This window comes from Solanum dulcamara, chromosome 8 (assembly GCF_947179165.1).
Source record: "Solanum dulcamara chromosome 8, daSolDulc1.2, whole genome shotgun sequence".
In the NCBI taxonomy this organism is placed as follows: Eukaryota; Viridiplantae; Streptophyta; class Magnoliopsida; order Solanales; family Solanaceae; genus Solanum; species Solanum dulcamara.
The window spans coordinates 66766148-67036366 of NC_077244.1; the positions used below are offsets into that span (position 1 = coordinate 66766148).

Consider the following 270219-nt stretch of genomic DNA (forward strand, 5'->3'; position numbering starts at 1 on the left):
TGCAGAATGTTCGTACTCATGGGATGTTTGGACTAGACTACTACAATAGCTGCAAATTGCAATTCCACCACCTCAAATTTGGGATGCAATGCACCATTGGATCCTACAACATATTAAAGGCAAAACTCAAAAGGCCAAAGCTCTACTGATTGTATACACTGAATTCATTCATGCTATATGGAAGAAGAGAAATATTTGAATATTTGAGAAGGAGACCTCTGGAAACAATATAGCATGAAGTGTGGCGTGCGACTGCAATGTGTGAGCCTTGACAACTGTCAGACATATGCTAGATAATTGCAAATGTTAGAAGTTTTGAGTAGATAGGAGTTATAGCAGTAGTAATGTGTAAGGAAAAGCAGGATGTGGTAGCCTGACTTCGCTATGTAAATACACTCTTTGGTGATTAATAAAAAGTTAAATAATTATCAAAAAAAGTAGTATTTATATTACAAACGATAATGTTTCTAAAACAAAAGAATAAACATGCCTGTCTTATATTTGAAGGATCAAAATGAATCCATTCTCATAAATGAGGGATAATTTTAGCCCATTTTTTTTAAAAATATACCCTTTAATTTTGCGAAATGATCAAATATACCTATATGAAATTTTATCTTTATGAAAAAAAAAACTTTAAAAATTAATTTAAATTAGTTTTTTTCACTTTCGTTAGACGAAAAGATATAACTGAGCTATTTGTGTAATGGTATGAATATATGTAAATCACTTTTGTAACGAAGGATATATATTCTCTAAATCGCAAAGTTAATAGGTATATCAAGCCCCTTTCCATTTATTCTATAATCAATTAGGGGTCATTTGGTTCCCATTATTCTATAAGCAATTAGGGGTCATTTGATTCGCAAATTAAAGTACAACTTACATAAATCACATAGTGTAAAGGCTAATTACCATTTTTCCATACTTTTTTTTAATTTACATAAATTCCTTAAAAATATGATAATTCGGATACATTAATTCAGTAATTCAGATACATTAATTAGAGTTTTATATATCAACAGGTATCATTTAAAGCATGATACATTAAACATAGAGATAATTTATGAATCAGAATTAATGTATCCAGATTATTGAATTAATATATCTAAATTACTGAATCAATGTATCTGGATGGAAATAAGAGATTTTTGAATTTTTTAAAAATGGATGAGAGTAATGAAAAATATGATAAATAAAAGAGTGTAATTAAATAAGTTTTCCCAAATTAAATTATCTCGAAATCATAATCATTTGGTACATCTTATCACACATACTAAACGACTTCTTATAGTTTATATATATATATATATGAAAATAATGGAGTTTGTTTTCTTTATTTATTTGAAGATATATTAAATATAAACTGAAGTTTGCAACTTGCACAATTTCTCCTATTGTGAGAGGGAAAACAGAAAAGTTAGGAAACAAATCACAACTTATGTTCGTTTCTGAAGTGAATGACTTAGCATTCAAGTTTAACCCTTTTAATAAAGGCGAAATGGTCTAATATATCCTTGTATTTATATGAGTTTGTATTCTGGATTTTTTTACTTAATCATTTGTCAACTGAATTCTTAAATTCAATTAAAATGAGGCTTTTAAACCCCTCCAACCATTTGTGTAGCTCACTCTCCCTTACATAAATGACATGTCATAGCCATATTAGATATATTAATGCCATGTGATATTTATTTCATTAACTTTTTTTAATTAACTATAACAAAAAATTTTACTCCATAAAAGACAAAATAATAAGTTTTGTGTTTTGTATTTTTTAAAAATAAAATAAAATAATTATTTCTCACCTTTCCTCTACCTCCCTCAACCCACAACCATCATTAACACCATCTTCATTCCGCTAATTCTTTTCTCCATTGTTGCCAATAAATCACCATTAAAATACCTTAATATATTCTAATATTTGTACACAATTTTACAACACAATTAATATAATTTCACAAATACATTCAACAATCATTTTTCATCCTTCAAGTCTATTGAATCTTTGTCACTTTATGAGTTGTAAATTACTCGAAAAAATAGAAAGAAAAAATAAATCTACAACAACACATTTTTGTTTCTCTTGGAAGAAAGAAAATATGAAAAAAAAGAAAGAGAAAAAAGAAATTAGAGGGCTGGAAAGGGGAAAAAGAGAGAAATGGGGGTGAGGAGAAGGAAGAAAAAAGATTGGGAAGGATGAGAAGGAAGAAAAAAGAATTTGGGAGGAAATGGGGGTGGGGATGGGTGAAGAAGATGGTTGGGTCGGGGGTGGGTGAAAAAGATGGTTGGGGCTGGGATGACTATGGGTATGCGTGAAGAAGATTGTTGGGGCGGAAATGGGGTGGGGATGGCTGAAAAAGAAGGAGGGCAGGGCGAAAAAGTTTTTTTTAAAAATAATTTTAATATATTTAAAGTTAAATATGATATTCACTTGCTTCTACATGAGTGTAGTTACACTCTTTTGCCAACTCAACTATCTTAATACCAGGTAAGCTTGGTCAATAGTGAGAGAGGTTTAGTATATTATGTTTTACTCAGTTTAGGAGTACAGTTGATATAAATGGTTAAGTAGAAGACTTCAGAATACAAACTCATACAAGTACGAAGTCCATTTCGCCTTTAATAAATCACAACTTATATAAGTGTGTGTTATTTAATGGTAAATATATTTTAAATTTCCATATGTTAAAAGTAAATAAGGAAAAATTTAACAGAAGTTCGCCTACTCACACTATGAAAGGGAAAACCAAAAAAATTAGGAAACAAATTTCCTATATATAACACTCACAAAAACATGCTCCGAAATTATTCAAAGAAGGAAAAAATACTCTGAAACCATTCAAAGGGAAAATAGTGTAATGGAGGAAACACAAATAATGTGGAAGAGAGGTAGAACTTTGGGTTAGGGAGGATTTGCTTTTGTTTCATTGGCTTCTACTGAGCCTCATTCTGATGCTGATCCTCTCATTCCATCTTTAATTGCTGTGAAATCTTGCATGTTCAGTCGTTCTCAGTCTCTTCAAGATGAAACGGAATTCCTAAGAATGTTTGAAGATTATCCTCAAGTTATTCCATGTTACGGAGTTAAAGTCACCCAAGAAGATGACATACTTCTTTACAACTTTCTTCTTGAATATGCCTCCGCTGGAAGTCTAGCTGATCGTCTTTTGAATAGTCATGATGAACTAGACTTGCCTGAATTTCAAGTTCGAAAAACACACAAAGAATATTGTTTTAGGTCTCATTTTCATTCACAGAAAAGAGATCATTCATTGTGACATAAAGCCTCGCAACATTCTTCTTACGTCTACTGATGATGATGATGATGATACGGAGGAGGTGGCAAAGATCGCCGATTTTGGGCTTTCCCTAACTTAGGAACAGAGCTGTACGCAGAAGCAGGGGATCAGAGGAACTAAAAGGTACATGGCACCTGAATCCCTACTTAACGAGGAGTACGGTCTAAAAGCTGATATTTGGGCTCTTGGATGTATGGTTTACGAGCTGATCACTGGGACACCCCTATGGGAATCATCCAATTCAGATCCAAAGATTGATGATGTGTTGCATCGGATTAAGTATGAGGAACCAAATTTGGAGAATGACAAACTGTCTACAGATGCAAAAGATTTCTTGAGAAATTGTCTGGTGAAGAATCCAAACACGCGGTGGACTGCAGGCATGCTCTTGAATCACTCTTTTCTGAAATCAGCCGACAATGTTCAGCCTGCAAAGAAGAGGAAGAGGCAACGTGGTTACATGTCCAGTTTACGCAGGCCACACCAAAAGAGAGAATTCAGGACACAGCCACACATTCGTGATTTGGTTATACAACATTGATGCAGAGTCTGAATATAGAGCAATTGACACTGTATTATAGTTTATGCTTATAGTTTATTTACACGAAGACAACTTGCTGTATGTAATTTTTGGCCATCATTGATGAGTGGCATCATTTTTTATAATACATGCCTCAATAAAAGGATTGGGGAATTCTATTCTATTTCATTTTTTATAATACATGCATGAATTCTGTTTCTGCATCTCATAGTTGTTAATTAATGTGAGTGTATCTGCTACTCTATATATAATTTGGATGTTCCCAAATTTGTGCGCTGCACTTTTTGTTGACCATTATAGAAACAAATAAATCCGAACATCGCTTAATGCCTTTCTTATATGTGAATAACCTACAGGAATCTACTTTTGTACAGACCTATATGACATGGAAAGTTTCCAGATGTGAACTTAATGTGTAGGAACATTGTCAAGGGCATACGGAATTTAATAATAAACTTGTAATCATTGTCACAAGTCCAGCACTGAGCACACTCCAAATTCTCTGATGCTGTTTACATGAAAAGAAGAGCAAGTGTTTGTCGTTGAGGGCTTGAGCCTTGTCTAATATGAGTTTGGATTTCTTCCTCTTTGGTTTATAGCGTTAAAGGAGTACTAATAATCACCTAACATAATTATTGATCTTGATAAGAATTTTCTTTACCTTATGTCATGCTAACTGGTTTTAGAAGATCCTACTAACATATTGGCTATTCATGTCTCTCTTTCCTCCTGTTTATGTGTTGAAATACCACAACATGTTTCCAACAAAAAAAGACGTCACTGGCTAATACTCATACATGATTACACATAATTTTTCCATGATTTTATTGTTAGTGGATTTTTTCTGTATAGTACACTAGTGTTTGAATAAGTTGTCTACATCACACCCCTCGGGTGTGGCCCTTCTCCGGACCGAAGTGCCCTGCAATGACCATGCTTGCAGTAGTAAAACAGAACTACTCCTCCCTTAGTAGTAGTTCTATTGAATTAAAGATCTATTGAACCTTAGTATAGAATGACAAGGAACAAAATTTTAGCATTTCATTAATAAATGAAAATAATTAAAGCAATCAAGTTATCATTTGATACTCCCTACAATTTTCACAAGACATCACTTCTTTCTCTGTAAGCAGTTATACTATGTTGAATTGTATATATTGTCGTTTTATCTAAAATAAATTGTAATCGCAATAAACTATAAAGAATGAACTAATTAATGAAATCCTAAAATCAGCCTTCAAGAAAGACCAATCTTCTCCCTTCCATAACTCAATATGTATCTTGGTAGCGTTACAAGTGGAGTCGACATGATGTTCTTTATATATAATCCCACAAAGTTTGAAGGTAATGGAAATTATATTTGCGATTACTTTTTTGTAGAGAGAGAGAGAGCGTAGGGGTGTGTGGGTGTGTGTGTGTGTGGGGGGGGGGGGCACAAAAGATTAGTTTGCTCCGAAAAGCTAATTTTTTCGGTTTGCATCTATAGCCTCCAACGTTGTGTGTGCACAAAACTTCTATAAAGTCGAACAAGTAGACACACGCGTCCTACACATGGCATAACAATTAACATGTATCCTACATGACATAATACAAATCAGTTTGAGTGTATCTCACGCGAATTGTCATGTAAGATGCATGTATCTACTTATTCAATTTTATACAAGTTTAAGTGCCTACTTGTAGACACTCAGAATTGAAGAACATAGATGCTAGTTGAAGCCAAGTTAAAGGGCACAATTATATATTACGTCTATCTCTTATTCTCTATTATCTATGTAGACAAATGAATTTTGATTGTCATTAATGATTTTTTTTTCTAAATTATAATTATAGATAATTTTTTAAGAAATAGTAATGAAATATAAATTTTGTTGTTATTAATTATTTTTGTAATACATGCATTGAAATCTATTTATAAGGTTATCAAATTATAAATTCCGTTAAAATTAATAATATAATTTCTTTATTCTATTCTAGAATGACATTAACTTATATACTCAATCAATATTTCACACCTCGAATTTATATTTTTTTTTATATAAATTAAATAACAAAATTATACTTATCTTAAAGAAGTATGTATTAATAAAAAAGATAAAAATTAATAATGTAAGGGTAGAATAAATATTTAAAAAAGTCAAATTAAAAAAAAAAAAGGGGGGGGGGGGGGAATAACTATTTCTTAAAATTGAGAAGGAAATTTGATTTTTAAGATAAAATTTAGAAGCGTGAACGATTTTTACCCTATTAAAAATAGATAGGGAGTTTCCAACTTGCACGGAAAACGCAAAAAAAATTAGGAAATAAATCACAACTTAATATTAGTTATTCAAGTGAATGACTTAGAATTCAAGTTGACCCTTTCAATAAATCACAACTTATATAAGTGCGTGTTATTTTATGGTAAATATTTTTTAAAATTTTACACTGCTTTAAATTTCCATATATTAAAAGTAAATAAGGAAAAGTTTAAAAGAATTTGTCCTACTTGTACTATGAAAGGGAAAACAAAAAACTTAGGAAACAAATGTCCTATATATATTACACTGACAAAAAACGCTCAAATTATTCCAAGAAAAAACACACACTCTGAATATTATTGTAATGGAGGAAAAACAAGAAATGGAAATTCTGTGGAAGAGAGGTAGACTATTAGGAAAAACAAGATTTGGTTTTGTTTCATTGGCTTCTACTGATTCTTCTTCTCCTCTCATTCCATCTCTCATTGCCGTTAAATCATGTATGTTGAGCCGCTCTCGCTCTCTTCAACATGAAACAAAATTCTTAAGAATGTGTGAAGATTGTCCTCATGTTATTCGTTGTTTCGGAGTTAAAGTCACCCAAGAAGATGGGATACTTCTTTACAACTTGCTCCTTGAATATGCCTCTGCTGGAAGTCTTGCTGATCGTCTTCTGTATAATGATGAACTAGGGTTGCCCGAGTTTCAAGTTCAAAAACACACAAAAAATGTTGTTTTAGGTCTTAGTTTCATTCACGAAAAAGGGATCATTCATTGCGACATAAAGCCAAACAACATTCTTCTTGTTACTGATGATTATGATACGTCAGAGGTGGCAAAGATCGCGGATTTTGGGCTTTCCTTAACTTTGGAACAGAGCTGGACGCAGAAACAGGTGCTCAGAGGAACGAAAAGGTACATGGCACCTGAATCCCTACTTAACCAGGAGTATGGCCCAGAAGCTGATATTTGGGCACTTGGATGTACTGTTTACGAGCTGATCACTGGGACACCACTCTGGAAATCATCCAATTCAGATCCAAAGTTTGATGATGTGTTGCACCGAATTAAGTATGTGGAACCAAATTTGGAGAATGCCAAACTGTCTAAAGAGGCAAAAGATTTCCTGAGCAATTGTCTGGTTAAGAATCCAAACTTGCGTTCGACTGCAAGCATGCTCTTGAATCACTCTTTTCTGAAATCGGCTGACAATGTCCAGCCACCAAAGACGAGGAAGAGGCAACGTGGTTACATGTCCATCTGTTCACTAAATGCAATTCCAATGCTGATAGCAAGCATGTTTTCACTTAACTGAATTCTGTTTTTGCCTATCCTTGGAGTGAAATTGCTTCAAGAGTGGAACGGCGGAAACTCGGGAAAGGCTGCTGGTTACTGACAATTTTTATTTAGATAGATTGACTATAGAACATTGACATATTGTATATATGCTTATAGTTAATTAACACTCCTTACAAAGGAAGATAGCTTGCTGTATGTGATTTTTGGCCATCATTTTTTATAATACACGCCTCAATAAAGTGATTGGGGAATTCTATTTCTATTTCTATTTCATTGTTTAATGTTCAATGCTTGTCCAATTTCAAAATTCAAACTCTGTTGAGGATTCATGAATTCTGTTTCTTCATCTCCCTATTATCCTTTTGTGTTGTCTTGTACATATTAGGACGTTCCTTCGTGAAGTAAAGAAAATCTTCTTTTGTATGAGCTAAAATATACTGTTACCATCTTTAGATTGAGTGATTTCCTAGAATGATTTAAGCTTTGTAACTTCATTTCTTTTGGTATCTATGTTTAAAGGTGGCAATTTCAGCCCATTTAAGTAAAATGAATCTATTTAGCCCATATTTATTTAAATGGATCACTCTTATTTTTTAAATGGGTAAATATGAATTGCCCTATTTCAGCTCATACAAATATGGATAAAGTAGATAAAATATAGGTATCCATATAGACCCTTAGATCACCCAAAATTTGTAATTGCACTAAAAATATTTTTTTATTTTTGAAAAAAGAAAATTGGGGTGGGGTGCGGGTAGGGTAGGGGTGGGGGTGCGGTTGAGGGTGGGGGTGTGGAGAGGGGCTCCAGGTTTTTTTTTTAAAAAAAATCGGGGGGTGGGGGTGGGGGTAGGGAATCCGGGTGGGGGTTTGGGGTAGGGTGATGGGCGGGGAGGCACAAATATTTTTTAATTTTTTTTTTGGGGTGGGGGTAGGTGGTTCGAAGGGGGAGGCTTGGTAGGGTGGAGAGGGTAAAAAAAAATTGCGGTGAGAGTGGGGGTAGGTGGTCCGAGTGGGTGGGAGGGGGTTGGGGTGGATAAAAAAAATTTTGATTTTTTTTTAAAATAAGGGTGATGGAGAGGGGGGGAGCAAAAAATTTGGTTGTGGGTGGGTGGGTGTGGGGTGGAGGGTGGGGGTTACGGGGTAGAAGAAAATTCATTTTTGTATGAAAAATTAATTGTTTTAAAAAATAATAATTTAGGGGTGGGTTGGAGATTGTAGGGGTTAGAGAATTAACAATTTTGCTTTGATTTAATATTTTTTGGCTTTAGGAGATTAAAGTGGATTAGAACTATTTTACCCAAATCATATTTGACCAAATTCATATTTACCCATATTTTATATGGGTAGATTGTAATCCAATCCATTTTGGCTCAATTCATATTTAATTCATTCAAATCCAATCCAATCATTTGCCACCCCTATTTATGTTGCTGATTGTTTTATGGTTCTGGAATTCATGGACGATAGCATGCATGACTCTCTAATTGTGTTTTGTCAGTTCAGAAGGCTGAACCCATTGGTGACCCCTTAAAGTTGATGTCGATTTTCACTTAGACACCTTAATTAGACTTTGTTCATTTTAGGCACTTCATGTAAGGTTTCGCTGTGTCATTTTAACACCCTTTGCTTACATGACATAGAGAGTGTAATACACTCGTTATGTGCGCATGAAAAGTTTATTTAGTCAATTTTTAGTTATTTTTTTATCTTCTTCCCCATTTTCCAAAACTTAACTCCATCCATGGTGAATGTTTTAAAAATATAGAAGCCGGTAAGACGTAAAACCAGGCGACTATTAGTCACCGGAGCATCAACATTAACTAACCTGTCCGCCAGAGATTGTAAATAATTACAATAACTGTCAATTGAGGTGAAACCTTCGAAAAAAGCGTTCGTAGAGTCCTCCTTAAGATGGGTGGCTCGGGAGGCTTTGTTGTCTTGAAAAAGAGATTCAAGACGGTTCCACGCGCCCTCTGCCGTGTCATTGCGTTTGAGGATAGCTAGAAGAAGATCAGGAGCAATGGTAGTGTAAATCCATTGCAATATAACAGTGTCCAAACGCTTCCAAAGAACCGGATCAACCAACTTGGTCGTAGTGTAGGCAGCCAGAGCCGACGCTTCCGTGGGTGGAACCAAATGATCGTAAAGATCATAAACCCTAGCAAGATTGATGAACAGAGTAGCCCAAGAATGATACAAGCCTTGCTCATTGTCTAATATTACGGGTACGAGAGACTTAATATTAGTGACGGTGAGAGCGGAATGAAATTTGGGTGAATCTGCCATGAGAAGAGATGAAAGGAGATAGGAAGAACAAGAGATGAGGCTAGGATTAGGAGATCGTACTAGTCTGATACCATGAAGGAAGTGAATTGCTTGCTTAATTTCATTGAACTTGGTGACTTGATGTTTTGTCAATTCAGAAATCTTTGGCTTCATTAATATGAGTTTATCTGCTGCTCTGTAATTTGGATGTTTCCAAATTTGTGTGCTACATACACTTTTTGTTGACCGTTATAGAAACAAATGAATCCGAAACATCACTTTATGCCTTTCTTACATGTGAATAACCTATAGGAATCTACTTTTTTTAATATGAATGATTTGTACAAACCTATATGACAGGAAAAGTTTCCGGATAGGAGGAATTAACAATCAAGGCACGAACATTGTCTAGGGCTGTAGGGCATATATAGAATAAACTTGTAATAATTGTCACAAGTTCAGCACACTCCGAATTCTCTGAAAAAGAAGAGCAAGTGTTTGTTGGTGAGGTTTGTCTAACATGAGCTTGGATTTCTTCCTCTTTGGTTCATAGCGTTAAAGGACTAGTAATAATCACCTAACAAAACTATTGATCTTGATAAGAATTTTCTTTACCATCTTTGAACCCTGCTAATGCGGATGCTATGTGCACCGGACTGTCCTGCCAACGACCATGCCTGTAGTAGAAAAACAGAACTTTTTAATAATTTGTCAATTTATTTCTTCTTCTAAGTAATCTGTTATGCCTATCTGGTTTATCATACAGGGTCTCTGTCACTATATCTTGTGGCTCTCAATTACATAAGATATCTAGAGGTATTCCAAAAGGTTTGAATTTAAATAGTATTCCAAAAGGTATTAGAGTTGAGCCAGCATTTATTTCAAGACTTGTTAACGGGTGCTAAGGAAGAATTTGGATGTTATCTTACAATACCCTGGCAAAGAGGATGTTTTCGCAATCAAGTTATCATTAAAGCAAAAATATTGTAATCGTAATAAACTATAAAGAATGAACTAATTAATGAAAATCTTAAAACCAGCCTTCAGGAGAAACCAATCCTCTCCCTTCCATTTGCTGCTTTTATAAAGTGTTTCGAGATGTTCTTTGGAATTTTCTTTCACATATACATTATGAAATTAAATTAGTCTACATTTAATTACGAAAGAGCTGTTAAATTCTACAGTATTTATTTATTTATTATGCCGGTGTAATCGTATGAATGAATCAACCTTTAACCACACTTCAACAAAAATAACTTTTAGCGGCAATAAATATGCACATAAACAAAGGGTGCTAAAACCTATACCGCCATTAGTTAATTGTCATTCAATATCACTCATTAACAAAGAGTGTTAATTGCAATTAAACTAATATCGTTAATTAATTGCCACTAAAAATTATTTTTGGTGTACTAACTTAATCATTTATTGTAAAAGTTATTCGTTTGCTCTCTTCTTTATTAATGTAAATGATTAGATTAATTAATTATTGTTAAGTTATCCCTTTATAATAATAACTAGGGAATTTACCGCGCGAAAATAAAATTTGTATTAAAATTGCACCTTTTCACATGATTAGTATAAATATATTAGGCATAATACATAAATATGACTCTTAACTTGGCTTCAGCTGACAACAATGACTTCTAACTTTACTAATGCACAAGTACTTTAACTATTCAAAACTTGAACAAATAGACACATTCGTCCTACATGACATCCTAGGACATGTGTGTCTACTTGTTCAATTTTATACAAGTTTAAGTGTCTATTTGTGCACACTCAAAGTTGGAGGACATAAATATGAAATGAGGCCAAGTTAAAGGGCATATTTATGTATTATGTCAATATATTACTTTTCCATCAATATTGCTTTTTGTCAATTTTCACAAATATCAAAAGTGGATCTTTCTCAACTTAGATATTCTGAATTTTTTTCAAATTATCATTTTTCTTATAGTATATACGTAATCATAACAAAGTATGAAGACATATTTCACGAACCTTCCTTGATTTGTTCCGTTTAAAACTCAAACAAATCAAAACACTAAAACTTTAAATATAGTAATTGATATATAATCATGGTCAATAACTTGTACGAAGGTCAACTTACATAGAAACAAAAATGATCCATAATTTACATACAATGCTATCTTTGTTGCACTTACAGCAACATACAATGGAGAACAATTTTTGTTTTCAACATTTGTTTTAAAAAAATATCTATTGAGCTCCAAAGCAATGTAAAAAAACGAAGCAAAAATGTTCCAAAGCAAAGCACAATATTATTCGATGATTGTTTCTCAATCTCCAATGGACTTGCTGTTGGGTTTAATTGATAGGTTGAATGGGAAATTGAGGGAAAAAGAAGTGGAGAGGAAATGATATGTTCTCTCTTGCTTTATTAAATAAGCTTTGGTCCCACATAGGTGGTGGAAATGAAAAGTCTCCTACTTAAAAGTAGAAGCACTCCTTCATGTTGCTAAATGGTCAAGAAGAGGGTCTCCCCTCGCGCCGTCGTCGTCGTCGCTCGCTCGGCTTCGGCTTCGGCTTCGGCTACGGCTACGGCTACGGCTACGGCTACGGCTACGGCTACGGCTACGGCTACGGCTACGGCTACGGCTACGGCTACGGCTACGGCTACGGCTACGGCTACGGATACGGATTTGGATTTGGATTTGGACAATTGATATGATTGATTGATGAAGTGGAGAGGAAATGATATGTTCTCTCTTGCTTTATTAAATAAGCTTTGGTCCCACATAGGTGGTGGAAATGAAAAGTCTCCTACTTAAAAGTAGAAGCACTCCTTCATGTTGCTAAAGGGTCAAGAAGAGGGTCTCCCCTCGCGCCGTCGTCGTCGTCGCTCGGCTCGGCTACGGCTACGGCTACGGCTACGGCTACGGCTACGGCTACGGCTACGGCTACGGCTACGGCTACGGCTACGGCTACGGATTTGGATTTGGATTTGGATTTGGTCGATTGATATGATTGATTGATAATCTTTTTGGACCAAATTTTCTTCAAGTGGTTCGCAGTCATCAAAGATTTGCAGTACCTCTACTTTGGTGAGTAAATCGTTCTATCCTGGGAGGAAAAATTCCAAAACCTCGGGTACTTTGAGGGGAATAATTTCCTTAAGGACATACTGATTCTGTTTCTGCATTAATTTTTCAGATTCTGTATTTTATTACCTTTACTTGTTGTTACTGGTTTTAATATTTACAATACAGTTTACTAACAATCTTAAGGAAATTATTATTATTATTGTTTTCTAACCAAACTGTATTCTGTCTTTGGAGACTAAAACCTGTGTGGTTTTCTACTCCGTATGAAATAAATATTCTGATTTGAAGAGTATAAAAACTTCATTGGAATATTAAAGTTCATACTTGTACAACGATTTGAAGAGTATAAAAACTTCGTCGTTGTTTTTGTAAAATGTCTGATATTCTGAAATATTAAGACAGTTTATCTATTTTGACAGTGAAAAGAAATGACAAGTGATACTGCTACTACTTCTGCGACTGTTGCTGCAATAAGCCGCACTTCTGTGCCACCGGCAGAAAAACCAGGAAAATTTTCTGGAGCCAACTTCAAAGGATGGCAGCAAAGGGTGTTCTTTTGGCTTACCACTCTTGGTATGCAGAAGTTCACTAACGAAGATCCTCCTGTGCCCGCTGCTGATATGCCAGCCAATGAAAAATTTATGATTACTGAGGCATGGACACAGGCAGATTTTCTATGCAAGGGCTACATCCTAAGTGCTTTGGATGATGATTTGTACAATGTCTATAGTGCTGTGAAAACTTCTAAAGAATTATGGGATGCACTTGAGAAGAAGTACAAGACTGAAGACGCATGCTTGAAAAAATTTGTGGTTGCTAAGTTCCTAGACTATAAAATGATAGATAGCAGAACTGTTGGAACCCATGTTCAAGAACTACAACTTATTTTTCATGACCTTATTGCTGAAGGCATGGTAGTTAATGAAGCATTTCAAGTGGCTGCGATGATAGAAAAATTGCCTCATTCGTGGAGAGATTTCAAAAATTATCTAAAGCACAAGCGTAAGAAAATGAAGTTGGAAGATCTTGTGATTCGTCTCAAGATTGAGGAAGATAACAAAACAGCAGAAAAGAAGTTGCGTGGAAATTCAGCAATTATGGGAGCGAACATCGTTGAAGATGCTGCTCCAAAGAATAAGAAAAGGAAGTAACCTTTTGGAAAGAATAAGGAGTAGAACAAGAAAAAGTTCAAGGGCAATTGTTATAATTGTGGGAAAGTTGGACACAAAGCTCCAGATTGTCGTCTTCCGAAAAAGGACAAGAGAAAGGGACAAGCCAATATGGTGGAAAATAAAGAAGATATTGATGATCTGTGTGCAATGCTATCAGAATGCAACCTAGTAGGTAATCCCAAAGAATGGTGGCTTGATTCGGGAGCTACTTCGCATGTGTGTGCAGTCCGAGAAGCCTTCTCTACTTATTCCCCTGCAGCACCTGATGCGACGATCTATATGGGAAATTCTGCAACTGCAAAGATTGAAGGATATGGGAGAGTATTTCTGAAAATGACATCCGGCAAGGTGGTGACGCTGAACAAAGTGTATCATGTTCCAGAAATGCGAAAGAATTTGGTGTCTGCAGGCCTTCTTATCAAGAATGGATTCAAGTGTGTTCTAGTTTCAGACAAAGTAGTTGTCAGTAAGAATGAAATGTATCTAGGAAAAGGCTACCTCACTGAGGGTCTTTTCAAACTAAATGTAATGGTTGTTGATGATAATAAAGTTCAAGCTTCTTCTTACTTACTTGAGTCAAATAATTTATGGCATTCACGTTTAGGACATGTCAATCATAAAACCTTGCGAAAACTGATTAATTTAAATATATTGCCTAACTTTGATTGCAATAAATCAAAATGTCAAGTATGTGTTGAATCTAAGTATGCTAAGCATTCTTATAAATCCATTGAACGGAATTCTAGTCCCTTAGAATTGATTCACACAGACATTTGTGATATGAAGTCTACACCAACTCGTGGTGGAAAGAAGTATTTTATAACTTTTATTGACGATTGCACTCGATATTGTTATGTATATTTGCTTAATAGTAAGGATGAAGCAATTGATGCATTTAAGCAATACAAGAACGAAGTAGAAAATCAATTGAATAAAAAGATAAAAATGATTAGAAGTGATAGGGTGGAGAATACGAATCTCCTTTTGAAAAGATATGTTTAGAATATGGAATTATTCATCAAACTACTGCCCCCTACACACCTCAATCAAATGGAGTTGCGGAAAGGAAAAACCGAACATTAAAAGAAATGATGAATGCTTTATTAATAAGTTCCGGTTTACCGCAGAACTTGTGGGGGGAAGCTATCCTTACAGCTAATCGAATACTCAACAGAGTACCCCACAGCAAAACACAAACTATTCCATATGAACTATGGAAAGGAAGAAAACCCAACTTGAAATACTTCAAAGTGTGTGGGTGTTTAGCAAAGGTCCAAGTTCCTTTGCCCAAAAGGGTAAAAATCGGACCAAAGACCGTGGATTGTGTTTTTATTGGCTATGCTACAAACAGCAAAGCTTGTCGATTTTTGGTTCACAAATCGGACAATCCTGAAATTAATGTTAATACGGTAATTGAATCAGATAATGCTGAATTTTTTGAAAATATTTATCCGTATAAAACTAAAAGTGAATCCTCAAGTGAAAGATCTAAACGACCAAGAGAAGTTCAAAAGAAAAGTAAACCATCCGAAGAGGATCCAAGGCGTAGCAAACGTCAAAAGATATCTACTTCCTTTGGACCAGATTTTGTGACATTCTTGCTTGAAAATGAGCCTCAAACATTTAAAGCTGTAATGTCTTCTTCTGATTCAGCATTTTGGAAAGAGGCAATCAATAGTGAGATTCAATCAATTTTGAATAACCATACATGGGAATTGGTTGATCTTCCTCCTGGAAATAAACCTTTAGGATCAAAATGGATATTTAAAAGGAAAATGAAAACTGATGGCACTATTGATAAATATAAGGCAAGACTTGTGGTCAAAGGTTATAGACAAAAAGAAGGTCTTGATTACTTTGACGCATACTCGCCGGTAACAAGAATAACATCTATTCGGGTGTTAGTGGCACTTGCAGCTGTATATGGTCTTGAAATTCATCAAATGGATGTTAAGACGGCTTTCTTAAATGGAGAATTAGAGGAAGAAATTTACATGGAACAACCTGAGGGTTTCATAGTTCCAGGTAAAGAAAGGAAAGTGTAATAACTTGTTAAGTCACTTTATGGACTTAAACAAGCACCTAAACAATGGCATGCAAAATTTGACCAAACAATGTTGGCAAATGGATTTAAGATTAATGAGTGTGACAAATGTGTTTACATTAAAAATATTCCAAATCATGAAGTCATTGTTTGTTTATATGTTGATGACATGTTGATAATGAGTAAAGACATTGCCAATATAAATGCTACGAAGCGTATGCTTGCTAGCAAATTTGACATGAAAGACTTAGGGGTTGCTGACTTAATCTTAGGAATTAGGATCCATAAAACTCCACAAGGTCTAGCATTATCACAATCACATTATATTGAAAATATACTTGATAAGTTTAAATATTTAAATTTCAATGTTGTAAAAACTCCAATTGATGTAAGTTTTGCACTTCAAAAGAATGAAGGTAAAAGTGACTCACAATTGGACTATGCACGAGTTTTGGGAAGTTTGATGTATATTATGAATTGTACACGACCAGATATAGCATGTGCTATTAGCAAGTTGAGTCGATTCACGAATAATCCTAATCAAACTCATTGGATGGCAATGAAACGAGTCTTGGGGTATTTGAAACACACCCAAAACTATGCTTTGCATTATAATAAATATCCCGCAGTAATTGAGGGATATAGTGATGCAAACTGGATCACCGGATCATCTGAAGTTAAATCCACAAGTGGATATGTTTTCACCGTTGGTGGAGGAGCAGTGTCTTGGAAATCATCAAAACAGACATGCATCGCCCGCTCTACAATGGAGTCTGAATTTATAGCTTTAGACAAGGCTGGTGAAGAAGCTGAATGGCTTTGAATTTTTTTGGAAGATATTCCATTTTGGCCCAAACCTTTGGCACCTATATGTATACATTGTGATAGCCAAGCGGCAATAGGGAGGGCAGGAAATGTTATGTATAATGGAAAATCGCGTCACATTCGACGGCGACACAATACTGTTAGACAACTACTCTCTAGTGGTGTTATCACTATTGACTACGTAAAGTCAAGAGATAATATATCGGATCCACTAACAAAAGGCTTATCTAGAGAGGCTGTTGAAAGATCATCGAGGGGAATGGGGTTAAGGCCTAGGACAAGTCAACATGGTGGTAACTCTACCTAGTAGACTGGAGATCCCAAGAACTAGGTTCAAAGAGATCAAACAAAGTTATGATTGACGGTTCAACATTGTCAAATAACTCAACCCATTCTCGTGATGATGACAATGTTCAGAAACAAAGGATAAAACCTTAAGGCTTTTAATGAGTTAATAAAGCTTTAAAGGTTTTTTAATGATTATCTAAATCTAGATAGTGTGTCTATAGGACTACATGTTTAGAAATCACCTATGTGAATGTGAAGTATAAGCCGCTTCAAGGGGAATGACAGTAAAGACCCATTCTCTATGCATTCACGAAACCAGGCGGTGTTCATGGCTGAAACGAACACAACCGTGAGAACCATAGATGGTTGATGATTGATTGTGTGACTTATGTTGTCTAGTTATACAACAAAGTTCGACGGTTCAAAGATATCGGATCTACCGATTGATCGAGTATATCCTATATAAGTTCACTATGGAAAGTTCAAAGGGAAACCTACTTATCCAGATGCAATTAATCTTCGCTTGTATATCACACACTTATCCGTGCATTCCTTTATCTTGTAGACATTCCCCATTCATGTGGGGGATTGTTGGGTTTAATTGATAGGTTGAATGGGAAATTGAGGGGAAAAAAAGTGGAGAGGAAATGATATGTTCTCTCTTGCTTTATTAAATAAGCTTTGGTCTCACATAGGTGGTGGAAATGAAAAGTCTCCTACTTAAAAGTAGAAGCACTCCTTCATTTTGCTAAAGGGTCAAGAAGAGGGCCTCCCCTCGCGCCGTCGTCGTCGTCGCTCGCTCGGCTTCGGCTTCGGCTTCGGCTTCGGCTTCGGCTTCGGCTTCGGCTTCGGCTTCGGCTTCGGATTCGGATTCGGATTCGGATTCGGATTCGGATTCGGATTCGGATTCGGATTCGGATTTGGATTTGGATTTGGATTTGGTCAATTGATATGATTGAATGATAATCTTTTTGGACCAAATTTTCTTTAAATTTTTTAATTAATTAATATTATTTATTTATTTAATTAATTAAGTGGAAAAAAAATCCTGACCCGCGACCCGCGACCCGTTTCTTTCCCGGATTAATTTAAAATTTCCCTCCGTTTTTTCCAACGGATTTTTGAATGGTTGCAACCTTGTCCGAAAAGTTACAAACCTTCTCAACAGGCAAACCTTTTCCCAACAGGTGCCTTTTATGAAAAGGTGTAAACAGTCTATATATATCTGTAAATCTTCAGAATGTTCCATACGAAATTCTGAACATACCATCTTCTTCTTCTTCTTTCTGCACTTCCTAAAATCGTGTGATATACATCCTTCAAGTGGTTCGCAGTCATCAAAGATTTGTAGTACCTCTACTTTGGTGAGTAAATCGTTCTATCCTGGGAGAAAAAATTCCAAAACCTCGGGTACTTTGAGGGGAATAATTTCCTTAAGGACACACTGTGCATTCAGTGGGCTCGATTCTGTTTCTGCATTAATTTTTCAGATTCTGTGTTTTATTACCTTTACTTGTTGTTACTGGTTTTAATATTTACAATACAGTTTACTAACACTTGCAACCCAAATTAACAAACGACAACACAAAAACCAAACGTATTAACAATAAGTTCCAAACTTTAGAATAGTAAGCAATATTTATGAAGCTGTAGGTTTTTTCCCCTTCATCTTTAATAGATCACCAAAACAGGACTGTACAAATAACAAACAACATTACTGAAAAAAAAATTAAATCCTTGTGACAGTCTTTCAAGAATATTACTCAGGAAAATGCTAACCGGTGGCCACAAAAACAATAATTCTAAATAAGAAGAGAAAAGACAGTCACATGAGAAATTCGCGAAAAAATAGTTAAAATAGCTTTCTAAACAGTAAATATATAGCTACCCGAATCATCTTATGAAGGCAAGAATGTGTTATATCATCATACATTACAAACAAGTTTACACTATTTTTGAGATTATCTTTCCATAGCCCTGTCTTCAGTTGAATAAGAATCCTTAAGAGGGAAAAAAACATGAAAAATTGAAAAATAAGTTGCATTATAATTAATTGCTTACTATACTTGCATCAAGTCTTTTGGGAAATACTTTCTTGCGAAAAATGATAGCAAATATTCACATCTCTCAACATATAACCGATACTTAGTGTACTTCCACATGTGGGGTATAAGGAGGGTAGGATGTACGCAAACTTTACCCCTTCCTTTATATAATTCTGCATATAGGTAGGCGTGATTGAAGTTAAGCTAATTGTCAACCAGGAAAGTAACAACTTCATCTTGGTCCTATTAGGCTATACATAACTATTTGGACAAAGTAAATCCAAAAGTGGCCTTATTAAAATATTTGAAGTTTGAAGAGTACATTAACCCAACGTTACCTTTATTATATTCTAGAGTAAATTTTTTTGGAATATCTTATTTGATCATTTTCATTTAATCTGTACTCAATTTTTATTTAGTTGACCTTTAAAAGGACAATAATTAAAAAGGAAAGGAAAATTTATGAAGATATTCCAAGTTTGTTGGATGGATTTGGTTATAAAATAAAGTAATGTCCTTGTTATTAAATATAATTTTTGGCATTGATCCTAAATTCATGCATGATTACATAACTTCAAGTAATAAGTAAACATATGAAAATCACATGATGATCTAAAGATACAACATGATATATTCGTGAGTGTGAACGATTAAACACTACTTCGAAAGACATGTCGTTCAAGAAACGTAGGTGAAGACAACTTCTACAACACTTGTATGTTGCAAACCACTTATCTACTCATATTGTCTAGTTGCTTTATTGAAAGAAAAGAATGAGAAGAACAACACATATTAATTACTCAAAAATATGAATATCTAACTCAATATGTTATCCCTATGTTAGCAACATAACATCTGCACAAAAAACATAGAAAAATATTTTAAAAGAATCACCAGCTAAGAGACGCAAATAGCAGAGAAATAGATCCATCATCAGTTGTTGTTATACTACACAATCTAAATGAGTAGCAAACAACATATAGTTGTTCAATTTCAATTAATATCAAATACATAAACCAAAAAATTTAAAAGAACAATATTAGAGGAGGTAGAATTAGGTAGGAATTTGAGTCCCTTGGACTCACATCAATAACGGTGTGTAGTTGAGGTTGACATATGAACTTAACAAAATTAGAGACTGGGCGTTTTTTATTACGAAGGCGTTGAAGCAATGAAAGGACTTTGTTAAATCTTAATTCTCTGCTTTTTGCCTTAGGATTGTAGTGGTGAAATTTTATCTTGATGGATATGGATAACAATCAATGTAATCCTTAGCTGCTATGAAGATATCATCCAGGATTCATAATTCACTTCCTGCACAACTAATGGCTAGGAAATAGTAGCTGAGGCCTAAATAGAGTCAAATACAGATACCAGACATGCCAATTTTTTTGAAATACAATGACAAAACAACATCCATCTGTGTATTTGACCATAAAAAAAAATACACACCAAAGTACCTTTTCTAAGTCTTTGCGTGGAAGCAACAACTTGCCTTTGACTTTATCAGGATCATTAGAAATTAGTAGCGGTGCCTGTGGATTTTAATTGTTTGACTCTTCTATAGCTGATATGAAGTGCTCTGCTATTTATGACACAAATGTAAATATTAACTCATCTTAATAATACATTTATATAGATAGCATGAAAATAGGGAAAACAATGATTTTCTCGAAATGGAGCTATACCCTTAGTCTGCAAGCATATGCCTAATCACGAGTCCGCTGCAATAACCAAAAAAGTTATCGAATAGAAACAGCACATTGGTCTCTCTCACTACACCAGTTCCATCATTTTGCAAAAGACTAATGTAATTATCAACAATAAGAGACAGGAAAGACTAAATTGATGTATCCGCTGCAATAATCAAAATATATAATTATTGAAAGAAATACCGCATCATCTCTCTCACTCCACCAGTACCAACACTTTGCAGTTGACTAAAATCTACATCTCGATGAAAACAATGCCCTCAATCAAGATCCGAAGCAAAAATCAAAATGAATTATCTACAGCAAGAGACGTGAAAACTCTCTCATAAACTTATTTCGAGTTCAAGATTCAATTAAAATGTGTATATAATTATATATAACTACGTAAACTCAATATATGGATAGAATAAGTGAGAAAAATTAACCCCAACGATTTACAGTTATCAATTAAGGAAAAAGTTTATATCAATCCATTAATAAAGGATGTCATATAGTCAAGAAACTTACTGTTAGAATTGCACATGGCCATCGAAATAGTTGTTTTCCAAATAATGAAAAATAATTGATTCATATTTTGTACTTCCAGTAGAGCCAAACTAAGAGCCCGTTAGGATGGGCTTTAAGTTGGTCAAAATCAATTTAAAGCCCCTTTTTAGTTTTTGAATTTTTTTTTTCTAAGTGGTTAAAGTGATTTTCTTTGAACATAAAAATTACTTTTATATCCCTTATATTTTAACTAAATTTCCAAACTACCCTTTTTATTCTTTTAACCCTAAAATTCAAACACTTATTTTCAACATAAGCACTTTTATCCAAACATTCAACTGCTTATTTATAAAAATAACTTTCATCACTTCAAAGTTCTAAAAGCATTTCATACATAAAAGTTATTTTTTTTAAGTCCATCCAAACGGGCTCTAAATCATTTGATAGTCTATGAAGATATCTTCAGGTGAGGAATATTGGAAGTAAGGATAGATACATCAAGGGCTCCTAAACTTGTCAATTTCTAATGGCGCACATGACGTTGAGAATCCGGAGGCTGCCGGTGGTATGCTGGTAGGGGCAATAGATAGAACACCAAGGTCGTGGGCAGTGGTGCTTTCGCTGTGGAAGAAGTGCACCGGCATGGAGTTGTGATTACTGCGAGAGAGGGAAATGACAGAGGAGGTAACTCGAAACGATGCGGGGAGAGAAAGGCAGAGAATAAAAGTTCTCTAAAATTACTGATTGCCGAAGCGATGCTTTTTTTCCATTTGAGTTTGGAGTGCCGTATGCCATGGGTAGGATAAAGGGTAGAAACAGAAAATTTAAATTAAAAGAGAATTCTTGGCTTCTTGTGACGCCATGTAGGCGGGCTTAATCACAATAATTCATGTAAATTTGATGTTTTATCGTGAACGTAAAAAAAAGAGATGAATTTACTATTTCATTCTCTTCACTGAACATTTTTTTTTCAAGAAGAGGACAAATGCCCATGTACTTAAACAAAAGGGACATCTATGTGTTCATATTCACTTCAAATACTCGTTAAAAAGTGAAATGGCTCGCTAAACTTCTAGCTTGAACCCTTCCTTTGAACCTTGCGTTCCAACAACTCTATGCAAGTAATAGTCGCTATTTGCCAAGTACTTCGATCTCTAGTTAGGACTTCTAAGCTATAGCCTGATTTTCTAGTCTCAATGGCTAATTCGATCGCAACATCTTCGTACAAAAATAACATAAAAGTTGGAACTATATCTGGATCATCTCATATTAGATTCTAAAAGCTAGAAGATTTTCGATTTTGAAGAAGATCATCTTCAAATTTTCATCTTAAAGACAAACATATGAGGGGAAATGCATATGGAAAAAAGTAATGCAAGTGGAATCATCTTAATTTTAAAAACTGTTTTTGTTTAAAAAAAATTACAAACTTGTACTAAGTAAATATCTGAATGAGCAGTTCTTAGAAGGCCACTAACCCAACAATCACTAATAATATAAATACAACATTAAAATAAACATACCACTTATTTTAGAAATGACAAAATATGTAGTACATTTATCTTATTTTTGCTCCTGTTGTAAACATAGTTGCTGGAAAAAATGTGATCAACTCCTCCATGACCCTACATAAATGAGATTCCTGTTGCAATGCACATGATAGTATTGGAATTTTACCATATCTAGCGATAAAAGTAAGAAATTTAAAGTTCTTTAATTGTGTCAAGGAGAAACATAGAAATGTTCTCATTTTTAGGACTTAAAATTCTTTTAACTCAACATATATATTATTTCATCACAACAGTGAATTTGGAAGAAAAAAATAATTACTTGAGTAAAGAACAATTGATTATATGCTTGGGAATGATTATAATTAATAATAATAATAGAACACTACACCATAGTTGTTAAATCATTACTTGATGACTTGGGAAAAAAATACAAGACCTGTAAGTCTGTAACATGTAGCTGTTCATTTCAAAGCTTGTAAACAATAATGAATCAAAATATATTAGAGAAGACTAATTGCTAATTTTTCGTTAAACATAGATTTGACTTTGTCGAAAGAAAGACAATTTTGGAAGAATCATTAGGATATGACTTTTATGTAGATGATCCAGAAGAATCAATTGTTCTTTTATAGAGTATAACCTTAGCAAAATATATAGGTAAGGTTATTGTTGAGAATCACATTATCGAGGTTTATTGAAACTAAACAAAAACAATATAATTAGTCTATTTTATTTCAACTTAATTGCACCTCCAAAAGCATGTAATTTGCCCTGTTCCCTCTCTTTGAATTCAACGTCCCTATCATGTCCTTCCCGGTATACTATTACTGACACTTTCAATTTAGTTATATCTTGGCTAAAAAAAACCTCCAAGTAATGCTTGGAAACAAAAAAAATTCATACAAAATTAAACGTTCCATTTACTTAGCTTGAAATACAAAAAGGTTGCCAGAATCTAAAACATACGACATTCCGTTGGACTTTAATGTAAATGTAAAAGAGAAGATGAGAGAACTCCAAAAAAAAATGTGAAAAAAAGATTAAAAAGAAAAGCAACATGATAAAGAGAGTTAAAGAAATATCCTTTTAGTTTATGTAACATATAGAACATTTAATATATTTAAGAAAGTTAAAGAGTGATCTTTGAGTTAGCCATTAGCCATAACACCATTCGAAGTTGCATCCCCATAGATAGTCTTCCCTATTGTGTTCCAAACCTCTTCCTTTCTGCAAAAAAAAAACTAAACACTTAATGTAAGCCACAAAATTCCAGCTCGAAACAAATGAAAGGGATCAAGGTATCTTTCAGATTTTATCTCAACGATTTCTCATCATTTTTCAAACTGAAAAAGCAAATATTGAAACAAAGGAATATTTTCAGATGTAGAAAGTCTACCAAAAATTAAACAGTAGTCAAAAAGTTTTGACAAACAAATACAACAAAAGAACAAACGGCTTATCTCATTACCATTATCTACGTAGAAAAGGGTAAATGAACATTCAGCATCTAGATATATTTGAGAGTAATTAAATGTCACAAAGTAGACTATAGCATAACAAAAGTATGTAAACTTACAAAAAGAAAATCTATTTGAAGAATAAGAGCTCGTTTGGATTGGCTTAGTTGGTCAAAATCAACTTTAAGCTATAAAGTTCTTAAATCAGTCAAAAATGAAAAGTTAGCATTCCTAACTTTTTTTTTCAAGGTGCTTAAACTCATTTTCTTTGATCATGAAAATTACTTTTATATCCCTTATATTTTAACTAAATTCAATTCACATCATAAGCACTTTTATCCAAACACTCAACTGCTTATTTATAAAAATAACTTTCAGCACTTTAAAGTTCTAAAAGCACTTTATACATAAAAGTTATTTTTTTAAGCCAATCCAAACGGTCTCTAAGTATGTCGGTATAATTTCGATTTGGTCGTTGCATTTAAGTTGGACACTCTGTTTCTGCCAAGATGATGTTGTAACCTTTCCAATAATCGTTGATGTATCTGTGACTGATGGTTTCTGCAAAAGTAAGAATATGTGCCCAAGTAAAACTTGTTTGATTCATAATGAAATTCGAAACGTGAATGGGCAAAAATAGGATTTTCTTCGAAACAGTGCAAAAGTATTTTACCCTTGACAGTGGGAGGAAGACGTGTGGGTATGGGGAAGGGGGAGAGGAGTTTCACTGGAAGAAGGAAAAGAGGAAGAGAGACAATTGAATAGGAAAGGTTAAAAACTGTCATTTTAAGAGACACGACCTTTGAATTTTCTTAAGCAAATAAAATGGTAAAAAGAGAGTAGAAAAACATGAAAATAGGTAAAAAGCGATAAAGAGGCCCTGTTATTTAAGGACGCCAAGTAGACAGGCTGAAAATTCTCTCTTATATGTATATATCAGATAACATATATAAAAAGATTATAAGTAAGGAATGACTGAATTAAAAATTATAGAATTTGAAAAACCAAGTTAACAAACAGAAAGATAAATTATAGGAATAGTAAAAATTTATATAGTGATACATGATGTACTAATTTAAGGGTAAATTTCATAAATATATTATAAAATAATTTTGTTTGCACTAAATATTATCAAGTTTTCATTTACATGAAAAATAGCACAAAATGAGCGATATATGTATAAGTAACAAAATTGTTTTTAACAAAATGGTTATATCTATATGTAATATATCGATATGTATATGAAGTGTATTGATATTGTACTAATATTATATACTTGCGTATAGATGATGTATAACTATATATCAGAGATATATACAATATTGATACAACAAAGTATACATTGAGTATACATAGTGTGTTGTGATTCTCTGATCACTATGAAGAATATTTAGGATGGAAAAACAACTCTATTTCACAAAAATAGAATTACAGAGAATTTACATCAAGAATTTCTCTCTACAAAAAAAATTCTCACCAAGCACTCTCTTCTTCTCACAATCTCTTTATGGATTGTATTTTTGTGTGTTAATTTACAAGTGAAAATAAGGCTCTATTTATAGCCTTAATGTGATTGATGGCTAAATTTTTATTCAATAATGGAGGCTTCAAGGATGGTGGCTGATGGCTTCAACAATGGTATGCAATTTCTAGAATGGGTTGGTGGGCTGTTGACATATTAATTCTCCCCCTTCAGCTTTATTCCAACACAGCTACTATCTGAAAGTTATTCCAACTGTCTCTGCACAATTCTAAATTTTCTTGAGTGATCACCTTTGTCAACATGTTTGCTAGATTCTCCTTCGTATGGATCTTCACTAGTTTCAATAGTTGTTGATCCATTACCTCGCGTATTCAGTGATAGCGAATGTCGATATGCTTTGTTCGAGAATGATACATTGAGTTTTTGCTTAAATCAATAGCACTTTGACTATCACAATATATCTTATACTCTATTTGATTCATCCCTAGTTCTTGGAGAAATTGCTTTAACCACAATATTTCTTTACCAGCTTCCGCTGCAGCAATATACTCTACTTCAGTTGTGGATAGTGCAACACAATTTTGCAATCTTGACTTCCATGACACAGCTCCCTTTGTAAAAGTATAAAGATATACTGAAGTTGATTTTCTACCATCAGAATCTCTGGCCATATCTGAATCTATATAGCCTTCTAAGACTGGATCAGCTCCCCCAAAGGACAATCTTAATTTTGAAGTACCTTTAAGATACTCGAGAATTCACTTAACTGTCTCTCAATGTTTCTTTCCAGGGTTAGAAAGGAAACGACTCAGCATACCTACCACATGTGCGATATCTGGCCTCATACAAACCATGACATACATCAAACTTCCAACTGCTGAAGAATATGGAATTGTAGACATCTCCTCAAGGCACGAACTCTTGATCAACTTGAAGTGATTTGCCAAATGGACACCTACCGGTTTGACATTACTCATATTGAACTGTTTAATCACCCGTTCAATATAATTTTCTTGAGATAGCCATAACTTCTTGTTTCTCCTATCTTGAGTTATTTGCAATCCCAAATTTTACTAAGCTGCACCTAAATCTTTAATTTCAAAGGACTTGGGGAGTTCTTTCTTCAACTATCTGATTTTTGTTGAATTTTGTCCGACAATCAACATGTCGTCCACATAAAGTAGAAGTACAACAAAATTGCCATCTAAAAATCTCAGAATGTAAACACACTGATCTGCACCAGTCCTTTTATATCCTTGACTTACCATGAATGAGTCAAACTTCTTGTACCACTGCTTCGATGCTTGCTTCAGTACATATAAGCTTTTCGTAAACTTATAAACAAGGTTTTCTTTTTCTGAAACCTCAAAACCTTCCGGCTGCTCCATATATATTTCTTAATTTAGATCACCATGAAAAAATACTGTCTTGACCTCCATTTGTTCAAGCTCCAAATTCAAATTGTCTACCAATCCAAGAATGATACGGATTGAAGTCAATTTTACAATTAGTGAAAATATTTCATCAAAGTCAATTCCCTTTTTCGGTAGGAATCCTTTGAATCCTAACTGGGCTTTGTGATTCACTTCCTTTCTGCTGCCATCTTTCTTGAGCTTGAATACCCATTTTCTCTTCAGTGCCTTCTTTCCTTGTAGAAGTTTCAAAATCTCATAAATGTTGTTTTTCTGTAAAGAGTTCGTCTCTTTGGTTATTGCTTGTAGCCATTTTTCTTTATTCTTATGAGATATAGATTTATGGAAACTCTCTGTTCTCTATCTTTAGTAAGCAGAATATACTCAGATTCTGAGTATCGAGTTGATGGAATCTGACTTAGTTCAGATTGACAAAATTATAGATTATTGGCTTTAAGAGGTGTACCATCATCATTCCCTGGTGATGGTTCTGTAGCTTCTGGAGGGGTTTGTGCCTCCCCCTACCGAACATCCTCTTGTTCTTCTTCTGGTACTATTTCATGCTTCCCCATGCTATTTGTGGTAAACTGCAATGGTAGTGGATCTAGACCAACTTTCTAGGCACTGAAATTTCTTTCATGAGACATTGAGGGCTTTTCAATGTCTTCTATTGTTTTGTTTTCGTTGAATACAACATCCCTACTTCTGATCACCGTCTTATGTATTAGATCCTATAATCTGTATCAAAATTCTTCATCTCTATAGCCTATGAATATACATGGTATAGTTCTACCATCAAGCTTCTTCCTGAGCTTTTTAGATACATGTGCATGTGCTAAACAATTAAATACCCTTAAGTGAGAATATGAGGGGTTCTTACCAGACATAATTTTTTTGGAACCTCAAAATTCAATGGAGCTAATGGTGACCAGTTGATTAGGTAGCAGGTGGCGCGAACAGCTTCTCTCTAGAGTAACTTAGGCATTTTTTCCATACTGATCATACTTCATACTCTTTTCATGATTGTCTGGTTCATTCTCTCATCTACTCCATTGTGTTGTAGGGTGTGTGGGACCGTCTTCTTATGTCGAATCTCTTATCTCTTACAATAGGAATCGAACTCCTTGGAAGTATACTCGCCTTCATTATCTGAGCGAATACATTTTAATTTCTTTCCCATTTCACGCTCTATCATGGCATGAAATATCTTGAAATAGACAAAAGCCTAGTCCTTTGTGTTTAAGAAGTACACCCATACCTTTCGAGAAGCATCATCAATGAAAGTCAGAAAATACCTATTACCACCAAGTGATTTCTCCTCCATGAGACCACAAATATTAGAGTGTACCAGACTGAATAACTCTGATCTTCTGGTTGAAGAAAATGTAAATGAGACTCTGTGTTGCTTTCCGAATAAGCAATGATTACAAGGGTCTAAAACATCATTCTTGTCCATTCTGATAAGCTGTTTTTTCATTAGAATTGATATCCTTTTTTCACTCATATGACCGAGTCTCTGGTGCCACAGGTTTTGAGACGCTTCTTTTTTATAACATTGAGGCTTCTGAGCATACCTTCACATGAGTTTTATATAGGTTGTCACAAATATGTCCTCGACGAGAACCATAAATCCTTTTAAAAATTTCCATGTGCCTTTTCTAAAATGTCTTTCATAGCCTTTTTGTCAAGAAATATACATGATATTAGGTTTAGCCGAAGATCTGGCACATGATAGACATCCTTCAATATCATTGTACTCTCGACATTTGTTTGTATTTTGATATCACCAATTCCAACTATCTCACAAGAAGAAGTGTTCCGCATCTTCACTGCTCCAAAGTCTCCTGTTTTGTATGTTGTGCAAAAATCTTTTTGGGATGTGGTGTGGTATGATGTTGCATTATCTACCACCCATTAGTTGTCTTCTTGACTTGAGACATGAAGGCATGTCTCTTCTTGGATGGAACAAATGGCTACCTCTCTATGGATAGTAATTAATGTATCGCCATCCTTCTCCTCCAACTGCCTCTTCTCCTTCTGCAATTTTCTGCAGTTCTTCTTTAAATGGCCCTTTATTCCAAAATGATAGCACTCATATGATGGTTTCCTACCATTTATGTGGATTTTCCCCTACTCTTACTTCTGCCTCTCGTGTTACCTTGGCTTCTTCCAAGTTGTCTCCATCTTTCTGTAATAAGGGTATGCAACTCACCATGATCGATGTCCTTTCTTCTGGCTTCTTCATTAAATAAGGCATATTTGATCATAGACATGGTCAGATTTCCACTAGGAGCTGAATTACTGAGAGAGACTACCAACGTCTCTCAGCTATCAAAAAGATAACTAAGAAGTAGTAGGGCTTGCATCTCATCCCCGAGCTGCATGTCAACAAAAAATAATTGATTTATCAAGCTCTGAAACTCACTGGTATGCTCGGCAACTGAAGTTCCATGCTTTAACTTTAAATTTACCAAACACCTCATCAACGGGGCTTTGTTTTGAGCGGTCTTGGCTTGATACATCCCTTTTAACTTCTCCAGAGGGCATACGCGTCTGTTTCTTGTGCAATATAATGAAAAATTCTATCGTCAATCCATTGTCGAATTTGACCAATAGTTTTTTTGTTTAATATTTTTCACTCTACTTCTTTGGTGGAATCGGGGTTCTTTCCCCTTTTTTTATCGATCATACAAATATTTATATCTGAGGAGATCTTTCATTTGAGGTCTCCAGAATGTGTAATTTGTGACAATAAGCTTTATCATAGCTCCAGATGATGATGGCTCCTCCATTATATCTTAAAAATGACTTGGTCAAAATTTTAGAGCAGAATCTCACCAAACGGAACTCACCAACGCATTCATAATGGGGAAATATAGTAGGATTGACTCTTCTTAGGTAAAAATTGGGCCTCCAATTTTTTTTAAATTTACACCAAACTATAAGGGTTAAATTGAAAATATATTAAACTTTTGGGGTAGAATTATAATTTCAGTAATTCTAGGGGTTATTTCATAAATTTTAGAAAAATTATGATGACTGGATGCTGATGTGGCACTGACTAGGCGTGATGTGGTGTCTGCGTGGTAGGGTGACTGAGCGCTGATGTGGCAGATATTGTTCACCTTCTTCTTCCTTTCGATAGAAAATCAAAAACAGAGCAAACTTTAAACGGCCATAATTTCTTCGTTTTAGCTTCGTTTTTGTTACAACCCGTATTTTTCGCATTTGGACATATTAGGGATAATGGTAACAAGTCAAGGGCAAGGTTATGTTTGATCTTGTTGGATACAAAATTCTTATTACTAAATTTTGGATGTGGAAATACTAGAAAAGGTTAAAGAAAAAATTAGAAAATTTGGAAATTAGTTTTGTGAGCTACTAAATAAGACTTATAGTTTTTGAGCTCAAAAAAAAGATAATAATAATAAGAGGAGTTGAGGCCCAAAGCAAAGGATGGCCCAAGCCTATGAAAGTTAATTCTAGGTAATAAATTAATTAAGAGGGTCCATCATCTATATATCTTCTATCTACTAGAAGCTTCAAGACTTAAGTCGTCAAAGCTAAAGAGAGAGTGAGAGCAAAAAGGCCTTTTGGCCGAACTTAAGGAAAAAAAAGGATTTTCCAAGCTCTTCAACTTTGATCCAAAAATCTCGTCTTTCTCGAATTCTTGCTAAGTTCAAGCTTCTATTCAATGTGGTATAATTGGGTAAGCGAGAAAACTACGATTGTGATAAGTCGAAAATTGAAGAAAAGGTAAGAATTTTATCTTTTTATGTTATGGAAGAAGTCTATGTGTTGTAGCTAGTAGAATTAAGTGAAAATCATGTAATTGTGATGTATGTGGGTGTGTGACCATGTGGGTGTGCAAGTGGGTGAGTGTGTCCATGTGGTGTGATGGTTGGGAGAGGAGGAATTGAACTTTATTTAGCTTGTTAGTTGTGTCGTTATGACGGTTATGGTGTAACTAAAAGTTGAACGATTCGAGACGGCCTTGAAATTGGTTACAAGTTGTCCTATTTAGTTTATTCTTGTATAACATAAAGGGATAACTTTTGCCTATGATTTTTTCTACTAAAGAATAATGTCCTAATCGTCCCCTTATGTTCTAATACCCATTTTGGGACTGTAAATATAATTTCAGAAATGCTTGATATATATGTTGCATTAGTTTCTCACTACTCCGCTCGTGCATATTACTATGACTTCATTCGCCGGAACCCGGGCCGGCTTTGCAATTATGCGCCCTATAATGTATTCGGCAGTATGATGTGTTACTGGCCCAAGACCTCGCCATAGGACCGGGTATTGTTTATGGTGTTATGATGTGATATGACATACGATATGTTATGATGATATGACATGTTGTGATGATATGATATATTCGGGGTTTGTACGGAGATTTGAAACCTTCCGGAGTATGATGTGTTGTGGTACCAGTGTCAGGGTGGTGACCACGTTCCCGAGCCTTATGCATGATTATTATTTGCATTATGTACATATGTTTTCAATACAGATTTTGATGTCCTGGTTTGGTATGTCCTCCTTGTATCTTTCTTTTCAGTTATGATCTATACTCTTTATGTTTGTGCTTTACATACTCAGTACAAAGTTCGTACTGACCCCCTTTATTCGGGGGCTGCATTTATGCCCGCAGGTACAGATGTTCAGGATCCATCAGCGTAGGCTACACACCTTCTGCTACTACAGAGTGCTCCTTTGACTCGGAGCCGCACTTCGGTATACGACTTACCTATGTACATACTCTTGTATATCTGACCACGTGGGTACGGCGGGGCCCTGTCCCGTCATATGCTTCCATTATATTTTGATAGAGGCCTGTAGACATCAGTGTGGGTCATGGGTCGTGTATGTTCGTCTGTGTATGACATGTGTCTTAATGCGATCCCTTTTGTTATAACGGCCAAAATGGCCCATATGTTTGTATATATGCCTATGTATGGCGATGCGTGTTCCGTCGCCCCTTTTGGTTTGATATGTTATTTTCTGCGAGCGCGACCGCATAAAAATAATAATTGTCTTCGGTTATAATTAAATACGATGATTTAGTATGTAAGATCATTTAGGTGTCCAAATAGAGCGTCAGTCGCGACCCATGGGGCTGGGTCGTGACAGTTTTGCATATGGAAAGTTGCATTGAATTCGTATTGACGCAAGGAATCTAATGAAGTGATCGAAACACACCGACGATCACGTGTTCGAAGAAACACAGCTCCGGCTTGAAATTTTCGTGTTTTGATATCTATCGATGAACACAAAATCGAAGGCTCAGATACCACTTTTTGTGATTTTCTGATCACTATGAAGAATATTTAGAAGGAAAAACAACTCTATTACAGAGAATTTACACCAAGAATTTCTCTCTACAAAAAGACTCACCAAATACTCTCTTCTTCTCACAATCTCTTCCTGGATTGTATTTTTGTGTGTTAATTTGCAAGTGAAATATAAGGCTCTATTTATAACTTTAAAAATGTGGTTGGTGACTAAATTTTTCATTCAACAATGGAGGCTTCAAGGATGGTGGCTGATGGCTTCAACAATGGTGTACAACTTCTAGAATAGGTAGGTGGACTGCTAAACATATCTTTGCGGGCTGATTTTTTTTCCGAGTCCAACCAACTTAAATCTCTTCTAAGCAATCCCAAAATTCATATATAAACTTCTCTCAATATTTCGAGTGTTTTGATATATTATCCATTCGAAGCGAATTACATTTGCGGCAAGTCGATTTTTAAAGTCGAGCTTTGATGGCGGTAAGAAGAAGATCATTAATGGCAAATTAAAGTGTCGAAGGGAAAATTACGATAAGAATCCCATATTTGGACCATTTTGGGTTAATAATTATCACTGAATGGCCATTTTGATTAATTTTTCTGTAATTTAAAGCACAGAACTCCGTATCTTAATAAGTGTTAAGAATTCTAAGACAAAAATTAAAATTTCATGCCTAGTCTTATAGCTAACATATTGTCACGACCCAAAATGGGCCATGAGTGACACCCACACTTAACCTCCTAGGTGGGAGAATCAACGATACAAACTCCAATTTATAAATATAAAAATAATGCAAAAGCTCAAATAAATACGTTTTTCCCAAAATCTGAAAGTCATCACATGAAGGATATCTAAATTCTAAAACTAAGTCTGAAAATATCAACACTAGAATAAACAATTAACATAGTGTGTCCGAAAACTAAGGACACTATGCCATGACAAGAGATTCCATCGCCAACTAGAAGGATAGCTCACCCTGCAATCCGATGAACTGGAGACTGACTAGAGCTGAGGTCGAGTCGAAGCCGATGGAAGACTCGGTGCACTCCACAAATAAAAGAAAGAAAGATACAAGTAGGGCTCATTACAGGACAATATGTACTGAGTAGGTATCATCGGCCGACTCAAAATAGGAATCAATATGCAATAAGTAATAGCGGGAAATCAACCGTAACACTTAACGTGTGACAACCAACAAGATCAAGATCAAGTGACAACACAATGAATAATTTCATAACAAATCAACAATAGCAAGATCACACAGGAGGACTCATGCCTCCACATCACACTCTTTTGGAAAATGAGTTGTTGGAGATTGGATAGCATTAAGTCATTTTAAGTTGTTCTCCTTTTATATTACCATGACGGAATGTGACACCCGATTCAATAATATCGTGTCGGAACATGACATTCGATCCAAATATATCGTGTCGGAACGTGACACCCGATTCAAATATATCGTGTCGGAACGTGACACCCGATCCAAATATACCGTGTCAAAACGTGACACCCGATCCAGATATAATTACTTTATCATTCTTTATTATTACATTCCACTTCATTAATAATATTCTATCAAGGCTTCTATATTCAAGGCATCATTTTTGATAGGGCAAGTTCAAGATTATGGATTTCATGGCCTCGGGATTTCAGACCAATCACAACAATATATAAACCATCCAAACCACAACAATTAAATACGTAGTAAACTTCACACATTACTCAATGAATATCAATCACTATTAAGAGTCTATCTATGATATAGAATAAAAACCATAACCTACCTCAACCAAAGAACCGAAGTCAAGCAAACTAATTCTCAAATGCTCTTCCTTTCTTCCACGCCTTTAGACGTTTCCAATCTATCAAGTATGCATAATTCGTAAGTAACGAGTTCGTAGACACCCGTATTACTATACTTCTAGTCTAAATACCAAAAATCCTAGAGCACGAATCTATAATCACGTTCCTAATGCTGATGTCATTAATTTGTCAAGTCTCCTATTTCTTAATTTCAAGTCTAGGGTTAAGTCTCAATTCTTCCAAATAACATAACTCTAATGATTTTCGTATAATATCATACCTTAATAATTAAATATAGACCAACATGTAAAAACCAACTTAATTACGAAGAACTTTCGAATTCACTAACAGATTATTGAAACCCTTACATATTATCAACCTACTGTTTCTGACTAAGAACTAATTCCTTAAACTTAATTTATAGAAGTAAACCCAGTACAAGGTATACTAATTCTAGCAGGACCTTAAAGAAATTTGAAACAACAAACCGAAACTGAATTGGAGCAAGATGCCAAATTAACTTTTTGCCCATTTTCTCAATCTTGAAACCCATGTGCAGTACTTTTCAATTCCATTTTCCTTCAATCTGTTCACAGCATAACAACCACTATATACATATATATTTTATTATTATTTTCTCCACTCTTTCACTATACAACCTATCAATAATACCTTCAATTCATATATAAGAACATATATATATTGATTCTTACTAGAATGCGGCGTGCCAGTGCAGGTAAACTTTTCTTCCTTTTTCTTTTCTCGTTTCAGTTGTAGCAGCTCACAAAGAAAAATATAATCCTAATTTACTTTAATTTAATAAATATGAGATAAGTGGTATAGGGTATTAATTAAATTAACACTTTAACCCATAAATTTAAATTAAATATCTAAAGTTACCCCTCAATTAAATAACCTTAGTTATCAATTAGTCCAAAATACCCATTAAAAATTTACGGGGTGAGTCTTTCATGAAATAAAAAGCCCTAGTATTCAAAACGACCTAAAGGGTCGTTACACATATGTATATAGTATACTTCTCGTTTCAGTCCATTATAATTAATTTTTTGAACCTTTATTTCAATGTTTAAAATAAATTCATTGTTCAATGTTCAATAGAATTGTTGAAAATTTCTTTTATTTTTGTCCTTCATTTACGTTTTCTAGGTGATAAGTTCGAGAGAGTTAATTGCTCATATTTATAAATTTACTTCGAATTAATTGTATTTTCAAAAATAATTTTGAGAATAACTGAAGCGCAAAAATGGAAAGTGATGTTCAATTTATGTCGTAAATTATTCTTCTTAATTTCCTCACAAATTTAGTTAATATGGATTGAAGGAAGTAATATTTAATTTTGCTAGGATATTAAAGTCTATCAACATCATGTAATTTCTCATTTAAATAACTTATTGTAAAGTATTTAATGGTCTAATAATGTTTATTGCAATGTACATTCATTTTAAGTATATAAAATATTATAGGTTCGTTTTAGAATTTAAGGATAAAATGGTTGTTCAGTATTTGATAAGCAAATTCGTCTTTCCACTTTTATTAGAATACTAATTTAGTGTACGTGCTTTGCACGTGTATATCGTATCAATTAATAAAAATAATTGTATGATTTTCTTTTATTTATCACAAGTTTTTGAATTTAAACAAATATAAATTTATTTTGAGAATTCCATTTTACATATCCTCTAATACTGTATTTATAAGCATAGTCGTATATTCATACCATGTTTGCTATATAAATGAAAAAATTGCTACATGCAGAAATCAAAACAACCAATCTATAAACCAAAGAGATTCAGTCTCTCTTGCATAATTTTGGGAGTTCTATTGATGATTTTTGCACCAATTGGCGCCTTAAGATCCATCATCTTAAAAGCAAAGTCCTTTGAATTTTTCAATTAGGGAAGATGTAATTTGTTTCTTGGATTGAAGTTTGTTTTGTCCTAAATTAATGAATTCTTAGCAACGAAAAAAAAAGAAGGAAATGAAGGAGAATAAGGGAAGGTGCCAAGTAGCTGTTTGCACATAACTAATGAAAGGAATAAGACGTCAGAAAAGGAATGCCGAAAGTGATCAAATAAGAACTAAAGAGACATACCTTCGATCTGCCATTTCAATAGACTTACCATAAACACTTACGCTTCATCTTGCTTCTTAATGACATTCCGACATTGCTAATAACATAATCTTGTTAATTTTTCTATGACAAATCTAATAAAAAATTGGTGTTCAACCATTGTTGAACCTTGAAAATTCAGAGTTTGAAAATTGAGTCTTTAGAAATAATGTTTTGAGTAGTATTGTTGCAAAAAATCAGTTACATATTGAGTAGTCTAAATATGAAATTTTGACTGATTTGGTGTACTTTCTGAGGTGTTTTTGGATGAATCTCATGCTGGAATTCAAGAAAGAAGATGAAAGCAGATTTTCATATAATAATGTATAAGATTGTATATTATTATATATGAGATATATAAATACCTCTTATAATTTTGTATAATATTGTAGATTGAGTGTAAAATATTGTATATCAAATTTTTAAATATTTTTGTAATATATATATATATATATATATATATATATGATTTCTTTTTTATATTATTACATGTCAGACGTATATTATTATACATCGGATTGTGTTTTGGGGCTAAAGATTAGTACTGTAAATTTTGAGCTATATTTTTACAATGTAAAGTAGCTAATTGTATATTTCTGAAAATTTTCCATACTCCTTTTAACTGATATATTTTTCTAATCCAAGTACATTTTTATATTAAAGTTGGTATTCATTCTAATATAGAGCCTCAATTTATATTTATCCAATAAATAAAATTCCAAAAGACGATTTGGAATTCAAGTTATTCAAGTAAATGACTTGGAATTCAAGTTATCACAATTTATATAAGTGCAGTGCTGGTTAATTTATGGTAACTATTTTTAAATTTTTTATAGAGCTTTAAATTTGCATATAGGAGTATTAAAAGTAAATAAGGAAACCTTTAATAAAATTTGTCCTACTTGTACTATGAAAGGGAAACCAAAAAAATTAGGAAACAAATTTCCTATATATATTACACTCACAAAAACACGCTCTAAAATCATTCAAAAGAAAGAAAGAAAAACAATCTGAAAGTATTTTGTAATGGCAGAAAACCAAGAAGAAGGGGGCAAAATCATATGGAAGAGGGGTAGAACATTAGGGAAGGGAGGATTTGCTTTTGTTTCATTGGCTTCTACTGAGCCTCATTCTGATGCTGATCCTCTCATTCCATCTTTAATTGCTGTGAAATCTTGCATCTTCAGTCGCTCTCACTCTCTTCAAGAAGAAACCGAATTCCTAAGAATGTGTGAAGATTGTCCTCAAGTTATTCCATGTTACGGAGTTAAAGTCACCCAAGAAGATGACATACTTCTTTACAACTTGCTTCTTGAATATGCCTCCGCTGGAAGTCTAGCTGATCGTCTTTTGAATAATCATGATGAACTAGGCTTGCCTGAATTTCAAGTTCGAAAACACACCAAGAATGTACTTTTAGGCCTCAGTTTCATTCACGGAAAAGGGATCATTCATTGCGACATAAAGCCTCACAACATTCTTCTTACGTCTGATGATGATGATGATGATACGGAGGAGGTGGCAAAGATCGCGGATTTTGGGCTTTCCCTAACTTTGGAACAGAGCTGTACGCAGAAGCAGGGGCTCAGAGGAACTAAAAGGTACATGGCACCTGAATCCCTACTTAACCAGGAGTACGGTCCAAAAGCTGATATTTGGGCTCTTGGATGCATGGTTTACGAGCTGATCACTGGGACACCCCTATGGGAATCATCCAATTCAGATCCAAAGTTTGATGATGTGTTGCACCGGATTAAGTATGAGGAACCAAATTTGGAGAATGACAAACTGTCTACAGATGCAAAAGATTTCTTGAGAAATTGTCTGGTGAAGAATCCAAACACGCGGTGGACTGCAGACATGCTCTTGAATCACTCTTTTCTGAAATCAGCCGAAAATGTTCAGCCTGCAAAGAAGAGGAAGTGGCAACGTGGTTACATGTCCAGTTTACGCAGGACACACCAAAAGAGAGCATTCAGGACACAGCCACACATTCGTGATTTGGTTATACAACATTGATGCAGAGTCTGAATATAGAACAATTGACACTGTATTATAGTTTATGCTTATAATTCATTTACACGAAGACAACTTGCTGTATGTAATTTTTGGCCATCATTGATGAGTGGCATCATTTTTTATATATAATACATGCCTCAATAAAAAGATTGGGGAATTCTATTCTATTTCGTTGTTTAATGTTCAATACTAGTCCAATTTCAAAATTCAAACTCTGTTACAGGATTAATCAATGTTGTTTCTGCTTCTCATAGTTGTCCTTTTGGTGATGTCTTGTACAATCAAGATGTTCCTTTGTACAGTTAAAATCTTGTTTGGTCTGTCCTAAATTATACTGTTACCATCTTTAGATTGAGTGGTTTCCTGGAATGATTTAATCTTTGTAACTTCATTTATTTTGGTATCTATGTTGTTGATCATTCTATGGTTCTGGAATTCATGGAAGATAGTCATGCATGCTATCTTGGATGAAAATCTGAATCTGGTAATAAGATTTAGTTTGTCTGCGGAACATCATGTGCCATTGTCTGTCACCAATGACCACCACCTTCTTTTTCACCAGTAACCATTTGGATATAAGATTTTTTCAATAACTTTTTTTTTTTGAAGCCCTAGATAGCCCACAGCCGCTACAACCTCTGCAACAGGCTTGACTCAAAAGGCATTCAAGGGGAATGTCATCCGTGTGGATAACCGCCCTTCAAACCAACTGAGCCGTCCCGAAGGACCTTTTCAATAACTTATATATACACAAATACAGTGTTTGAGCAAAACACAAGTCTACACAATTACACAAAGCTTTCTTTTTCTGTGCATTTATCAGATTCTTTGTTTTTACTTCAGTCCTTGTTTGAATTTACAAAGTATCTCATGAGACAATGGGAATCAAAATTACTCCCCTTATCCACGCTAATAGAATCTTAAGGAGGTCTACAACAGCTAGAAGTATTTCAAAAGGTCATTGAGTAGTATATGCTGAAGAGAGACATAGGAACGATTCGTGGTACCAATAGCATACTTGAGCCAGCGTTTAATTCAAGACTTGTTAACTCAAGCTGAGGAAGAATTTGACTTTGATCATCCGATGGGCGGTCTTACAACTTTCATTGACACCGATTCCTACTCGAGATTTTCTGCACATGAAGTTTTGTAAACTATATGATTAGAAGAAATGAGAAAGAGTCGGTTTGTGCAGAGGACATCTCATTGTATGGTTCGGAACCACAAGAACCTTGGAGAGAATTCCCCTCCATGTCCATTTAATTTTATTAGTATTTGTAATTCAGATTAATTACTCTTGATTCATATTTGGCTAGACAGTACCCTTTATATATATGTTCTTTTAAAATGCCTTGTTGCTGAACTAGTAATTAAGCACTTGTATGCATAAATGCACCAGTGTGAAGGAAACTAGTTCATCCAAGAGAGTGTCATTTAGCAAAGAGAATGGTGCACTTCTTCCATTTGTTGTGCACAATAACAACTAACTAATGCAGAATAATATACTAGGAGAAGTAGTGTTTTTGGATCGTGAGTGATTGTTATATTATTAGTTGCACATCTGAAATATTTCAAGTAGTGTGACCTGATTTGAAATCAAGACTGATTTGACGTTAAAATTTTATTTTGACTTTGAACTAACAATTTAAATTTTCTTAACATTTGTATAAGACAAAAATAGACAAGACATATTGGAAAATTAAACATGCAATAGTTAAGAAAATAAGTACACCACCCCAAAAGAGTGAGACCGTACCAAAATACAAGCACCGGAAGGAAGAGAACGGATAACGTCACCCGTTATAAATTCACATTGGAGACATCACTAGATGTTATGCCTTTGTCTTTGACATGACGCTAGAAATGTAAAAAATTACATATTGTGAGAATGGTACTTCTTCTATTTCATATTAACCGAAATCTAGAGTTTTTTTTATTGTTCAAAATTCACGAGAAATATTTGAATTTTTTTTCATGTTTATCCTTTCCATTAATGAAGTTTTGTAATTTCCTAGAAATAAACTACACTACTTACAAAGTTATACTCCAATAAAGAACTACTTGTATTTATGATTTCATATTTAATTATTTTTATGATGATGATTAAATAAAAAGATAATAGAGGAAAATATAGTTCAAATTTTGTTCTTAAATGCGTTTCTTAATATATATGCATTACCTTAAAAATTTAACTAATATGAAATAGAAGGAGTATTATATTTCTTAAGATGATAGTATTGATTACTTTTTTTGATGGGCTAATAAATTATCCGATTAGTTAAAATGTGTCTTCTATTTATCCGAACAACTTTAAGTAATATGTAGCAGTATCTCCCTTGAAGGAGCCCACGAGAAACTTTATAGATAGGTGCACACCCTTGGGTGCCCAACAGTTGCAACTGTTGTTAATTAAACCATCTTCTTCTCAGCCTTAACTTCAAGCTTCCATTCCACCGATGTAAGAGACCAATCCGCCATTACAACACAGTTCATATCCCCATCAATAGCAATGCTCGTTCGTCGCATGGGTTATTTCTCATCTTCTTTATCTAAAAAAACCTCACCTTTCTTCTCTCTCCTCCCAAAAACCCCGTTTCCATTTCATCTTCCCCCTATCCAATTCTTCAAACCAATTCATACCAAATTCCCACAAACCCATCTTTTTTCCATGAACCAAAAAACCCATCTCACCACTTCCGCTGCTTTCCTCCAAGAACCCACAAAAACCTTGTCCAGCAGGTCCGCCAAGAAAGCCCGCCGTGACGCCCCTGAGAGTGTTCTGCGTCATCAGCTAGATCAGTGTTCTAAACGCGGTGACTTACAGGAAGCAATTCGACTCTATGAAGAAGCTAAGTTAAACAACGTTTCCCTCAATGTTCATCATTATAATGTGTTGCTTTATCTTTGTTCTTCTGGTTCGGGTACTGAGGGATATGGGATTGAGAAAGGATTTCATATTTTCAAACAGATGGGTGTAAATGGTGTTGCTCCTAATGAGGCAACGTTTACTAGTGCTGCTAGATTGGCAGTTGCTAAGCAAGACCCAGAAATGGCTTTTGATTTAGTGAAGAAAATGAAGAGTTTTGGTGTTCCTCCTAAGTTAAGATCATATGGGCCATCATTATTTGGGTTTTGTGACAAGGGAATGGCTGATAAGGCTTATGAAGTTGATGTACATATGGGGGAATCAGGGGTTGTGGCTGAGGAAGCAGAGCTTTCTGCACTGTTGAAAGTTAGTTCTTTGTCTAAAAAGGCTGATAAAGTATATGAAATGATGCATAGATTAAGGGCAAGTGTAAGGCAGGTGGGTGAAGAGACTGCTGGTGTAATAGAGGATTGGTTTAATTCTGAATTTGCTGCAGAGGTTGGGCTGCAGAATTGGGATGTTCGGAGAGTTAAGGAAGGTGTTGTGAAAGGAGGGGGTGGTTGGCATGGACAAGGGTGGTTGGGAAAGGGGAATTGGACTGTGGTGAGATCGGAGATGGATAGTTCCGGAGTTTGTCGTTCATGTGGGGAAAAGCTTGTGTGCATTGATATTGATCCTAAGGAGACAGAGAACTTTGCTAATTCCTTGGCTAAATTGGCTTGTGAAAGAGAAGTCAAGGCTAATTTTGTGCAATTTCAGGTTTGATGATTTTCTTCTGGTGCATTTATAAATTACTAGTTACATATAGTTTTACCCTTCTTCTTGGGCTAAATGGTAGACTTGTATGCTTTTATCCTGTTGGTATTAAGATTGTTGCGTCCAGTCAACTAAAGTGCTGTATAGTTATTTGGATACTTGCCAGGATATCCTACATGGTTCTTGTATTAGTGTTTTTAGGAATATTTTTTTGTTTTGACGAAGTAATTGGCTTCATTAGTGGCATTAAGAAGATGCAAAATAATTACAAAATATAGAAGCAATGTTGATGATAGTGACTGAGGGATCACATGATGTCTGCTTTGATGAACTCCTAGGATTTTTGGTTGAAAGCCATTGTGTATCCATCAGGGCCAGGTGCCTTGTCTGATGCACAGGACTGCACAGCTGCTAACACTATTAGAAGTTTCAAATAAGTCTAACACTTGATTGTCAAAACTCATTTGGGTGCATTGGTTGAAGCCATCACTTTATCTTACAACACTCAGTTTCAAAAAGTCTAACAGTTGATTGCACTAAGCATCTTCGCCTCATGGATAGCTTTGCCATAAAGTTTAGATTTGTACGCCTGCTGCTGCCATCTCAAAAAGCCAAGCATTAAAGTTAAATCAACCCCTCCAATAAAGATAAAATAAATAATAGGGTACTCAGGTCCTCCAGTAACTACTGTTCCAGGCCAGAATTCTGAGTTGGTATGATGATTAGTTGATCTTCTACATTTCCTTGTTCATTCTTTCTTTGTTGGGATAATTATCTGATCTCTATAGCTCTTCGTCACATTGTTAATGAAAACTATCATGATTGAATGAAGCAAAATGTTCAGAGAGTTTAGGTCTATTGGAGTAGATTTGAGAGGGTTCTTGTCAGCTTCTTTTTAAATTGTAATTTTGCCTTATACTTTATCTATATAATAGGCATTTTACTTAGTATGGATTGTTATTTGAATAAAAAAGGAGACTGTTTGAAGAGGAAACCCGGGCACTTATTACCTTAATGACTGATCTGTTTTTCTTGTTTGGCAAGAAACATGGAGGAGAGTGTACAATAAGTACAATTTTATAAGGAAGTTGTGTTAACAGTGAGTTTTTGTTCTAGGGTGCTAATGGGTAGGAAGGATTTTGAGTTTTTGATCAATCTGCCAATTTATGCTCATCATTTTGACTTTAAGGTGAACACATGAATTTGATTTGTACCAAGTCTGAATTTACTTCTGTTAGTTCACAAATATACATTTTGATATCTTGCCTTGTGACGGTTTAGGATTGGTCGTAGTCTAGGCGTGCCAATATAGTTGTGTTGTTATTGCCTCTCGATCATCACATTATTTTGCTATTGTTATTGTTATTGTCTTGTACAATTTGCATCGCTTTTCTTTTTTGCCATTATGATATATATATTGGTTTTTCTCTGAAGGGGAGCCTTGGAGTAACTGGTAAAGTTGCTGCCATGTGACCAGGAGGTCACGGGTTCAAGCCTTGGAAACAGCCTCTGGCAGAAATGCAAGGTAAGGCTGCGTACAATAGACCCTTGTGGTCAGGCCCTTCCCCGGACCCCGCGCATAGCGGGAGCTTTAGTGCACCGGACTGCCCTTTTGTGAAGGGGAGCCTTGGAGTAACTGGTAAAGTTGCTGCCATGTGACCAGGAGGTCACGGGTTCAAGCCTTGGAAACAGCCTCTGGCAGAAATGCAAGGCAAGGCTGCGTACAATAGACCCTTGTGGTCAGGCCCTTCCCCGGACCCCGCGCATAGCGGGAGCTTTAGTGCACCGGGCTGCCTTTTTTTTCTCTTATTTGGGGTTGATACTTCCTTCTAGTCGAGCCTCTCGGTCTGTCATTATACCTCGAGAAGTAGAAAGAATTACAATCCCCATTCCACCTAAAATTCTCGGAATTCGTTGATAATTAGAATAGATTCGTAGACCAGGTCGACTGATTCGTTTTAAATTTAAAATATTTCTATAGGGTCTTTTCCTATTCCTTCTATGTCGCAGGGTTAAAACCAAAAAATATTTGTTGTTTTCTCGATGTTTTCTCACGTTTTCGATAAAACCCTCTCATAAAAGGATTTGAACAATATTTTCGGTAATATTAGTAGATGAGATATTTCTCTTTCTAACCAAACAATTACTAGTACACCTATTGTGATTCCTAATACAAGAGTCAAAATAGGGACAAACATCCATATGGTCAAAATGAATGAACACGTTCAATTCAATAAAAACAGATTTCTTTTTTTCCGATTCATTTTTTTCTTACGACACGATACTCAAATCTAGATTCACTCAAATCTAGATTCTTGTAATTATGATTCAAGTGAAGAAAAAGTAAGCCTTTACTTCTCAATACAATTTCTTTCAAATTCATTAAAATTTCATGTACCGATTCTTGAATGCCCGTTATGGTAGAATATTCATGTGGGACTTTAGTCCCCCGAACCACATTTTCTAAACGAACCAGAGCCAATCCGAATTGATCTTCATAAAAAATAGAAAAACTGCTTTTTTCCTGGTCAGGTCAATAAAGTCATGAAATTCTTCGTTTTTGATTTTTTATAAAAAATGGATTTATCTGAACCAATACATGATTTTCTTTTAGTCTTTCTAGGATCGGGTCTTATATTAGGGGGTCTAGGAGTGGTATTACTTCCCAATCCAATTTATTCGGCCTTTTCCTTGGGATTGGTTCTTGTTTGTACATCGTTATTCTATATTCTATCTCTTCAGGAAACAACCTCTCTATCTCCATGAGGTAGTGGTAAGATCTACGTACATTTTACCCTCCCCAGACCCCACTTGTGGGATTTCACTGGGTATGTTGTTGTTGTTGTTCTGACTAGATCTACTGTAATTGTAGATTATAGGTTGGAATTCCCTTATAGGATTTTGATGAAGGCCTCTATGATTTTTTTTTTGATGAACTAATAAGATTCTGTTGCATGTTTGGGCAAAAAACCCGTGTACAAGTAGTACACCAAGATAAGTAGAAAATCTACAAGAAAGTATGATTTTCTACAAACTTCATCCAATCATCTATACATAAAGGAAATTCGTGGGTGCACTAAAAAGAAATAAGGGCTAAGAGGCTATTCCTCAACTGTGCAAAATCACTCTCTACACCCTCAAAAGCTCTCCAAATTTCTCTCTCCAGATGACCCACATAAGTGTGAGTGGGGCAACCTTCCAGGCACTACTTCCTCTCCTCTGCTTTCCACAGTTCTTGGTAGCTTCAGTTCTTTCAAAATGCCAGGCATAACCCACTGAAGGCCTCTATGATATGTCAGATATAGTGATATGTTGGTTGGATACAAACAATAAAATAGGATCGTGATATTGTAGCGCAAAGAAATAGCTTATCTATTTGTTTATGTCAACATCTGACTAGAATTAGCATTTAACGCTCTTATGTGTAGTGATTTCTTTGATAGCATGAATCTTCTAAAACATTGGATATATTCATTTAAAGTAGGTAGCTGCTTTGTATTTCCAGTATTTGTGTCTCTATGCTTCAGGCATTTAGTGCTTGAAGAATATTGAACTGATATAGAAGTTGCACTCACTCAGGACTGGCTTCAGAAGCATGGTCCATTTGATGCTGTGGTGGATGGTGCAAATGTCGGACTTATCACTCAACGAAATTTTAATTTCTCTCAGGTAGAACTACGTCTTTTTCTGTGTCTTTTCTTACGTTTTTTGGGGTGTGGAGTCTCTTGGACTTGCTCACTGTCCCTCTTATTGTGTTATATTTAGTATGATCAAGAAATTTTTGGCTTACTTTGCGTCCCTCTTCTTGTGTTATTTAGTATGACTAAGAAAGAGAGAGCAACACAGAATTACTGCGCCTTTCTGTTTAACTTCATATAAATTGATGATGCTGATGTGGAAAAGGTTGCAAAGTCTTTCAATTTTAATTTGTCAAAATGACCCTTATGCCCAGTTCCTTCCCAGCCATCCAGGAACCCACTGTCTAGTATGGATACTTTACCTCTTAACTCATGACGGGCAACATGCCAACTTCTCAAGATGATGTTCTAGATTGATAGTGTATAAGAAAGAGTTTATATAGATTTCTTTCTATTGCAGCTCAGATCTGTTGTCAATAAATTAAGGCAGATGAGTGAATCAAAGAAACTTCCATTGGTTATTTTGCACAAAAGTCGTACAACTGGTGGTCCTGCTCAACATCCTAATAACAAGAAGCTTTTAGAAAGTTGGAAGAAAGCAGGTGCACTTTATGCCACTCCACATGGTTCAAATGATGATTGGTAATACTCTTTACTTTGAGCTCTTATGTAAATAATAATTGGTGGCTACTAGTTAGGTGAATTTATTTGTTTCCAGGAGGGCACAACTCAAATATAATTAAATTTATGGGAGAAAAATTATCCCATTTGTTAGAATAAGAATAGGTATATACAATTCTACTTAGAATAAGAATAGGAATATGGATAGTAATAGGAATAAAAATAGTAAATAGTATCCTATCTTGGTAAAAGATTGCATTGTAGTGTCTATAAATAGAGTTTCTGTGTATTAATGTAGATACACAATTCAATAATATTTTTCTCCTATATTTCTCATATGGCATCAGAGCTTCTACGATCTTGGTAGAAAATTGAAGAACCTTCCGCTGTCGGCGGGCGGCTATGACCCATATATGTTGTCCGTTTGGCCATTGGTTATGTTGACAAAAGTAGGGTCAACAATATATGCATGAACCCCATATTCAGGGGAAGAAAACTTAATCAGAGAGGTCACCGTGCGTCAATTTCCGGCGACTTTCTAGGTTGTTTTGTGTCAATCCGGTATCCGTCAGTGTTTATGTAGCATCGTGCATCATTCCGGTGACTACTTTCTCATATACAATTTGTGTAGCACCGTGTCATATTTTCGGTGACTATCTTTTCATATCCGATTTGCATAGCACCGTGCCATCTTTCCGGTGACTACTTTCTTATTTGTGTAGGGTCGTGTCATCATTCCTACCCTACCCATATAATTTCTCTTTTTTAGTGGGGTTGTGCCGTCAATCTGACCCTACCTATATAATTTCTATTTTTTAGTAGGGTCGTGCCATCATTCCAACCTTACCCATAATAATTTTCTTTCTTAGTAGGGTTGTGCCATGACTCCGACCCTACCTATATAATTTTATTTCTCAGATTATGACCACTTTCAACCATCAAATTTAATACTCCGACTCATGAGCATGTTTAGGCCAATTTTTCGGTGACTTTCTTGTTTAATGTTGACTCATTTATTGATTCCAACACCATCCATATATTTTATACCAGAGTTTGAGCACTTTCCGGCGACCGCTGCACTGTGAAGAAGTCTACATGGAGAAACCACCTAGTTTTGAGCAAATTGCTCAGGGGGAGTCTAGTAGCCTTGTATGTGGATTGTGTAAGTCACTCCATGATTTGAAACAGTCTTTTCAAGGTTGGTTTGGGAAGTTCAACATTGCAATTTAGGAATTTATCACTCTGTGTTTTATCGACATTATGCATCAAATCCAGTATTTCATGAGAAGACCAAGCACATTAAGATTGACTGACATTGTGCATCAAATCCAATATTTCATGAGAAGACTGAGCATATTGAGAGTGACTGTCAATTTTGTGAAGTCGAGTGATCACTTGCAGATATCTCACCAAGTCCCTCGTCAGTCCTCATATTAACTACATTTGTAACAAGCAAGGTACATATGACTTGTATGCACTAGCTTGAGGGGGAGTGTTAGAATAAGAATAGATATATACAATCCTACTTATAGGAATAGGAATATGAATAGTTATAGGAATAAAAATAGTAAATAGTATCCTACCTTGGTAAAGGATTGCATTGTAGTGTCTATAAATAGGGTCTCTATGTAATTATGTAGATACACAATTCAATAATATTTTTATCCTATATTTCTCACACTATTTAAACAGATGCCATCAACATAATAGTGTTGTTGCTCAAAAAATTACTGAATACACCAAGAAAACCCTTCTCTTTAATTGGATCTGGTGGTAAAGCATCTCTTTTCTTGACTACCCTTGCTTTCTTGCAGTTGCTGCTAGTGTACCCCAGCTGTTTGAGTCCACATTTCTGCTGATGTTTCTTGCTTTCCTGTAACTGTTAGCCTGTTCTTTTTCTGCATCCTTCTTCCGTTTAATTTTTTCTTCTTTCTTGGGACCAAAGTCTTTCCTGCACACTTTTGTTCTTCTCTCTTTAACTGTCTGGTTGTCATCACATTTTCCCTCCATTCAAGAGCAAATTCTTCTTCTCCACATTGCTCTACGCACACTTTTTTTTTGGCCTAACCCATCGGTGGCCCTCAAAGTTGGCACCAACTTTCACTTAAACACCTCAACTAAGCTTTGTTCATTTTAGACACCTCAAGTAAGGATCTGATGTGTCATTTTGACACTTTTTTTTACAATCACCCAAATATCTAAAGTTTGTGTAATATACTTGACGCTGATGTGTCAAAGTGACCAATTAAATGAAGAAACGTGACTGATATATCAAAAATAATTTTAAAATAATGACTTTTGATTAGAAAAAAAATGGTCATTAACTTCATTTAATTGGTCACTTTGACACATCAGCGGCAAGTGTATTACACACACTTTAGATATTTGGGTGATTGTAAAATAAAGTGTCAAAATGACACATCGGAACCTTACTTGAGGTGTCTAAAATGAACAAAACTTAGTTGAAGTGTCTAAGTGAAAGTTGGTGCCAACTTTGAGGGGCCACCGATGGGTTCCGCCCTTTTTTTTTTAAAAATCAAAACACTAACTTCAACTCATCATGGCATGAGGGTCTGACATTGAACCTGAAACAATTGCTTCATCTTTCCCTACTTTGCATGAAATTCTGACTTGGCACCAGATGCAATCTAGGTTGTGCCAGACGCCCTTAATATAACCTATGTAGCTCTTGTGCATTGGTTTTTGTTTTGTGAGTGCTTTCATATTATGACTTTTAGTTCTGAAGATAAGAGTCTACTTCACATGGTAAAAGGGTTTACTGCAGTTGTGGGTCCTTGTAACAAATAAAGGAGCTCTGTTTTCTGCAGTTACAAATGTCTGAAGCATAAGCTTATTCTTTAGGTACTGGTTATATGCTGCTGTCAGTTCCAAAGGCTTGCTTTTGACAAATGATGAGATGAGAGACCATTTGTTCCAACTATTAGGCACTAGTTTTTTTCCCAGATGGAAGGAAAAACATCAGGTCTAATCTCTCTCTCTCTCTCTCTCTCTCTCAGTATTTTGACAAGTTCTGTAACATGTTAAACAATGAAAAATTGAAATCTTTGTTACAGTGCTATATAGTCCTCTATTACACTTTCTGCTAAAGATGGAGTAAAAGAAGGTATACTCTTTTAGTGTATAGTAGCTTAATGTCTGCTATAAGTAGGTCATGCCCAAAAAAAAGACGAAAGATGGTTATGCCGAGGAAAAGTTGAAGTCGTGTTATACTGTTTCTATTAATGCCCATGATTATTTCAAATCACCAAAATGCTTCAGTATTGTTGGTTGACAAAGAATGCAGAGATAGGTGCAGGGTTGTGAGAATTGAAGCTTTCCTACTGAACTCATCTGATGGGGCTAGAAGAGTTTATGTTAATGGGGTCAATGTGATGCTTTCAAATTAGGCAATCATCAGTTAGATTCTTTAACAGTCTTCTGTTTGCAAATTGCAGATCCGGATGACAGCTTCAAGAGATGACGGACTTAAGCTCCATATGCCGCCACCTTATTCAATTGTTACTCAGGTGAGCTATCTCATGACTAATAAGTTAAGCTCACCTTAGCTGTTATTCTAATGTCCAACTCTACTTTGAACGTGTGAAATTGAAATATAGGAATCAGAGCAGGGTTGTTGGCATGTGCCAACTCTTACTGGAGATGACCTTGAGCTACCAAGACAGTGGGTATGTGCTACCAGGAGAAAAGCACTGCACTCTCTCTTTTGACGAACTGGTGAATCATATCATTAACATATAAATGCGGTTTCTGGGATAGCATCAGTGAAGCAGCTATGCTGTATATGAGTGCTTTTTTCCTTTGAAGAGGCTTATAGTTTGCACTTCTCAAAGATTGTTGTAGATGGAGATCAGGAAGATCACTTAATGCAAAAGTTCTGGATACAGTTAACGTCTATATAACATCCTAGTTGCATTATCTTGTATACTAGTTTTTGCTTCTGTATTCAGGAGTATTTGGTCATTTTTATGTAACAATTTTGCCTGTTACAAGTGTTAGAAGGAAAAGGTTCTGCCACAATAGAAGAATGGCACTTTTGAAACTCAAGAGAGGATATTCCTGCATTTTCAATCCTAAATTGGCTGGTCCCTGAGTACCAGAAGAGAAACAGCTTATGAAGTTTAAATTATTTTCCTTTGAAGAGAAACATTTATTTGATCAGTGGAACAATCTGGCTAGAGTTTGATTATCAGTATTATCTCCACAGAGAATTTCTGTGTATAGTTATTTATTGCAGGAATCAAATTCTTCAAAGAACAGCAGGAATATGGTTCTGACTTATTTAATGACAATTGGATTGGAAGCTATGCATACACCGTTGGTTCCAAGAACTTGGACAACTGTTGGGATATTTTTCCCATCTTGCAAGCCGAGCTGCAGTTTGACATCCCACTTTTATTCTCTAATCCCCCCCCCCCCCCCCTACACACATCAAATCCAAACTCCTCCATGACTACATATTACCTCTCTTTGGTGCTCCTAGTTCCAGTATATCTTAATTCACTGGACAAACTCATCTAATTTTGTGTATAGTCAATTTTCTTATTAAGCTTTGTATTACTTTAGCTAGGTGGTTTCCTGCCAAAAGCACAATCTGGAGATTGATAGGCAGAGGCAGATCATATCTGGAGGTTGAACTAGCTTGAGCAGCAAATGCCAACTGCACCTCACTCTCTTGAAGCAGTATGTTTTCTGTTAATATATACCAATTCAAATAGATTTCATATCAAATACAATGTTGGAGCTGAAAGCAATCCAAATCCCCACTTATACATTGTGTGCGCCCCTGTCGACATATATCCTTGTTTTGTGCATGCAGTCCTTATTGTTCTCGAGAACTAATCTTTTTTTCCCTCCAATATGGGATGGCTAACAATGACAAGGGTAAGTATTGGAAACAATGCATAAAGTTCTCTTGTCTAGCAATAGCCAGAGGATTCAAAAGGGAAGGAGATCCATTTTCTACATTTAGCCAACTTTAGGTAAACTTGTATGCATACGATATGTTATTATTGAAAGTAATTTGCATACTCCCTCCTCAAATAAGACAAAAGCATTAGAGACAGGTTCTCATGCAGCTGCAATAATAAAAAAATAATTAAAAAAAAGGAGCATATGACATTTCTCCACTTATGACATCTTCATCAGCTAAAAGTAGGATCATCAGGATTATGTAAGACTTAAGCTTTGACTAGTTAGGTCTGAATCTCACTAGTCAAAAACTAATTTCAAGGGGTTAACATACTAACAAAAGCTGAAGATTTCATATAATCTGCAATATACCTGTAAGTGCTAGGTAAAATCGTAGTTTATGTTGTGACATGGATACCTAACATAACAACAACAATAATCTACTTTCAATAAGTCAGGATTCGGAAAAAAAGAGACAGGATTCTAAACAAAAATTTCAGGGTTCTTGGGAATATGTTACATTTTCAAAAAAACCACTTCTGATCAAGGGTTCTTGTTGAGATGCTTACATTGCAGATGCTTGAGGGTCTTTGTTAGTGACTATGAAAGGAACCAGTCATGGTGGCTATAACTGAATATTCATGGTTCTAATGTTGCAGTTGATCAAATCAGTGTCTTCTGAAAATCCAATAACTATTAAGCAGCATGTTCGGAGGAGCCCTTTTTATGCTTTGTTTCAGTCTGGTTTTGGTCCTCTGAGGACTCTATTCTTTACATTGAGTCCTCTTTAGCTTCTGCTACTTCAATAAGAAAGACCAAAAAGTAGACCTTTTGATCTTCATGTCATGATCAATGAAGACCCAAAAAATAGACTTTATGATCTTCAATGTCAGAGCTTCACGCCATTATCAATGTGATTATCACTCTACTTTTCTGGTTATCATATCATGCTTGATATGAGTTACACTTTGTTATAAGTAGGTTTAACCTGATAGTAATCAAAATTATCCATCTTTTACAAGCACATTGTGACTCTTTTCTAGGCTGGAGAGATTTTAAACAAAATAATACTTTAGTGATCTCAACTTCTTAAAGGAGCTTTAAGGCATCCTGAGTAGCATTATCCAGGTCCATTTCAGCAGGACTACATGTGTGAGAGGTTTTGTTAGGGTTAAACAGATTGCAAAGAATTGGAAGCAGAGGTGCTGATTGATTAATGATTATAGTAGAAAGGAGCAATGGTAGGAGGAACATTGATGTTAGAGATATTTGTAATAACCTGGTTCACATTATCTACGTCACTTCCTCTCTTTTGGTGAAGGTCTATTGCACAGTGTCGTAGTCCAGAGTCCAGACAAGGCAATATATCATCTAAAGCTGTATGAGGAGTGGGTTTACTGTTGTTGAAAGTAAGACTATACAACATAACCAGTGTAATCCCACAAGTGGGTCTCGAGGCTAGAGTGTACACAAACCTTACCCCTAGCTTGTGGAGTAGAGAGGTTGTTTTCAAGACCCCGTCTCAAATAACTTGAAAGCAAGATTATGAATGTCATATTTGATGTGATCCTCCAAAGTTACTTTGAGAAACAAGTTGTACAAGACCATTTTTCCTATTTATGGTTTAGTTGCAGAATATGTAACTTCTTTTATATCCAACATTATGTTAAAAGATGAAACTCTGTTTTATCCTGCTTTAGGAGAAGCTGTATCCATAGAGTTGCTTGCCTAATACGAGAAGAGATCTCAGCGGCCTAATGAAACAACAACAATAGTGAAACACTTGCGAGAGCTTAAAAAAGGGCAGCCCGGTGCACTTAAGCTCCCGCTATGCGCAGGGTTCGGGGAAGGGCCCGACTACAAGGGTCTATTGTACGCAGCCTTACCTTGCATTTCTGCCAGAGGCTGTTTCCAAGGCTTGAACCCGTGACCTCCTGATCACATGACAGCAAACTTGCGAGAGCTTAATTGTGGAAAACAAAAATTAATGCCCCAGTGATGACAATCCACCCAAAAATCTAACTTGCTTATTACTCCAGTGAAATTTGGCAACTAAAAGTTACTTGCACAACTTTAACTTGCCTAGTGTCTTTCTTTGCAAGTAGGAGAAATTGACAAAAATGAATCATCATAGATTTACTTCACTAATCATAAAAGTAGCAAACTGTAACTTATTGATTAAAAAAAACTTTTCAAAATTTCCATGTACAAACAAATATCCATAAGTATTAAGTAGAAGAAGAAAGATACTTGGTTCATTTTACTTTTAAGTGTCACTTTAACAAAACAAATTGTCTCAAAATATGCATCACTCAAGACAAAGATTAGTATGCATTTTCAATGATACCCTTGTACTCCTTAGGTTCCTTTTTAATTGATACGTTGTGTTTTTCGAGAATTAATTTTAAAAGCTAAATTAAATTATATTAATTCGATATTTTAAAATAAAAATTTAAATATTCAAAAATTGCAATTTTGTAGTATTTTTTATATAGGTAACAAAGGGAAAACTTTTTAATAGTGCTCAATTATTTAGTGACATGGCAGAAGGCAGACCTCATCCCAAACGGATAATAATATCCACTCTCACAATGCAAAGGCATTTCTCCACACAAAACACCAGAGTAACACAGAAAAATGGCGCTGAAGCCACTGTCTTCCATATTCCCAAATTCAACAAATTCTGCATTAACATCTGCAAAACCCCATCATCAAAACATAGGGCTATCGAGAAGGGATTTCATTAATGTTGGGATTTCTGTAATGCCACTGGTCATATCCCCTCCTCCTCCTTCCATTGCTCGAGAAGTTGAAGTTGGTTCATTCTTGCCTCCATCTCCTGCTGATCCTAATTTTGTTCTCTTCAAAGCCACTACAAAAGACACTCCTGCTCTTCGTGCCGGTATTATGTCCACCACTCTTCATTTTTACTATCTTTCTTCTCCTATTTTATATATTCCCTTTGCGCAGAACTAATAGCTTTGGCGCAAACCATGTGTTTATTTTTTTTTAAATCATTTAATATGTATAAATGACTGATTCATAACCCATAGACTAATTTTTTTTTATTTTGCCACTATATAAATTTAATACATATATTGAGAAGATTGCTACATGAATTTGTCACTCCAGATGCAGGTGAAAGGTTCATAGTTTCTGAAGTTTACTAGAAGCTTCTACAAGCAATATTGTGATAATAATCTCATACCTGATAACTTTGTCCACCAAGTCTACCACAAATGGAAAGAAATCATCGAGTATTTTTTTGTCTATAATGCGTTTGAACCTGAGCCTCATGGTTCGGAAATAGCCTCTCCACCTCCTCGAGGTAGTGGTAAGGTGTGCGTACACTCTACCCTCCCCAGGGGATTTCACTGGGTATGTTGTTGTTGTTGTTGGGTTTGAACCTGAGCCTCATGCTTCTCAACACACTTCATTGACCAGTAGATTACACCTTGGGTGCAATAATCTTATTAACCTGAAAGAATATGATTGTATAAGAACTAGAAGCTTAGGCAGAGTTAAGTGGATCCAGAAACAATATAGCTTTAGCATAGAGTCTCTAATTCTTTGCAATTCTTTGATAGACTACCTTCTTAGGTGCTTAGTATCTGTATTCTAGAACTTGCCTATCTTAAAGCTCGAGCATAAAATGATTTAATACTCATATTCTCATTATTTTTTAGGAGTCTATCATCTCGAAAACAAGTTCCAAGCTCCTTTGAGAAAATAGATTGTCATCAGAAAGAAAAAACTAATCTCTACTTGGTTAAGGATTCAGATCTAAAATAGGCAAGCAACACACATCTATCTGAAACTTGTGTAAAACCTAAGATAGGACAACAAATTGACCGGTCGGAGCCATGTTTACATTTGGTCAGAAGGATCCTAGTCCATGTAACCTTGCAGTTGTTTAATATTCTGCCATTTGATGTTTTTGTAGTTTCTGGATTAATAATTGGTGTTGGCAGTAGTGTTTTCTTAATTGGCACTTCATTTCTTACCCGCCGGTAGACTATTGTGGTTGTTTGTCCAATCAAGTGATACCAATTTCTTAGTTATAACATCGTTTCTAGTAGTACTTTTTTTCCTTCTTCTTTTTAGTTTATTTCATATCTTCTTGATATGCTTATGAAGGTTACCATTTACATAAAATTGGTGTTTCCGTTTTCTACATTTGTTTCTCCTGTAGATGCTTATGATGCTTCATATTTAGTTGGTTGCAGGAAATGTGCAGCCTTACACATTTATTCTTCCTCCAACCTGGAAACAACTTCGTATAGCTAATATATTATCTGGAAATTATTGCCAACCCAAGTGTGCAGAGCCGTGGGTGGAGGTGAAGTTTGAAGATGAAAAACAGGGTAAAGTTCAAGTGGTGGTTTCTCCTTTGATCCGTCTCACAAACAAACCTAATGCAACTATTGAAGACATTGGGACCCCTGAGAAAGTCATTGCTTCTCTTGGCCCTTTTGTCACAGGAAACACTCTCGATCCAGATGAACTCCTTGAGACTTCTATAGAGAAACGCGGTGACCTAACGGTGATAGTCATTTCTTTTTACTCAGTCATTTATCATATCGAAAAACTAATCCCTTCCCCCTTATCTTCATCCCTTATTCACAACACATAAGAGGACTGGCATGGCTAGCAACCTTGTCTCTGATGGTTTACTCATAAGCTATACTGAAACATGGAAGGAAATGAGTCTTAAGTTTCTTAGTTGGTACCATAAAATCTCAGCAGGGAAAATGGCATGAAGATATCCCTAGGTTGTATCTGCTTCCCTGACAATACGTAACAGCCTGATTTAGCAAATGTTAGGAGCAGCTTGGTTATGTTTTTCCTGGAAAAAAAATCAGAATCTAGTTCTACGATAATGATTTCTCTGTTAGTGTGTTTTATGAGGGATATGATTGTGAGATCTGCCAAAAGATCATGCTACTCGAGAGACTCCTGTGTGTTTCCTAAGGATTCCATAGAACAATGTATTTTTATGCACTTGGTCTTCCTGTTATATGCAACAGTTGTTCTTTAAATCTCCTGATGAAGAGAATGCTTCTATCTTTGTATTTGCAGTATTACAAGTACGTTCTTGAAACTCCATACGCTCTTACTGGATCACACAACCTAGCTAAGGCGACGGCTAAGGGAAATACAGTTGTCCTCTGTGTGGTCAGTGCCAATGACAAACAATGGGCATCATCACAGAAAACTCTACAGGTTATTCTTGATTCCTTTGAAGTGTAGTTCCTTCCCCTCTTGTCTTAATTTAGATGAATCATCTTCATTTTCACTATGTGCTCCCTTACATAGAGTGCCATGGGATGAATGGCTTGAAAATGCTTTTTGTAACGCAATAAACAAGAATTGTATCTGTCGAACCCAGATTATATTGTTGTTTTTACTGTATCCCCCCTTTTCAATCGTATCTTATCAAGACGCATTCTATGCCCCTTTCAATTGTATCATATCAAGATAAATGCACGAGTGAGTGCTGTACTGTAAACTATTGTTGTGTTGTTCACATGGATTTAGGAAAGGCCTATTGTATATGTGTACAAGCTAAAGTTTTTTGAAAAACGAATATCTTTGGTCACTTTCACTTTCACAATGTTTTGGAGCTTCTAATTGGAATTTCCTCATGTTATCTTAGAGGTAAACAATTTGAGCACCAAAGAAAGTGTAAACAGAAATATGTGTACATACATATATCATCTTTTAATCTCTGATGTGCCTTAAGAACAACTGGGATCTCCTAGTTTAATGCCCTTAAAGGCTTAAACTATGTGAAATGAACAAAAATCGGATTGGAAGCTATGCATACAACGTTGGTTCTAAGAGTTGACGTCAAGAACATTTTTTGATCAAATTATAAACAGAAACATTTTTGTTCATTTCACATAGTTTAAAGCATTTTTGATCCTTTTCCGTTCTTTTAATTGCTCAACGTCAATGTTCAAAATAAAACTATCTCCTTGTTCACTTTTCATTAGTAAGCATAGGGAATTCAATAGTTTTCATGAGAATATATTTTGGCCAGACTCTTAATTGTTATATGGATTTTGGTTTCTAGTTAGCTAAGGGACTGTTTGATCATGAGAATGGTTTACTTTCTTCTGGATTCTTTTTTCATTTTACTCGAAATTAGTGTTTGGCCATGAAAATTTCAAATACAATTTGAAATTTTATTTGACCTGTTTTCGCTTTCACTATATTTTTCCTTTTCAAGGTTTATCCTAATTTATTTATTTATATAAACGACCCAATTTAAATTATATATCATGTTTTTATAGAAAAAGTACATATAAACAATTAAATATTATTTGCAAAAACTATAATCAAACAAAACTGCTAGCTTCAACTCCAATTTCAAAAATTTCAAAAAGCGAAAAAATATTTCTAATAGTATGTAGTAGCTCGTATATGAGATCTAATCTATGACACTATATAATTATGTTATTTGAGATATTACTTTTCTGGAGTAGATTTGTTCATATATTTCAAGTAAATTAGTCAAGTTGGTGCTTTTATTAGTTTTTAAAAATTAGGGTATAAATCATGTTTTAAAAAGATACATTCAAATTCTAAATATTGTCTGCAAAAATATGATCAAACACAACTACAATTTTAAAAATTATAAATAAAATAAATATTTAATTTTTATTGCCAAACTCTCACTAAATATTCCTCCTTTTAATGTTATTATATAACAAAAGAATAAGCTCAGCTAATGTATACACGCCTAATTAATCAACAAATTTAATTTAATTATTCCCCTTTACCTTACTTTATAACCACCCTTTATCCCAACTTTATAACCACCCTTTCTGCATATAAAAGGTAAGTGTCTTTTTGAGGTATTTTGTTATTTTCACCATTATTATTTTTTCGTTGGGGTGTTGGGGAGGGGGGGGGGGGGAAGGAGACTATTATAACATTGGAGAAATGTATAATAATATATATATAGAGAGAGAAACGAGAAAGTCAAAAGTGAACCTTATAGGTGCCCAAGAAATTTAGATCGACTGCTTATCAATACCAATTCATACTTGTATATAAAAAACTAAATTTCATTATGAGTCCAGATTAAAACTATTAACTTGAAATTGGTCGAACGAAAAAGTCGAACTTATAATAGAAATATATATTTTTTTCCTAAATATCGATACACCAAATATTGAAATAGCACATAGCAAGCAAGCATGCCACATATTACTAGGGTAGTAGAATATTCTTGATTGCAGGCAGAGCTTTAAGTTGTGTTTCTGGAGAACACATTAAGCCAGAAGACAACATTAGAACCTACAACAATACAGAAACAAGTTAATAAACCATACTCCAATAGGGAAATGAAAATTCAATTTCAAAACCAAGCTGGAATAAGAACCTAACATTAGTATAGGCAATACTCGTGTACAACTACTCCTAAACTTTCTCATTTGAGATACAACACGACATGGTAAGAAGTAACAAGTTCAAATATCGTAGACCATTCATAGACGTGGAATAAATATTTAAGCTATTTTTTACCAGCTTTCTATTTCTTGATTGAGAGTATTGGATCTCGAAACTTCATTGTGCTTTACACATATGCAAGAAAAACAAAATGGTGTAGAAATGTAGTGCAGCCAAACTTACACTACCACTCTAGTTAAAGCTAAATGTTAGAAGTCTTGTTTACGAATTAGAAAATACTAAAAGTAAATGAGAAGCGAAATTTCTTTCACCTTGCGATACACATTCTCATAGCAGGCCACGAAAAGTAAGATGGTATAGTAATGGAAGTCCAACCAATCTTACACTATCACTCCAATTAAAGCCAAAGGTGAGAAATCTTGTTCCGGAATTAGAAATACTTAAAGTAATGAAAGGCGAAAGTTTTTTCACCTTGCCATAGAAGTTCTCATACCAGACTGGATATTTTTGTCTCTTTCGGGTGAAATACCAGCTGCTGTAGGAAAGATAACCTTTCTTCAAGCCATTAATCTATCAAAAAAATAAGCTAACATGATGTATCGCTTTAAGCATAGGGGAGTGTTCTTACTTGAAAGCTTTAGACCTTGGGAACAATGATCAATCTGGCTCAGTTCCAAGTTTGTTGGGCCAATTGGTAGGTTGATCTATGCTTTTTGATCAATTCAATTCACTCGAAAGGAGAAGAGCATCGAGAATCTCAACTAGAATACCTCACTGCACCTGTACCGGTTATGAGCTAAAAAGTACGCATTTTGGGGAATTCGACATTGGTATGACAAGATTTTTGAAATATCTGAACAACATGGATGAAAGAACATAAGTTATAGAACTCTAGAAGCACTATATGCCCCTGAATTATTGGTTTGCTCTGGACTTATTTTATGTAAATTTTCTCTGGCAATTAAGGAAGGACAGAACCAAGCAACAATTTCATCCATTGGACTCCACCAATACTGATATTTAATTTCAAAAGCGGGGAAAAAGGTTGATTGATTAATGTGGAAGATGTACGACAAAAACAAGAACACATGAAAAGCAAAATCTTATTATAAAGTACTATGCCGGTTCGTATTAGACTAACTTTAAGATGAGCTCTATGATTTTTCCTTATGGGAGAAGATTGAAGAGTTGAGTAGCTCTTTAGCTTTCAGATTTAACTTATACTTTGGATTGGAAAGGACATTCTTTGATGTATGGTGAAGGTAATTACTAAAATTTGTTTATTGCATCTTTAAATGGAATAAACAAACAATGATGTCAGGCACAAGCCCCTGCGTTGCAAGGGCAGACCAAACTTGCGTTAGTCAAAATTCCCAACAAATAGCAATTCGTGTTACATCAAATCCAGCAAGCGAAGTGCGTACATAAATTAACAAATCAACCAAATAAAAATTAACTTTAAGTCCAAGGCGATAATTTAGATTAGCAAAGAAAACATTGAACACATGATAAATCCAGCAAATCAAGGCACAAAGGCAGCGCAACATGAGCAGATAATTTTGATATTTGTTGAAATCGAAATTCACCAAGTTTTTTGCAAAACAAAGAGACGATTATGTAAAACAGTCAATCTGGATAAGGCATTATTGCAAACAAATGGCATGCTTTTGAAAAATTAGACTAACAAATTTATCAACAACCAAAGAACCCAAAAACCAAACATAGAAGAAACTCTTGTATTTCGTTTGGAACATCGAAGAAACTCGAACAAATGGAGAGCTGAAGGATCATTCATGTGAATGGAAAAACACGTGGAATACAGAGAAAGGGGAACAATAAAAGTCAAAACACGTGGAGAGTATAGATTGATTTGGTACTACTGAGGGAACTCCCTCTTATATAGTATAGAAGATGTGTCGAATCAAAATAAAATTTCAAATTGATATTATGATAAATTGATTTATAATAATAATAATAAATAAAATTAATAGCGACTTCACAGAGAGAAAAGCCGCCTCCTCCTTTCTTGATTATATTACAATTTTATTCAACTAATTCAGATACTAATGCGGGATTAACTTTCAAAAATAAAACCAAAACTTTCTCTATCAATAAAAGCATGCAAGGTTATATAAATAAGACAAGACAAGAAATGCCATCTTTTCAGAAGCTCAATGAAATTGAGTCTTTTAAAAAATTAATTTAAAAACCTAAAAATAATATATATATATATATATATATATATATATATATATATACTCCAATTCAATTTCAATCAAACAATTCGTCGCGGTGACTAACTTTGAATAAAGTGGCCGGAGAGACATTTTTGCTGCTGAATCAGTTTCAAAAGATTAATTTTGGAGATGATTTTGAGATTATTTTTTATTTTAGAAAATAATATTTGTAATGATAAAAATGATGTGACAATTTTTATCCATGTGACAATTTTTTTCTAATGTGGATAGTGATGTGTTATCCACATCAGCGTGATTGAGAGACACTCTTGGTCAAAGAGGTTTAAAAGAGCGCGTTTTAATAACTTCAAGTGTTCATTTGGCAAAGTCGTGAGTAGATGGATTCAAGTGATAAACAGAGTCAAGTACAATTGTCTCCCAAGTCATTCTACCATTTATGTAATATAGTTTGACTATTTTTAGTACAGAAAAGGGCCTAAAATGCCTTCGAACTATTGAAAATGGTATAAAAATATCCCTCATCCATCTATTGAACCTAAAATATCTTTATTTAACATAATTTTAATTAAATAATTTGAATATTTTTTTTAAATACGTGCCAGACATCTATTGAATTCAATTTAATTATTTAAAATTAATTAATCTATTGATTACAATTTTATTATTTTAAATTAATTATAAATCAAAATTTATTTAACAGAATCAGAATTTTAATTAAATAATTTGAATAATTTTTTTAAACACGTGGCAGCTATCTATTGGTTACAATTTAATTATTTAAAATTAATTATAAATCAAAATTTATTTATCAGAATTTTAATTACGAAAAAGGGCCTAAAATACCTTTGAACTATTACAAATGGTACAAAAATGTTTTTATCCATCGGCCTAAAATGCCATTTTTCGTTAAAGAAAATGTCTTTTTGGACCTAAAGATAAATATTAAAAATATTTTAAGCTCAATAAATGACTGAAAGATATTTTTATATGATTTTAAATAGTTTAAAAACATTTTAAGTTTTTTCTTATTGAATCTAACATAATATGACATATTTCAGAAATAGTTTTAATAATTGAAAAGGAGTACAAAGAAAGCAGTCAAGTGAACATCCTGCTCATTTTCCAAATAGAAGAAGACAAGCCACGATAAAAAAAAAGGCGAATCCGGAGCCACGGGTAGCAGACTTTCCATTCGGAATCGGAGCCGGAGATCGGCGATGGCTACCTCCGGTAAACCCCTGTCGCCTTCGGCCACCAAGCCTTTCGATTTCTCCGACGATTCAGTTCCTAAGAGAGTGGTTCTGTCTCCTGATCAGCAGCGTTATTGTTTGGATTCACTCAAAGTCTTCAAAGACAAGAGGTTTTCTTCTCCCGAAAAAATTCGCCAAGAGTTCATGACTTTGCAGGTCCTCTTGCATTTTACGATTTTTTTTTAGTATAATATATTTTGCTTAGGTACTGAGCACAAGAAAATAAGTTAGAAATTCACTTATTTTCATGAAAAACATTTTCCATGGGAAACGATGTTGAATTTGGGATGTAAATGTATGAGATGGATCCAAAAAGAGTGGGATGGATATAAAGTATTCATACTCCAAGTTCAACTAGTAAGGGAACATGGTGTAGTTGATTCAAGTGTGGTGTTTAGTTTTCACGGTCATATTTTGATATATTAATTAAAAAAGGTAAGTCATTTTATGCTAAGAATGAGTTGCTGTTGTCATTGGACTTCTCAACGTTTCTTCTTCGCATAGGTGGTTCCATTCTTGGACAAATTGCGGTAGTGTGAATGCTTCAAACAGAAATTGGAACATATTAAATGGTTCATATCAATCGACGAGATCTATATAGAGGATTTATGTTGTGTACTCCAGCTAATTTAGGATTAAGATGTAGTTGATTAATTGACTGATAAAATTGTTGGGAAATTGTTTGCTCCTTATAGGATGACTGCCAACCTTAACTAGGTGATACCATAATGAATGCTCTAGGAATTTAATTTATTACGTCATATGAAACAGGCTTAAGTCAATTGATATTGAGCCGACTAATAGTAGTTAGGGATCCATAAGTAGTTAACTGGTTGATTGATTGAAAGTTTTGGGTGATATTGATGGCTTGATAAATAAAAGACACATCAATTTATTTGCGTCAAACACAATACACATGAACTTTTTTCTAAAGTGGGACTATAGCTAACTTAAAAACTTGGGGCTTCTAATATTCTGACATATGCTATTTTAAGACATCTCCTACTGTGTTCAATCACAATTTTAGGCTCTTAGCAATTAGTATGTGTCGTAGTATATTTTACAAGATTCTACACTACCATGCGGTCAAAAAAGGATTAGTTCTTTTATTTCTTTTCAAAAAGTAATATTTATTGATGTATCTCCCCAGACCTCATTTACAACGCATGAGCAAGTGATCCACATCTGCACAGGATTGTTTGCACATATAGCAGTGGCTGTGTCCTAACTTCCGTTGCTCAAGTTCTCTGCGTGTAAGGATGACTACCCTTGCGGTCGCTGGAAAATATACCTTCATCGGAGATCTAGGAATCTAGACTGAGATGTGAGGGAATATTACGTCTTCTCTTTTTAGTAGTCTGTGGTAGGAGTACTTAAATCCAATAATTCCTCATGCTTGTCATTCCCTAACCAAGAATTCTGACCTGTTGGTGTGATGCTTTGCTTTTATAGTAGTTCCAATAGGTTGTGGAACTCATCTATCTCCCAACACTGTAGGCTGCTTTTAATGATCAAGTTGCATAGTTGTGCCGTTACATTTAGGGGACTAACATTCTTACTTTCTTGAGATGTGGAACATAATAGGAAGGCCTCACTGCAAGTATCAACTCCGAAGAGCAAAAATGGATTTATATTGGGAGTCAGGTGGTCTTAAGTGTCTATATGAAGCAAAATAACACCTTTCGATAGTTTTAGGTAAATATTGAGTTGCTTCTTTGGCGATTGGGTTCATTTATGTATTGTTTCCCACTCTCATTTATATCTAGTTATCCCAAAAAAAATTCGAGCATCATTTTTATGATGTTTCAGGTGGTGGTTCCACTTAAAATGATGTAGACTGGACAAATGAACTTGAAAGTTATTAAAGTTAAGGGAGTGTTTTGCATTTGAAGAAAGTAGTTTTTGTGTTCAAAGTGAAAAATGATAGTTGAAAATTTATGTTTGGCCATGAATATCAATTGGAGTTGTTTTTGAATTTTTGAGAGTAGTTTGGAGTGAAAACAGTTGAATTCCGGAATTTCCAGAAATTTTATGGCCAAACGTGTTTCCCAGTGTTAAAAGTAAAAAAATTTCATCGCCAAACGCCCCCTAAGATATTTTGAGCTAAATTTATGTCAAAGGACAGCTCTCTAACTTTGAATTGTTGCATGATGTTGTTTGTTTTGCTTCTTTTGTTATTTATTTGTTGTGATCTCTTATGACTCAGGCAACTAGGATGAGAGCTTCAGAAATGAAAAGTAGATGCTCAGTGGCTTTGAACAGCATAAACATTAGCAAAAATCGATACACTGATGTTCTGCCATGTATGCAGATCAGTTTCTAGTAATTCTTCATTTGTCTTTGAAGTTGTGTATTATAACCTGTGAATAATTATATCAAGCTTCATTCTTCTCAGTTGACAATAACAGGGTTGTTTTGGACCCACCAGCTAGAGGATATATAAATGCAAGCTTCATTAAGGTAGACTTCTACATCTATCACTTGAAATTAGTTAACCATGCTACTTGTTCTCCATACTCTCTTGGAAAATGTCAAGCTCTCTTCCACCAATCTGCTTCATGAGCATTACAATGCTCCTTTTTGCTAGATATCCGAAATCGTGTCTCAGTTTATTGCAACACAAGGTCCGCTACCACACACTTTTGAAGACTTTTGGGAAATGATAATCCAGCATCGCTGTCCTGTGATTGTGATGCTTACACAATTGGTTGACAATTACAAGGTATTCAACTGTTTAAATTACCAGGTAATTATTGTAATGTTAACAAGACAAGATGTCCTTGCTCTGTCATCTGACAGAAGGGAAAAATGAGATTTTTTGTTATAAGGGTTCTGATCCAAAATTTTCTACGTAGGTAAAATACAAACTTTTCTTTCTTTTTCGTCTCTTGATTTGCATCCTCTGTTGTAATTAGATCTAGCATTTTTATACTATCAGAAAGGTTCAAGTTAATCTTTGATACGGTTTTTGCATTTTGCTTGAGATATTTTCCCCCCTTTCTACGTACTTTTCTATATTTTGAGCTGTGAAATAGGGTGGGGGAAACGAAACTGTAGAGAAAAAACAAATCTTAGCCTTCTCTTCTTGCTTGGTAATCTTTATTTCACGCGTCTATGTGTATAATAATGTATACAGAAAGGAATAAACAGGTTGGTATTTTCAATATATATGCTACTATATCTTCTCCAAAAAAATGGTTGGTATTAAATTAAATTTTCATTTTCTGCCTGCATTATTTCACATCATCCTTTCTGGCCCTAACTCAAGCCAGAGATGGTGGGTTTAAGGTCTATTGGAATTTGATATAGTCATCACTGTCAATCTTTCTGAGTAGGATATGTTTCTCCTATAGACTTGATTTTTTGAACATGAAGAAATAAAGAAGCGATTGCAATCTTCTTATAGAAATAGAACAAAAAATGAAGAGCATATTTTGATGGAGTTAGTATAAGTAGACTTTGAGTGTGGCGCTTAATGATATTTTGTGATCACTAGCTTGTAACTTTGTGAGGAATATTAAAGCTTGTAGGTGAATAACTTTTGCAGAAAATCAGCTTTTGTTGGGGAAAGGTTCCAAATACAGTTCATATTCCATCACGGCAAAAAGCCCTAGATTTCCCTTCTAATAAGCTTGGCAGATTGTTTATTTATTTTTGTGTTCTTTCTCTAGTTTCAAAACTGTTATACTTGGATTTTGTTGGTTATTTGAACTGCAGAAAGATTAGCAAAGTCTAACGTGCAAAGGCTTGGCGGCTTTTCTAGGATTGAAATTTTGACTTAATATGTTCTTTCCCTTCTATCTTCCTAAAACTTGAGTAGCTGCGAAACAATTTCCCCTTCCAAATGGAAAAAGGACTAAAAGACCTTGTTTCATTACCTTTATTCTGGATTATATTTAACTCTTCGCACAAATAGAGAGGCTACTAGTCCTTTCCTTTCAATCACTTTGTAAAATCTGTTAACCACTGAGTGAATTTAAGCACTTATTCTAGTTGGTTTTACTTCATTTATTAAGCCGGTGATTGCGTCAGTTTTATCATCTCATCTTTCCTTCTTTATGAAAAATGCAATGCAGACTGTCAAGTGTGGGGATTATTTTCAAGCAGATGGTGATCCCAGAAGATTTGGCAATATATGTATTGTCACGAAGTGGATAAAGACAACTCAGACTTCATTGATTTTGCGATGTCTGGAGGTGAAGTATATTGAGGTTAGTAAATTATTCTCTGTCCGTGTTTTACACAATGAAAAGAGCATGAAGAATCTTATTATGATGGACATGGATATGGAACCCGCTGAAGACTATTTACCCGATTCATTTGATGGAGGGTGAGAGTTGCTGATGTACATGTTTTGATTTCTGCACCATTTTACATGTCCAGACTGATTCTTTTTCTCCAGTAATATGAGTCCTTGGCATTAGGATACCCTTCTTTAAAGCGCTATGATCATGCATAGCTCTTTTTGCATGAGTTCTCCCAAGATTTGGGTTATATTTTTATGAGAGCAAGAATAAGAGGAATTGCAGCATATGGGGAATGTTTTGCAGTATTAGACGATGGTTTCAGTCAGTATTGCTTTAACAATCAGTTGGATAGTATTGCGTCATTTTTGTTTCGTTGTCTCCTCTTGTATATAGTTGATGCAACTCCATCTCTAGCTTCAACCGGTGGCCAGTTTAGTTTTAAAACCAAATAATTTTGGATATAGGTTTGAATTTTAGTTATTTTCGCTTTATCTTGTGTTTTAATTACTTTTATAGTTGTGTACACACCACCCTCCCCAGACACTTGTGGGATTACACTGGGTATGTTGTTATAGCAGATGTAAGTTTTCTTTTGCCATGTAGTAGGTGGCAATAGACTACTTGGTTAGAATTAAGCATTTGCTTCTGTGAAAAGTCTTCACAATTGGTACTAAAGTTATTGCGGCAATCTCTTATCGAACTCTATCAAGCAATTCTAGCATTTTTATTGTTTGGAGTAAAGAAAACTTAAGTCTTTCACTTTGCAGTACAAAGGCTTTATTTCGTATTATGATATCAGAAATGTGGTTTCTTCAACCTTGTACTTTTAGTAGGATTACCTTTTGGCAATCTTGTTAGTTTCTACACTGGTATGTATCTCCCACTCAATTGACATCCTTATATATATAGTTAACGTTAACTTTTTGCCAATATTATGAGGGAGATGGCAATAAATTTGTGATCTTTTCTTCTTGCTGTTTGCCAGTCAAAAGAACCACCTTTGTGTGTTTTACATATTCAATATCCAGACTGGCCTGACCATGGAGTTCCAAAGGACACTCTTGCTGTTCGTGAAATACTGAAACGAACATCTAGTGTCCCACCCAGTCTTGGACCAATTGTGGTGCACTGCAGGTTTCTGTCATCATCATCCCTTTAGATGTGTCTTTTAAAAATTCTGTTATTGACCCTTTCTAAAGCCTGACATCTCATTCTCTTACACAGTGCAGGTATTGGTAGGACTGGAACATACTGTGCAATCCATAATACCATCCAAAGAATACTGGTTGGAGATATGTCTGCTCTAGATCTTGTAAACACGATAACCATTTTTAGGTCTCAGCGAATTGGGATGGTTCAGACCATGGTATAGCAGCCTCTCTTTGTTATTAAAATTGATAATACAATTATATTACACAAGCAGATACCCAGTGGAATAGTCGAGGTGTGCAAAATCTGGTCCGGACACCACCATCATAAAAAAAATTATATAAGCGGATAGTTGCAGATGCAATAATTTCTGGTTTGTTAAAGTGTCATCTTTAACAGGTGCCACTTCTATTAAAAAAAAAAGAAGGTAGCAGGTATCAGAAAGAAGGTAGCGGGTGCCATGTATGTTTCCCCAAGAAACTTATCCAACTTCTTGTTTATTACTTAGTGCCACATTTTGTAAAAGAAAACCTATTGTTTTCCCCCGTGCAGTGTACCCCCTAAGAGCAGGTCCACAAACTTTTTATCCCAGTGTCCTTTTGTCCTTTTTTTTTGGTTTAAAGAGCAAGTTAAATGTCTTGCATTTTTTCAGCTATACTCTTTTTTCTCTTTTGGTATTTGTTTCACTTACACTTACCCTCAGTATCTATATACTAGTGTGTTTCAACTTTCTTAACAAATCTTTGCTCTTAAATTCTTAAAGTACTTATTGCACAGAATGTCTGTACTAAACTCCTATTGTATATTACAGGAGCAATACCTCTTTTGTTATGATGCCATTATCGATGAACTTGAAGACCTCATTTCAGATACCCAATGAAGAAGAGTTCATAATGGTAATTTTCAATTTTTCACTGTCAGGAAGTCCATTTGGATATTGAAGCAAATACTCGCACTTGTTTGGTTTTCTACAGCTGGATTTCACCCATTTTTTTCTCATCTTTTCCTAAATTAGTTTTCTAACCATTTGAAGTGTTGTATTCCAAGGTCCATGCAACTGGTTCTTCCTTGCTGCAATCATGCCTGCACTTGCTTACAAATAAGAAATGGAACAATAATTTGTGCTGAAGAAGCAAATCAGTTGGGTCCACTTGAGCTTCTTACTGCTCTTACCGTGCAGGAATAAGCACAAACGTGCAAAATATCGTATGTTGTATTTCTGTTTGTAAGTATATATGCTTTTAGAGAGGGAAAGAGAATGGAATGGAACTTGTGGATTGTTTGTCAGCATCGTTTATGATATATGGCAAGTTGATGATGTTCAAGACACCAGAATTTAGTAGTTTTTACATCCAACCTTCTTGCAATGGTTTATGTGAAAGACCTTGCACAATAATAGGGGATCAAGAGTGGCAGATTTGTTAAAATAGAGCTTTGTCTTAATGTTGATAAAATCAAGTCGTACTGTTATTAAAAGCCATCGTTTTGGTGCTTGACGTGACTAAGTGATGCAAAATGGAGGGCTTACCTTACCTATCTTTTTCAGATTTCACTCATGGAATTATACTGAATATGTTGTTGTATTTTTTAATTTCGTAATAGTGCACTTCACTTTAAAGAAGCGAGCACTATTACTTCCTTCAAGCTTCCATGGACCTCGTCGATTTTTTTATGTTCTTTTTTTCTTTTTGCATTTTTTTACTTGTGGAAAATACTCGCGACTTGATATGTCGGTTGGAATGCTTTCTTGATTTTATCGAATTGTCAAAGAGTAAACAATCTACTTTTAACAATAAATATCATACAAAAGCTTAGCATGCGTATTCACTTGGGATATTTTTTTCTTCAATTTTAACTTCATGTAGTTCAATTAGATAGGTTTTCGATTCCAATATAGTATTTCGGAATATACTTATGCAATTAATTAATATTCACAACATGTAAAATTTATTAGGGAGAAAAACTTCAAATTAAAAACAAAAGAATCTCATCCATTCCTGATTTCACCTAATTCCTTATTATAATTTCATTGAAATATGAGTATGTATTCATCTTGATATTTTCATTTTAAAGTCTCATATCGGATAATTTGTTACTATGGAATTATGGTAAATACTTTCTTATTAAAAAATTTGCAATAAACTATACTCTAAATTGCCTACCCGACCCGACCCGACCCGAAAAGATTAGGAAGGTCACATGGCCCAAAAACCCTTCCCTCCCAGTATAATCCCCCAGCTTTTTTCGCCTGGACACAGCTTCAATAAATATACTTTACTAGTACTATTATATTCTGTTGAAACAAGGAATCAAAACCCCAACTTCTCTCTTTTCTGCTGCAGCGGCGAAAATGGCGAACCCGGAGGAGGCTGTGGATTTCGAGCCAGAGGAAGACGATCTGATGGACGAAGACGTTGACGCTTCGTCACCTAGGGCACCGATACCAAAGCTGAAATCAGCCATTACAGGCGGTGGTTCTTCTGCTTCTAAGAAAATCAAAGGCCGTGGTTTCCGTGAAGAGACTGCTGAGGCTGAAAGGAATGCTCGCCTTTCTGCTCGATTTGATTCTCTCGACTCCGAAGGTGGCCCTGGACCTGAAAGATGTTAGTTTCTTCTTTTACTCATCTTTTATATAAAGCTACGAAGTTGCTACTTCTTCTATTTTTATTTTTTCTTAGAATTTTGGTCAAATTAGGGGAAAGTGTTGCACTAGGTTGGCAATTCGTCTAATGTAATTAATTAGAGTTTTTTTTTTTAGTTTGGTTAGGGATTTGTACTTTTAGAGAAGTGCTAGTGTTAAATTTTTTATAATTCAACAGGTAGATAGTTGCTAACTATTAAGTTTATAGAGAATATCTAGGATTAGGATACCTTAATTTTAACTTTTAAAGAATCGCTTGTTCTTATAATTGCTTTTCTTTTGGTATTTATGTTATGAATAAAGGAAAACTGCTGCAGGTTGTTATCCAGGTAATATAATGAGTGTTTAGTTTGGTTTACAGACTTGGATCTAGAGAACATCTAGCTTTATAAGGCTAAAATTGAATATTTAGGTGTTCACCCTGTTATCTGTTAAGAGTTTTTCACGAGGAGATTTTATGGTTTTATTGATTGTACTCCATATGTTTTCTGTTTTGGTTTAATTTATTTTCTGCTATTGATCAGGTGAACGATGTTAAATTACTTTTGTGAATGACACCATCTTAAGTTTTCACCTACATTGCGTAAGCGTGAAGAACTAGAAAACTAAATAAAGAAGTTAGGACCTACTTCTAGTAGGAGTTGATTTTGTTCATCTGTGTATGAAGAAAAGCTATTAGAGAAAGGACCACTGTGAAATATTGCTTGTACTTATCTTCAACTTTTGTAGGACCTGTAACGGGAAATAAAAAGTGGAATAACTTGAAGCTTATTGAGTTGAGGTCTTCATTTCAAAAAGAGTGGAAAGATCATGAAATAGGGCTTACTGTTAGTATTTAATGTACATACTTGTGCTGTTTGGTCCTTTCCCCTGGCCATTGTGCTTATAAGCCTCCAGCCTCATGTTCTTTACATTGTCAGTGTCTTAACTAGTTGGATTGGGTTCCAGTTATTACTTAGTTTACATCTAACAAGCACTTGATAGTAGGCTGTCGATTTGTCACTTTGTGATTGTTGCTTAGCTTTTAGGAGAGAGCTGGCTTTGAACAGCTAATCCAACTTACCCTCAATGGCTCAACTTGGTCTCCAGCACTTGCTGAAGTAGTCAGTAAAGTTGTGCAACAGAATCTAATTTGCTGATTTCGGTCAGAGATATCAGTTGTTTGATTGCTAGGTCACCAGCACTGAAGTAATATGTAATTTGTGCTGGGTATCTGAAATTTTCTTCAGGTTATGCAATTGTGATGTAATAAACATCCCAAAATGTCTGATAGATGATGATTCAGACATGGATAGTGTCGTTGCCTTCTTTTTTATCTTTTGAGGTTACCAGTAAGATTAATGAGGGAAACATTCTGCAGCCATTGAAGGATGGATTATTTTAGTCACTGGAGTTAATGAGGAGGCACAAGAAGATGATCTTCATAATACATTTGGTGAGTTCGGGGAGATCAAGAATTTGCATTTGAATCTGGATCGTCGTTCTGGATTTGTCAAGGTGAACTGGCTCTTTTCTTTCTCAGAATGTGTAGCTGCTTCTTTGGGTTCTGGGTTTCATTTTCTGGGTGTTGCACATATGATGTTATACGAATTGCATTCCCATTGTATGCTTTAATCTAATTAACTTTCCTATCAAAAGATTTTGGATGATGACAAAATTGTTTTGATCTAGAAAATTTGTTGAAATTATAAGTGAGAGACATTCCTTGTTCCATATAACTGTGTAAGAGCATCTCCTTGATGAATTTGTAATGGAAATAAATGGAATAAAACAGGGTCAATATTATGTTAATTATGAGTGACTCCAGATAGATACTTCTCTTTGTTTTTAATTAAGTTTCTGCATTTGTCTTAGTTTGGAGCGGTATCATTTTTATAAAGTTTTCCATTTTGACAGGGTTATGCACTTATTGAATATGAAAACTTTGAAGAAGCAGAGAGAGCTATCAGTGAAATGGATGGGAATGAGCTGCTCACTCAGACTATACATGTTGATTGGGCATTCAGCAAAGGTCCTTTTAGAAGGAGAAATGCTAGGAGAAGGTATCTTCTTGGTTAATCCAGTTAATGTAATTTTGGGCGTAGAATAGCCTGTGATAAAATGCTGCCTGAATCTAGGATACACTTTTCACTTTCAATCATTGTTTTCTAAATGTTGGCAAATGTTCCTCCAGGGGCTTAGATTTACCCTCTTCTTGAGAAAAAGTCGGGACACGGAATTATTTGCAGAGATTGGAATAACCACTTTTCAAACATTTGCAACTGGATAAATGTTATGACCTGACCTAATTGTTATCTTGTGAATTTTTGGGCTTAAGTATTTTGCAAAAGCAAATGTGAACCAGAAAGATGCAGTAATAGGTTCACAAAGAGTACAAACTCCATGAGCTCAAAACAACAACATACCCAGTGAAATCCCACAAGTGGGGTCTGGGGAGGGTAGGATATATGCAGACCTTACCATTACCTCATGGAGATAGAGAGACTGTTTCCGAAAGACTCTCAGCTCAAAAGTCACAGTTCCAAGTAAGGGAGAAAAATAATATATATAGCATAATGGCAAAAAACGAAAAGCGATGCAAATTTTACAAGACAAGAACAATAACGATAGCAAAGTAAGGTGATAATCAAAGGCAATAACAACACAACTATAAAGGCATGCCTAGACCTACGACCATCCTAAACCGACACACGGCAAGACACCATTCTATCCCTACTAGCTTTCTATCCTAATCCACGACCTCTGCTCTTTTCTATGTAACGTCATGTCCTCGGTGATATAAAGTAGTGTCATATGTTGTCTAATCACCTCTCTTCAATATTTTTAAGGTCTACCCCTACCCCTCCGCATAACCCCCAAATCCAACCGCTCAAACCTCCTAATTGGGGCGTCGACACCCCTCCATGAGCTCAAATAATCTGTAAAATTCTCTATGTTATTTGCTTAACCTTGATTACACCAAAAAAACATTAGCCCTTAAACTGACTTTAATGCATGTCATTAACTCTGGTATAGCCTTCATCTCCATAGGAGTGGAATTGTCACTTGCCTCCCTCATATTCTTTTTGTTGATAAAAGTTATCAACCCCTTTCCTGTATCCCCATGATTCAGCTGTCAGTTGTGTGTGTGTGGAATCAAATGACAACCACCTATTACTAGGACTCCCTTTTGTTTAGCAGCTGGATCGCTTGCGGATCAATATTGTCTTATTTTTTGCTTCATCTTGTGGTCTTTGACGTTAGAGTAGATTTTTACTTTTATCAGACCATCTCTGTGGAGGTAATGGACAGTGTATCCTTCAGTTCTCTCAAATTCTCTTCTTTCTCCCTGTATTCTAAGGGTATGCATAATTGTTTGATTTGTTTCCTTTTACCGTTAATCTAGTTTTGGTCAAATCCTAGCTGAGATAATTGAACTAGGTTTCTTATTGATGATATTGTAGGCAAAAATTGATAACTTATCCCTCAGTACATAACTAGAAAAGTTCCAAAATTGCCAAACAGATGTTTGAGTAGGATTAGCTCAATGGTTAAAACCAGTCCTCAGTAGCCTTATCAGTAGACAAACTGCAAACTCATGTCAGACTTCTCTTCCAGTTTATTCGTCAAGTTTGTCAGCCATTAGAGAGCTGTTTGCTTTGCAATATACATATGATTGCTGTGGTTGTATGAACATGTGTAGTGATGATTTAGGTTTTCCTAACATCATTATGGTCACGAAATGATTGTCTGAAGATTTATGCATCTCCCACTCTCCCATGGATAGGTGTCCCCAGAGCAGTTTGAGCTTTTATTTAGCTTTTGGAGAGGGGTGGGAAGGTGGTGGAATTGGTGAAAAAACACTAGGAATGTGTCTGTGTGGGGTATGGATTACCATTAATTGTCAAATATAGGATAGGCACTTCACATTTTCCATTTGAAACTAACAGGTCTTGTCGGGGATTTTCCGTTTTGGCAAAAAGGGAGTTTGATATCATATGATGAATAATAGGATTCTAAGACAGCAATGATGCAAGTCTGCTCATTTGTTTCCTGGATGTTTGTTAGCCCTTGTTTAGTTATTACAAATGAGCAGGGTCTCTGTGGTGCCATGCAGTAGTAAAGGTGTTCCTAATGTATCCATTTAAAAAAGAACAGAGGGTGCTTCACTTAGTCTTGTTATGCTCAAAATGTCATGACTCTGCTAGTAATTGTTGAAGCTACAGACTAATATTTGGGTTGCTCAGACATATCAGTTTGTAAATACCAACTTTAGGTGTTGGTGCCCCCTCCATACTGTTAGAAAAACAGGAAGAGTTGCAGATAAATAATATAGTTAAGAGAATTTTCTAGTGAGTTCGTGCCTTTTTGAGCTGGTAGGAAGATTATTGATTATTTTATTTTTTTTGAAAAATGAAAGGTAAGAAGACTACTGACTTATGAGAGACTTGTTGCTCTAATAAGTCAATTTTCACTTTTCAATTAGAGGTAAGTTTATCCTTGTCCTTTGAGATAATTCCCTTTGATAAATATTCATCTTTGTATGATATATCTTCATTTCTTATTCCAAAATAGAGAATGAAATTCCTATCTGTTTACATTAGTGTAAAATCTGTGTTTGAATGTTTGGAACATCCGTAAGGTTTTTGTGTTGAAGAATTATCGATTAATATGTAGCTACCCTCATCTTTGCAGGTCACCACATAGTCGTCGTTCTAGAAGTCCCAGGAGGAGATTCTAATTGTACGCACTCCTTTTTGCAAGGATTGTGTCACTAGCTTCTAGAGATCAGGCTCTACGAATTCCTGGCCTATGCTGTAATTCCATGTGTACGATTGTTGCTTTGCCAGTTTTTCTTTAATTTTCTGTTCCCTTAACTCCGCTCTAAGTGAATGCATTCCGAGCTTGTCTGGTGGTGTGCACTTTCTATGGCCTTTGTGAAAATTTAGATTCTTCTTTTGAGAATATTCATAACTTTTCAGTTATCATCTAATTTTGAATATGGTTATCTAGAAGAGGCAGCATTGTTAGTTACTTGTCATGTAACATTTGTGGGCAATTTGATGTGGTTCTCTGGAAAATGCATCAGTTGTGTATACTAGCGAAGAGTGACTGCAGCATACCTTTTGAGTACATTTCTTTTGAAGCATCAAAAGAATTATAGTTGCATCATGTTTAGCAGAAAGATTAAATACTCACCGTTCAAGAGTATCTACATTCACAATAAGTGCACGTATGAAACTTATCGATATGAAAATTAAGTTTTGTGCAATTCTTGTACTTATTACCCTAAAATCGTAGTCTATGCTCCTTCAAAGTTAATTTTCATATGGGGACAAAAAGGGAGTTGCTCACTTCCACTTCTAAGGTTATGGATTCAAAGAACAAAAAGGGTAAGTAGTCTTAAGGGAGGGGTAAAAAATAGTTAATTTTCAGTATATGTTTTTTTTATAAATCCCGTATAAATAAATTACATTTTGAGCTAGTTATATGATACTGTAACAAAATTTACTGTACAACATAAATCATATTAATTTGGATTAGAGGATTTTGACTCTAGAATATCGAGTGTGACCAAGCAATTACGGGGGGGCGAGTGGCACTGAAATTATAAAAACTAACTGTGGTAATGGAGAACTTATCGTAAAAGGTGGCCGCCATAATATTATAATCATGACAATATGGTGATAATGACCTCTGTACTCTCTTTGAGGTAATTAATAATCACCTTGGGAAAAAAAATATTATATGACGTTGGGGCTTTGAATTGAAAAGACAAAAGCAAAGCAAGTGCTTGGTGTGGACGTGGTGGTTGAGGAGTGGGGGGCAATTATTCTACTTTATATTTCGCCAAAGTTATTAAATACATAATGTGTATAACTTTTTATTAAAATTTTACTTCTGTTTCATATTATTTGGCTAGTATTGACTTGATTAACACATTATTTAAGATTTTCTTTTATTAATGAAAGTGAATTTTTGCTTAACTAATTTTATTAATGGCACTTTGAGATTCTAAATTTAATTACTATTTTTATTTTATATAATTATTTAATTTTAATAGTAGAAAGAGAAAAAATATAATAAAATTTTCTTAATTTTTTAAATTAAATAAATAAAAAATATTTATTTTTAATAAAACGATACTAATATAAAATGGAGGAGGAAATATAAAAAATGAATATCATGTTTAAGGGTGAATATTTGTCATAACAAATGAGCACCAACACAAATGACTCGGTATTGAATTACGTGTACGGATGTGTTTGGCTTGAATACCATAATAAGGAAGTGATTCTTGATAAAATTTAACAATACAAATTAGTAAAAAGCAATGAAAGTTGTTTAAAGTCATACAAGAAATTATGAGATTCTGATAAAATTATATTCAGATAAAAAATTGAAAATAAAATGAAAATATTCACTATTTATTCACTTACATATACTTGATACAAATAAATTACAATTACATATAATTTACAAAGTTTTTTTTATTTTATAAAACACAATAAAATTTGATAAAAACGTTTAACTCAATTCAATTGTTAAATATGATAAAAACATTTCAACGACGAGATCAAAGTTTTTGTCATTCAAGAGCATAGATAACTCTATCGTGTGTGTGAAAGAGAAAAACTTTGCCTACTCTATCGTGTGTCGTCTGACTTGGGGGTCTCTTTGCTTACTTCCTTGCCATTATTCTTGACTCAGCTTCCCCTTCCCTACTTTCTACTCTCCAAAAATCCAACACCCATTAAACCAAAAAAACTACTAATCACTTGTATTACCCTTACTTTCTCACCTTAATCAAGTGTATTTTGTTGCTGTTGAAAAAGGGGTTATTAGAATCTGTTGCGTCTTTGTTCAGATCCAAGTTATCATCTTTTTTGTTTTTCTCCTTTGTATCTTACTTCGTAAGTTTGCTTTGCTTCTTTACTATACAGCTGTGTTTATATGTTTTATTCAGTATGTGACTGTGTCGGTCTCTTTTTCTTGTTTTCTTGCTGACTGATGAGGTAAAGTTATGATCTTTTAGACCCTTTTGGCGTGTTTTGACTTACTTCTTTATAGTTCATGCTATAGAGGTGGATCTTGGATTTTTGTATCAGTAGCTTCCTTGCTAATTTGTGGAAGTGAGTGCAAGCTCAGTTATAGATTCTTGAAATTATTTAACTTTATATGGTGTTTAAGTCAAGAACAGTGGATGTCTCTGTAGTGTTTCTTGTGGCAAAATGCTGGTATTGTTTGAAACCTTTTGCTAATAATATTGTACATTCTCCCATTTGGATGCCATTTAGTATTCTGTACATCCGGCATGGGTTTTTGCATTGCTTGTTTATTGTCAATTTATTGAGATAAAGAGACATGCTTTTTTGATTTTCTGTTTTTATGTTATGGTTTGTGTCAGTTGAATTAGATAGTACCTATGCTCAGAGTTGATAGTTAATTTGTTCGTGCAGCTGAATTTGAGGATCTTCTTGGTTTAGCTTAGACCCATTTGAGGGCAGAATCGTCGGGCAGCTTTGATGTATCATTCCTCTGATGCAGAGGTTTCTCAAGGCATTTATAAACTTTTGACTCAAATGTTGATGGAAACCTCGAGATTGGAGTAGTTTGAAGCATTCTACAATAATGGGTGGCCTTTGCTCTAGAAGAGCCACCAGTGAGAATACAACAGGTCGTTCCATACCACATGTCAACGGTCACTTCAACTATGGTGCTGGAACAGTTTATCAGTCACATAGATTGCCCCCACAGGCAACTAATGATTCGATGCAATCTGCACCAGGGGAAAGCACAGAAAAGCAACCAAGTGAACCAGTATTCTCTTTTCCAGAGTTGAATGCAGTTTCCCATGGGGTTGATATGGATGATGTCAGTGATGGAATTCCTCGATTGTCTAGGGTTTTATCTAATAAAACCAGATCAGCAAGGTCAAAGCAAGTTGCCATGGCAAAGGTGAATAATTTCCTATTCGTTGTTATTTCCTTTGCCCTATGGCCTGATGCTTCTGTCTTTTTCCTATTGCATTTTTGATTATGTAAAGTATTTCCATTTCACTGTCTTGACAATGGCCAAATCAGATAGGTTGTAAAAAGTGAAGAGATACAAAGGCAAATGAATAATTTATAAGAAAAAGTCGGATGAATAATTAAAAGGAAGTAAAGAGAAAAACAAACAAGTGAGAATAATAGAGAGGATATTTTAACTGTCTCGGAAATCCAATGCAATGTTAAAGGAGCACACAATGTTCTATAACTGCGATAGTTGTGTTGCGCCCTATATGAAAATAATATAGAGGGTAGACTCCAATAGTGTTACTTTCTCTCTCTTAGACAGATACTCTCTTCCCTTCACCACCCTCCTCTAAATCAGTGACGAACAATAAATGAGATATATCCTTGTTTCCTCCATTTCCGTTACTACCTACAGTCTCTTTATGAAATCAACATCCACCATATGTTCCATGAGTCTATTGAGAGCTTCCATCAGTAACAAAAAAGAAGCAGAGTTAATGGCTCCCTTTGCCTTGTCCCGCTTAAGCTCCCCAAGAATCCAGAGTGTGTACCACTTGGAAGAATGGAAAGAAATAGAGTGTCTTATCATGATGAAATTCTCTTTGGAATCTATCATTTATTCTCTTTATCAATTCCTGTAATGCTCTATCACATAGTTGACCACTTTCTATTCCCGTCAAATGAAGTCCCCTTGGTCGTCTTTATACTTTTTCACTAAAGATGCTGCAATGCTACTTTGTCCTTACTTCTTTTGAGCATGTAGATTCCCGAAGTGGAATTTAAAAGTCAGGATGAAATGTTCAGTTTCATTCATGTTCCACCATATATTTGACTATTTTCTATTCCCCTTAATACAATCCCACTGGTCATCTTTCCTTGTAGTTGTTAATAAAAGATGCTGCAATGCTACTTTAAACTTACTTGGTATTGATGGTGGTATAATTTGCACATAGGTAGAAGATTATCTCGGACATCTTCTGGCAATAATTCTTGTTGTATGCAGTATTAACTAGTATAAGTGCCCGCACTCGCGCAGACAATATTAAAGATGTTAGGCGTAGAAAATGTAATGTGCTGAAAATAGTAAAGACAAAAGAGCCTCCTCTTTCAATTACTTTTTCTTACGCATCACAAAGTTTTTTCTTCTTCTTTGGATCGAACAATTCCAATTCACGGTCATAAATTTTCAGTTCAACAAAATATCTAACATAAACTTCTGATATAGTGTAAAGCTTTTTCCCGGGAGACTAATCTGCAAAAGGCAAAATACAGAGAGATTTATCAAACTAATATATTCTAACATTGATCGAGCATGTGAACCAAACACAAAATTTGTTTGAGCAACTTTCTAATGTGATTGCATAGTAAATGACAGATAGCTCTTAGGTCATTCTTTGGGAAGCTTCCTTAGCAAGAAGTTCCTCTTTGGCTTTGGTGTTGGTCTGTTGACTCCAATGTTCAGACTTCAAAAGTTTCATCATTTATGCACGCTCATGCGTCATGAAAATGACTATCTGATGGCAAAGAAAAAAGACCATCATAATTGCAAGCTGATATAAAAGGAAAAAAAAGATCCAGAAGTAATGAGGCCAACATAGAAAAAAAACACCGGACAATGAATTCAATTTAATGTGTTAAGAAATATGATTTTGCCGGATGGGTGCCGAATATTGGAAGGCTACATACAAACTATGATTCGACCAACTGAACAAAAAATAAACTTCGCAGATAGTGTAATATTAGACTACAACAACAACAACAACAACCCAGTGAAATCCCACAATGTGGGGTCTGGGGAGGGTAGAGTGTACGCAGACCTTACTCCGACCAAGGTAGGACGGCTGTTTCCAGGAGACCTCGGCTCAAACAAAAAATAATTTAAAGTAGCTAAATTTTAGTTCGTTTGCTCTTAAACATTGTAAATGACGTCACAAGATCAAAAGAAAAACCCAAGTTGGATGCATACATAGAAAGTTAGCGCTACCAACAAGACATATATTCAATGTCTTTTTTGTAACAAGATCACAAAAGAGGGAATTTATCGTCCCAAACATCATTTCATCGGTGGCAATCCAAACATTACTGCTTGTCAAAGTTTCCCAGCTCATGTGAAGGAATAATTGCTAAAGTTTATGTTTTAGTATTGATTTTGCTTGTACTGTGAAGAATTTTGCGATATCTACGTATTAGTATTTAAATTGAACATTTTCTTTTATATATTGTCGTTGTGGTAGATTTATTTTGGTCTTCCACTGGGTATGTTGTTGTTGTTTAAAAATTGTGTGCCCTTCCCTTCACTCTTTAAGTGAAGCAGGGCTTTATCCCTTTTTCCCGCTTCACGTTCCCCTTTTAACGCCGGTTCGAACTACCTACCCCAAATCCAAACTCTCTTGGACTTTCGTCTTTTATCATCATATGTCCAGGATGGACGAAATCATTTCCCATCTTGCACCACATCGGGGGTGTCAATTGTTCATGATGCAGGAACTCTTGCTCACATCCAGGTGACAATGTGATGGAATCCTAGCCCCCTTTTAGCTAGCTTTACACTGACTGTGAACCTCAATGGAAAATTATAGGTTCACCACTACTAAATAAGCTCATACACCAAAAAGGGCCATCTAATGTATTAAAAAAAAGGCTCCAGTATTAAGCCAAAAAAAAATCCCATTTCCCGATTTAGGGGAATTACAAACAATACCCAAGACATTCTTGGTGAGTATTCTCCCATTCCTACCATAACTATATCACACCAGCCACAACAAACAAACCATAAAAATTAAGTCTTTGACTTAAAAAGTAAATGAATAAACCCTAGTTTCGTAGAAACCATCCAACTGAGAAAAAAATATAGAGAGTTGATTTAGATACCGTATTCGCTGCGAGGACGTTTCGCGACGAGAGGAGTAAGAGACGCCGGCGCCGCTGCCTGCTGCCCACCGCTGGTGTACCTCCAGTAAGCATCCACCATGTTACTCCACCGAGAGAGAGAGAGAGAGAGAGAGAGTGAACCAGTCAATTTCTACTAAAATCGAAGGAGAGAAGGGAAAGTAGTGCCCAATTTCTGCAAATCCGATAAATTTGTATTCAGTATTAATTTCCTAAAGATGAAGATTAATGGTTATATTTCTAATTTTTACTCTCTCCTTCCCAATTTATGTGATGGTGTTTGACCGGGGACTTTTGAAACTTGTGGTCTAAAATAATTATACATATTTGTGTGGCTAATAATTATCTCACTTAGGGTAAAATGGATTTATCAAAGTGACAGTTAAATTGTTACTAAATATAGAAATATGACATTTGGGTATTTTAAAGTCAAACTGTTATTGTATATAGAAAGGTGTCGTTCTTTTTGGAATTGACTAAAAAGGAAAGAGTGTCACATAAATTGGGACAGAGGGAGGGAGTAAAATTTATTAGTTTTATATTTGCTTGACAGGTTTCAGAAGTGAGTTCACTTCTGGGCAGAGCTGGTACAGTGGGGCTTGGCAAGGCAGTAGATGTGTTGGACACTCTAGGTAGCAGCATGACAAATTTAAACCTAAGTGGTGGCTTTGCATCCAGCATGGCAACCAAGGGAAATAAAATTTCCATTTTGGCATTTGAAGTTGCAAATACAATTGTCAAGGGTGCCAATCTTATGTATTCCCTTTCAAATGAGAACATTAAGCATTTGAAGGAAGTGGTTCTCCCTTCTGAAGGTGTGCAGCTGTTGATATCAAAAGATATGGATGAGCTCTTCAGAATTGCTGCAGCAGACAAAAGGTGTCAAAGAGTCTGAAATAACTTTTGTGTGAACACTCATATATCACATGCTACTTTCAATTTCTTTTGGCACAAGAGTGAGATACTTGTTGTAATTTGACAGGGATGAACTGAAAATATTCTCTTGTGAAGTGGTTCGCTTTGGAAATAATTGCAAAGATCCTCAATGGCACAACTTAGACCGTTACTTTGAGAAGTATTTAAAACTAACTTTAGTCCAATTTTGCTGCTTTGTTATTACCACTTCAAAAATGAATATTCACATCATCTGTAGTTCATTCCATTATGTTTAGGTTGGAATCAGAACTGACACCTCATAAACAATTAAAAGAAGAAGCTGAGACTGTGATGCTGCACTTAATGACCTTGGTACAGTATACAGCTGTAAGTTCCATCTCAGCATCTACAGTTCTTGACCTATTTTTTCCTTATTTGTTTCATTATTTTCTTTTTCCGTTAAGTTATACTGCCTCTGTCCCAATTTATCTGAAGTGTGTGATTGGACTCGGAGTTTAAGAGGAAAAGGAATGGTTTTTAAACTTGTGTTATAGAATAAGCCATAGAAATTTTTGTGGCTATGCATCATTTCATTAAGGGTAAAAATGGGAAGATTGAAGTTAAATTGTTACTAAATATGAAAATATGTCATTCTTTTTGGACTGACTAAGAAGGAAAGCATAAATTGAGACGGAGGAATTAATTTCTATTGATGTGAAGTGTTCTGTTATATAATATATATACAGAAGTAGAGTATCTCACACAAAAACATAATTCTTTATGAAGAGCAATAATTCATTATCTCATAGGGTGTTCCAATTTATTTTTTTTAAAATCATCTTGACTTGTACAACGAGTATTTCGGCTCTTCAAATGCTATTTGATTTTGTTTTTCCATATGGTCCATATAAGCGCTAAAGGATTCCTCCTGAATTTCCACCCGAGTTGCATACTTATAACCCTATTCAACATCATTCATTTAATTCCCAACATGTTACAAATTCTGCTCTATAATTGGTTACCACTAGATATTTTAGTATGGATGCATCACGTCCTCCTGAATATCTACCCAAGTTATGATCCTTGGGTTAACTTACAGATTTGTGGATATTTCTCTGCAATTCCATTAGCTGGAGTAGATTATATGAACCCTCTTTGTCAATTCCTCTTTATTATGATTCAATTCATTCTAGTTAACTGATTTTTCTTTTGAGACATATTATGGGTTTTCTAAAACTAGAGGTTTATCTAAATCTCACCTTATCTATACATGGATATACACGTTTTTAACCAGAAAACAAAAACTCCTAGAAAATTTCAGATCTAATATGCGTGTTAGAAAAGTAAGCTTAGTCCCAAATTGTTGTTGTTGCCTATATGAGTATGTTGTTCAATTGGTTCTATTTTTAGCTAAGACCACGCTGATTCTGAGTAGGTCTTTTTGGACAATTTATTACCTAGTGGTATACCTGGTTCTCTTTTGTTACTGTCAAATCATTATATTGTCGTAAAATGTAGACAAGTATCTGGTTCGAGTAAATTGTAATTATTATGCTCTTTGCAGGAACTGTACCATGAATTGCATGCATTGGACAGAATTGAACAAGATTGTCGACGTAAAGCCCAAGAAGAGGATACTTCAAATGCTACTCAGAAAGGTCATCTATCCACAGATATTCACATTGTGCTCCTCTATTTTTGTTTACCTAACTATTTTAAATCAGCAGATCTGCGTTAGCTCTAAGTTTATATAAACTATTTCTATAAGATGAACTAGATGAACTGCCTCCAGTTTCTCATTTCATTAGGAACTTAATTACCAGCATGTTAGGTATTGTGGGCATAGAGGGAACACTCCTGCTTCGGGTTTCCACGTGGTGCTGCAAAGAGCTTAATGAAGAAATTTTGAATGGGTAGACTCTAGCTTCTGTTGTTGTTTTCTAGATATACATTCTGAACATGGTGTAAGACCTGGTTGGCTCAAGTCGACTTTTAAGTCTGATGCTGCCATTGAATTCCTCCAACACCTTCATTTGTAAAAGAGAAGCAAGCTCTATGTAGGAAAGTCATAGCTGGAGAATATTGGGAAACTAGCGTATAGATATGTAGACATCTTACTGATTCTAAACAGCATTGAGGACATTGTTTTCTGGAGTGGTTACTTACTTACTTTTAGCTTTTTGTTTTTCCTTGTGTAAGGGGGTTTTGTTTGTCGAGATTATTTCATACTTTTAGTTGGTGTAAAGATTGTTTGTCTAATGTCATGTGATTCTGTGGAGGACATGAGACTCTTGTTATTTAATCCAGTACCCTTTGTTTACTCTTGCATTTTCTTCTTTTACTTTTGTCTTTTGTATCTGTTTTCTTCGTACTGATTGCTTATATTCGTGTTCTAATATTCCTTTTTAACGTATAAATATGCAGGAGATAGCCTTGCAATTTTGAGAGCAGAGTTGAAAAGTCAAAAGAAACATGTTAAAAGTCTGAAAAAGAAGTCTCTCTGGTCCAAGATATTGGAAGAGGTAGCAAGTCAATCTTGCTTTATCTTTTACTTTGTTCTTGAATTTGATACTGGTAATGTGGTTTCTAGTTTCTACTTACTGCACAAGATGGGTGGTCTATTTAAGATAAATTGCCCAGTTTGCTTTCAAATTTCAATTGACTACACTAACATCTGCTTTGCCATAATTGAAGGTGATGGAAAAGCTTGTGGACATTGTCCACTTCCTCCATTTAGAGATCCATGCTGCATTTGGCAGCACTGGTAATACTTTTGAAACGTCAAGTTAACTTTTTATCATGATTCTTGGATCATTGTTGTCTGTCTATATAATAATTGACTTTTGGGTTTACATTTAGCTTGTGTGTCAATTGGTCGATTAATTTCAAGTGTAAACAATAATTTGTTTCTCTACTATAGACTAGAAAATTAACATGTCTTGCTAACTCACTAGTTTAGTAAAGATCTGTTTTACCAACTGCTACCTATCAATTTTATCTGTTATGTATAGACAGTTCCTATTGCCGATGCATGTGTGGTGATCAAGGGAAATCATAATCTAGGGTGAACTATGAGTTATCGGACATTATTATGCAACTAAGAGAATCAGAAGTCGTTGTCATGGCAGAACGATCCGTGCTTGTATATTATTGCCCATGCTTATATTACAGATCATAATGCTGATTCATTTGTTCCTATAAGGAAGGGTATATTTAGTTTTAAAAGGCAGGAACAGACAAAATCAATCGAAACAGTTAATATTTTTTTAACTCGTATTCTATAGGTGCTGCATTTCGAGTTAAATCATATCTTTCGTGTCTACATTTTGTTTTTGAGTGACTGAATTGTACAATTTTTTACCTGATTGCTATAGTTTTGCCAAACCTTGCAGATGGAGACCGACCAATAAAAAACAACCATCAGAGATTAGGATCTGTTGGTCTTGCATTACATTATGCAAATATCATTACGCAGATTGATACACTTGTAAGCATCTCATGCACATTCAATTATTAGAGAAGCAGCATTTTTGCCACTATCATTTAATCTTTTGATTTCATTCATATCCTTTATGGAATGTCTAATGAAGTCGATATCTTTTCCTTCATTAAGCTAAAATACTTTTTTTGTTTCTCGTCATAAATATATCAAGCATGTATCTTCCTTGTAAATCATCATATTAATCCCAATAGATATGCTCTGATCTCTTTATATGTTTCATAAAGCTGTATGCTCTAATATGTATCCGGAATCACAATAAAGAATGGAGGTCTATCAATTAGACCAAAAACAAATCCCTGCCGCACCCGTGCTAACACGACATGGGGTGTGGGTGTGGGATCCATAGCTGATTTGTTCAACTTATCTTGGGTACTTTGACCACATTCTAGACCGAGAAGTATAGATTGATTGAGTATTTAGTTTGATTTTTGGGTTTATAAGGAATGAAGTTTTATTAGTTTTAGTTCAATAACTTTAACTAATCGAAATATTTACTTTATATAACGTAATAAACATTTATTGGTCATCTTCCTGCACCCATATCCTAACTCGGATCCATACCCCGAATCCTAAAATTTTTGTGATACAGAATCCGACCTTTAGATCCGCACCCATGTCCGAGCAGCATAGCAGTTACTCTAGTACCCTAAATTTGGGGTGTTTCTCAATTTTAGCTCTCTTTCTTTAGGCAGTAGAGGTGCCTCAAGTAATGGATTCATACTTCTTACAGTCTCACAATCTTGCTGAAATTGTAACAATTGGTATTCTGGATTAGTAAGATTGTTGAATCGTGTAAAAATTATTTGGAAAATTATGTTATTTGTAGACATTTTTAATCAGAAACAAAAAGGGAGTATCATATTTTGTATGATCAGGTCACGCGATCAGGTTCGGTGCCTCCAAATACAAGAGATGCTTTATACCACGGGTTGCCACCAAGCATTAAGTCAGCTTTGCGATTCAAATTACAATCCTTCCATCTCAAGGAAGAGGTACTTTTTATTTTGTCTTTTAAGGTTTTTTTGTGGGGTATCTGTATGTTTCTGCCTTCTAGGTCGTTGAATGTTAGTAAGACTCCAGATACTCTTTTGGTGCAGTTAACGGTGCAACAAATCAAGGCTGAAATGGAGAAAACACTGCAGTGGCTTGTTCCCATGGCAACCAACACAACCAAGTAAAACATACATTCCCTAGCAATATATTCTTTAATCGCTACAGCTTTCCAATGATTCTTCATATGTTTCTTAGTCCAAACAGGACTTTCTGGTCAGCTATATTATATCAGTGGGTACTCTATAGTAATTCTAATTTGGGTTTTCTTGAGACTTTGGTGTTCCGTTAGGCGAGAGATGAGAAGCCAGATTGTACTAAAGACAATGATTTTTTCTAGAAAATGATAGATTTCATCATTCATTGGGGTGTATGCTAGGATGTTATCTTTCTTTTTCTCTTGTAGATTTTACCTGAACTAACTTGAGCAATGTTAAATAAGGGCAATTTCATGAAGAGTGTTCTTTACCCATATCGTATGTTTGGATTAGGAAAAAATAAAATTACGTAGAAGAAAACAAAGCAAAAGAGTGTCTTGATTTTGTGTTTTGGTTTTGATGGTGAAAGAATGTAAAAAAGAGTTACTTCATATTAGATTCCGTGATGTACTTATGTTTCGGTTCTTTTGCTAAGATCAAGTGTAGTATCTCATCTTATCTGTATAGCATCCTTATTTTTCTCCTTAATAACTCAGGCCTTTGACCTAATAAAGAGTTGCATTGGAGCTTTCTTCCCTCGACTTCTGTCCATTTTGTGTGAAAGGAATATGTGTTATTAAATTATTAACTCCGTCTCCTTTTTCTGATGAATATCCACTCAGCCTTTCCTCTTATTTTACAGGGCCCACCATGGCTTTGGATGGGTTGGAGAATGGGCAAATACAGGGTGAGCTCAATTATAGGAAGCTTGTTCTTTACCGATTGAACCAATTTTATGGCAAGTATTTATATTCATTTGGTCTGAAATGAACAGGAAACCTGCTGGCCAGACTGATCTACTTCGAATTGAAACACTATATCATGCTGATAAGGAGAAAACCGAAGCTTATATTCTTGAACTGGTGGTATGGCTTCATTATCTTGTCACTCAGTCGAGAAGTTCTACAAATGGTGGGATCAGATCTCCGGTGAAATCTCCATGCTGTTACCCTAGTCAAAAGATGAATCAGTTAACACACAAGCCGAGTTCTCCATCTTCCGCATTAACAGTTGAAGACCAAGAGATGCTTCGGGATGTAAGCAAGAGAAAACTGACACCTGGAATTAGCAAGTCCCAAGAATTCGATACTGCAAGAACTAGGTTGAGCAAGTTCCACAGGCTGAGTAAGAGTAGTAACCATTCCCCTATACGTGAAACCAGGAAGGACCCCTTCCCCATCAGGAGACCGTCTTCTGTTCCAGTCATCGACTTTGACATTGATCGGCTCAAAGCTTTGGATGTCATTGATAGAGTGGACACAATTCGAGGTACATAATGGTGAACTGATATAGCTGGGTTGGCAGAGAGGGGATCCTATATTTGAGACGTCATTTTCTGCTGCATTTGGTTATCTTCTTTATGCAAATGGCTACCTTTCTGCATGAGTCGATCATTTTCCTCTGCTGCCGTTGTATTATGGACTAGTTTGTGTTGGGGAACAAGATATCAGAAAAGCGTTCAAAATCTGCCATCTGTTCTGCTGCAAATTTTCCGGTAAATTTAGGGTACTATGATGAGGGAAAGTAATTTTTCTGGCCTGGTTTGGTATTGTCTGGTATCTTGAAACCTCTGTGCTTGCAAGAGCTGGTGGATAGGTTTGATAGAGAGTTGAGCTTTTTAGGGGGAAGTGAATGAATGTGACTACGACAATTCCATCATCATATGTACATAATGTTCTATTTATTTTAAACTTTAATAATCAAAAGCTTGTTCTTTGTTTCTACTATATTGTCCTTTGTTCCTTGTGAATGGAGTGTTTTGAGATTCTATTTCTTTGCTTACCACACTACACCTCTTGTCTTTTCTTTCTTCTTGTTTTTTCCTCAAAGATAAATCACTTGTATACCTTAACATCCATTGTGGCGTTGAAGATAACAATTTACTAAGGGGTCGTTTTGGTGTGAAGGATAACACCAAATAATTCGGGATTAAATTATAGTGCCACTCAATTTGTTATTTGATTGGCAAGTCCGGAATAACTTATCTTAGGATTAATAATTAATATCGGGATAAATTATTCTTCCTCTTGGGTGGTATAGTAATCTTGAGATAACTTATCTCGGAGATAAAGTAGGTAAATGACAAAAATATTCATTTAAACTCTTTTTTATACATCACTTTCACATTCATAAATGATATTTTTGTAAACAAATAATTTATTCTTAAAATTTATATAATTCATATTATTTTGAATGCAACAAACCAAATGCTGAATAAGAAATAATCTCATCATAACTTATCCATCATAACTAATCCTATCATAACTTGTATTCAAACCAAACGACTCCTAAGGGGTTGTTTGGTATGGTGTATAAGAATAGTGTTGAGTATGATGTATTAGTAATGCTTGTATTAGTTATGCTGAGATTATTTCTTATGCAGTGTTGGATTTAGTTTATTAAAAATAACATGCATTACATAATTTTTTTAAAAAAATATTTGTTTACAAAAATACCCTCCATAAATATGGTGGAAAGGATGAGAAAGACTTTGAGAGGTAATTGTGTCTTTAATCATGTTAATGCATGCATTAAAACCCTTTGTATTATTCATATCATGGATTTTCATATATTAATAATACACACCTCAATATACAATAGTAGAATGAAAAACTGTACCAAACAAGATACTAGTAATACATAAATTAATGAGTGCATTATTTTTTCTAATATATTATACCGAACGACTCCTAACAATATTAATTTCAATCTCCAAGACAGGGTCAAGGTCGAAGTAGAAATCAAGTAATTGAGTCTCAAGTTGAGGTCAGGGGTTATGAGTCGGAATTCGGGTGTCGAATCGAGGTTGGGAGTTCAGAAAATGAAAGACGCAAGGACGAAACTGAAAGCCCCGAGCGCAAAGATGCCATGCACAGGAACCAATGCAAAGTCATAAAGGTCCAAGTCGATCAACAAAATATAAATATGTTTCAATTTATATGACTCACTTTCCTTTCTAATTAGTTCTAAAAAGAATGAGACATTTCTATATTTAATACGAACTATTTAGCTATAAAATACCAATTTTATCCTTATGCAATGATTTATAATCGCACAAACATGTATGAATTGTTTTAAACCATAAATTTCAAAAATTTCTTTCTTTCTTAAATTTCATGTCAAATCAAATAACATTACATAAATTAAGACGGAGGAAATAATATTTATATGATTTTTAAAAATTGGGGAGGGGCTGGCTGCACACACAAAATGCGTGCACATACTAATTAGAATAGGTGCATATAGAAAGGGCGGATCTAGAGAGAAGCCAATAAAATATTACACGAAATATATAAGATATTATAGTTATGTATATATATAAATTTTGAATTTCATTAATATAAAATTAAAAATTAATGAAATTAAAAATTGAATTAGTTATTAAAGAGGTTCAAAATTTACTTGAGGTTGCAAGTTTAAATTTCAAAGGACTGTACTAATTCCCTTAATCCGTCCATTAATTAGAAGTGTGGAGCTCGTACATGTTAAAAAGTCCACCGTGAGAAACCAAGAACAAAAAAGAAACTATATATAACGCTAACGGTCACAAACCTCTTCTCCCTCTCTGTATTTGTGACAAATCCTCTCTGTCTCTTCACTTCTCTTGTCTCTCATGGAGGAAAAGCAAGTATCTTTGGGAAAACCCAATTCAGAGAGTGATGAAGAGAAGAAGATTCCAGTGTTTACAGTGCTAAAGAATGGCGCCATCCTCAAGAACATTTTTCTTCTTGAAAACCCCACACCAGTTGTAATCACAGAAAAGCAAGAATTTGAAGAGATTTTAGTAGTTGGAAGACACCCAGATTGTAACATTGTAATGGAACACCCAAGTATTAGCAGATTTCACCTCCGCATTCACTCTAATCCCTCTTCTCAGTCCTTCTCTGTTATTGATCTGTCTTCGAGTAATTCCTAATTCAAACTCTGCCTTTGAGAGATTCTATCTTGCTGTTTTAGTATTTAGTATGTAGATTTCTTGATTCTGTATGAGGTTTATCACAATTGAGTTTGGGGCTATCATACCAGAAAAATATACTTTCCTATAATATTGACGATTTTAAAATCAAATAATGTCACATAAATTAGGAGGGAGGGAGTGTAACTAAAAGTGAAATTTTACAACAACTTTTTCGTTGTCTTGCATATTGGTGATTTTTATGAATGTAATATAGCTCCTTGAAAATCTTTTTCTCTTGACTAGACAAGAAATCCATGAATTTACATTGTCTTTTTGTTTGTTTTTCAAGTTTCTTACTATGATTTGCTACTGCTTCAGTCCATGGGTCATGAATTTCTGGTAACAAGATTGAACCAGGGGTTCGAGATGAGTTGAAAGAGGGTGATAAGATGAAGCTAGGAGGTTCAAGCAGGGAATACATGCTTCACTGGATTCCAATAAGTCGCGCATATGATTTGGAGAATCCATTTGTAGCTCCACGAGGTGAGACAGAACCATTCGAAGAAATGGAGGAGAAAGAACATCAGGTGAGCTGTAGTAGTAGTAGTATACCTGTATGTTTTCAACTATTCTGTCCCCTCAGTGTCTAATTTATCATTTTTTCTAGGATGGCTTTTCTCTTCAGAATGAGGGTGAAGATTTGGTGCAAGATCAAGATTCATCATTTTCTGATATGAGTTTGTTGCCATATGTAAAAAGTTTTACCCCATCAGCTCCGCCAATGCCTGAGGAGATGAAGTCCTCATTTTCCTTTGGTCATGATGAAGTAAGCATAAATCCACCTGAGAAAATTTATAGAGAGAGTGAAATCAGTTCGCTGCAGCCTGCTTATGAACCTGACCAAGAAAACAACACTCCGCGAGCCCTTCATGTCTCAGGAGGATTCCAAACAGAAAATGCAGATAGTAGTACCCCAGTAAGATCTCAGCAAATATGTTTGAGCATTTGGTCTAGAAGGGGAAAATGTTCCAGTGTTCAGATTTAAACTGGTCGAGATATAGCTATTATTGAAAAAGTTGACACTGATACTGAAGTTCACTCACTTAATCATGAGAAGGTTGAAATTTCTAGTGAAAACAAGGATGAAGAAAATGCCTTCACTCCAGACAAAGAGAACCATGTTCCTAGTTTTCTCTTCCTTGGGTACGAGAAGAACTCGTGTCTTGCTGATGGAAAAGCTACAAAATCTATGCTTTCTTGTTGTGTGGATGAGAATGGTGGAGAGAATTTTCTCTGGACAAAGTGGATATTTCCGCAAACACTCATTCACCAAGGTCAATGAAGAAGATGAGCCTTTTGGAGCAAATTAAGAATCCAAAATCTTTTACATCTTCCTCAATGAAAGAGATTTTTGATCCCATACTCCAACAAGCTGAAGGTCTTGAATATTACAAGACAGAGAATGTCGGATCATCTACTATGCTCTCAAATATGAGTAAGAATACTGAACAAATTTTCATTCCAGATAAAGAGAATATGACACCTGATAGTTATTCAATGAGATCAATAAAGAAGGGAAACATGGAGGAAGTAAAGCAATATAAACCATTTGAGAAAGAAAATTTGAATGACAACAAAGTTCTTGAAGAGCATATATCAGCAAGTCTTGCTTCCAGAAATAAGGATAGATCGGAGCATATATCAACCTCTGCTTGTGAACAACTCCCCCAACAAGACCAATTCGAAATCTCCAGAACGGAAGGTCAAGTTGAATGCTAAACCAGTCAAGTGTCAAGAAATTATGGAGGCATGCCCCTTTTCTGTAAGTTCATTGACATGCTTCTTATGTGAAAGAACTTCTTTTTACCAAGATAGAACAGGCAGATTCATGATTTTCAATCTGCAATATTAAGTTATTAGCCTCTGAAAGCAATATATTTGGAGAAGTGTTGACATGATTTTTGTCTAGGACACAGGTCTGCTAACTTCATTTCGTTTACTTTATTTTACATTTTATTCAATTAGACATGCTGATTGACTGAATAAAATGATTGTTCAAAGGTTAGCTATTAGAGGATGGTCACACCCATACAACATAACAATTTTAAAATTTGAGTCTCTCGGATGACCAACCAACTGATATTTGGGAGCCTTGATGATTCCTAATTTATCTGTTAAACAATATCTGCAGGATATCAATGCCAGGGAAGAGAAAAGAAGGTTGACCATGGTAGTGTTAAACAAAAAGTCAAGAAAAGCTTTGCAGCTTTTGCAAGGTCTCAAAGGGACTTGCCTGATAATTCCCAGAATTGGTAATGAACTTACTTTAGCACTCCCTCAGAAAAGTTCCTAACATCCTCATGTATTTCAATAACTTTTCTTATCCAAAACCGATTTATGTGATCTTTAACTGTTCCTTGATGTTAGTCTTAAGAGAACTGGATTGCATGAAGAGGCGTACTAGCTTTTTCAGAAGAGCAACAGAAGTAACTGCAGCATTAGAATGGATTTCGATTGCATGGTAAATGCAAAATCATGGGTTCATGTGCAGAGTTGTGTGGAGGAAACAAGGCCAATGGCACCAACTCCTCCTGCAACTGCACCACCGTGTTTTCTCAATGAGGAGAATGGCATCTTTCCAGTCGGCTCAGTTCTATCCTCTCCACATTGTGGTCTAGCGGAGATTGTTTCACCCACAACAGAGGATCATATCCTTGAATATGCCCTCCTCTTCAAAAGAACTAACAGAGATGGGCAACTTGTTCTCCTTAGCAATGATCTTACTATGAAGATCAAGGCCATGGCAGAAGTAAGACCACAACAAACATGATCCTCCCTTCCTCAACCCCCCATCCTTCTTCAGAAAACCAAAGAAGGAAAATTTCTTCTTGTCTTTTGAACATCAACTGACATTCATTTTTTGTTTATTGATTGGCAGGGTTTAATCTGTGAGACAGCAGAAGTTTTCCGAGAGAGTCTGGTGAACCCTTTTTCTGAGAGTTTTTTCTGGAAAGACAGCTCCCCCAGGGGAAGCACTTGGTCATGTGTGGATGACTTTCTTCTTGGACCTCTAAAGAAGACCTCAAAGTCAGGACAAGCAGCAAAAGGCTTGAAGCTGATATTGCTTCATAATTCTCATTATAGGCAAATCTGTTCAGGAAGCACAGTTAGCTAGGTAGAGACTCACCCTTATCAAAGATGTGGAAGCTGATATTGCTCCATAATTCTATCATAGGCAAATCTGTTCAGCCAGCTGAATCACCTAGCTGAGCCAGTCCCCCTTCTTATCAAAGATGAATTCAGATCTTATGACGACATCTAGACCTGTAAATGGCCATTGTTTCAATCTTTTGGAACTTCTATTTTGTCATTGCAATGTAATTGATTTTAGATGATTCAGAGATTTTCTTCCTGAAATCAGGGTACATTGTAGAAGCTTTTGTACATGTAATATATCTATAGTCCAAGACCTTCAGTAGCTTTTTTCAATGTTAGTTTTAGTTTTGTTCTTCTTCCTCCTCTTTTTGATTCTTTTAATTTTACTAGTCTTTGGGCACGTACTCTGCCCGTGTATTCCATATTTATTGTCACATAATATTGTAAAATAGCAAAATTAAAATTATATTATATAATGAAATTACAGTGCGAGGTATGCACTTATAATTTATTAAATGTATAAAGAAAATTAGCTATCAATACTCTTTTTTTCTTTCATAAATATGACGACTATAATAAGAAGAAAATGAATTAATAATCTTATAACAGGAAAAGAAGAAAATAACACAATAAAATGAATTACGAAAAAACACTACTAAGAGAATTTATATTGTACAAATATAGTTGTATTACAAAAATATAAAATAATAATCATGTATCAAATTTAACATCTATCAACCGTTCAATACAAATTTTATAAAATAGAGATAGCCTAAAATTAAAGTAATCAAATAGTTTCTTAAAGTTCAATAAAATGGAGAGTGTTGCTTAATGAAAATGTGTATAAACAAGAGTAGTTAGTTTCATGAACACTTGAAAGAAGTAAAGGAAAAAAAGCCTTTCCTGATAAAGCTACAAATATATGGAGACCTTTTTCGGCCACAAATATGTTAAAAATATAATTGGTTAACACTAAAGTAGAAATAAACCAATTACATAACATACAATAAAACATTCCAAGCTAGTCATGAATATATAAGCACCTCAATGGTAGCAATTGGCAGAAAATAAATTTTTTTAATCGGAAAAAAATAAAATTTACCTGGACATTATTGTTGGAGCTAGCTAACTCAAATACAACAAACAAAAGAGTAGATTGTCGTGGAGGTAAAAAAAAAAAAGGTACCAAATGATTCGACATTTTAGTGTCTTACTTATATAAATTACAAGCTAAAGCTATGCATAAATATTATTGTAACAGTAGAAACTCAAAGGACAAGCAAATAAATATTGAAATGTGAAATATGATAGTATTTTAAATATTGGATTGTGAAAGATGATAGTATTTTAAATCAGCCTACTGGATGTTATTACCTTCATTTAATATGCACTGCATTATGTATCCTACATGCTTATATGGTAGTGTATGAGCCCAACTGATAGTTCCATGGACAAGAATGATGCTATAGAAGTCCTAAGAAGACAATCATCAAGGTCTCAAGATAAGGAATTGCAAGTCAAGATTGTTGGACTTTAATGGAAACTCAAGAACGAGTCCAAGAATTGTGGTGAAAAATGAACTAAATGCTACACATAATTTATGATTCAAGTCCACGTCCAAATGGAAGAAGATTAGGCGCACCCAATAAGGAGCTTAAAATCCTCACCCAAAAAAGGAGAAAAAAGTCACGTGCAAGTTTTGGTCTAAGTTGGAAACTTTTCCTTATTGGAAACTTGTCCTTATTTGAAACTTTTCCTTATTTCCTTGGGGAAGAATTTTGGTATTATTTTTACATGCTTTTCTAGTTTAAAGTTTCCAAGTTTAAAAGTTGCGTAGTTTAAGAGTTTCCTAGTTTAAAAAGTTTTCTAGTTTAAAATTTTCTAATTATTATTTCCATAAAAATAGGATTTGAATCTCATTCTATTTGGGATAGGTTTTCCCTATATATATAGGGGTAGGTTTTATTATTTTGAAGAACATTATGATTAATATTATTTGAGAGGTTTCTCTTCTTTATACTTTTGTGTGGTGATTATAGATTTATCTTACAAATAAGACCTATGTAGGATTAATTTTTAATTTGATATCTTTGGTTCTTATTCGTAAATTAAAAAGGTGATTAGTCTTATACTAATTATTGTCTCTAGTTTCTTCTAAATAAGGGTCTAGATCACTTTTGATTTAAGTTCTTGAATTGACTCTATCAATATCACAATTAGTTTAATTCACTAATTTTGAATATTAAGATCAATTAGGTTCTTAGCACTTTATTTTGAAATTTGAGAATTTTATTTCCAAATTTCACATATCTTTCAATTTCTGTATTTAATCTTTATAATTTTACTTCCGCATTATTTTCTGTTTATTCAAGCAACCCGATTTTTATCACCAACTGTGTTAATTATGATTATATAACTGATAATGACTGAACTTGGAAAATTTGCACAAATAATGAATTAGGATGATAAACGTTAGATTTGAACAAAAAATGAATGTGCTCAATTTTGTCTTTATTATTTATGATAATATATACAAAAAAATTTTAATAAAAATATCAAATGAATAATTTTTAAACTAAAGAGTAAAATCGTAATCTAACTTTAAGGTTAGGAGCTTCCCACTTTTAATAATATATGATATGATGAAGGTATATGATATGATAAAGGACATAGCTCAGCACTCTGATATATGGTTGTTATCTATCCTGATTCTCTTGTGGAAGAAATTAAGGAGAAGTTCTGTTAATGAAATCTGTTTGTAACTAAAAGCAGATTAATAAAAATATTATGATATAAATCAAGGATAATGTAGGACATATATCTTCCCTCTCAATTTCTATAGAAGGGCTTCAGAAGATTAATGCATTTATTGTTGAGTTGGGATTACATTACAGACTTGCAAGTACCTAGTCGAGCCTGATATAACATTTCAAGCAGTCAAAAAAAGCAATGCACACTAAGCAAAGACGTCATTTATTCACAAAAGAGCTGATATAATAAGAAAACTAGACTGCATTAAACTGAAGACAAATTCACTTAAGCTATTCCAGTTCAGTAGAACCTATATTTTTCCAGCCTTCCGGGGGTAATTACATGAACCTGACAATAGAAAAGAGAATGAGTTTTCTTGGTCCTCAAATGGTGGTCGAGGAAACTCTTGGAGTACGTTAAGCTTGCTAGTTTCAAAGTTCAGTGATGAGAAATAACTGCCAGGATTATCTGTACTCCCTTTTACACTCATACTATTTTGAAGCCCACTGTCATCCTGAACATTTACCTCAAAATCTACATTTCCATCCTTTGTAGTTGCATCATTGGTTTGGCCTTGATCAGATGTCCCAGCAAAACCTTTGGTTTCATCTAAAGGAATTGCAGGAGTGTGTCCTTGGAAAAGGGAAATGTGCCCAAAAAGCTTGTCTTTCCTGGAAAAAGTTGTTCCACAAGAGCAAAGCCATTTATCTTTACCACAATGTTTCTCATGTGTTCTAAGATCTGCAATAACTGAAAATTTCTTCAAATTGCACCTACTACAAGCATATCTTTTCTCACAGTGGGTTCTTCTGTAATGGTTTTTTACACATAAGATAGTCTTTAGTGGCTGAAACTTTTTGTGCTCTTTATTGCGCTTGCAACCAACACAAGGACAGGAATACCTTTTAATAAGTGTCGTCCCAGAGCTGGAATCCTTGTGAGGCTTTGCAAGAGCAGCTGAAGTTTTGTATTCATCCCCATGACCCCTCATGTGCATCCGCAAATTGGCATCTCTCTTAAATCCCTTCCCACAAATTGGACAAAAGTGAGTGTGAGGTGCAAGAATTTCCTCTTTCTCCAGCTGCAGAATCTCGTAGGAACCAGGAGGAAGGTTCTCTTCCTCATGGGATTCATCTTCATCTTTCGCCTCATGTTCATCAACAGAACAATCGCCCATTAGATCAACATGGTTGGGCTGATCTTTCGCCTTAGTCACATTAACACTACATGTCAGAGCACCAACATTAGTACCTGTTTCAGAAGGAAGAGAGACACCACCAAACTGCTTGAGATGCTTGGCAGTTGGATTTGAGGAGGAAAGTGTGTGATGCTTCATGGTTGGAAGAAGACTCCCTGCAGTTGATATCAATTGAACAATAATAGAGGTAAGATCAGTTGTTATTAGCTGTTGTTGCTGAATTGAAAGGTCACTTCCCTGAATCCCAGCTAGACTTCTGTGGTCAACAATTATGCGTACCAGCTCCCGGAGTTGATGAATCTTTTGTTCAAGAAAAGACATACTTTTAAGCATGGCTCTTGGATCCCATTCTTGTACTCCGGTAGAATCATGATTTTGACTCCTTTGGTTAACTTGTTCCATGCGAGATGCGTTTTTAGATGGTTGATTTTGAAATAAGTTGCTCAATCCTAGTCTGCTAATACGGATATTAGAAAAAATTCACTTCTGCTGATTCAAAGTGTAGTTAGTATTTGAGAAAATTAGTCAAGAAAATCCTTCAGTCTTTTAAACTCTCTATTCATAATCCCAAATCAAAGATATTTATACACTTTAAGTGCTCTGATATTTAAAGAAACTAAAAAAGAGAGATGTGCCTAAAGCGGCATGTAAGCAAACTGTGCACAATAAGAGAAGAGGAGAGAGGTTCACAATTACTACCCAAGAAAGCCGTCCCCTATCTTGTAACGGAAATTCCTAACCAAATTCATTGAAACCTATTTAATTTCTCTTGTAGAAGCTAATTTCCAAAATGACAGCATCCCCATCAAAGATCCTAACTCCCACCCTCAAACCACCCTCCATCAGAGAAGTAAATTACATAGAAACAAAGATCTCGAAAAACAAACAAAAGAATAAATAACACTCCTGAAAACCCCCAAAATATCCTCTGTTAACATACACATCAAACTCACCTAAAAATTCAGTCTTTCTCCAAAATGATGCTCTCTGTTGCAAGTTGCAACACTGTTTCTATCGAGACAGAAATAATCAACAAAGTAAACATTGCTTTCGCCAAAACATCACAAGATCCGAGTACAACAACAACAGGTGTAGTCCCGCAAAGCGGAGTCTAGGAAGCATAGAGTATACACAATAATTACCTCAACCTTAACCTCTTTTTCTTATCAATGAATACATCTCTTTACTTGTATGGCTTAAATGTCTCATATTTCTCAAAAAAGTGATTCGATTGATGGGATTTGGTATGAGATGGATGATCTCAATGAAATTGATATTCCAATCTTTCTTCTTAGAAGATATTGATTTGACCCCATAAGCGGGACCACATATGTTGCATTTTCTAGAGGATCTCCTAATTGTTCCGAAGCAATTAGAAAGAAATTCTTTAATCAGAAAAAATTCGATTTAGATGTACGATATCTATCCAGAAGTTTTCGCAACTTAATCATAAATAATGAAATCATCAAAAAGGTTGTTTTCGATAACTCAAGAAAAAAGAGTCCAAAACAATCCCGAATAAGGAGTAAATAAACTACAAGAAATAATAGATAGTAACATAACAATATGCCATTGGAGGCACAAGAAACAACATCTAATAACAAAAATGGAACAACAAAGAAACCACAGAAACAATACTACAACTACTAATATGACCGGACAGCAAAAGAACGCCCTAATAAATCCAAGATCCAAGTACAAACTTAATAAATCCACCAACAGATGAAATCCAATGAAGAAGAAGAAAAAGTAAAGAAGACAAACCAGATTAAAGATGCTCTTTTTTCCTGCTATTTTAACTTAGTGGGATTACACAGCAAGAAATGCAAAAGGGTCAGTTTAACATCTATGCATGAGGACAGCAACAACTAATGTGTATTCTGGAATTTCCCATGATGGGATTAATGGATCCCACTTACTTTGTTGGTAGTGAAGAGATAGCCCTCACCAACTTTTGGCTTTGAGTCAACTGTCAAATCAAGAATTACTGTTACAAAAGTGTAAAGGTAGCCTGCCTACTCATTAAGACACTGTCGCTCCCCACCACTACTACATGCATGCACACTGCACACCTATCAATGAACGTAGGCCCGTTTAGATATGCTATATGTGATCATGATTTTAGTCTACCCTTTTTTATATAGTTTTGTCAAATAAATAAATCATAGTTCGTTAATAAGATAAGAGAATATTTTAAAGTATCGTGTTAATAAATTGCATATCTCTATGTTCCTTTTATAAATATATGTTTGGAATTATAAACTTTCCAATAGACATAACTTTATAAAGATCGACTAATCAACAATATTAGGAATGAATTATTCCTTAATATAATTCTTTCACATGATATGGTCAATCTCTTCATGTCTAGCACAATTTTTTTTTTACAAAATTTAAAATGATGAGGTTAAGGGTCAAAATTATTTCCTCCCCCCCACCCCCAAAAAAAAAAAAGTTTGCTTTAAAAATTAACTCCCCAACTTTCAACAATAATTATTTTCCCCCATTTATCCCATGAAATGTCTATTTACCCTTGATTTTCTATCTTCCATCACTTATTTATACAAATAAAAATAATATGTAATATAATAGCTTTTAAATATATTTCAAAAATAATACAAAAATATTAATAAAAATAAAGGTATATCTTATAAAAAAAATTAGAAGATTATCTATTTGTATTGTAAGTAATTTTTTATTTTTTATTTAAAAAATACTTCATTATTGACAAACAAAAATCGTTTATCTATTCAGACATTTGAGGATAAGAGAAAATTGAAACATGCATTTATATACATATACATATTAAATGCATGTAATATTAAAATAATAATCATAAATAATAACATAAATTTTAATGACAAACGGACAAAAAATTGTTCTACTTATAATTTTAATGAGCTTAAATAAAAATCTATAAATACTTAGATTAAGAAAGATAAAGTATACATTAGAGTTTTAATTATTATTAAAATATTCACTTTTTACACTACTCATTTTTTTATAGAACGTCAATAATTTATATATTCAATTAGAATTTTTTTACTTTAGTTTTTCGAATAGAAAAAATAAATTTTGTTTTTTAATAGAAAATTTGTTACCTAGAATAAAAAATAAAAATTCATGATTTTAAAGAAGTAAAAAAAAAGACAAAGGTTGATAATACAAAGGGTAAAATAGGCATTTTGAATAATTAATTAGAATAAAGGGGGGAAATGATTATTGTTGAATGTTTGGAGGAGGGGGGGGGTTGATTTTTAAAGCAAAATTCGGGGGAAAAAAGATTTTGACCCTTTTATATATATATATATATATATATATATATATATATATATATATATATATATATGAAATATAAACTTATAGGTGAAGTTCAAGGTGCATTTTCATAGTACATTACACATTATCATCTATAATATATTAAAAGCATGAATATCTTTTAAAATGTTGATTGAACTTTTTGTCATTCATTAAAAGGCTCCGCTTTAGAAAAAATTATCTTTTCACTATTTTTCTAAAATTATTTAATTATTTTCATAATATTTAAAATTAAGGAATTCTAAAACATATGATAGGAACAAAATATATTTCAAATATTAAGGAGTCCTAATAGATATGGTAAAAAAAATATATGATAATAGATATTAGAAAAAATAATAATTAAAACGTCCTAACACATCTATTTGATAGGTCACCACTTTTGATAATTTCTCGTGTTTTTCTTTCAGCTAAAATTTATGATCGAAAAATTTGATAAAACAAACATGTTACTGCCGAATGTAAACGAAAAATCAAAGGTTTATCTCTTTAATTTCTTTAAAAGGGATTCACGTTTTTAAAATAATTTTTTAACCTTCATATATGAAATTATCATCACTTAAATAGACATCATATTTATTTTAACATTAATTGCTATTTTTCAATAAATTTTTTCTTCTCATATAAAATTTTATTGATTGGCGCGAGACACACGTGCAAAACATGTATGCTAACCTAGTATAATATTAAATGCGGGAAACTCCCATATATAAAATTGGATTACCATTTTTTCCTTACGCTAAATAAAAATATTATAACATATTTAACTAATTAAATAGTAAAACCAAATGAATATAAATATAAGATTCTCAGCTTTTAGTAACGCAATCACTACTAAAAACTTTTAGTTTACTTTTGTTAAATACAAGAATCAAACAGACTACCTTAACCAATTTCATTTTATCATGCCAAGAATTTAAATACATTATTTTTTCTCTTTATTTATTACTTGAAATACTCACCTTCATAACTAATATCTATTACATATTCAATTGATACTCTTAATATCTATAACTCTCATACTTTTTATATTCAAAATCTCCAAATACTTAATTTAAAACTATAAGAAATCTTTTTGTATTCCTCCATTTTTGTTTATATAAATTCATCTTTTTTTGTTTCGCCCCTATTCAGGGTTATCCTTTTTATTCTATACTTAAAATAGTGAAGCCTTATATTGTTATTGTGCTATTTGATTCATGTTTAGTTTGACTTGACAAAGACGACTCTTAAATTTTAATTGGTTATGGGAGAAGGTGTCAACAAGTACTTGTAAAATTATGTCTTAATGATGTATATCTTTTTTCCCATCTAATATTGTCATGATTAAAGTCTTAAGAAGGATGTGTATTGTGTAAGTTTTTGTTTTCTTGTTTATTTTTTTTTATTCTCTACTAAATTTCTTTAATTTAATTTTTTATTAATTTCTAGTTATCGAAAGTCTATATTTTTTATTTGGGATCAACTTAGATATTCGTGGATTTATTGAAAATTTGCTAATTACTGAAAAAATTTCAAAATTTACAGTTGATTGATTAAAAGGAATTAATTTTAAACATTTAAATACGCCTCTCATTTAGGGGTGTGCATTCATTTTTTTTGGTTCGGTTTTGTGTTATTCGATTTCAGTTTTTCGATTTTTGATTTTGAAAAAATGAAATCCAATTTAAACTAAAAAAATTGGTTTGGTTCAATTTTTTTCTTTTCGGTTTGATTTTTTTTGGTTCGGCTATTCGGTTATGTCAATAATTAATAGCAAATCAAAGTTATATTTGCATGCTAAAAAAAAGTTACATACAATGAGAAGTAATAATATTAAATCTCTTAAATATACTTTTTAATATAAGTTATGACTAAAACTTTAAAACACATTAACTTAAATTATACCAATAAATGTCCAAACATAAAATCTAAACTAAATCATAATGAAACTTTCAATGAAACTAATTCTAGTTTAAAAATACTATAACCTAATACCTATAATTTAGGAAAATAAAAATGACGAGTGAATTGGACTTAGTCCTAGTATGATAAACTACTAATCCTAATAAAAATCATCTAATTAAAAAAAAGAGAAGAAAGTGGTTAATTATTACTTTAATTCTTAACCTAAATATTATATATGTGATTAGTAATATATATATATAAAATAATTCATTTTGTTTTATTTTTTTAAATTCGAAACCAAATAAAAAAAACCAAAATAATAATTTTAATCCAAAACCTAACCAAAAAACTAATTCAAATTAAAATTCGGTTTACTTTGGTTTGATTTTTCAGTTTAATTCAAATAATACACACCCCTACTCTCATTGGTGTTTCTTGTCACACTTTCAAAGATTTATTTATAATTGTTGCATTTTATTACTCATTACATGCATGTTTTCATAGAATTTAAATCGTTCTAATAAATCTATATAAAAAAAATTACATGGAACACATGTATCCAAAAACTAGTTAATTTAAAGTTGGGAAGATTCAAAAGTCATTCTTATTATAAGCCAGTTCTAAACATATTTAAATTATCAATAATGGTACTATTAAGACAAGTAATTAACTCAAGGATGTGATCTAGTGGTTTAATATATATCACTTATCCTATGAAAACAAAAATCTGGTAATAAACATTTGTGAATGAAATAACAAGAAAATAATCCAAGCTAGGGATAATTAGTTATTACACCAACATTGAATAAAAGAGATACTATAGTGTATTTAATTTCCATGGGGTTGAATCCTAACAGGGAGACCCATTGAGAGGTACAGGTGATGCTTGGTAAATAATTTTTTCATGTGAAACTAATTTGTCCAACTTGAATTTAGTGACCACATTATGCATAAACACAAGTGTTTCCAATCTTGCATATTCTTTTCCTGGACACATTTTTGGTCCTCCACCAAATGGTACAAAACTGTATGGTGCTCCCTTCAAATCTGCAAGGGTCAAATTTTTCTGGCTCTGGAAAATATTTTGGATTTTTGTGTGTTGAATACACATTCCAAAATGTCTGTCCAATATAAACATTAATTATTAAAAGAAATAAATAATTAGAAATTTATTTATATGAGTTTATGAAATTTATGGTCTTATAGATGTTTGTGTGACTATAAATCATTTCATTAAGGATAAAATGGGCATGTTAAAGTTAAAATGTTACTAATCTATACTATATTAAAAGCATGAAGATTTTTAAAATATTGATTAAACTTTTTGTCATTCATTAAAAGATTCTGCTTTAGACAATATCGTCTTTTCACTATTTCTTCCAATTATTATAATTTAATAATTATCCTAATATATGTAGGACTATAAAATTAACTAAAATCCTTATTTGATCTACATAAGAAATCATAATATATTAACACTTCTTTATCAATTACCTTATTTAAAATATATATATATATATATATATATATATATATATATATATATATATATATATATATTATTTGTTTGTGTTCGTTACTTTTTGGGCTTCTAGCCAACTTTGTATATTTGTTTTATTTAATAAAAATTGGTCTTTTGCCATGTTATACTATATTAAAAGCATGAAAATCCTTAGGTTGGTCATAGGTCTAGTCGCGCCATTATAGTTGTATTGTTATTTCTTTTTGATTATCACATTATTTTGCTATTGTTATTGTTTTTATCTTGTAAAATTTATATTGTTCTTCATTTAGTCGCTATGCTATATCTATTGTTTTTCTCTCTTACTTGGAGTTGATACATTTGAGCCGAGGGTCTTTCGAAAAGAGTCTCTATATCTCCATGAGATAGTGATAAGGTCTACGTACACTCTATTCTCCCAGATCCCACTTGTGGGATTTCACTAAGTATGTTGTTGTTGTTGAATTTATGCTAGGAAGAAAAAGATAAAATTTATTATTCATACTTAAAGGTGAAAAGGCGTTATGATCATAAAAAATATATATATTGATACCAGATATTGTGACGCATAGACAATGACAAAGTAGAGTATAAATCTTGTCTTTGTTTATATAAAGCAAAACAAATGCCAAAATTTCATTCAACTATTTTCCAATTCTTATATTGAGCTATATCCTTCAAGTTGTCTTATTGTTGTCATTGTCTTTCTGCTTCTATAGTCCAATTAGATTAAGCCCTTCACTTCATACTTCACTTATATATATATTCACTTCTACACTCATTTTTTCAAGACATAGGCACAAAACTCTTTTCTTAATCTATCATTGACAAATGGAAGTTATGGTTCCCTACCTATTAGCTCTATTATTCCTCCCTCTCTCTTTAATCTTTGTCCTCCGTAAACGCGATTTGAGTAGTAGAAGTCCTCCACCAGGAACTTCAGGATGGCCATTGTTAGGAGAAAATATGGAGTTTGCCCTTTTAGGCCCTCAGAAATTCATCAAAGATAGAATGGAAAAGTACTCGCCCGAAGTGTTCCAAACATCAATCATGGGAGAGAAAATGGCATTTTTTTGTGGTGCACAAGGGAATAAGTTCTTGTTCTCAAGTGAGAACAAACTTCTCACCTCATGGTGGCCACAATCGATGAAAAAAGCATTGCTTTTCCCTGAATTCGTGGAGAGTTCATTGAAAGAAGTATCGGCTTTAAAACGTAGTTTTCTTCATGATATTCTTAAGCCTGAGGCTCTAAAACAATACATTCCACTTATGGATGTCATGGCTCGCGAACATCTAGATGAAAATTGGGATTCTAATGGAGTAGTAAAGGTTTTCCCTTTATCAAAGAAGTACACATTTGATTTGGCATGTCGATTGTTCATGAGTCTCATTGATCCTGAGGAAATAAAGAGATTGGCTGATCCTTTTACTCTTGTTACAAATGGAATGTTCTCCATGCCTATTGATTTTCCCGGAACAGCATATAATCGCGCTATCAAAGGTGGTAAAATGGTGAGGGATGAACTTATGAGGATCATTACACAGAGGAGAAAGGAACTGAAGGAGAATCAAGAGACAGCAGGCAGAGACTTGTTATCGAAAATGTTACTTGTCACTGATGAAGACGGACAACTTATGAGTGAAATGGAGATCTCCAACAACATAATAGGAATGCTAGTGGCAAGCTTTGAGACTACTAGTAGTGCAGTCACAAGTGTTTTAAAGTACCTCGCTGAACTTCCCCACGTCTATGATGAAGTTTACAGAGGTAACCATCCTTAAAATTGGAAAACAAAATCTGAACATTATATGCATATTCATAGTTAAATTGGTTGACATTACAGAGCAAATGGCGATTGCAAAGTCAAAAGAAGCAGAGGATTTGCTAACATGGGAGGACATTGAAAAGATGAAGTATTCGTGGAATGCAGCTCGCGAATCACTGAGGCTAACACCACCAGCTCAAGGATCTTTCAGGGAAACAGTCACTGATTTTACATATGCAGGTTTCACAATTCCAAAAGGGTGGAAGGTACAATTTCATTATAATAGATAGCTTCATTTATCATCAGGGGCGGATGCAGTAAGAGGCCACAGTGTATATTTAGGTTAAATTTTTTATGTTCATGTATATATATTTACTTATTGAACACCCTGAACATATATTATATTACAGTATATATTTAGGTCCAGTTATTTTTCAAAACACCCTAGGTGAAAATCCTGAATATGTCACTGTGTATGATACTAAATTAACATATTTCTATATACTTTGCAGACATTTTGGTCAGTTCACTCGACACATAAGAATCCCAAGTACTTCTCTGATCCTGAAAAGTTTGATCCTTCAAGGTTTGAGGGAAGTGGTCCTGCACCCTTCACGTTTGTACCCTTCGGTGGAGGACCTCGTATGTGCCCTGGAAAAGAGTATGCTAGACTGGAAGTACTAGTATTCATGCACAATGTGGTGAAAAGATTTAAACTTGAAAAGGAAATTCCTGATGAGGAGATTGTGTTCCATGCTTCTCCTGTCCCTGTGCACGGCCTTCCTGTTCGCCTTCTACCTCATGGAAATTAACTGAATTTCCCTTCAAGGAAAAAAATTAAGAATCATGTTCTTGTTTGATTTGGTTTGAGAAGTATTAAGATATGGTAATCACCTAATATAGACCTGAAATAATTGTAAAGTAAAATGAAAATTCGCAATCTTCTACCAATGATACTACTTACTAGCATTATTTTCCCCACTAGATGGTTTCGACATTTTATCTACACTTCCAACAAGCTAATGCGACATCTATTTCATTAGAAATTGATGTTGCAAATCGCAATAACAATAAATCCAATAATAACTATTTTTAGTACAGCATGTTCCACAAGTTATAAGATCATTAACTCGTGGAAGTAGCCTCCTCAAGAATTCCAGACGATATTAATTGCTCGTGTAAATGTAACTTGCATTTTTGAGGTCGTCCACGATGCATTAATTGAAATATTTCACTGTTACAATTATGAAAATCAAACTATTACATAAAAATAGGATTACAAAAAGATTGTCTTAAATATGACATTAACAACTGAGATCATAAAGAAGATATGGTGGCGTGGAAATAACAAAGAAGAGTAGTAGTCATTCATATTAATGTACTTATAATTTGGGAAACTAACATAAATTTCACTAGTTTAGAAGCTAATTACTTAGATATACTCTAGTTTGCAATGTTACCAATCTTGCCAGATTTTGGTGTGTCCAAATACGTTCAAATACGTCCAGATACATGTAGTCAAAATTGCGTGTAATTTGTTATAGATACAGTGGATTTGCATGTATCTAGGATACATAACAAATCTCCCTCGCCACTTTCCTATGTATTTGGGATACATAACAAGTCTCGCTTGCTTCTTTCCCTATTATAGTGTATCTGGTAGCAAAAATACATGTATCTAGGTGTATCTTTCTTGATATATGGCAGGAAACTCTTAATTAGTGGTAAGATACACAATATTTTAAAAGCATAGATAATAATAATATATATATGATAGTGAAGTATGTCTAATTGTGTAGTTTCTTCTAATTTATAACAATAAAATAATTTATTTTTATTTTTGGGGCAATCAAGAATTGAGGGGTTGGCTTTTAGGGCTTTTTAGTTGAGTTAAGATCACATTGGGCCTCTTACGTCTTCGTCTAGTTTTCCAATTAAGAACAAGTTGGCCCTAAAGCAGACCATACCTTGTTCTTTAGCCCAATACTTTTAAAAGAAGAGAAAATTATCCGATGTAGCAGTTTCGATCTCCCTATTACTTCCTCCGTTTCAAAAAGAATGATCAAGTTTGACTTGACACATAGTTTAAGAAAATAATAAAGACTTTTCAATCTTATGGTCCTAAATTAAAATTATGTCAAATGTACCAAAATGTCATTTAATTTTGTGGTCTTAAACATGTCACGTGGAAAGCTGAAACTAAAATGTTACCAAAAAATGAAAGAGGTCATTCTTCTTTAAACAGAATAAAATTTCATTTTGAAACGGAAGAAATACTTTTTATAGTGTTACTTTTAAAAAAAATTAAAAATATAGTGATAATAAATAATATATATTTATAGAAATATATAAAAAAATATATAAGTTTGTTTTTCTAAAAAAAAACCTAGCAATAAGCACTTTCTTAGACGACGACAAGTACATGATATACACATGACATACATATAATATACACTTTACATACTCTTCACATAAAATTGGTCTGCATATACAGTTTGAAAACATATATATTAAATCCAGTTGATCATAATACAATTAATATTTTTACACGCATACAATTTTTGCTTTAAAACCACATACATATTCGAATATTTGAATGACGAAGAGACCCCTAATTGAAAAGAATAATATTCAAGAAGAAAGATTATAATCTTTTTTAAAAAAAAAAGCTTCTTTGATCAGTAGATATACATAATAACATCAATTAACAGTTAACATCATAAAACAGTTAAATGAAAGATGAACAATTGAATTCTAATAATAAGGCCACATATGCCTTGCAGCAGACTTTTTCCTTCCACATTTTTTCCCATTACCTTTTCTCTTTTCCTTGAAATTCTTTACTAGAAACCAAAAAAAAAAAAAAAAGGTTCTAGTATTCATAAAAGGATTTTCATAATATATACTTTCTTCTTCTTGGAAGCTATAAATCTGGGAAGCACTCAAGCAAATGGTTTATATGAGAAGGTGGCTCAATCAATGTGTCAAAGTTCTTCCAATCACCATAAAATTGGTTATTATTAATCCCATTACTATGCTTCTCTTCGTCGCCGCGATCATCTTCGTTGTTGTAATTGACCGTGTAACTCTGGTCATCAAGGCTTTTATTATCTTTTGTACAAAAACTTGTTGAAATGGTAGGGCTATCAAGTTGTGGAAGCTCAACTAGTAGTTGATTCTCAAAGAAATTTTGGGTTGATGAATTATTAATGATCATATTTTGATGAAGATCATCGTGATGAGATGGATTGAATGTGAATTGATGGGAATTTGTTGTTTGATTGAATGCATTAATATTATTGAGAGGTTGATGATGATGATGATGCATTTGAGTACTTGTAATTTCTGATAGTGATGAATTAGGTCTATAATTACTGGTGTTTACTCCTCTAATGTAATAAGCATTTTGCCATGCTTCCAAATTTGGTTGCTTGTTTGGACTTGGCTTCTTGAATGCCCTGCATACCACCCATCCTTCTTCCTGTATAATCAAATTTCAATTGAGTTTAACTTTAATTTTTATACACTCATGATATTGTAAAAGAAATTATATAATATCAAAAAGAGACAAAGCCAAGATTTAAAGTTTTTCTGAATTCATGATTTTAGACATTTTAAATCAATAATTTGTACGTATTTGGACCAAAATTATTGAGTTTGGCCAAATCTGTACCTTGATTTCTAGCTACGGCCCTAATACTATAAGAGGTCGTTTGGTAGAGTGTATTAAAATACTGCTAAATAGAGTGTATTAGTAATGCTTGTATTAGTTATGCTTGCATTAATTATAAATAGAATATTTCTTATGCATTGTTTGGTTTAGTGTATTAAAAATAACATGTATTGCATAAAAATATTAATTTACAAAAATATCCTCAACAATTATGATGGAAAAGATGTAAGAGGGGTTTTGAGGGGTAATTGAGTCTTTAACTATAATAGTGCAAGCATTAAATCCATTTGCATTACTAATACCTAGAAATTCATGATACTAGTAATGCAAGCCTTAATACACAATAGAGTGTGCATTAGTTATACATGTCATGAAAAAATGTATCAAACAAGATACTACTAATACACCTGCTAATTAATGAATGCATTAATTTAGCTAATACACCTAACCCTAACATATAAATTGTAAGGTAAACTCATTTCAATTGTGATAAGCTAGCTGATTAGGGGGGGAGGGGGGGGGGGGGGGCGGGGAGAAATAATCATTAAGCTAGATTTGTTTGATTTTTTCTTAATTAATGAACCCATTGGTGGAGTCTACTTGTTTAATTCCTACTACAATTGACTTTCTCTCTTCTTTTATTAATTCGAAAAGTATGGTAAAGTTACATGATTGCAATTTGCAACACTTCTTTCATTGCACTCAAAGACATGAACCTTTAAATTCTAGAAAAGGTGGGCACTAAGCACTTCATGATGTAAACCAATTTAGAACCTAAACTCTTTAAAAAAAAAAGTAATATATATGCTAATAGTGTATAACATTCTTTTAACAAAATTAGTGCTGTTTAACCTATTAGCAAGTTATTATTTATATAAAGTTGCCAATTAATATTATTTATAGAGCTTTATGTGTATTATATATTTTATACACCTCGACCGATTGTGTAGATATTATTTAAAATGTTGATACATAAAACATAAACATTTTCACTAAATACATAAAAAGTTTACTGATCAGGCCGGTTTCAGATTCAAATTTCAACAACAAAGATAAAAAAGAAAAAAGTTATTACATCATTTTTTTTTATCTATTTTATTTTGATGGACAAAGTTATTTAATATCTATATTGATGATATATAAAATTAGTCGAGGTATGCACCACACTAACCTGAGGAGGAGCATGTTCAGAGGATTGGAGTCTGTATTCATGCATTATCCAATCAGATTTCCTTCCATTAGGAGCTCTACCTTTATAGAAAACTAAGGTTTTCCTCATCCCTATTATTTTCTCCTTTGATAAAACAGCCTTGTCTCTTCCTGTTGCCTTCCAGAATCCAGCTGCTGTGGCTCTATTTGTCCTTGTTCCTGTTGGATATTTCCTATCCTTGTGGCTGAAAAAATACCACTCATTTTGTTCTTCATATCCCAGTTTACACCTATCTGTACAAAGTGACAATATTTAAAAAGGAAAAAAAAACATGTTAGAAATTATGATATATAGGGTGTGTTTTGTAAGAAAGAAAATATGGTTTTCTTACTATTTTTTTTGTTTGGTACGTAAATAGAAAAAATTGTCTGAAAAGTATTTGTGTATAATTTAGGCGGACACTATGAGGGTTGGAGGGTGAAGGGGTGTGGATGGGGCGGAGGAGACAATTGTTATCCAATTAATGTCATTTGTGGAATTTGTTTTTCTTCTAATTATATCAGAGAAATCATTTTCTCATTTTTGAGGAACTTATTTTTTTAGAGAAAAAAAAATTCAAAAACTTTGGCCGACCAAACATGAAAAAATTGTTAACATTTTTCAAAAATTATTTTCTTCACACCAAATATATTCATAATGTGAAACATTCAATATTTTATTTTTATTAGCTACCTTTTTGAAATGAATTTCATGGACGACAATTCTTGAATGCATGTTAAAATATCCGGGTTTTACTCTAGCTCATATGTATATAAGGTTATTATTATATATGTATGTTCTTTCGTAATTAATTATTGGGTACACGAATAAAAAGAAAAGAATGTTACATATAACATTTAAATTCTTAAATGATATAACGCTTCTTAGAAAAAATCGTGTAGACTTGACTCAAAGTGAATGAATTAAAAATAACTCATTGACCATTTTTCAGCCTCGTCTCTAACTCATTAAAAATAACTATGTTTCAATTACATGAGTCGAATAGATTACCTAGCAATGAGGAGAATGGGTTTTTGTTTTTTTTTATACAAGGAGAAAGAAGAAAAGGGCAAAGGGTTAATTGCTCTGTTGTCCGGGCTTTTCAAAAAATATCGATGCATGCGTGTTAGATATTTTAAAAGTAATGTATTTTTGGAGTATCTGCAACAATATTTTTGAAAAGTCTGAATAATATAAGTTAATTGTACCTTGGATGTCCCATGGCTCAATTCTGTAAAGATCAATATCAGTGATGACATCAAGATCAATCTTGAGGCAATTAATCTTTCTCTTGAGATAATATCCAACAAGTTCTTCCTCTGTTGGATGAAATCTAAAACCTGGAGGTACACATGAGTCCATCTCCATTCTTGATTTTCTTGATCAACTTTATATTCTAAACACAAACATAAATAAAGAGTTAAGAAGAAGACTGGAGAAAAAGTGTGAGTACTTCTCAAGTTTAGCTACTATATAAATATGCTGTTGGATAATATTTTTCTTATACTAGCACCTTTACATCAAAAAGCAACTTTTATAGAAATAATAATAATAAAGAAAGACTATCCTTTCAATAGTGTGAAGCAGAATATATATAGCACAAAAGAGTGAATGTTACACTGTCTTGATTTCTCATCATTCACATCCATTCGTGAGCACAAGTCTCATCATCAAGAGGCATAGTGGGGTTGAGGATATATATATATAACAAAAATATATCCGATATAATTTCACAGGTGGAATATGAGGATGGTGGATATAAGGTTGTTTATTATAGATCTTCGGCTCAAAAAATACATAAAAGTAAATCCTTCATAAAAAAATGAAATTTATAATTGAAAATAAAATAAATTACTTACTATAACAGGTAATCTAACTTGATAATATAAAAAATTACTTATGTATATAAGTTAAGTTTTTTTTAATGAGCTTAACTTACATACACTAATAGAGAAAATAATAATGTACACTAAGTTTTTTTTAATGAGCTTAACTTACACACACTAATAGAGAAAATAATAATGTACACTACCAAGACATCTTGAAGATAATTAGAGGTAATAATCCATAATGTATTAGTGAGATTAATAATTTGATCGAAACTAAGATAAGCAACCTATGATAACAAGTTAAAATACATTGATAATGCAAATTCTGATCTGTCAATTTTAATTTAGTCTCTTAGTTTGTCTAGGTACAGAATTTTAAAAAAAATCAAATTTTATAATTTCAAATTAAAAATTTGTATATAATATATCAAAATATTTTTAAATTTTACAAATTTATATAAATTAGAGAGTTACCAATAAAAACATATTCTTTTCTTATTAGATTAAAAGGAAAAGTATAACACATAAATCAAAACGAACTATATATCTTTTGTCATATATAGTGTTATCTAGAGAAACAAGAAAACATGAGAATCCACAAAGAAATGATCAATAAGCCAATGGCCTTAGTTGAATGTATAGTATAAAATGTAGTTTGTATCATTTAGCTACTAGCTAGGCAACAGGAAAACAGCCGAAAACATTGACTTTGTGAAATTATGTTACTATACTTTCCAAGATAAATATAGATATATAAGCAACAAAATGTGAAATGATTTCTTTGAGTGCATTCCACTCAATAACACGTGATCCCTTGAAAAAAAACACTTCTAATTTTACACACCCAACCATATGCATCCAATCTCAAAACCACTTTCACTTCATGACCTTGGAGTTATAACATTCAAGAAAAGGTCAATCAATTGCCTTTTTTTTTTCATCCCCTAAAGAATACTAACAAAGTAATAATCTTGAAGGAATAATTTGTAATACTAACTTAACTTCCATCTTCTACGTAGCAGCGAATTCAGAATTTAAAATTTATGAGTTTTTACAGTTTATAATATGTACATATTCAATAGAATTTCCAATAATATTTTAGATTTGTATCAAAATTATTGAGTTATGCTATTCGTACTTTCGATACTAGGTCTGCTCCACTTCCACGTTAAATATATCCATCTAAATGAGTTCATGTGCATCAAGAAAAGAACTAAAGATCAGAGAGAGAGAGAGAGAGATGATATATACTAACCAGAAAATTAAACCTTTTAGCAGTTTGCTATAGCTGATCAGAAACAGAAAAGAATGGAAAGGGGGAAAAAATTAATATTCTTTGAAAGAATTGAGTGAAATGAAGTTTGGGGAATTATAGGACAAAGGAGAGGGCTCTATTAGAATGAATTGATAAATGAGGTGTTGGTTGAAATGTTGTTGTTGAGAAAGATATACAAATATATAGAGAGAGACTCTAGCTAACTAGTAGTATGTGATAAGCAGGTACACATAAAAAATATATATATGGAATTTATGATTGTGACAGAATGTTTTCAACATAATTTGGTCATAAAGGGAAAAATATAAAAAATCTTATTTTAAGTTTTATGCGTTGATAACGTGAAAAATATTTACACAATCAATTTACTTACATAAAAAAATATATATAGATAAAGTGTTATATAAACAACTACAACAACAATAATATGCTTAGTATTCCATAATTGGGATCTATTTTGTGAAGGTAAAGAGTTTGGTTTATGGACTCTATACCCAAGTAAAGCATAACAAAATTAATATAAAAAAAATATAGTAATGAAGTCATGTTGAAAATAATGAGAAAAGAATAGTAGTAACAACATATAATATGATAACTGGAACAAATAAAACAACATGTAATACTAAAATTGATGAAGACACTAAGATAGTAGAAGGATAATAATACTGATAAGGAAAACTAGATAACATTCGACTAGCTACAAATCTTTTACTCTAGTCCTCGACCTATATATCTTCCTACACTACACCAAAAATGATCTTTAGCGGCAATTAATTAACGGCAATAGACTAATTGCCACTAAAAATATATTTTTAGAGGAAATTAACACTCTTTGTAAATGTCGCTAAAGCCTATGGCAACATTGGATCTAATGGCAAAATTAACTAATGCCGGTAAAAAATTTAGCACTTTTTATTAATGTGCATATTTATTGCCTCTAAAAGTTATTTTTATCATAGTGCTATTTAAAGTTTAATCCAATTATCTCTCCACAATACTTCTTCGTTCTACTTTTTCATTTTCCCATAACAATTATGTCATGCCTAATTCACTTCTCCCAAATATATGATAAACATTAATTGGTCACTTGATGAAAGTGATAATTAATATATCGTACTTCATCTGTCAACGTTTATTCACTTTTACTCGTCCAATATAAAAAATCAAAAAATAATTTATTCATTCATTCTTAATTTATCGTCATTATTTTTTTTACATTAAGCAGGTACATAACTTCTTTTTTTGAAGTATGAGTTTAAATTCTGTGAATTTGTTAGGAGGGGGTGGGGTAGTGGGGGCCTGGGAGGTTATTGTTTGTTGATGATTACGCGTGGGGTTGACAGATTAGATGAAAGGTTTATATTTGGACGGCGTGACAACAAATTTTCACGCCACCGTTATATTATGCTCTAAGATTTTCCACTGTTATATATATTTATATTACCCTACAAATATTTCCACTTTATATTTCGAGAACTAATCTTGTCTTCTCATTTCTTTAAATGAGTTTTAACTTAAATTTATGTTAGAAACCCCAAACCTAGTCTAATTCAGATCACGAAGGAGAGCCTTGGAGTAACTGGTTAAGTTGCTGTCATGTGACCAGGAGGTCATGGATTCAAGCCTTGAAAACAATCTCTGGCAGAAATGCAAGTCTAAGATTGTGTACAATAGACCTTTGTGGTCGGGCCCTTCTTCGGACCTTGCGCCCGAGCTTTAGTGCACCAGGCTGCTCTTTTTATATTCAATTTTTTGAGACGAGTGTCTCTATCAGAAACAACTTCTCTTCCACTCATAAAATAGAAATAAGATTTACAAACTCCTAATTATCCAATCCAGACCCCCACCTATAAAATGATCACACAAAATATGTTATTATCGTAGTTTCATTCTAAACTAGTATCTTATTGATTTTATTTTATGTCACCTGTATGTACATTTGTTTGTTTTATTTTATAAAAGATAAAAGTAACAACAGTCCTCTTCCCACAATCCATTCTTTATTGTCTGTTTAATGCGCCGCCCTTAGACAATTGGCACACCTGGAATCCACGTGGATGTCCATGCTGTCAAGCCATGAAGCTAATTAATCATCTGTGGTATATAAGTTAAAAGTCATCATAATTTGTAATTAATGGTCGAAATTAGCCTCATTGTTTTCCATAGCATCTTTTTTAAATTGGCGTCATTATTTTCCATGCACTATTTTCCTTAGTAATATAATTCAGCTCAACATAAAAGTCAAAAGATCTTGTAATTTTAACATGAACCTTGTGTATATATTTAAAAAATTATTAAATAAATACAAACATTATATTTGAATGCAGTAAATTAAATAAATTGTAGTAAAATTTTAAATTCAAATATATAATTTAAATCATAGATCTACATTTGTCTGTCGAATTAATTTTACAAAGAAAATCTCTTTACCCCTCCATTACTTTGGATAAATGAAGTCATGACGACATTCTTAATTAAGTGTTTAAGCAACAAGTAAGCTCAATGAAATTACACGTTTGCTTACTATATACAACATTTCTTACCATAAATAGAAAAGGAAATAGCTCAATATTCCACAAAATTAAAAAAAAAAATCGATTTTATGTATAAATTATACTAATAATAAATTCATCTTCTAGCCCAAAAAATGACGTATAACAAGAGTGAGAAAACACAGAAACAAGAGTCACTTTTTAGTTTTTAGAACTTTTTGACTTATTTTATTTCTCAAGAATGAAGTTTGTGGTTGACACATATTTTCTCAATTAAAATGTGAGTTTTTCTAATCCTATTTTCATGGGTACCCTTTAGTTCGTAGGCTTTGAGTATAGTAAAAGAGAAGATCTTAAAAACTGGCATTTTTTAAGAAATATAAAATAAGATCAGGTGAAATTTAGGGCATGAAAATAAAAAATTCAAGAAAGATTAATTAGAAAAAATTGCAAGCCAAGCATGGGAAGCAATACTAAATCTAAGGAACATATTACTATAAATTTTGTAAAAGGGTCATATATCTTCTAGATGCACTCTTGCCTTTTGTTCAAGGTTATTACTAGTGGAGGAGGATTTATGCTTAGGTCTTATATTTTATTTTATTTTATTTTAGTGTGTGTTTAGTTTGTATGTATCTCATTTAATTTTATGAGTATTTACCATCTTTCATCAGTATAGGTGTAGAGTTCATAATAATTACTTTATCTATTAAGCAGAGGCGTATTCAAAATTACGAGAGGATAATGAGTGCACTATTACAAATAAAAAAGGATCTTAAATATAAATTTGACTGTTTTGACCTTTAGATTTTTATCGTCGAACCCGTTAAATTTTTACATTACTAAAAATTTAGAAATTTTTGGTGTAACAGAATTGAAAACTTTAAAATATTAAAACAAAAGAAAAAATAATTAAAATGTCAAAAATGTAGGTTCACACATTTATATTTAAATATTTTTTAAAAATTTATAATATTATTATATATAATCTTAAAAGAAAAACATAAATTTATATGAATTAAAAAAATTCCTCAATACACCTTTACCATCCGGACGTTGGACGGATGTGAGTAAAATGGATAATTGCCTAACTGTATTAAGCACTAACTGAGAAAATGACAAGGTGCCGCTTTTCCCTAAATGTCTTAATCAATAAAGGATAATATTATGGTCGGCTAGCCACTTATCCTTAAGCCATCCATCAATAATTAGCTTTCACTTCAATTAACTCTAACCTTGAGGAGTTAAATGTCTTTCATTTTTTTTAAAAAAAAAATAAACTAAGAATTATAATTTACTTGAGAAATACAACTTGTTCAAGCTTCATCCATTAAAATGGTTGAACAGAAATCTACACCTACTTAGAAAGCACATGTTTATCTTAATAGACCCATTGTCACATACAAAAAAAAAAAGAAGTAATGTGTTTTGTGGTATTTCACACCCTCTAATTTTAACAGATATACTTCTTAAGTTCACTTTTACTTATTCAGTATATTAAAAATAAAAACTTGTATTTATACTTGTCATATTTAACATATCAATAAAAGAAACCTCCATGGAAAGTTTGCAAATTTCTAGTAATTATTCTCTCTATTCATTTTTACTTGTCGCATTTTACTTTTTCTATAAGTTATAAGTTTCTCTTATTAATATGAAGAAAAATGCATTTTAATTAAAATACTGGCCATAATTCATATAATTTGACTCTCAAAAAATGATATGTGACATATAAAAGTGAATGGAAGTGATAAATCATGAAACTATTCATTAAATTTGGTGAAAGATGAATTCTGAATTTTTAGTGGATAATTTAATTTAACTACCTTAACTATATAAAAAATGAAAAATAAAAAGAAGGTTCCATATATATAGTATATTATTTTTTTAAAAAAATAGTATAGCAAAACCGAAAGAGACAAAAGGAATGGACCCTGGTCTCCTACCAATGGATGTTAAGTATTATCTGAGATTATCATTGCAATCTAATATCATCTACCGACCTCTCCACATCATCTTCTTTCTTCTTTTTTCTTTTGTATTTTCGATATCTCTATTGAAGTTCAACTAATTTTAATTTGCATCGTATAAGACTTTGTTTGGAGGAAAACATTTCCTATTAAAAAATATTTTATATCAATAGTTGAATTCGAGACTTCTAATAAAAAAAAGAAATAATCTCATCCACTATATTCACTTTTTTTTTTCTTTTTAACATTTTCTTAACATATTATAATAGTATTTCTTTTTCAACAACCCACAAAATAACTACCTTATTTTTCTCTTACTTAGATTTTGATTAATAAAAGTATGGTGGATTAATTATTAATCATGTCATCTTGAAAAGGACATATAAATTAGTTGTAAAAATATAGAGTCACCATCATGGTCAGTATATAAATGACAGACAAATTAAATCTAATTAGAAACAACTAACAAATTTTTAAAAATAATTTTTCCTTTTCTTTTCGTTAATATCTTTTGCTACAATATTTATATAGTGGGACATTGAGGAACTTATGATTCGAACATATTTATGAAAAAAATTAGAGATATGAATTGCACTAATTACCCTTGATAGAAGTCAAATTCATCAGCCTGATCATAATGACCAATTATTTTTTTCATCTTAAATAATGACTAAATATTAAGCCACCTGAAGACCATGATTTAAATTTTTATGTAGGCGAAAAATACTTAGGTGTGTTTTGTTATATTTAGGCCTTTGCGAATAAAGTTAATCCACGTAATAATGAGATGAGAAGTATTTAAGAATTAGTTGAGGCATGTATAAATTAATTCGTACACTTTTATTTTATTTTTAATAAAGAAATAGAGAAAATATTTGTACTTTTGATCAATTTCACTTAGTGGGATACGGTTGATTTATGCAAATGTCCATTTTTAGCCTATTATTTAAATTTTGTACCTGTTTTTAAAAATAGTGTAAATCCTTGAAACTGTTATTGAGCTAACGTTTATAAATTCTAGATCATGTGCAGCGAGGGTCATCAGGTTCACGTGAACCCATGTTTTTCTTTCGAGATCATATATCGTAGTGTTATATTTTTTAAAAAAATATTTAAATATAGATATGTGAATCCTACCCCTTACCCTTTCTTTCAATATTGCTAATTCCCATAATACTAATGTACCCTCGTGTACAGAAAAAGAAACGGCTTCGAAGAAAAAAATTGGGGTTCCCAATGCTTCTCCGCTTTTTTAGTTTACTTACGTCATTTCTTTGTTGTTTATTATTTTTTTCTTCTGCCTAGTCATGCTCACTCAATATCATATAATTTAAGATTGGGTGCGTCTCTCTGAATGGAGTTAAAAAGTTGAATCTTATACCTATTTTTATTTTATTTTTCTTTCTAAAATTAGGTAACACCTCTCTAAGTGGTTATTGATAGCACTTTTTGTGTTTTAACTAATATTTTTTTTATTTTGCTTTAATCTTTCAAAATTTTCAGGTTTATCACATTGAAAATTACTAATTTTTTTAGTATTGTATAATTTGTATATAATTAAACCAAATATGTATATTAAAACTAGTAGTACTATATGATATAACATACAATTAATGGGTTCAAATATATATATATATATATATATATATTACTATTTGAAATAGATAAGAATTGTTTTTGGACCTATAATTTTAAAATTTAATCGATTTTTAGTGATAGGAACTTAAATGTCAAACAGATCAAATTTATATTTTAGATCCACCTTTCATAATAGTGCACCCATTCTCTCAAAATCCTAAATACACCTCTGATCATGGTATTTATTTAAAAAGATTTTTAAATCATGGTTTAAAAGGTCCCAAAGGTTATATTAAATTGGACAATGCATGGATTTCAACTTTCAAGAATGTAAGATGAGACATAATAATAGAGTGGGAAAAGCTTCTAGAGCAAAGAGAGGAGAGTAAAAATAAAATTATTAAGAGAATGATTTCAAAATCAGAGTAAGTAATAGTATGTTTTTGCCTACCAAAAATAGGCTAAATTTTAAATGGGAAAAAGAAAGAATGGCCAAAAAAAAAAAAAACATGTCCCACATAATTATGTTTAATTTTCCTGAAATCCATGGTAATGTTCAAACCTTAAAACGTAAATATCCAAATGTTGCCCCACTATAGATACTATTGGTTGAATATCTCCCTCACACTGTGGGCCTTTCTATTTATATCTAATTTACTTGGTTTAATTTCTTTAGCAATCTACATTAATTATAATGTTCTCTTTTGACCCTTTACTTGTTTGAAAGGTTCATAAGAAGGTGACATATTTTTTTTAGTCAAGTATATGCTTCTTTTGGCTACTAAACATTGATTACAAATAGACTAATCAAGGGCAAGATTACATTATCTGAGGAATTAAGGAGACATGAAATGTGAATTTGTGGACAATATAATAAGTTGAATCAATAAATAAATCATTATTCAATATATAGTTACTTGAAAATGAGCTAAATAATGGGTCAGAGCTCCAAGCCGCCCAATTCTTACCAATGTTTTCCTTATAATTTATTTATTTATCAAATAAATCTAACAAAAAGAAACATATATAACATATTAAAGAAAAACAATATTAATTAAAATATTTTAAAAAGGTCTCATGGTCAGTTATAATTCAACTTTTAAATGGACCAAATTTGAAAGAGTTAAGATAAACTGAGTTGATAAAAGATCATTAAACCAATCAAATATGACGGATTGAGTGAGTCATATTTTCATGAACTAAATTTACTATTCCTAATTTACATCATATTCATAAATTACAATGACATGACTTTGATCAATAAATTAAACATTTGACCATAACTTTATTCTTTGACAATTTAGTCTGGGATATAGAATTATGTTTGGTGAGCTTGAAATACTTGAATTATTGGTCATAAAACCATTTGTCTTTTCTTTAAAGTTGTAATGTTGGTATCTAAAAAAGAGAAGATGTGTGTTTTATACTTTTATTTCAAGTGTTGTTTCATAAATGCCAAAAGAAGGCACAATCATTTATATGACTACTCAAGTTGAAGTGTATTGGTGTGAACTCTTCCCCAGCCGCCAATTTCCAAAATAAAGTGAAAAACCTAATCAAATACAGATACTATAATTATGGTTAATAATAAGAAGATTTTCGAAACATTATTACTCTACTACCTACTTTAATTATCTTTCGTTTTTATTATTTCATATACTCCCTCCGTTGTAAATTGAGTGACCTGTTTTGACTTGATATTGAAATTTAAAAAAGCAAAAAAGACTTTAAATTTTGTGATCTAAGTTAAAAATTTGTCAAATATATCAAAACGTTTTTTAATTTTGTGGTCTTAAACATATTATGTGGAAAGTTGAAATCAAAAAGTGTCTAATAAGGAAAGAATTGTTCTTTTTGAAACGAACTAAAAATGAAAAGTAGGTCAAATAAATTAAAATAGAAGGAGTATATATTATTTATTTGACTTCGATTACCATATTATTTATTATTGTTATTGTTCTCTTCTACTTTAACTTTAAATGACTTCTTCACTATATATTGTATTTTATTTCAATACTTGATGTTGATATGTTATAAGTGAGCGGAGAATTTATTGAAAATAAAAATTACGTACACACCACCCTCCCAAAATAAGATTTTCGAAACATATTTGTAGGGCATTCTAGGGTCCTAGTTGTTTATAGGGAGAATTGAGAATGCTAAAAAAAATTATGTGCTCCCACATAATTTTATATAATCAGATCTCTCACTAACAATAGTTCTTAATAACAATATTTTATTAGAATATCCACGCTTTTTTTTTTTTTTTTTATATATTCTTTATAATAGCTTTTTGCTACAACAGCTAAAAATTATCCAAATAAACAATAACGTTATAGAAAGATTTGATTATAACAAACAAAGAAATTTAATATAAAAAATTAAAAATTAAAGTAAGAAAAGTTTATATTCAAGACACGCGTATCACACATTCATTTGTTTAAGCTAATTTCAAAAGAAAAAAATATACCCTCATATAGAAGCAACTTCAAATTTTTTAGTTTATGAATTTTAAATATTAAAAACAACTTCTTATTAGGTTCTCAATATATTAGTTATACACAACAAATGAACTTTTTAAAATAAACATAAATTTTTAATTAAAATTACTAAATTCTATCAAACGTGTAACTAAAATTATACCACCACTTTAGATAGACTTCTTTCTTATTTTTAGTTCTTTTTTTTTCCTTGGGGTGTGGGGCGTGGGGGTGGGGATTGCTTTGGCCAATGATTGTTGTACAAGTAATAGTGTAAACTAAGTAAGTGGGGCGGTTGGTGGGCCTGTGGAAGTTTAAGTTTTTGGCTGCCTTCCTCCACAAAACTAACCTAAATTTTCAACTCCTTCATGATGTATATGATGCCATACCAAATTACAAATCTAGCTAGCTACTATTTCTACATTAAAATTTTAAAAAAATATATTCAAAAAAGACTATACCCTACCTCCACAAAAGGAAATCAAGATTTCATCACTTGATTTTGAAAAGGTTCAAATATATTGAGTAAAAGTAATAAGTATTTACAACTTGTATATATTATATGGAGCCAATTAGAGACACAAACTTAGACAAGAGTTACTAGACCAGGTGAAGAGTTTTTTAATAGCACAAAAATTTCTTTTGTATTATCGATTTATAAAGTTTGGTCCATCAATGTCCTTATTTTTGGCACTCGTATTTGCCCTTACAACTAACGGAGCTTCAACATGAAATGAATAGACTAGCATATCCAAATTTTATGAGAAAAAATGTCTAAATTTACTTCTCAAATTTTTATTATAATTTAAAATTACATTCACGTCGAAGCTGTGTTGGAAACAACACTTTTGATTTCTTACTGCGTGAATAAGTGATATAATTAGATCAAATGTCTAACGGCGAAGAAAGTTATTTTGTTTCAAGTATTTTGAAGCTAATTTTGACACTTCATCAAATTATTTATGATATTTGATCAAAGTTTTCTATCTGCCAAATTTTGATGAATTGAGTTACCCAACACTTATGCTTATGAAAGATAGCTAGCAACAAATACCTCATGGAATTAAATGCAAGTAAACTGAGTTGAATGCCACAATTATTAGAAAAACTTAACACAAGTTGAAGTTTTTCTATCTATCAATTTTTTTGATGAATTGAGTTACTCGACATTCATGCTGATGAAAGATAGCTAACGACAAATACCTAATGAAATTAGATGTAGGTAAACTGAGCTGAATGCCGCGATTACTAGAAAAAACTTAACACAAGTTGGAGACAAGACATGCATATTGTGATTGAGGGGTGGGGGTGGGGGATGGGGAGGCAACTAAACTTGAAAAAGACTTAACAAGGTCCTAGAGAAGGATCTAAAAGGGGACAAGATGGGGGAGGGGGAGGCTATATTTTAAGTAGGATTGACAATGACATGTCTCCCCACATAACCCATTTTCTCCTACCTCCATTTTCCTAAATAATATTTTCATATTTTATACTCCTGTACACACACAACCTATACACAGTTTGATGATTACTTTCCAAGTCTTGTTCCATTTTGTCTCTTTCTTGTTCCTCTGTTTTTTTTTTAATTACTATGTTTTATTTTTGTTTCATGAAACAACTTAGGACATTTGTTGATCTTATGAGGCTGTCATGTTTGGAGCAGCAATAAAATACCATTCCCCGTGCCATTTGTATATGATATATCATTTTCCATTTTTTTATTGGTACATTTTGCACTTTTCCAGTTATATATTTGTACTTTTTGAATTCTTTTTCTTCTGTTTCAACTTCTTCTTTTTTCCTCTCTTTTTGTAATTTTATGTTATTAGCTGTTGCTTGTGTTGAAAGCTGGAGGAGGGCATGTTATGATCATCTGAGACGAAAAGTGTTTTTTCTAATATATGATTGATTGAAATTTGTTATTCAATTAGTTTTATTCTTTTCTATAGGGTGTTGTAATATATTAATTGAAGATTCGGTATTCTTTTTATACCCAATAATAACATATTCAGTGATATCTCACAGATGAGGTTTAGAAATGCACAATTTTACCTTGTGAAGATAAAGAAGCTAATTTTGATAAGTACTCAACTCATGATCAAGTAAAACATATACATACCCAACGAACTTAAACTCAAAATATCTACTGAAGTCCGCTATAAAATCTGGCATGTCGTAAAGAAACATGAAAACAAGGTCCCCAACGAGTATCATCAACACATATAATCATATACGTGTTAGTTCAATTCTCATTTCCTATTTTCTTTTATGATACAGATGTAATATAATTATTTTTTTAAGACAGAAAATTAAAGGACCACCATGAGTTGGGAGAAAATGATTGTTCTTTTTTTTTTTTTTTTTTTTGTCTATGAAATAACCAGTAACTTCATTTCTACTGCTACACACAAAAGTTGTCTTACAAATTGACAAAATATTACTTGGAGCCCAGTCCAACAAAAGTTGAAAGCCCAATATTGACAAAATATCACTTGGAGCCCAGTCCAACAAAAGTTCGATAGATAAATATTGACAAAATAACATCAGGTTCTTTAGATCATGTTTGAATGAATATAATTGATTGTAGGGAATCCTACAAACCATTTACAAATATTTTTTGTATGTTAACTTATGATATGCATAAAATTTATAATTTTGATACAAAATAGTTTATTTTTGTATATATATATATATTTGACTATCTCAAATATAATTATTTTTAGTTGATCGGCTGCCCTTTAAACTGCTCAACCAATTTATGCTAAATATATATAATATAATATATGAATAATCAGATTAACAACACAGTATGTTATTATAATTTTTGTCTATGTACATCAAATATGATAAGATTATTGTCATAATAACATTTTTTAATTTATCAAACATTTGAAATAATAATCACCAAGACACATCATTTTGAAAAGGTTTTCTAGAAGTTTTCTTTTGGTTGGTTTCCATTTTTGTTGTTCAATACTTGTTTATGGGCTCGCTATTTTAGAATCACATTGAAAATTCCATTTTAAAGTAACATGCTTTCTTCCCAAAATTGATTCAATTTCACAGCTCATATTTAAGGCCTCTAAATTTCACCTCATTCAAATGAAAATGTTAAGACTTTGGAACATTTCATAATAACAAAAAAGTTAACAAGTCTCTTTTCAATTTTAGAAACAAAAAATAAATTCGCTTGAAACATACTCTGAAATTTCTTTGATTTAATAAACCTTCTACATATTTAAAAGATCATTTTAGTTTGATGTGATTTGAGTCAACTCATTTTGTTTAATTATTTTTTCACTAAGTCACCTACGTAAGAACATGCATGTTACCAGATTTGTAATAATGTACTCTTCCCTTTGGAAATCGAATACTTCTAAAAATTGATTGATAACCTACTTTTTAACTTAAATTACTACTCCTTTCTTTTAAACTTATATGATATCGTTTGACTTGATATAATTTATTTTTTTAAAATATGTGGTCTAACATAAACTTTAGACATTTATATACTACTAATTTAGTGTATGTGCTTTGCACGTGTGCATTACGTCAATTTATATAAAATATATAAAAATAATTCATTTAAAAAACTATTGACGTTACACGAAATGTAATATTTATTTAAATAATAAAATAAATATAATTATATTAATACAATAATTGAATTCAATATTTTTGAATATATAAATATGATGAATATTTTGAATCAGTTATATAACATTTACAATTATAGATATTTATTATATTAAAGTACAAATATGTTAGATGAAATACATTGACAACCCATTAATCTTGCCTTAAATTTTATTTAAACACTTTATTTTGATTAAACATGTGAACACTTTATTTTTTTAAAAAGAAAAGTACCAAAGTCATCTCTACCGATTTTTTAATTATGTTTTTTAAGAAAATTGGGGATAGGGGAAGGGGAAAGAGAAATGGGGTGGGAATTTCAATGTGGAAAATCGAATTCTCGCCAACAAAATAAAAATTCAGATAGCCAAATTGTCACATGATAGCAACCTAGTAATATTAGAATATTTCAACACCCTCCTCTTTTTATTGTGAATTTCTTAGAAGCAGATTAAAAAGGGGTTATCAAACCAAGAATTATAGACCAAGCTACATTCTACATAAACAATCAGGAGCGGATCTATGTGTAAACTTGAGTATAACAATATTGTGAATTTCTTAGAAGCAGATTAAAAAGGGGTTATCAAACCAAGAATTATAGACCAAGCTACATTCTACATAAACAATCAGGAGCGGATCTATGTGTAAACTTGAGTATAACAATATTGTGAATTTCTTAGAAGCAGATTAAAAAGGGGTTATCAAACCAAGAATTATAGACCAAGCTACATTCTACATAAACAATCAGGAGCGGATCTATGTGTAAACTTGAGTATAACAATATTTGAAGATTTTGATTGAAACTCTGTGCCACAACACTTGATTGAAACTAGAAAAATTTATTATCTTTCTAGCTTAAAACACGTATTTTAAACTAGCCACTTAAAAAGTATCACTAAAATTAAAACGGAGTTTGAAAAAAAAAAGTAAAAAATGTATTTTTTTTAATTCCACCGTCGCTCCCTTGAAAAGCGGGTCGAACAATCCTACCAGTAGTCATCTTTCTTACTTCCACATGAATAATCGTTGACTTCATTTTTCATGCACCTTTTTCTTCCCAAAAACCAATAAAATCAATATCGCTTTGCATTTAAAACCAATAAAATAAAAATAAAAAATATATATGTCAAATTTCTAATTTAAATAAATATTTCACCTTCCTCTTTGTTTTTCCCTTCAGTTCAAATCTCAGCTACCAACAGTCTCTTTTGCTGCTCATTTTTATTCTATTTTATTTATTTATTTATATTCCGAAAAGAGAATATTGGGTATCTAATTTAATTTCAACCCTTGAATTTTCTGTAATTTTGGTGGATCTTCTTGTTGGGGTTTCACTGATTCTGATCTATATTCAAAAAAAAAAAAAAAAAAGAAATTGGTTGTTTAGTTTGATTTCAAATCTTGATTTTTTGGGTGGATTTTCTGGGATTCGATTTGAATTTCCATTATTCCTGGGGTAATTTTTTTAATTTTTTTTGGATTTTCTTTGTGGGGTTTGATTCCGGTGAGAGATAATTCAAGAACTGTTGTTGGGGGGGTTTGATTCTTGGATTTTTTTGGTGGGGTTTGATTGAAAACTTGTTATATAAATTCCCAAATGAATGAAGAATAGGGTGTCACGTTTATCATCATCATCCGCATCGTTGTTGTTGTCAATGGCTGCGCCAAGGAGTTTGGTAGTGGACACGGGGCGGTTGCTGACAAGGGATGAGGAAATGAACTTAGGTTTGTCGCCGGGAGCTGAGGATTCACCGACCGGTAAAAGGTATAAGGAAGGGAAATTTCCTTTGTCAAGATGGGAGTTTGCTGCAGCTTTGGGCGTGTTTGTGGTGTTTGCAATAGGGTTGTTTTCTATATACTTGACAATGCCAGCTGCTGAGTATGGAAAACTCAAGTTGCCTCGGTCCCTTTCCGACCTCCGGATGCTCAAGTAGGCAATTGTTTTGCTTTTGTGTTTCCTTTTCCTGCTTTTGATTGGTATAAGTTGCTTTAACATGGAACTGTAGCATCAATTTGCTTTTGTGTTAACTTTAGCTGTTTCATGGTTTATTGGTTTTCACTTGGAATTTGCTAAATTGCTTGTGCATTTCGTGTGGCCTGTCAAATGTAAAGAGACCTAAGCAGCTTGTGGAGTTAAGTTGCTAATTATTTGTAGCTTGCCACATATCTAGTGATACGTGGAGCTTAACACTATTAGATATTTGAGGTGCTTTTGTTGTGTGATTTGCAATCCTGCAGGTGTGTTTATCTGCTGCGCCAGCTGTATATGTAGTCAATCATATACCTTTTGTGTGAAAACTATTTGGTTGATGTATAAAACAAAGCTTTGCTTACTTTTGATTTACGGTTTCAACTATCATATCTTCACTCTTTTCGAGAATACTAAAGCCTGTGCAGTGAATGGTTGGGTGAGCCCCATATAGATGGCTTGCACTCCAAAATTCTGCATTTGGGGCATTTTCTGATACAATTAGTGTTGAGCTGCATGTAGGAGCAATTTTGTATATTTCCTGTAACCTTTTTAAGCAGCACTCCTCCGAAATGCTTCCTTGTGTGTGTGCATTTGTTGAGGGACGGAGGGGTGTGACTTTCTCATTGATACTGTTGCCTGATTAGTTTCAGAAGGTGGGGCCTTAAATTTGATTGTGCAGTCAAGGAAATTATATAATGTAGTGAAAAGCCTGACATAAGTCTTATGTTCCTCTGTTCTTTCATAAAAAAGCTGTGTTCTTTGAATCTGAAAACTGATGCAATCAACTACTAATAATTTAGTTTCACTTTTCTAATTCAACCTTTATTAAGTGTTGAATCTTTAAGCCTAAGAAACACGATTAAAGCTTGAAAATCAGGAATAATGTGGAATTTGTTAAGTATGAGGCAAGAGTGGGTTGATCATTTCATGGCCAATTGGTCAATGGTGACAATTGCAATTTGAGGAGGAGAAAGTGAGGCGAGGGGAAGAAATTACTATTTTCTGTTGATGACATTAATAATACAACCTCATTAATTAGTGATACTTTCTGCTGTTGTTGGTTTACATAAATAAAAGTAAAGAGCCGTATCTTTTCCGTTCAAAAAATTGGGCTTTTGAGAAAATGGTTTGGAGGAAGATAATATCAGCTCACGTTTGTATACTCAAAATTTCCACGAAACAAAAGAGGAAGTCCAATTACGACAAGAAAAAGTTGGTTTCTAGATACATCTCAAACCTAATGGTACGAAGCTTGAAGAACAAGGTTCCCTTTCAATCGTTTAGATTAAAAACCATTAGCAGTCTTCTTATCATTGTTTAGCATCATGAATGTCTGGTTGTAATGTTGCTTCTTAATTAAAATCTTTTCATGATAGGTTCTGTTACTGAGTGTTATTTGTAGATATTTTTTGCCATGATATTTTAATATGATATTGGATCACTTGTTTCTATTTATTATTTAGTATGGTTCTGTTATAACTTATTATCTTGGTTTATTCTTCAGGGATAATATTGGAACATATGCCAAAGTTTACCCTGCGAAATTCATTTTGGGTTACTGCTCAACATACATATTCATGCAGACATTTATGATTCCTGGGACAATATTCATGTCCTTGCTTGCTGGAGCACTTTTTGGTGTTTTCAAAGGGCTTATCTTGGTTGTATTTAATGCTACAGCTGGTGCATCATCCTGCTTTTTTCTGTCTAAATTAATTGGCAGGCCTATAGTTAACTGGTTGTGGCCTGAAAAATTGAGATTCTTCCAGGCAGAGGTCTGTGATCTTCTAAAACTGTTTACTGATAATGTGCTGCTGATCTTCTAATTTCATGCTTCATTCTTCTAGCACATACTAATGTGTAACTTGTGGTTTCAGATAGCCAAGCGTCGGGATAAGTTGCTCAACTATATGCTGTTTTTGAGAATAACTCCAACACTGCCAAATCTTTTCATCAATTTGGCATCTCCAATCGTGGATATACCATTCCATATTTTCTTCTTGGCCACATTAGTTGGTCTCATTCCAGCCGCATATATTACAGTCAAGGTAAATCTTTCTTCAGCTGGTGGTGGTTTTTCCTGTCACGCTTGTCCGTATTTGCTGTTCTTTCAACTGTATTACTCAATTTTGCTCTGAAATGATTGGTATAATGCATCTAGAGGACATGCTTTCTTAAAAAGTAACTAGCTTCCTTTGTGTGGTACAACATACCCAGTGAAATCTCATAGGTGGGTTTTGGGGAGGGTAGAGTGTATGCAGACCTTACCATTACCTCGTTGAGGTAGAGAGGTTGCTTCCCGACTCTCTTACATCCATCCAAATATTCTTATATAAATACAAGAACCTGAAACCTTATTCTTTTTATAGATGGTAAATCAGTTCCAGGATGTCATGCTTGGCACTAACATAGATGTTGCACTAAATGGTATAAGTACACCGACTCAATCTAACGCTGGTAGCATTAAGAGTTGGCCTCGACAGGTGATGTGGGGTCCCATGTGACATAATGTGATAGTGATGGTGAAGGTTCTCTGTGCGTTACTTTCAGAAAAAAGACTGGGAAAGCTATACCGGGTGTGTAAATTAAATAAAAAGATCATCAAGCGCATATTCTGAAATTGAGTTAAAATAATGTGAGCTGATGACCCACACAGCATATTATCTAAAACTGTCCAAGTGAATAACTTGGCAATGCATCCCTCTTGTCTTGTCTATGAAGCTTGAGAGGTTATTATTTTTTTGGTTCTCACACCCTTCTCGACCAGCTGCCATCAACTTAGCCTTGCGCCGCACCCAAGGCTAAGATGATACATCTTTTGTTGAGGTTTGCAGTGCCAATGTCGCTTGTGAGACCTGACTGATCACTCCTTCATATTTTTGTAATCTCATATGTGATGTTTTATTTTAACTTGTCAGGCCGGCCTAGCTCTTGGTGAGCTGAAGTCAGTCAAAGATCTGTACGATCTCAAGACCTTGTCCGTGCTCTTCCTCATTGGTTTTATCTCTATATTACCTACCATCTTGAAGAGGAAGAAAATATACGAATAAAGCTCCCCCCAAAAGGCCAATTGGATCCTCTTGGAAAGTAACTTATAGAAGATATAGTTTAATTTTATTTGCGGAGCAAATTGGAAAGGCAGGCAGGACATAGTAAGGCAGGTCTATTTTATTTATGGAAAATGAAATCCACATTTGACTGCTCAATCCATTGGTAGAATAGTGGAAAATGTTGTGTTTTTATCAATTCCTTATGTTTTAACCTCTGTTAGTCTGTTATCTGACCCAAAGTTACCAGTTGTATTGTTCAAGGTACTGTCAAATGTAGAAGACAGATATTGATATGGTTTTTGATTCAAAATTGATCCTTATAGTAGTCACAACTGCCATGTTATGGAAATACAACATTGTCATAACTTTGTAGAGTTCCTTTTTGGTCAGATTTGGTTATATTTTGCTAGAATGTGCACGGCTAGGAAAACATGTGAAAGGGTCCTATTCAATTGCTTGTTTTTATGACTGATTTTCACTTCTGTTTTAAGTACAACTTTGGTGAAAACATGAATTATCAGCAACCATGTGTTTGTCAATCAATGTATATGTTGTGCACTTATCCATGGTGTTCATTTTACAAATTTTCTTGAACTATTAAAATTCTAAGGTTGAACCCATCGGTGCCTCCTAAAGTTGGCATCAACTTTCACTTAGATACCTCAATTAGATTTTGTTCATTTTAAACACCTCATGTCATGTTCCATTGTGTCATTTTGACACATTTTTGCAAATTAGCTAAAATTACAAAATGTGTAATCCACTCGCGGATGACATGGCATGTTGATTAATAAAAGGAGGAGGTTGAACTCATCGGTGACCCCCTAAAGTTTGCACCAATTTTCACTTAGATACCTCAACTAGGTTTTGTTCATTTTAGACATCTCATGTCATGTCCCGTTGTATCATTTTGACACATTTTTGTAAATCAGCTAAAATTACAAAAATTTTGTAATCCACTTGCGGGTGACGTGGCATGCTGATTAATAAAAGGAGGACACGTCACTTTGGTTCACAAAAAAAATTATAAGAAGAAGAAAGAAAAACTATTTAAATTTATTTTTAAAAAATATTTCAGTAATAAAAAAAAACCATTTTCTAAAAAATTCATCTCGATCAACAGGAACTCCTCCTTACCGGAAAAATGGAGTTTCACCGGATAAAATCATGAGATTAGATCTGATTTTTCTCCAATGACTTTTTATATTTATTTTTAGAGTTAATAATTTTAATTTTAGATAAAATGTGTTTTGGTGGAAGAGAGGAAGGAAGAGATAAAGAGAGTGACAACAATGGTGGATCTCCATCTTTTCCAGCGACTTGTATATTTGATTTGGAGTAGTACTTATCGATAGTAATTTTTTGATGAAGTTTATTCGTGTTTTATTCTTTTACATTCTTGTAAGAAATTTTAAAATCAATGCAGTGATTTTTTTATTTTGTTCAAAATTAGAGCACTGCTATACTTTTACAAGATTTTTCTAAATTAATGTGGTGGTCATTTGATGAATGGTGGTGGAAGGAGAAAGATGGAAGAAGAAAGGAAAAAAGAAATATTTTTTCACAAATGCGCTCAAAATGAGTGCAATACACGCACTCTGTCAACTCAGCAAAAAGTGTCAAAATGACACAGCGGAGCATGACATAAGTTGTCTAAAATGAACAAAGTCTAATTAAGGTGTCTAAATAAAAGTTGGTGCCAACTTTAGGAAGGATTTATAGCCAAAATCTAAACTTTATACGACAAAGAAATGGGTGCATTAACTATTTCTATGTTTTTATCTCTCCATTGTCCATAAAGTTGGGAACAATGCAATTCAAGTTTTTCCTTAGTTTGTTAGTACCATTATTTTTGTTGTTATAGCCTAAGCTGCAACTTTGTTTGGAGGCTGCCTTTACTTTCTGAAAATTAATTCCCTCAAAGTCTACGATGACTCGTTAGGTTTAACAATCTCTCAATCCTCAATTCACACATAAATGCTATGAGATGAACAGACATGTTTGGTACTTGAAAAGAAGATAAAGAGGTCATAAAATCCACTTGCAATTTAGAAGTTGATGAATGAGAGACATCTTTGGCCTAGTGAGTGCAAAGAATAATAAGCGTTCAATCAAAAAGAGGTTTCTTAAATATTCAAAATTCAAGTACATTGCTCAACCAAATAATACATGCAAAGAAACAAAATGAATGGAAATTACAACAAAAGATGAAGTTCAACGCGCCTTCCGGAACTCATTTTTGCCATTGATTTCCCAGTCTATACAAAACTATAATCATCCTGAAAAGCACTACAAGCAGATGTTGAGAAAACAGTAATTTGGATGTAATCTTTGAGCCTAAAACTCACTTGGCTGCTTCTAGGTCTGCAAGGGTGACTGCTGGTGAATCTTGATAACCAGTAATGCCCATTATTCTTATCCGAGTAATTGGCTGCATGATTAATAGTAACCAAATTAATTTGGTATAAGCAAGGACAAGATATGATATTCTGCACAAATATCATTTTAAAAGGGCATGTCTCATACATGGCTGCAAGCTCACTAATTTAGAAAGTTTTCATGTTGCTGAAAATTACTTGCAACATAGATAAAATATGATAGACTACGATGTGTCTTGCTTATAGAGTATATTGAATTTTTAAGAGCATGTCTCTACATGCTGCAAGATCCTAATTGAGAAAGTTTTTGTGCTGCTGGGGAATTATTTGCAACAAAGATAAGATAAGATAGACTATGGTGTGTCTTGCTTTGCTGGTAAACAGATAGATTAAAAAAGTTCAATCTACTTTATAGTACAAGATATTACAAAATAGTTCTTTAATACCTGTCTGTGACCAATGTTCCTTCTGTAGTTCTTCTTCTTCTTATACTTGAAGACAACAACCTTCTTATCTTTCAACTGCATGGAAATATAATAATGAGCCCACACAGATGTCAAGTATATGAGGTATACAAAGCGGGAACTAAAGCAGTGGAACACTGATGTCTGACCTGCTCTTCAACAACAGCGTGGACAGTTGCATTTGGCACCACTGGTTTTCCAACCCAAGTACTTGTTTTTGTTCCCACTAGTAACACCTTGTTTAGGATAATCTGCAGAAGTGACAAGTATAGATGCTTCAACGACGATCCTGAGTCATGGAAATTTTGAAATAGAGTATTGCCATTATGGCAAGATAACCTTGACATACACCTAGCTCCTCATACAACCCTTATATCAAGTGTTAGTTTCGGCGCAAATAATTGGTAAAGAGATGTATTAAAGAAAATAGAATGATGAGAAGCAAATGTCGATATTGGTTGAAATTGATGCCTTTCGCATCTTTAAGAAATTGCTGCAAGCAAGCTCTGTTTGATTGGACACCACAATGTTGATATGAGATAGCCAGATAAAGAAAAACAACTCATAAGTACAGCCAAAGCCATAGAGAAGGTAACTAGATTTTGGGAAATCAATTGTAAATCAAGATAAGACCAAAGAATATGCTCACTTTGTCGTTGACATTTGCACCTTTAAGCCTCTGGGTGTAGATATATCGCCCAGGAAAGACAATATATTGCCGAGATCCAATCTATCAATAGAGAAAGAGGAAAAATGAACAAACAGCTAAATGTATCAATGACAAGCCCAATAAAGTTATTGTAGGATAGTGTCACGTTCATATGAAAAAAAAGAAAACAAAATAAAGCACGAAGTTTGACACCTAGGGGTCTTGAAAATTTTGAGCAGCACGAACAATGATCAGATTGAAATAGCAGCTATAATTCTCCTTGCAAGAGCGAGTATTTTCCACATGGAGACGAAAATATTCATCAAACAAGTAGTAACATGAATATTTTCTCCAGTTAACTACAAAAGTTCACATTCAATAAAAGATGAAAGTGTAGAATATGGTATCCTCGAAATCAAATTTTAATAATTACTACTCTTTCTTACGTCCGTATGGACTTGCAGATATGTATGCCCTCGGACAACTGTATAACACCTTAAGTTAGAACTAGATGATAGTTATTAGTTATATAACTAATATGAACCCCTCTACGACTTAACTAGAGGAAATGACTACCCAAAATAGATGGCCCACTTTGAAAATGAAACTACACTAAAATCAAACAGAACAAAGACTGAGATTTTTTATATTGGATAGTGTCCAGAACACGGGATAAGGATATACCAAGTACTAAACCTTCGTCACGTCTTCAGCGTAAGTATAGTTTTCTGTTAACACCAGCCAACTCCACTGGAGAATGCGAAGGATGAAAAAAGTTCAGTTCAGCTTATTTAGCATGGACTATTTTAATATTTCCAATGGCCAGCACCACTGCCAAGTCCACATAACACAACCACACAGACATGCATATTGTTCCTTTAAGACACCCTAAAAGAGAATGCTAAACCTAAGAATCGCAGAAATGGCATTAACATATCAATAACAAAATGAAACAATTCCATCGTAACACTCCGTGTTTTCACCACATACACCATAGGCAGAATCAATGTCTCAATAGTACTTCAGCAAACATCAAATTTGAACAAGGTGAGTGTGGTTTGGAGGAATATTCTTCATCGAAACAATTTTTTGGAACTTCTGATTCCCTTTGACATAAAGGAAGTTTTTTTTGTAGTGGCAACAGTAATTCAAAAATTGCTTCAATATCAGTTTTGAGTATTTTTGAATTTCTCTGGTTAAAATTCCTGGCTCAGCCACTAGGGGTATGCCATAATGCTTATGTGATATTAACAGTTCAGAACATGTCAATCTTGAACCAAAGTTGTGATCCTTATATAAGAAACTAACGCCCCCTCGTAAGGGATGAAATCAATTTCCCTTTGAGAAAACAATTCAAGGTAATGAATACAACTGAACATTTTCCGCCAAATTTTCAATTGGGAATAAAAATTCCTCATAAATTTTCAATAAAAAGCCAAAATCTCACCCCACATTGAATTCAAAACTCAAAACAAACAGAAATTTGAACATAAATGAAAGTGAGTCGTCACCATAACAACAGCAAAGATTTCTTCCCGTTTAGGTTCCAAGCTCACGGCTTCCACAACTGGGGTTGCAACAGGCTCTTCTGGGTCAGCTTCAACTTCAGCTACTGGAGCTTCAGATTGTGAGAATTTGGGTACGAAAGAGGATAAAGAATTGGGTTTGGAGAAACGGAGATTGAGAGAAGAAAGTGAGTGAGATAGAAAAGTGACATTGGAATTTGCTTTGGGAACAGAAAGGGTGTTTAGAAAAGTTTGGTTCTTGGATAGTGCTGTTGAGGGGGAAGATGTAGAACACAGGGAAAGGGTTGCCATTGTTGGAGAGTGAAGAGGTTTCTTGGGTATTCTGTGTCCCCCTCTCAATTTTATCTGTGCAAGCTATCCTATCTGCAGTGGTAAACAAATGACTATTTTACCCCTAAACTCTTTTTTTCTTTAAAATATATTGTAAAAAACATCAGAAATGGTATAAATTTACATATATTCATAGTAATAATATTCGGAATTACGAAATTCTAATAATATTGTATGGTCATTTACATTTACACTTGAAAGTTGCCATCACTTTTGAATTTTGACTTAGAGGTTAATCAAGTTAAGCCTCTCATCTACTTTTTGGAATTACGCATCATAATTAATTTTCATACTGTTATTAATATATTTTATTTAAATTGAGCTTATATCGAAAATAATCTTTTATTTGTGCAATAAGAGTAAGGTTGCATGCACACTAATCATTTTTAACTCCCTTTATGAAATTACATTGATATGTTATTGTTTGTGTTGTTAGATATCTCACATTTAACTACATTTAGTCGAAATTGATGCTAACTTGGCTAATGATTTGAAAATTTGAATTTGACTTTTCTAATAATTAGTAATTCTCTCTTGATTTTAATATATTGGACACAGGGGCGGACCCAAGGCATGTTGAGGGGGTTCATCCGAACCCCCTTCGTTAAAAAATTACACCGTATATATAAGATAAATTTTTTAATTTATGTGTATATATTTAACATTGAACCCCCTGAGCATAAGCCAAAGGACTAGCTCAGTGGCAAATGTGGTTCAATATTTCGCTTTAGCTTGTCTCAGCTCGTGAGTTCGAATCCGAATAAGCACATTTTTTTTTGATTAGCGTGTTTAATTTTTTTTGAACCCCCTTCATAAAATTCCTGGGTCCGCCACTGATTGGACAAGTAAAAAAAGAACAAAGGGAGTAGAAGCTAAAAGCACACATAAGCAATACTAATTAGTCTGATTAGTAACTTGTGGTTTAGATAATTTCAATCATAAAGTTATCAATCGAGAGAAATGAATGAACGCAGTTAAGAAAAAAATTATTTTTTCCTTAAAAGTAAATAGTTAAAACGGGTTTTTTAGAAGATAAGTGGTCACGCGAAGCCGGCTTATGGTAGCGTAAGAGCAAGTCAAAATTACGACAAGAGCACGAGAATTTTGGTGAAGGTAGAGAAATTTTTTCAAATCAGACTTCAAGTTGGTGTGTCACGTGTTAACGAGGCAAATCTCATTGTTAGTAAAGCAAAAACAAAACTGATGCCATTGTTATGATAAAAATCAAGCCTACAAGACTGGAAGGGAAAAAAAACAGGAAGATCACACAGGGTAAATAAGATTGACATTTATTTTAGTGTTTGACACATGAAAAAATGATCTTAAAAAAGTACTCAATTTCTAATAACATCAAATTAATATAGACATTAAGAAGGTTTGTACAACACTTCTCAGGTACAGATAACTGTAATTTTTTAGAATTTATAGAGGAAAAACCCTCAAATTATATAAGATAAAGTAGCAAAGGTAGGAGTAAGGTTTGCTTACGTCCCATCCTCTCCAGATCCCGTTTGTGGAAAGATACTGGGTATGTTGTTGTTGAAAGTAGCAACAACTGTAATTTTGCTACTATAGCACTAAACCTATCTGCCATGACAAAATAATAGAGCACCAATCTATGTTGGTATTAGTCCCAACATTGTCTTGGCAAATACAGCTCTACCTGGCCCCTCTAGTCCGGTTGAAAGCCTCCACGATCTCCTCTGGTTATCGGTTGGTCCAACGTAGTCTATTAGCTTGGCCTGGTGAACAATCATGCTAGAATTAGAGAGTCGGATACTAAACAAACCAAAGTTTATCTTAGTGTCACATTATCTAATAATGAGCTGAATTACAAGTTCAGTCTGTAATTTTGAATGAGATATATGTTTTTTTTTTGAAATTTATCGACGAGTTGAGGTGATATTTTATAGAAAAGAAGTTGTTAGATAAAAAAAAAGAATGAATATAGAAGTAGAAACCTTCTATTGATTTTTCTCACTGTCACTTGCTCCAAGAGCATCTGCCAAGTTAAAATTCAAATTGCCTCTCATAGTTCTGGCTGCAAATCCTGTATTTCCCTTCTTCATCATTGTTGCAAATTCGCCATAATCTATACGTCCATCCTGCCAAAAAGAAAAATATATTAGCTTGACTTTTCTCAGAAATGTGATGCACATGACGGAGAGCTGGATGATGAGGGCGGGTCAAAGAGGACTAACGAAGGCTGATAAGCTTCTAAAGAAGGGCATACATAATATTTTAGCGACTCACATATCTAAATGGGAGAGGAAAGTGAAGTGCTTTATAACTTATAAGGCATAACGTATGAGGTATTTGGGCCAAAACGGGCAATATAACATAAGTTAGCATGATGCACACGTTTTTGGGCTCGCTGATGGCGTGGCTCAAAGGACAAATCCATGAGGTATTTGGGCCAAAACAGGAAATACGTGCCATGGACTTGATAAAATAAATTGACTAATAATTCCAGAACCAAGGCTTCCACAACATACATTAGTAGAAGCAAGAAAACTGCTTATTGTATTGCATAATACCTTTCAATCTTATGTCGTGAGGTATGTCACCTATGTTAGGTCCATAGGATACCACAATTTCTGGTGTTCCGAATAACAAGTAGGTATTTTTGATAGTTATGAAAAATCTTATAAAAAGGACATGGATGAACTAGAATATTGGACAAGTCATTTTTTTTCTTTTCAGAAGAGTAACTATAGCTAAGGGGACTTACATTGTCTATGTCAATCTCTTTAATTATGTCATCCAACTTAACATCACCAAGGCCAAATTCTACGCAAGCCTGTTGAAGCTCATCAGTTGTGATATAACCACTGCCATCTTTGTCAAAGTAGGAGAATGCAGCAAGCAGATTCTCCTCTCTCTCCATCTTATTCAAATGCAATGTTGCAGCAATGAATTCACCGTAGTCAATCGTGCCACTGTTGTCAAAGTCAGCCTGCAAAAACATATCTTACCGTGTCATGTTTTCTACTTAGTTTAGAGGGACTAAAATCGTTGGATTAATATTCCCACTCGCGCTCTAGAATTATTGTATCCTGTAAGTAGGTAGGATCAAGAAACAGTACCAAAAGGCTTCTCATGCACAATGTTTATGCCAAATGGTCTTGTAAAATATAACTCAAAGGCATTTTCACAAATCTATAGAGATTCTAAAACAGACGAAATTAGGAAGTACCGCTTTCATCAGGGCCTTGATATCGGACTCCACTAGGTCAGATCCTACTCTTTTCAAGCCATCTTTCAGTTCCTCATATGTGATTGTTCCACTGTTATCTGTGTCGATCATTTTGAACAACTGCTTTAGGCCTCCTATTTCTTCCTCTGAAAGCCTTTCTGCTATGACCTGTTTGTATAAAGTGTTACAATCATCAGATAATCAATCTAGTATCCAAAAGTTCATATACACAATAAGGGTCTGCAAAACAGAACGTATCCTATTGAAAACCATCATAATCCACGTGCTGAATTTTAAGATGAGTGAGATTTTCATATTGACCGTCGCCAGAAGCAACATTTTTTGGTTGGACTTCTAATTGAGATACAAGTAGTTAGATTTCACATCTTAGCTGAAGGTCCAATAAGTACTTGAGAATTGAGAGCTTTGAACAAAATATCTCTATTACTTTCTACCGGTGACTAGTTTTTTGAAGAACTTTCAGAATCCAAAAAGTCCTTTCAACACCTAAAAGGATTTTTCTAATCATCCTAAATGGCATCTGAACATATAGCTTTATCTAAATTACCTTATTCCTCGATCTCACCATTTTCCTTAGATAACAGACTTTCCCACTGAATCACTTGGATTTCATTCTTGGAGACCCCGGAAAAGATTAAGGTCTTAGATATGTTTCTTGTACAAAATCATAGCTCAAGGATTCTATCTCTAAGGATGTGAACAAGTAGTAATGACTAATTCCATGTTAAGTAATTTCCGGTTGAATTGTAACACAGAAGAATTAGAAGACCTGTTAAATAAATACCAAAGTAGTGAATATACGCCTTTGGATAAACATAATATCTTAAGAACTTCAAACACTATCACAAGTGCATAAATCAAATTAATTCCATGGAATTATGTTTTTGTTTTATGTTATTCGAATTCTATGAAGACATATATGCTTCATTTCATGTGATAGAAACCATGCTGAGAGTCCCTATATCATAAGGAGCTAATAGAAACATAAACAGCTCATAATTAAGCTGTGATGATGCTCTATACTTGATTCTTGTACAACAGGTCATAAAAAATTTCATGATTCGAAGGTTTGTCATCCTATGAAGAATATGTATACTGATGGATTCACTGATGTGAATATCTCAACAAACACACAAACATATTTAAAGAAAATATAGTGAAGAGATCTAGTAAATCTCCAATATTACTTTCAGAATGTTATATTCATGATTATGTTTCCAGTTAGCAAATTTATGTTAGTCAAGCTATGATATATTAAATGAAATCCAAGAAAACAACTGACTGGCAAAAGAGCAAAGATGTATAAGAAGTACATACTCGTAAAGCCATCTTTTTTAGTTTGTTCATATCATAGAACTGCTTTAGACGATTCAACACTGCAGATCCCAAAGGTTTGTCAGGAGCAGCTGCATCGTCCACAAGCCATGGATGACCTTGGAAGGAAAAAAAAGACAAACAAGTCTTGATAATGAAAATACAAACTTTTCTAATACCTTATCAGCTAATATTTACCAATAACTTAAATAGGTGATACTCACATAGGACTTCATGAGCAGTTATTCGCGCTTTAGGATTCCTATCGAGCATCTTTCTAACCAAGTCTTTTGCACTATCAGAAATATGAGGCCAAGGTTCAGACTCAAAGTCTATCTTCCCTTTCAAAATCTGCCTGAATATACCATTGTCTGTCTCTGCATGTCCGGAAAGTAAAAAAAAAAAAAAAACAACGAAATAACAGATAGTTAATCTTTGATTCTTTTTTTTTTTTAGTAAGAAAAGAAGATTAATGAAACTTCAACATTGTAAATTTACCAGCCCAAAAAGGAGGAACCCCAGATAACAAGATGTATAAGATGACTCCAGCACTCCATACATCTATTTCAGGTCCATAGAATTTATGCAATACTTCAGGAGCAACATAATAAGGACTTCCTACAACATCAGAGACATATTGCCCTGCCAGAAAATGTTAAAGAGTATATTTTAGTTCTCCAATTTCATCGAAGTCACTGGATAATATCTATTTAATGAGTAAATTTGTAGAGATTTATATGACCAGACAGTGACTTTTTAAGGTCAATCAGTTAACATGCAAGCTCGAGATAGGAATTCTAATTGAATGGATGACAAAAACAACATACCCTGTGTAGTCCCACAAAGTGGAGTACACTACTACCTACTACCTTCTATCCTAATCCGTGACCTGCACATCCTACTATCCTAATTGAATAGAGAAATGTTTTTTTTTTTTGGTTCAGTATAGTGCCCAAGAATGTTGATGAAAATCAATAAGGGGCGAGTAGTTTTCGGGTAATTTGATCTAGTAATAGGATACCGAAACAGGATCTTGAATTTGAAAATCTTTTTTAGCCAAAGATAAAAGACACTGATGAAATCTGAAAACATTCAAAATGATGTTACTTTTATGAAATGCGAGTTGTGCAGGCACAAAGCCAAACAAGTCCAGATTAAGGGTGTGATTGGTATGAATGTAAAAGATTTCTAGGAAGATGAGTTTGTTATTATTTTCTTATATTTGGTATGCAACCAAAAAATATTATCGTAAAAGCATATATATATATATATATTAAAAAAATCTAGACACTCTATGGGAGTGGGGGTGGGGTAGGGGTGTGGAACTTGTTTTCCCTACTTTGATTGGGTTCCTTATTTTGAAGGAGCTTGTTTTCCTAAAGAAAATGTTTTAGAAAAAAATTGACCAACCGAACATGAAAAAATTGAAAATCATCCCAATCGAACACACCCTAAGTAAAGTTTTTGCTCCTATTTTTGGATATTTTAGCCCAACTCATTGATTAAGAATGAAAAGAAAAGCATCTCATAGAAGTTCATTGATATTTTTTTTGTAAAGCAACTCGACTTCAATTCTTGAATAATCCACATCACTTCTGCTTCTACTTGGAACACAAGATTCCCCAAAATTCCCCTTTCTGCTATTGTCCTAATACTTCCATCAGTCAGAAGAAACCAAATTCATTCATTACAACACAAAATCCATTTGGATCTACCAAAAACATGAATAAGACAAAGGAAAAAAAAATGTTTAAAGAACAAATGATCCAAGAAAACAAACCAGGCTTATAGAAAATAGACAACCCGAAATCGGTAGCCTTGAGTGTAGCATCTTCATCAGAACTATCAAATAAGAAATTCTCAGGCTTAAGATCTCTATGCATGACACCAAGAGAATGACAAGCCTCAACAACCTTAACAATTGTCTTCATCAAATGTGCTGCCTGCCTCTCACTATAATGTCCCTTCTGAACAATTCTATCAAAAAGCTCACCCCCTTTACACAATTCCATAACAATATGGACAAAAAGAGTGTCTTCATAAGTCCCTTTGATCCTCACAACATTAGGATGCTCAGATAAATGATGCATTATCTGAATTTCTCTCCAAACATCTTCATAATCTTCCCTACATAAAAGTTTCCTTTTTGGAATTGATTTACATGCATATTGTAGCCCCGTTGCCTTTTCAGTACATTGATATGTTGTACCAAATTGCCCCTGGCCTAATTTCTTACCAAGAGTGTAATGTTCCCTTAATCTTGGAGTTTGGTAAGGGAGAACATTGGGAGACGGCTTTGAGGATATAGGAGGTCTCTTTTTTGCTGCAACTTGTGCCATGTTTTCTTACAACAATTTTGTGTTTTCTTGATTTTGGAGAAACTGAGGAAAATTTTCACTTTATGTTTTTTTATTTCCATATGTAAAAGTGGTTACCATTTTTCTTGATCTATGGTCAGTGTTATCTGGCGGGAAATGTGGTGTTAGTTGACTTGGTGTTGTTTTAAAGACAAAGTGGAGTGGGATTTGGAAAATGGAAGGGAGACATATCCAGCATCAATCAATTCTATATTTTTAAAATTTATTATATGCACTGGCAAAGAATTTTTACACGATCAACATATTTTAACGTGTTGTAACATGTTACTTGTCTTGATTAGTTATTTTTTTTGGTTACTAAATTCACTTATTATAAATAGTGAATATTATTTTTTAGGTGACATGACTATAATGTTTTTGTAATATTGTTTTAGCGTACAAAAGTCAAAAACTTTTGTTTCTTCACATATATTACTAGTAAAATTGCATTCTTAGTGTTCCATTAGTTCTACATGTGACTCGAAACTTTTAGCTATTCGTTGGACATGAAAATGTCAACTAAATTGCTCTATCCACTTGATAAAAAGTTTTTTTTTTTTAATTTAGAGCACGTTAACAATGGAATATGATTGTAAAATCTGTTGATTTTCCTCTTTGTAGGGATTTTTGAAATATCGTGTGAGGGATTAATCCACAAAATTGTTGCTAATTACTCTTATATATTGGAAAATTTCCACTTTCCACTTTTTAAAAGTCGAGCAAATATGAAATACGTTTATGTAATGTTCTAAATGAGATGCAAAATTCACATGCAAAATGCATTGCTGCTGTTTTAGCATTTCTTGCCTAAGTTATTCATCATCCTTTAATGTGGTCATACATAAAAGTATCAGAAGACAGTTGCTTGTACAAGGATATTGAGTAAGACAATTTTATTTTCATATAGTTAAAACAAGCATTACAGCGTTAAAGTATCACAATTACATTAGGGAATAGGGATATTCTTCCAATCTTAGTTCAAAACACCATAGAAACAAGCATAGATAACAAGTTTATACAGATCAAGGGAACTGTTTTGGAGATGAGGTCTCAAGTGTTGTCTTTCAGACGCGGTCACTGTGCAACTGAACTGTTTGGCTCGGAACAACTTGTAGCACTCCAGGTTGCTCTGCATAAGTGACATCTTAGTTAAGGCTAGTCTGAGAGCCTAAAACCCCCGAAAAGAACGATGCAGAAAATCAAATGAACATATTTTCCAGGAAGGTATACATGAAAAAACTGATGCATTATAGGGTTGCGAAATTCAGGTTTAAGAAAATGAAAGCCAAAATAGACACATAGGCCATGTAATAGGGAGGGATTTGACTTAACGTTGGCACTATGCTCAACTTCAAGAATTGCAGACTTGCATCCAGGATAAAGAACATATTAAAATGAAGCACTGAGGTGCATTTCAGACATCCTGGAATATATGCCAAATAGACGTTTTGATGGACATCCAAGGATGTAATTCTATAGATGAATTGATATGACATAGAGATGCTTAGGCGAAGACATCAACAGTAGTACTGTAATCATTATCACAAAAGGAAAGCATTCTAAAGCAAAAGAAGGCTATAAATTCAGCAATTTCAGCAAGGTTGCTGAATATGAAGCACCAGCTGCATCAGTGAACCCTGCCAACCTGCAATTTATTTAGCCTTCAAGAATGATGATGAAAGAAAATAGTCCGGTATAACATTGGATCCCGTGTGATGATCTAGAAGGTATAGGACCAACAGGAGTAAGGGCTATATGTCTAGGAATTTATTTTTCCAAATAAATGGAACTTAATTTTTTTTGAGAAGTAATCCCTTGTCTCGGGGCATTTCTTTCTCAAAATGAATCCTAAAAATGTACACCTATCATCATTCCTCTCGTCCTTTTTCACGTTAAGTTGAAAATCGCATCAATAGTGAATGATTCTTCTCCTCCTTTTCACGTAAAGTAGTCCTAATTAATAGTGGACCGTTCCTCTCATACTTTTTCAGAGTGTTTTTTCTTTGGTTGTTGAAATGGTAAGTATTATTGTTATCAAATCCAGCACTAAGAAAGTGTTGTGGTTACATCTAAAAAAAGAACAAAAGAAAAGTAAACCATGCCTATCAATAGTGGACCATCTTGGTCAAGAATATGCTCCATATAAAACCATTAAACCTGCCCTAAAACAACCCCTGTCCCTTTCTTAAGCAAAAAAATAAATAAAATCCCAACCATTCTACATAATTCGTGAAAAATATCCTTACTCTTTTTTCTGATGGTTAGACTATTAATGATGAAATGAAAATCATATTTTGAATTTGAGACTAGAAAGGTGTGCAAGTGTTCACAATCCCTTGAACACGAAATATTATGTTCAACTTTCAAAGTGAATGCCAATTACATCAACAGACGAGCGTTATGGCTGTCATACTTAAATTCCCCATACTACTTACTCATCTCAGAAGAAGATACAGATCAACCATACACCAAAATAGTTTAATCAAGGATATTGAAAGAGTAAGAAAGTAAAAACTTACTTGAGAGCTCAGAAACCTGCTCAGCAGTCAGCTTTGCTGAGAATCCACTAGCTGCATGCTTGTAACTGTATATCAATGCCTCTTTTGCAGCCTCCTCACTTTTTGATTACCATAAGCATACACAAAACATCAGGATCATTACTCCAAAATTTGTAGTATACAATACATTTACCATACAATAATCATGACAATTACATACAGTTGATAATTGATAGCTAGCATGTTCTATGCATTTTGTCCTCACAAAAGTGGAAACAAATGATCTTCAAACCATCATTCATTCATCACTACAAATATGGGATTGAATGAAAATTGGAAAGTTTGCTTCGAAAAGTTTCATACTTTATTCAAATTCAGATCACAAAAGTCAGTTAGACTGGTTAGTAGTTTCTTATTGTCCAAATTAACTATTCGCAAAAACAAACTAGGTATGAACCACTACATGTTCCTAAAGTTCAAGTATATATTGCATAAACTTTTGCAGTTATAGAGCTATAATTTTAAACAAAAACCTTTAAATTAGATAACTCCTCCTATAATTTTTGAACTAGTCTAATCACTTTGCCCCTAGCCATTCCCTTAAGAAAAGACAAGTATGCAAACATCATAAGCATTTAGTAAGGAGGAAAATGTATCCTTGGAAAAGAGTTTCATTAACTTATGAAATCATTTTACAATGTTTGGTTGGTCCTACAAGCTGAAGGATATGGTATGACAATAACATTAAGGTATTTTCCAGCATTAAAAGTGGATAATAATGTCATGTGTTATTTGAAACAAGTGATATAGTAGAAGTCGGTCCCTTATTTCTGAACAAAACAACAACATCAACACCCCTACCACGAGGTGGAGGTATAGAGGCTGTTTCTGAAAGTCCTCAACTCAAGTAACTCATAACAAAGCAATGTTAAAAATAACATACAGACACAAAGCATACATAACAAATAATAACGAAATCATTACATAGCATTCAGAAAAAGACACAGCAACAAATCAAAATAATGTGACAGCTGAAGCAAAGAACAACGGTATTAACAAATATCGAAGGGCAAGAAACTATGAGATTAGTGTTAATGCTACTGGTATGCACGGAGACAACACTTGACTACCTAACTAACCTTCTACCCTAATCCTCTGCTCCAAAACTCCTATTTAACGTCATTTCCTCGGTAAGCTAAAAGTGTGCCATGCCTGTCTAATCAGCTCGCCGCAGTATTTTTCCGGCCGATCTACCTCTCCTTAACCTCTCACATTCTTAATAATCAAACATTAGAAAATGAATTCAGCAAAAGAACCAAAGAAAAAAATTGGATCTTGAAGCTGAACATACGGACATAGTCCAACCCCATCTGAGAAAAAAATCAATTTTTTAACTTGAAACAAGATCAAATCTTTGATGAAATTGATTAGAGACAGGGTCAATCCAAACCGACCCACAACCCCATATTTCTATACTGTAATTCAAAACAGAAAAAAGAAGGGATAAAATTGGAAAAATAATTCGAACCTGCCAAGAACAGAAGTTAGGGTTTTAATATGATACTCCTCAGGTTCTTGATCTTCAGGTTTCTCAGTATACACTATATGAACTTTGGATTCATTGGAGGGTTGTGAAGCTTGTGAATCTGCCATTGTTGTTATAATCGCTGCAAATAACAAGAAAAACAATAGAATTGAAGAAAGTGTTTGATATTTCTTCATCACTTTTAGGCAATATTTATAAGAACTAGAGGATATTTTTGGGTAAATTTCTGGGAATATACGAGACTTTTTGTCCTTAATGGCTACGTTTCAGTGTCCTTACATTACAACAATTTTTTGATTTCTTTTCGTCTTTATACAGTATTCTTTTCTGTCGTAGGATTTACGTTACTTATTACGGTCATTACTCTTTGGTAACGTTTTGAAATTATGCACCTATATTAATAGGTGAATTAATATAATAAAGTTTATATATTATTTAATATAGATATTAACTCATTTTTATTTTGAGAAAAAGTTGGGTTTTTGATTATTTTTATAAGTTTTTAAGTGATCTTAATTCTTTATTTAGTTATTTATGAATTAATTATTTTACATTCTATTTCGCATAAACTGATGCATATATTTCTTCATCTATTATATATGTACTAGTTATACAAATTTCTAAATTACAAACGAAATACCTACTCCCTCCATTCCATATTAAGTGAATTTGTGAGGCAATGTACATATATTAAGAAAAACATTTAAATTGCTCTTTGTAAAATCATAAATATAATTTTTCAAATAGTGTGATTTATCTCCTAAAAAATATAAAACTTCAATAAATGAAAAGGACAAATATGAAAAAAGTTTAAAAGTATTAATTTTATATATGAATAATATATAAGTTAATCAGTCACCAAACATAATAATACTTAATACAAAATTTAATATTTGCATAACTCACTTACCAACCAACTACCAAACTATTGATTGATTCTCATTTCTCTGGAGTTGCTGTTAACTTTTACAAAACAAAGGGGATAATATAAATTAGCAATCATGTTAGTAAGACGGGATTGTTTTCAATTTTTCAAACAAACACTAGAAAGAGTAGCTTTTCAGTTTTTTGATGTAAATGAAAAAAAAAAGGGTTTGGTCTTAGTGTTTGGAAAAAAAAAAACATATTTTGCAATAATAGGTGAAATGTTTTTTTAAACAAAACAAGTTTTTCAAACAATTTTTTTACTTTCAGTTAAAGATGTTCTGATTTGTCCTTCTTTTTTTTTTTTTTTTTGGAGAAAGATATATATTCTTCATTTGTCTTACAAGAGTTTTCTGCGAGCATGTACAGCTTTTATATTGGTTTGAAATTTGGCATGTACGGCCGTTTTGTCATTCTTTCAAGTTAAATGAATGGTGCATTATGGGTAACAATCCATAAACCAAAAGTACATATTTCGTTGCCTATGAATAAGCAAACAAATATAGCAACATCATATAACAAGAATCGAAAAAAGATTCGACATGCTCCTAAACGACTATGTGAAATTATATAATTAAAAAAAATAATCTCCGTAAATAGCTTAATTCAAAATACCTTGTATTTTGATCCGAACATGCCTCTGTAATTACTTAATGTGTCAATTATCTTTTCCCTAATAAATATGTATTATTTTCTTTTTTTATAAAACGTCATTCTATTTCTAATTAAAAATATTATTTAAAAAAACCCTATTCTTATTTCTCTTTTTTTTTTAAATTACTTTTACTAATAAATAAATAAATAATAATTAATAATATTTTCTTCCTCTTAAACTCATTTTTGTCAAATAAAATAAAATAATTCCACAACCTTTCTAACTGATTATATAGATCTTATAATAAAAGAGTTTGAAAAAATACATATATTTATTTAAAAAATGACATTTTTGGATCTAACTATTGACGGCAAAAGACTTTTTAGACCAAACTATTAACGGAGACGTCTTTGTTCAATCTCGCATAATTTAAGGACATTTATGACCCTTTTGCAAACAAAAAATGATACTTGAAAAGAGAATATGAGACAAAAGAACCAAAATACTAGTACTATTTAACTATATGATGGAACTTTAAGGCTGTTTTCACAACCTTACGAGGTACAAATGATACATCCTGAGGTATTAACCAACCTGTCAACCTGTACATATATAACCACCAATACCTTAAATAATTTCAACAATTTCAACACACAGCGTTATAACTGACTGAATATCTTGTTAATGTGCTAGTTCCCTGATAAAAGAAACCCCGGAAGATGTCCTAAAGATCATTCCACATTTTTAGAGAATATATACCTTAAGATGTCCACAAATCATGCATTACTTGCAGTTGACTGAACTCTGTATTCTTCAGAGACATCTTGTAAAGCTCTCTGAGCTTTCCGGCATCAGCAGACTTACTTGAGGCGCTGAGCTGAGAGTTAGCTGAAGATTTATTCGTAGTCGGACAGAGTGATACAGAAAACATCTTCTTCAATAGCATCTGCAAATGGCTCCAATATTTATCACAAATCTTAGGATTGTCTTTACTTAGTGTGTCTCCAGGTACATGGCGAGCTTCAAGCATACAAGTCAGAGCAGACTCCAAATACTGTCATACAAGTAATTGATCGATGTCATCCACAGTTTAAAGGATGAAATTTGCCAAACTACCATAGGAGAAACAATGAAACTCAAAACAGTATCCTATTTTTCAACGCTCAGACAATTATGAAAATATCAAGTCCTTGATTCCTTTGTTGAGGTCAGTACCAGAAAAGACACATCCAAGTTTTGTGTTCACATTCTGTTAAGACACTTTCATATAGCATATGGACATTTTGAATACAGACTTGCATATTTTGGATCCTCGTTGCAAGTTATATTCTAGTTAAGGTCATAATTCCAATCTTACCAACCAATTATTCCTTGCCACTAGAACTAGGAAATACTTTCGACAGCAAATGGATTGTCTTGTCCTATGAAGAAAAAGAAATAAGGCATGGAGAATTAAGAACAATTGGACTGTATTTCAGGAGGCTTTGATGAAGCTCCGGGAAAGTTTGTGTATTTCCATGCCGCTGCGAATCATCATACATTTAGTATATGGCATCACTCATTTACAAACTCAGATCACCACAGAAAAGATTCCTGTTCCTAGAACACACAATTAAATGCTCTAAAACACAGGGATGTGATATATTATTTTGAATATTTTGGCCCCATAATTTAACCATCCAAAAATAGACCAAGAAACACAACCTTAGATTTGTAAACACTAAACAGCTCTACAAGAACCTAATCAATGGTGATCTGATACCTTTCTTCCCTTAGACTACGTGGTAAGTTATGTAACGACAACTGCTCATAGGTTTCTCAACAGCAACCTATAGTCATGCACAAACTTAAGCTAAAGCAGTTGTGTTTTTGACTACCGTTTTATTTAATGCAAGAAAATATTCAAGATATTATAGAAAAAAATTGGAGTTACACATTGCTCACAACAGAAAAGGTTGTACATACACTTCAGGAAGTTTATGGAAGAGCAATTACATCAAGAATATAGTGAGGACCTTGGTTTCAGTACTTCAGTACTACCTCTAGGTTTCTTACTGTTAGAATCCAACATTTGAATATACAGATAGTGATGGCTTAGGAGATATGGTAAACAGCATTCAGCAGGAGGGAAATGTGTGGAGCCTAACTTTAAACAAAAGCATAGAATTTTTGTAAATGTTAAAACAAATATTGACTAATATAAAGCACATGAGTCAGGACAATTAAACAAGTTGTGACATTATGTTTAAATTACACTAAACACCCCAGTATATGACTTAGTTGCGGATATACCCATGCATTTCCGAAATCATACACTCACATATTATACAAAATATTAGTTTGTTTAGTACAGGGGATGTGAAAGTTCCTATATATTAATTTACGAAACTTAAAGAAGGAATAAACATTTTTGGCTCCCAAGTTAAAATGAAATTCACATTTTATTAAGAAAGAGAGTAATCATTTCTTGAAATATGTGTACCTTTCAGACATATTTAATAGGAAATTAGTAAAAAATCTATATAAGAAAAAAAAGTTCTTTCGAAATTTGAGTCGTAAAAGAAATCATAGATATTTTTGTAGTAGAAAATCATCTCATTAAGTGTAAAATTTTGAATTATTTCTAAGAATAAAAAAAGGTGGCATTCCTTTGGGACATACTATAAAGGAAAGTACGCCACATAAATTAGGATAGATAGAGTAATTACGTAATAATATATGTGTACATGCACAACATGTATTTGATAACAACAGAACCAAGTGATGAAGAAACAAGTGAGACATTAAATAAAAATGTGAACAAAGAAAATATTGTACCTTTCCCGACCTTTTGACGAGGATCCAGGGAACAAAGAAAATACTAAGCAACACATTATCCAAAAAAAAAGAAAGAGAACAGTAAGCAACACTATGGGACAAGTATTATCATCAGTTAGCTCCCACCTCATGGCATGTAGCTAATTAATATATTTCAAAACCTAGACGACACTTATGAGCAAGAAAAGCTGAGAGCAGGTCCATATAAGTTAATCTCTGCTCCTGCATTGGAACTAAAAAATCAAACAATAAAGAAAAGGTGTGTAACATTCTCGTCGCAGAAGAATTAAGTTGACCCCTTTATATAGAAAAAGGGCAGCCCGGTGCACTAAAGCTCCCGCTATGCGCGGGGTCCGGGGAAGGGCCTGACCACAAGGGTCTATTGTACGCAGCCTTGCCTTGCATTTCTGCCAGAGGCTGTTTCCAAGGCTTGAACCCGTGACCTCCTGGTCACATGGCAGCAACTTTACCAGTTACTCCAAGGCTCCCCTTCTTGACCCCTTTATATAGAAAGCAAAGTAAATTTAGCAGTGTGAAATAATTCATCTTTTTTTATCAACTTCATTCATAAGTAGCAGAAACCTTTTATGTAGCGCACATTCAATGTACTTGAAATATTTTGGCATAACATACTCACGAAAGCTTAAATAATGATTCCAACTAACACATGCTCTAATGAAAACTTATAATGGGACATCATCCAACTATTTATCCCATATTGAAAAGTATATAAGAAATTACAACTTTAGGTCAGACTCATTAGGTTTAACTTTTAATAATGGGACAAAACTTATAAAAACAGGAAAGATGTCTTTGTGATTAATACAATATAAACTTTCAGCCTAACTCAACACCAACCGCTAGCTCACGAGAAGATTGTCAAAGATCATGAAAGGAAACAACTCATTCCTTCAATTAATGTAGACACTGCCACACACCTAGGACTGGACATTTGGAGCGTGGAAAATTGTATCTTGGGGCCAGCATTAATATGATAAAGAAATGAAGATTGGATTTAACTCAAATCAAAAAGCTAGTTCATGAGGCAAAGATTTTCCAAAACCATATAAAGAAACAATAACTCCCATTCCCTCAACCAATGTGGGGCACTTCAACATTTTACTTCTACACGTTGCATTCTCTGCTACTAAAACTACATGGACCAGATAAATACAACAAATGCGTACTCAGACCCTGTAAAGAAACAATCACTGCATTCTACACGTTAGTCACATATATAGTACAAAGCATCATTAGCCCCATAGTCTTTTGAGGATATTAAAGCAAATAGTATTCATTTAAAATACATGACATATAGAAAAATCACTGCGATAGTTGAAAATCAAGCTTAAGCTAAAAAGGTAACTAAATCAACCAACACAAGAAACAACACGAGACGAACATTGGAAAATTTCACAAAGCACAGATAAATCAGTTGAAGAAGAATGCACATATACAGTCAAACAAAATCAAGCTTATGATCAAAAAAGTAACAGATCAACCACACTGGAAACAAAAAGAGATGGAGCTTTGAAAAGATTCTGAAAAGTAGAGAGATGTATAATCATACCACGTTAGAATGAAGAAGATTTGACAGATTCAATAACAGACCACATCGCTCCACCAGAATACCCAAGTGCATGAACGAATGTGTCTTTGGTCCATAGAAATCCAAGGATTTCAGCCAGTTCCTCTCAGCCAAAGAAGTATATTGCTTTACTCTATGAAGAAAGCTATTTCCGCCCTTGGAAGAACCATTTTTCTTCTGATCTTGCTCCAAAAATTTCAAGCAGCAATCCCTTTGGTAGCAAGCCAACTGAAAGTATGCATATGCACATTCCTGTTTGCGTAACTCACCCAGTGACTCATAGACAGATAAAGCCTCTCTAATGGCATCATTAGCTGAAATCTCATGCTTTCTACGGTCTATATTCGGTCTACTAACACAGGAGTTGAAAGAATCCTCAAGGACACAGTTCTCGTAAACCTCAGCAAATGTATCTTCTCTGGCCAGTAGGATCCCAAGCCTTAAATATGTATGAGCAAACTGAGTATATACTTCATTTCTCAAGTAGCTTGAATCCAAATCTGATTCTTCAGTAACATGGTTTACTACTGCTTTTGCTGATCCATAGAACCTCAGAGATTCCCTGTATTCCATCTTGGCACCCTGGAGAACTTGCATGTATGCATCATGGAGGATTGCATGTTCCTTGAGATTTTCAATCTTCGCTACCATCTCTTCTGCTAGAGCTCTCCTGCCATGACCTAAATTACAGTTTATCAATACAATGTTAGTGTGGTCAGCTACTTCTTTAAATGCATTTATTGCATCAGCAAAAGCAACTTCAGCTTCATCCAGCTCTTTCCTTTCCAACCTCTTACGGCCTAATTCATTATATACCCATCCTTTCTTTTTAATTAAAGATTGTAAGTCTTCTGAATTAGTAAGATGTCCAACCATTGCATTTCTAGCTTCATCATAACAGTTCAAGGCATTCGAGAGATTGTCAGCATCTCCAGCTACAGTACCTCTAAGATATTTAAATATACCCCCACTTTTCCTTTCAGTTTCTTCCTTCAAAGTTTCAGAACATTTATACACTGAAGTTCCATCCATTTTTACAGCCACGTCATCTCTATCAGAGTCGGTAGCTCCTGAATTTTCTGCCTCTGAAATATCTTTTAATTTATTAGAGATTTCCATCCTAGCAATGTTTTTCTTATGCATCAAGAGCTTACTCTCTGATGTGCTGCATTCACCCTTCTGATGAATATCCACAAAAGTTCCAGAATGTGCATGGGCATTTTCTTTGGTATGTGACTTTTTGTTCTGCTTTCTGCCATAACTTTTTGAACGTGAATCTCTACTACTACTGCTAGCACTGCTTCCACTGCTGGCCCTATCACTCTGGCAGCTGCAGTTTAATAAGGAACATGAGCTGCAGTTTTGGCTAGACTGTCCAAGCTTCTTCTTGAGCCTTTCAACCTCCCTCAAAACTTCAGAGGACATCTTTAACTCTTTAGTTGAAGGCTTTTGCTCTGATTGTACTGGCATCTTATCACCATCTGTCGAATGGAATTGAACATACACGTCCCCAACTAGTGTCCAAGCCTTGGACCAAAAGAGGTAGCTGTCAGATGATTGATCATACATGAAACAATCATCAGATAGTGAAGACCCAGCTTTTTCACTTTTATCATCACTTTCAACCTCAGGTAATGAACAAATGACCATGGAAGAAACAAATTTTGAGTCTTCTCGATGTTGAGGCATTGATCCATAAACCAAACACGCCAACTCTACAACCTTCAAGGCTTGATTCAATTGCCCATCTTCTTTATAAACTTGTCCAAGCGCCAAATATGATTCTCCAAGCAATAGAACTAATTTCCACAACTTATCATCCAATTTTGAAGTCGGAAGCCATTCTCGAATATCACAAACTTCAATACAGTCGGTATCCCCACATGCACAGACAGAAAAACTGGGTGCTGAAGGCAGCTCATCCTGATTTTTACCACTATTCTGCAGATCCATTCTGTTGCTTTGCAGTTGACGTTTCCATCTAAGAGACTTAATAGCTTGAGAAACATGATGAATGGCAGCCAACTTAGTGGAGATCGGATCAGCAACAGTTTGAACCTTAGGAGACATTTTTGATAAATCACATACTGCAAAGCTTTTCTCTCTGTTATTTGACGCATCTTCGAGACTGGCTGTATTTCTCCCCCTTGGAGCTGTCATTGCTCTTGGGGAAGATATAGCCTCATCAGATGTTACCCTCACAGAATCATCAGATCCAATAGCCGGCAATGTTTCAATATTGTTATCTGGTTCAACTTTTGGAACCGGGGAATCATGGGCATCTGATACAGAAACTGAAATCAAAGATTCTACTGGTTCTTCTTCAGCATCAGCACCTGTAACTTCAGACTCCCTAGGAAGTGCTTCAGACGACAAATCTAACACTTCATCATACGTTAAAAGGAGCCTCGCAAATTGTTCATGAGCACATGCACGTACAACCTGTTTGCCACAATTTCAGGTTATCAGTTCTCTATTCTTATATATATATATATATATATATATATATATATATATATATATTAGAGAGAGGGGGGGGGGGACTTGTGCTTTGGACAAAATGCCTTATAAAAAATCAGTGTTGAGAGGTAGGTGGAGCGAAGTTGCTTCCTTCCTTGATCCACCATAGTACTTTACAACTTTAGTCTTACAAATTCCAAAAATTAGCTTTGAATTGCATATCTTAGTTTACCCCGCTGTAGCAAGAAATAGAGTTGTAAACAAACTATGTTTCTCAAAACCTAGAAATCCACCCCCATTATTGCTTACCGCAGCAAGGAAACTAAGATATGCAATTCAAAGCTAATTTTTGGAATTTGTAAGACTAAAGTTGTAAAGTACTATGGTGGATCAAGGAAGCAACTTCGCTCCACCTACCTCTCAACACTGATTTTTTATAAAAACAGAAGAAAAACAAAGTAGCCAAATGCACCAATTGCATGGTATGCATGGAAAATTTATACCGGTGACAATATATGCTTACGCATACATGAACACTTTCTAACTTTTGAATACATGATATATATCGATGCTTTGTAGGCAGTATCACCTAAATCTATATGGGAAAAATATTATAAATTAAAAAGGTAACATTTTATATCACAAATAAAATGTAAATAATTTTGATGCATAATTTATTACAATATATTATCTTTAATTTCCCACTCTTTTGACATTGCCTTCAACTGTCATTCTATTTTAGGTTGCTTCCTCAATTTTGTTTCTTCAATTTCAATATCTTACATTGAGTAAATTGAACCTACTCAAAAACAAAAGAACAGGAAAGTTAAGTTCCTATGTGAATATATGCTACATATAAAGTAACATTTTTACACCTATATTAGGGGCATTAATGGGATGAATTCGACAGAATTATGAACTTCTCAATAAGCATTCACCTTCAACAAAATAAAGAAAACTCAACAAGAAAGTGAGTAGATATGCAACAGCCAGCAACAGGATTATCAAATTTTTTTAAAGAGAGTTTAGTTTCCTTCCATGATGGTCCCGTGAACAGTTCGCATGAGCAGAAAGAGTCTTCTAGCTTCCGTATTGATTTCTTGATCTGATTATGTTTCCTTAACTACAAATTCCATCATGTTCGTTTATTTTTTATTTAAATTCTGATGACAATGTTGATAGGAATTAAGTTATATTTCAACATAAAGGCCCACTGCCCATATTTCGCAATTGTGTTTTGTCCACATTTGCTTTACACCTCTATTAACATTCAAAGTTTGGTCTAGCAAGCATATTTAAATTTTAAAAAGATGGTTTTACAAGATATAGAAGCAAGCAAATACTTATATCGATTCTCTTGAAATACACAAAATTTTCATCGACAATCAAAAATTGGTCAAAAAGACTCCCAATTTTGAGAATATTTTATTCAATGTGGGACAAAATTTGGAATTCTTTCATTTGATTTACTGCTTTACTGTGTTGCTATGGTAATATTTCACTGTTTATTACCATTTTTTTCTAAAGAACTCCAAGTTTAGAATGATGATAAAGATGAGTTAGTGAGGAAACCTTGGGATGCCGAAATTAGCTCAAAGGAACACAAACCCTGAGAGAAGGACCTTATTGATAGAGGAGGCCAATTATTCTTAGGAGGATTGTGAAATAGGAGTAACAAATTTAAAGTTGGACTTCAAACTCTTAATATTTGTTCTATCAAAATTTAAAATATTAACAGATGTGATTGATTACAAGCTAAGTTTGTCTAACATAGGATGTAATTTACTTCAGGTACTAATTACAAATTCAAATAAAGATATTCATAAAAGAAAAATCTGTGGTGTATTTAATTATCTAAATATTTGGACTTCTTACCTAGTTCAAATAAGGAAGAATATAATAAACAAAACTTCAGTTGATTTCGAAGTTATAAATATTATAATTAAATGACTATTTTAAGGAAAATAATTAAAGAACTAGTCCTTAGCAAATGATATCTTAACAAAAAAAATAAAGATCTTTCCACAAAAATGCTCTCAGGCTCTTTTCCAAGACAGCTAACTGAGGCCTCTTCTGGGCTTTACTAACCTTATCTCCGGTGGTCTTTCTCCTTCGAAGCTCTACTCAAATTTTAAGCTTTATTACTTTCCGTTCATGGATAACAGGATCTATTTTCATCTGGGGGCAAAACATATGATATCACTGGTTTCATGTCTTAGGCGAAGACTTGGTATCAATGGGTTGAAAGCGCTAAACATCACGTGAGAAGACTGGCTTTGAGCAAAGAAGCACTGCTATGGATCTGCAAAAGGCATAAGGATGCGTCGGAAAACAGAGGAAAGACTTTCAAGTCCTGTCGCTGTAGGTTTTCTCGACAAATAGTTTTCTATCTCAGAAATTTAATCAATATGGAAAGTTTGTTTCAATGAATTCTGTCAACGGCCAGAACAGGGAAATAGTTATCCTATCTGAGAACGCATTTAACGAAGGATGGAGGTAGTTGGTGATAACTATTAAAGGCTTCATTAATAAAGATGCTCCGGTACAAAAAGCCATTAATATTACCGGAAAGACAAACATCCCACTGACACGGGGGAAGTAGAGTTAGAAGGAAGCAACACACAAAAACAAATGGACACAAAAGGGGTCATTGGTAGGTGATGAGGTAGGCCCTCTAAAAACCTCTTCGCAGTTTGACGACAAGGATATTCTGGGCAGATTTTATGTTGGAAAATTCTCCGGCGAGGAGGATACCCCCAACCAGAAATGATGTAAGAAGATGGGGTCAACAATCTTGGAGCAGAGCGCAAGGGATTCAGGTATATGATATGAACAGCTTTCAATTCGTATTCGAATATCAACCAAGGGAGGCTGCAGAACACATTTTAGAGGCCGTTTGGATTGGCTTATAAACTGTTTTCAGCTTTTTTTGATTGTTTGACTGGCCAACTTAAAGTCATTTTGTGCTTAAAATAAGCCCCAATAAATAGTTGGGTTTATTTGGATGAACTTATTTTAAGCAGTTTATAAGTTGAAAACAGCTTATAAGTCAAAAAAAAAAAATTGACCTGCACCTACTTTTTTTTTTTAACTTATAAGCAGTTTTCAACTTATAAGCTGCTTAAAAATAAGTCAATCCAAGCAGACTATTAATGGGAGACTGGAGTAGACCAGGGGGAGGCAACTAAAGTTGCAGTGTTGGACGCCGACGGCAGGGGCCTTTTCATACCATACCACTTTCAATTGGTTTTGGATTCAGGTAATAGGCTCCCACTCCATCGCTAGTCAAACTCGTTATTAAAGAAGATAGGTGAAAGGTGTGGCAGTTGGCTGGAGACAGAGGAAGAGACAAAATTGGAGAATCACATGAGATGAGCTCATGTTCAAGTTAAAGGTCAAATAGAAAAGATTCCAGCAACAATCGACATCACCGACGAGGACTTCATATTCTCTCTACCCATATGGCTCGAAGCTCTGGCGAGGTACCGGAAACCAGAGAAGGGAGGTTATAGTACAACAAGAGAGAAGAGGGGTGGAGTTTCAAGGTGGAGAAGTCAAGTCTACCTCACCAGAAGTTGGAGAAAAAGGGCAGGGTACGAAAGATTTGCAGATCCACTACAGTACCTTTATAGGTGCTAAAGGTGGAGTTGATGGGCAAGTGAATAGGGGTACGATTTTTGAATGAGCTGACCCCACCAGATGACGGTGCTCTCTTTTAAAAGGGAAGAGCAAACTGGGTTCTGCTATTGAAAAGGGTGGGAGGTTTGGCTATCTAAATAAGGTCAAATTTAATTCCATTCGAAACCCACAACAGAGTCATTTGTTACCAACAGCTGTTTTTTTATCAAGTCGGGGGAAAAAAAATTTAGCAACATAAATTTGTTACTGACATAAACTTGGGCAGCGACTCTGAGGACCCAAATGATGTCTATTCAGTCAAAGAAGAAAGAGAAAAATGCTTAGCAAGGGAGAAAAACAAAACCGACAGAAACAAGGTGCTGCTGGGAGGATTTGAACAAATTTCAGTCAATAAAACAAGTGCACAAGAACCATCCCAGGAATTCTCAATGGCAGAAATAGATACCTGAAGGAAATTCGAGGATCAGCTGGCGTATGACAAAGACCCAACCCCTCTACAATCGGTTATGCCAACATCCGATGAAGAAATTGAAGAGGATGTGTCCCTTTGGGTGCATATGAACATGACTAGGCTGAGCAAAGAGTTCGGGGCTTCTTTCAATGGCTGTGACAAAGAAGCTTTTGTCTTGTTTTGTTTGTGAAAGAGGATTCAAATAGGGGAGAGCAGAAGAAGATAACATTAGCTGAAGAGGCACATAAAGAAAAACAAATGATCCCAAAAGAGGTCAGGAATTTGGCATTCGATATGAAATTCAAGGAGGGCGAGCCACGAAGTGAATTAAGAAACAGGGGGAGAAACACAAACTCTATTACATGATGAAGATAAAAATTCTATCGTGGAATGTGAGGGGGGCTGAACAAGGAGGATAAAAGGAGCCTAGCAAGAGCATTAGTGCAACAGTGGGGAGCTGACATCTATGTATTTGTGGATGCTAAAATGAGGGGGGCAGTGGAAAATTATTTTCAACAGCTATGGGGAAATAGATGGGTAAGGGGAGCATGGCTGAACTCTATAAAAAGCAGTGAGGGGGTTATTGTTTTGTGGGATAAAAGAACATGGAAAGGGGAGTTTGTGGACAGTGGAATCCAAATGCTCACTTGTAAACTTTTTGGGATCAACCAGGATTTATCTAGGTACCTGACTGCAGTATACGCTGAATGTGGGAGAATGAAGAGAAAGAAGCTATGGTGGGAGTTAGCAACTATTGTGTGTGTGTGTGTGACTTTAATGTAACCAAGTTTCCATCTGAGAGAATAGACTGTAACAGAATTATTGGAGCTATGGCAGATTTTTCAGAATGCATTAACGACCTGGAATTATTGATCCTCCTTTATTTGGGTGATCATTTACATGGAGAAGTGCTAATCACAGGTGTGCTTCTAGAATCGACAGATTCCTCTTCTCAACATTATAGGATGAAAAGCTCTTGCAGATTAACCAAAGCGTACTACCAAAAGAGGGGTCTGACCACAATCCCATTTCGCTTTCATGTGGTGGCTTAATGTGTAGGGATTCAGAAGTAAAGTCCAGGTTTGGTGGGACTCTTTTAATAAAGGGGAAGACCTGACTTTGTGTTAGCCTCCAAGCTCGGTCTCTTAAAAAACAAGCTTAAGGAGTGGAGTAAGACAAACAGAAGCTCATGGAAGGACAAGGAGCATGTTCTGGCCCATATTAATAGCTTGGAAAATATCCAAGACCAGAGACCCTAGACAGATGATGACCTTCAGATAGCAGACTTGTCTATGGAATTTGAGGTAGCAAAGAATGAACTGATAGCATGGAGACAAAGATCAAGAGTTCAATAAATGGAGACAAAAGCGCTAAGTTCTTCACAGGGTGGCCACATCACACAGAAGATTCAACACAGTTGCTGAAGATTGATGGAGAAGATAGATATCACTGACCCAATGACCATTAAGAATACCATCTTGGAATTCTATCAACAACTGTATAAGGGAACTGGCGATTGGAGGCCAGACTTAGTCTTACAAGAAAACTCTTACATTTCCAAGAAGAACAAGAGTGGTTGGAAAGATAGTTTGAGGAAGAAATCCTAGAAAGGATCAAATTGTGTGCTACAGACAAAGCACCTGGTCCAGATGGGTTCCCAATGGTTTTCTATTGAACTTTCTGGGACATGGGACATGCAGAAGGAGGACATAATTCTTACTCTACAAAATCTCCATGATCAAAATTTTTTGAAAAAAGTTCCAATGCTACCTTTGTAGCCTCGATCTCCAAGAAAGTGGGGGCACTGAACTAAGGGATTTCAGACCAATTAGCCTGATCTGGGATGTATAAGATCATTTCAAAAGTGTTGGCTGAAAGATTAAAAAGGGTGGTGAGCATACTGGTCAACAAACATTAAATGGCATTCATTAAGCGGGGGGCAAATCATGGATGCTGCATTAATAGTCAGTGAATGTATTCACACCAGATTAAGAGGGGAGGGATGGAGGATCCCAGGGTCATGTGCAAATTAGACATTGAAAAAACTTATGACCATCTCAATTGGAATTCTATTATCAATGTGCTCAGGCACCCATTATAGAATAAGAGTAATTGGAGAGAGAGTTTAGGAGGAAGAAATCCTTGAAGGGATCAAATTGTGTGCTACAGACAAATCACCTAATGTAGATGGGTTCCCAAAGGTTTTCTATCAAACTTTCTGGGGCATGGGACATGCTGAAGGAGGACATAATTCTTACTCTACAGAATTTCCATGATCAAAAAGTTTTTGAGAGAAGTTCCAATGCTACCTTCAGCCCATATCGGGGGTCATCTGCATTTCCGTTTTCAATACCGATATAAGAATGGCCCACTTAAAATGTGGAGCCACCCATAATTACAAAAATGAGTGCCTAAAAGCACTCTCAGATCCTTTTCTTCATACAAGGAATCTAAGAAATCAAAAATTGAGACATGATCCTCAAGGTACATCCCTTTACACCAAAAGTGAAAGAGCTAAACACTTCATCTTCAGATTCTGTAAACTGCTGGATTTGTCTTCAAAACACCTCTGATTCCTTTCTCCCCACACTGCCCACCAAATACAAGCTAGGACAACATTCCATCTCTCTTTATGGCTTGCTAGATGACCTTCATTGCTCCAGCTGCTGAGGGCTTTCAGAATACCTCTTGGCATGATCCATTGAATTCCTCTCAGACTTATGAATAAATATCCTCCATAATTGTGAAGTCCATTTGCAATGTAAAACAAGATGATTAATTGTCTCAGCCTCTTCTTCCCCCTTCACACAGAAAACATCTAGAGCATAATTGATACCCTCTCCTACAAAGATTATCTTGTGTTAAAACAACCCCTTTTCCCAGTAATCAGGAGAATCATGCCACCTTGAGTGGAATTTTCACCTTCCAAATCATCTTCCAGGGCCACAAACCTATCAGATTGTTTGTGAAGTTGTACTCCTTGTAAGCAGACTTAATAACTTCCCTTCTTTATTCCCCAGCCAGACCATCTGATCTTCTTGATTGTTTGTCCCTTTGAATTGTTCCAAAGTGTTATAGAACTCTATTACTCTCCTAATTTCCCTGTCAAAAACCATTATTCTGAAAGTGAGATTTCCATCCTTGGTTATCCCTCAGATTCTCTATTGTTGCTTCCTGCTGCTGACTTATGCTGTGAATGCCTAGAAAGATTGTTTTTAAAGATCCAGTTCCTAGCCAGTTATCCTCCCATAAAGATATCCTCCTACCATCTAAGTTGCGCGGACTCTTCATATTTGTTGCCGCACCCGTGTCGACACGAGACGGGTGCGGGTGCAGGATAAATGTGGGATTCGGTCAACCCAAATTGGTTACTTTGACCAAGAGTCCATGAACAACCCACATAAGATACATCAAACGGGTGCGGGATTCGGTCAACACACATCAAATACTTTGACCAAGATACTTTTCCTCTTGGTCAATATTCGTTGCTTCATGTTTCAATCCAAACAGAGAGATGCTAAATATTCAAGCGGTTGTGTTCCGACTTATGGTAGACAGTAGCAATGATCTTTAAGGAGAGTTGGTGGAAGGTCTTGAATGACTTTTTTTTTCTTTTCTGAGGGAAAGAATATCTTTATCTTTATCCCCGTACCCGTATCCATACTCGAATTCGTATCCCCGAATCTTAAAATTTAGATTTTGCCGAATCTGACTCTCGGATTCGCATCTGTTTCGAACACCCGCACCCGAGTCCGAGCAACTTAGCCTATCATTGCCTATCCTTTAATTGGTTTTTGCAATGTATTTAAGCCATAGGTATGGACTTCCATAAACTAACCCCATAAGTGCCCCTTCCTGTATTGGCCATAGAAATACCCTCCATGCCATATTTAGCTCTAACAACTTCTTTCCTTAATGTTTCATCAGAATAAACCTCCATAACCATTTCATCATTAAGCTTTGATTATGTATTTCCAGGTTCTTGAATCCCAAACCCCCTTGCTTCTTGCTAAACAAGAGTTCTTCCCATTTGAGTTTTGACTCGATGATTTTTCTTCTTCTCACTGTTTCCTCCCCATAGGAAGTTTCTCCTTAGAACATCAATCCTTTCTGCCACCTTCGCAGGGATTGGGAATAGGGGCATCATATACGTTGGCATGGCATCCAAAACAGAATTAATAAGAGTATGGACTTAACAGTATGATGAGGGTTGCTAACCAGAACAGGTGGATGAAGTGATTCAGAGTTGGAAATAGAACGGGTGAGAGGCAGGAGATTTGCCACTTCTTTGTATGCTGATGACACAATGGCCTTTTGTGATGCTACTTCAGAACAGATTGATTAGCTTCCGTAGAATGATGCTAGAGATCTTTGAAGCCACAACAGGATTGAAAGTAAACCAGAGAAAAAGCAATATTTTCCCAGTTAAGGGAGTATTGCAAATACAAGTTTTGGCAAACATCCTGGATTGTAGATAGGGGTGGGCATGGTATGGTATATACCAAATTACCATATCATTCCGGAATTTTTGATACCCTGGTTTTGGTATTATGGTATTTGGTATGGTATATGGTACAATTTTAAATATTTTTGGTATTCGGTACGATATTTGATATTTAGAAATAACATACCGAAATACTAAATACCATACCGAAGTATATAGTTACATAAACAACATATATATATATATATATATATATTATTAAAATACTAACAAATATGCAACCTAGTATTAGTATAAACTAAATATTTAGAAGTAGAAATTTTGACTACTCTATTTTGGTTGAAATGTATTTTAAATGTAATTGATTAACAAAAAGAGTTGTTTGTACTTTCTTTTGAATATATATTTATACATGTGTAATGTGTAGTATGATACAATTGAGGACCGACCTTTTTTTGAATTGTCAAAGTTATAATACTCTATTATACGAGTATATATTAGTCAAAGTTGAACAAACTATAGTTACCGATTTATCATACCGTAAAATAACAAGACCGAACTTGAAAACACCGAACCATACCAAATTAAATTGGTATGGTAATGGTATAATAGTTTTAAAAACCGAATACCGAAAGTACCGTACTGAATTTTCAAATACCATATCGTACTGTACCATACCATGCCCACCCCTAGTTGTAGAGTGGAGAAGCTGCCTATTGTATATCTTGGTATGCCATTGGAATGGAAACACAAAGCAGGGGAGATATGGGATGGAATCATTGAAAGAACAGTGAAAACACTAGCTCTGCGAAAGTCCTAGTACCTTCCTTTAGGAGGTAGACTCATTTTGATCAATTCAGTGTTGGATGTTCCATCAACTTATGTGATTCTTTATTCCCTATAACAAGTAAGGTAATGAAGACTCTTGATAAACTGACGGAATTTTTGTGGAATGGCAACAAGGAGGGTAGGAGATTTCATTAGCTAAAATGGGATGCAGTCCAGCTTAGAAGAGACCAAGGAAGCATGAGGCAGTGTAGTGGAACGCATGAGGTGACAAGGGCTTGCCTCACTGAGGCGAAATGCCAGGACCTTTCAAAGTGAGGCGCCAATTAATACCAAAATATTCAAATATTTAATTGCATATGTAAATAATCAATTAATGTATAAATTAGTATAAGCCTAAGCTGGACTGGGCAGATAATAAAAATAAATGGACTGAAAATGAAAAGAAAAAAACTGGACAGAAAATGGAAAACAGAGGACAAGAAACAGAGGGAAGAAGAGGCTATGTAAGAAGAAGAAAGAAAAAGATAGAATCTGCCAGAACAGAGGAGAAACCAGAAAGGAGAAGAAAGAATCTGCCAGAAACAGAGGAGAAAGAAGGAAGAGAAAGAAGAACAAAGAAGAGGACGTACCATGCAGCTGAAGAGGAGGAGGAAAAGATAGAGAACCAGTTCAACTGAAAAGAGGTAAGTTGAAAAAACCCAAAAATTACGTTTTATGTTTTAAAGGCTGCATCTGTTTCTCTATTTTAAAAAAGAGGCAATGCCTCAGTCCTCACCTCGTCGCCTTCTTCATGCCTAGACTTTTTTATCACTACTCATCTCGCCGGACAGAGGCGACAATGGATCACCTCGCCTCTCGCCTAAGGCATTGAGGCTCTCGCCTTTCAAAACACTGGCATGGAGTCAAGAATCTGAAGTTATAAAACAACAGCCTACTTTTGATGGTTGTGGAGCCTCAAGCTCTTTGGAAAGTAGTAGTCCAGCATAAATTTGGCCAGGAAGGCCCCTGGTGTACAAAACCTGACACAGACACCTATGGTGTAGGGGTGTGGAGATCTCTAAGAAATTTACGGCCTGAGCTCAAGAGGAATTCATGTAACAAGGAGGGAAATGGTGGCAAGATTCTCTTCTGGAAAGATAATTGGTGTGGAAATGGATCATTACAGGAACTCTTTCCTGTGTTGTTCTCTATATGCAGCAACCCTGATTGCACAATATAAAATACTTGGACATCACAGGGTTGGGATTTTACATTCAGAAGATTAATGATTGGGAAGGGATTAGTGCGCCGGAACTGTTAGCTCAAGTGGGGAATTTCTTGGGTACAAATGCTGAAGATGACACAACCAGATGGAAGCATCACAATGAGGGAGTATTTTCAGTAAACAGTGCCAACAAAAGAAGACTATATGAGCTGTCAGGAAGCTCAACTGGTACTTGGAAGTCTGTTTGGAAGAACATGGCACCATATAAGGTGAAATGCTTTTCTTGGCTGGTGGTGAGGAGGGCCTGTCTCCCCCTTGAAGCTCTGCATGAAAAGAGGGATACAAATTGCATCCAGATGCTTTTTGTGTCAAGAGGTAGCAGAAACAAATAGCCACCTGTCCCTCCACTGCAAAGTAACAATTAGGTTTAGGCTCTTTTTATCAGTATGGCAAAGGTGAACTGGAGAGCACACAGGAGACCTCCTAAGCTGCTGGATCAGGAGGGAGATAGTAAAAGCCAGAAAAAATGGTTGAAATCAGTCCCATCTTGTATATGGTTGAACATATGGAAGGAGAGAAATGGAAGAACATTTGAAGGCAGATGCAATTCTATTCAAAAGATTACATGGAAATTTTATTAGTTCATGTTTTTGGTGTAAAGAACAATTTATAGATGATGAATTACAGATAGTGGACTTTATAGGATTTTTGTAATTAACTCCACTTTCTAGTCAGTATTTGGAAGTTGCCAACATATCCCTGAATGCAGAGGGATAGAATGGTACCAGTTTTTTTAAAAATGACAATTTTATCCAGTGTGAAATAATTTTTTAAAGGATATAGAAGACTAACGATATTTCGCTAAGGTGCTTCGTGCTTTAAATGTAATATAGATTTAAGTCAGCATGACAAGGCATTATCTTCAGACTACATCGCAAAGATGGAAAATAGAAAGGTTTATCAAACAATAAGAGGTTTTTTTGCTAAGGAATGGTAAAGTTACAACTCGAAATGACAGCGCCTTTTGACCATTTATTGTTTAAGCAAGGAAATAATGAGAAGAAACTAGACATATTTGGTTAATATTATGAGACAACATACCAGGTGATCAGGCGCATCCAAAAACTCAAGACATTTTCTGAAGAAACTCGCACATCTAGACTTGTTTTCAGGGGACTGCATTTCAAAAGTTGCAGTATTAGCAACAGCTAATCAGAGGAAATCGCTAATTAACATAGTAAAACTACAGACCATTGAAAGTGAAAGTCTGTGAGCAATCCGGTACAATATCGTCCCTAGTGAAAGTAAGGGATCGCTTCTCCCTCTATTTATTAGAGATGGCACAGAGCAAGAATTATCATCAGTTTCATCGGCAGGTGGGTTTTGAGGTATGACAGATAGATCAAAGAGTTGGATAGCATCTTCTCCCGCACTTTTGTATAGCTACAGAAATCAAGGTAATGCCAATTAAAAATACAATGAACAATACAACAAGAGACAAAATACATAACATTACAAACAAGCAGCAAAATACCCAATATGCACCAGGATCTTGCTTGCAGTTTTCCTCAAGGAATCTCAATACTGAAAGCCCATTTTGTTGTACAACATTTGGATGAAAAGCAGGAGTACCATCCTCAGATATGCCCTTTAGGAGAAATATATCATCTGTTTTAAGGAGTTCATAGCCCTGAACAACACCATCTTGATGATAACATATAGCCAACTCAGGTACACTAGCCATGACATTATCAAGCCATGCCTCTAGCCATGTTAAAGGTGTGACCTGTCAAAATGCACAGATGGCAGTTACACATGTAGACAAGGATATAAGAGTGAGGAAGTTGGTTAAGGTTTACCTGTCGTGAAACATCCCACAAGTGCAAGCTAACTGCAACATACTTTTCATTGCTGAAGATGAGTAAATCACTTCCTAGAAGCATACGGAAATTGTGAAACTGCCAAAATAGAACCCTTAGGAATCCATCATTACTAGGTCTTCTATACTTTTCAGACTCTTGCACTGAGTACCTCGACTTTTCGTTTACTTGTGAGACCTTCTTTCCAGCACCTTGATCCTTATTTTTCCTGTTCTTCTTTTTACCCCAAAAACAGTCAGCCTGTTTGAGCTCATTATATGTGCACCGCGGGTTAGATTGTTCTTCCTGAGTAGAAGTTCCACTTTGCTCATAGGAAGTGCTACCCTTTATTGGGTGATCAGAAGATTCAGGTGAACTTTCTCTTGATTCACATTGCCACTCCTTCGGTGGTGTATGGGTGGGTGGACAATCACATGCCTCCATGCGAACTGAGTGCATAGCGAAATTTAGAAACAAAGACTGATCTGCACATTTTGGCGGATTATTATTTCTTCTGATCAATTTCTCCCCCTCTTCAATATCAGGCCTGCATGTGGCATTACAGTTGAATCTTTTGTAAATTATATCCCCGTAAAACCAAAAAACAATTCTACTACTAGAGGTAATATTTTTCAAATTATACACCAATATCATGAAAAACTTTCACCCTCCATACTAAGTTACTTAAACAGTTATTTAAAAAGAACGCTCAGTATATCCTAAATAAATATTAACTTGTTAAGGACCTTATAAAATTCCTATATCTTTTTAAAGTTTTCTTATGAATACGAAAGCATTTTACTTGTGGCCTTTATCCATTGCTTATTTCACATAGCTTCCTCCATCTCTTCACAATCTGTTTCCATCCATATTCTCGGATATTGCTCACTCCGATTCCAATGGAGTGCATAGTATTGTCTTTAGAGTTGATGCAAACTCTTTTGTCTTTGTTGAGAAAGTATGTCGAGCATATGTCCCCTTTGATTTTAGAAGAATAATACAAACTGTATTAGAATGAGCAAATGTGATTCCCAGACGATGGTATGGTTTAAAGTTGGCATTTTTGGAAACTACACATTAGTTGCTCAAGAATTAAAAGGTACGGTGAAAATTCAACTTGAAATGGAAGGAATATACACCATCAAAAAGATTTCGAATCCAAACATCTAAAAACTAATTTTTTTTCCGTCATTTGAAAGCTTAATAAATTAACTATTTATGCGAACTCAAATATTTAACTAATGAATTGCTTTCAACACCACATCCTTAATCAAGTATCCTCTTTTAGGAGCAGAATACTTGGTCCATAGGGTTTCCTTTTCCTCAGCTCAATGAGTTGCTGGGCCCCAAGATTCGTCTAGCAATGTGTGCATATATACTCTTTAGTGTCCATGTAATTTAAGACCATGTCTCATAAAGCAAGATACACAGGATTTAGATAGGAGAAAACTAGATATTTCTATTGTCCAATACCAGCACTAAATATTGAGACTAAGAAATACTTCCTCCGTCCCCTTTTAATAGTCCTCTGTTGAGTAGGCATGTCCCTAAAGAAATCATTTATTAAGAGTTTGTTTTGCTAAGATACCCGTGTTAATAGTTGTTGAAGTTGTAACTCCAATAAATTTGGGAAGTGTGGATACTTAATAATAAGAGCAATATTGGAAGAAAGTGATATATCTCTCTTGATTTGCTAAAATGGACAAGTAAAAAAGAAAATCTACTTTTAGTATAAGGGAATAGTAAAAGGGAACAGAGGGAGCATATTTCTAAGAATTTTTCAAATGGGAAAATATCAACTTATAGTACTTCTCATGAAACTTCCACATGTCTAAGTTTTATTTTCAAAAGACAGATTCATGCATGTCTAGTTTCACTCCAGATACAAAAAGCAAATTATCAGAATACATCTGGGATAGAGCCATAAAGGAAGAATTAATTCTCAAAGCTTTGACTAACGGAGTGACAACTGGATTGAAATTCAGAAAGAGACTTGCATGTTAGTATTGTAGAGCACATTACCCTGTATTTAAAACTAGTGTCTTGCCAACACGATGTACTGCAATTGATAATCGAGCCTTGGAGTATGGAATCTTAAAAATTTGCTTCAGAATATCTGTTGGGCCAATGACATCGATCTCCTCTCCATACTCCACCAGACCTGATACAGCAAGAGCTTCACCTTTCCTTGCAAGATTTGAGGTGTGTATGCCACTTTCCCATAATAAATCTGCAGTGTCAAGCAGAAGTTATTACCTCTCTCACATACAACAGTGAAGATATGTTAATACTTATATATACACAATCAAATGATATTAGGAAAAAAAAAACATAAGTTGTAGGTTCGACATCCATTATATACTCCATCCTGTAAAACCAGGAAAAAATGACATCCTAAAAAGATGTAAACTACTTGCATAACAAAAAGTTAATGTGGCACTTATATTTGTGCATCAAAAACAAATGTGACTTCAACCTGAGTGCAAACAATTTTTATTTGCTATTGAGCAGCTACGCCTCATTATTTGAGCTACTTCCATCACCTATGCGCAGATGTATTTCCATAAAATCCTAAATGAAGGAGACAGGGATTTCGTGTTGGGGGAGTTAGAAAATTCTAAGAGTCGCAGAGATTTTGGGTATTGTAGGTGCATTAAGGCTGCATAGGTTAAGGGGGCTATTCGAAAGATGAAGAGGGGAAGAGCAAACGAGCCAAACGAGATCCCGGTGAATTTTTGGAAGAACGCAAGCGAGGCAGGTATGAAGTGGTTGACTATGTTGTCTAACGTCATATTTAGGACGGCTAAAATGCCAGAGGCATTTGGTTGAGATCCAAAGCCTTTGATCCAACCATTCAACTGTGTGACCGTAATCATATGATTAAGTCCTTCCATGACCATCAAGAATAGAAAAGGTGACAAAGGATCACCTTGTCTAAGCCCCCTTTGAGATTGGTAAAAACCTTTAGGCCCACCGCTAATCAATACTAAGAATTCGACATTAGAAATGCAAAATCTTATCCAATTTATCCATTTATTACTAAAACCCATGTCTTAAAAGGATTTTCAACAAGAACTCCCAATTGACATGATCATAAGCCTTCTCAATGTCCAACTTGCATAGAATCCCTGGCCTTTTGAGTTTGACTTTGGAATCAACCAATTCATTAGGGCCTGTTTCGAAAGCCACAATGGAATTGGGATTTGGTATAATAGAGTGTAATTACACTCTTTGACATGTTTGGTAGACCAAGTAATTACTTGATAAGAGAGAAATTTGGTGTAATTGGAGGGGGTCAATTACACTCTTCAATTCCCGACGGAGGGTAAGCAATTGGGTGTAATTATACCATGTAATTACATGAAACTTTTTAAAATTCTTTCTTTCTTTTATTTCTATTTGTATTTTTTCATTTTAATTTATTTTTATTATTTTTTAAAATATTTTTATTATTCTAATATTTTATACAAATATATTTTTTATGTTTTATTATGTATATTTTATTTTCTTCTCATTCTCAACCTTTACTTTTTCACGTGATTCTATGCAATTTTTCATATTTTTTATTTTTATTTTTTTCATTTGCATAATTTTGTTAGTATTCTAACTTTTAAATTAAAGTAGAATTCATTATTGAAGGTTATAGACTTACATTTTTCTTTTCTTTTAAATCATATTTATGTGCGTTATGTTGAAATTTGACATAAGAGTATTATGTTAAATTTTCTGTTCTGAATTTAGAACTTATGTCATATTTTCAATTTCATTTGTTTTAGTAATACTGACTTGATATTTCACATTGCAAGCCATTTATTTTTTAATTAAACTTGATAGATTATCTTTTTGTCAAATGTTTTAATAATTTTATGACATTATATTTATAATATTAACATTTTTGTCAAAATGCATTTCATGATGTTCATAAAAATCTATACTTTTAGTTTTTATGATTAAATTAATTAAAATTTACTAATTTAAAAAAATTATAAATAAATTATTTTTATAATATTAGTTAAGAACATATGTTTATTAATTAATATATTTTCAAAAGATAATATAAAGGCTCAAATAGGCCATCGAACTTTGAGAAAAGACTCATTTATGCCATCTGTTAAAAATTTGGTTCATCTATGCCATTGCCGTTTGAGAAAAGACTCATTTATGCCATTATTTTTTAACTTCGATTTTGCAAAACCACCTAAACAACTTTTAACACTTTTCACATTGGAGTTTTGAATCAAATGTTTTTTTTTTTGCTTCTTCTCCAAGAACACCAAAAACACATGAAGAATACCAAAAATCCAAATTTCTAACTTCTTCAATTTTTCACGAAATCACCTCAAATTTCAATAGTAGCATTCCTTCGAGCTAGATATCAAAACTCAATATCTTTTAAGCTGGAATTCAACCTAATCCAAAAGACACTTAAAATTTCTTCAAAGTTTCAAAACTTTAACCTCATTTAATGGTGGAATTTTCACCATAATTTCAAATTACTTGAAATTTTGAACGTAGAACTAAAACTCACTACTTTAAAGTTCACTATGTTTATGTTCAACATTTCAAGTGATTTGGAGTTGTGGAGAAAATTCTACCATTAAAAAAGGTTAAAGTCTTAAAAACTTTTAAGAAATTTTAAGTGTGTCTTGTTGGGTTAGGTTGAATTCGAGGTTAAAAGATATTGAGTTTTGATATCTAGCTCGAAGGGATGTTAACATTGAAATTTGAGGTGATTTCTTGAAAAATTGAAGAAATTGAAAATTTGAATTTTTGGTGTTCTTCTTGGTGTTCTTGAAGAAGAAGCAAAAACAGTACATTTGATTCAAAATTCTAATAGAAAAGTGTTAAAAGTTGTTTAGGTGGTTTTGCAAAATCGGAGTTAAAAAATAATGGCATAGATGAGCCTTTTCTCAAACGACAATGGCATAGATGAGCCAAACTTTTAACGGATGGCATAAATGAATCTTTTCTCAAAGTTCGATGACATATTTGAGCCTTTTTTCCTTAATTTAATATCATTTATACAGGTCCTTATTTTTCTAATATAACTTTTTAATTTTGATCAATTTTTATTTTTAAAATTTAATATAACCTTATGATTGCACTTGTGCAACCACATAATATACTTCTAATTACACTATAATTACATTGTGGCAAACAAACAAGTCATTATAATTACTAAACTGTGCAATTACTAGGCTGGTAATTACTATCCTAGTAATTACACCGATTGTAATTACCAGGTAGTTTTCCAAACAGACTCAATACTATAGCATCCATAATTTGTCTCCCCTTGAGAAAAGCCATTTGATGCACATCGACTAGCTTTCCCATCACTGATTTCATCATTTCTATTAAGAGCTTGGACATAATCTTAGACCCCTCCAATGAGACTAATGGTCTAAAATCTTTTAACTCCTCAACACCATTCTTCTTGAGAAATAGGGCAATGAAAGTAGCATTGAAGGATTTTTCAAAACTTTCATTCTAATGGAAGTTTTGAATAGTAGCCATTATATCTTCCTTAATAACTTCCCAGCATTCTTTATAAAATCCCATTGTGAAACCATCCGGACCAGGAGCCTTGTCCAGTGCGCACAAGTTGACAACTTTGAATACCTCTGCCTCTATGAAGGGTTTTTGTAACCATCCACTCATCTTCATCATTGACCACATGATTATGATGTTATTCAAATGTTTTCAAGATTTACTCATGATTTCAGTATATTGAGCATGCATCCCACGTTCATATTACTTATGTCCTAATTCATTGTTCATGCATACTTCTCACATACTTAGTGCATTCCATGCACTAACACATATTTTTGCCTACATTGTATCATAATGTAGGATTGGACGATCATCATGCCACCCCCTACTCGTGGATAGAGTTTTGAGATACTATTCCTCAGTGTTGGTGAGTCCTCATGTTTCGAGGACAAGACATTATATTTCATTGTTCCTTTTGACTTTTACTTTTATATTTTGAGTGAGCTAGGAGCTTGTCTTATGCCTCTATCTAGACTAGTAGAAGCATGTTTAGACATTCAAGAGTATGTAGATCCGTTTATTCGGACGAATTGTTTTGAGTCTTCTTTCTATTCGAGATTTTAGTTGATACTTATCTTCCGCTTATGATTTTATCGACGTCTTTCACTTATCTTATGTATGTGATGTATGCTAAGAAGCTTGGTTGAAGTCCCTTGAGATTTTAATCGACATATCACGCCTAGTGCCTACCTTGGGTCGCAACAACCTTCATCTTTTTTATGACTCATTCGTCAGAATCAATCACCACCTTCTTTATGGCTCTCCACTACTTAATAAGTTCCTTCCCTTTCACAAGAGAAACCCCTCTACTCAGAATGGTGAGTTGCTCCTCCTATTATCCAGTCCATGTTACTTCTTTCTGGTTCTTATTCTCAAAATTATTTTTCTTGCTTCTCAAGCAATGCAACAATATGTTCAAGCTAAGGAGTTCAGGCTGCCCACAAGAAAGGAAAGACTGGAGTACTGTAATTTAGCATGTACATTAACGGTTAAACATAATCTGGAGATCAAATAGTTCCTGATTGATTCTGTATTACAGAGTGATGTACATATTTTACTGAATTGTCCTCAGTACTCATGACTTTCTTTTCATATATTCTTAATCTCAGTATATGATGTTCTAAACCCCAAAGCTTCACCGAGCAAAGAGTTCAAAAAGATATCATTTGAGTGACTGTCCTCAGCATTCATGATTTTCTTTTCAATTACATATTCTTAATCTCAGTATATGACGTTCTAAACCCCAATATTTCACAGAGAAAACAGTTCAAAAAGGTAACATTTGACTGACTGATTCTAAGACTTGCAAGTTGTTGCAGAACTAGAACTCTAATCTTTTGTTCAAGAAGTCCACAAAAGTTATGTGAACCCAGGTTAAGTAATCTGATCAGTCCTTCGAATGTAATTTATTAACGGTACGAAGCATATTGACAGTTAATAAAGCAGTACAACACAAGCAATAAATGTAACATCTAAATGAGATAACAGAACTAATAGTCACTACCTGCACTTGTCCTTGATTGAGTAGCCACTAATGGGAATACCTTATCTGGAATACTCGAAAGCAGTGGCAAAGTGTTGAGATCAGTCTCGATAGGAATCATCCGATACCTCGGAGCCCTAACCCTAAAATTATTATCAAAAAAGAACTGAATAGAACAATTCAAGATAATGCAAACACACTCCCTCTGACACAGAGAAAACTTGGACTCAAAATTCAAACAACACCTAATTCATCACATGCACAAAACAAAGTGTCTACTTCTACAAAGACGTGAAGTTTAAGATATCTAATCAATATCATTCACAATATTAGCAATATGTCTAATGTTCAATATGAGAAAATTGCTTCAACATTGTGAGTCTCTCTAACAGAAGATGGTACATAATAAATGCAATACAACATAGACACTGGTGCAACAGTAGAGTTCCTCTTTTATAACTTGTCGATCATGGGCTCAAGACGTGAGACCCACCTCGTTGCAGCAAGCCCCTTTGCATAAATACAAGAGAGGGCTGCGTAGGCTATACACCCATACTAATCAGGAAACACTTACACTTAATACTTTTTAAAGAAACATAACAATTTGACAACGCATCTTTAAAGAGTTCTAACACAAAAGGTCCCTTAAGTTAGAGGGTTACTCTATTCTCCTCCTATGTATACAATGCTAAACATATAATCCTTCAAATTTTTGTCCAGTTTTAACGGCCACATAGTCTTCTAAGATTTTTTAATGCGGACATATTTGGTAATGAGCAATGAAAATTTGGAAATATAAGGAAAAATAAAAGGAAGTGAAAGGTGGGTTTCTTGGAGTCAAAGCTATATTTATCAAGAGTAATGGTGGAACAGCTCTTTATCATAGAAAAATTTATTCGATTTTTTCCTGGTCTTATTTGACCTGGAAAATGAATAAAGTATTCTTTGTTCTATAATCTATTTCATGTTCTATAATCTGATCAGCGTTTTACAAGGCAAAGGAGCAAGGTGTGACATTTTACCTGTCAAAGGAAAAGATATGTTAGCTCTAAGACACTGGGCGTACTCGATGAATTCTAATAAGTATCAAAAGAAAAGATGTATAAATCTTGAATAACTGTCGTAGCAAATAATATGCTATGTCACTGAATCCTAATTATACAACAAAACATATTAAATAAGTTATCGTCAATATTTAAAAGCATTTTTAAAAAAATCATGCACATACATAGCAGACAAATTAAGGCATAAATCATGCAAGGAGTATTATTCGGGCGCATACGGCAATATGGTACAAGATGACTAAGACATACATCTAGCAAATATCCCACCTATTTTAGGTGCTAGCCAAATGAGAGGTTATTTTGCCTCGTGATGGGTCACCGGACAGTCACAAGTTTTTCTTTTAAAACATTGATTATGGTATCTGTTTCTTGTCTTTTTTATACATAGGGAGTATGTGCAAAGTGGTCTTTATTAAGCATTATATAAGCTTTTAATGAAATTCTTCGGAATTTGAATATGTTGGACCAAGTTTCTCCATCATGTTAATTCAAATAACTACATATATTTACTTTTATATAAGAGGTAAAAAAATATGGACCAACCCCCAATTTTAAAAGACCACATGTAACTAAATCCATGTACTTTCAAGTAAAAGTCCGTCAAGATTCTGTAAGACCATACCACAAGTGCCTCCATTTTGTAAACACATAAGACTGATATTAGTAGTTACCAGTTTCCAATATATATACATAAGACAATATTAGTTCAGAGATAATAAGAAGGAAAAAAAATAGATGAATCCCAAACTTAGTAAACTATTTGAATTAAGAACTCTAATTTCAAAAGAGTAAGAAGTGTTATACTCTCTATCAATTCACCTTTTTTTTACTATTTTAGAATGTTTCCAATTTTTCACCATTCCTTTCTTAAAAAAACTCTTCACAAATTTTAATTTTTAACAATTCAAACCCACTAAACTATCAAGTACTTCTATGTCATACTAAGTTTCTCAACTAATTGCATGACTGAGTAACCCTGTCCACTAAGGCTTAGAGTCACCTAGTGTTCTTGCACTCCGGGGTGGAGTGAGGGGGGTATTCAAAAAGGGGTGCCCCAGGTTCTTTCTTTCCTTGTAGGAAAGGTCTTGGTTTGGTATGGCATTAAAGAAAACTTGTTATGGTTATGCGGCTATATAGAATAGGCGGGTGGGGCATCATGCGGCTTTTTTTATGAATAGTTTCAATCAAAATTCGATCAATTGTAGTTAGTGATTGCCCGGATCGGTATGTGATCACCAAAGGTGAAGTAACCCTTCAGATGCTCTCTCCTCTCTATTAGGATTTGAACCTAAGACCTCATAGTTCTCAACTAGTTCACTGATCACTAGACCAACTAAGTTTTCAACTATTACTTGATTCTCGCTTACAGTATCCCTAATATAAGTGAATAATTGGTGTCGAATCATATACCATAGTATAGATTGGAAAGGGAGATCACACAACTTAAATGACAAATTTCAGCCAAATAAATACAATTTGCAGCTAAGAAGGAAATGCATACCTTTCAGCTGAGGGGAGAAGTTCGGAAGAATTGAAATCATGGAATGCTTTATCGGTTGGGACAGGAATTGTACCACACAGAAAACCGACTGGTTTAGGGCGTGCAATTTCGAGTCTTCCTACACATTGTAACTCTCGGGAGTTTGAAGGTTGTTTCTCCATAGATAAAATTCCTCTCAGAAGCTAGGGCTTCAGAGGAAGATAATCGGTTTGGGGTGTTGTGCTGTGAATTTATGTTCCAGAAGAAATAAAATTAGTTGCAATTGTGAATAAAACTAGAGGTTATTTATGCTGCCTAATTAAATCTTTCTTACTCTAACCTGTTCAGACATAAATAACACTTTGACTATTTTTATATACTGAATTTGCTAATGTAAATTACACTGATAATACTTACAATTTACAAACATTAATATCCAAAGGCCTACTGAATATCAGTAAAACATAAATATATGTTTGAATTTATTTTTTTGATTTTCCATGAGATGTTCATATTTGAGTTTTGATTAAATTCGAATCGTGATTAAGGATGAAACAATTTCATTACTGCACCAAAAAACATATTAGCATATATTTGAATACATATCCAAGTGATATGTACTTATCTTCACACAAATTTTCAATTTTGCAAATTATTTTTGCCAAGTAAGGTTTTAAATCTAAATACAACTAGACTTATATATAAATATTTATAATAATTTAATTTCAGATATTTTTTTTAAATTTCACAAAAATATAAAAGAATGAAAGGTGATAGAAATCTAAAAGATAATCGTATACAAAAGAACTCATTGAGTTTTGGCAAAAAAAAAATTGTGTATCTCATCAGGTTTTTAGGTGGATCACATATGTGCATAAACACAAATAAGTAATTGACTTGTTAAGTTATTCTTGAAGTAAGTCTAACCTTGTCCATTTAATAATACCTATACAAGAAATTATCAAGATTCTGCATTGATAAAAGTATATCAAAGTAAAGATTATTTAATTAGACATGTGGCAAATATAAAGAGGACTATATTTAATCCTCGATTCATCCGATAACAGTCAGATTAAAGACATGTTTAATTATTCAAGAATTAGCTATTGAATCCGCTTTTATTGGACTATAAAGGTTGGGAATCAATCGTCTAGAAAGATATAGCAGAGGCCAAAAATGAGATGTCCAGAAAAATACAAAGTGATTGAATAAATGATGACATAAACGAAAAGTTTTCGAGATGTTCAAGATTTCATTTAATACCCATAGTTTCAACCATCTAACGATTGAAACAGGTGAGAATTACGAAAACAGTTACAACTCTTTTCTACTATCGGGAATGGTTTGGTCAGCTGTTCAAGCTTTTTCAAAGCTCAATTTTAAATTTTGATGTGCCACAAATGTTCGTTTCGAGTGGATAATAGATCAAAGTACTGGATACATCGAGAGGAACTCATACTTAAGAGTGGGATTGTTTAAAGGAGATTTGAATTGGCCGTGATTAGAAAAAAGTTATATGTATATGTAAGTATTGTATAAACATTGTATATGAATATATATACATTTATGGTCTATAGTTATACATCATATATACATAATTATACACTATTTATACAATATCGAGACAGTATTACACATACTTATGCCCATTTTATTTTATTTTTATTGCTTGTACTGTTACCTAAGAACCCATTAAAAATAACACTCAACTCCCTCATGTTGAAAAAAAAAATCTTCTTTAATTCAATTCGCTATCTGATACCACACAAATATATCCAATTTTCTCTATACTGGTCAACAGTGATTTGGTGTTATACTCTCTGATTTGGTGATTAGTTTAAGAAAAAAATTTAAAAGGAAAAATACCATTAAAGCCTCATTTAAAACTCCAATTCAAAAGCTAAAATATCTTACTTTTTGAGTAGGTGTGTTTGAAATGTGTTGGAAATACATTGAAGAGTTTATATATAAAAGTATTAAAGGTAATTTAAATTGATTTGGAGTTAAAATTCATAGCTGAATTCGAATTAAGAAAGTATCAATATTGCAACGTGTATATTATTGGATATCACATGTATATTACACACATTTATACATTGATATACAAAGTGATATAAACAAATATACATTTTCTTCTCGACTTCTTCGAATTACTAGTTATAGAAACTCTTCAAATCAACCCCAAGTGAATCTAAAATTTAATATAAGATTCACATAGATGTATTTTATAAAAGTTGACTTCGAATCACAATACTTTCAAATTTGATCTTTAGATTTGAGAGCTTCAAACTCAACAATTGTGAATTTCAAGAACTACAAACTAGTCAAAGTACAGCCTGCCTTATTCTTCTCCCGTTCGGGACCCTTTCTATTGAAGTAGGGAGGGCCTCCTTCCCCACCATTCCGACCTATTATTGATAAGGATTTTACCAATACTGAAGATAGCATTCTGCAGCGGAATATGAACACACGACAGCTCACGTTTGATTCCTATCTTCAGGAGCATGAAATCAAACACCCTTGACACGTATTCTCCGTCGGAGGCCCGCCACTCATGCCCTTTTTGATCTAATTCGATAGGGCTCTGGTAAGCCTATCGATTCAAGCAAGTCCGACTAGTTTAGGCGCCGCCTTCCAAATTTAATAACTTCAATGAATTTTCGATGTTGTTTCAATTATTGAAGGTGGAAGTAGAGTTGATGTGGTGGTATATAGTACAACATGGCGGAGAATTTGGCATCAAAATTCTGAAGGAGCGCTAAGATATTTGATTAATGGGCAAAAGTAGCATTTCCACAAATAATGATTATACGATCAATATTTGTGGAGAGCCAAAATTTGATAACTAATCATGAGGAATTATCAGAATTTGGTCAAATTGATGCATCATCATAACTTTGTTGTATAAAAATCTCATTAACATATATGTGTTGCTTCAAATTTAATATCTCAATCTCCGATTCTCAATGATTAAATTAAACTCAAGTATTAAAAAATAATAAAATTACGTTGTTATATTACTATTATTTATTCAAACTCAATAATGATATTCTTAATTTGTTTCAAACTAAATCAAATCATAAGATAGACGATACAAATTTAATGAAACACTATCCACTCAATTTAACCATAGCTAAACTAATGAGTATTTAATTTTCCACATATCTCATATTTTCCAATTTTTGTAGTGTCCACATAATTTATTGCAGGAAGAAAAGTGAATCAGCATTGGGAGAAGTAAAGCTCAAGTAAATAATAAAATGAAACAGAATTATAACAAGATTATGATGACAACAAACAGAGTGGGACAAAAACATTTGATCACGAGTTCATACTATATATGATATACAATATACATATATAAATTTTATTAGAGCAAATTCAAGACTTGGATCAACTCCCTTTTGCACGTGAATTATGGTGATTATGACACCCCCAATAACACATTTTTTGGGGTAACATTAATAACTAAGGCCTGTTCGGATATGATTTAAAATTATGATGTGAAATTAGGTTAATTTAAATTTAAAGCTTTTATTTGAACATGTAATTTAAATTTGTTAAATTGTATTTTTTTACCTCATAAACATGAAAAACCCATAAGTTGTAAAACTATTAAAAGATTTTCAATTCTTATACAATCTAACAAATGAGCAAACCATAGTTCATAAACAAGATATTGAAATATCATAAGACACTGCATTGATAAATCAAATATATCCATGTTCTTTTTATAAAAAAAATATTTTCAATAACAAACTTTCAATTACACATAATTTAATAAGTATTCACTAGGCAACAATAGTAGTAACTAGTTATTCTTTAATATAATCATTTCACATGATAGGGACGTCAATGTCACGCCCCGGGAGGGTACCCTAGATGTGGCCGGCACTCAGAAACCATTACTGGCTCCTAAGAGAATCATTTGGCCTGACATCCGTTCATTCATTCAATTAGCGGAGGACTTAAAATAAAAAGATAATTAGGTAGACAATCCCAATCAAACAATCTAGCTCATGGAAGAAAGACCATGGGCCATCAAATCAAACTTCAATCTATGTCATAAAAATAGTCTGACAAGAACAATTCAAGAAAATAAAAGCACTCAGTCAACAAATCACTATCTAGTCTATGAAGTCTCTATCAACTATAAAAGTGGTGCCAATGACTGGTTCATAGCTACCTCAAATCAAAATGAAAAAAAGACTAAACTCAAAGTAAGAATAACATTAATGGCATCCTCTGAATGCAGGGGAGAACTCACCAATCAGCTGAACGTGAACAGATCCTCAACGGTGCACCTATTAATGATATCTAGAACCTCTCTCTGCATCATGAAATGATGCATGCCCAAATGGACGTCAATACATGGAATGTACAAGTATGTAATATGACAGAAGGATCCAATCAAGCAATCAAGTCATATCTTTTCAGGACATTAAAATAAAGGGAAACATCCAACTTTAACGAATCAGTCCTCCCTTACGCTGGCTACATAGTTATTAGATTCGAGTTATTACTTACTCTTAATTAATTTGGTGCTCGACACTCCTCCCAAGACTCAATGCTCATAAGACAATCAATCCTAATCAAACCAATCAACAAGTCCCATATGGACTTTTATCCGTTCATCGGTTATATCCAATCAATCATTTCAACCAATCAATCTTACAATCATTCCCAAATCATTCATTTATGAGTAGTTGGGACAATCATTTATGACGACATTTAGTTGAGACCATTCAGTTGAGTTCAATAATGAAGATACAAAGACTATCAAGTTTCATCAAGATTATCATCATGCTCACATCCCAATCACAATCATACATTCACAAGTTCAAGGATCTAAGCTCAATCCTTAATCATATACATCCAATCTTAGTCAAAATACTATTAGGGTTTATGAAATAAGTAGTTTAAATTATTTGTTCAAGAAACAAGTTCATAGAAATATCAATTACGCAATATTATGTAAAATATGATAAGTTTATGGAAAATCTCAAGATATACAATCATGGGGACTCAATTCATTTACAAATCAACCTATCACAATCATGGGGCATATGGAAGAACAAGGTCTATGTTTTAGTTTAGCCTTACATACCTAGAATGAAGATTGGACAATCAAACTGGCAAGATCTTGCTTGAAATCCTTGAACTCTAGCTCTTTCTCATCTCCTTAGCTCTAGTTTCTTTTACTTGAATACGTTAAAATTCTAAGAAATGGGTTTAGAAACCTTTATAAGGTCGAAAATGACCTATATCAGTCGTGGATTAAGTATAGGAGGGGTGGGAAAAAAGACCGAAATACCCCTCACTAAAACTGAAAAATGTACGAAAATACACGTAAATCGCATTCAATGAATTTGTTTTATGAAAAAAAAAGGATAATTCGCATTTGTGAAGTGAAATTTATGGCTAATTTGATTTTTGGTCAGATTTTGGGAAAAATTGCATTGTAGGGAAAAAATATTTTTTGACCCGATTGGCTAAAAATTCAATCGAATTCACTTTTCCACATGATATTTCCTTCCCCCGGATTAATATATCGACATCAAATTGGCAAAAAAGTTAAGAATGATGCGTTGTGCGAGTGTTCTTTTGTCTAGGGGTATTTTTATAATTTTATTGGGTGTAACATTATCTCTCCCTTGGAATCATTCGTCCTCGAACGAAGAGCAACTAAAGATGGACTCGAGGCATGAATAAAAATCGAGACTCAATTAAATCAATCAATCAACCAAATCAAACAATCTAGACAATCAACTATTTAGACTCAGGTTTGGAAAAAATCAGTCAAGTTAAGAGTAAAGACATTTTCTTCAACATTCTCATCATTAGACACAAATAAAACATCAAAACTCTATCAATCAAATCATTCAAACATCTAGATCATTAACCATCGTCGTCGATGGCACGAATAGAAGTGGATATTTGGTGTTCACATCATCCTCATGACAGACTATCCTTGATTTCAGCACTATCAATGAAAACTACTTATAAAAGATCTCCCAAGCACTCCTTTGATCATTGAGACAAGAAGCACCGGATAAATGACGGCTAACTCAGATGGTAACTCCAATTCATGAGTGATATCTCCAATCCTCTTCACAATTTGGTAAGGCCAATATATCGGTGCCCAAGCTTCTCCTTCTTTTCAAGCCTCATAACACCCTTCACGTACATCCAATCATTCACCTCAAACTCCAAGTCTTTTTGCTTCATCTCAATTTTCACACTCTCTGAAATGGTTTTCACTTCCTCTATAACTTGGTGAACTAAGTCTGGTCTAACCCACTCAAAGGTAGAAAACTCACTCGCTAGAAGACATCATACCAGAGATGAGAGAAGAGCTACAACCTCGAATGCTCCCATCAACATTTCTCTTACCAAGTTCAAGCCTAGCTCTATGTCCTAAGGTGCTAGTTCTAAGATGATCAAACTTATACAAATCTAACCCTCGAATTTATATTCTATACCTCCATAAGGACCTTTTACTTAGAGAAAACTACTCCTTCTCACCACTTCATACAAACACTCACAATCATCACCCAAAAGTCATCAATAGCCTACTAGCATTACTTTCATAGTGACAACCACACTCTCAAGCCTATCACTCTAACCACCTCAGCTATATCTAAGAATTGTCGAGCCTACTTTAACACTTCTACCTCCTTTATTGCATGAGCTCTTATCTAGAGACACACTAACATACTCTTTCCTATTTATTGCACATCACACGGTCTCATCTAGGTCCTCTTACACACCTCTATCAGTAACTAGACAAGTACAACACAACTATCACAATTAGGAACCACTCACTCTCCCCATCTACTCTCACTCAACTCGGTCTACTATCATCAACATCGCTATCAGGACTGGAGAGGAAGAATCACTGAAAAAGTTTAGAGAAAAAAGTCATAAGCACGATTCATTCAAGAAAGTCTGATCTGAAACATCCATAACCAATATGATCTCTTTAGTCCTTCAGGGCCAGCATGAGTTCATGAAATTGTACATATTGTGAAACTCAAGTCATGTCTCGTGTAACATAGGGCTGAAAACTCTTAGATTCATGAGACAAAATTAGAATTGCTGAATGAAATTATCAATTCTTATCCTTGAACTCATCATGGATATGCATCAACATGGGGGTGCATAGGTCTAGGCCATGGGCATGGTGCTCATACACACGACAGGAATAGAGTATCACCTCGACTGAAGTGTTAGGAATATGCAAAATAAAAAAACATCGATGTCTCATCCTGATCAACTCATCACTATCGAAAGCTCAAGACTTACTTTGGCTCATTTACCTTATCATCTCCCTCTTAGCTCAAAGGTCACCTCCTTAAGTTTGCGAACCGATTCTCTACACTTAGTTATAAGCACACTGCTCCACACGACAGAGTAATTTTACCAGGTGTAACAGTCAATCTCATCATACCGAGTATAAATCATTTTTTTCTAAAATTTAAAATGGTGATTCTTTTTTCTCCTTTTTTTATTTTACAAAAAATTAACTTATGAGTCAAGTTTTACATTAAAAAAATTTATAATCCCAAATCCTATTTTTTATTGAATTTGAGATTTGAAATCATGATCCAAGATACAATTCCAATCATTCATTTGAAATCATGATCCAAGATACAATTTCAAACATTCATTTGAAATCATGATTCAAAATCGCATGTCCAAACACCTACTAAGGTTTATCACAAAATAATTTTTTTTTTAAAAAGAGTTTTGTAAAAATAGAAAGTGTTACACGAGTACCCGAGTTTCCAAGTACAACTAAATAGTTTTTTTTGTCTTACTTTGTTTTTTCATTATATGTTCGGTATTTCTATTGAAATCCGATTAATTCAAATATATTCATGCATTGCAAGATTCACTCTTGGATGATAATGCTCCCAACATAATTTTTTTTATATGCAAAATTCAAAATCCTAAATCTTTAATTAAAGATAAAAGAATCTCGCTCGATAGAGCCAAATAGTTACAAGTAGGTACTAGTAATTCTTCTAACAAAGCGTTTTCCTACTTTATCAAAGACAACCACGTAATATAATTACTTTTAGATAATTCACTTACAAATGCTTCAATTACGTAAACTCATATCTAACTCATCATCTCAATGTTCATGTCTATTAAAATAATAATAATTGTTGTATCCTTTTTGCTAACTTAAAAAATGGAAGTTTTTTTTTTCTTTCGAACTTAACAATGAAAACTTTTATGTTTGAATTTGTGGTTTTGCTTTAATTCTCGATGAATGGGACAACGTAACTTTGTTGTTTAAACTTTACAAAAAAACATAATTCTCTTGTACAAGTGGATGTTATGTCCACTTTTTCCTTCCACTCATCTTTATCCCCTAATTTTATTCCCCAATTTTTTTTTACGTTTTTCTCCATTGTACTGGCTATAAATAACCATCAGTGTTGTGCAATTTAATGCACACTTAAATTCTCTCAGCTCTCTCTCTTTCTCTTACTATCCCTCTTTCTTATTAATTTGCTAAATTAATTTATTTTATAACACATTATCACTACGAGCCTCTATCACTTTGAGCTATTTTTAAAAAGTAACAAAAGGGTAAAAATTTTATTTTCTTAAAATATCGAATATCTCTAAACCTTAATTTGTTGCTCTTGATATATCTAGAAAAGGCTACTCATCATGAGCAGTAGATGCCGAAATACAGCTAGAATCAATGGGTCTGGCAGACACCATCAAAGATGACAATATGACATCTAGTCAAGACCGTGCCAAAATCATGATATTTCTTCGTCACCATCTTGACGATAGGTTAAAGTTACAGTACCTCACATTAAAAGACTCTCTCAAACTGTGGAATAATCTAAAAGAAAGATATGACCACCTAAAGTTGGACATCCTTCCACAGACATGTCATGATTGGCTCAATTTGAGGTTAATGGATTTTAAGAATATAATTGAATATAATTCTGTCTTGTTTAGAATTATAGCACAATTAAATTTATGCGGAGAAGAAATCACTTAGCAAGACAAACTTGAAAAAACATACTCCACATTTTCGCCCGCGAATATGCTCCTGTAGCAGCAATATCACGAAAAGGATTTTAAAAAATATTCTAAATCACTTTCTTACCTTGAACGCCACAACGAACTGTTAATAAAAAATCATGATAGTCGGTCCGTTGGTTCTTTACCACTCCCTAAAGTGAATCAGGCAAACTATAACCAACGAGAAAAAGGTCATGGCTCCAGTCATAACTGTGGTCGTGGTCGAAGAAAAAATTATGTCTTAGGGACAGCATATTTCTAACCCCCCAAAAAGAAAGTGAAAGCATATTGACTGGCCTTTTTTTTTCCATGTGGTTCAATGGAGCCCCTTTTTAAAAAAAAAAAAGAAAGAAAGGGTTTTACGTTGTGAATCAAACATATTTTAGGCTAATTAAACAGATAATTAATTATATTTTGTGCTATCTATTAATTATTAAATGACTTTAATGTTATATATATATATGCTTATTAATAATAGAAAGAATTTAATATATTCAGCACAATTTGACTGGCTTCAACAGCTTTTCCATATTTTATTTCCTAACTCATATTTATACATTTGCATCTCGTTGGTATTAAAACTATGTAAATATTTTCTCTTTACAGTCACTTAGTAAAACTTAGAACTCTAATTAATATTTATAATACTAATCTAGGAAAATTTCACCCTCAACAAAATACAAAAACTTTTTTTGTGGTGTTTAATAAAAGTGAGCAAGCCTTAAACTATACCTTCGCTAATTAATTACGCATTTTAAATCCATAAGGATCTAAGCTAAAGCAAACAATATCACAGGGAATTTAAATTGTTACATTTGATGCCAAAGACACCTTGCATGCCTTAATTCACACATCATTAATCAAAATACCAAAAAATTCGAGATAGAAAAGAAAACAAGCCTTAAATCGATCCAAATGACGAATTTTAAAGATGTACATGCTAAACTCGAAGTGGATATACAATATTGTTTTTTTTTAAAAAAAAATTATGTTTATATGACTTTGTTATTGTCCATTCATCTGAGTGTATGATACAAAAAAAAAAAAAGAGGGGGACATTGACTAAACCTCTAATCCAACAAAGAAACTCTCGTAACCTACCCAAAAAGGCTATGAGGATGTACAAGTCATGAGTCCATAACTGTCACGATCCAAAATGGGCCGTGAGTGACACCCACACTTAACCTCCTAGGTGGGAGAACCAACGATACAAACCCCAACTAATAAATATAACAATAATGCGGAAGCTTAAATAAATACGTTTTTCCCAAAACCTGGAAGTCATCACATGAAGGACATCTAAATTCTAAAACTAAGTCTAGGAATATCAAACACCAGAATAAACAAATAACAAAAAGTGTCCGAAAACTAAAGACACCATGCCCTAACCGAGAGATTCCATCATGAGCTAGAAGGATAGCTCACCCTGAAATCCGATAATCTTGAGACTGACTAGAGCTGAGGTCGACTCGAAGTCTGTGGAACACTCGCTGCACTCCACAAAATAAAACAAGAAAAGATACAAGTAGGGGTCAGTACAGGACAACATGTACTGAGTAGGTATCATCGACTGACTCAAAATAGAAATCAATATGCATAAAGTAATAGCGGAAAATCAACCATAACACTTAACAGGAGGCAACCAATGAACAATTACATAACCAGTCAACAATATCAAGATCACACATGAGGACTCAAGCCTCCACATCACACTCTTTTGGAAAATGAGTTATGGAGATTGGGTAGTATTAAGTCATTTTAATTTATTTTTCTTTAATATTATCGTGTCGGAACGTGACACCCGATCCAAATATATCATGTCGGAACGTGACACCCGATCCAAATATATCGTGTCAGAATGTGACACCCGATCCAAATATACCGTGTCGGAACATGACACCCGATCCAAATATAATTAATTTATCATTCTTCATTATTACATTTCACTTCATTAACAATATTTCATCAAGCCTTCTTTATTCAAGGCACCATTTTTGATAAGACAAGATCAAGATTATGGATTTCATGGCCTCGGGATTTTAGACCAATCACAACAACATATCAACCATCCAACCACAACAATTAAATGCGTAGTAAACTTCACACATATCACTCAATGAATATCAACCACTATTAAGAGTCTATCTATGATATAGAATAAAACCATAACCTACCTCAACCGAAGAACCGAATCCAAGCAAGCTAATTCACGAATGTCTTTCCTTTCTTCAAAGCCTCACGTTTCCAATCTATCAATTATACAATATTCGTAAGTAAACTAGTATGTAGACATCCATATTACTATACATCTATCCTAGACCCAAAAGCTCACCCCGGAGATAGTATTTCTCAACTGTCGATCGAGATCCGAACATAGGGCTACTTTATTTGTTTGCCAACTTTATCCTAGTTTTGCCGAGGGAGCAACCCCGTTTTTGGTGAGCCGTGTGATGGGAAACCTTCCCGCACGGTTCGGAGAGCACTGAATTAGTTATAAATAATTTCCTAAAACTCAAGCCCAGGGTTAAACCTCAATTCCTCCAATATCATAAATCTAATGATATTTATATAATATAATACACCTAAAATTAATTACCTATCCCAATATTTTAAAACTTGAATTATAATATGATGACCATAAGAACAATTTCAAATCAAAAACAAAATTACGTAAATTAACATCTAAACCACAGAATAAAAATAATTTTAAAAAAACATCTAACAATAACATTGTACACGAGAAATCCGGTTGAATGCAGAAAGTGTGCTTCACATTACAATATCCCTAATATGTATAACTTGTAATCATTACTCATGACCCCACACCCCAATTCCAGAATGCTATTAGCTATGCACAGCTTTAAAATTGACATTTTGACTCCTTTCTTTCTTAACTTCACTAATTAAATAATATCATCTATTCAACTATTGGTTATATACATATATATATTCGTTTACCTGCAGCCTTCAATGGTTTTGTTTCGTGCTCACCGCGCAGGTGAGATTTTCTCTTCCGTTTTCTTTTCTTGTCTTTTCTAATTTATTAAGTACTAAAAGTGGGTAACCCTACTAACTTTAATTTAATAAATATGGATAAGTGGTATAGGGTATTAATTAAATTACCACTTTAATCCATTAATTTAATTAGTTATTTAAATTTATCCCTCAACTAAATAATCATACTTATGGAAAAGTCCAAAATACCCAATTAAAAATTTACGGGATGAGTCTTTTATGAACTAAAAAATTCTAATACTCAAAACGACCTAATGGGTCGTTACAATAACTAACAGATACTACAACAAAAATAACCTTTAGCGGTAATAAATATGCATATTAATAAAGACTGTTAAAATCTTTACAGGTATTAGTTAATTGTTATTGAATTCAATGGCGTCATAGGCTTTAGGAGCATTTACAAAAAGTGCTAATTGCCACTAAAAATATATTTAGTAGCAATTAAGTTATTATCAATTAATTAATTACCGCTAAAGATCATTTTAGATGCAGTTAGAGAATAACTAATTAACAAATCAACTTAAAAAAATTCTGACTTGTCATATCTTTTTCTAATACTAGAAATATGCAATATCACTTATGGATGAACTATTGCAAATATGTATATTCTCTACTTTCAGAATTTGGAGGACGCGTACGTACACTTTAGAAAACAATAATGCTGGTACGTATATATATACTAGATTTACTGCATCTGCGTTGCATATGTATGCCTAGTGAATATATATTTTACAAATTATTGGATATGTATTAGCGGTCTAATGGCGCCTTTGTTTCTAGATAATCAAAAGAATTAGTTGTAACGTATAATTCAAATATAGATTTGCAAAAAAAAACTTCTGCATGCATGACCAGGTGACTGGCCTAGCTATTTTCACGAATTAACATTTTGGCCCCTTAATTATGCCGAGTCATGACATACATTCCCCATTTTTAAGTAGTACCCAAAGATTGTAACCTAATTTTTAAAAAACTAATTCACAACTTTAGTATCCACTATGCACATATAGGCTTCTTTCTCCGGATAAAAAGAAGAATGAAAAGCAAGAAGCTATACCAAAGAAAAATTCAGAAAGTATATGTTCTAGATGTGGAGGTATGGGGCACTGGTCACGGACCTGCCGGTCATCAAAATGTCTGGTTCAGCTATATCAAGCATCCTTGAAGAGGGCAGAAAATAATCCAGAGACAAACTTTATCTCTAAAGATAATATTGAGCCTATTCATCTGGATGTAGCTGATTTCTTCAATTTTCCAGAAGGAAATATGAATATTGACAACCCTGATAATATTTAAATAATTATTTTTTATTTGTCTGTACTAAATAATATGTTTATATTTTTTTAATTCATGTAAATAAATAAAATTTATATAATGAGTCATGTTTTAATTATAATATTTACTTTATTTTTTTTGAAGAAAAATATGGATAGGCCTCAAATTTTGTTTGGATCAATGATCAATCACGAGGATATTTGTGTGATTAATAGTGGAACGACTCATGTCATTTTTAAAGACGAGAAATATTTTTCCTACTTGCTTAGAAGAAAAGTAAATACTACTACAATTTCTGGTAATTAAAAAATTATTGAAGGCTCTAGAAGAGCTACTATATTTCTGTCTAAGGGGACAAAGATTATTATAGAAAATGCACTAGTCTCTTCTAAATCCCCAAGAAACTTGTTAAGTTTTAAAAATATCCACAGAAATGGATATCATGTTAAGACACTAAATGAAATAAATACTGAATACTTTGGTATAACCAAGAGTGTCTCAGGCATAAATATATTTTGGAAAAATTATCAACTTTGTCGTCTGACCTATATTATGCAGAAATTAGTGTAATTAAAGCATATTTGATCGTAAACCAGAAGTTTACTGATCTAAATACATTTGCGCTATGGCATGATCGAAAAGGTCACCCCGGATCAATAATGAATATTCTCCGTCACAATTAGCATTTGGTCATGAGCCAAATATAGTCCATTTATGAATTTTTGATTGTGCGGTATACGTGCCTGTAGCACCACCATAACATACAAAGATGAGCCCTCAACGAAGGTTGGACATATATGTTGGGTTTGACTCACCCTCCATAATTCGCTATCTTGAACCGTTGACATGAGACTTATTTACTGCTCGATTTGCAGATTGTGAGTTCGATGAAACAACTTTTTTGCCATTAGGGGGAGAGAAAAGGAAACCCGAAAAAGAAATTAAGTAGAAAGTTTTATCACTATCTCATTTTGATCCATGTACCCGCACATGTGAGCAGGAGGTCCAGAAGATCATCTACTTACAGAACATAGCAAATCAAATGCCAGATGCATTTACTAATTTGAAACGAATAACTAAGTCACATATTCCTGCAGTGAATGTGCTTATCCAGATTGATGTTCCAAAACGACCATCTACTAGTATCATAGCTTCTGAATCCCAAACATGTTTGAAGCGTGATAGATCATTGGGTTCAAAGGATAAAAATCCTAGAAAGAAAAGCGTAAGGAATAATAAAGATGATACTACAAAAGAACCTGCTGAAGAAGGTTAAGATTTGAGTAATCTTGAAGAAATTAGTGAATCCGAGACACAAGTAAATGAAGAATTTTTCAATAAATTCTACCGGTGATGAGATAAATTTAGATCAATCAAAAATCACAATTGATAATATTTTTGCATATAATGTTGCACTTTACCTCATGCAAGATAGTAAAAGCCTTGAGCCTAAATCCGTTGAAGAATATCGACGTAGATGTGATTGACCAGAATGGCAAAAGGCAATTCAATCAGAATTAGACTCCCTTGCTAAATATGAGGTTTTTGGATCTAAAGTCCAAACCCCTGAAGGTGTAAAACCAGTTGGCTATAAATGAGTTTTTGTGCGAAAACAAAATGAGAGAAATGAAATTATAAGATACAAGGCATGCCTTGTTGCACAAAGATTCTCTCAAAAACCCGGGGTCAACTATGAAAAAATATATTCACCTGTTATGGATGGAATAACTTTTTGATATCTCATCAGTTTAGCTGTACATAAAAATCTTGAAATACATCTAATGGATATAGTTACAGCTCACCTTTATGGTTTACTTGATAATGCAATTTACATGAAAATCCCAGAAGGATTAAAATTTCTTGAAACATGTACTAAGTCTCGGGATCTGTACTCAATCAAATTGCAAAGATCATTATATAGTCTGAAACAATCAGGGCGTATGTGGTATAATCGCCTTAGTGAGTCTTGATAAATGAAGATTATATAAATGATGTCATTTGTCCATGTGTTTTTGTTAAGAAAATGAAATCAGAGTTTGTTATATTTATCATTTATGTTGATGACATAAATCTCATTGGAACCTTGAAGAGGTCCAAACGGCGATTAAATATCTAAAGAAGGAATTTGAGATGAAAGATCTTGGAAATACAAAACTTTTTCTGGGTCTGCAAATTGAACATTTAGCAGACCGGGTCTTTGTCCATCAATCTGCCTACATTGAAAAAATCTTAAAATGATTTTACATGGACAAAGCACATCCATTAAGTACTTTAATGGTTTTTCGATCACTTGAAGTGGACAAAGATCCATTTCGACCATCAGAAGAGAATGAAGAACTTCTTGATCTTGAAGTACCATATCTCAGTGTTATTGGTGTACTTATGTATCATGCTAACACAACCAGGCCTGATATAACATTTTTTGTTAATTTACTGGCAAGGTATAGTTCATTTTCCCAACGCGAAGACATTGAAACGGTATCAAACATATTTTGCGATATCTAAAGGGTACCATTGATATGGGTTTGTTTTATACTAACAAAGTTTGTGCATACCTTATTGGTTATGCAGATGCAAGTTATTTATCAGACCCACATAAAGCTCAATCTCAAATAAGCTATCTATTTACATATGGAGGAATTGCTATATCATGGCGATCCTCAAAGCAGTCTATTGTTGCTACTTCTTCAAATCATGCTGAAATAATAGCAATTCATGAAGCAAGTAGAGAATGTGTGTGGTTCAGATCGATGAAACAGTTCATCAAAGAAAGATGCGACCTGAAAAATGATGTCAAAGTACCCACAGTTATATTCGAATACAATGTTGCGTGCATAGCTCAATTGAAAGGTGGCTTCATAAAAGGAGACAGAATGAAACATATTTTATCAAAATTATTCTTCCACATGATCTCCAGAAGAATGGTGATATTGATGCATAACAGGTTCGTTCTAGTGATAATCTTGCAAATTAATTCACAAAGGCATTACCAACATCAACTTTTGAGAAGCTAAGGTATAAGATTGGAATGCATCGTCTCCAAACTATCAAATGAAGTTTTTCATCGGGGGGGGGGGGGGGGGGGGAGGGGGGAGGAGGAGTTAAAATACGCGTTGTACTCTTTTTCTCTCAACCAAGGTTTTGTCCCACTGGGATTTTCTAGTAAGGTTTTTAAAATGAGGCAACACTCAATGCGTATTATCAAATGTGTGTACTCTTTTTTCTTCATTAGATTTTTTTTCCACCGGGTTTTTCCTAGTAAGGTTTTAAGAATGCACCAGGCACACATTACAGATGGACATCCAAGGGGGAGTGTTGTACAAGTGGATCTCATGTCCACTTTTTCCTTCCACTCATCTTTGTCCCCCAACTTTATTCCCTCAACTCTCTCTTTTTCTCTTACTATCTCTCTTTCTTATTAATTTGCTAAATTAATTTATTTTATAACAAATTCTAATTATTTTTGGTACTCTAATAAAGAGTATTTTTAACTACTAGCCTCAACATGTGGTTGCTTTGAATTATGTTCCTTTTGATTTGATTGAGCGTAATGCACGTGAAACCCAAAGTAGAAATACATGAAAAATGAGCTAGTAGATTTAAACATAAATTCGATGGATACATAGAGGCGGATTCAGAATTTTGAAATTTTAGGTGTCACGCTGCTTTTAGTGTAGAGCAAGATAATACTTAATATTTATTAGCAAATTCGCATACAAAATTTAGATTTTACTTACAAAAGATCTAGGGTTCTAATCTATTTATTCACAATTCTTTTTACAATAAATTAGCTAATGATATCTTGCATAATAAAAATTTCCAACCGAGACCACAAACTCTCCTATAATAGTTTTTCTTGTAAATAAAAAGGAAAAAGCTAAATAAGAACAGAGATTAAAAAAAAACATTCATAGAGGGCATAGGGTCCCATAATCACATGGCAAATTCCAAGAAAAAGAAGTTCATTCAGATCACGAGCACCTTGAGTTTTTTTTTGTTTTTTTTTTCGTTTTATGCGTTTGCATGGCGTTAGCAAATTGAGTGTGTACATATATGGCCCTTTAACTTTTTATCCTCATATTTCTTATGCTATTTGACAATCCCGTGGCCAGGCGTTTCTATCAGAACTTTTTGGTATTTAGCACAACATGTAGTACTATTCTTTTAAGATAAGGATTGTAGTTTTTAATTAGTAGCTCTAGCTAGGACAATAACTATATATTGTAAACATAATAAGTTCATAAATTAATTAATCTAATTGAGAATTACTCTGTTGAATATATGAAGCTTAGAAGATCTAAGCTAGGCGATTTTTTGGAAAGCACAAATATATCAACATTAATTATATTACATCCAACCTTTGTTCTAAATGAAGTAGCTTTTTGGGCCTTACCAAATGAAAATGAACTTTGGGGCTTGATTTTCAACCTCAAAAGAGGTCATTCGTGATTTCTAATACACTACGCGTGTTTAGATCGTCAATTAGAACATAAATAATATAATATGGGAAATTGATATTAGATAAATTAAAAATTAAAATGAATTTGCCTATGATATTATTATAATAAAATAAATCTTTAGATCTAACTCAATTTAAAAAGACTAACTAATGTAGTAAAAATTATTTAAGATATTATAAAGAACAATCCAATTGCACCATCTGATCACGTCGATGTGGGACTTCCAACAAGCATGAAATTGCTAACACGCTTCTTCAAACTTTTTTTTTTAATTTCATTAAAAATATATTTTTAAAAATATTTTTTACTCGATGATCAATATTTATATTGAAGTCTCATTAATAGGGATCAATGTCGGGAATTAAAGTCCCACTTAATATGATAACATTATATAATTTCAAAGTTGGGAGAAATCAAGCAAGTGACAGATCATCTAGCAAAATGTGGAGCATAAACTATAAGGAGAAGTGTATTAAAATCAGCTTTTATGAATATTCATATTCAAGAAAATAAATAAGAAAGAAAGAAGAGAAGTGTATCATACGGGCTTAGATTAATTATGAATAAAGTAGTTCGAGATCCATGCTTGGTGAAATTTGAATAATGTTTATTAAAGCCTCCCAATAATTCATGAGACAACTATGTTATCTCTGACTAAAATTTGGTAGGTGAAAAAATAGGCCATGGAAGATGGAATCCAATAATTGTTTATACCTTCATTTCTCCTGTCCCCTCCCAAAATTATAATATTCTTCTCAATTAACAATTATAGGCACCAAAATGAGAAGAAAAAAAATATTTAGTTCATGACTAATATTTTACTGGATTCTACTTCATTGCTTCGTTGGAATTTAGACTAACCACAAAGAATATTGGAAGTGTCTGGAGCCGCATTGGAGTTTCAACTAAATCCAGCATTGTAAGACCCTTCGGGGATGACACTCCAACAGAATTTTTTTCATTTCCAGGCTCGAACCCGAGACCTCTGATTAAGGGTGGAGCAGTTTCACCACTGCATCACAACTCATGTTGGTATAATTGCAAGTGCTTGTTTATCATTGACTCGGGACAAATACACCGAGTGTCTATACAAAACAATCGTTGTTGGATTATATTGAATATGTTATTGTTTATATGAAGCAACCTCTTTATCGGGTAAGGCCTAAACTCCAGCATGTTCAGATTTCCACTTATGAATTACACTTGGTATGTTATTGTAATTACGTTGTTGTTGGGACAAACACAAAACAAAGAACTTTTCCTGATAAAAAAATGACTAATTACTTCTTCTTTTTTTCCTTACTTCTCCATTGCAACTCAAAATGCTTGGTCAAACTCTCATAATGATTAGCAGAAGAAATTGAAGAACATCTACGTACAAATGTAGGCCCTTGATCTAGAATATAATTATCATGTCCTCTTTTAGAATTATCTTGGTAGGTAAGTAAAATATATGATTAAATTGGCTAGGAAAATACAACTTTAAAAAGTTTAGCTAAATATCTTTCAAAATATTTTGATCACCAACCTAATTAAATGCGATATAAAAGAAAATAAACAAATTATTAGTATATAATATGAACCACTCTGAACCAAATTATGTCTTTATCAAATGTTCTTATTGGTCCCAATTGTAAATGTTGGAATTTTTTTCCTTTTCGTAAATAAAAAGAGGGTGCTTATTTGTTTCCCATTTATTCCTGTGTTTCTACCTTATTTATTTCTATTATCGTCCTTTTTTATCTTTTTCTTTTTTTTTGGTTTCTACCTGATGTGTAGAGTTCGTTGAATCTCGATTAAATTTGAATCACACATTGCAGGGTTCATTCAGAAGTGACGCTCCCAGCATGATTTTTATTCTTATCATAATGCAATGGGGTCGTATCATTTTATTAGTTTATAATATCTATCTCTTTTCCATTTCTCTTTCACCAAAATCTATTGAGAGTGAAAAATATTGATTATTACACGATTTATTAAAGAATAAATCAAGAGGTTAATCAAATATTTTAAAGACATATTCCAATAGGCGCGCAGATAAAAAATAAAAAATTAGATGATTTCTTTTTAAAAAGTTTTGGTGGATAGAATTAACTGGTTATTTGTGTTGACGTGCGAAACAACTAATTGTTAAAAAATGGATCTTTACTTAGATCAATCCATAAAGTTAGTTCAAGATGTGAAAATTGTTTAAATCATATTGAAGAGAGCACTCAATCTTTTAAGGGCTCCGTTGGTGTGAGTCTCTTCACACCTCCTCATGATTATAACTGAATATTTAATGCGTGGACAATCTAATATGGGAACCCAACATTGAAAATGAGCATCATGATGAATCTTGCTATGATATTATGTTAAAAATGAATCTAATTTTGTCTAATTCAATCCAAATCTAATATCTGATAAACTAGTTAAAGTCGATAAATGTCAAATTTTCTCAACGTACATGCATTATTTAATAACAAAAAGTAAAAACAACATAAAATGTTCTCAATATATATATACTAGCATACATAACAAAGAGAGAGTAAAGATATCAAAAGGGACAACAATAACATAAAAGAAACAAAACTTCTTCCTCTTCCACTTCTCTCTTTATCAAGAATCAATGGCTTCTACTCTTACTACTCCAACTCCAACAAATGACATTGTTGATGCTCAAAGTCATGACACCACATTCTCAACCCCAGTTTTCCAGCCAGCTCCACCGACGACTCGCCGGAGCCCATCATCTCTCTCTTCTTCCCCATCTCACTCTTCCAACTCTTCCTTTGGATCATCACTCTCTTTCCATGATATTCTTGATGATCATAATTCCCAAATTAGCCCAACAACTCCTCTTCAATTTCCAAAAGGGGTACCCTTTTCTTGGGAAAAACTTCCTGGAATCCCAAAACAAATATTTTCCAAGAAAAATATCAGTACTTCTCTGGGACAACTTCTCCCATTAATGCCACCACCAGCTGGAAATGCAAATATTCCAAATTCATCCAAGAAAATCAGAAGTTTTCTTGATGAGTTTTCTCCAAGAAAAAGTGCTGCTAAAAGATTTAGAAAAGATCCATTTTTTGCTGCATTTGTGGAGTGTTCCAAGGATGATCAACAACAATATGATGATGACATTTGGAAAAATGTACCTTCAAAGGTACTATCAATAAGAAGTTTAAGTGATAGATTTGGATGCATTAGTATGTATACTTCTTGCAAAAGAGCTTGTACAGTCTCTGAGTCCATTATTTATCTTCCAAGATCAAGAAATTATACTAGGAAGTACTAGTGATCATGAGTCAATTAAGTCCTAGATCCACAGACAGATGTGAAGCTAGGATTTTAAGTTTATCAGTTCTAAAGCGAATCTATTGCTCGTTTTAGTTATGGGGTTCACAGTTATTAATGAATTAGATAAATCATCCGCCCTTCACGCGTGATTGAATTACCCTCACATCTTATTGATTTATAGTGTAGTTGTTAAAGATACTGAAAATTCATAAGCTCAACGTATTATCATTTTGAATAATTGATGTCTTAGGATATACATCAAAGAAAATATTACCATTAAGGCTTTCACCCTACATCGGTTGAAACTTTTCTAATTTATAAAAATTGCCACACTTTGTCTCCATTCTGAGTGTCTTTGATTAAACCATTTCGTCATAACCAAACTGTGCCACATTCTTAGTGTCTATGATTTAACCATTTCGAGAACTGATATATATTGAACGAAAAAGGGTCTTAAATACCCTCGAATTATTGGAAATGGTACAAAACTACCCTCCATCCAGTTATTAGCTCTAAAATATCCTTGACATCCACCTTTGGGTCCAGTATTAACCATTTTTTTAACAACCACTCATTTAAATAAATTTAATTAAATTTTTAAATACGTGGCAACTATCTATTGATTTCATTCCTTAACGCATTCAAACGCTGAGTAAACTGGGTTAATTATTAATTCATTCCTCGCATAATTGTCCAGACATGCTAACAACTCGTATTTTTCATCTAATTCTTAGTAACAGGACTGTACTTAACATATCATATTATTGATCCAATGGGAGCATGATCAACATTAGCATATAGTTGATTAATACACCCGAATATTTAATACCCACCACTATTTTCTCGGCCTTTAATTTTATGTTGTTTATTTTGCACCGCGTTTTGAAGATACAGCTGCCCCCACAAATTATTTTTCCTTGGCTCACTCGGTTTGTTCTTGACACTCCCGAGTCCCAGTCTCCCAGACACTGTTTTTCCTATATAGTAATGCTACATCTTCTCCACCAACTCCATGAAAACATACATGATGATATTAAATGCACTTGCGGAAAATAACTGAGATCAATGTAAATGAAAGTCAGATTAAATGTAGAACACCAGCATCACGGAAATCCATCCACATGACTTAACACAACAATTTTTATCATCTTGTGATTACTGCTTCTCTATAGTTGTGAATTAACAAATCTGAAATAATAATAACAAATTTCATTGATGGACATGCCTCCTGTGGTTCTCTCCTCCTGCCCACTTACCTGTACTTAACACTTGCAATCTTCGAAATAATGCTCCCAGTAACAAACAACAACATATATTTAGGTGATATCCCACTATGAACCTATATTAAGGCTCTATAACAGAGCCAATGTATAAGTGATAGAACTATAAAATGTCTTTGTTTTTTTTATGATCATGGTGTTTGGGCGAGCTCTTGCGCACCTCAACTGATTTCACGTGATACGTTACCATATAACTTTATCCACTGAGGCTAGGACAGGTTCTTGACAAATGCTAGCATGTGAAACAACTTTGCCATCAAATGTCAATGATTTACAAAAATCTAACTCAAACAAAATTTACTTATAGCTAATAAGATATTCAAGCTCAAGTTTCAAATCAATAACACTAATTTCTTTTCCCTGAGTTGTAATCTTGAAACCCAAGGGTTCAAGGGAGTGGAGTTGGAACACAAGTACCTGCAAACCAACCTCTTAGTACAACATTGAAATACAAACACAAAACAAAAGTAGATAGGATTGGTTCAATGAATCTTTTGTATCCATTTCTCTCAATTCATAACATTTCCCTTCAGTACTTAATAATTAAATTCTTTTTAAAAGATTTTCCAAGTATCCCGTAATCCTACAGGAATGTACACACCTCTTAATAAAGACTCTTCGAAAACGTCATCAAAGTTCTCACATCGTCAACTCATAGATTTGAAAAAATAAAGGAAATCTAAACCAATAAATTTAAATCTTCACATGACTAGATGGATAACCAAATCACAAGTGAAAAGGAAAACCTACCGCCAATTTCCATCGATGTTAAATAATCGATTTGGGGCACTTCTGATAAAATTCTGCATCATCAATAAAACCCATCAAATAAAGAATACAATACCCCCAAAAAATGCTATATAAATGGAAAATGCACAAAATTTAAGTTGTTGCCGATAGTTATGACTTTAGGCAATCCTGTTCTTTGTCTTTTGAAATATTTAAACAGTTGTGTTTGAGGGCTATTTCTCTCGATTGACCCTTCTGTAAATAACTGCAAGGAATTGATAGAAAAATTTACTCAATTTGAAGCAAGTAGAAATAGGAAGGGAAAGAAGACAGGCGTCTATTGTAAATGTTGAGTTTAATTAATAGATTGAATGGGAAATGTACAAAAGAAGAACGGCAGAAAAAAAATGAGTTGTTTTCTTTTGCTTTATGAAATAAGCATTTGTCACATAGATGGTGGAAGGAAAATGTCTCCTACTTAAAAGTAGAAGCACTCCTTCATGTCTCGCGCCGTCGTCGTCGCTCAGCTCAGCTTCGGCTTCGGACTGATAATCTTTTTGGACCAAATTTCCTTTAATTGTAATTAATTAAAAATCCTGACCCGTGACCCGACCCGTTTCTTTCTTTCTCGGATTAATTTAAAACATTTTCTTCCGAAAGGTTGCAACCTTTTCTGAAAAGTTGCAAACTTTTTCCCAACAGGCAGAATTTTTCGAAAGATTGCAACCTTTTCTGAAAAGTTTCAAACAGACTATATATTTCTGTTGATCCTCAGAATTGTTCCTTACGAAAAATTTCTGACAATTATCTTCTTCTTCTTCTTTTCTGCACTTCTTAAAAAATCTGTGTGATATATTGTCTTAAAGTGGTTCGCAATCACCTTAATTTGTTGTACCGCTATTTTTGGTGAGTAAATCGTTCTATCCTGGAGGAAAGATTCCGAAAAACCTCGGATACGTTGAGGGGGATAATTTCCTTAAAGACACACTGTGCATTTAGTGGGCTCGATTTTTGTTCTTACATAATTTTTCAGATACTGTTCTTATTTTCAGTCTCTATTTTTTATTTTTAAAAATTATTGTTACTGTTTCAACGTTTTACAATACAGATTACTAACAGTAAACAATTCCAATGTTTCCAAAGAGCAGTAATAAGTGTAAGAGGAATGATTTAGAAAAGAGGCGTTTGAGATTTGTTGAGGTTGAAGCAGCGTTTGAGTGTGGCGATAATGAAATGGATGGGTGAAATTTTGAGTAAAAAGGAATTATGGTGGCACCATGCCAAAGATTCTTTTATATATATATATATATATATATATATATATATATATATATATATAAGATTTTCTAATATAAATATAGAATCTAAGTAAAAGATGCTGAGTTTATCGGGATATACCACTAATATTGTAGCTCCTGCCCAGTCTACATATAGGTTAGGTAAGTGTTACTATTTAATTGTTCAATGCATAGTTATTTTCATGAAATTGTACGTAACCTATGCTATTTTTTTTTGCTTATTTGTAATTTTTCTTTTGTGGGTTTTATGTAATGCAATGCGAGGACAAGTCAACGTGTTTGTCCAAAATTAATTAATACTAGTACAATTATGATTATGATTTTTATTTTTGGGGGTATGTGTGTGATGTAGTGATCGCGTGACATTCAATCCCAATATTCATGTTTGCTTTGGTATTATGTTAAAATGTATTACTATTTCATCTATAAACTCTTTTTTGTGTACATGTCTCAAAGTTACGGATAAAGATAGTAAACATGTCTGTAAATAGACAAAGACACCACATCGAACCCTACAACATCGCTTTGCATTTTCATAAAAGGACAGTTTTGTGCATTAAATCTTCCGTTATGCGCGGCGTCCGGAGAAGGACCTGACCACAAGGATCTATTGTACGCAGCCTTATCTTACATTTTCATACTTGTCTTAAATCATTGACTCTGATATCGATTATTGAATTAAAATAACTTTAAATACCCTTAAAATGATGTGATATTGTTCGCTTTAAACCATGTCCGCACGATATTCCTCAAATTAATTTATAAATGTCTCACACCATTAAGATTAATTAGTATCCCTACAACATATATGAATAAACTTCTTTTTCGTTTTAATAATAACCATCACTATGTGATTTTGTTTTGGTACAGTACCTTTTTTTTGGAGTCGTTTGGTGTGAGGTATAAGATGTAATAATATTAGGATAAAATGCATGGATTATTTTATTCCACGTTTGGTTGAAGGTATTATGTAGTTCTCGAATTACTATCCCACTATTTATATCGATCATAACGATGAAATAACTTATCCTAAGATAACTTATCCCGAGATAACCTATTCCACAATAATTAATTTCGGAATAACTTATCTCCAACTAAACGACTCCTATATCGATAGCTCTTTATTGGCCATATTTAAGGAGAATTTCTCGAGGTTAGTTCCTCTGAATTTCTTAGGATTTATGAGGCCGTTTGGATTGGCTTATAAGCTGCTTATAAGTTGTTTTCAACTTTTTTTGAGTGTTTGGCTGGCCAACTTAAAGTCATTTTGTGCTTAAAATAAGCTCCGTTGAGTTTATTTAGCTGAACTTATTTTAAACAGCTTATAAGTTGAAAATGACTTATAAGTCAAAAAAAAAAGTTGGCGTGCACCTACTTTTTTTTTTTAATTTATAAACAGTTTTCAACTTATAAGCTGTTTAAAAATAAGTCAATCCAAACAGGCTATATATCTTGTCCATAGGATATCCAGTCCACTAATTGAATTTAATTATTTTATTTTATTTGAAACATTTCTGCAAGTTTGCTCATGAAAAAGGGAACAATGAAGTAAGTGATATGAAATTGCTTTTGATTTAAGCATATCTTTAGCAGAAAGTTACTACAATGTGCTGTTTCTAGCAGGGTACTCATGAGTCATGACTAATTAATTAAATAGCTTAAGAATATGTTATTAAATGAAATCTTACAATTTATTACTACTATATACTTTTCTTAGAATCAACTTCGTGTTTGCTACTCCCTCCCCCATTTCTAAATAAGTGATGCTTTCTACAAAATTGTTGCTCTTTAGTAGTTTCTTTGATATGTAAAACTCTCTGTAGTTAAAAAAGAATAAAATTAGAAAATGCTGTTAATGTTTTCTTGATTATTTAAAATACCACTTGTTTAAGAACAAATTAAATGCTAAAACACCATAATTTAAGAACGGAAAAGTATGATAGTGTACGTAGTCCCCGACTATATTTAGAAAAAGTTTAAAAAACGACTTCAGAAGGTTAGTGTTTTGCAAAAAAATACTTATTTTACGAGATTGATTTTTGTATCCTTTTTAAAAAAAAAGGAATCGGTCGATTTTCGAATGTTTTTAGTAGTGCAAATAAATAATTCTAGAAAAGAGACCAAAATTTATTTATGCATTTGATTGTAATCATCTTGTTCTTCCAGAATTTCTGCATTTAGCCGGAGGAACTCGAGGTCTTTGAAGCTCAAAAAGGTACTCTAAAATTTTTAAAGAATTTATCACGCCTTCTTACAAGAAAAAACCATAGATTGTGTTGCAGACTGTTTCACCCTTAACCAGAGATCTCGAATTTGAGCCATGAGTATGAAAAAAGTCATGTTTGGAGCGCCAACCCCAAATTTAGTCGGGGCTCCACAAACTCCGGACACCGGATGAAAAACCAAAAAAAAAATGGACATAGTATACGTCACTCATGGGTAATCATGATGTATTGGAAATATACTCAAAATTTTTTTTTGAATTTTTTGTACTTATAATACTCTCTTCATTCAATTGGCTTATCCTGCTTTTTTTTTTACGTTTTACTAATTCAAACTTTCTATACAGACATGTTTAAGATTACATAATCAAAATATTTTAATATATTTAAATATTTTTTTATTTAAGACCACCAAATTCAAAATTCTTATATACTTTTCTTAATATTTGCTTTCCTCTCATGTTCATCACTTGTTAAGTGGAAAATAGTATTCCTTCAAATTTCTCCGAATGGAAGTAATTCCACAAATAATTGATCACTTGTATTGCCTAATTAACAAATTAATTAATACAAACTAATACAAAATTAAATGGTGAATTGTATTCATGATACCTTGACAAGATTGGCATCCAAACCTCTTTTATCAGCACAAATAAATTTAAAAGAAGAAAATTTCAATCAGTTTGACTTGCGTTGCTATTTTATTTTATATTTAATCTAAAAATTTCATATTAATTAACAACCTACCAATAACATAAAACAAAATACTCTATGTAGCAGCACATAATAGCTAAACATATAGTTTTTTTCCCTCTATATTATATAATACACTGACAATCCTTCAAACTTGCTAACAAATTTTATTTAGACATTTAAACTATGACTCATTTTAATTAAACATTTCAACACGTAATAAATTAAAGTATTTGTACTACTGAAAAGAAACTAGGAGAGTACATAGTATATATATATATAATTTCTTCAACCACTTTCAATTAATTTACATTACATTTCTCTATACATCCTTCTACTTGAGTGAAACTAGATCAAAACTTTAAGCTTTTCAAATGCCTCAATCTTGCCATTTAAGTTACGCCTAAAGTTGAACTAAATCAATCGATCAAAAATAATTTTAACATAATGTGATATTTTTCACTTATATATCCACTTTAGTTTATTAAGCCCACACTCAAGTATATATCAATTCATATTTTACTTTCCTAAAATAGTGTTTGTGAGATGCATGAACCGTACGTGTGGTCCTGCTTGCGCCACTAGCAAATGTACACTGCTTAATTAATTCTAAATTCTTCACCGACGAGTGGATGCAAATAGTACTCCCTCCGTTCCGGTCTACTTGTTAAATATTTTTTAATTTGATTTTTTTGTTTATTTGTTATTTTTTTAACAAATCAAGAAAGGATAATTTTTTATTTCTCTTATATTCTTAATTTATTAACATTAAATTAATGTCTTTAAAAAATAAGTGTATACATATGTTTGAAATCCTATCAATTAGTATGGATAAAATGATATATTCACTATCCTAATCATCATCTTCTTATTCTTTTAGTATGTGTCAAATTAAAATTTGATAAGTAAATTGGAACAGAGGGGATAGTAATTAGTATTGCATTTCTTAAAGCAGTGCAGCTTCCGATGATTATTAAAATGGATTTATCATATAAAGTAAAGGATTTATAGATGATTATTTAGTTAAGTAATACTAGCAAGTTAATTTGATAAAAGTCTTTAATATATATCCAGGGACTTAGGGGGGCGGGTGTTTATGGTTAGATACGGCCCACCTGCCAGCGGTAGTGAGAATTCTTTCGTTCTTTGGGCGGGTGTTTATGATTAGATAAAAAATTAATTCAGATCGAATAACAAATTAAATTGATTAAATAAAGGGATATTTTTTTGGATTTAGTTTTTAAAAAAAATAATATTTGATTTAAGTTTGATTTTATTAGAAAAAAAGAGAAGAAAATTTGAACCGAAACAATAAATATAAATACAATTATACCTAATATATTGATTTTTATGAATAATTTTAAATATTTTACACTTTTCATCAAAATATTTTTTTTAGTTCGTGATTATGTGATCAATTCTGGAGTGAAGCAGTATGTCTGATTTGTGTTTAAGTAAATTTGATTTAATTCTTATACGAATGGTTATTTTGATTTTTTTGAAGTTGTATAAGTTTCATTTGTTGGTTTATTCTGAGCTCTAATTTATTTGTAATTTTTTTAAAAGTAGATCAAAATTACCATTAAATTTACGAAATTTGATTATATTTTTTTATTTCTTCCCTAAGGATTAGCCAAAAAAAATTGTGCCATGAAGAAGATAAAGTTTCAAGAATCTCGATTTCTCTAGCATTCTAGCAAACACAAAATTATCATATACTTAGTGCATTTACATTGAAGACCTTCAATTCTAATTAAGATACGACATAATTAATATATTTGATTCGTTATGGGTATAATTTAATGAAATGATGTTCCATCTGCCTAAAAAAATTTATCGCTTTATTTATTTGTTCAATATTAAGAAATAATAGTAGGCAAAAAAGAGAGGAAAGAATATATATTTATATATTGTTAAAAATTGAATAATCGAATAAACTGAATCAAAATCAATAACAATTACACCAATAGTGTCTATTATATTTGATTTTAATAATTTAAAAATTACTTATATTAATATAATTTTAATTTTAATTAAAAATCGATCCAAATAAAATCGTGAACGCCCTTGGATGCTTTTTCCTTCGAGTACTCTACTTGTTAGAACCTCAAAATACCAAAATTGGCCCCAACCCAACTTTGCATGTCAGAGAGGACCAAACGTGACATAGCACATGTTTAAATTTTAGCCTTACGTTGCATAAGTAGCTTCTTTTTTATTTTTTTGTACACTTGAAGTCATGATTTTTTTTTTTGTATCGCCATTTCTTCATAATTGCAGTGTCAACTGTCAATACGAAAATATTAAATAAGAATACTAATTTGAATAAATATCACGAGTTTGTCGGTGCACGTGATATTTTTTTTTTTTGTTCTTTCAGTTTAAGAATATGATCTTAAGACATTAACAACTTCTTTTTTTTATAATTGATTGGAAGCTAAATAAGTATATGTGTAATTTCCAACTTTGTATCCTTTGGTTCATGATATATATCACATGAAATTAAAGAATTGCAAGTCCACATCCAAATTAAGCATTTATAATTAATTACTAACCATTATTAGGGGAGAAAACCCTGCAAGATTTCCTATTAATGGCTACTATTAGATTACATCAATAATTGAATTACCATATCTTCATATTTAATGTTTTAGATCAAGTTCATAAAATTACTTAAATGGTTTTGTATGTGATGTCAATGAAAGTAGTTGTCTCCTACCAATATAACCATAGCCAATATTCAATTTAAAGTGTTGAAAACGACTTTGAATTTTCTACTTTTATTTTTCCTCCTAAAGCAATTAGAGATCTTTCATAATGAATGCACCGCTAAGATTATTTTTTTTTATTTTATATACTTGATTCGAAATTAGCATAAATGGAGAATCTATATAGTCAATTTCAACTTATGGGAAATGGTAAATATTTATTGTTATGTGAACACCTACTAAATGCTTGTTAAATTTGTCACTAAAAATTATTTTTTCACTCTTTTTTCTTAAAGTATTTTTGTTTAGTGTGTTATAAAGATTCTATAATTATACATTTCAATAATTTAGTTCAGTTGATTTATGTATATGTAGTTGATATCAAGTAAATTTGAAATCTTAAGTTCATTTCAACTTGAATGTAAAATTCTAAATAATTTGATTTTTCTTTTGAAAACTTTAAGTTTAGGACTTCTTTTATTGATTCAAAATATGTTGGTGAGGAAACTAAGGACGATGATGAGTATAAACTAATAAAAAGAAGGAAAAAATGTAAATTATTTTTCAATTACAAGATGAACTTTAAAGGACTAAGCCATGTTTGGCATTGGCCCAATTGTATGAGGTAGCCATGTTTGGCCCAATAATAATATGTAGTCATGCTTGGCCCAATAATATTGTGTAGTCATGGCCCAATATATGATGTACCTTCTTTGTTGGATCAGATTTTTGGAATTTTTAGCTACAGCCTATATAGCCAAGAGGGATCCACCGAATAAGATTATTTTTTTTTTAGATTTTTTAGGAATCACATAGTATAAAGGCTTAATTGCCATTTTTTTCTATCCTTCTTCAATTTACAAAAAAAAAATTAAAATATGATAATTCGGATACATTAATTCAGTAATCCGAATACATTAATTAGAGTTTTATGTATTAACAGGTAACATTTAAAGCACGATACATTAAATATAGAGATAATTTATAAATTAGAATTAATGTATCCGAATAAAAAAAAAGATTTTTAAATTTTTTAAAAATGAATAGAAATAATAAAAAATATAAAAAATAAAGAAGTGTAATTAGATAATTTTTCTTATTTTTTATAGGAAAAAAGGTGGAATCGAGACAAAATGGATGAAACATAATAAATATCTCATACTTTAAGCCATGAGAATTGGCTAACACAAGTCAGACTACTTTTTCCTTTTTGTCTTCTAAGTTTGAATGGATGAAACATAATAAATATCTCATACTTCAAGTCATGAGAATTGGGTAACACAAGTCAGACTACTTTTTTCTTTTTGTCTTCTAAGTTTTACATTCTTAACGTAATATCATTTGCTTTATAATAATATTGAGTATACAGAGTTTAGAATTTTGAATTTTTAGATGTTATGCTATTTTAAGCAGTAATTTATGATAAAATTTTTAGCATAGAATATAACAATATTTAAAATTTATAAGTAAATTTGCATACAAAATTTAGATTTGTTTTGTTGGTTCAATTAAAATTTTAGTTACAAAAAGTCTAGAGTTCTAATCTACTTATTCATAATTCTTTTTACAATAAATTTGTTAATGATGTGCATGGCAAAAAAAGTTTTATGAAAATATACCCAGAGCTAAACTTGCATTCCTGCCGTGGTAAATCTGAGTTTTAACCACTGACACCACACTACTCATTATTTCTAAAGGTGTCATGTATAACATTTTTACTTTCCTTATAAATATATATACAAATATACATGTATATATAAATTTACAACTGAGATCACGGGGTGGTGTGACACCCCTTCCAACTACATAGATACACCTTTGATTGAGTAAATACATTAAATTGTCCTTTTAGTAAAATAAATAGGCCATTTGATCACGTAACAAGAGTTGTTTATAAATTGGTGATGTTTACGGTAAAATCAATCTTATCTTTAATGCATAAGATGTTACTTCAATAGAATCATAGTGACTAATGAGACTAGACATGATTTTAATGTCTAAATAATGACAATATATTAACCACAACATGATAGATAAATCATAGTCTTAATATAATAGGGAAATCAAAATTTCATCAAAAATAAATATCCTTGAGGTTATGTAACTCCGCCACTGCCCAAATGTATATAGCACATGCCATCCTCTTTGAAATCCTTATGAATTCGTACTTATAAATTAAAGATAAATAAATCTCAATATAATCTAACAAGCTACATTATCTTCTAATTTATTTATTTATTGTCATTTTTCTTTCAATTAGGCTTTCCCTTCAATTACTTGAAATGTTCTCATATTATTGAGAATAAAATTGTCTTTTTATCATCAGATTTTCATTCAAGTATTAAAATCAATAATACATTCTATTTCCATGCATCATTTCATCTCTCCACATCATTTTCTTGTGTGTTTCAATATTTCGAATAATGATATATAGAGAAGTCCTAACAATAGAAATAATTGAATTTTTTGGATATGTTTTTTATGAAAGGAAGTCGAGCTGACTAATTTTTTTTAATGTTTATTCTCCCTGTTTTAATTGATGTGCTACTGTTTTATTTGATATATAAATTTTTTATTTTTTTTTAAAAAAAATTAAGATTAGATAATTGAGTGACTACAAATAACTTTATTTAAGGTTAATTTTTTTAAAGATAAATTATTGTTAATTACAAAAATAAAATATTTATTTTATAATGAATTAAAAAAAAATATCACGTAAATTAGAATAGAATAAGTATATTATAGTATTGTTTGTACCTAAATCGACAAAAACAAAATAAAAATCAACATCAGCATGAATTTTGTATATTTTAAATGGATCCACAATATCAATTTGTCCTAAATTCATCTTATTTTTATCAATTTATACATCTAAAACAACCCTCAACTTATCCATAAACAATTAACGGAAAAGAGCTTAAAATGTTCTTGAACTATTGGAAATGGTATAAAAATATCCTCATCCATCTATTGGCCTAAAATGTCCTTGACATCCACCTTTAGGTCCAAAAATGACATTTTCTTTAACAGAAAAGGGCATTTTCGGCCTAATAGATGGATGTGGGTATTTTTGTATCATTTTCAATAGTTTAAAAGCATTTTAGGCTCTTTTAACAGAATTTTAATTAAATAATTTGAATAATTTTTTTTAAACACCTGGCGGCCACCTATTGTTTACAATTTAATTATTTAAAATTTATTTAACAAAATTTTAATTAAATATTTTGAATAATTTTTTTAAACACATGGCAACCATCTATTGTTTACAATTTAATTATTTAAAATTAATTATAAATCAAAATTTATTTAACAGAATTTTAATTAAATAATTTTTTAAAACACGTAGCAGTAATCTATTGGTTATAATTTAATTATTTAAAATTAATTATAAATCAAAATTTATTTAACTGGATTTTAATTAAATAATTTTTTTAAATACATGGTGGCCATATATTGGTTACAATTTAATCATTTAAAATTAATTATAAATCAAAATTTATTTAACAGAATGTTAATTAAATAATTTGAATAATTTTTTTTAAAAATATGGCGGCCATCTATTGGTTACAATTTAATTATTTAAAATTCATTATAAATCAGAATTTATTTAACAGAATTTTAATTACGGAAAATGGCCTAAAATGCCCTCAAACTATTAAAAATGGTACAAAAATGCTCTCATCCATCTATTGAGCCTAAAATGCCTTTTTCGTTAAAGAAAAGATCACTTTTGAATCTAAAGATAAATGTCAAAGATATTTTAAACCCAATAAATGAATGAGGGACATTTAATATTACTTTTAGACTGTTCAGATATGACCTTATTTTTATTTTTTGAAAAAAGAAGAAGAAAAGATTGGAGTAATCTAGTATCCCTTTGGCGGTGTAGGATAGTTGTATATCCATATCAAAATATTATATTTCATCTACAAAAATATCTTTCCATTTGGTACTAACACCTCAGAAAACTGATCTTTAAAATATTAGTCCAAGTGAGTTGTCATTGCTAGTTAACAAATAAATTATATTACATTCAAAATCATGCCTACAAACTAATAATATTATTCGTAATATATAAACCTAACTCTTTATACTTCCATCAGTCCATGTCTAATAGAAGTGATACTGTTTTTTTTTTGTTAGTCTTATAGAAAATATCACCTTTCTATAATGAAAAATAATTTTATTTTTAATAAAATAATTTATGCTCACACAAATATATAAAATTTATTTTAGATATGTAATTTTTTTTTATATCAAATCAAATAATATTACATAAATTGGACGAAAAGAGTACTTCACCCAATTATATTTTTCAGAATCCTTGTATTCCCTCCATTTGAATTTATTTGTATGATTTGATTTATTGGAGTTTAAGAAAAAAATAAAGACGATTTTTGAATCCTGTAATTTTAAACTAATAATATGCAAAATGTATTAATTTATTATTTAGTTTTATAATCAATTTATTCTTCAATTTTATAATTTTAAAAAATTGAAATTAAAAAAATTGCCAAAAGGAGAAAGAAATAACTTTAGTTGAACAAACTTATAAAAGAAGATAAAACAAACTAATTGAAACGTGAGGGATTTACCAATTATGTAGCTAAAAATAGTTTCTTTTAAATGATATTACTAGCATAAAAGTTGTAATTAGAGGCTAATTAATTAGACTCCAGACAATATTCAAGATCCCTTTTTTTTTAATTTATCATTTTTCTTTGTATAATTAAATTATTAAAAATCATTTTACTCTCTGGGTTTTGCAACTTGCAAAAATATCTCTTTTTTCTTTCTTTCTTCATCCTTTCTTTTTAGGTTCTTTGTCAATTTCCCATTAGTTAGTGGGTTTTTGTTTTAAATTTTTTTTTAAGCTTAAAACATGCAAGAAGATAATCATTAGAGATTTAGATAAACACGAAAGAGATACACATTTATATATACCCAAAAATCAAAATGTTGATTTTCGTCCCTTTTAGTTTTTCAATTCCTTCCAAAAGTTTCTCACATACAAGGAAAACCCAAAAGAGTTTAAAATCATTTTCTATGGAAGCTGACGTTTCTATTCTCTCAGCATTCTGAGAGTATCTTTTTTTTTTTGTGAATTTTCTTGAAAACTGGCAAAAGGGGTTTTAGGGTTTTGAGATTTGGGAGGTGGGGTAAGTTGGAAATTGTGAATTCTGAGTGTTTTTATAGTTTTATGTTGTGAAATTTTTAGTTTTCTTTGAGTGGTTTGGAAAATTGTGAAAAGGGTTGCTGGGTTTTTGAGATTTGGTATGTGGGATGGTGAATTTCTGGGTGTTTTTGTTGATTAGTTTTGTGTCTTTGACGGCTTATGGAGCTATTGGAAGTGTAGTTTTGATAGGAAAGAACAGTATTTTGCCTTTTGAAGACATTGAAGCTAATTTTGGTGAGTTGATCTTACTTCCTTCCAAGGCTTCTTTTTTATCCTTTTTTTTGTGCAATGGAATGTGTGGTTAGTGCTTTTGATGAATATTGGGAACTGGGTTTTGCTTAATTTATATTATATTCCATCAGCTGCTTGAACTGATCTGCTTTTTTTTTTTTGGGGTGGGTGGGGTGGGTGGACTAGATCATATTTGTTGTTAAGGGCTTCTTCTGGGGGAATAAAAGTTTTCATCTTGGAAATGTCACCTATCATATTTTGGAAGTTTTTATTTTTTCAGTTGAAATCTTCAAGGAATCTTTACTTGGATCATGAGAACATGTATGAATGCTGTATTAATAACTTGCATTTACAGCTGAAAATATGTTGTTATTTGTCATGAGTTTTGTTCATTGTAATTGACTTATGAGGTTTAGCGATGGCATTGTTTCTGTTTTTGCTGAAAATGCTAAGTGTTGTGATACAGCAAAGGTCTATACATTCTCTGTTGGCATGACTTTCTCTGGGCTTTGTTTCTGCTCATCTACTAATTCGACCTTGCTTTTAATTTCAGCTCCCTCAGCAAAAGGTTCAGGCAAATGTGGGACTTTGTATGTTGCAGAGCCTTTGGATGCCTGCTCAACCTTGACTAACAAGATTCAACCAACTAATAACTTCACAAAAGAACCATTTGTGTTGATAGTCAGGGGTGGATGTAGCTTTGAGGATAAAGTTAGAAAAGCACAAGCCGCAGGTTTTAAAGCAGCCATTATCTATGATAATGCATATGGTGATATAATTGCAAGTAATGAACTCATCCATTAAATAGTTTGTTTATTTATTTCACCTGATAAAAAAATAAGTTTCTTTATTTGTTAAATTATTCATTTAGTCCGTTAACTTATATTATGTTTGATGGTAGTTAATGTATCAAGTTGTATAATGGTACCAGAAAACATATCTTGAGGACACCCAAAAGCACCCATGGTATCATCATGAATATGCAAACTAAAACTGTGAAAGCCTAGAAATATACATACCCAATTGAGATGGGATATGATTGCATCACAATGCCTAAGGACACTATCTAATAGATCGTTGTACCGAGTAGTTGAATCAGAGTCTTTTAGCATAAAAATGGCTGCATGTGCAGCATTCTTGAACTCTCTGATTGCAAGTTTTAGAATGAAGGTTAAGCTTGATGTATTTCTCAATATTATTCATTGAAGTATCAATAGTCCTACTAATTGATTTTAGACCTGAAAAAATAAGAAACTTCAGTCTGCAAAATAGTTTTGACAAAAGCTTTCATTGGTATCTATCTTACTGGCAAAATGGCTTCATGAACTTCTTTATCAAAAAAAATAAAAATGGCTTCATGAACTATTGCAGGGGAAATCTCTTGCAGACAGTTCTTAGATTCTCTCAGCTGATATTAGTTTTGATTCATTGGGGTAGAAGTAAAATAATTTCTTCGAAATAGATTTACAGTTAAAATTGACATTGAACTCTTTACTCCTTACACGAGCCAGCTACCCAATTATGTTCATTTGCTAACTAGTTATTCATAAAAACTCATAGGATGACATATAAAAGGGTTAGTTGGACATTCAATCTAGTGAAGAGGGATTGATCCATGTGAAGGAAGTTTCAGTCGCAAACTCCAATTAGTAACAGAAAATGATCGCCCAGCTCTTAAGATCTCTTTTAGTGTTCTATTATGTGATGCATTTGAATTCCCAGTTTTTTACTTATTCTATTTTTTCCATTGGCATTATGACTACTGAACTGTACTATATACATGTTTACGACTTTAAGATGATTTTTAGGAAACCAGTTGTGGCAAAACTTGTATGTGGCCAATTAAATATGCTCGGATTGAAAATTAAATAAACTAAAAATAAAAGGCTCAAAATCCTTGCCAAGCTTTTCTCATGATCGTTATGACATGTTCGTCTTCTGTGATTGGCTTGAGCCAGCATGTTCCAACAATGTTGCATCTGAAATGTTCATATCATAGAACTGACAAACTAGCAGATTAGTTTTGCCTACCCCCCTCCCACTAGGGAAAGAATAGAGAACTCCTAAAACTCGTCAGAATTCAAAAACCAACTTCATCTCTTGTTTTTGAATGATTTAAGCTTCTATAATTGTTGATTTTTGAGTTTGTAGCTCACTCTTCGAAAATGGTTCCGGGTGCATGTCGGACCCTCCAAAAGTAATGCATTTTGGAGGAACCGACATGAATGCGGTAGTGTTTTTGAAGAGTCCTAGCAACACTGTTTTTGACAAGCAAAGGTTTAACCAGACACATGATACAGTGTCAGGAACCTCTGCTGGTGTGAAGATACTCGCAGTGTTCATTTCAAAAGCTTCTGGAGAAGCACTCACAAAGTATGCTGGTGACCCTGATATGGAAGTATGGATAATCCCAAGCTTGGAAAACTCAGCTTGGTCAATCATGGCTACATCTTTCATTTCATTACTTGCTATGTCTGCCGTGCTTGCAATGTGTTTCTTTGTTCGCCGACATCATATACGAAGAGAACTGCACCGAGCTTCTCATGTTCATGAATTTCATGGGATTAGTAGCCGTTTGGTTAAAGCTATGCCAAGTTTGATATTTACATCAGTTGTGGAGGATAATTCTACATCAGTGACATGTGCTATATGCCTTGAGGATTATTGTGTTGGAGATAAGATTAGAATTCTTCCATGTCGGCACAGTAAGTTATCCTCTCTTATAGCGGTTATTTACTTTCTAAGTTGTTCATATTTAGTTATCGCTTTTATTAATTATGTTGAAGGTTATGAATGCACCATTTCTTAAGGTTTTTCCTCCATTGGGAGGATACTCATTCTTTTTGAGTTCTGGTACCATGGCAGACTAATCACTGGTCATGGTTGATAAGCACTAATGTGTCCTCTTAAACATGAAACAATTTTACTATCATCACCAAGGAAACTTGACTCGTCTCTCACCAAATGTGTATGGTAGTATAACTTTACTGAAAATGCACCCAGCACCATCACTTCTTGCCACCCCACCTCCACGGTTTCTCACTGGTGAGTGTGGTATTCTGTTTGTAAAGGATTTCTATCAACCTTAGGAATTCATCCGTCTCCCAATCTTGTAAATTCCAGACAGTGAACTCGCTCCTTTTGAACCACCCGAATCTGATGTGCCATCGTCTCTTTCTGGCACGAAACTCTAAATAAGTTGGGGAAGATTGTTCTCCTATGCTCTCTCCACAGCACCGTTGATCCCAAAAGTCAACACTACTTCCATTCCCTACCTTATAGGTAACTAAGCTGTTGAAACCTTCCTAACCTTTCATAATACTATTGTACGTTTCTAGACCTCCATTCCCCTTCCACGGCTCCATATTTTCGTGCTATCACCTCCCTCCTCTAAGCCTGCTCTTCAACCCCGAATCTCCATAACCACTTCCCCAGAAGTGCCTTGTTCAAAACTCTAAGGTCTGTTATTCCAGGCCCTCCCATATTTTCAGAGACGTGACGAAGATTCCAATTACTAATTCTTGGTTTCCATTTGCTGAGTCCTACAAGCCTGTCATCATAGTTGTGTAGCTCCAACCTGGTATCATGATGCAGAGAAGATCATTCATCACACCTTCATCAAAAGAAATTCTTCATCAGAAGAAGATCATTTATCACTATGTGCATATTTTTCTACCATCTTGACTTTTACCCTTTCCAAAGTAGCAGAACAGGTATAAATACAGTGCATACCGATTATTGAAATTATTTCATTTTCTGAAGTGTCCTTGGTGGTGAACTATGTGAAAACTAGTAGTTATGGTTCCAAGCATCATATTATTGGAATAGTTCCCTTGTCCCCAGCTGCTCTATCTTGTTATAAGTGCTGTATTTGTCGATATTTTTCATAGATGTATGTTCACATTCAGAATTTGTTTCTGCTAGAACACTTGGCATTTTTCAGTTATTAACTGGTCTTATGGAAAATTTGCAGAATTTCACGCTGTGTGTGTTGATGCTTGGCTGACATCATGGAGAACCTTTTGCCCTGTCTGCAAACGAGATGCGAGGACTAGCACTGGTGATCCACCAGCATCAGAATCTACACCATTGCTTTCTTCCAGTCTGCGATCTGTATCTTCAATGTCATCTCTTAGGTCATCATTAGCTTCATCATCAGTGATACATATAGGCACAGGAGCATCTCAATCGCCTTCAGTTTCTCGTCCTCAATCAATCTCTAGCTCTCATAACCAGCATTCACTTTGGTCCTACCACCAGTCACCACATCTTACTATAAGCCGAAGTTCACTCGACCTTCAAAATGCATCTTCTCAAAGATCTCGTGCAGCTTACTTAATTTCATCTAACTCACTGGGTTATCCTTGTCTATCACCTCTTAGTTCAAGATATGGGTCTGCGTACATTCCTAGTCCTAGCAATCCTTCGTCGAGCTATATTGGATCAACAAGTCGGCAGCCTAACCCACTGCATCACAGTGAATCAATTACTAGCTTTTCACCATTTGCTTCAGCTAGCTCTCTTCCTGGATGTGAGTCATGATTTATTTGCTCACGGAAAACATTAATCGAATTGGTGAAGTCCCTTACAGGGACGTCAGGTCGGGTTATTCTGACCTCAAATTTCACCTGAAGACCATAGAGCTGATTCGTATTGGTTTCTGTGGCATCTGGACAGAGGAATACAACAGCTAACTCTGGATTTATACATCATTGCTCAACACTTCTGTAATATTGGTTTACTAGTTGGATAGTTTTGGTATTTTTGAGGTTTTTACTTTAGTGTATATGCTCAAAGATGGGTGCCTTACTGTACACATTGCCCCTTCTTTTGTTTATTGCTTTTCTTTTTCTTCCCCTCGATTCTCTAGTGATACTGATGTTTTTAGCCACGTCCACCTAATAGATGGTTGAGGCCTGTAGTTGCATGTAAATATGAATGTCCTTGAGATGACTAAAACTGGTCTTTTACTCAAGTTTTTGAAAATAAAGAATATCCACTGATTTCCAAATATTGCATATCTGTGGTTGAGGAAGTTTGTTTCATCAGCAAAACCTTGTGATATTACTTTATGTATTTCTACATGCTAAATCCTCAATCATTGGTGCCAACTAAGAGCACATGGACTATCATTAATCGCCAAACAAGCAGTGGTATTAGCTAAAAAGATTGTGTACGGAATAAAACTAGCAGCAGCATCGTTTCTATTTTTAAACTCATTTATACGGTGGGAAAACTAAATTTGCCTCCACATTTGTAAATACAAATTGTTACATTCAATAACACAGATTGAAACACAAACTCTTGCTTACACACCTCTAGTTACAGAAATCATACAAGTATGCTGTTCAAGTAACTTCCTTAAGATTAACAAGGGCTGTGATCATGGTGAGAATGAAACTTAAAAGCACTCTTAGAACGACGTGTAGTTTAGTTTTCCTGTCGAGGATTTCTCAAGCTAACTATTTGAGGTCCTATTGGTGCAAAACTTAATCTTCCTTGTTTTGTTTCTCTCCAGAACGAAGTGGTTGTCTGGCTTCTGGCTGAGAGGTGGAGCTGCTCGGATGATCTCCCTCATCCCTTGTACCAACAGTTAAGGGTTCCTCTTTCAAAGACTGGATCATCATCACCACCGCAACCACAAACACTATGATGGTCACTGTTCCAATCCCGATCATTGAGTTTATGAAACCCATGAAAGAACCAGAGCTAATACGTTTCTGTATAATATTTCCGTCTTTGTATCCTTGAATAAATCGTGTAATTTGGGACCCCTGATCTTCATCTTCAACGCTGTCCGAGCCAACAACCTGTTGCATGAGTAAAATTTCTGTAATCAGTATGTAAAATTTATAGTGATTTAGTTAAAAGGGACTTTTCCAAGAATGAGATTGTGTAAATAATTGTCTCACTCCTTTTATCAACACTGAAAATAATAGGCATCTAGTCTGGTAGATATTATTCACTAAAAGCATCTTAACATGATTAAATTTCATGCAGTGAAATGATAACATTTAAAATGTATGGTTAAGTACAGTTTATCCCTGTTGCTTATTTTAGTCAGCACATTAAGCAAAAATGACAAGTTCATGGTTCACTTTAGTCCATAAGTTTAAGGCACTATATTTTAGCCGTGTTACACAAGAAAAAAGTCCAGACTCCAAACAATAAAGCATGTTAACCTAAAGTATATTTCCTACACTTGATAAGGGTCGACAAACATGCAATGCCTAGCGCGGACCTGGAAAAGGAGAGAAAAAGAAGTAACTGAACTTACTGAAAAGTACTCCTCATCGCCATCCCAAACAACCATTTTTGGCAGTTTAGTTTTCTTAGAAACTTCAAATGATTCAGCAAACCCTTGCCATTGCTTGAACCCTACAAAAACAAATGCGAAGTCGCGATTTGCAGATGCAGCAGCTTTCAGGAGCTTCACTAATCCCTTGGACCTATCATCAGTCTCATCTTCCAAAATTGTTAGAATAACTTTTCTGTCATCATCTTTCAGCAATCTCAGAGTTTCTTCAGTAATGGGCAAAGTCAGCGGGAGCAAACTCTGCTTGATATAATCCTCAATGAATTTTTCTGTGATCCATAGCAGGAAGAAGGTTCAGATATTCACCATTATTTCACAGAAGTCTCCAAGACACAACTTCAGCTACAATTATTAAATCAGTTTGTTTTTTGATGTAGTACAGAATAAGGCAAATGCTGGCAGGTGTGGAACTTAGAGCAATTTAATTTTTTTCATAAATAAGCCTAAATCAATTTAGTCAATTGAAAGTATAATATAAGGTGATAGTCATGCAATTAAATCAATTACTTAAACAACTAATCAAAACCATCTCAGAATTCATGAAAAGAGTCATCTGATGTTTTTGAATGCTTCCTTTTCGAAGGCACTACAACTAGCAGCAGGTTTGTGCACACTGAAATTTCAGATCTTACTGCCGTCTTCTATCAATTTGTCAAGGCTAGCTATATGATTGATCCTCATTATTTAAGGACACCATAATCTGGAGTGTGAATAGTACATTATTGCTGACTTCTGCTTTGAAGTGACAGGATAAGGATTAAGGGCCAATCGTTGAATGAAAGAAAGTTTTTATAACACAGAGCAGGTGGTATTGTTATTATGTTAAATATCACAAGATTCTGGTTTGCTCAGGAGCTTCCTAGGGGATGAACAAGTACCAACTCTTATTGGTTTCCAGGAAGGGATGAATGTTTTTCTGAAAAGCCGGGTGAGATTCTAATTATTTCCAAATTTTATTAAGCTGACAGACGATGATAAGCTAACCTTCAAAGGGGCCATAGAAGATGCTTTGCTCATCATAGTTTGGATGACGAGCTACCAAAGCAGGTATTTTGTCAAAATCATAGAATTCCATGGTTTTATCCGAGAAATCTTTTGCCACAGAGAACCATGCTCTCTTCTTGTATTTTACAGCAAAATGTGACATAGCAGATTCATTCAAACCAAAGCCTATGAATATAGGAAAACTAGTGCCGGCTGCTTCAACAAATTCACTAATAGCTGAGTCAGAATTAAGTATGACCACATCAGGAGCAACAAACTTCTTCAAGAATCGTACAAGTAAATCTGCTTTTCTTGGTCCATAATATTCTGTTGGAACACCATGCATAAATATCTTTAAAGTTGGATATCCACTGCATTGAGATCAAAAAAAGAAATTCAATATCTTCTAATAAAATAATAATGATCAGTATCTTTTGATTTCATATACAGGGGAGAAGTAATCTAATTTCCATAAAGCATGTGCATTCCTGCAGCTCAGCATTATCTTTGTTTTATTTGTTCAAGGGAGAGCAAACAACATCTAATAAATCTTCACTTGGATGCTTTTCAGTGTTACTCTCTTGCGGGGAAAAAAAGTAACATATTGAATTGCACGACAGCTGAACTCTTGGGGTAATCCAACCTCATTTGAAATAGAGACGGTGCAGAAAGTACATCAGAACCCAATTCAAATTTTCCCAATCAAAAAGCTCAATCCCCGTAAAACTTGTGTCCATCAATTTCAACTATCCTGATTACACCCTCTCTGTGTATGTCACCTGGCTACTCTGCCTCTCCAATAGACTTAGCAAAAGATACTCTCTTCCTACTCCAGCACATACCCAGAAGTATCAGCACTATTGACTATATAAGCACAAGAGAGATCCTACACAGAGAGAAGGAAGGAACAATATTGATGAAGGAGAGATCCAAGATTGAGAGAGGAAAGCAACAAAGGAGATCAGATTATCAGAGGTAGAATTAATGGAGGTTCAAGGGAAAGGAAAGGAAAAGGAGGACATGGCAGATGTACTGACACAGAAAGATGGATGTGGATGGGCCCTCAACAACTTCTCAGCATCTAGATTTTTTGCTTTTCAACTTCTGTTGTAACTCCTTTACTTTCAAACACATCATCTTCTTTTTACACATGTGAAGACGAAACAAATTTCCTATATGGTGTACCTAAGAGAGTAAAATGAAATCCAATTTTAAAGCAAACTGTTGTGATCACTATCACTTCAGGGAGCAATGGTTAATGGGCTGGGAAGTTCGGAATCAGCCTCTTAGATCTGTGGCCAGCACTGCATTCCTCAGTTTGATGTCTTAATTGATCTATAAGACGACTAATAGATTTTTATCATTAAATGATAGTCGTTGAAGAATGATACTCCCTCCATTTCAATTTGGTTGTCTAGTTTTGACTTGACACAGAGTCTAAAGAAAGTAAGGAAGACTTTTGAATCTTGTGGTTTTAAACTAAAGATATGAAGAATGTACCAAAATGTCTTTTAATCTTGTGCTCTTAAACATACCATGTGGAAAGTTGAAATTAAAGAGTTGGCAAAAAAAAGAGAAAGAGACATTCTTTTTGAAATGGACTAGAAAGGAAATTAAGACAAACAAATTGAAACGGAGGAAATATGAAAAATGTCTTATCAAACTAATGAATACCTACCTTTCTTTTGAGTTCTTGCAAAACCTGATTAAACATATGCAGATCATACATTGTGAAACTAATATCAGAAAAACGATTTGGTGATAAGGCTAAAAGCACACGTACTCGATGCCATATTTTGAACCAACACGTTTGTACTTGTCAGCATCTATTTTTGCAATACTTATGGGCTCCTTCAAATCAGCAAGAACGCGAGCAGCTTTGTCCAACTGCAATGAACTTTTACTTCATCAGATTGCTTTTAGAGGTCGAAATTCAGGAAATCACATGAAACTACGCATCACATAGAATTCAAGTTTCTTCTTGTAAAGAGAAATGTGCATATCATGCTAGAGTCTAGATAACTTTTCATTTGAGAAGCATTCAACCATTTTAAAGTTAATTTGAATAGTCCTTTATCAATTAAGGAAGAAATGCAACCTTGTTGGTAGTTCTTACTTTGTCCACCAATGTGTGGACAGATGAAAAGAAAATCACCTAGTATTTTTTACTTCTGCTGGGTTTTGAACATGAAATCTCATGGTTCCCAATCTACTCCATCAACCACTAGACCAGTGCAATTAACCCGTCTATAGTTTTTAGTCTAATTTGGCACCCAAGTGTATGACCTAGTGGTCGATGAAGTGGGTGCAAATCCCAGAGACCAGAGTATATGCTTATCATACATGCTTATTCTAGTTTTTCAGATCTTAATTCATTCAACTCATTGGAATTCTTCTTTGTAATTTGGGTGAATTATCTTGCATACCTGATTTAATCACACTTGAAGTAAAGAAAACCAATCGCATCTATTGCAGTTATCCACTTACAATCGTAACTAACAAATGACTACATTCGAGTAAGAAACAACAGTAAGTTGAACCAAAAAGAAGAGAAGTAAAGGAATTAGACCTGAGGAGCAAGACGTTTGCAGTGCCCACACCAAGGAGCATAGAAATCGACGAGAATATAATCAAAGGTGGAAATTGCAGCATCGAAGTTGGACTCATCAAGTTCCAATACTTTCCCGCCGTCAACGGAGAACTGTTGCTTCTGCTGCCCAGTTTCCGCCGCGGCGATCGACGGCAGGAGGAAGATGGAGATAAAGAGGAAAAGCATATTGTTTTTCATCAAATTGTAGCAGTTGAATGATGGATCTATGTAAAGACTTCAGATTTTGACTCTCACTAAAGAAAAATATGGATTTTTAAAAGAAAATTTTGCACCAACTCTAATTTGGACTTAGATATTTGAAAAATTATTAGTTTAACAGTTTCAATTTTTAAAATTTGAGAAATAAGTTTGAAAAATATTTTCAAGTCAAATAATGATTTACATTCATAAAATTTCAAATAAAAGTGGAATTTATTTTCAGATACAAGTACACAACAACCACCTTAGATAAAATATAGAATATGATATTATCATTATTCATCCCCGTAGAATAGTTTAAAATTTTTAATATAATAAAATAAACTTATTACGTGGTTTAAGTAATTAAATAATATGTTAACAATTCTCAAGATGTCATGGGAAAAAATTACATCTTTTTGGGCATAATTTGGCATTACAAATTCTATCATTGTTTGACTAATTATTAGGAGTATTAGATATAACTTGCATATTACTTTATTTAATGATAACAATAGAACGGATTACATAAAATAATAAGAGATGAATAACAATATATATAATTATGTTTATTTTGAATTTGTTATTGTAACTAACTTTAATATCTTTTTTTAAAAAGCACAAGTGAGTAATTTTTTATTTCAATTAACAATCAGTTTTTTCGATTAATAAATTGATAATCGATAGACTATTCCAACAAATTTTATATTCATTAAAATAAAAGTAAATGAAACAAATACTCAATAAGTAATTTATTCTATTAATAATTTACGTTCATATATTCTAATAAAACATCAATTATTTAATCTGTCTAATCAGTTGGACATTAGAGAAACAAAAACGCATTAATCTAATTAAATTAATTTTAAGAATTATTTCATTTTTACTTATATGTTTTGATTAAATTTTGATGAACTTCTTTTAATTCTCTATAAATCATATGACTAATTTATAAATTGTCAAATCATTTTTTAGATCCGCAATTGTCAAACAGTTTGCGAGTATAACATAATACCTTTCTTTTAAGAAACAAAAGACTACATCTAATTTGATTTATACTTGTGTACAGTCAAATAAAAAATTGCATCCTAAATTATAGTTGCATCAAGTAATTATTATTCCAAGAGATATTTTGAACATAACAAAAGACACAAAAAAAGGGTATGAAAAATGTAGTTTTTAAGACAAGATATATATAAAAATAAATATTTATACAACGAAATTACATAAAACAAAAACAATCACAATAACTTTAATTAATATTATTGTACTAATTTAAAATAAATATTAATTAATCTGTTTATTTATTATACCAAAATGTATATTGAATGTCAAAGAGAAGACTGTTCTTTGAGGAGAGAAGAAAAAGAGATTTATGTATTCTGATACGATTTCTCCTCGAGAAAATACACAAATTGTTGGTTTTCTAGTGAATTAGGAAAAGACCCAATTCATCTGTGAACATACAGATCGTATATTTAGTAGAAAAGAATAAAATTGGAAAGATTAGATTTTTTTGGTGATGAGTTCACGAGGGCTGCTGCCATTGATGAATCTTGTTAAACTTAATGGAGTTCCAATTCTGCAACAGTTGCATTTGGAGGAGCGGCTACTTAGGACCTCATCTCATAATTGGTGTATCGTGAATGATGGAACCAATGAACCCACCATTGTCATGGGGATTTCAGGGTGAGCTCAATTTTCACCCTTTATTATGGTATGATGATGTTACTTTTCTTTTTTCCATAAAAAATTTTCCTAGAAATATTTCTTGATTGTTTCAATTGGCGGGTTCGTTGTACAAAGATCAATTCTTTGTGGGTTGTTATAGCTTTTTGGGATTTTTTGTTTAATGGTGGACTAACCCATAGTTCTTAATAGAATCTGTTATATTAATTGGTGTTTTTTTCCATTAATGGCTTATGTATATATATACTGAGTTTGTTGTTGTGCTTGATCAGAAACAAAGTTTGGGAGTTTAAAACATTACTCCCTCCTTCCCAATTTATGTGATGATGTTTGACTTAGCATGGAGTTTAAGTAAGAAAGAAAGATTTATGACACTTGTCTTCTAAAACAAGTCACAGATGTTTATGTGGTTATACATAAATTGGAATAGAGGGAGTATTTGTTTACGCTTCATAATTGGTTTCTCAAGTCTTTGAATAGTCGAAGTGACTTTGAGTGGGGTATGCATTTTGAAGAGTTTCTCTACAATGAATTATTTGGGTGATTCAATTGGATGCTATCTGAATTTCTAGGATGTTCACTGTTCTATCAACTTCATCTCCAGATATATAAAAAAGTAGCTTGAAAGAAGGGCCTTCAAGTGGGTTAGGAGCACATCACAAATTCGTACCCTAACGGAAACAAAAACCTAGTATTTAAGTGGAGAAGGGTGATGAGCCGATCTGGTTATCCACTGAATTGAGGACCGCACGCCACTGGCACCTGGGGGTTTCTTAGTTATCATTAGAAAAAAGAAGGATCTTCAAGTTGTTCCTAGGTACCATTAAAAGTTGTAGGAGCAAGAGGCGAAGGTCACTTGTTTCTATATCTCACACTGATGATGGATGCGCTAGGATGAGTGTGGTGTCACTTTTCATTTACATCTACTTAATAGTCATTTTTAAGGGGGGGGGGGGGATGATACCTTTAATTGCTCAATAAACAATCAATGAATGATATTATTGTAGAATATCAGCAACTGTGTGGTTTCTGAAAAAAAGAAGTAATCAGATCTTGTATCAATCAAATATGTTCCACATGCCATCAAGAATAATTTTGTAAAGATTCTTACTGGTTGATTTAACTTAGTAAGCTTGCAGAATTTCAGCATCTGTGTGGTTTCTGGAGAAAAAGTAAGCAGAGATAAATTTTCTATGAACCAAATATGTTCCACATGTCGTGAATAATTTGTAAAGATTCTTACTTAGTGAGCTAATGTCGTCAACTTATGATTCCATTTGTGTGTCATAAAGACACTGATAACAAGGCCAATTTTCCACTTTCCAATATTGTGTAGACCGTATATTGGTTGGAGCTAAGGTGTCGGTATTACCTACACTTTTGGTGTGCAAATTCTGATCTATCAGTTTATAATTGATGGAAGAAGTTATGAGTACTTGAATGCCATGGCTGTAATGACAGAACTTTACTGCTGTATGTTTTGGATTGTGTTATTTTATATAACAGCATTAACCATTTCCACAGAAAACCAGCTGAACTTCTTGAAATCAGTTCTGTTTTGCAAGACAAGATTCCAGTAATAAAGAGGTTTTCTGGAGGGGGCACTGTAATTGTCGATCACCGGACAGTTTTCATCACTTTCATATGCAACACAGATGCTCTCCCTAGTGTACAACCATATCCTAGGCCCATCATGTCATGGAGCAGCCAACTGTATAGCAAAGTGTTTCAAGGAGTAGGAGATTTCTCTCTTCGTGAAAATGGTACTTCTTTTGCTCCAGGATATTTCATCATTGACTGTCCAGTGTATTTGCAGAAGTGTTGCAGGTTTCTTCTTCAAGAACCCCAAAAAGAGAGAGAAAGAACACTTCACTTTTTTCTACTTGTCAAAAGTAGGAAAAAAAGACTTGCTTTTAAATTTTGTCATGGAGGAAACACTTGCTTATGCTTTGCTGTATGGTATTTTGGCACAATATATTTCTTATTTATATCTTTGTGACACTGAGTTAGTTTAATATTAGCAAAACTTATTTGACTAACAAAAAGAAACTGGAAGTTTCATTCGTCGGACAATGTATTTGTGCATGTAATGGGGCCTAGAAACTAAGGTTGACTGTCAGTCTGAGGATGCTATAGTAAGCACTTATTCTATGAAGGTTATTGTCCTCAGATAAAACTTTTGTGCCGCACTCATGACTCATCAAGGGAGCTTCCTTTCATATAGATTTAATTATTTCTGGTACATAAGGTTCAAAAACTTTCTTGCTAACTTCCTGACAAGAAAATTTTCATTCATTGGATGCCTCTTTATCTGTATTCTTATTTCTTATTGTTAGCAATGTTATATTCTTTCCTCTCTGTGCAGTTGTTTCCTATTTCTATGTACATTGTATTTGTCTTATTTTTCCGCTCCCACATTAATATGACTTGAGGAATTCTTGTTTCATGTTTTGCTCACCAACTTTCTAAGATAACCAACTTCATGTTGTACTTTTACATGATCACAGACTACGTTTTTGGCAACCGCAAGTTTGGGGGAAATGCTCAATCTATCACAAAAAGGCGTTGGGTTCATCATACGTCCTTTCTGTGGGATTATGAGATGATGAACATGGCTTATCTCAAACTTCCAAAACGAGCTCCTGACTATCGACAGGTCTGCTAATACTTTTGCATGTTCCTTGTTCTACATGTTAAATAATCTTTTGAGCATTTTCTTAAAGAACTTGATGATGCAGCTGATTTTTTGACATTGTGCTTCTGGAAACACTCTGATTTAAGATGTTGGCAGAATAATCTTAGCCCTGTTTAGGATTGATGCCAAAATTTTATTCTTGTTGTATGTTGCGACATATGGGACAGCTATGTAATTAACAGAAGGATATTGTTCAGGTAGTCATTAATAGAATATTTCCATAGCCAGAAATAGTTTTTCTCTTCCCTCCAATGTATAGCACATTACTACATTCTATAGGAAATAGTAGTGTAATTCTTGCACTGCATGCATCTGCTTCTATGCCCGATGGTGTCAATACCTGTAAGTTGATACTGTCATCATGGTGAAAAGATGAAGCATGGGTAGCTTCTCTGTTTGCACCTTTCGATCCTTCTTGTACTCTGCTATCTTATCTTTTATTACATTTGCACGAGTAATAATTACTCTATTAATGTCTTGACAGCTGCGTTATACCATCCCTTAATTTTAAGATGTGTTTTAATTTTCTTTGACTTTGTAATTTGCTTGATATTGTTTTATCATCCATGAGTAGTGGAATCCCAATAGAGTGTAGTATAGGATGCACATTCAACTAGAGAAAGCATTCAACTTCTAGGTTTGGAGGGTATTGGAAGGAATTTTTTATAAGATGCCAATGCTTGATAATTATGTAAGTGAATGTTGAAGTTTTGGTACAGTTGACGGTGGTACCTTTTGTTGAAGCATTATGTTGATGATTCTCATCACATGGTATCAGGTTCTTGTTACCATTTCTCAATCTAGTCTATTGCCCGTGGCTTCTTTTTTCTCAACCTAAGTTGATTTAAATCTTCTCATGCTTAAGTCTATAGTAGTTCTTATTATATGCAAACTCATTTGCTACTTGACAATTTCTTCACTACTTTTTGTTTGCACAAGTTACTTTTCAGATGCACATTAAAAATTTGCTTGCTTGTCTCTGAAAGAGAGTGTTCCTATTGGTTATTCAGGCAAGAGACCATTCTGACTTTATTTGCCGCATGAAGGATTATATATCTCGACAAGAATTCATCAGTAGAACCATTTCTGCACTTGGCAGCCAGTTTTGTGTAACTCCTCTGGAGCTTGAATCATCTGACTGTCCCGATGACGCGAAATTCGTGCCCTCCACTAGACTACTTGGAAAACAAGACCTAGAGGAATGTTTTGAGTCTGAATCTGGGAATGTCATACTTCAGTCACTGTAACTGCTACAGGACCTTTGCTTGATGGTGCTACTGTATGTCAGTGTACCTTAATTGATTATTCGCTCGAGGAATACTTTCCATAAGAATATTTTGGTTAGAGTGGTCTCCTAATCTGGTTGTGGTTGCCTACCTCCAACTCATTCATATTGCTACTTGCTCAGATGAAAATACTGGGAAGAAGGTGCTACCTTTTACCATTGTGCTAAGCAGTGGGCATAATTGAGGCATTGTTTGTAAGCACATCAATTGAGTGTTTACACTATTTATTCACTGGACAAATTGACCATCTCTCTCCCCTTCATTTGGTTCTGTGATTTTAGTTCTGGCTAGACTTTGATTCCAAGAGTTTGTTTTTAGCTAAGTAGAGGTCTTGGTGGGAAGTGAAAATTTTCAAATTTACACAGTGCCTCTTGATTGGTACTCTTTTAAGTTTTGCTTTCCAATAATCATAGGTATTAGAGTGTGTTAACAAGCACATTCAAAAGGCATGGCCAATGTAACAATAACATCATGTGTAATATGAGTTTTCTCTTGATTATCTAGTGGAGTAAGGATGCAATTGTAATTGTCTGTACAATTTTACTTTGATGTGCCAATGGTCATAGAGGGGAAGGAGATAGTAGTGGTGGAAGAAGAATTGAAGAAGAGGGTTTAAAATTGTTTGGGATGGTGTGGTGGCATTCCGCGTGGTGTCCACCTCACCAAAATATCAGTGTCATGTGGGATGGACTTTTCGCATAGTATAGAAGGATAGGTTTGACTTTGCCCTTTATTTTTTTAAATGAGAAAAAGGATTTACTTTGCCCAATAACATAGGGACTAAAATTGCTAGTTCTCCTAAAAAGAATTAAAAACATAAAGCAAATGTGGCTTTCTTATTTATGATTTTTTTTAAGCACACGTAAAGCGGAATGATGGAGGGAGTTGTACGATAGCAGTTGACATTTGTTTTCTTTTTATGAAATTTCATTTTATATGTCTTAATAAAGTTCAGCATGATTTTAGATTACGGTGGTTTGCTACCGGATAATATAAAAGATTTCTCCAAGAAAAAAATAAAATCTTGCAAATCTATTCTCTATGTTTAACAGTTATAAACAAGCTTAAACCAAAAGTGTGAAATCTTGAACCCAAAAATAATAAAGGACCAACCAAATTCAAGAAAGAAAAGAAAACTGTCATGACTCAAGCTAGGCTCTAGACATAACACGGTGATTAAGATTCTGAGAGATTCCAACCAAATCTCTTGACATATCATAAATGAGCATACATAAGGTAAATAAAATAATAAGACTAAATCATAAATGCGGAATAAAAGTCTCAACATGAATATCTCGACAAGGGAAAAATCAACTCCGAATGAACATGACAACATAGACATAGCCAAAATCTAACATGCCTCTACTATGTTTGCATAAATCATAGAAAAACTTTTGATCTCCATGTACTAAAGTAAACATAAGATACCCTTCACTCATAATGAAGACACACACCAGCAATAATTAAGGCTCTATACAGCAAAAAAAAGGGAAGGTTTAATTGAAAAAAAGTTCTGGCAAGCTGGAAGCGAAATGCAAAATCCTTCAAATCACTTGTTTTAATGCACCTGTGATTCACAGAAGTCTCCGTTGGTCCCCCCCCCCCCCCCCCCCCGCCCTTTTTTTTTTCTTATCAGGAAATGTGCTTGTAGCGGTTCTTTACATTAAGATAGTGAATCATACTCTTGGGCACATAGTTCTCTTGTCAAAATCCACGACAATGCTTCAGCTCCAAAGAGTCATCAACTTCTTTAAGGTGCTTAATACAACAAAATGCAATGAGATGTAAACGGGCTAACAAGACTAGGTTCACCTCCGAAACCATACAATCCACATATCAACACTAATTAGCCAGATTTCTCAAACAATATTTCTGGTCTTGACTGACACTTTTGATTAAAGTAAGTGTGTACCAATGAAACCTCCACCCCCACCCTACACACATATTTCATTCAATCAACCTCAATCCCATAGCGGGAGCTTTAGTGCACCGGGCTGGCCTTTTAACCTCAATCCTATATTAATTGGGCAACTATATGAATCCATTTGTATCAGTTCTACTCTACTATTCAGATCCTTTTCTGCATACTTAGATGGGGCACATCATAATGAATAATCATCAAACTATCTATACACCGACTGTCAACCTACCACGATCCTACTTCAGCCATCACCACCACAATCATCCATACTCTAATAACTCAAGTTAGATAACTTTCAAATAGTTCATATGAAAATCTTTCAGTAATTTCATTTGTTGAGTGGTATTTCCTCCTTTTGTGCATGTCTAGTTTAAAATCGATTTACATTCTTTCGTCTGATCTATTCGGACAATTAAAAAGGTGCTTCCTTGTGTTGGCAGCCTTATCATTGTTTTATTTCAAATCATTTGGTTTAGACATTATTTCGGTCATAAGATGCCTCAAAAATAAGATTTAAATTTACTAATGATCTGACCAAAAAGTTTCTAACAGATGGTGAAGGCTGTTTGAAACTCTATTATCTCATCCAGAAGGCCAAATAGGGAATAATAAGATTGTTCAATACCAATAATCCTTTATATAGGTTCTCGAGCAACCTTCTGTAAACCCTCTGCTTTTATCACATTAGCATCTTCATTGTGGTTGATGAATTAGGATACACCCTGTAATTCATCTCGATTTCTAATATAAAGAATCAAATTGGAAAAATTGGAAGATAGGGCAACTTTTTCTTTTACTTCACTGAAAATTAAAGTATTTTATTGATCTACAAAAGCACCAAGTGCATCAATGTACACAAAAAAGATCACAGAAGATATAAAGTTACAAAGCCTATATCATTTGAACGAGATGAGAAAATCAAAAAAAGTGTACATCTTTCAGAATTTCAAATTATATCTTGAACATTTAACCAAATTCCTTTGGGCATATCATTGAGATGCCAGTAAAGTTTGAAAAAAGTGCATTACAATCTTTACATGCAGCATATACATGTTTGCACAAACCATAGAAAACCTTTTGATCTCCGAGTTATTAGGAAAACAAGATAAACATGAGATACCCTTCACTCATAATGCATACTCAAACCAGCAATATTAAGGCTTCATATAGCAAAAAAAGGTGAAAGTTAAATTGAGAAAAAGTTTTGGCAAGCTGGAAACAAAATGCAAAATCCTTTAAACAACTTGGGGTTTAACAATGCTGTGATTCACAGAATTTTCTGCTAGTTTATTTTCTTTCTTTCCTTCTTTTTATTGCCTTACGCATTGGGGATGTGCTTGCAGAGGTTCTTCACACTAAAAATAGTGAATCATAAAATTCAATCTCTTGGACACACAGTTCTCTCATCAAACTCCACAACATGCTTCACAGCTCCAAAGAGTCATCAACTTCTTTGTGGTGCTTAATACAACAAAAGGTAATGAGACATAAACGGGCTAACAAGACTAGGTTCACCTGAAACCATAGAATTCCAGATATCAAGTCTAAGTAGGCAGATTCACTAACAATATTTCTGGTCTCGACTGCCACTTTTGATTAAAGAAAACTTCTATCAAAGAACACCAACCCAGTGGCAGAGCCACATTAAAGCAAGGGGGGTCATATGATACCACTTGCTCAATAAATTTACTTATTATACATGTATATTAAAAGACAAAAATAATAAAATGCATGATAATACAAGGGTTGAATCCCCTGGACATGAAACAGAAGGTTGATATAGTCTAATTTTATAAAAGTTGGATCGGGTTAATGAACTGCACCAACTCCTCTTCCCCACACCCCAAATTAGCTCAATCTTATATTAGTTAGGGTCAACTATATGAATACATTGTGTCAGTTCTACTCTATTCAAAACCTTTTTTGCACACTAAACGGGGTAATGGACACATCCTAATGAAGAGTATTCAATTTATCTTTACACCGACTGTCAACCTACCACAATCCTCCTCATGGCTATCAATACACAACCCTCCATACTCTTATAACTCAAGTTGGATAACTTTCAAATAGTTCAAAGGGAAATGCTTCAGCAATTTCATTTGTTGAGTGATCTTTCCTCCTTTTATGTTTGCCTCACTTAAAATAGAATCAGATTCTTCACTCTGATCCAGTTAGTAAGACAATTAAAAAGGTGTCTACTTGATCTGTGATCCTTCATCTTTGATTTATTTTATATCATTGGGTTTAGAAATTGGTGCTTATGCGGGTTTATGCAAAGAATAACAACCCTTTACACCTTGTTTGGATGGTTGTTACCCATTGTATTGTATTGTATTGTATTGTTAGTTTAAATACAATATTTGTTTTGATTGTCAGTTAAATTCTATTGTATTATATCGTTTAAATCCATCGTTAGGTAACGACGAAAAGACCCATTTTATGTAACGACTGATTTGGTTTGTTCGCGTCGTTACCTTAATATTTTCTTCCCATTTTGTCTTTATTTATTATTTAATAATTATATTTCATCTTTTACTCTAACTTTTCATAGTAACTCTATCACACACTCTACTTTTTTAGTAAGTTTTATCATTCAAATCATGAATGATTGACATTATATAACGACGGATAATGATACAATATATCCAAACATTGTATTTATTAAAACAATACAGTACGATACAATACAACACAATACAATATAATACGATACATTATTAAACAAAATAAGTAACAATCATCCAAACAAAGTGTTAAAGAATCTCTGTTCTCATCTTGAAAAGACTATCAGCAGAGAAGACAGAAAACTTTAACAGGGATAAGAAAGGAAACAATGTTCTTCCAAGATAACCTTTAACAGGGATAAGAAAGGAAACAATGTTCTTCCAAGATAACCTAAACAAAATTGAAGCATAATGCAGAATATAAATTGTTCACATTCATCGAAACATAAACTCCAATCAAATCCCTCAAAATTCCAACTTTAAACACAAAACATCTGTAATGATACCAAATACTCAAATTCAACTCAAAAAAAAGAAAAAAAAAACTTTCTTACCAGTCGAATAGTATAAAAAGTAACATTAATATCAATTGTTCAACTTCACGTCCATTGAAACCTAAATTTCAATCAGATTCCCAATAACAGAAGATCTCCAATAATACCAATTAACAAATTTAACCCAAAAATAACATATTTTTTTCCTTCTTAACAATAAGTTCAACAAACTTACAAGTCAAATACATCAGTGATCTTCAGAATAACTCGTACTAGCTTCGTATCCATGATCCTGTTTAGAACAACAATGATCCCCATGATGACTCTTCTTTGATGGGTCATTTTCTTTGTCATCGGCATCATCATCATCGCTATCGTCTTCATCAAAAGGCTTTTCTTTATGGAAAATGCAACATTTTTTGGAACTTTTCTTGTTAAGGAACTCGTTATCCACAGTTCCTGGTTTCCACGATACTCTCCTCTTTGGTTTCAGTTTCAAAGTTAGGGTTTCGATTGGTTGTTGCTGTTGTGACGATGATGATGATGACAGCGCAGATTCCGATGGGTTTCCTAGGGTAAGGGTTACTGTCACCGTTCCGGTCGCCGGCGGTGCAATTTCTCTCGTCCGTGTGGCCATTGTTCCAATTCTAGCCTTGTCTCTTTCCCCTTTCTCTGACTTTGTTTCTCTTAAAATAAGAAAATCTAAATTGGTTTTAACTGTAAAGCTTATTTTAAATATTTAATTACTTAATTACTTCCTACATTCTATTATTTTTTTTTGTACTTTTAGCTTACGAAAATTCTCAAAATAACATTTTTGAGCTTACCAAGGGCGTATATGCCGTAGATACGGGGATTTGAAAAAAGCGGGTTAAAATAAAAAATTAGTTGGTGTTGAATATTTTATTATTTTTTCGTGAGATAAGCATGGTGGTCGTATTTGGACCTCGTTTTTTATTGACGATATTCACACTATTTTTGCAATTCATTGTTCTTAAGGTACTATCCGTGTTTTTGTGCTTCGAATATTATATTATTTTATTGTCATAGTTTATTCTTACGTATGTTGTGTACTGCTCTTTTTGTTGTTGTTGTTATTGTCTTTAGTTATGTATCTCCTATTCTCTTTTATCAAACTACTTGGATATGCTTTATTTTAAATCGATGATCTATTATAAACAAATCTGTAGCGATAGAGGTATGATTTGTGTGTTGTAAACTCAACTCTAACTTCTACTTGTGAGATTACATCAAGTATGTTGTTATTGTTATTTTTTTTATTTTTGAGGTAGAAGCTATCGGTGGCCTCCTAAGTTGGTACCAAGTTTCACTTAGACACTTCAACTGATCTTTGTTCATTTTACACACCTCAAGTAAAGTCCTAATGTGTCATTTTGATATTATTTTTACAATCACCAAAGTGGCGAATTAAATAAGGACACATGGCATATATATATATATATATAAAATAATTCCCAAATAATGACATTTGAGTAAAAAAAAAATGGCCAACAACTTGATGACATGTGTCATTTTTTAATCCAAATAATAATCACAAAAAAATTAACAACTTCTATTAACCCCCACCCACCCACCCGCTCCAACCCTACCCCCATATCATCTTGAGAAATACTTTAAAAAGAATTTAACTATTTTGAAAATTTTATTTTATAAAAGCACATTTTTTTCTTATTTACTTCTAAAAATTAGTTATTAATAAATAATGGAAGAAAGAAAAATCAATTCTCGTATGTGCAGAGGAATCAGAATACATGAAGAATGATTTGTGGATCTATAAGTTACTGAATCTACTAAAAAAATTGATTATATGAAGATGACTATAAAATGATTTGGAGAATTTTAAAAATCTTTGTCGATGTTTTTCAAATTATTTCAAGGAGGAAGAAGGCAACAAAACAAGAAAAAGTGTTTAAGCTTGAGAAAATCTCGTGGCATTCGAATTCACTTTATATTTGGCATCATCAAATCTATTTCACCATGGATGAAAAATAGTAGCTTTCTATGGAGAAGAACAACAAGAAAAAAAAATTAAATGATTTTCACGCGCTCAAATGGGTGCAGCACATGCAATATACCAAGGTAGCACAAAGGTCAAAATGACATATCGGGACCTTACTTGAGGTGTCTAAAATGAACAAAGCCTAGTTGAGGTGTCTAAATGAAAGTTGGTGCCAACTCTAGAGGGTCACCGATGGCTTCTGCCTATTTTTGAAAAGTCCAAGATAACCCGCAGCCGCTATAACCTTTGCCACAACCTCTACTCTTCGGGTGAACACTTTGTGCACACTGAGTAAACCTCATATTGTGTGATAGTCTGCAAACCACACAGATGATGCAAACTGCATTATGCAAGACCTATGCGACAGGCTCAACTCGGAGGACATTATTATTATTATTGTTGTTGTTCTTATTATTAAAGAAATAATTCATTTTCGTATTTCTCTGCTAATTTAGTAAATTATATTTTTTTATTCTTTTTATGAACCAAAAAAATGAATAAAACGGAAAAAGTAATAGGAAGAACAATTATTGATTCCTAAAAAAGAAATTGATACGATACAAAATGAGGCCAAATCATGTAACTTGGAATGTCGATTTTTCTTATTTTTAACAAATAAATTTATATATTTAGTGATAAAAAGTACTAAATAAAAAGCACAAAACTTGTAATTAAGAGAAAATTGTTCAACTCCCTAAATAATGACAATGTCGTGTATAATAAACCAGAAAGAATGTTATTATTGTTAGATCAATATTAAGTACTTTTAAAAGAGATTCTAAGTAGTTTAGTTGGTTAGTTATGAAATTTCAACTTATTGATAAGGATTTGATTCTACATATTGTAGTATGTTCTCTCATTTCTACTTTTCGAATCTACCCCAGGTGTGATAAAAAAATATTTTCAAAATTTGTATTAATATTTAACGAACAACTCGCTAGAAGCAAGTTGTTTAATTTTTGTTAAAATAAAATATATGTCTACCTGAATATTAAGATATTGTATTTAGTTTTGTATATAAATGATTAAGATTTTTTTTCAACATCTACTATTTATAATTTATCTTTATCAACAAAACTATACATACAAAATTTTAATAAAATACTTTAAATATTATATTAAAAAATTAGAATGTGATGGTGGCATTTGGCAATAGTTATAACGATTAAGGTGATTGTTGTAGTGATAATCAATGATAATTTTAGTGATGGTTAGAACTGTCAAAATGGATTTGGCCTGTAAGACCAATCCAACTCAATCTTTAAATTAAGTGGGTTGAACTAAAAAAAAATTATTCCATTTAGAAATGAGTTTTTTTAGCTCAGCCTCATAGGCTCAATTTGTGAACCCCATAGAGTCGTGAATTTTAAAAATATTTATTATATATATTTTAAGTTGTGTTTATTTTGCCAAATCTTTGATAACTAGGCAATTGGAGTTATTATAACTATGAATTTTTGCACTCTTTTACTATTGTGTTTATGCCTAATTTTTCGTTTCTCCTTTTTGTCTAGTTTATGAAAAAATGATCAAGTAACGTATGTTGTTCTGATGAATCATATTAATGTTGATTGTTGTATCTTGCATATTCTGTTGTTTTTTAAGTATTCCACTAAAGTATGTGCAACTCATGAACATGCGAATTTTTGACGTATTGGTGTTAGTGTTCATCAATGTTTGATAGTCTTTCTAAGAGGCCAATGTTATCCATCTTTTGATTGAAGGGCCAACTCATCCCAACCTGTAGCTCGCTTAGGGCTGGGTTGGGCTGCTATTTTATAGATCATTTAGTTAAAATGGTCAATTGGTCCTCACCCATTTAACTCGCTAACCCTTTAGGGTTGGGTTGGGCTGTTATTTTATAGGTTCTTTAATTAAAAGGGTCAACCCGTCTTAACCCATTTAATTTTTTTAATTAAAATCAAAAAGTAAAAGAAGGCAAAAAAGAAAATAAATTTAATAAACATAAAAAGAGAACAAAAGAGAGAATTAGCTATGCAAAAAAATTGAAAAAATGGCATGTACAAATTCCATTTTCTTCTAGTTTTGCTTGGCTTATATATAAAAATATTAAAGTGTATATTTCACATTTCAAATAAATACTACATTCAATATCCAATAAATTTCCAAGAATAAATCGTCACAGTAATTAAGAGGATTAAAAATGTGACTTTGGACTTGTTTGTAACACAATAGGAGTAATATATGTACATTATTATACAAATAATGAACATTAAGCATAGAAATGAAAAGACAATCAGAATAAGAGTTATTGAGATAATTATTTTTATACTAAGCTAAATAGAAAGTAGGAAGAAAAAACTAAAAAAAAAGAAGAGGGGATAAGTGTCAAAAGCACACCTGAACTATCTTTTTTTTTGTTTCATACGTAAATTATCCTTTTAGTTTGAGAAACGCATCCTCTCTTTTATTTCACTCTCATTATGGTACTACACTTTCTCTTTCATTTAAAATTTTTTATCACATCACACTCCACATGAACAAAATATTCCACCTTAACAAAAATTAAATAATTTATTAGAATTAATTAAAAATAAAGATTAAAATATTGCTATCTCCGCCTGAAACTATTATAAAATAAAATATAAATAGTTTTCTCACTTCACTCCACCACTTTCTCTCACTATACCCCCACCCCACCCTAATTTTTTTAGTTTTATTTTTATTTATTAAATTTCTTTTATAAATTTTTTTAAAAAATTATTACTTCATCTCCCTCCTTCCTTCTCCTTCAAATAATAATTTAGATATTTTTTTAAAAAAATTCTACCCTGCTCCAACTAACCCTCTGATTTCAAAAAAATAAAATCGTTTTGTATTAGATATATAAATATCATTTTAGAAAAATAATTTTTACTTGCCGCAAGACTTTTCTTAAAATAAAATTTTTATTTTTGTTATATTCGGTAAGCAAGTAGGAAAAAAATATTTTTTCTAAAATATATGTACATATCTAACACAACATGAAAAAAATAAATAAATATATATATTAAGACTGATGGTTAGATGGGATGGATATAATTTATTTTTTAAAAATAAAAAAATAATAACATTTTTTAGGAAGGAGTAGGGGAGGGGGTGAAGTATGATTTTGTTTAAAAATATTTTATAAAAGAAATTTAAAAAATTTAAAAAATAAAAGAACGGCCATTGTAGGAGGGATGGGGAGAGGTGGTGGAGTGCGTGAGCAAAATATTTTAAATTTTATTTTTTATAAAACTAATTTCTTTTTAAAAAAAGTAATTTTTTTTATAAAATAATTTCTTTTTGGGGGGATAGAAATTCTTTTGACTAATATTAATAGTTTATTTAAATTTTATCAAGGTAAAATATTTTATCCATGTGAAATGTCATGTTGCAATGTTTTTTTAAAAAATAGAGAGAGTAAAGAGAGTGTATTACACAAACTATTGAAGTGTGTTTCTCAAACTAATAAATGATAGTTTAGGTATGAAGCTCATTCTTTCAATAGTTTAGATATGAAACTCAAAAAATGAGATAGTTTGGATGTGTTTTTGACACTTATAAAAACTAATAAGCCTTAATTCTATAGAATAATTCAAACCGAAAAATAATTTAAAGAGATAATATTTTAAATGTCATTGTAGTAGTGATCTTTGAAAAATCTCAAAAACTTGAGAACTTCTAACAATAATAAAGATACATATACACACACATATATACACACAAAATACTTTCTTGAGTAGCATACATGTATATATTGATTTCCTTTTCTGTTTTTATTTTCAAAAATATCTTGACGTGGAGACACAATAAGTTAACCTTACAACAACAATAAAAAAACATAAAAACTTCAAAGAATATCTAATTATGAGTTGAAAATGAAATAAGGACCCTGTTATCAACATAACATAATTCAATTCTCAAAAAATTACAAAGAGAAACAAAGAGCAAAAATAATCAAAATATTTAGAAACTATAAAGAGAAATAGAAAAAAAATATCTCTTGAAACTACAAAAAGAAGCAAAGAGAAAAAATCAAATTATTTTCTTTTAAAAAATTCATGGTTCGTACCATCAAGAATTCAAAAATAATAATACTAAACGTATAATTGCAATAGAGAAAAGGGGATAATTATATTAGACATACCAAATCATTTTACCTCATAAAATTGAGCTATACAAGAATGTCTAACAATCTTCATTATAGATCTCTCTCTTGCAAAATCAAATTAAAGAAGACAAAGAAAATGACCAACCAAAAAGACAAAAGATAAAGCATAAGTAGAAATGAAAATAAAATAATCATCATATAAGTCTCAAAAAAGATTTTTATAAGAGTGATTTTAAGGTATCATCAATTTGCATATTAAATTATTTGAGAGTTAAGAATATGAAAGGTTAGGAGTTATGGACATTACTAATATTAATTAAGAGTAGAATTTATGTGTTAAGGAGATGATTTTATAAAATAAAATAATTAAAAAGAAATGAGAGAAAAAAGCCAAAAAAAAAAGAAGAAGAAAAAAGATAAATATAAATGAACGTCACATCACCTTATCTATGATCCTCGTATATATATATATATATATATAGATAGAGAGAGAGAGAGAAAAATTTGTCTCTTAGAATATTGTTTTACAATATTTCTTATATGAGCCTCTTCAAATCAAGCTTATTACTACTAATTTGATAATTCTGTCAGGCATGATTAACAAGAATTAATTATTGGCCACAAAAAAAAAAACATGCAATGTAAATTCATTAATCCGATTAATTTTAAAACCTTAAATTAGTGGTGGAGTATCTCTTCTTGATTGCCTACGTCCTATTTGCTTAACTTTTGGTATGAATTCCTAACAACATTTTAAAATTACATTCATATTAAAAAATTTAGGTTATAGTTAGACAAATTTTGTAACTTAAGAAAGAAACTAAGCAAAAAAAAAAGAGGCTCAGATGCGACACTTTATCGTCTGATAATATCAGACTCGGTAGAGACCCAAATCTCACCCATTGCGCATTTATCTTCACGGCACTCTGTAGTGCACCAGCCGGGAATCGAACCCGGGTCTGTACCGTGGCAGGGTACTATTCTACCACTAGACCACTGGTGCGTGTTGTTCTAAAGCTTCAACTAATTTCAAATATTCATACTATAAAATAAAATATGACCTAGTAATTGTTTTTAATTTGCAGTTATAGAAAATATCTGCAGTTTCGGATGCATTGATTTGACGAAAATAAAAGGACCAATAATCTACTTCATTAACTCACATATGAGGTTCTTTTTTTCTTTTGACTAAAATCCCTAAATCAATAACATTTTTTTTATTCGAATTTGAACATCCCCTAGCTTGAAATTCAAGTTTGGGGTATTCTACATAATTTTTATGTTTTTCACAAAAGATACATGTTCTTATATTTAAGAAATTTGAAAATAATAAATAAATAATTTACTTCAAATATAAATTTGTTAAGAGTTACAACAACAACAACAACATACCTAGTGAGGTATCCTACTAGTGGAATCTGGGGAGAGTAGAGTGTACGTAAACCTTATCACTATGAGAGTACCTTGAGATCCTGTATTCGAAAGACCCTCGATGCAAATGCATATAACCCAAGTACAAGAAAGAAGAAAACATTTCAATTAATAAGAAAAACAGAGTAAAGTTTACAAAAACGAAACAATAACATTAGTAAAATAGTGTGAAATCGAAACACAATAACAACATATGACAAGAACTACAACGATACGATTAGTATTATGCAACAACCTTCGCAAGGCAAGATAACACTCTATCCCTACTAATCTTCTACCTTAATACACGACATTCACTCCTTCCTATCTAGGGTCATGTCCTCGGTAATATGAAGTTGTGACATGTCTTGTTTAATCACCTTTTTCTAATACTTTTCGGACCTACCTCTACCCCTCTGTATACCCCCTACAATTAACTTCTTGCACCTCCTCACTTAGACGTTAGCGCACCTCCTCTTCACATGCTCAAACTATTTTAGTCTCGCTTCTCTTATTTTACCCGCCACAGAGACGATTCCCACCTTCTCAAATTTGTTAAGAGTTACGTTATGCTAATTTCTAAGGGTCATTATTAAGTAGTTGATTTTGAAATGAATTATACATAAGTGCGATATCATATTTGGTAAGTTATTCATATACAAGTAATATATATATATATATATATATATATATATATATATATATATATATATATATATATAAGTTACGCAGAGAATCTAGTTATTATTTTAAGCACACAAAGACTAATATTACTATTTAAGTACACCAAATTTCCCCCCCCCAAGTAGTTACCAAACTTCCCCTAAAAAATGTCCCATTTTTTTTCTAACCAAATTGCACAAAACAAGGAGAGCTCCCTAAGCTCGGAGCAGTAGCGCCATGGCTTCGTGCTGTTCATTGAGCTTCCCAACAGTCTCTTCAAAGGGTAACAAGCCTTCCTCATCACCAATTTCTTCTTATCTTCAGCTCCCCTTTACTTCCCACTTGCCATTTTCTAAAAAAAAATCACTTTATTCCAATCATACCCTTCTACAACCTCAATGCCGGAAAACCCCATCACCGGATGGTCCCAGTTTCTTGGTACGTTTTGCAATTCTTTTGATACCCTTTTGATTTGTACGTTGAATTTTGGGTATAGTAAAGTGAGTCAAGAATTTCAAATTAGTAATAAGTTGTAACATAAATGTATATTGAAGTACTATGCAGCTGCTGCCTTAAGAATATATTTCATGCTCAATTGATTGATTATTTTTGGGTATAGCTTTGTGCAGTGCACACTCTATTTGGATGGTTCTTACCTACTATTTCAGAATGTATCTTATTGTATTGTATTATGTTATATTGTATCATACTGTATTGAATGAATACAACGTTTGGATAGATTACCTCGTTCTCTATGATTGCATAATGTCACACATCTACAAACCTACAAGAAAAGTAAGGTACATGATAGAGCTATTATAAAAAGGAAAGGTAAAGGATGAAATATGATTATTAAATAATAAGTAAAGACAAAATGATAAGAAATTATTAAGGTAACGACGCGATCACACTAAATCGGTCGTTACACAAACTGGAACTTTTCGTTGTTACCTAATGATGGATTAAACGATACAATACAATAAATTAAATAACAATCAAAACAAACATTGTATTTAAACTAACAATGAAATACAATACAATACAATGGGTAACAATCATCCAAACAAGGTGTCATGTGTTATCCAAGAAGGGAATCTTGATGTGTGGTTGAATTTTATTTTTGCGATTTAGGTTGTGGGGTCTGCGAAAAAGCAAGAACCTTTGCGGGTAATGATATCAGGAGCTCCTGCTTCTGGTAAAGGAACACAGTGCGAGCTCATTACCAAGAAGGTAGTGGTTCTTTTTTTCTTTTTGGGACAAGTTGGTTTATAAGATCTTTTATGTTTGAAGTATCTATTTGCTGTTCTATGTAGGTTTCTGTTTTTGGAATGGATGATGATCCATTGGGACTTTGGTTTTATCTAGTCTCATTTTGAGAGTAATTCTAAAGATGAAATCTCTGTTCTTGCAAGTTTATCTATTAGTATAAATTATCCCAATTTCCACTAATATTTGTGTTATAGACCAGGTGATACAATATAGAGGTAGACGTCCATTCATGACTTCTGACCATTGGTGTTTCTAAATTTGAGGACCAGTTTTTTTCCCATATTACTGATATCATTCCGTTCAGGACCTCTTATGACTTGACCCTTACTCCATTTGGTTCATAGACTGGTTATACAAGGACTAGTATGCGGGGATAGTTATCCACAGATTAAAAATAGTGGCATGTTTAATACCAGTATTAGCTATCCCATGTTGTATATAAGTTGCGGGGTAATACACCTCTTTTACCAAAGCCTAAAAAAGCAGAATTATCAGATTTCTCTGCACTCTTGTAAACTAAGATCATCATATAAAATTGCCCAGTTACCAGACTTGGCTTGAAAAGCATCTTACTAGCATCTGTTCCACGTATTTACCTTCTTTCCCTATCATAACACAGACTTCTATGCTTATTCTCTTACAATTCATTGGTACCTTGTTCCCTAGTCTCTTTATCTTTGTTTATTTTGAGTTCTCATCTGGTTTCCTCTAAATCCGGGACAATCTCTTCTCTGTATTAAAGGCTCATTGGTAGGTTTGTAATCCTTCCTTCAGCCGAAATTGGCCTTACTATAATCAACTCTATCTTAATTATTATTAAATCCCTGCTACTTGAACTCACATTCTTCACATTTCTTGATTAATCAGCTTTAGTTCGATTTCCATGCTCCTTATCCCTTTCGTTGTTTAGGATGTACTTGTAAAAGGCATGTTGCTAGTTGCAATTGATGTTCCATTTCAAAAAATGTCGCTACTTGCAGTCGATGTTAGTTGCTACCTTAATTACCCATTTTCCTTGTTATGTATTACCTTGTGTAAAGTAATAAATTAAATTCCATTGAGCTCATATATGCAGTACGATTTGGTGCATATTGCTGCTGGAGATTTATTGAGGGCCGAAATTGCTGCAGGCACTGAAAATGGGAGGAGAGCAAAGGAGTATATGGATAAGGGACAACTGGTACCAAATGAGATAGTTGTCACGGTAGGATTACCTAGCAAACTGGTTCCTGCTTTTGTTATCATGCTATTTTAAAGGTTGAAAGAGTTCATTAGAAACAGTGTTGTATTCATGAGTAATTCGTTGATTCATTGTTTTAGATGGTCAAAGAGCGGTTGATGTGTCCAGACTCTCAAGAAAAAGGCTGGCTTTTAGATGGATATCCACGGAGCTTGTCTCAAGCAGTAGCTCTCAAAGAGTTCCAGCCAGACCTCTTTATTCTTCTGGAAGTGAGGTTCTGCTATTGATATCCCTGATTGTGTTTTCAATCTCTTTCTAGTTAAAGCCTTAAGAGGATGAAAAGGATCGACATAGAACATCATGCGTTCAAAATTTACTTGAAAAATCTTTTAGAGGGATAATTGCACTTTTGGTCTGTGTAAAATCTAATTTTAGTCCAAGTAATCCGACAAAGCATATATTACCTTCAATTGAGAGAACTGTGCGCTTTTGGTTCCTCCTCTAGCATATTTCCCTACATTAATCGGATTACTTCCTTAAAATACAAAAAAGTATTAAAATAACTTTCTTAGCATAAAAGGTGAGTTGTATGGTTTAATAGTTATACTTTCAGGAATTTTTTAGTAGAGGGACCAAAAGGTAATATTTACTTTTTTAATCAGTTGGAGGTTTAATGGGCTTAACTGACTACTGTGATTCGTTAGTACCAAGATTACAACTTACAGTATTTTTGTAGGTTCTTTTTTGTTTAACTTGTAGTATATTAAACTGCAGGAGGTTTCAGAATGAAATGCACCTTCATTGAGTCATCAACCAATGTTTTAACAGGAATAAGTTATATTGTAAATGATAGGTACCTGAAGATATACTTGTTGAGAGAGTGGTTGGCCGTAGACTAGATCCTGTAACTGGGAGAATATACCATTTGAAGTATTCTCCGCCAGAGACAGATGAAATTGCTGCAAGGCTTACCCAGCGCTTTGATGATACAGAAGAAAAGGCATGTTAATGCATGAAATACTTTACATTATTGTTGCTACAACTTCTGTAGAGCTTTTCCCATTGTATGAAGCTTTTATTTCACACTAACTTGTTTAATTCTTAATTGGTGGAAGCCTACTATTTGTCCCATTGATCATTTCTTGACCTTCTAATCCAAACCATTTAAATCTATTCTCCTGGAAATTTTGTTGCAGGTCTTAAAATTTCTATGTTCAACTAATTCATTCTTTTAGTTGTTTCCTTAATCATTCTTGCTGTCCTTTCCCATGCTTACTCAAGTTGCCTTGTACATAACTGACTTAAGTATAGTTTTCTATAACCATCAATTTATGTTGTAATCGGCTTCATTTTTGTCTTATTTCTTTTTAAATTTAACATTTACAGGTGAAGCTGCGTCTGCACACTCACCATCAAAATGTGGAATCAGTTCTCTCAATATACAAAGATTTTATATTCCAGGTATTCTTTTTGCCACAGATGTGGCGAAGTTGCTTCAATCGGGAATGCAGTTTGAAACACTCACCATCAAAGTGTGGAATCATTCTTTTTTTGACAAAGAAAATGTGGAGTCATTCTTTTATGCTTGGTTCATAATTATTAGGGTTATTTGATTGTTTCCAAGGCCTTGGTTAACAGGAATTTAGTCCATAAAAGACAATGTGGAAGGGATTGGGTAGAAATGGGTTGGTGAAAAAGTAGTTTGGTTTTCTAGTTGGCAGAAGAATAATGATATGGTTATAAAATTATGTAGTTTGACATGAAGGTTACAAAATGTTTAATTCAAATTATGTTCCAGTTCATCCAGGCTGATCTATCCTTGCAACAGTTGTTAAAACAGCAAGGGAAGCCAAAGCAAAAGGGCTGTACATCCTCTTTTATCTTAAAATTATCCGTCTCTCCTTTTAGTTTTCCATTCATACCAAACAATCTGAAGGGAAATATACTTAATCAAGGACTCCCCTTTTACTTACCCTTCTCTTTTTCTTCACTAAACAAGGATAATGTACGTCCTTTCTTTCCATACACGTTCATGAACGTGTTCTTATCATTTTTCGATGTTAAAACTTCTATCATCTTTCAGTCTCTTCTCTGAGTTATTTTAATTTCAGGTGGACGGGAGCGTTTCCAAAGAGGAGGTATTTACTCAGATTGATGGTGCATTAACTCAACTTCTTGAAGCTAAGGAAGATTTGGAGCCATAATGCCATAGTGAGGATCACAAAAGATAAGAGAGTAATATTGTTGGTTGTCATCCCTCTTATACAAATGTATTGAAATGTTCATGTATATCATTTTTTGCCTCCAACTATCTTTTTGTGAGTGGATCTTCATTGAATCATCTAGTATTTTTGCAAGAGCAAGTGATTCTTAGAAAAACAAAACTAAACACAGATCTATGCTAAATCCAACTTCTGAAGTTTCCAATCACAGCAGAAAAACGTACATTCCATCTTACACAATTCGAACTTTTACACAAAGAAAGTGGAATATCACATCACATGGTATAAATTTATGTATATCAGATACCTAAAACTAACTTGAGAATTATACTACACAGCAACTATCAACAAGGAAAAAACAATAAAAAAAAGAGAAACTAGACTAGACCACAGAAAAATTGTTCCCTTTTTTCTCAGATTTGGTTGAAGACCTAAATGTCAAAGGTTCCGCATCGACAAGCATATTGACAACCTCTTTCATGCTGGGGCGCAAATTAGGAAGCTTTGTAGTACAAAGAGTGGCAATTCTCAACAGTTTGATCATTTCATCCTGAACAAGTTCAGATACCACCTTTTGATCAAGAACTTTGTTAATACTTTCCTTGTCATTTAGATGAGTTGAGGTCCAGTAGACCAAGTCTTTTCCTTCTCCATAGGCTTCTTCTATTGGTTTTCTTCCCGTTACTAGCTCCAATAGCACGACACCAAAGCTGTAAATGTCGCTCTTTTCTGTCACTCTGAGAGTGTATGCCATTTCTGTCAAGCAAACATATAGGAAGGTAAATGCAAATTCAAGAATGGTCACTGAATTTAGGGTTTTCTTGAAACTTACCAGGAGCCATGTAACCATGAGTGCCTGCAAAACAACTGAACTCGGATCCCCTAGAAGAAATTTCTGAAACTTTTGCAACCCCGAAATCTGAAACTTTTGCTTCATAATACTCATCAAGTAGAATATTGGTTGATTTGATATCTCTGTGAATAATAGGAGGGTAACAATCATGGTGCAGATAAGCAATTCCTTTTGCAGCTCCAAGTCCTATTTTGTATCTCTGATACCAATCTAATTCTGGCTTGCCAGCCTTGAGCTCTCGGTGTAGTGCCTCGAAAAGATTACCATTTGGCATGTACTCGAAAACCAAGATATTTGAACCTTCTTTCATTAGACTGGCATACAACTTAACAATATTTCTATGCCTGATTTTCCCCAAAATTTCCATTTCCCTTGTCAAAACTTTCACAGCGATCCCTTTCCACAGCTGCTTCACCGCTACTGTTCCACAACCTTTCTTCAAGTCCAACCGATAAACTTTTCCTGTACCTCCACTTCCGATCAAATTGTCCTCGTCGAAATCACAAACTTCATCTGCATCAAATTCCACATGGTGGAAGCTCTCAAGCTTCCATTTTGCATTTGTTCCCTTGCCTTCCTCCGGTTGGTCTTCATGATCTGCTTCATGACTTTGCTTGTAGTTTAGGTAACTGACGAGCAATAAACCACCCATTAGAACAGCTAGGGAAAGAAGCACAACGCAAGACACAACTAGTTTGTTTAACTTATGTTTAGCAGCCTTTCCACCACAACTTCCCAAGCCTGAGTTGATCGAGAATCTGATGCTTTGGTCAATACAAAGTCCTTTGTTACCAGCAAATGCCTTGTCTCCTCCCATCGTTAAAAGATCTAATGAGACCTCTCCCGATAGCTGGTTGTTGGAGAGATCCAATGAAGACAGCTTCAGATTGTCCACGCTAGTCGGTATTGCACCAGTGAGTCTGTTGTGTGAAAGATTCAGAGAGTTCAAAGAGGTTATTGTTGATAAGGAATTGGGAATGCTACCTGTAATAAGATTTGAAGCAAGATTCAGGTCTGCAAGCCTAGGAAATTCACCCAATTCTGATGGGATAGTCCCTGAAAATGAGTTTTTCTCCAAATGCAAAGATGAGATTTGCTTTAGTTCACCAAGTTCAGAAGGTATCGCGCCCGAGAAGTCATTGTTATCCAAGTACAGCCTTTCCAATTCTGTGAGTTTACCAAGTTCTTTTGGAAGGTCACCTGAAAATTTGTTGTTTGATAATACCAACTGATTCAAGCTAGTAGCAGCCCTAATTTCCGGAGACATAGTTCCACTGAATTCGTTATCACTGAAATCCATCATCAATACATTAGGAAGTCCCCATACACCACTAGGAATTTTCCCAGAAAGTTGATTCTTACTGACCCTCAATCTCTGTAAAGGCTTGCATGACGAATAAGTATTCGGAAACTCCCCTGAGAAACTGTTCTCAATAGCTAGCAAAAACTGTAGGTTCCCATTTTGGCACAAGTACTTTGGGAATCCACCAGTAAATTTGTTTTCAGATATGTCTATGCTATTCAGGGGCGAAAATCGACCAAGATTTGCTGGAAATGCCCCAGAAAAACTGTTCCTGTACACAGAAAAGGCATTAAGATGCTGCATATCTCCAAAACCAGGAGGAATTTCACCAGAGAAGTTATTCATGAATACTTGAAAAACTGTTAACTTCTTCAGGTTCCCGATTTCCGGAGGCAGCTTCCCATACATCTGGTTGCTAGAGATATCAAATTCCTGCAAAAGAGAGAGGTCTGCAAGTTCTACAGGAAGTTCCCCTATCAACTTATTCCGAAACAGCTCAATTTTCCATAAATTTCTCAGCTTGTTTACAGACTTGGGGAAATTCCCAGAAATCTGATTTCTTGAAATATCCAATGTACCTAGTGCCTCCATTTCAAAAATGGATTCCGGGATTTCTCCTGTCAAATTTGAACCTGCCAGGTAAAGCCAATACACTTTCTTTAAATTCCCAAGAGTCTCAGGAATTTTACCTTCAACAAAGTCATTATCTCCAAGGCCTAGCGCAACCAAACCAGTCAAATTTCCAACCCAAGATGGGAATTCCCCGGAAAAGTAGTTTATTGACAAGTCCAACACTTCTAGGTTAGTCAACTTAGATAAATCAAGTATCGTTCCGTTCATGTTATTTCCAGTGACATTCAAGACTTTGAGACTGGTGCAATTGGTCAGTTCAGTAGGAAGTTTCCCTGATAGTGAATTTGAAGGTAGCACAAGAGAAGTAAGACTTTGGAGTGAAAAAATTGAAGGTGATATCACACCAGAAAGGGACTTATTATCGAGGGAAATTTCGATAACAAGACCAGTATTCTTATCACATGTAATTCCATAGAATTTACAAGGAGATTCCGAGTCCTTCCAAGAACCCAAGTAATTCAAAGGGTCATTAAGCTGCTCTTTGAAATGCAAAAGAGCCACAGTTTCTGAAGTTAAGGACTTACATGGCTGGACAAGAAAATTCAAAAACAAGAAAACAGCAAGAATTGGGAGGGAGTTTTGGAGTTTTTGGATTCCGGCCATTGTTGAAAGTTGGGAGGGGCAAAAGGGTCATTTCATGAGGGAGACACAAATCCAATCAAGAACTCCATTATTGCCATGATGGGTGTCCATCCAAGAAGTAGCTGAAAGAATGGAAAAATAGAAATCAAAAACTAAGATAATGGTACTAAATTAAAAAATAATACTCATATCCATTTCAAAAAGCTGTCTTTTTAAAAAGTGTTGTATACCTAACAAAATGTTTGTCATATACTTCACATAACTTTCCAACATGAAATAAAAATTGTAGTTCAAGAAAAAGAAAACTTACAGATACAGGAAGTCCAGATTATAAAAGATGGAATTGTTGGGTGGGGTTGGGAAGGAAATAAACTGATGTTAAGATGTCAATTACTCATTTAGTTGTGAATTACACTATATAAAAATAAAATTATCTCCCTTTAAAGTGACTCAAAATGTAATAGTTTCACCTTATTTTACAGACTGTCCAGGTTATGAAAGAAGATACTGATTTACCCAAAAAAAAAAATAGATAGGAATATATCCAAACCACAACAACATACTCACTGCAATCCGATGGACTCAAAAGAACAATTATTGAAATATTATTGCAAGAATAATAGTAATATAACCGAGAAGATTGAAATCTTGAATTTTCCATAGTTGTAACAATATAACAGCAACTTTTTTATAAGAAAATTATAGCAAACTACAATAGGCAAACAAGAAACACGGGAATCAACTAATTGACAGAAAACAAACAGCTTTCATAATTTAACTGAAACTGAGATATCCAGAGAAACAAAAAAGTGAATTTTTTTAAAAAATTATAAGTAACATGGATTTAAGATCCCGTTTGGCTATGGATATAGATTTTGAAGTTAAAGAAACTTGAAAATTTGAATTTATCAAGTTGAGTTTTTGAAGTTGTATTTATACATATATTTTACTTCGAAAAAAATTGAAATTTTGTTACTCAAAACTACTAAGATCAAATTTCATGGTGAAACAGATAGGAATATAAAATTTTCAAAACCTCACCTAAAATCTAAAGCCAAACGCTAGCTTAGTTATTAAGAATCATCTCATAACTCATATACACAAAAAGTTTGGATTTTTATGTAGTTAAAAGACTAAGAAATGAAGAAGCATGAGTTACCTGAAATAGTAAGATGATTTTCTGTTTCTTAGAAGAGTTTATATTTTTTCACTCATACCGAGACAGAAAGCTTCAAATATTTGCCTCTTCAAACATTTGTTTTGCTGAGTACCCAAAGGAATTCAAAAGTTTGAATGAGACCCCTCCAAAGAGAGAAGAGGAATTTGCAGTGTCAGTCACCAGAAATAGATAAAAAGAAAAAGAAGTTTCTGAATGAAGAGTGTGTTAGTTTTTTAGTCCATTTAGTGATGAGAGGAAAATGAGGTCTTAGTAGGAAGACAAAATGATTAGAGTAAAGACAAGAAGAAGAGATAAGGCAAAAGTGTGTGTGTGGGGTGACAGGAAGGGGTGTTAGTACATTTGATTAATGAAAGAAAACAATATTGTCTGAAGGTGAGCTATGCAAGAAGAAGGTGACAAGAAATTGAATAAAGAAGCCTTTTAGACTACTTTGATTGAGAATAAGACACACTCATTTTTTGTGGAGTTCCCTTATATATATTGGCAAGTGTTAGATCTCTCTAATAATACTAGCATATTTGCTCAAAGTCGCACTTTTAATCAAAATTTTCGAGTTCTAATTTTAAGTATTAGATTTAAGTCTGATTTTTTTCTTTATAAAGTTTAGATCACAATTCTTTTTGTCATATTTTTCTTTTAATTATTATTTGACAAAATGCATACACTCTACTTTTATTAAATCCCATTTATTAGAAAAAATTTCTGAATTGGTTGTTGCATTGTAGAGAAATTCTTTTTGCTAACTAATTTTTTAATTTAATTATTCACCCCTATTAAAAAAATTATTTAATAAAAATACAATTTAAATTTAAATTATTGAATTCTTTTGCCCCTCCTTATTAAGAAGGAAGATTACGGTACGGAATGTTTTCTATTGATTTCGCTCTTTAATTGATCCTAAGCGGCATGAACCCAATTAATTTATAGAAATAACAAGTTTTAGCTATCGAATGGTTAATAAAAAAAATTGTTACGTCGCATTAAATGTGTAATTCAAATTAACTATATATAATAGTAAATAAAATTTGTAATTTTAAAAAAAAAAATAGTACAGATAACTTTGTCCAATAATAAATTAAATTGCACCGTTTGCGTAAATGTAACTTTCTTTACTTTTGGATGTAACTCATATAAGAAATGTAAAATCTATCTAATTTACTGCTCTCTTCTTTCCTTTTTACTTATCAATTTTTAACTTGATACACCTATTAAGAAATCAATTATTAATATAATAAATTTATCATTTTATTTTTATTAATCACTAAAATTATAATTCAAATTCCAAAATATTTTGATATCAAAGATATTAACTCTCTCAATAAATTGAGGGTATAATATATATAAAAAAATATATATATTTTCTTGATTTATCAAATTTGATAAGTAAAAAGAAAAATTAAATTAAATTTTTTTTGACAATTAAAAAAGAACTGAGAAAGTAATTTAATCAACATAGTACAGTGACTGATCCCAAGAAAATCTCAAAAGATATGAGAGATATTCTACATGCTAAAGTTACTAATTTAAGTCTCTTTTTTTTCAAAAATTATTTTCACTAATTTATACAGATTGAATAGATATATTACCATATTTAAAGAGCCAAAATTAATACTTGACATTTTAAAAATTAATTAAAATCTTCAAGAGCAAAAACTTACCTTTGTTGTATTAATTATCTACGTTCCGCTTTTGAATTACAAGTTATTTTCTGAAAAATATTTTTTGGTATTTGATTGGAGAATTAAAAAAATATTTTTCAGATAAATCATGTATTAAAATGTAATAATAGTATTAGTAAATTTGATATTCTTTTAATAACATTTTTGAGTATAAAAATTGATAATAATATTAAATATTGATTTGGCCAATTATATTACATAGGTAACAGTCGTGATGGTTTGTTCAGCCTTTTTTTGATGAGCTATATGTTTTCTAAAAGATATTTTATTGTAATCAAAACAATTAAAATTCTTCGAAAAATAGTTTTATTCAAATTCTCCCTACCCAATATTTGGTGTTTCGTTTCAAAACATCCTGAGTTAAAATAAATAAATATTTATTGCTCTACCCCAATCTTCAACTATATGTGAAATAGGGACCATACATGCAATAATTATATAATTGCGGAGGGTTGACTGGAAGTCAATGTAAAATTATTGAGCTATGAAAACTATACTGTTTTTGGCTGAGATAAATCCAACACCACATAGTTTTATGATAAGCCAAGCTTTCATTTCATCAACTTTCTGGTGAGTAAATTCATTCAATAGTTACTCATATTTGGAAAATTATCTAGAAATATTATTTTTATTTTTATTAAAATTATAATATTATTTAACTATTTTTAGATTTTTTAAAAATATACTTGAGTGACTAATTAGGAAATTTACTTGTTTCTAGTTCACAATTTATCGCACCCTCTTTTTTAGCCAATTATTATTGCAAATTCTTTTTCCACAACTTTTCTACATTTCTTTTTTAAGGAAAAAAAAAAGAAGATCTGCAACAGATATCTGTGAATCCCCCAAATTATTCTTTCTGGTTTTTATCTCTAAGGTGCTTTTATTTTTGTAACTTTTAAAAAATTAAATAAAGGTAGTAAATCAAACAAATGATACATGAAATCCAATAACTAATAAATCACATCTATTTTCATCTCAACTTAAATATCATGTCTTTAATTCATCAATATTTTCCATTTGATAATTATCTAAAGTTTTAAAGTTGGTAGTGGTTAATATTTTTAATATCATTTTAATCTAGAGTTTTTTTTAGCAACCTAATTAAGCAAATCTCTCATACAAATTTGCTTAAGGCCTAATATTTTAATCTACAGTTTTAAGAGTCTCACTTTTACCAATTTGATCCCCGGAAGAAAATACGGAAAATGGCCAAAATTATCCTTCAATTATTTGAAATAAATCATATATACCTTTAAACTATATTTTGGCTCAAAAATACTCTTCCCTTCATACTATTGACTCACTTATATCCCTCCGTTTGATGAAATGAAATGTGGCATCCCATGTGTATTAATTTACGCCATGTAAGATCTCCACATAAGCACGCCACCCCACTTCACCCCACCTCATCAATTAAAAAACTCAAATCTACCCATTAAAAAACCCAAATTCATTCTTGACTCTCATAGTTATGATTTCCTTGAACTCTAGTAGTTATGAATGACACAATTAATTTGCAGCAGTTTTAAAGCAAGCTATTAATTGGCTATTTAATTTGTTAAACTATAGTTTTCATCCAGTAGACATAGCTAACAAAGGGTGATATGTTTAATTTTTCAAAATGGCAATTAAGCAATTGTGTTAACTGATCAAGCAGGTGCTTTTCTAGGAAGAAGATGGGTGCGGTCGGGCCTGGAGTGAGCTGCAAAGCAACATAATCGTACGTTCAACGTGATCAATAAATACTTGGAAAGTAGCTGAAGTGTTCTTCCTAAAGCCAGACCAACAAGTAGGGGTGTCTGACTGCCGCAAATTGTTACGGGAGTCGCTTAAAAATTGCTGCAAATTAATTGTGGCAGTCATAACTATGGGAGTATGAAAATCATAACTACGGGAGTAAAGGATGGGTTTGGGTCTTTTAATTGGTGAGTTTGGGTCTTTTAATTGATGGGGTGTAGCGGGGTGCTTATGTGGAGATCCTATGTGGCATAAATTAATACACATGAGATGCCACATTTTATTCCGTCAAACGAAGGGGTAAAAGTGAGCCAATAGTATGACGTGAAGGATATTTTTGAGCCAATAATATGAAGGGTAGGGTATTTTGAGCCAAAATATAGTTTAAGGGTATATGTGCTCTATTTTGAATAGTTGAAGAATAGTTTTGGCCCTTTTCAGAAGAAAATAAAAGTAAAATAAAATAAAATAAAATAGGATGAATAATACGATAAAGTTAATTATGGAATTTAAGCCTTCTACGCTAGCAAAAGATGTAATATTCTAAAGCTCGTTTCTTTTACTTTCTTTATTGGTAATTCGTAATTTACTTTCTAGAACCAACAAGAATTATGATGGAGTGGTAACTACTACTTCATTTTTAACTAGAGGTCTTAGGTTTTAATTTCCTGGGTACGGAGTCGTTTTTATTAGAAAACGCTTTACCTCCCATTGTGAGACTTTTCAGTGTGAATTCGGATTTAATCGAATTTCAATGTGGATAATGAATACCGGATGGAAAAAAACATACTTTCTAGAAACTTTGTTATGTATAACTATTTAGTGTCCAAAACGTCTTTCTTTTTAAAAAACAAAAACAAACTGTCCTGTTTATATCTTGTTCGTTTTGGATTGATGACATATGTTTTTTGGCCTAAATAGACTTGATGCTCATCTTCCTTCACCACTAGGAAATATAGTTTTACTAGTTGTACAATTGTTGTTTTTTTTTGTTTTCTATATCTTCTTACAAAGGTTGCGTTTGGTAAGTGAGGAAAAAATATTATTTTAAAAATATTTATATGTTATTTAATAAAATATGATGAGGGTGAAATGGTCAAGAATGGGGTTGGGAGTGTTGGTTGGACGGATAGGGAAAATATAATGAACTTAAAATTTACTTACGAAATTTATTTTCTCTACTTTATTAAAAAAAATTATCTCCATCATTTTTAATAAACTTATTTTTTTTAAGAAAATCTTTTAACGGTCCAAACAAGACGTCAGTAATATGTCTTTTACTTTTAAACACTTCGACTTTTGCCGATTTTCACAATTTGAAATATATATGTACGTACTATACATTTTTTTAGAATAAATAATTGTGACGTGTAGTCTATAATTATATTGTGAAAATTTTATAAATGACAGTTATAAGATGTTTTATTACTAGTTATACCATGATTATTTATCTTTTAGGTCCTAACAGTAAAATACTAACAGGTTATAACATTTATTCAATATAATAAAATAATAAAAAATAGAATAAATAAATAAATTATATAATATATTAATGATGATTTATAATGTCACGCCCCGGGAGAGTACCCTAGACGTGGTCGATACTCAGAAACCATTACTGGCTTCCAAGCGAACCACTTGACCTAATCACACATCTGTTCATTCATTTAATCAGCGGAAGACTTAAAATAAAGAGATAATTAGATGTGCAATTCCAATCAACAATCTAACTCAAGGAAGAAAGACCATAGGCCAACAAATCGAACTCCAATCTGTGTCATTAAAGTAGTCTGAAAAGAATAATTCAAGGAAATAAAATACTCAATCAATCCATCATTATCTAATCTATGAAGCCTCTATCACTATTATCTAATTGGTGCCAATGACAGGTTTATGGCTACTTCAAATCAGAATGAAAAGACTAAACTCAACACAAGAAGAATATAAGTGGTATCCTCCGAATGTAGGGGAGGACTCACCAACAAACTGAGTGTGAACAGATCCTAAACAGTGCGCCTGTTGATGATCTCTTAAACCTGTCTCTGCATCATGAAACGATGCAGGTCTAAATGGATGTCAGTACGTGAAATGTAAGAGTATGTAATATGGCAGAATGAAACATGCATAAGGTTGAATAACATCAGCTCAAGTAACTCAATCACGTGTAAGGAACTCAATCAGGATATCATAAGTTTAAAGCAAGAGTAAGGTTTAGACAGAATCCAACCATATACAATCCAATCCAATCTAATCATTAGAGTACTATCAAGACCAATCTAGATCAACTCTGAAAATACTCATGTCGACTCAGAGGACTCAACTCAATAGATATGCAAATTAGAATTTAGCAATGTCTTTCAAATCGATTCAATCATCTACAATCTCAATCACACCAATCACATCATGCACATCCACTCAATTTGGGAGTTTCTCTAACCGACAATCATCACCTATGAGCTAGTGATGCACAATGAAGTGGTGTCGTTTCCACACCCATCCAATACTTTGTCAGGGTAAGAAACGAATCACTATCATTAGATCCACAATCTATCAAAATCCATCATTTTAGGACTTAAGAGGTTTAACCCTCAATCCTACGCTGGCTACGTAGTTCATGGAATTCAAGTAGGGACTATACTCTTACCCAATTTGGTGCTCAATACTCCTCCCAAGACTCAATATGCTCATATATATCAGGTAAGATATTTAAATCATCTCATCTGGTCTCATTGGACCCTTTTTCAACTCATTCGTTCTATCAAATCAATTCTTTCAACCAATCAATTTCCCAATCGTTCTCAAATCATTTAGTTATGAGGGATTTTAGACAATCATTTATGACAACATCCAAGACTATCAATTCGTCGACACTATCAATACTATCATCATGCTTACATTTCAATCACAATCATGCATTCACAGTTCAAGGCTCAAGACTAAATCCTTAATCATGGTGCTCTTTCAAATCAATTCAATCAAATTCACTCATTTAAATGAAATACTCAACTCTTTTAAATCTCTTTAAAAACATGCAATCTCGACTCAAAATAATGCATAGAGAAATCAGGATCACAACACAGTTATAATCTTAAAGACTCTTTCCTATTCAACTCGGGCTCGGCTCATGTTCAAATCATCAAGTTCTTTCAGTAATATATATATATTCAAAATAATAAAAAACTTTCAAAGACTCCTTATACTCAACTCATGTGAAAACTCAAACTCTTAGAAAATCGTTGCTCAAAATTAAATATAATCATCAATTAGAGTTCATGTGAATGAAGACATGAACATGCATCTAAATAAAATATTCAACCCATGAACAACATCAACACGTATTTAAATAAGTACAAGAAACTCAATAGACAATAGATAACTCAAGAATTTAGTTTAGGAAACTCAAAAATTCCAACTTAACTTAACTCAAATCAATAAAGATGAAGGGTCACATGGACGAACTCAGTCTAACGTTGTGTTAGCCTTACATACCTTAAAAGCTCCACAAATCTTGATGAAAAATCTTAACTTGAAGAAGAACAATCAAGAGACCCTTTCTTGAAATTCTTGGATTTATTTTCTTGAAAACCCTATGGTTAGGATTTAAGATTTCTCTTAGCGATTCAGAAATATAGGAAGAGGTTTGGTTTGTAAAGCTTGAAATTATGAAGAAGGACTTACCTTGTTGAAGAATCTTGAAAAAGAACCATAACTTGATGCTTTCTTGAAAATTCTTGAGCGTTAATGCTTAGGAGTGAATGAGAGAGTTTTTAATGAGGAAAAACTGATTTCTACAGGTTTAGGGACATTAAAATAACTCTCCAGAGGATTATAGGACAAAAATATCCCTAAAAAATAAAAGGGGAGTCGTTTGTCTTAGGCAGTGGAGTCCGCGTTGCGGAGCCATGGCGAACTTCTGCCACGATAGAGTGTCTCCAGTAAAATGGTCATAACTTTTTACTCCAAATTCCAAATAAGGTAAACTTGATTGCGTTCGAAAAAGGACTCCAATACCTGTAATATGACAGGTCATATGTCACCTAACTCTTAATATTATGAAAGTTATGGTCATTTGAAGTTGACCCTTATACGAACTCACACGAAAACTTAGCTAATAGAAATTCTTTGGGTTTGACTTGGTGTTAGATATCATTTAGGACCCTAAACCACATCTAATACACTTTAAATAATTAAAAATTGATCCTAACTCATATATACAATTAAAAGTCGTTCAGTTGCAGTCTATGCGCATATGAAGAATAGTTCGAATTTTGGCGAAAACTTTTGGGGTGTTACATATAATTGGCATATAATTAGGAGACTATAACTGATTATATATTTATATTTATTAAATTACTCAAATCAGATCGATCAATGTATTAATGATAATTTATAATTGACATATAATTAAGAGACTATAACTGATTATATATTTACCTTCTTTAAATTACTCAAATCAATTCAATCAATTGTTATTTGTATTATTAAAAGATTCTTTTTTTCTTTACGATCTTTGTTGTTTTTTCTCTCAAATATTTTTTCTGATTTTTATTCTTATCAATTTTCTAGTTTTTATTCTTATCGATTTTCTATTTTTTATTCTTATTGGTTTTTTACTTTTTATTCTTATCGATTTTGGAAGACTAAACTTTAGGAATTTGATTAGACTAAACTTTAGGAATTTAAGAAGTTTCTAGATAAAAATTACTTGTAATTTTAGGTGATATGATAATTAACCCTTTATCCAATAGATTTTGTGTACAACTTTGATGTATAACTTAAATTTCAATGTTATTATAATTCTACGGTTAGTAATTTAGTGTTGTATATGTTATGTAAGTGAATTTCAGTAGCACACTAACAAAGAGTTCAAAACCAAATCATGTTAGTATGCAATTGGTATCCAATTGAAAATTTGAAGTATAATAATGAGTATTTTGTGTATGCAATTGGTATCCAATTAGGCTTTCAAATATAAACTTAATTATTACTAGTATATTTTGTATGTAAAATATTTTTATTGAATTGGTATATAAATTGGCATCCAAATAATAGCTAATAGATAGGGACATGCAAATTTCGTACTATTGCATATAAAATTAGTATCTAACTTGGATGTCAATGTTGCAAGATTTGAATGATCGTACAGGTATAAACAATTGATATACAGTTAAAATTCTATATGTATATTAATGTGTGCTTAAAAAAATGCAACCTCCATACTAAATCAATAGAAAATTTGATATATATGTGGTTTTATGTCAAAAATAAAAGTAAAAATAAAATATCCTAAAACAAAAAAAGAAAGGAATATATGAGCGTATACTCTATCTAGCAACTGATTTTCTGAATCTCGGCATAGAATAATTAGTAGTATCCGGAGCATGGTTTTTTGGGTATGCGTGGTCCATCAAATTTGCTAGCAATGATACCGGTTACCTCGCTCTCACTAATTTCGTCATCACTGTTTTTGTATGTTTTATACTGTCAGAGAAAAACACATAAGTATATCAAATTTATACAAATTTCATGTCAAATACATACACAGTAAACAATTTCATACCAATTTAATGCAAACTATAAAACAATCTATATATAAACATAGTATACCAATTACATGTCACCTATAAACACAATGTTCACCTTGCAACAACTAAAAACTTGTTATAAAATATACTAACTTAAGAAAATAGGAAGAAGAAAGAAAGAAAGGAGAACAGAAAAGAGAGAAAGCCAATAACGTGTTATTAATTTTTCTTTGTACATCTTATACATGGTAAATGGTGTATACATGGTAAATGTATTTGACATGAAATTTGTTGTTGACCCCACGTTGTGGGATTTCACTGGATTGTTGTTGTTGTTGTTGTATACATGGTAAATGGTGGCTTATTTATAGACAAAAGATGAAGACAAGTAGTGGGCAGTGGGCCACACTTAAAATATAAAAATATTTAAAATGGACAATCCACTTATCCATTTGTCTTTTAACACTCCCCATTGGATGTCCACGTGATTTTTTTTACTACAAATAAATAATATACATAGTTATCCTGAGCATCCATAGATGTTGTGCCTCGTTAAAACCTTACTAGAAAAAACTCAGTGAAAAAAAAAACTAGTGAAGAAAAAAGAGTACACACATCTGGTAATACGCCTTGAGTGCTGCCTCATTAAAAATCTTGTTAGAAAAACCCAGTGGGACAAAACCTAAACTAAGAAAAAAAAAGTGCAGCGCGTATTATACTCCCCCTGATGAAGACATCATTTAATATCTTAAAGATGATGCATTCCAATCTTGTATCTCAATTTCTCAAAGGTTGAAGTTGGCAATGCCTTGGTAAACATATCGGCTAAATTATCACTTGAACGGATTTGTTGAACATCTATTTCACATTTCTTTTGAAGATCATGGGTAAAAAAAAATTTGGTGAAATATGTTTGGTTTTGTCTCCTTTGATGTATCTTTCCTTTAATTGAGCTATACGTGCAACGTTGTCTTCATACAATATTGTTGGAGCGTCTCTTGTCAAAGAAAGGCCACATGTTTCTTGAATGTGTTGAGTTATTGATCTTAACCAAATACATTCTCGACTTGCTTCATGAATGGTTATTATCTCTGCATGATTTGAAGAAGTGGCAACCATAGTTTACTTTGTTGAATGCCATGATATAGCTATACCACCACATGTAAATAAATAGCCTGTCTGTGATCGACCTTTATGGGGATCAGACAAATATCTTGCATCTGCATAACCAATCAATTCTGACATGGATTCATTTGAGTAAAACAATCCCATATCTGTGGTCCCTCGGAGGTATCTGAATATATGCTTAATTCCATTCCAGTGTATTCGCGTAGGGAAGAACTAAATCTTGCTAACAAGTTTACTGAGAAAGCTATATCCGTCTAGAATTATTGGCAAGATACATTAATGCACCAATTGCACTAAGATATGGTATCTCAGCACCAATAAGCTCATCATTATTTTTATGAGGTCGAAATGAATCTTTATTAATAGAAAGAGATCTCACAACCATTGGGGTACTCAGTGGGTGTGTTTTATCCATGTAAAATTTCCTTAAAATATTTTCTGTATATGTTGATTGATAGACAAATATTCCATTTGCAAAATGTTTAATTTGTAGACCAAGATAAAATTTTGTCTTTTCGAGGTCTTTCATTTCGAATTCTTTTTTCAGACATTTTACTACCTTCGAAAGTTCTTCAGTAGTTCCGATAATATTTAAATCATAAACACATATTACTATTATGACAAATTTAGATCCAGACCTTTCATAAAGACACAAGGGCAAATTGGATTATTTTTATATCCTTCTTTTAGCAAATATTCACTAAGACGATTGTACCACATTCGCCCTGGTTGTTTCAGCCCATATAAAGATTTTTGAAGTTTTATTGAACAAGTTTCCCGGTAATCTTTATATATTTCAGGCATTTTAAATCTTTTAGGAAATTTCATAAAAATATCATTATCAGAGAACCATATAAATAAGTTGTAACGACATCCATCAGATGCATGCCAAGTTTTTCATGAACTGTCAGATTTATAAGATACCTAAAAGTGATTGCATCCACCACAGGAGAATATATTTCCATATAATCAATATCGGGTCTTTGTGAAAATCCTTGTGCCACAAGTCGTGCTTTATATCTTACGACTTCATTTTTTTATTTCTTTTTCGCACAAAAATCCATTTGTATCCCACTAGTTTTATACCTTCAGGTGTTCGGACTATCGATCCGAAAACTTCGCGTTTTTCAAGCGAAGCTAATTCAATTTGAATTGCATCTTTCCATTTTGACCAATCATTCCTCTCTCGATATTCATCAACAAATTTTGGTTCAAAATTCTCATTTTGTTGCATTATTTCCATAGCAACATTATAAGCAAAACTATATCGACAATTACATTATTTCGGTTTCATATTTTTCCTGATGAGACATAATTTATTGAAATTTCTTTATCATTTTCAGGCGCCTTAACCTCTGCAAAGGTTTTATCAATTGTTATATCTTCTCGCTCTTCTTGAGCAGGTTCTTTCATATCATGACCATCGTGATTATTTGCTCATTTTATTTTTCGAGGATTTTTATCTTTGGAATCGACCGGTCTACCATATTTTAAATGTGGTTTAGACTCATTTGCATTAATTAATTGTCCTACTGGGACATCAACTCGAATTGGAGCATTAAAAGCTAGGATATGAGATTTAATAACTCTTGATAGGTTAGTGAATGCATCTGACAGTTGATTTGTAATATTTTGCAAATGAATTATCTTTTGAACTTCCAGTTCATATTTATTTTTACGAGGATCTAAATGAGATAGTGATAATGCATTCTAATCTATTTCCCTTTTCAGCTTCTTATTTTCTCCCCCTAATGTTGGGTATACTGATTCATCAAAATGACAATCAGAAAATCTTGCGGTGAATAAATCTCTAGTCATAAATTCTAAATATTTTATAATAAAAGGAGATTCATACCCAACATATATCCCCTATCTTCTTTGGGGTCTCATCTTTGTGCGTTGTGGTGGAGCAATTAGAATATCTACTGCACATCCAAATATTCTAAGATGGAAAATGTTTGGTTCCTGATCAAAAGCCAATTGTAATGGAAAGACTTTATGATAACTTGTGGGTCTGATCCGCACAAGACTTGCTTCATGCAAAATAGCATGACCCCATAATGAAATGAAAAATTTTGTTCTCATAAGCATTGGTCTAGCAATTAATTGGAGACGTTTAATCAATGATTCCGCTAGACCATTTTGAGTATGAACATGAACAACTGGATGTTCAATTGTTATTTCAGTGGAAAAATAATAATCATTAAATGCCTGATATGTTAACTCACCAGCATTATCAAGACGAATTGTTTTTATTGCATAATCTGAAAATTGTGCTCTTAACTTGATTATTTGAGCAACTAATCTCGCAAATGCCATATTACGGATTGATAATAAGCACACATGTGACCATCTTGTAGGTGCATCTATTAAAACCATATAATATTTAAATGATTCACATGATGGGTAAATGGGCCCACATATATCATCTTATATACGTTTCAAAAAAATTTGGAGATTCAATGCCCACTTTAATTACTGATGATCTAGTAATCAATTTGCCTTGAGAACATGCAGCACAAGACAATTTTTTAAATTGAAGAATCTTTTGATCTTCAAAGAGTGTCCATATGAACTCTCAATTATTTTGCGCATCATATTAGAACCGGGATGACCCAACCGGTAATGCCAAATAATAAAATTATTTGAGTTAGTAAACTTTTGGTTTACTATGGAATGTGTTTCAACCAAGCTAATACTTGTGAAGTATAAGCCGGATGAAAGAGCGGGTAACTTTTCAAGTATAAACTTTTTGCCCGAAATCATTGTAGTAATGTAAAGATATTCATTCTTATCATCATTTGTAGTCTCAATATGATAATTATTTTGATGAATTTATTTGAAACTTAATAAGTTTCTTTGAGACTTATTACAATATAATGTTTCATTAATTGTTAAATTTGTTCCCCCGACAAGTATAACTTTAGCTTTTCTGAATCCTTCAATTAATCTTGTACTACCAGATATTGTATTAATATTAACTTTTTCATAATTAAATAAGAGAAATATTTTTTATCTCTTAAAATAGTGTGTGTTGTGGCACTATCAATAAGACACATATCATCATAATTAATTTTGGATCCAACTGATGATTGGGGAATTTTCATATTCTTCATAAATAAAAAGATACATTATAAGAACGTAAAAAACTATCAACATAAAAACTTTAAGAAATTGCACTGTCTTAAGAAATATTTTTTTTACGAAGTACAACATAATATCTAACATAATTAAGAAAACAGTAACTATTTTACAAGATTTATCCCCAGTTAGATGATCAATTCCTCAATCAATACTCATAAAGTCTTCAGCTTCCAAATGAGTAATATTTGATAGATCTCCAAAATCATCATCTTTATAAGCAATATTTGCCTCAATATTTTCATGTTTATTTGAGGGGGTTGCTTCATCATCATTTCGAAAATTCAAGTGTGCCTCCACATTATTATCTCTTCTTTTGAGAGAGGCTTGATAGAGTTTCACAAAATGATCGGGCGTACGACATTCACGTGTCCAATGACCCTTCATATCACACCGGTGAGAAATATTGGATTTACCTCTGGAAGAATTATTTTGAGGAACTTTATTGTTCTCATATCTATTTTCAACATGATAACGATAATTATTTCGTCCTCTACCATGTCCACGACCACGACCGCGATAATTATTTTATTTTGATTCAGACTGATTATGCGCTGCTACAACATTCGCTTCAGGGAATAGAGCAGACCCAGTGGAACGGGCTTCATGATTTTTCATCAGCAAAGTATTATTTTGTTCAGCCACAAGTAAGCATGTAATTAATTCAGAATATTTCTTAAATCTCTTTTCACGATATTGTTGTTGTAGCAACACATTTGAAGCGTGAAAAGTGGAAAGAATTTTCTCAAGTAAGTCATCATCAATAATAGAATCTCCACATAATTTTAACATGGAACTTACCTTGTGGATAGCAGAATTGTACTCTGTCACAGTTTTAAAATCTTGAAATCGAAGGTGAATCCAGTCATATCAGGCTTTTGGTAACACCGTAAATTTTAGGTGGTGATATCGATCCTTCAAATTAATCCATAATTCAAGAGGGTCTTTCACAGTTAAATATTCAGTTTTTAATCCTTCATGAATATGATGACGGACAAAAATCATGGCCTTTGCTTTATCTTGGCTTGATGCGTTATTATCTTGTTTAATAGTATCACCAAGACCTTTAGCGTCAAGGTGAATTTCAGTATCAAGGATTCATGATAAATAATTTTTTTCAGAAATGTCAAGTGCCACAAATTCAACTTTTGATAAATTTGACTTAATAAAACTGAGATATAAATTAATTTTAGAAATAGAAAAGACAACAAAAATGAAAATTTTCAGTAGATATACCTAATAAAAGAGTTAATATATCTGAAGAAAATTAAAGCTTTATGCTGATAACGTGTTATAAAATATACTAACTTAAGAAATTAGGAAGAAGAAAGAAAGAAAGGAGAACAGAAAAGAGAGAAAGCCAATAACGTGTTATTAATTTTTCTTTGTACATCTTATACATGGTAACGGAATCTTCCTGAGGGGAGTCTTCGCTTTTTTTTTACAGGATTTGACTTTTCGGGGTAAAGATTCCAGTGTTTACCAAGACTAATTCCTTATTAGGCAAGAAATTCCTACTAACCAGACAGAAAGTCAGTTTTCACTCACTACCAAAGCGTTGTCGCGAAAACTTACTCTTTCAAATCAAAGTCAAAGTCGGGTAGACTAAGATGGAGTTTATTTTACAGTTATTCCAGGGATATGGGTATAGAGTTATTTATAGCCAAAAGATGAAGACAAGTAGTGGAAAGTGGATCCCACTTAAAATATGAAAATATTTAAAGTGGACAATCCACTTATCCATTTGTCTTTTAACAAAACTCATTATATATTATATACATTAAGAAGGTGAGGTCACATATCATTATGCCAATGAGCATAAATATATATATTCAGTTTAAACTTGTATGGTTCACAATATATATCCGAATTCATAACAATTTCATGCCAATTAAAGACATAGTGTTATAAATATACTAACTTGACAATTAATAAAGAAAGAGAGTAAGAGTAATTGAGAAAGAAGAAGAAACTGATGAAGAGAAAGAATTTGTTTTCGTATGTCTGTAAGTATCTCAATTCTTACATTGAGAAGGCTATTATATAGCCATAAAATGAATGGAATAATAAGTGGGCAACTAGCCCACTTTAAGTGGGCCCCACTAACAATTTGACATCCATTTACATAACACTCCCCCTTGGATGTCCATGTATAAAAAAATATATATACATATTTGGTAATACGCTTTGAGTGCTGCCTCATTAAAAACCTTACCAGGAAAACCCAGTGGGAAAAAACCTTGGTTAAGGAAAAAAGAGTGCAACGCGTATTTTACTCCCCTGATGAAAGCTTCATTTGATATTTTGGAGACGGCGCATTCCAACTTTATATCTTAATTTCTCAAAAGTTGATGTTGGTAATGCCTTTGTGAATAAATCTGCAAGATTATCACTTGAACGAACTTGTTGTACATCAATTTCACCATTCTTTTGAAGATCATGTGTGAAGAATAATTTTGGTGAAATGTGTTTCGTTCTGTCTCCTTTTATGAAGCCACCTTTCAATTGAGCTATGCACGCGGCATTGTCTTCGAATATAATTGTGGGTATTTTAACATTATTTTCTAGACCACATCTTTCTTTGATGAACTGTATCATCGATCTCAACCACACACATTCTCTACTTGCTTCATGAATTGCTATTATTTCAGCATGATTTGAAGAAGTAGCAACAATGGACTGTTTTGTAGATCGCCATGATATAGCAGTCCCTCCGTGTGTAAACAGATAACCTGTCTGAGATCGAGCTTTATGTGGGTCTGATAAATAACCTGCATCTGCATAACCAATAAGGTCTGCGTAACCTTTGTTAGTATAAAACAAACCCATATCAATAGTACCCTTCAGGTATCGCAAAATATGTTTGATACCGTTCCAATGCCTTCGCGTTGGGGATGAACTATACCTTGCTAGCAAATTAACAGAAAATGTTATGTCAGGTCTAGTTGCATTAGCAAGATACATAAGTGCACCAATAGCACTGAGATATGGTACTTCAGGACCAAGAATTTCTTCATCCTTTTCTGGAGGTCGAAATTGATCTTTTTCCACTTCAAGTGATCGAACAATCATTGGAGTACTTAATGGATGTGCTTTGTCCATGTAAAATCTTTTAAAGATTTTCTCAGTGTAGGCAGATTGATGGACAAAAACTCCGTCTGCTAAATATTCAATTTGCAGACCTAGACAAAGTTTTGTCTTTCCAAGGTCTTTCATTTCAAATTCTTTCTTTAGATATTCAATTGCCTTTTGGACCTCTACAGGGGTTCCAATGAGATTTATGTCATCAACATAAACGGCGAGTATAACAAACTCTGATTCCGTTTTCTTAATAAAAACACATGGACAAATAACATCATTAATATAACCTTCATTTATTAAGTACTCACTTAGGCGATTATACCACATACGCCCTGATTGTTTCAGACCATATAATGATCTTTGGAGTTTTATTGAGTATATTTCCCGAGACTTTTTACATGCTTCAGGCAATTTTAATCCTTCTGGGATTTTTATGTAAATTTCATTATCAAGTGAACCATAAAGGTAAGCTGTAACCACATCCATTAGGTGTATTTCAAGATTTTTATGTACAGCTAAACTGATGAGATATCGAAATGTTATTCCATCCATAACCGGTGAATATGTTTCTTCATAGTTGACTCCGGGTCTTTGAGAGAATCCTTGTGCAACAAGGCGTGTCTTATATCTTACAATTTTATTTCTCTCATTTCGTTTTCTAACAAAAACCCATTTATAACCAACTGGTTTTACACCTTCAGGGGTTTGGACTACAGGTCCAAAAACCTCACGTTTAGCAAGTGAGTCTAATTCTGATTGAATTGCCTTTTGCCATTCTGGCCAATCACATCTACGTCGACATTATTCGACGGATTTAGGCTCAAGACTTTCACTATCTTGCATGAGATTAAGTGCAACATTATATGCAAAAACATTATCAACCGTGATTTTAGATCGATCTAAATTTATCTCATCACCGAAAGAATTTATTGAAAGTTCTTCATTTACTTGAGTCTCGGGTTCACTGATTTCTTCAGGAATATCAGGATTACTCAAATCTTGACCTTCTTCGGAAGGTTCTATTGTAGTATCATCTTTATTATTTCTTACGCTTCTCTTTCTAGGATTTTTATCCTTTGAACCCAACGGTCTACCACGCTTCTGGCGTGTTTGGGATTCAGAAGCTATGATACTTGTAGATGGTCCTTTTGGGACATCAATCCGGATAGGTACATTTACTGCAGGGATATATGACTTAGTTATCCGTTTCAAATCAATAAATGCATCTGGCATTTGATTTGCTATTTTCTGCAAGTGGATGATCTTCTGGACCTCTTGTTCACATGTGCGGGTACGTGGATCAAAATGTGAGAGTGATGAAATTTTCCACGCAATTTCTTTTTCTTTTTCGGGTTCCTTTTTCTCTCCCCCTAATGGCGGGAAAATTGTTTCATCAAACCGACAATCTGCAAATCGAGCAGTGAATAAGTCTCCAGTCAATGGTTCAAGGTATCTAATTATGGAGGGTGAGTCAAATCCGACATATATACCCAACCTTCGTTGAGGGCCCATTTTTGTACGTTGTGGTGGTGCTACAGGCACGTATACCGCACAACTAAAAATTCTTAAATGGGCTATATTTGGTTCATGACCAAATACTAATTGTGACGGAGAGTATTTATTATAATGTGTCGGTCTTAGACGTACAAGTGCTGCTGCATGTAAAATAGCATGACCCCAAACAGTAATTGGCAATTTTGTTTTCATTAGTAGAGGTCTTGCTATCAATTGTAGGCGCTTTATAAATGACTCTGCAAGGCCATTTTGAGTATGAACATGAGCAACAGGATGTTCAATTTTTATCCCAATTGATAAGCAATAATCATTAAATGCTTGGGATGTAAATTCTCCAGCATTATCAAGGCGAATGGCCTTAATTGGATAATCTGGGAATTGCGCTCTCAATCTTATTATTTGTGCTAACAACTTCGCAAACGACAGGTTGCGAGATGATAACAGGCACACATGAGACCATCTAGATGATGCATCTATCAGGACCATAAAATATCTAAACAATCCACTTGGTGGATGAATAGGTCCACATATATCTCCATGTATACGCTCTAAAAATCCAGGAGATTCGATGTCAACTTTCAGGGTAGATGGCCTGGCAATTAATTTGCCTTGATAACAAGCAACACATGAAAATTCATCATTTGTAAGAATCTTCTGGTTCTTCAAAGGATGTCCAGTTGAATTTTCAAGAATTCGTCTCATCATTATTGATCCAGGATGACCTATTCGATCATGCCATAGCACAAATATATTTGGATCAATAAACTTCTGGTTTACGATCATATTTGCTTCAATTGCACTAATTTTTGCATAATATAGGCCAGATGACAGAGTTGGTAATTTTTCCAAAATATATTTCTGGCCTGAGACACTCTTGGTTATACCAAGATATTCAATATTCATTTCATTTAATGTCTCAACATGATATCCATTTCTGCGGATATTTTTAAAACTTAACAAGTTTCTTGGGGATTTAGAAGAAAATAGTGCATCTTCTATATCAATTTTTGTCCCCTTAGGTAGAATG

The 270219-nt window shown here is 33.4% G+C and overlaps 22 protein-coding genes, 1 long non-coding RNA gene, 1 other non-coding gene and 2 pseudogenes across 30 annotated transcripts; 15 read left to right on the plus strand and 11 right to left on the minus strand.

Moving 5' to 3' along the window:
* The first annotated feature begins 2798 nt into the window (after positions 1-2798).
* On the plus strand, positions 2799-3910 carry LOC129901054 (mitogen-activated protein kinase kinase kinase 20-like; annotated as a pseudogene).
* A 2537-nt stretch (positions 3911-6447) lies between these two features.
* Positions 6448-7602, plus strand: LOC129901568 (mitogen-activated protein kinase kinase kinase 20-like). Its single transcript, XM_055976804.1, has one exon. The coding sequence runs from the start codon at positions 6448-6450 to the stop codon at positions 7396-7398; it is 951 nt and encodes a 316-aa protein (XP_055832779.1). The 3' UTR covers positions 7399-7602.
* Positions 7603-19921: 12319 nt separating this feature from the next.
* Positions 19922-23234, minus strand: LOC129900697 (uncharacterized). Of its 2 annotated transcripts, none has more exons than XR_008769671.1 (3): positions 22811-23234; positions 20550-20671; positions 19922-19944 (listed from the first exon to the last, which is right to left on the minus strand). It is a non-coding gene; the product is annotated as an uncharacterized LOC129900697 (long non-coding RNA). The 2 variants fall into 2 exon arrangements; XR_008769670.1 differs by adding an exon at positions 20985-21098 and having other exon boundaries at positions 19928-20671.
* A 14167-nt stretch (positions 23235-37401) lies between these two features.
* Positions 37402-38447, plus strand: LOC129900576 (mitogen-activated protein kinase kinase kinase 20-like). Its single transcript, XM_055975578.1, has one exon. It carries the CDS (start codon positions 37409-37411, stop codon positions 38399-38401), a length of 993 nt encoding a protein of 330 aa, XP_055831553.1. The 5' UTR covers positions 37402-37408; the 3' UTR covers positions 38402-38447.
* A 2307-nt stretch (positions 38448-40754) lies between these two features.
* Positions 40755-50461, plus strand: LOC129899311 (proteinaceous RNase P 1, chloroplastic/mitochondrial). The gene is made up of 6 exons (XM_055974230.1): positions 40755-42026; positions 45603-45692; positions 46122-46303; positions 49145-49265; positions 49738-49809; positions 49900-50461. The coding sequence occupies exons 1-6, from the start codon at positions 40911-40913 to the stop codon at positions 50008-50010; spliced, it is 1692 nt and encodes a 563-aa protein (XP_055830205.1). The 5' UTR covers positions 40755-40910; the 3' UTR covers positions 50011-50461.
* A 3320-nt stretch (positions 50462-53781) lies between these two features.
* LOC129901396 (psbP domain-containing protein 6, chloroplastic) lies at positions 53782-56766 on the plus strand. Its single transcript, XM_055976546.1, has 3 exons — positions 53782-54113; positions 55438-55754; positions 56291-56766. The coding sequence occupies exons 1-3, from the start codon at positions 53849-53851 to the stop codon at positions 56459-56461; spliced, it is 753 nt and encodes a 250-aa protein (XP_055832521.1). The 5' UTR covers positions 53782-53848; the 3' UTR covers positions 56462-56766.
* Positions 56767-61920: 5154 nt separating this feature from the next.
* LOC129900773 (protein-tyrosine-phosphatase PTP1-like) lies at positions 61921-68803 on the plus strand. Its single transcript, XM_055975819.1, has 9 exons — positions 61921-62234; positions 64285-64381; positions 64474-64538; positions 64666-64800; positions 66155-66289; positions 67311-67459; positions 67550-67691; positions 68286-68370; positions 68522-68803. Exons 1-8 carry the CDS (start codon positions 62046-62048, stop codon positions 68352-68354), a joined length of 981 nt encoding a protein of 326 aa, XP_055831794.1. The 5' UTR covers positions 61921-62045; the 3' UTR covers positions 68355-68370; positions 68522-68803.
* Positions 68804-69725: 922 nt separating this feature from the next.
* On the plus strand, positions 69726-75040 carry LOC129900774 (RNA-binding protein Y14A-like). Its single transcript, XM_055975820.1, has 4 exons — positions 69726-70077; positions 71476-71612; positions 72012-72157; positions 74790-75040. The coding sequence occupies exons 1-4, from the start codon at positions 69825-69827 to the stop codon at positions 74833-74835; spliced, it is 582 nt and encodes a 193-aa protein (XP_055831795.1). The 5' UTR covers positions 69726-69824; the 3' UTR covers positions 74836-75040.
* Positions 75041-76667: 1627 nt separating this feature from the next.
* LOC129898818 (protein PSK SIMULATOR 1-like) lies at positions 76668-88353 on the plus strand. The gene is made up of 13 exons (XM_055973503.1): positions 76668-77008; positions 77555-78053; positions 81555-81880; positions 81984-82076; positions 82174-82264; positions 83442-83535; positions 84302-84399; positions 84572-84641; positions 85270-85364; positions 86255-86371; positions 86477-86553; positions 87270-87314; positions 87402-88353. Exons 2-13 carry the CDS (start codon positions 77727-77729, stop codon positions 87901-87903), a joined length of 1935 nt encoding a protein of 644 aa, XP_055829478.1. The 5' UTR covers positions 76668-77008; positions 77555-77726; the 3' UTR covers positions 87904-88353.
* Positions 88354-90166: 1813 nt separating this feature from the next.
* LOC129898816 (FHA domain-containing protein PS1-like) lies at positions 90167-93964 on the plus strand (annotated as a pseudogene).
* A 2567-nt stretch (positions 93965-96531) lies between these two features.
* LOC129898821 (protein SENSITIVE TO PROTON RHIZOTOXICITY 1-like) lies at positions 96532-99520 on the minus strand. 2 transcript variants are annotated; one of them, XM_055973507.1, is made up of 2 exons: positions 99394-99520; positions 96532-98083 (listed from the first exon to the last, which is right to left on the minus strand). In XM_055973507.1, exon 2 carries the CDS (start codon positions 98029-98031, stop codon positions 96742-96744), a length of 1290 nt encoding a protein of 429 aa, XP_055829482.1. In that variant the 5' UTR covers positions 98032-98083; positions 99394-99520; the 3' UTR covers positions 96532-96741. The 2 variants fall into 2 exon arrangements, with proteins under 2 accessions (XP_055829482.1, XP_055829483.1); XM_055973508.1 differs by having other exon boundaries at positions 96532-98115.
* A 5646-nt stretch (positions 99521-105166) lies between these two features.
* On the plus strand, positions 105167-106913 carry LOC129898820 (beta-amyrin 6-beta-monooxygenase-like). Its single transcript, XM_055973505.1, has 3 exons — positions 105167-106103; positions 106180-106367; positions 106614-106913. The coding sequence occupies exons 1-3, from the start codon at positions 105167-105169 to the stop codon at positions 106911-106913; spliced, it is 1425 nt and encodes a 474-aa protein (XP_055829480.1).
* Positions 106914-108786: 1873 nt separating this feature from the next.
* Positions 108787-114146, minus strand: LOC129898822 (NAC domain-containing protein 30-like). Of its 2 annotated transcripts, XM_055973509.1 has the most exons (4): positions 114048-114146; positions 112172-112359; positions 110946-111217; positions 108787-109582 (listed from the first exon to the last, which is right to left on the minus strand). In XM_055973509.1, exons 2-4 carry the CDS (start codon positions 112329-112331, stop codon positions 109025-109027), a joined length of 990 nt encoding a protein of 329 aa, XP_055829484.1. In that variant the 5' UTR covers positions 112332-112359; positions 114048-114146; the 3' UTR covers positions 108787-109024. The 2 variants fall into 2 exon arrangements, with proteins under 2 accessions (XP_055829484.1, XP_055829485.1); XM_055973510.1 differs by lacking the exon at positions 114048-114146 and having other exon boundaries at positions 112172-112383.
* Positions 114147-127401: 13255 nt separating this feature from the next.
* On the plus strand, positions 127402-131635 carry LOC129898823 (uncharacterized membrane protein At4g09580-like). Its single transcript, XM_055973511.1, has 4 exons — positions 127402-128154; positions 129701-129971; positions 130074-130244; positions 131115-131635. Exons 1-4 carry the CDS (start codon positions 127826-127828, stop codon positions 131244-131246), a joined length of 903 nt encoding a protein of 300 aa, XP_055829486.1. The 5' UTR covers positions 127402-127825; the 3' UTR covers positions 131247-131635.
* A 1711-nt stretch (positions 131636-133346) lies between these two features.
* Positions 133347-136657, minus strand: LOC129898824 (50S ribosomal protein L21, chloroplastic). The gene is made up of 5 exons (XM_055973512.1): positions 136249-136657; positions 134738-134818; positions 134238-134339; positions 134071-134145; positions 133347-133677 (listed from the first exon to the last, which is right to left on the minus strand). The coding sequence occupies exons 1-5, from the start codon at positions 136552-136554 to the stop codon at positions 133591-133593; spliced, it is 651 nt and encodes a 216-aa protein (XP_055829487.1). The 5' UTR covers positions 136555-136657; the 3' UTR covers positions 133347-133590.
* A 1328-nt stretch (positions 136658-137985) lies between these two features.
* On the minus strand, positions 137986-143578 carry LOC129898819 (calcium-dependent protein kinase 11). Its single transcript, XM_055973504.1, has 8 exons — positions 142905-143578; positions 141623-141766; positions 141349-141501; positions 141128-141243; positions 139790-139957; positions 139325-139549; positions 138555-138698; positions 137986-138335 (listed from the first exon to the last, which is right to left on the minus strand). The coding sequence occupies exons 1-7, from the start codon at positions 143461-143463 to the stop codon at positions 138558-138560; spliced, it is 1506 nt and encodes a 501-aa protein (XP_055829479.1). The 5' UTR covers positions 143464-143578; the 3' UTR covers positions 137986-138335; positions 138555-138557.
* Positions 143579-144359: 781 nt separating this feature from the next.
* LOC129898825 (subtilisin-like protease SBT3.9) lies at positions 144360-147828 on the minus strand. The gene is made up of 3 exons (XM_055973513.1): positions 147508-147828; positions 146001-146098; positions 144360-144610 (listed from the first exon to the last, which is right to left on the minus strand). The coding sequence occupies exons 1-3, from the start codon at positions 147699-147701 to the stop codon at positions 144546-144548; spliced, it is 357 nt and encodes a 118-aa protein (XP_055829488.1). The 5' UTR covers positions 147702-147828; the 3' UTR covers positions 144360-144545.
* Positions 147829-149536: 1708 nt separating this feature from the next.
* On the minus strand, positions 149537-178178 carry LOC129898815 (uncharacterized). The gene is made up of 9 exons (XM_055973502.1): positions 177894-178178; positions 175350-175471; positions 170318-170525; positions 168296-168842; positions 167971-168222; positions 167688-167879; positions 167538-167612; positions 153432-155891; positions 149537-150098 (listed from the first exon to the last, which is right to left on the minus strand). The coding sequence occupies exons 1-9, from the start codon at positions 178052-178054 to the stop codon at positions 149805-149807; spliced, it is 4311 nt and encodes a 1436-aa protein (XP_055829477.1). The 5' UTR covers positions 178055-178178; the 3' UTR covers positions 149537-149804.
* Positions 178179-198220: 20042 nt separating this feature from the next.
* Positions 198221-199166, plus strand: LOC129900522 (uncharacterized). Its single transcript, XM_055975517.1, has one exon. It carries the CDS (start codon positions 198285-198287, stop codon positions 198951-198953), a length of 669 nt encoding a protein of 222 aa, XP_055831492.1. The 5' UTR covers positions 198221-198284; the 3' UTR covers positions 198954-199166.
* Positions 199167-212851: 13685 nt separating this feature from the next.
* On the plus strand, positions 212852-218303 carry LOC129900435 (receptor homology region, transmembrane domain- and RING domain-containing protein 2-like). Its single transcript, XM_055975409.1, has 4 exons — positions 212852-213295; positions 213846-214076; positions 215593-215997; positions 217266-218303. Exons 1-4 carry the CDS (start codon positions 213169-213171, stop codon positions 217832-217834), a joined length of 1332 nt encoding a protein of 443 aa, XP_055831384.1. The 5' UTR covers positions 212852-213168; the 3' UTR covers positions 217835-218303.
* A 190-nt stretch (positions 218304-218493) lies between these two features.
* Positions 218494-223445, minus strand: LOC129900544 (protein disulfide isomerase-like 5-2). Its single transcript, XM_055975540.1, has 5 exons — positions 223162-223445; positions 222376-222479; positions 220593-220963; positions 219570-219877; positions 218494-219102 (listed from the first exon to the last, which is right to left on the minus strand). Exons 1-5 carry the CDS (start codon positions 223378-223380, stop codon positions 218782-218784), a joined length of 1323 nt encoding a protein of 440 aa, XP_055831515.1. The 5' UTR covers positions 223381-223445; the 3' UTR covers positions 218494-218781.
* Positions 223446-224723: 1278 nt separating this feature from the next.
* On the plus strand, positions 224724-229549 carry LOC129900487 (uncharacterized). Of its 3 annotated transcripts, none has more exons than XM_055975474.1 (4): positions 224724-225097; positions 226621-226832; positions 227577-227725; positions 228775-229549. In XM_055975474.1, the coding sequence occupies exons 1-4, from the start codon at positions 225027-225029 to the stop codon at positions 229009-229011; spliced, it is 669 nt and encodes a 222-aa protein (XP_055831449.1). In that variant the 5' UTR covers positions 224724-225026; the 3' UTR covers positions 229012-229549. The 3 variants fall into 3 exon arrangements, with proteins under 3 accessions (XP_055831449.1, XP_055831447.1, XP_055831448.1); XM_055975472.1 differs by having other exon boundaries at positions 224724-225069; positions 226594-226832; XM_055975473.1 differs by having other exon boundaries at positions 224724-225069.
* Positions 229550-234038: 4489 nt separating this feature from the next.
* On the minus strand, positions 234039-234688 carry LOC129900489 (protein phosphatase 1 regulatory subunit INH3). The gene has a single exon (XM_055975475.1). The coding sequence runs from the start codon at positions 234607-234609 to the stop codon at positions 234220-234222; it is 390 nt and encodes a 129-aa protein (XP_055831450.1). The 5' UTR covers positions 234610-234688; the 3' UTR covers positions 234039-234219.
* Positions 234689-241020: 6332 nt separating this feature from the next.
* Positions 241021-241091, minus strand: TRNAG-GCC (transfer RNA glycine (anticodon GCC)). Its single transcript has one exon. It is a non-coding gene; the product is annotated as a tRNA-Gly (tRNA).
* A 1198-nt stretch (positions 241092-242289) lies between these two features.
* Positions 242290-247007, plus strand: LOC129901455 (adenylate kinase, chloroplastic-like). 2 transcript variants are annotated; one of them, XM_055976638.1, is made up of 7 exons: positions 242292-242599; positions 243293-243391; positions 244506-244634; positions 244751-244879; positions 245464-245610; positions 245997-246071; positions 246722-247007. In XM_055976638.1, exons 1-7 carry the CDS (start codon positions 242399-242401, stop codon positions 246812-246814), a joined length of 873 nt encoding a protein of 290 aa, XP_055832613.1. In that variant the 5' UTR covers positions 242292-242398; the 3' UTR covers positions 246815-247007. The 2 variants fall into 2 exon arrangements, with proteins under 2 accessions (XP_055832614.1, XP_055832613.1); XM_055976639.1 differs by lacking the exon at positions 243293-243391 and having other exon boundaries at positions 242290-242599.
* On the minus strand, positions 247008-251816 carry LOC129901454 (receptor protein-tyrosine kinase CEPR2-like). Its single transcript, XM_055976637.1, has 3 exons — positions 251363-251816; positions 247665-250325; positions 247008-247588 (listed from the first exon to the last, which is right to left on the minus strand). Exons 2-3 carry the CDS (start codon positions 250222-250224, stop codon positions 247215-247217), a joined length of 2934 nt encoding a protein of 977 aa, XP_055832612.1. The 5' UTR covers positions 250225-250325; positions 251363-251816; the 3' UTR covers positions 247008-247214.
* Positions 251817-270219: the final 18403 nt, after the last annotated feature.

Coding starts and splice junctions, on each gene's coding strand:
- LOC129901568 (XM_055976804.1), top strand. CDS start 6,448: ATGGAGGAAAAACAAGAAATGGAAATTCTGTGGAAGAGAGGTAGACTA.
- LOC129900576 (XM_055975578.1), top strand. CDS start 37,409: ATGGCAGAAAACCAAGAAGAAGGGGGCAAAATCATATGGAAGAGGGGT.
- LOC129899311 (XM_055974230.1), top strand. CDS start 40,911: ATGCTCGTTCGTCGCATGGGTTATTTCTCATCTTCTTTATCTAAAAAA. Junction 49,266..49,737: donor GATGGAAGGAAAAACATCAG/GTCTAATCTCTC, acceptor TGCAAATTGCAG/ATCCGGATGACAGCTTCAAG. Junction 49,810..49,899: donor CTTATTCAATTGTTACTCAG/GTGAGCTATCTC, acceptor ATTGAAATATAG/GAATCAGAGCAGGGTTGTTG.
- LOC129901396 (XM_055976546.1), top strand. CDS start 53,849: ATGGCGCTGAAGCCACTGTCTTCCATATTCCCAAATTCAACAAATTCT. Junction 54,114..55,437: donor CACTCCTGCTCTTCGTGCCG/GTATTATGTCCA, acceptor AGTTGGTTGCAG/GAAATGTGCAGCCTTACACA. Junction 55,755..56,290: donor AGAAACGCGGTGACCTAACG/GTGATAGTCATT, acceptor TTGTATTTGCAG/TATTACAAGTACGTTCTTGA.
- LOC129900773 (XM_055975819.1), top strand. CDS start 62,046: ATGGCTACCTCCGGTAAACCCCTGTCGCCTTCGGCCACCAAGCCTTTC. Junction 62,235..64,284: donor AAGAGTTCATGACTTTGCAG/GTCCTCTTGCAT, acceptor CTTATGACTCAG/GCAACTAGGATGAGAGCTTC. Junction 67,460..67,549: donor CCAATTGTGGTGCACTGCAG/GTTTCTGTCATC, acceptor TCTCTTACACAG/TGCAGGTATTGGTAGGACTG.
- LOC129900774 (XM_055975820.1), top strand. CDS start 69,825: ATGGCGAACCCGGAGGAGGCTGTGGATTTCGAGCCAGAGGAAGACGAT. Junction 70,078..71,475: donor TGGCCCTGGACCTGAAAGAT/GTTAGTTTCTTC, acceptor AACATTCTGCAG/CCATTGAAGGATGGATTATT. Junction 72,158..74,789: donor AGGAGAAATGCTAGGAGAAG/GTATCTTCTTGG, acceptor TCATCTTTGCAG/GTCACCACATAGTCGTCGTT.
- LOC129898818 (XM_055973503.1), top strand. CDS start 77,727: ATGGGTGGCCTTTGCTCTAGAAGAGCCACCAGTGAGAATACAACAGGT. Junction 82,265..83,441: donor CCTTGGTACAGTATACAGCT/GTAAGTTCCATC, acceptor TGCTCTTTGCAG/GAACTGTACCATGAATTGCA. Junction 84,642..85,269: donor TGCTGCATTTGGCAGCACTG/GTAATACTTTTG, acceptor CAAACCTTGCAG/ATGGAGACCGACCAATAAAA.
- LOC129898821 (XM_055973507.1), bottom strand. CDS start 98,031: ATGGAACAAGTTAACCAAAGGAGTCAAAATCATGATTCTACCGGAGTA.
- LOC129898820 (XM_055973505.1), top strand. CDS start 105,167: ATGGAAGTTATGGTTCCCTACCTATTAGCTCTATTATTCCTCCCTCTC. Junction 106,104..106,179: donor CTATGATGAAGTTTACAGAG/GTAACCATCCTT, acceptor TTGACATTACAG/AGCAAATGGCGATTGCAAAG. Junction 106,368..106,613: donor CAATTCCAAAAGGGTGGAAG/GTACAATTTCAT, acceptor TATACTTTGCAG/ACATTTTGGTCAGTTCACTC.
- LOC129898822 (XM_055973509.1), bottom strand. CDS start 112,331: ATGGAGATGGACTCATGTGTACCTCCAGGTTTTAGATTTCATCCAACA. Junction 111,218..112,171: donor TGAGCCATGGGACATCCAAG/GTACAATTAACT, acceptor CACTTTGTACAG/ATAGGTGTAAACTGGGATAT. Junction 109,583..110,945: donor CTGAACATGCTCCTCCTCAG/GTTAGTGTGGTG, acceptor TTGATTATACAG/GAAGAAGGATGGGTGGTATG.
- LOC129898823 (XM_055973511.1), top strand. CDS start 127,826: ATGAAGAATAGGGTGTCACGTTTATCATCATCATCCGCATCGTTGTTG. Junction 128,155..129,700: donor TCCGACCTCCGGATGCTCAA/GTAGGCAATTGT, acceptor TTTATTCTTCAG/GGATAATATTGGAACATATG. Junction 129,972..130,073: donor TGAGATTCTTCCAGGCAGAG/GTCTGTGATCTT, acceptor TTGTGGTTTCAG/ATAGCCAAGCGTCGGGATAA.
- LOC129898824 (XM_055973512.1), bottom strand. CDS start 136,554: ATGGCAACCCTTTCCCTGTGTTCTACATCTTCCCCCTCAACAGCACTA. Junction 134,146..134,237: donor ACGCTGTTGTTGAAGAGCAG/GTCAGACATCAG, acceptor ATTTCCATGCAG/TTGAAAGATAAGAAGGTTGT. Junction 133,678..134,070: donor GGAACATTGGTCACAGACAG/GTATTAAAGAAC, acceptor TTAATCATGCAG/CCAATTACTCGGATAAGAAT.
- LOC129898819 (XM_055973504.1), bottom strand. CDS start 143,463: ATGGCACAAGTTGCAGCAAAAAAGAGACCTCCTATATCCTCAAAGCCG. Junction 141,244..141,348: donor AACTGCTCATGAAGTCCTAT/GTGAGTATCACC, acceptor TTTCCTTCCAAG/GTCATCCATGGCTTGTGGAC. Junction 138,699..139,324: donor AAGAGATTGACATAGACAAT/GTAAGTCCCCTT, acceptor TCTTTTTGGCAG/GATGGACGTATAGATTATGG.
- LOC129898825 (XM_055973513.1), bottom strand. CDS start 147,701: ATGAAGAAATATCAAACACTTTCTTCAATTCTATTGTTTTTCTTGTTA. Junction 146,099..147,507: donor CTAACTTCTGTTCTTGGCAG/GTTCGAATTATT, acceptor GTAATCAAAAAG/TGAGGAGGCTGCAAAAGAGG. Junction 144,611..146,000: donor GCAGGTTTCTGAGCTCTCAA/GTAAGTTTTTAC, acceptor TCACTTATGCAG/AGCAACCTGGAGTGCTACAA.
- LOC129898815 (XM_055973502.1), bottom strand. CDS start 178,054: ATGGAGAAACAACCTTCAAACTCCCGAGAGTTACAATGTGTAGGAAGA. Junction 170,526..175,349: donor TCAATCAAGGACAAGTGCAG/GTAGTGACTATT, acceptor TTGACACTGCAG/ATTTATTATGGGAAAGTGGC. Junction 168,223..168,295: donor TGTGGGATGTTTCACGACAG/GTAAACCTTAAC, acceptor GCATTTTGACAG/GTCACACCTTTAACATGGCT.
- LOC129900522 (XM_055975517.1), top strand. CDS start 198,285: ATGGCTTCTACTCTTACTACTCCAACTCCAACAAATGACATTGTTGAT.
- LOC129900435 (XM_055975409.1), top strand. CDS start 213,169: ATGGTGAATTTCTGGGTGTTTTTGTTGATTAGTTTTGTGTCTTTGACG. Junction 213,296..213,845: donor AGACATTGAAGCTAATTTTG/GTGAGTTGATCT, acceptor TTTTAATTTCAG/CTCCCTCAGCAAAAGGTTCA. Junction 215,998..217,265: donor AATTCTTCCATGTCGGCACA/GTAAGTTATCCT, acceptor GAAAATTTGCAG/AATTTCACGCTGTGTGTGTT.
- LOC129900544 (XM_055975540.1), bottom strand. CDS start 223,380: ATGAAAAACAATATGCTTTTCCTCTTTATCTCCATCTTCCTCCTGCCG. Junction 219,878..220,592: donor CTTCTATGGCCCCTTTGAAG/GTTAGCTTATCA, acceptor TATGGATCACAG/AAAAATTCATTGAGGATTAT. Junction 219,103..219,569: donor GCGATGAGGAGTACTTTTCA/GTAAGTTCAGTT, acceptor CTCATGCAACAG/GTTGTTGGCTCGGACAGCGT.
- LOC129900487 (XM_055975472.1), top strand. CDS start 224,903: ATGAGTTCACGAGGGCTGCTGCCATTGATGAATCTTGTTAAACTTAAT. Junction 225,070..226,593: donor ATTGTCATGGGGATTTCAGG/GTGAGCTCAATT, acceptor CCATTTCCACAG/AAAACCAGCTGAACTTCTTG. Junction 226,833..227,576: donor TTTCTCTCTTCGTGAAAATG/GTACTTCTTTTG, acceptor ACATGATCACAG/ACTACGTTTTTGGCAACCGC.
- LOC129900489 (XM_055975475.1), bottom strand. CDS start 234,609: ATGGCCACACGGACGAGAGAAATTGCACCGCCGGCGACCGGAACGGTG.
- LOC129901455 (XM_055976638.1), top strand. CDS start 242,399: ATGGCTTCGTGCTGTTCATTGAGCTTCCCAACAGTCTCTTCAAAGGGT. Junction 242,600..243,292: donor CGGATGGTCCCAGTTTCTTG/GTACGTTTTGCA, acceptor TTTGCGATTTAG/GTTGTGGGGTCTGCGAAAAA. Junction 243,392..244,505: donor GCGAGCTCATTACCAAGAAG/GTAGTGGTTCTT, acceptor TCATATATGCAG/TACGATTTGGTGCATATTGC.
- LOC129901454 (XM_055976637.1), bottom strand. CDS start 250,224: ATGGCCGGAATCCAAAAACTCCAAAACTCCCTCCCAATTCTTGCTGTT. Junction 247,589..247,664: donor TCATGGTTACATGGCTCCTG/GTAAGTTTCAAG, acceptor TTTGCTTGACAG/AAATGGCATACACTCTCAGA.